Source organism: Melozone crissalis, unplaced genomic scaffold (genome assembly GCF_028551555.1).
Source record: "Melozone crissalis strain CALT ecotype California unplaced genomic scaffold, PUWL_Pcris_2 ptg000088l_1, whole genome shotgun sequence".
In the NCBI taxonomy this organism is placed as follows: domain Eukaryota; kingdom Metazoa; phylum Chordata; class Aves; order Passeriformes; family Passerellidae; genus Melozone; species Melozone crissalis.
Genome location: NW_026535865.1, coordinates 3,950,849 through 4,221,425, shown reverse-complemented (window position 1 = coordinate 4,221,425; position 270,577 = coordinate 3,950,849). Strand labels below are relative to the sequence as shown.

The 270,577-nt window shown below is 54.6% G+C and overlaps 16 protein-coding genes and 2 non-coding genes across 21 annotated transcripts in view; 8 read left to right on the top strand and 10 right to left on the bottom strand.

The window, feature by feature from the left end:
- STK11 (serine/threonine kinase 11) overlaps positions 1–28,479 on the bottom strand; it is a 32,220-nt gene extending 3,741 nt beyond the window's left edge. Inside the window, exons 1-8 of the mRNA XM_054291152.1 lie at positions 27,005–28,479; positions 22,015–22,098; positions 18,691–18,780; positions 17,804–17,936; positions 17,195–17,331; positions 16,642–16,769; positions 9,353–9,410; positions 2,171–2,364 (exon numbers count right to left, since the gene is read on the bottom strand). Of these exons, the coding sequence (XP_054147127.1) occupies positions 2,171–2,364; positions 9,353–9,410; positions 16,642–16,769; positions 17,195–17,331; positions 17,804–17,936; positions 18,691–18,780; positions 22,015–22,098; positions 27,005–27,294 (1,114 nt within the window). The 5' untranslated portion in view covers positions 27,295–28,479. The remainder of the gene's footprint in view (positions 1–2,170; positions 2,365–9,352; positions 9,411–16,641; positions 16,770–17,194; positions 17,332–17,803; positions 17,937–18,690; positions 18,781–22,014; positions 22,099–27,004) is intronic.
- A 4,723-nt stretch (positions 28,480–33,202) lies between these two features.
- On the top strand, positions 33,203–82,069 carry SBNO2 (strawberry notch homolog 2). Its single transcript, XM_054291154.1, has 32 exons — positions 33,203–33,285; positions 39,626–39,836; positions 41,129–41,208; positions 46,067–46,190; positions 58,067–58,231; positions 62,358–62,450; positions 62,963–63,059; positions 63,243–63,403; positions 63,790–63,923; positions 64,461–64,551; positions 65,589–65,732; positions 66,214–66,331; positions 66,731–66,836; positions 67,783–67,936; positions 69,168–69,344; positions 70,171–70,268; positions 72,072–72,154; positions 73,012–73,200; positions 74,312–74,484; positions 74,853–74,984; positions 75,212–75,347; positions 75,621–75,733; positions 76,220–76,291; positions 77,306–77,414; positions 77,647–77,721; positions 78,003–78,146; positions 78,285–78,379; positions 78,528–78,620; positions 78,817–78,948; positions 79,130–79,206; positions 79,595–79,785; positions 80,603–82,069. Exons 2-32 carry the CDS (start codon positions 39,738–39,740, stop codon positions 81,178–81,180), a joined length of 4,233 nt encoding a protein of 1,410 aa, XP_054147129.1. The 5' UTR covers positions 33,203–33,285; positions 39,626–39,737; the 3' UTR covers positions 81,181–82,069.
- Positions 82,070–84,632: 2,563 nt separating this feature from the next.
- Positions 84,633–86,254, bottom strand: GPX4 (glutathione peroxidase 4). Its single transcript, XM_054291064.1, has 7 exons — positions 86,156–86,254; positions 85,804–85,898; positions 85,516–85,660; positions 85,282–85,433; positions 85,134–85,158; positions 84,831–84,890; positions 84,633–84,756 (listed from the first exon to the last, which is right to left on the bottom strand). Exons 1-7 carry the CDS (start codon positions 86,252–86,254, stop codon positions 84,724–84,726), a joined length of 609 nt encoding a protein of 202 aa, XP_054147039.1. The 3' UTR covers positions 84,633–84,723.
- Positions 86,255–86,656: 402 nt separating this feature from the next.
- Positions 86,657–89,687, top strand: POLR2E (RNA polymerase II, I and III subunit E). The gene is made up of 8 exons (XM_054291058.1): positions 86,657–86,747; positions 86,867–87,041; positions 87,190–87,305; positions 87,652–87,732; positions 88,673–88,731; positions 88,899–88,977; positions 89,103–89,176; positions 89,420–89,687. The coding sequence occupies exons 1-7, from the start codon at positions 86,691–86,693 to the stop codon at positions 89,166–89,168; spliced, it is 633 nt and encodes a 210-aa protein (XP_054147033.1). The 5' UTR covers positions 86,657–86,690; the 3' UTR covers positions 89,169–89,176; positions 89,420–89,687.
- Positions 89,688–91,723: 2,036 nt separating this feature from the next.
- Positions 91,724–109,802, bottom strand: ARHGAP45 (Rho GTPase activating protein 45). Its single transcript, XM_054291056.1, has 23 exons — positions 109,686–109,802; positions 107,930–108,236; positions 105,932–106,075; positions 104,810–104,894; positions 103,795–103,867; positions 103,477–103,555; positions 103,150–103,287; positions 102,864–102,928; positions 102,500–102,610; positions 102,203–102,283; positions 101,241–101,420; positions 100,549–100,686; positions 99,777–99,967; positions 98,651–98,790; positions 98,266–98,343; positions 97,936–98,040; positions 97,164–97,327; positions 96,752–96,940; positions 96,262–96,399; positions 93,807–94,045; positions 92,972–93,221; positions 92,246–92,348; positions 91,724–92,105 (listed from the first exon to the last, which is right to left on the bottom strand). The coding sequence occupies exons 1-23, from the start codon at positions 109,800–109,802 to the stop codon at positions 91,831–91,833; spliced, it is 3,390 nt and encodes a 1,129-aa protein (XP_054147031.1). The 3' UTR covers positions 91,724–91,830.
- Positions 109,803–111,749: 1,947 nt separating this feature from the next.
- On the top strand, positions 111,750–115,850 carry CNN2 (calponin 2). The gene is made up of 7 exons (XM_054291080.1): positions 111,750–111,839; positions 113,821–113,942; positions 114,243–114,309; positions 114,389–114,526; positions 114,657–114,773; positions 115,343–115,489; positions 115,566–115,850. Exons 1-7 carry the CDS (start codon positions 111,777–111,779, stop codon positions 115,833–115,835), a joined length of 924 nt encoding a protein of 307 aa, XP_054147055.1. The 5' UTR covers positions 111,750–111,776; the 3' UTR covers positions 115,836–115,850.
- A 1,397-nt stretch (positions 115,851–117,247) lies between these two features.
- Positions 117,248–140,811, top strand: ABCA7 (ATP binding cassette subfamily A member 7). The gene is made up of 51 exons (XM_054291032.1): positions 117,248–117,311; positions 118,607–118,871; positions 118,987–119,080; positions 119,225–119,366; positions 119,440–119,567; positions 119,632–119,753; positions 119,957–120,151; positions 120,231–120,320; positions 120,402–120,627; positions 120,713–120,852; positions 120,928–121,044; positions 121,153–121,332; positions 121,412–121,620; positions 121,705–121,881; positions 122,504–122,726; positions 122,809–123,030; positions 123,125–123,329; positions 123,397–123,513; positions 123,972–124,143; positions 124,284–124,415; positions 125,070–125,209; positions 125,286–125,423; positions 126,298–126,509; positions 127,622–127,694; positions 127,925–128,127; positions 128,204–128,252; positions 128,733–128,795; positions 129,167–129,184; positions 129,817–129,962; positions 130,039–130,163; positions 130,239–130,337; positions 131,218–131,413; positions 131,928–132,022; positions 132,285–132,317; positions 133,091–133,196; positions 133,285–133,359; positions 134,212–134,381; positions 134,455–134,632; positions 134,718–134,833; positions 135,154–135,298; positions 135,385–135,508; positions 135,597–135,729; positions 136,646–136,766; positions 136,866–136,928; positions 137,005–137,111; positions 137,427–137,568; positions 138,408–138,542; positions 139,198–139,301; positions 139,928–140,020; positions 140,099–140,336; positions 140,410–140,811. The coding sequence occupies exons 2-51, from the start codon at positions 118,806–118,808 to the stop codon at positions 140,548–140,550; spliced, it is 6,738 nt and encodes a 2,245-aa protein (XP_054147007.1). The 5' UTR covers positions 117,248–117,311; positions 118,607–118,805; the 3' UTR covers positions 140,551–140,811.
- A 308-nt stretch (positions 140,812–141,119) lies between these two features.
- On the bottom strand, positions 141,120–141,226 carry LOC128947102 (U6 spliceosomal RNA). Its single transcript, XR_008484024.1, has one exon. It is a non-coding gene; the product is annotated as a U6 spliceosomal RNA (small nuclear RNA).
- Positions 141,227–141,567: 341 nt separating this feature from the next.
- On the top strand, positions 141,568–153,524 carry TMEM259 (transmembrane protein 259). Of its 2 annotated transcripts, none has more exons than XM_054291143.1 (11): positions 141,568–142,155; positions 144,197–144,463; positions 145,129–145,240; positions 148,024–148,134; positions 148,927–149,049; positions 149,364–149,464; positions 150,318–150,375; positions 150,668–150,751; positions 151,144–151,276; positions 151,595–151,694; positions 152,311–153,524. In XM_054291143.1, the coding sequence occupies exons 1-11, from the start codon at positions 141,931–141,933 to the stop codon at positions 153,106–153,108; spliced, it is 2,112 nt and encodes a 703-aa protein (XP_054147118.1). In that variant the 5' UTR covers positions 141,568–141,930; the 3' UTR covers positions 153,109–153,524. The 2 variants fall into 2 exon arrangements, with proteins under 2 accessions (XP_054147118.1, XP_054147117.1); XM_054291142.1 differs by having other exon boundaries at positions 145,129–145,294.
- A 1,558-nt stretch (positions 153,525–155,082) lies between these two features.
- Positions 155,083–160,994, bottom strand: GRIN3B (glutamate ionotropic receptor NMDA type subunit 3B). The gene is made up of 10 exons (XM_054291140.1): positions 160,557–160,994; positions 159,161–159,759; positions 157,727–158,777; positions 157,204–157,349; positions 156,918–157,033; positions 156,596–156,747; positions 156,346–156,510; positions 155,911–155,978; positions 155,480–155,818; positions 155,083–155,119 (listed from the first exon to the last, which is right to left on the bottom strand). Exons 1-10 carry the CDS (start codon positions 160,992–160,994, stop codon positions 155,083–155,085), a joined length of 3,111 nt encoding a protein of 1,036 aa, XP_054147115.1.
- Positions 160,995–163,267: 2,273 nt separating this feature from the next.
- WDR18 (WD repeat domain 18) lies at positions 163,268–171,608 on the bottom strand. Its single transcript, XM_054291050.1, has 10 exons — positions 171,399–171,608; positions 170,824–170,934; positions 168,850–168,983; positions 168,160–168,301; positions 167,495–167,638; positions 167,243–167,307; positions 167,016–167,140; positions 164,226–164,392; positions 163,725–163,793; positions 163,268–163,458 (listed from the first exon to the last, which is right to left on the bottom strand). The coding sequence occupies exons 1-10, from the start codon at positions 171,606–171,608 to the stop codon at positions 163,327–163,329; spliced, it is 1,299 nt and encodes a 432-aa protein (XP_054147025.1). The 3' UTR covers positions 163,268–163,326.
- Positions 171,609–175,316: 3,708 nt separating this feature from the next.
- Positions 175,317–193,473, bottom strand: ARID3A (AT-rich interaction domain 3A). The gene is made up of 7 exons (XM_054290882.1): positions 193,031–193,473; positions 192,237–192,552; positions 178,258–178,330; positions 177,066–177,249; positions 176,544–176,791; positions 175,607–176,068; positions 175,317–175,516 (listed from the first exon to the last, which is right to left on the bottom strand). Exons 1-7 carry the CDS (start codon positions 193,423–193,425, stop codon positions 175,317–175,319), a joined length of 1,878 nt encoding a protein of 625 aa, XP_054146857.1. The 5' UTR covers positions 193,426–193,473.
- A 3,322-nt stretch (positions 193,474–196,795) lies between these two features.
- R3HDM4 (R3H domain containing 4) lies at positions 196,796–204,928 on the top strand. 2 transcript variants are annotated; one of them, XM_054291049.1, is made up of 8 exons: positions 196,796–196,962; positions 199,290–199,444; positions 199,555–199,673; positions 200,134–200,257; positions 200,624–200,709; positions 203,240–203,325; positions 203,479–203,534; positions 204,322–204,928. In XM_054291049.1, the coding sequence occupies exons 1-8, from the start codon at positions 196,919–196,921 to the stop codon at positions 204,423–204,425; spliced, it is 774 nt and encodes a 257-aa protein (XP_054147024.1). In that variant the 5' UTR covers positions 196,796–196,918; the 3' UTR covers positions 204,426–204,928. The 2 variants fall into 2 exon arrangements, with proteins under 2 accessions (XP_054147024.1, XP_054147023.1); XM_054291048.1 differs by lacking the exon at positions 196,796–196,962 and having other exon boundaries at positions 198,638–199,444.
- A 1,186-nt stretch (positions 204,929–206,114) lies between these two features.
- Positions 206,115–206,221, bottom strand: LOC128947101 (U6 spliceosomal RNA). The gene has a single exon (XR_008484023.1). It is a non-coding gene; the product is annotated as a U6 spliceosomal RNA (small nuclear RNA).
- Positions 206,222–206,565: 344 nt separating this feature from the next.
- On the top strand, positions 206,566–218,673 carry MED16 (mediator complex subunit 16). Its single transcript, XM_054290982.1, has 16 exons — positions 206,566–206,684; positions 206,832–207,034; positions 207,324–207,431; positions 208,174–208,343; positions 208,709–209,140; positions 210,846–210,951; positions 211,633–211,788; positions 212,934–213,145; positions 213,896–214,102; positions 214,520–214,730; positions 215,107–215,240; positions 216,145–216,147; positions 216,677–216,869; positions 217,083–217,299; positions 217,680–217,763; positions 218,453–218,673. Exons 2-16 carry the CDS (start codon positions 206,899–206,901, stop codon positions 218,577–218,579), a joined length of 2,496 nt encoding a protein of 831 aa, XP_054146957.1. The 5' UTR covers positions 206,566–206,684; positions 206,832–206,898; the 3' UTR covers positions 218,580–218,673.
- A 1,642-nt stretch (positions 218,674–220,315) lies between these two features.
- LOC128947005 (complement factor D-like) lies at positions 220,316–223,461 on the bottom strand. Its single transcript, XM_054291068.1, has 5 exons — positions 223,317–223,461; positions 222,996–223,149; positions 222,628–222,772; positions 222,032–222,289; positions 220,316–220,793 (listed from the first exon to the last, which is right to left on the bottom strand). Exons 1-5 carry the CDS (start codon positions 223,381–223,383, stop codon positions 220,617–220,619), a joined length of 801 nt encoding a protein of 266 aa, XP_054147043.1. The 5' UTR covers positions 223,384–223,461; the 3' UTR covers positions 220,316–220,616.
- Positions 223,462–226,056: 2,595 nt separating this feature from the next.
- Positions 226,057–231,805, top strand: PLPPR3 (phospholipid phosphatase related 3). Its single transcript, XM_054291033.1, has 9 exons — positions 226,057–226,156; positions 226,750–226,855; positions 226,999–227,184; positions 227,294–227,423; positions 227,810–228,005; positions 228,081–228,138; positions 228,331–228,504; positions 228,737–228,862; positions 230,376–231,805. Exons 2-9 carry the CDS (start codon positions 226,781–226,783, stop codon positions 231,510–231,512), a joined length of 2,082 nt encoding a protein of 693 aa, XP_054147008.1. The 5' UTR covers positions 226,057–226,156; positions 226,750–226,780; the 3' UTR covers positions 231,513–231,805.
- A 2,579-nt stretch (positions 231,806–234,384) lies between these two features.
- PTBP1 (polypyrimidine tract binding protein 1) lies at positions 234,385–261,663 on the bottom strand. 2 transcript variants are annotated; one of them, XM_054290979.1, is made up of 15 exons: positions 261,584–261,663; positions 257,959–257,989; positions 248,187–248,265; positions 247,530–247,702; positions 246,455–246,601; positions 245,359–245,529; positions 244,516–244,626; positions 244,067–244,241; positions 242,814–242,888; positions 241,449–241,594; positions 238,887–238,920; positions 238,276–238,368; positions 237,775–237,991; positions 237,483–237,560; positions 234,385–237,170 (listed from the first exon to the last, which is right to left on the bottom strand). In XM_054290979.1, exons 1-15 carry the CDS (start codon positions 261,589–261,591, stop codon positions 237,038–237,040), a joined length of 1,671 nt encoding a protein of 556 aa, XP_054146954.1. In that variant the 5' UTR covers positions 261,592–261,663; the 3' UTR covers positions 234,385–237,037. The 2 variants fall into 2 exon arrangements, with proteins under 2 accessions (XP_054146954.1, XP_054146956.1); XM_054290981.1 differs by lacking the exon at positions 257,959–257,989 and having other exon boundaries at positions 261,584–261,658.
- Positions 261,664–270,577: the final 8,914 nt, after the last annotated feature.

The following is a 270,577-nucleotide window of genomic DNA, read 5'->3' as shown; positions in this document are numbered from 1 at the left end:
AGCTCATGGATTCCTCCAGTGCCTGACCCCTCTGGAGCCCAGAGGAACCACCAGCAACCAGCTGATGGCTGGAAAGGGTTCAGGAGTCCAAGTTCTAGAAGAGAAACATGGCACCAGAGTCTCCAGGCATGGGGCTCCCGTGGGTCAGGCTGCAGCACCCCAGAGCTCCAGGCTTTTCATGCCATCCCTCCATCCCACCAGCACAACTGCAGAGCCTCAAACAACCCCATTCAGAGCAAAGCTGAGCACTTCTCCTTCCCCTCCCTCGGCTGAACTCGGGCCAAGTCAATTAACATTTCTGACTGGGGAGGGAAAAAGAATCTATCCAAACAGCTCACTTGTCTTTTGTGTGACTCTTCCCTCCTCCCCTCCTTCCCCTGCTTCAAAAGCACAGTCCCGGGAGTCTATTATGGATATCACGGAGGGAGGTGAATCGTGAGCTAATTTTACCTCCTTCACCAATGACAGTTGCTGACGTTCAAATTAATGAAAATAAAAATTCAGCACGGGCTGAAGTCTTGGCAACTGCTGCCCCCGCGGAACCGCTGACCCAGCGCTGTGTCTGCCCGAGCAGCTCCTGCCCACCTCACCCTCACCACCAGCAGGGCTAAAAATAATATAAATAAAGGCAGAGCTGAGAGAGGAACCAGCAACCGTGGCTGCTCATCCCTGCCACCCCTCACATTCTTAATGGCTCCGCATCCAGCTCATTCAGGCACCAAAAAAGGTTTCAAAATAACACAGCAAAGAGGCTTTGAATTGCTGTTTGTCAGACTGAGCACACAGGCACGGTGAGCAGCCAGGAATGCAGCTTCCTGAGCACCAGGCTTGGCTCAGAAGCTCCAGTCCTGGCTGTGTTTTCCAGCCTCAGACTGAAAAACCCAGGAGGAGCAGGTGCTGCAGGATGGGGCTGCAGCAGACGAGGGGTTAATGTAGGACAGGAAAGAGCAGAGCTCAGCCTCAAGACCTGAGGCAGCACAAAAGCACCAAGCAAGACCAGGATGACCACATCCCTTCACTGCACAAGATGGGGAGAGGATTGTGCCTCCAGGCCACAGCCATCCTCTCCTCCATCCTCTCTGGATGGGATGTTTAACACCGATTGAACCAAGGGCTTGGAACATTTACATCTCCCCACAGAGCTGCATGAATCTTTAAATAACCCTTTAAAAATGAAAGCACTTCCTCAAAGCCCCTTCTTCCTCTGAAGAACACAGGATTTAATGAGGTTTCCTCTTTCCCCCCTCCCTCTCAAACCCAACAGCCACCCCCAACCATGAGTCACTCACACTCCTGCTCTGGCTGCCCAGCAGAGCCACAGCTGAACTCATCCCCCATGTACACGGGGGCTTTTCATTTATATTTTAATATGGGATCACTGGGCAGGTTCAAAGGGATGCTGCAGGAAGATTTTGGTGGAAAAATTCACATTTATTCCCTCTGCAGCTGCCCCCACCTCTGCAATGCCTCACAAACCCACCGAGGGTCTGTGCTGGGACCCTCCTCACCCTGCTCCTCCCATGAGTGTTGAGGGGATTCCTGCCCACCACAAACTCTGCACATCCCACCTCAGCAGCCCCTCTCACCCTTTAGATCTCTAATTCCTCTGAAACAGCACAAGTTACATAGAGAACATGGAAGATCTGCCTGTCATCTGCCATGACAGCTCTGATCTGGGTTTAAACGCTGCTGTTTGTATGAGGAGGGTGAAATTCCTGGCGTCAGTGTGATCCCTAACCTCAGATACCTGCCTGCATGGGGCTCACCCTGCTCAGCTGGGATGGACATGGAGCTGGGGAAGGCAAGGACCAGGCTGGGACCAGGGGATCCCCCAGGTGTGCCACATACCCTGAAGGCAGAGTCATTTCAGGGCTCTGCTCACAAATAACTCATTCTAGCAAAATTGGTCCAAAGAATTAACTGTGCTGAACAGCAGAGCCCAGCAGCTGCTGTTCCTGGGAGATGGGAGGAAGCTGGCACAGGGGTAAAACTGGGATGGGCATCCTGATTGATCAAATCAAGGACTGAGGAATCTGGAGTATCATGGCTCACTCACACCATTCCACAACCAAGAATCTCCTCTGCTGAAAGGATCATTCACACCTCAAGGCCTTTCCTTAAAAAAGCTTTAAACCCCCCGAAAAATCCCCCACAACCACTTCTCCCCTACCTGGTACTGTGAAGTCCTGAGTGTAGATGATATCATCTTCAATGTCATACAAGTCATCATCCTCTTCCTCATTGTAGCCATGCAGATCCTCCAGGTAAGGCACCGCCGTCATGCTCCTCCACCTGTCCTTTGTCTCAGGGCTGGGAGGGATGGGCACCAGCGCCTCTGCCTGAGCATGTTTCTTCCTAAACCAGCTGCAGAGAGCCCGAGGGCAGAGCTGGGTCAGTGCACAAGGCATGCAGGAGTCCTCCAGTGAGGGTGGCCCCAGCCCACCTGGATATTCAGAGCTGGGAGCTCCACCCGTGCCAGGTAAGGAGAAAACAAAAGGTCTGGGCAGGTGTCAGGATTGGGACACACTGGGATAGGACAGAACAGAGGGACAGGCACAAAGGGAAGCTCAGGACCATTCTCTCCATCACCAACTCCAGCCCAAACTACCTGTGAGTTAAAACAAACCAGCAGAGTTGCCAGAGCTCCTGAGTTTTGTAATCCAAGCAAGCAGGACAGAAGGAACTTCCCCTGTCCTGAAGCTGAGGCTGATCCAGCCCAACAGACACAAATTTAAAGATCTCAGCCTGAGAGGGGCACTTACTGCAGCAGTTTCCTCTAAAAGCCAGTTTGCACCAAGGCCACAGCAGAAATGTGAATACTTTATCTTTTTATCCCCCCCTGTCTCAAGGGACTCCTATCACCACCAAACCCTGTGCTGCCATCTGGCCAGGAAAGGATATCTGAAAGCTGTTCCTAATCAGATCAGGAATCCAGCAGGCTGCTTCCAGCAGCATCCCAGAGCCAGATGGGATAAACCTCTTAGGTTTTCATCGTGCTCCCATAGCAGAGCTCTGACTCCAGACTGTCTGGGACATCTCCCAGCGCTGCATGTGGGCACCCAAAGTTTCCTGGAAGGCTGCTGGAGCCTTCCACACTCCCAATGACCCCCTAGATGTGGGTGGGAGCAGAAGTTCCTCCAGCCTCAGGTACCTCTAACACAACTTTGCAGCCCACATGAGCCTGATGGGACACAAATGCTTCCCACCCTGCAGTTGGCATCCTGTAAACTCCTGGCCTCCAAGCACGGAGGAGGGCCTGAGCCAGCCCAACAACTCTCACCAACCTGAGCCATCTGGTTTTTATCACCCCAGTTCCAAATTCCTTTCAGGAAGGAAGGCTGAAGGCACCTCCTGCGCAGAGCTGTAATTATCATTTCGTTCTAAGTCTTACACTGCTTTGACAGCCGGCCTAAAAAAAAAGTGGGATTCTAACAAAACTATCAGGGAAAGGAGAGGAGTGAGGAGATAAACAAATGGAAATGCAGCTACTGGGACAAATCAGGCAGGATTCAAGGGAGGGGTGAATTCTCATCCAGAAACTGCTCCACCATTAGCATCTTAAAACTGTTTTTTCTCTGCAGCAATGGAGCTTTGCAGCCCTTGTTTGCAGGGAGGAAGGTGTTGTTCGGGAAGAGGGACATAAATTGCTTAAGATCTCATCTGGCAATTGTCACCTCCAGTCCCTGAAGGGGCACTATAGGAGTTAAAGCCCATCCCAGCTACTGGACAACAATTCTGACCCAGGGCCCTTCCCAGATCCATGGATGGCTTCCTTGGTGACATGCATGGCACACTGCTCTCCTAATGGGATCAATCCATTTCTCTTCTCTGGAGACTGTTCATTGAGGAAGAGGCTGCCAAGACAGCAAATCCAGCCTGGGCTGATCCAGCCTGGCAGGATCAGCAGCACAGAGCCAGAGGAACCACCAGCAACCAGCTGATTTAGCCAGAGGCACTGGGGCTTGAGGGATCCAAACTCCACACCAGAGACCTCAGGAGAAGGGAATATCCAGGACAAATGAGATCAGAGGGATGGCTGCTGAAAGGAGAATTTTAAAGGGAAAAAAAGCCTGGAAGTCTATGGCAACTGGTGTTTTTATTTTGCAGTATTTCAGCTCTGCCTCACTCTTCCCTCCTGTCCTACTTACCAGGAGAGTAAAAATAGGTTTTTATTAGCAGCAGAAACCTGAATCACTGTACTCCAGTCATTATGCTTCCATCCTCTGGGAGGTGATTTCAAACACTTGCATATGCATATATGGTAATGAGGATAGAGAGTGAAAAGAGAAATCCATTGAAGTTCTAAGAAAAATCAAAGACCTCTTGGAAGGAGCCTTGAGCAATTCTGTATGGAGTAGTGGAGTATTTGCTGGAAAGGATTTTCCAGCAGGGACAGACATTTTGCTTTTCTGTGCTGGTGCTGGAGGTTGCCACTGAAGATTTGCTCCTCAGCTGAGGACCACTGGCTTTTGGAACTGGAAACCAGTTCCAGAACTGGCCTGAGCCAGAAAGCAGCAGCTCCTGGTCAGTGATGGCCATGAGATAAAGCCTCTCCTCAACCCTGCCCTCACCACAACCCCAAACATGGGCTGGCTCAGAGCCCTGCTGATGAGCGTTCCACCAGTTATTCCCAGTTTCAGGGATGTTTTGTGCGCCAACTCCACTGGCACACTCACAGTTACCTGGTGCTTGTGGCAGCTGCTTTAACCTTGAGGGCAAAGAAAAGATTTTGGATCTCAGAATTGCCCCTTGTGCAGAACATCCCTCTGCAAGAAGCAGATTCCTCTCTGCTCTATGCTTCAAAGGGCTGGGAGTGGCTTAGAAATGCTTCAGAGTGAAGGCAGCAGTAGTAAGGGATTATTTCCTCCTATTCCACAAGCTCATTGAGGAGCCTGCAAAGCTCAGAAGCCCCAGGCAGCAGCAGCACAAGTGTTAATTGTGATCCTGCTAGGCAGAAGTGGCCAGACAGCTGCTATCAGCCACAGGGAGATAAGACACCAAGGGTCAAGGACTGAAGGAAAAAAACGAATCTGGGTTGCCCAGTGCTTAATGAGCCTGTTTAGTTTGCAGTTCCCAAGCTCAGATCTCCCATCACAAGTCCTCCCTCTGCTCTTTTCAAGTCCTGGTATAAGCAAGGTTAAAATAAGAATCTTGTAAGCACAGCTGCAGCTTTCCAACACTCCCAGCTATTCACTTCCCATTTGGGTCACAAACATTGCACTTGGCTTGGTTTGCACAGGGATGGCTTTCTCTGAGAGCAGATGCCAAGCTGCAGATCCCTGCCCTGCCAGCCAGGGTCAGGATGAGCAATTCTCCACCTCCTGTGATGCCATGTAAGGGCCTCGAGCTCCCTGGAAGGTCACTGTCACCACAAGCAGCAATGAACAGGGCTCCAGTTTAGCTCAGCTCCCTCACAGGCAATTGTGGAAGGCACACAATGTCCCAGGGAAAGGCAACACACATACACACAGCAGTGTTCCTGCAATCACATTTCCTCACATAAATTCCCTGCCCTACAATCCCCATCCCAGGAGCACCAAAATTTTTGAGATATATATATAATCTTGCTGGATCAAGAGATGTCCAAGCTCTTCAGTCAGGTTCAGAGCAAACAAAAGTATGAAAACAGCAGCTCCTCCCAGCTGAGAGCAGCACCAAAGGTAACAGAGATCTGGATCAAGAGATGTCCAAGCTCTTCAGTCAGGTTCAGAACAAACAAAAATATGAAAACAGCAGCTCCTCCCAGATGAGAGCAGCACCAAAGGTAGCAGAGATGGCTCAGATTCATGCAAGAAGTTCTGGAGATTCAGTACTTTAACACACCACGTTACAAAACTGATTTGCAGAAGGTGGGTAAAAGAAGGAAACATCCCTTCCATGAAAATTGAGCCAGGTGCCTCAGGAAGGAAGAGGAATGCTTCTTTGTGTCCTGGCACTCCAGAGAAGGGATGGGGAAAGCTCACAAGTGCACAGGCAGCAGCAGAGGCTCAGAGAAGCCTCTCTCCCTCCCTCCAACACAGCCCAGCAGCACAGTCAGCCCCTGCAAAGGAGCCCTCAGCAGCACCACAGGGATTTCCAAGGGGTTTAGCACCCAGGTTTGAACAGCACAGCATCCCAGAGCCCACAGCAGCTCCAGGAGGAGAGCCCAGCCTGCAGTGAGGTTAATTTGCACCTCCACTAACAAAAAAGTGGAAGTGCCTCCCCTCTCGTGCTCTGAACTCCTGCAATGGGATCTGCGCCTGAACAAATTAAGTGTGACACTCGTAGAGAGGGAAGGGAAGATGGTTGCCTTGGAAACAAGGGACAGAGGTAGAATTCTGCATCCACTTCATCACTTGAAGTGCTGCAGCAGGTCAGTGAGTTAGTAACAAAATGCAGTGTGTGAGCAGGAAGTCCTTCAGCAAAAGCACAGGGCAGAGGGGAGGTGGTGGATGATCCACAGGGAGGAGGTTGGAACTCCTGAGATCTTGGCAGCTTTTCCTCCCTGCCCTACAATCCCCATCCCAGGAGCACCAAATATTCATAGAGCTGAGCTATGAGCACTGGTTTTCCACTGAACATCATTCCACTCTGATCATTCCAGGGAAAGCAGGTTTTCAGGCTCTTCCACTGCTGCTTCAGGGGCTGGTTTCTGGCAGTTCCTAAATTCTGAGATGACAGGCTGGGAGAAGTTGAACTCATTTCCATTTCCAGCTCCAGGTCTGCTCTGCACGGACTGGGATGAACAGAGCAGCATTTTGCTTTGTCCCACTCCAGTAAAAGTGCAGAGACAGGAGTTTGATGCAGTTCAGCTGCAGGAGTGCGGAGGGAGGAAAGCAGCTGGCAGGGATGAAACTCAGCAGACTCTTCCTCCAGCATTCCTCTGCTGCTGCAGGGGCAAAAGCATTTGGAATAGCTGACAGGAATGATGGGAGGAATGGCTGGATTACCATTGCTGGGCTGCCTGGATGCCTTCCCTGCAATGGGAATGCTCCCTTGGTGCTTTCTCAGTGCCTCTGATTTTATCCCTGATCCCACTGCAAGGGCCTTCACACTTGATGGAAGTGGGGAAGGATGGATGCTGGGACACTCACACAAGCTCTGTGATGCTTCCCTTGGGACCACTGTCCCTTCCCACCATCCTGACACCAGCCTGAGTGCAAAACCCCTGCCTGGGGCCCAGGGGCTGCTCCTGCTGCTTTCAGAGCACTTTGATGATCCTTCACTGTCCATATGAGTGAATCCCCAGGAACAGCAGCTCAAAGACATAAAAGGAGACTTCCAGCAGCATAGAAAGGCACGGGGTGATTCTGGTTTGAGATGGGATCCAGCCCAGCAGGGCAGCCTGGGGAAGTTGCTTGATGTTTTTCTGGTTTAGTTCCTGTCCTTAGCACATGCTTTTGCAGGGTGGAGTGCAGAGAAACCCACAATCATTAATGATTTAGTCACCCCAATAGATGAAATCTAAGGGTTCTAGAAATCAAATGTCTTCTTACTAAAGTGCTTTCCCAATCCCTGAATGGCTGCCTGCTGTCCTGACTGCTGTGTTCCATTTACAAAAAAAAAAAAAAAAAACAGGGTCAGGTTAAGCATCAGGGCTAAGCTTCTATTTAAAGAAAAGGCAGGAGAACCAAGCTCTGGATTCTTTAGCACAAAAAGAAGCTAGACAGACACATCCAGGGCCCAGGCCACAAGCTCTGCTGTGCTTGATGTAATTACTAGATGCCACAGCAGGAGGAAGGAGGCAATTACCAATAGGGGAGAAAAGCCTGTTAAAAAGCACTGGCTAAGCTCACACAAAACTACTAAGAGCCTAAGCCTTAGAAATGCTCCTGGTTTGCAGGTAGAGCCTTTCCTCAGCCCCTCTTGGTGCTGTGGGATGAAAAACCTCAGCACAGCAGCTGAGGAGCTCGGTGGCTGCCCTGTGCTCCAGTTTCTTCAGCTTTCTAACTACAGGCAGCATCTCTGGAGACCCCTCTGTGCTGCCAGCTGGGCAACACTGACACCAAAAAATCACTGCCACGTGGGAGGAGGGCAAAATGGAGAATCTGGAATTGGGGAAGCAGCTCAATCACCTGGCAGTGACCCACGAGGGCCCAGGGCAGCTCCTGAGCTCAGGGGTGGCCACTGCAGCCACAGGAAGGGAAGTGCTTTTAGTGCTTTTCTCAACACCTACTGATGACTCCACAGATTAATTCCTGCTTCTTTGCAGCGCTTCCTGACAAAGCAAGGCAAGCTGGTGCCCTCTGGTCATGGCCACTGGTGCTGGGAGGGAAAGGCAGCATTGAATGGGAGATGCCTGTGCCCAGAGCACCTGAAACAACCCAGGCATGGGGCTTGGCTACTACAAAAGAGTCCTTACAATTAATTAATCACCTGGGAAGCTCCATAAGCCTTGCCTCCCCAGCTCTGCTTGCACCCTGGTCCTTTCCAATCCCTGCTGGAGCTGGTTCCATTTGCTCCCTGTGGAACCCCAGAGCATTTCAGGCCTGGCTGTGGCTCCTTGGGCACCATCACCTGACAGCACATTGCTTTTCCAAAGAGGAAAGCAGCGCTGTTCCTGCAGCATGGAGTGGGCTCAGCACCACCCTGGATCACATCCTTGCTTTTACAGCTCCCAAAAGCATCAGGGAAGGCTCAGGGGCCAAGCAGCTGCAGTCCAGAGGCAGCTCTGCCTGTCCTCAGAAGCACTTCCCATTCCAAGAGCAGATAAGCTAATGCAGCCTCCACAGTGAGGCAGCCTCATGATGCTTTTTGTTCTTGTACTTTTATCCGCCCAGGAAATCTCTGCTCAGAGCCTGCATGTTCAAACAGATCCTTAAAAAAACCCCTCAGTGATAACGGGGCATTTCCCCCCCTGACTATGGCACGGAAAATGGGGGAGGATATGGGGGAGGGAGGACTGTGATATTAAAGAGAAAGAAAAAAAAAAAAATTTCCTATTGTCCTGGAACGCTTTTCCACATGCTGACTCCATATGGAGCAAATACCAGGGGATATTTCTGTCCCCAGACTGGCCAGAACTAACACACATTACTGAACAGTCCTACTATAATAACACAGCCTTCAGGACCTCCTGTTCTGCTCCATTAGGACTTGCTGGCCCTCTGGAAAAAATTATCCAGAACCCTTAATTATCCAGAAGCAGGCATGCCACAAACAGACTTCCAACATATTCCTTATTTACTGCTTAGCAATTCCAGTGCTCCACCGGATGCTCTAATAGGAGGAAAAAAGCCAAGTGGAGCTTGCCAGAGCCCCAGCAGAGCTGGAGGAAGGAGATGTAGTGACTTGCATGTGTCTGCTGTCAAAAGGAAAACAGAAAGTGAGAGCAGGAGCACAGGTAGAGGAGGAGCAGGAAGAGAACACTCACTTGTGCTGCCTTATCTGCTGTATTGAGAACCTCTTGGCTGGGTCGTATTCAAGCATTCCTGAAAAGAAGAAAAAAAGTCCAGGTGTGATCACAGACACACTCTCAGTTGAGTCAAAGCCAGCACAAAGCTCTGCTCTCCCCTCCCTGACAGCCCTGCTGTGCCCAGTCCTGGCAGGATTTGCTCCACCAGCCACAGGAAACTCAGCATTAAAACCCAATCCCATTGCTGACCTGTTCCAGTCTGTCCCACCTGCAGGTACAGCCCATCCCTCCCTCCCAGGGCAGGGACTGAGGCTTGTCCAGCCCTCAATCACAGCTCCAATCAAGATTTTTGCATTTCAGAGAGAATTCCATTGAACCTCCTCCATGGAAGAGCCAAACCCCCAGGCACAGCATATGTCCACAGTGTCCCAGATCCTCTGGTCTAGTGGAATTCTATTCTGAGATACAGCAGGGGAGAACCAACAACAACAACAACAAAAAAATCATCCTGATGCCCATTCCTGTGCCCTGGCCAGGAATTGGATTTCTGGGAGCATCTGCTGATCATCATCACTAGACCAATTCCTCTGGTCTAGTGGAATTCTATTCTGAGATACAGCAGGGGAGAACCAACAACAACAACAACAACAAAATCATCCTGATGCCCATCCCTGTGCCCTGGCCAGGAATTGGATCTCTGAGATCATCTGCTGAGGTAGCTGGGGTGGGTGGTGAGCAGAGCAGGGACAGGAAAAGCAGCTCATGCGTATTCTCTCTGGGAGAAAGGGAGGTGGATTCCTTAAACAGCCTCCTGGGATGCCCACTCTGCTCCACTGCCTTTCAGAAGCTTCACAACTCAACAGAAGGGAAGGAGAAAATGTTGTCATGTATCTTCAGAAATGAGCCCATGGAACCCTGAGAGTTTCATCCAGCAGCATCCAAGATATTCTCCAGTGAAGGTTCCAGGAATATATTCACCTCCTGAACATTAACAAAGCCCCATGGCTGAACACTACAAGGAGTTTTGCTTTTACTGGGTGATCTGTTGCTCCTGAAGCACTGTGAAATCCTGAATAGGTTGCATGAAGAATGAGGGTTTGGAGATGGGTTGGAACAGGAGGAACCCATCACCAGCAACAGGAAAAGTTTGGGAAGCAGCACTCACTGTCAAACAGGAATTCAGAAAGTCAGGACAGGAGCAAAGAGTGCAGAGTGCTGAGGAGAGCCAGGACAAGGACACACTGAGAACACAAAGGTGGGGGATAACTGGGTGGACATTTGGGAAGCAAGGGCTGGAAAGACATATCCTAGTACAAGCAGGGAGCTGCAAGGGCCCTGGAGGTGAGAACCTACAATTCAAAGGTCATGGAAGAGATAAATCACCACAGCACATATGTGATACCAAAAACTGCTCCAGAACATCTTCCCTGTCACTCTGCTCATATCACATCAGATCAGGGCTTGAGCAAAGAGGGGGGATAGGACAGTATAGTGAGGAAACAGTGAAGTTATTTCACCCCCAGAACCCAAAACACACTTTGCCCTGGCAATTTGGGAAGGTTTATCCATGGTAGTGACAGCATTAAGAGCTTTAAGGCAGATGGGATCACTGCTGATCCACATGACATCACATGAAGGAAGTTAAAGCAATCCAGGAAGAGCTCTCCAGGTCACAGGGCAGAGCCCAATTCCTCACAGTTTTGGATTATTTGGACTGGGTTTTGAGGGTGGAAACTCTACAAAACCCACCCCTGCCCTCCCCACAAGTGCAACCTGTTCCAGAGCTCAACCCTGGCAGCAAAGGAGTTTTCTCACGTTCAGATGGAATTTCTCCTCACATTACAGAAAAAGAAAGAAGTTCAGAGGAAAAAAAAACCCATCCCACACCTAATTAAAGAACCTATTAATAAGATGATCAGACAGTTTCACAGCTGAGCTTCCCAAATGAGTTGGCTTTTTTTTTCTTTTTAAGAAATAGGGCTGCAAAGAGCTCTCACATGAAGATTAGGGGACAAATATTGGTTAGGTTCTCTTATTCATGTTATAAGAAACAGGAAGTCAGGACACCACCCACTCCCCCCACTGATTTATTTAAAAACCACACTTCAAGGTGTTTTTGAAACTGAAGGCATTTACCAGATGAAACTGGTACAAGCAGGAGAAGAAGCTGAAGGTAAATCATTAAAAGAGCAGAAGTCACAAACAACCACAGCACAGGGAGCTGTTGCTCTGAAGCCATTAAAAAGGCAGAAGGAAAATAACCGAGCAAAAGGAATTTTTAATTCAATGAAAAATGACCACATTTGGGGCAACATCTGAAAGAAAAGCGTCCTCACTGAAAATGTACATTCATACATTCAGCTCTGAGTCACTGGTGGCAGCTCTGTGGCTCAAGTCCTGCACTGAGGAGAGGCTTCAGCAAGACAAAACATCATGTTCTATTCACCAGGCAAGTCATCCTGGAGCGCCCGCCCGCAGCCGCTCGCGGCCATTTAGGGTAAAGACTTCCCTGGAGTTTATCTGCGAGCAGGGATGGGACAGCCTGTGCCAGGGAATGCTTCAGGAGGCCCAACTCTGAGCTCTGCTCCCCAGAATTCCCAGAGGATTTGCTGTGTGCACACAGGGGGGGCCACAGAATCACTGAGTTCAACAAATTGGCTGATCCCCAATTTGTCACGCTGAGGGTTGTGTCCAGGTGTTCTTTGGAGACCTCCAGGGATGGGGGATCCAAACCTCACTGTGTGCCTGACAACCCTTTCCATGAGGAAATCATTCCTAAAATATGAAATCCCCTCATTGAGAATTATCAGGTATTAAACTGATAAGAACAGACAGCACACAGCTATGCCCACACAGGGGTATGGTGTCCTCTGCAGCACATCACCAGTTTCAAAATCCTTGCAAATCACAAGTGACAACCCAGAAATTTGAGATCATGGATCTGCCCTGAGCTCCTCACAAGCCCCAGCCCAACCCAGAAATTGGAGATCATGGATCTGCCCTGAGCTCCCCACAACCCCCTCATCACGCTCAGTGATCCTGGACAGGCACAGCTCCAGGGCAGAATTCCTGGAGCTCAGAACACAGGGCAGTCTCAGGTGTGGGACTGTTGAGGCAGGAAGAAATCCAACAGCAAAATTAACAGGCTCAACCTGGATTGCATTTCAGTCTCCAACTTGGATCAATATTTAACAAGCACTGTAAAAGCAGCGTGAGGCCAATCTGTAAAGGAGGCAGGACCTTCTCCCTCTCCCTGCACTCAGCTGGCTGCTCTGGTCACAAACTCCCTCTGCAGGCAAATCTTGAGCCTGTGATCTAGGCCAGGCCTCTGGAAGGGCACACACAGCCCTGGGGACCCCTGCCACAGCAGAATTAAAGCATCCCACTGTCACCAGGATGCATCCTCTCACTGTCCCAGCAAGGGAAGGTCGTGGAAGTGACAAAACAAACTGCTGAGGATCCAGCCATCATGTCCCAGGTCTCAGGGCCTGGAAATCAATCCAGATGCTGATTAATGCAGAGCTGCAGCCTCAAAACTTCCTCTTCCAATAAAAGTCTATTAGCCCAGGAGGAGGAAAGCTGACCTTGTGCATTTTTCTGGTCCAGAAGCAAAGTGCACAGGAGTTGATAAGCCACGGGCAGATGCTGCCAGAAGAACCTTAAGACTATTTATAAACCCTTGTGCCCTGACACATCTCTCCTGACTGCACACACAAAACAGCACCAGCCCTTCTTTCCATCCCTGAAGAGTACAAATAAAGCTTCATCCCTGATTAGGGAGACAAAATGAGGAGCAGCATCCCAACTAATCTGGAGGATATACTGTCATGCGAGTCTCTTTACAAGCTAAATACCACTGAAGCTTTAAGTCCTCTAAACTCTGCTGTTCTGCAAAAAGGGAACAAAGATAAGAACAAGCTCAAGGGGAAGAAAAAGTAAAGACACACTACAAAAGTAGTCAACAGAAGAACAAAAAAACCTTACAAAGTGTGTTTGTGTTTGCTTCATAGCCTGGCTGTGGTGCCTGTGGTCAGCACAGCCCTGGCAGACAGAGGAAATGAGCACTTTGCTGCACTGAATTCTGCCTCACTCAAACCCAGACCAGGCACTGTGAGGGCTTTTAGAGCCTTTCAAATCAACACAAAGATGAGACAAAAGCATCAGAGCGACAGAGCTGAGCTGGGGGGTGTCTGTGCTGCTCACACAAACACAGCCACCCACAGTATCTGATCCACAGGCAATGGATTCAGCTCCAGCCTGCTGCAGGAGGAGCAGGCACCCACCAGGAAATGCAGATGTTCTGGAGGAAAAGCAGGAACTAAATAAAGCATCCAGGTTTGTCACCATAGCTACGTGGTGCCACGGCTGCACAGCTCAGCCCTGGGCTTCAGCAGATGCTGGGGAGCTGCTCAGGCCTCCAGAGCAGGCAGAGCTGGGGCAATCCCACCCCACAATTCATCCCTCTCGAGGCCACCTGGCATGCTGACCATTGGAAAATGTGCAAGCAAGGGGAATATCAGAAGGTTATGCCAGCTTTTGCAATGAAGCAGCTTGTACACAGCAAAATGAGGGGGAGAAGACTATTCTCAGGTGGGAGAGAGGACAGGAAAAGGGATCCTTAGGGCTTCCCACTGCCCTGAAAGAAAGGGGTCTGGTCACCTCCTCCCAGACAAGCTCCTCTCCTTGCCAAACCCACTCTGTGGTGCACAAGCACAGAAAGGATGCAGATAGATAAACAAACTGACAGCAGTGAGGATGCAGAAGGAGACTTAGGCTGTAAGAGATGGACAAAGGGCACCACATTCAAGGCTCTGCCATGTAAAATCAGGCAGAGGGAAGAGTAGGTAATTCTGGCTCCAGCTCTCACGCAGGGGTGGGAAGAGAACTAGGAGGGGAGTTATTGTGCTAATGAAGCACAAGATTTTAAGCTGTCGATACCCTCAGCAGAGGAAAAGAGAAAACTGCCACGCTCCTTTTCCCTGGGGGAAGCACTAAGTGCAGCTGAGAGGCTGATCACAAACCTCCAAGGAGTTCTGCTGGATGCTTTAGGAGAAATGCTGCCGGACCAACAGGACTGCAGGGTTTGCTGCATTTGGGCAATTCCCAGCTGATTAAAATGCCACATTTGGAGTCAGCAGTGACAAGCCAAATGCCACAGAGAGCTCAGGCCACTGTTCCCCGGGGCTGGCAGGTACAATGTGAGGCACATCAGGCCACGAGCAGCCACTGTGTCAGGCTCAGGCAGATCCCGGCTGTGCCGAGCGCCATTGGAAGCGCTGCCTTATGTAACGCCTTCGGAGAGCTGCTAAAGCTGGCTAATGCTTTTGGAAACACATGGAAATAACTGATTTCATCATTGGCACGGAGCCAGGCAAGCTAAAATAACCTCCGAGGGGGGCTGCGGGGGTCTGGCAGCTCCGCGGTGCCGAGGGGCCGGGGGAGCCCCGGTGGCGGCAGCGGAAGAGCTCGGACTGACAGCACCACCTGCCGCCAGCACGGCCGGCACCGAGCCAGCAGCTGGGGCTGTGCAACGAGCCCGGGGCCTGAACCGAGCCTGGGCCACTGCACCGAGCCTGGGGACCTGCACCGAGCCTGGGGACCTGCACCGAGCCAGCAGCTGGGGCCGTGCAACGAGCCCGGGGCCTGAACCGAGCCTGGGGCACTGCACCGAGCCTGGGGACCTGCACCGAGCCCGGGGACCTGCACCGAGCCTGGGGCACTGCACCGAGCCTGGGGACCTGCAGCGAGCCAGGAGCTGGGGCTGTGCAACGAGCCCGGGGCCTGAACCGAGCCTGGGGCACTGCACCGAGCCCGGGGACCTGCACCGAGCCAGCAGCTGGGGCCGTGCAACGAGCCCGGGGCTCTGCACCGAGCCTGGAGATGGGGCCTGAACCGAGCCAGGAGCTGGGGCCATGCACTGAACCTGGGGCCCTGAACACAGCCAGGGGACCTGAACCGAGCCTGGGGACCTGAACCCAGCCAGGAGCTGGGGCTCTGCACTGAGCCCAGGGCCCTGAACTGAGCCTGGGGACCGGCACTGAGCCCGGGGACCTGCACGGAGCCAGGAGCTGGGGCCCTGCACTGAGCCTGGGGACCCTGAACTGAGCCAGAAGCTGGGGCCCTGAACTGAGACCAGGGGAACTGAACCGAGCCAGGGGAACTGAACCCAGCCCCGGGTTACCTGCACCCAGCCAGGAGCTGAGGCCCTGCACCAAGCCAGGGGACCTGAACTGAGTCAGGAGCTGGGGACCTGCACTGAGCCTGAGGACCTGCACTGAGCCTGAGGACCTGCACCCAGCCCTGGGGGACCTGCACCCAGCCCTGGGGGACCTGCACTGGGTCAGGAGCTCTGCACTGAGCCAGGGGACCTGCACCAAGCCGCCAGGAACCTGAACTGAGTCAGGAGCTGGGGACCTGCACCCAGCCCCGAGGGAACTGCAAACATCCTGAATCTGAGGGCTGACTGCTCACAAAGAGCTGAGGAGAAAGCAGAGGATGGGCCTGTGCTGAGGGCTGGGGAGCACAGCAGCACCCGGCTGTTCTGCTGGAGAGGAGGCACTGGGAATGCTGGTCAGGCTCTCCCACAGGTTGGAATTGCATCCCAGCTCCTGCCGAAGAGGCTCACCAGGCTGCACAGCACAACTGCTGCCCTGCCTGACTCAGCTTCCACAGGTAGAGACTCTTCAGCACTAAACATCAAGCTGCTGAAATAAGTGATGGGAATAAAAAAATAAAAAAAACCCCACGACTTTCTCCCCAGAAAGTGCCACTCTCCTGGTCCTCGTGGTCCTATCCCAGCCCTGCTGTGAAACTGGGCACTGCTCCAATATCCTGCAGCTCTGAATTTGGGGGGAAGGAAACAAATGGGACTTGAGACAAGTCCAGAGGTGAGGCTGATGAGGAGGGACAGCAGCCCTGAGTACTCAGTGTGTGACATTAGAGAAAGCCTGGACACAGCATCTGAGTGCTCTCTGTCCAAACCCGCATCAATGCCATTATGCCATTTTAAATTTAACCCCTTGTGGGCTTTGCCTTTAGATGTAAAAGCTTCTCAGAGCACAGGCAGCAATGCAAGAACCAACTCTATCCAGCAGTGGCTGTGAGCTGTGCAGGGCATTGGTGGATCTCAGGAAAACACCAGTGCTGGAGATCTGCCAGAGTCTTGTAAGGCTATAATATAACCTCCATGACTAAAAGGATCCCATATCCCCACAAGACACTTGGAAGGAAGCTCTGGCACTGTGCAAGCTGAGGAGTTGTTGCATCTATAAATGTTACCCCTTTTGGAACCAGCTGGGAAGACTCACCTCTCAATAAGTCTGAGAGTGGAGGACCACAATCCTCTGGAATTGTGTAGTCGCCTTTCCCGATGTTTTCAAATAATTTATAGATATTATCCCCTTCAAAAGGGTACAGACCCGTTGTGATGTTGTATCTGTGAAGGCAGAAGGAGAAGCAGGATGAGAAGCAGCCCACAGGTACTCAGTTTTTACCTGACTACATAAGCCAAAAGCAGCAAAGGGGAAACCAAAAGAGGAGTATTTGGCAGTATGTGCAAAACTTCTTTAAGTTTAGCCCGCCTTCATCACAGTCTGGGACAGCAAAAACTTAAAAATAAATACTGGAGATACTTGTGGCTTCTGTTACTGCCCTGGCTGTGCCTCTGGGAGCTGAGCAACAGCTGCAGAGTCACTCATGGAGAGCAAAGATCCCCTTGTGCAGAATTACAGATACTTTGGGGAGCATCAACCCACCCGCAGGAGTGAGCAGCACCCCCCTCACAAGAGCAGTGATGACAGAGCTGGGCCAGCACTGAGCTATCTGAGGGTGTCATTAATTGTGAAGTTCCTGGGCACTCACAGTGTCACCCCTGCAGACCAGATGTCGACTTTAAAGCCTGAAAAGGTGTCAAGGCCATTGGCAATTTCTGGGGGCTGGAATGCTGGCGACCCTTGGCTCGTCCTGCACGTGTCGTCCTCTGCAAACGGATGCAATGCCTGAGGCAGGAGAGACCAAACAGTGTCAGCCTTCCAAGGAAAACAAACTGTGACTCTTGGAAAAGTTCCACCTGGGAAACAAAAGGGGAAAACTCCTCTACTGAACATCTACAGGTGATAAGGTCATGCCACCACAGCAGCCACACGCCACAGTGACAATTCTTGCACCTCTCCTACCTAAGAGAGATTCCATATAAAAAGAAGGATAAGGTTATGCAGCTTATCCCCATTTCCCCCCACTTTTGGGCTCATCCACGATTGACATCTTCCTTCTCTCTGTGTTTCCTGAGCAGAGGTTTCATGCTGTTACCAAAAGAAGTGCTTTGCCAATTGCAATAAATATTCAGAGCCACTCAGAGCACTCTGCAAGTGCAACAGAACAAAAGCCTAAATGCACAATAAATCAATGACACCACAGAGGTGACCTCAATCTAGAATGTCCCATTCTGATTTTGCTGTGCTTCCCACATACCTCTGCTACTCCTAAATCAGATATTTTTAGTGTCCCATTGGTTGTTAGCAGGAGGTTCCCAGGTTTTATATCCTTGTGGACAATCCCTTGGCTGTGCAAGTACTCTAAGCCATCTATAAGCTGACAAAAGTACCTGCAGAGAGAGGGAGAGGGGAAAAATAAATCAAACAGTTTTAGCCAGTAGAAAGGAGCTTTTTGCTGTGGTCAGAGACTCTGGGGCATCATCGTAACCCACATGCAGCCTGGCAGTTGTAGAGGCAAGTGTTTCATCTCATAATACCCAGAAATAACATTAATGTGCCTGAATTTCACTTAGGCTGTCTGTAATCTCAGAGATCTCTTAAACTAAAATGACAATATGACTATAAAATGATGTAGTTGCCACAGATTTGCTGCTCTGCCCTGATTTGATCCTGACAATGTTTTTGTTATCTATTCCCAGAATTCTCATGTTTCATTCCTTGAAGAGTAAAAGGGGCTCCAGCTTATCCCAGCTAACTACTCCAGCTACCAGATCATGCTGGATATTGCCAATCCCTAATCCATCCCAAGGCCTTTAAAGTATTTTCTGATGCTGAACTGTGGCTTGACCTCCATTTAGGCAGGAGATTCCCCCCTCACACCCCTTGGCAAGGCAAGAGCACAGGGAACAGGGGGGGCTGTTGGGCAGCTCAGGAAGTAAAATAAAAAATAACAGAAAAATCAATAGAATGATGGTTTTCTTCCCAGAATCTAAGGGCAATCCCTGCTGGCCACTTCAAGAGCTTTTCACTTCTTTTGCATGGGTGTAAAATATGAAATTATTGCACAAAGCCAGGTTTGCTTTCAAACACAGTCTGAGCAGAGTGAACTCGAGAGAACACAGTGGGGAGAGGAACAGAACTTACCCGTGAGCCTGAAACACTGGAAACCTCTTTTCTGGGACACTGTCCAGCATTTCCTGCATCCCACACACACAGTACTCCATCACCATATACGTGAGGGCAGAGTTAAGGAAGCTCCAGGGTTAACACTCAGTGTTAAACACCCCTCAGAGGGAATGGCTGCACTTCCCAAGTGCTGAGGGAATGTTCCTCCAGCTCCCACAGGACAGGAAAGCACCTACAGGAAAATCCTTCTGCCAAATGAGCATCTGCAGCTCCGTGGCCAGACCTGGAACAGGATGGGAACTCCATGACCAGATCTGGAACAGGATGGGAACTCCACAGAAAATGAGCTGGAGATCTCACAGGCATGACAGAGAACAGGGAAATACCTTGAAGTGGGCACAGAAAGTTGGGAAATCCCTGGCAAAAGAGCTGCAGCCCATTCCTCCAGTGCCCTGGGTGTTCTGCAGCTCAAAGTGAGCTCCCACCACCTTCCCCAAAGTTGGTTATTCCTCACTCCCCATCCCAAACAATCCAGTTGTGCGCTCTGTGGAACAGCTGCTGCTTACCCCCAGCTCCGCAGGAGTATTCCAGTAGCAGGAAAAAGGATCCTTGGAGAGCTGAGAAGCTTTGTGAAATCACATAGATAAAAACAGAACGCCAAGAGCGGCTGGCACTTTGCAGCATTTGCTCCCTTGCAGCATATTCCAGTTTTTATCTCTGTAAGCTTTAATTCTGGGGCCAAAAAAAATGGGAACCAGACTGCCTGATGTTGTAGTTGCCTGTTTTCTCTTCTCCCTGGGCTTTTGAAGGCAAAATTTGGCTTGGAGGGGCCTGGGAGAACAGACCTTGGGACATTGGGGAGTGTCCTGACAGAGCAGAGCTGCCAGGGCTCCCTCCTGAGCATGGTCAGTTATTCCTCCAGGCAGTTGCTTTCTTAACCTAAACCCAAAATAAATTACTTTTGCCCCAAGAAGCCACCTGAGGTAGAAGAGGCAGAAGGGAGACTCCTGCCCTGGGTGGGATCTGGGCTGAAGACTCTGCGGCCCTCTGTTCCATCTAGCAGCTCCAAACACTGAAAACTCATTAAATTCCTGCTCCATTCCCCATGAGAGACCCTAAAATACTCTAAATTTACCCTAAACCAGAATTTATGATGCGCATAAAGATTCTCAGTAAATCAATCAAAGCAAGAATAGAAGAGAGAGCTCCCAAAATTCATTCCTACCCTGGAAGAAATCTGTGAACTGCTCCTATCACAGTGATTTGGAATATATCAACTCTCCCACTGTCAGGAGAATAACAGTGGTGGTGGATAATCCAGAGCAGCTCCAGGGGAGCAAAGAGGCTCAAGGACAGCCCTGGCTGGGTGTCATTAACAGCCAGGCTGCTCCTCACCCCTCCCTGGTCACTGATCCCCCTCAGGTTGATCAATCAGATTAGAGAACAGACTTCCAGGCTGGAGCAGATCTGTTACAGGTGCCCCAAGCTCTCAGTTCTCCTCCTCAAGGGTTTCTGCTCCCACACTCAGCTCCACACACTGGTAATGGGATCCCTGGGATGCTGCTCATGGAACTGGGTTCATTTTCTGCCTGGATGAGCTCTCCATTCACCACTGGCTCTGCACTCCCAGCCACAGCAGGCCAGCAAACTTAAATACTAAAAGCCATTGATATTTTTAATCCAGTTGCCACAGCTTTCCCTTTCCCACAAAAAAATCACTGAAGGTTTTTAATAGGTGTTCAAATGCTGTTTTAACCTGAAGGGAGCCTACAAGAAAGATGGAGAGGGATTTTTCAGAAGAGGACACAGTGACAGGACACGGGGAAATCGCTTCACACTGACAGAGACGTGGGTTAGATGGGAGATTCGGGAAAAAATCTTCCCTGTGAGGATGGTGAGGCCCTGGCAGAGGTTTCCCTGAGAAGCTGTGGCTGCCCCTGCATCCCTGGAAGTGTCCAAGGCCAGGCTGGACAGGGCTTGGAGCAACCTGGGATAGTGGAAGGTGTCACTGCTCATGGCAGGGGTGGGATGGGATGAGCTTTAATGTCCTTTTTAACCCAAGCCATTCTGTGACTCTATGACAAACAGCTCAAGCCTGCAGTGCACTTCCACCAGCAACAGAACACTCAGGTGGGGACAGAATCCTTCCTTCCACAGCCCCAATTTCCAATCCCACAGTGCTTGTTCTGGAAATGAGGATTTTTCTATACACTCAGGTGGGGACAGAATCCTTCCTTCCACAGCTCCAATTTCCAATCCCACAGTGCTTGTTCTGGAAATTGGGATTTTTCTCTTTAATCACCAATAGGAAAGTTGACATCTCCCCCTAAATCCCAACTCTGCATCCTGCCAGGAACCAACATAGCCCTGAGCATGACTCAGGGCCCTGCCCCCAGGGCAGCCTCAGGGATACAGTCCCTTTTCTGCTGGATCTGTTCCCAAAATTGTTCCTCATGTGGCTGCTCAAGGTCTGCTCTACCACAGCCCAGGCAGTGCCTGTCAGGAGCTGGGGAAGGGCTTGAACAAAATCATGGATGATTTCACTGATTCCAGTGAAAACAAATTCCCCCAGTTACTGCCAGAATCAGCACAGGGAGGAACAAACTTCGTGAGAGTGTAGAAGCAGATAAAGATAAAAATAACAAAGTCAATCTATCCTTGCAAGGGAAAAGCACTGAAAACCAACTCTGGACCAGCACTGCTCCAAGTCCAGCAAGGAGCATCCTTGGAGAGATCCCATTTCCCAGTGATGGTTTTGTGTTGTCATCACCTGGTACCAACACACGATGTCTCTCTCGGGCTCCTTTTCCCCCTGCTGCCTCCTCCCTTCTACCTAATTAACCAGGACCTCTCTATCAATAATTGACTTGCAGTCCCCTCACTCTGCAGAGGCCACAGAACGAGCAGAAGCTGTCACACTCCTTTATCCTAATGATCTGGTGGCAGAGTGTTTGATCTAATTAATGCACACAATTAAATTACTCCTTTTCTGGAGTACTGTAATAAGAAGACAGTAGTTAGAAAACACTGTCAAAAATAAAAGGATCCATTTATAACATATGCTACAAGGGATCAGCTCCAGGAACTTCCACACTGGTTCCAGACAAAAGTGCTCTCAAAATCCAGCAAAGTGAGGATAAAATTGCCTTGATCAGAGCCTGTGTGAATTTGTGTTTGTGTGCAAAGTCTGCCAGGTGGGCAGGATGGTTATTAGCAGCGAAAGCAATTTAGCTGCAAAAATTTAAGCTTAAGAAACATCCAAAAGGGCTTTTCCAAAAGCAGAACTAGAACAGAGAACAGTGGAAGCTCAAACCTGACCAACAGCCCTGTGCAAAAGGATATATTTTCTGTTTCTCCTCGTTGTACAACACATCCACCAGCTGGATGACGTTTTTGTGCCGTAATCTCCGCAGGAGCTGGATCTCCCTGCAGGAAGAGACAAGGAAAAGTTATATTTAAAAAGCTTATTCCTAACTCAATTTCTTCCAAAATTTCACCCAAACTTAACTTGACTGAATGGCTCAGAGACCTGAAGTGAATTTTGTGTTTGTGGGGAATAAATAAAAACAGTGAGGAGCCACCTTCCCTTGGCTTGGGGAACAGCCCCTTGAATGCCACCTTCTGTCACCTGCTCTGATCTTTGGCTCCAGGGATTTTATACCTGCCCCAAACCACACTTTAGTCTCTTTTGCATTAAACTCATCCTGCAAAATCCCACTGGGTGCCAGCTGTGGAGAGACAGGCAGAGCAGGACAGTCAGGTCAGGGTGGTTCTGTTGGTGCCTGGCAGTGCACGTCCTGCTTTTCACTTTGTTCTGCTGCTGCTCCATCCTGGGCTGTGCTGAGCTCCCAAATTCTCCTTCCCAGAATGATCTGGTGAGTGCTTTCAGCAGTGTGGTCACACTTCATCAGCTCAGCCTCTGGGAAGCAGCATTACAAGGAATTCTGAGCACAGCTTTGGAAGTGAGAGCCCCTGCCCAAAGGCAGCTCAGAGCCCCTCATGGGCACAATTAGCAGCTCCAGTAATGAGCTGGGGCCAGCACAAAGGCTGAGCAACAACCAGGAGCTGCTCCTTGGAAAGGGGTTCTCTGATCCAGGAGTGCAAGGAGAATCCTTACTGATCTTTTAAGGATGCCTGAGCAGTGTGAATTATTTCACTACCAAAATTAAGGCCAGAGACTCCTTTCTCAGCTCTGGATTTGGAAGAAACCACCAAGAGCTGAGCAGAGACCCAGGATACCACAGCAAAACTCCCAAGTATTGTGTGGACATGGCAGACAAGTCTAATTATAGGAATGACCAAAGGGCTGAAGTGGATTAAATTAGCACAAGGAACAGCAGCCAGTGTCAGTGTGGAGCTGAGGAGATCCTGCAGCACAAAGGGAGAGGGCTGAGGGCTCCAACCAGGGCTGCCAGAGGAGAGCAAACACACTCAAACACAACTTTAGGCCCAAAATGTTGGGAACACATTTAAAATCCTGATCCCAACAGCTCATTCCCTGTAATACAACTCAGAAGCCCAAACACTCATTCCTACAAATAAATATCTCATATTTCTGTGATGATTTTCCCCCCCTCAGGAGGACTCCGTGAACCAATCCAAAATGCCAGGGCAGTGCCCCCACCCCTGGGGCACAGGCCAAGCCACCCTTTTCCCAGAGGAAAGATTACTTCTATTTTTAGCCCCTCTTTGGCTCTGGAATGCCTGAGGAGCAGGGACAGCCAGCTCAGTCACCTCCAATCCCATCTCACTTTGCAAACCCCTCGAGTAGGGGAACAGAGGTCTCACCTCCTCAGAACAGGCCTAAATTTGATTTTTTTTCCTTCCAAAACTACCAAGAAAACCCCACTGCAAGTGTGTGAGCAGACAGATTGCCAGAAACCAAGGCTGCTTCCAAGTGCACCCTCCTTGGAAGGAGACAAGGGGGAAAAAAGACCTAACTCGAGCTCTGTCAGATCCATTAAGCTCATCCTGGTGGATTAAGATTTATCCCCTGCAAGGTACCTGCTTTAAACAGGGGGTGTTGCTGCTCAGAACTGTAAATAGCAAAGCTGCCCCCTTGTTCCATGGGCCACAGCATTTCGGAAGATGCCAAAGGCAGCCTGGAAAGGCAGATTCTCCTTTCTGGATATCTCCACTGTGAGATGCAGTGTTCTTCCTACAGCTTGTTCCCAGCCTAACAAAACACAGCCAAAAGATTCATTGCCTTCCTTTGGTTTTGCCTTCCCACAACATCCTGAAAGCTTAGGGAGTGCAGCACCTGATCCAGGACTGGCTGGAAGTGCCAGGAAGATTTCAGTGTCACTTTTTCCCTTTCCTAGTCCCAAGAGTTCATCCACATCCTGCTCCTGCAGCGATGTCTGGCATTCCAAATTCTATATCCATCAGAATATGGAATTCTGGGCTCTTCCAGGTGCCAGCATTTCACCTCCCAACCCGAGCAAACACCCAGCTCAGCAGAGGAAACCCTTGAGCCAAGGGGAACACATCTCTGAGGAGGAGGGATCAGCTCATTCCCACCTGAGCTCACACCTCCAGGGCTTCCAGCAAATCTGTCCCTGTTTGGAGGTTCCAGCTCCTGGGACTTGCAGACCCCAGGAACTGCCACAGCACAGCCCCATAACCCAGGACAACCCTCTGAGGAATTCCAAGGAGCACAAATTCCAAGCAGAGCAATTGCTGAGGTGGTAAGTACAGCACAGGGCACTTGGGATCCCACAGAGCCCCAAACACTTAATTAACGTGTCAGGCTATTAGCACACAGCGTTATTAAACCTCTGCTGCTGCTGCAGCCACAGGCTGCCAGGTTTTCCTGCCTTTTTTTTTGGCAATTCCACTAAACTCCTTTTTTTTTTGCAGGGATGAGATTCTGCAGTGTCTGCCTGACTGAGCCACCTCCACCTGCTCTATAGAGAAATTATTGTCCCAACAGATTTAAGGAAATTGTGTCTTACAAGTTTAAGCCCTCAACATCCTCTCCAGGACTCAGAGAGCCCTTCAGGGCTCGTTTTCCTGGGGCAGAAGCGGAGTGTTTTGGAGTAGAGAAAAATAATTTGATTTTATATAAGTCCCAAACACATTTTAGTTGTAATTTCTGGGTCTCCAGAACAACAGGGCTGGGGCAGAGATGAGCCTGTGGCCTGGGATATCAGCAAGGAGTGACCCAAGGTTGGCATTAACATCCCATTTCCAGCCCAACACCTGCAGGTGCCCAAGGCCCAGCTCAGACCTGTGTGATCCTCCACAGCACATTAGTGCACTCTCATTACTCCCTGTGTGTTACTGCTTGTGGAATTACCCAAGGGGCACTGTCTAGGAACCGTTTTCCAGGGATTTCCTCGGAGGACAATTCCATTCCTGTGCTATCAGCACAGCTCTGAGGGAGGAGCCCACCACAGTAACTCAATCACCTCTGCCCAACAGCCCAAACCTCACGTGCAGCTTTTCCCTGTGTGGTGAGAAACACCGGAAACCACTTCAGTGATCAGATTCCAAGAGAGAAAGCAGAGCCCAACAGTGTGATCCAGCCCACAAACTGATTCCCTGCTGTCCTGTGCACAGGAGCAGTTTTTGGGCATAAACTCCTCAAAGCTGCCCAAAATGAGATTCCAGTGCAATCTGGCCATGTTTACATTAAAATACTGTGTCAGTGTCCTGTCCAGCACTACCTGGAGACCCCACAGCACTTTGTTCCTCCCACCCTGTTTGGTCACATATCTCACACTCAGAGCAGACACAGCTTTCACTCCCTCTCACAGCAGCGCTGAAGGATTCTGATAAGCTCAGAGTGCCAAGGGACCAGGGAACCACAAAATACAAGAGTTTGCCTTAAAATTCCCCACTGAAGCAGCAGATAAAGCACATGGATAGGTGGTCAGAGGGAAAAGGATGAGGGAACAGAAATAGGAACTTGAACTAAAGTTAAACCCCTGGGTACAAGGCAAGACCTAAAATCTGCCTTGGTGTTTTGGAGCAGGTGGGGCTGAGCCAGGAAATGTCCACAGAAAGTCCCTTTTAATAACTCCTTTAATGACCCATCTGATACTCACAGCCCCGTTCTGGGTGTGAATAAAACTTCCACGGAGTTCACCTCAGGACACAGGAGCATTCCCATGGCTCTGAGAGCAGGGAACTCTCCTGATGTGGGCAAGCTCTTTTTACCTAATTTACATGGAAAGCTTCCCTAAGGAGGAAACCATCTCCAGGTTCCCCAGTGGCAGCTCTGGATGTGCCCGTGGAGGGACCCAGGGACGGGGCACTCAGCCTCCACCAGAAAAACAAGAAACATTTTATTACACATTAACCAAGTTTGCTCGATCCTGAACCCGAGCCAGGAAGGGAGAGAGACAGGGAGGTCCCAGCCTTGGGATGTGACTGTTCCACAGCCAAGAAAGGTTGGAAGGCAAAGTGAGAGAGCTCCCTGACAGCAGTGCTGGGACAGGATGTGAAATATCCCGCAGCTAAACTGGGAAATCAAACGGAGGGACAGACACAGGGCTCTGCAGGTCGGGGCTCACCCACAGCAGAACAGCACAAGAGTATCCTCGACCTCTCAGAGCTCTCCCTCCCAGCCTAGATAAACCCTCCTGGGTTGTTTGGGCTGCAGAGGCTCCTGCAGGGCTGATAAGCAGCTCCTGGCAGGGCTGCTGTGAGGTCCAGGGCAGGGAGAGTTCCCACAGCAGCCCCACGGATCCAGCCCCTCCTGGGGTTCACTTCCATGAGGGCTTTGTACCCTGAGTAACCAGGTGTGGCAGAGGCACAGAGAGCTGACAACCCTTGGCCCCGGTTTACAGCCACAGAAATCAGCTGGGGAGAGCCTTGAGTTAACTCCCAAGGACCTTAGGAACGAAGCCAAGGAAAAAACCCCAAAACTTCCTGTGCCTATGGAGTGCTCCATATATTGGATCCTGTTTCAGCCATCTTCCACAGGGGTGGGAGGAGGAATTGCCACCACAGAGAGCTCCAGGGAACACCTGGGGACACCTTTGGAACACCTGGGCAGATACAGGAATAAGCCTGTGAGGACACCAGGTGTGTTTGTAAGGTCTCACCTCACCCAGGTGCTGAGAGGACACAGAGGAACTGCTTTAAGAAACAACATTTTATCCATTAAACGACACCAAAGTGGTGTATCCCAGACTGTCCCAGCCCTTGGGAACCTGTGCCCAGCCTCACCCAGAGCACTGGCTGCTGTTCAGAGGCAAGAGATTCCTAAATACCTGTGGATTAGGAAGCACTTCCACAGCAGATCCACGCTGTCAGCTAAAACAAGAGCTCAGCTGCTGAACAAGAACCAAGCTCACCCATCCAGCTCCCAGAGCTCCTTACTCACTTTTTCACGTTGGCCTCCCCGTTGGGGATCCGGCGCAGCTTCTTCTTCTTCAGGATCTTGACGGCTCTCCTGCACAGGGTCTCTGAGTCCAGCATCTCCTTGACTTTGCCGTAGGAGCCCTCTCCCAGCAGGTCTCCCATGAGGTACTTGCCGATGAGCTTGGCCCGTTTGCGCCGGGGCTGGTAAATGACCTCGGTGGAGTCGATGCGGTGGATGAACGTGTCCATGCCCACCGACATCAGCTCGCTCTCTGCAAACATTCCCAGCTGCTGGGGCTCCTGCAGATCCATCCTGGATTAAGTTCCTTAACCTGTTTTTTTTTTTTTTTTTTTTTTTTTCCTTAAGCGCTCAAGGCTTTAATCCTTGTTTTGTTAAGTTTCCAACACTCCCTTTTTACTCCTTCTCGGGAAAAAAATATCCAGAAGATTGTACAAACATGAATAATAATAATAATAAAAAAAAAACAACCAAGAAAAAAAAAAGAAGGAAAAAAAAAGAAAAGAAAAACCAAACCTAAGAGCTGCTTCCAGGTCAATTGGATGCCAAAAGATCCCGGCCTGGATCCAGAATGTCTTTGAAAAAGAACATAAATCTGTGACGGGACACACTCAGTTCGGGACTCGCGTTGCTTCCGACCCGGTCCCGCTACCGGGGGCACTTCCCAGTCAGCTGGCCTTGGCTGGGCCCAGTTTGATCCTACAGACTTAGGTCATCTCCGGGCCCGTCAGGCCACCCCGTGGAACCAGAGCAGCTCCCAGTCCCTCTCGTGACTTTCCATGCCTAGGAGCTCACGGTTCCAGCCGGGGTGGGAAGGTGTGCGCTCCCCCCGGAGCACGGGCCGAGGCGGGGGTTCAGCCGTTGGGGAGCTGGAAGCAAGTTTCCTTGAAGGAGTTTTCCCAAACAATTCTTGCGTCTTCGCTTTCGCCTATAAAAGTTTGAGGCCTTCGGTGCCTACCGAGAGCTCCCGGGGGCATCCTTCATCCACCGGGATTGCGCCCGGCACATGATGTGTCACCACCGCCTCTGCTCCGGGTGTCAGCGGTGCAGGACAACACAACCCCCGTTGATCCCGGGAGGGGTCAGGGAGACCCCCCGTGCCCCAACACCCGGCTGCTCCCGGGGGATCTCCTGCCCGGTGTCCGGGTCTTCACGGAGAGAGGTGGGGAGGTTAAGGATGCCCACCCGGCCCGGACGGTGCCTCCCGCACCTCCCACAGGTGTCAGCGGGGCTGGCGGCGGGGCACGGCGGGAGAGCAGAGCGGAGTGACAGGGGACAGGACACTTTCAGTGCGACAAAATCAGCGCCGGAGCCGGGACGGGACGGGACGGACTCCCAGGGAGGGTTCGGTGACCTCCAGGCCCTTCCCGGCCCGGGCCGGCTCCTTCCCCGCACGCAGCTCCGGCCGCTGCCACCCGCCCGAACGGTGAACTGGGGGAGGGGGGGGCGAGCGGCCGAGTCCCCCCTCCCCGTCGCCAGGCGGGGGAGCCGGGCCGGGCCCCGGCGCCGCGCTCCGCCCCGCCGAGCCGCCGCCTCCCGCGTCCCCCCAAGTTCAGGAGCCGCCCCTCGGCCGCTGCCCCCTGGCGCTCTCCCGGCCCCGGTCCCGTTCCTCGTCCCGGTCGCGCCGCCCCGTTACCGCCCGCCCCGCCGCGCGCGCGCCGCCGACGCCGCTGCCGCCATCTTGTCCCCGCCCGCCCCCGCCGTTCCGTCCGCCCCCCCCGCCCCGCTCCGCGCCTCGCGCCGCCCCGGCGCGCGCCCCCATTGGCCACGCCGTCGGCCCCGTCCCCGAGCGCTCGAACGCTGATTGGCCGCGGCTACATCACGTCGGGTTCCGGTTGGTTCGTTACGAACGTCCCTCCCACCCACCCCGGCCGGCGGCGGGGCTATGTGATAGGTTAACCGAGCTGTCCATCAGCTCTATGGGCGGGGATTGAGGTGCAATTCAGATGCGATAGTTCATAGGCGATGTCCGTCGCGACTGAGGGCGGGGCTGACGGCGGCGACGCGCTACGATTGGCTGTGAGCGCTGTCAATCACCACTCGGAGGCGGGGCAGAGGGCGGTGAAGGGCGGAGGGCAAAGGGCACGCGGGAGTCATGGAGACGGGACCGGCACGGACCGGCCCTGCCCTATCGGGGAGCGGCCTTGCCCCGCCGGGGAGCGGCTCTGCCCCATCGGGGAGCGGCCCTGCCCCACCAGAGACTGGCCCTGCCCCACCAGAGACCGGCTCTGCCCCATCGGGGAGCGGCCCTGCCGCGCCGGGGAGCGGCCCTGCCTCTCACCAGGGACCGGCCCTGCCCCGTCAGGGAGCGGCCCTGCCCCGCCGCCCTCACGGTCCGCCCGCCGCGTTTGGCGCGCGCTGCAGCCGCTTCGGGTTTGGGGTGACCCCGCTCCCCCTGTTCCGCTCGGTTCCGGCTGCACCTCGTCCCATCCTGCCCAGCCAAGCAACTGCGAGGGCATCCCCAAAATAACGGCACCGGTTCTAGCGCCCGGTCAGACCCCGGCACAGCCCGGGGGAACGAACGGGCTCCTCCTCCCTGCGCCGCCTCCCCCTCAGGGCCCCGGCCACGGCAGAGCCGCCTCTCCTGCGGGCACCCTCCGGTGGCTCCTAAGGGTTGGGCTGCGCACGCTGCTCTCCCCGTTCAAGGCTCGGTTTCACCGGATACCGGGGATGTCCAGCCCGGGGAGTTGCGGTGTGACAGCTCCGGCCGGGAGCACCGGGAACCGGTGCCGGTACATGGGGTTTGTGCAGTGTCAGCTCAGGGGAGCCACGGTGCTCCTGCGGCCGCCTCCAGCCCCGCTGTGCCAGAGGCTCAAACCCTTTGGCCAAAGGGATGGAACCAGACTGAGCTGGGATTGGAACATGGAGCAGCAGCTCCGAGAGCTGAGCCACTCATTTGAGGCAGGGCAGGACAAATATATGAATTCTCCCTTTCCACGAGAGCTGCTGACACTGCATGGATTCCAAAGCACAGGTGGGAGAGTCCTGAGGCTGTTTTGGGGGGCCTGAGCATGGTCAGGGCCTCATGAGTCCCCAAAAGGTCAGATCACTGTGATGCTCCAGTTTGTTGGAGGAATTTGATTTATTCAAGAAATTTGAGCCTGTGAAGGTTTGGGAGGAGGTTCCAAAGAGGGGGTGCAGAGGAGGGGGCTGCTCTGCTGAGCCCTCCAATCCCGCCAGCACCGCCTTTCCCTCCTCCCTCAACGGCTTCTGTCACGACAGCACCCAGCCCCGGGTGATTTATTCCAGTCTTGGCACCAAGTCCAAAGTTCTGGAACCCATCCCCGAAATTCTGGTAAGTGCTGTGCATCCCCTTCCCGAGGTGTTCCCAGCAGTGGGAGGGCTGGAGGAGCTCCTGACACTCCACACTCTGCTCCCTGCCTGTCCTACTCCCTCTCCCACCAGGGTGGCAGAACAATCCCCCCCAAAAGGCAAAATCCTGTTCGACTGTCCAGGAATGAGCCACTGGAATGGGACAAGCCAAGGACTCACATGGGGTGTCCCCAGGTACCCCCAAGCCCTGTCCCCCATTGGGGCTGCAGGTGCATCAGGCAAAGCCAGAGGCTCTTGGGCTTTCCCAAATATTTGCACCAGCATCGTCCCCTCCAGAGGGGAGGTGACAAGCTGGGAGAAATAGCTGACACCTGCCAAAATTGTGGCACATGGGGCAGGCAGAAGCTGAACCCTCACCCTCTGCAGCCCCACAACCTGGCCAAGGGGGCACAGAAGGGTTTATTCACACATGGGATGGTTTTGTGGGACCCTGGCATCACAGATGGTCCCATCCCTGCCCCCTGCATGCCCCAGCCCTGCCAGGACCCTGCACGGGGCAGGGTCTGTCCCTTGGTTGCCTCTTCCCGCAGCTCCGGGGGCACAGGGCCAGCTGGCGGCACGGCTCCACAGCCCTCACCCCACGGAAAGTCAGGGGATTTCCAGGCTCTGGGAAAAAACAGGAAGTGGCAGTGGGTGACAGCAGCCAGGCACACCCCAGTGTGGAGCTGCTGTGCAGCTGAGCCCATGGGATCAGGGCCCAAAAACTCCCATCTTGGTCCCCATTTCCTGAGACTGGGTGTCTTATAGGGACCAGCTCCCCAAAATGCCCATCTTTGTCCCCATTTCCTGAGACTGGGGGTCTTACAGGGACCAGCTCCCCCAAAACTCCCATCTCTGTCCCCATTTCTGAGACTGGGTGTCTTACAGGGACCAGCTCCCCCAAAACTCCCATCTTTGTCCCCATTTCTGAGACTGGGTGTCTTACAGGGCCAGCTCCCCAAAACTTCCATCTTTGTCCCCATTTCCTGAGACTGGGTGTCTTACAGGGACCAGCTCCCCCAAAACTCCCATCTTTGTCCCCATTTCCTGAGACTGGGTGTCTTACAGGGACCAGCTCCCCCAAAACTCCCATCTTTGTCCCCATTTCTGAGACTGGGTGTCTTACAGGGACCAGCTACCTGGGAAGGGCTGTTCCTGGAGAAGCCAGGCTGTTTTCCTGGGACATTGCTCCTGTAAAGGGGAAAACAGACCAGGAGACAACTCAGATGTCCTCACATCTCCCACCAGTGCAGGCACAGTCTCCCAGCCCAGCATCACTTCTGCTTCATTAGAGTTTCCTGTGTGAATTGGGATCCACAATTCACACAGGGTGGGAGGAGGAGGAGATCCTGGTAAGGGAAAAATGGGTTTGGTGGTTCTGGGAGGAGGGAGATTCAGTGCTGGATGGATCCCTGTGTGTTCTCCCACTGTGCTTATTTATTTGTATTTGTGTAACACCAAATAAAGATTCAAAAGAAGGATCTCTGTAAGAAGTGTATGTTGGAAAATGTGACAGGATTGCCTTGATTAATTACTTTATGCAAATGAATGAAGGATGGGAGCAGTGGGATTAGCAGGGGGAGAAGGGGAGTGTCACAGACCTTCCTGGTTCCCCCTTTGCCTCTGGCACACACCCAAAATTCCCAAGGACCTGGTGTTAATGTGGTTCCCATCTGCCAGTACTTCCCTTTTTGGGGATAAATCAGTTCCCTCTGGCTGCTGCTGTGCTGGTGTAAAAATCCAGGAGGCTTCTGTGTGACCCCTTGGGATTTTGTTCCTACTGTGGGACTGCAAAGGTGGCATGAATCCAATGTAACAATGGGAAATTAAAAATATTAAAAGGCCTGGTGTGAGGAAAACAAGTGAGGAGCCTGGGATGGTCAGAGCAGGTCATTCTCCAGCCTTGTGATTTAATTCCTGCAGCAGGACTTTGTGGCATGGGAGTGGGCAGAATCCTTGGAAGCTGCTCAGGGTTTGAGTGTTTCCAGCTCTCCTGTGTCCTTTGTGGGTTGAGCTGCTGCCCTGGTCCTGCAGGGAGGAAAAGTGAGGAATTTCCTTTTCTTTTGAGAGGAAAAGGACTGGACAGACTCTGCTCAGGCTGTGGAGTCTGATGGGCCAATGGTGTGCACAGCCAAGGCTGCTCCGGGACTTTGGTTTGCTTCCCATTTCCATCCCATCCTGGGATGGATGGATGGATGGATGGATGGGTGAGTGGGTGGATGGGTGGGTGGATCAATGTGGGATGAAAGGCGAGCACTCTGGATCCACACCGATGCAAAGCCTGTGGGAACGGGCCATGCTGAGACCCACGGGAGCCCCCGGGCCGGGTGTGGACCCGGACGCGCCGTTCCGGGGGCAGCGCCCGTTCCTGAACGGGGCGGGGGGAGGCGGCCCCGGGCCTTTGCCGGTCTCCGGAGCCGCGGGCCTCGCTGCCCGTTCATCACTCGGGGCCACCCTGGCGGCTCCCACCGAAACCGAGTTCCGAGCCCTGCATCTCCTGCTTCCCGCTCCGCGGCCTGGCCCGGTTATCCCGTTCCGCTCCCCACTCCTGGTTCTCCCGTTCCTCGCTGCCCACTCCCGGTTCTCCCGTTCCCGCTGCCCACTCACAATCCCCGCTGCCCGGTTCTCCGGTTCCTCACTCCCGGTTCTCCCGCTGCCCACTGCCGGTTCCCCCGTTCCCCACTCCCGGTTCTCCCGCTGCCCACTCCCGGTTCCCCCGTTCCCCGTTCCCTACTCCCGGTTCCCCACTCCCGTTCCCCCGTTCCCCACTCCGGTTCTCCCGCTGCCCGCTCCCGGTTCTCCCGTTCCCCGCTCCCGGTCCTCGCCCGGTCGCCGCCTCCCCTTTCCCCGGAAGCTCTGTGGCCCTTCCAACATGGCGGACCCGGAAGCGGCGCCAGGCGGCGGCGGCCGGGCGGGAGCCTGAGCCCCGGAGCGCCCGGGACCCCCGGCAGCCCCGCGACCCCCGAGCACAGGTAAGGGCCGCCCGCTCGCTGCCCCCGGGGCCCCCCGCTTCCTCCCCTCCGGCCCGATCTCTCCGTGGGCGGGGGCCGCGGGCCCGCTCGGGCCGGGCTGGGGGGTTCGGTGGGGACGTGGCCCCCGGCGGGGCCTGTCCCGGGAGCCGTCGGTCGGTGCCGCGGGGAGTCCGGGGGCTGCGGGGCTCGGGCCGGGCCCGGAGCAGCCTGTGGAGACGGCCCCGCTGCCGCTGTAGGCACCCGTGTCCCCCACGCGTGTCCGTCCCGCGTGTGGAGCGGGGCCGGGGGGGCTCGGCGGGGACCGCCCGGGGCTGTGCCGGTACCGGCAGCGCGTGTCTGCATGGGAGAGAGTCGGAGATGCTGCGGAGCCTCTGGAACCGCGATCCCGGCAAAGCCCGGACCCCTCCAACCCTGTCCGAGCCGGGTCCCGGTACAGGCGGGGTGGCCACAGCCAGCGAACCCTCGTGTTTCTGACTCCCCCTCGTGTTTCTGACTCCCTCTTCAGAATCACGGAATGGTTTGGGTTGGAAGGACCTCCAAGCTTATTCAGTTCCACCCCCAGTGGAATTCAGTGGTCAGGGACACTTTTCACTGTCCCAGGGTGCTCCAAGCCGTGTCCAACCTGGCCTTGGGTTCCAGGGATCCAACTTCCAGGGATCCAGAGCCTCAGCATCCTCACAGGGAAGGATTTCCTAATATCTGATCCAAACTTCTTCTCTCTCAGTGTGGAGCCATGAATCCATCATGCACTGAGCTTCTGCTGTGGTGCAATTCAGAGCCTCTGCAATACAGAACCAGTGCTGTCACACCATTAACTGGGCTGATACCAGATATATAAATACTAGAGCCAGCTCTAAAACTCCTCAAAGTAACCCTAAGTTCCAGTGTAAGGGCTGTGGCTCCCCCTTGGAGGCTCGATTTACAGTGAGAATGAGATAGGCTGGGCAGGGCAGGTCCTGCAGGTTCAGCACTGAATCCCAAAGCTGGGATCCAAACCCCAGGAGGGTTTTCTGGTCCCTGCACTGGCCCTGGGGTGAGTCTGGAGGGCAGGAGGGTGTTGGCTGTGTGCCTCTTTGGGGCTGTTCCTGCTGCACATCATCCTGGTGTCATCTGAGCATTGAGCTCGTCCTGAGCCGTGCAGGAATGGCTGAACCAAGAGCAGCTGGTGCTGGGAATGTTTAAGTGGAAAATGATGTGCTAACACTGTTGCTGTGGGGCTGGGAGCGCTCTGTGTCCCGTGCAGCACTGCCAGGTTTTGCAGAGCTCCATAAGCTGCCAGCTGGAGCTTTTGGAAGTCTGAGCTCTGCTATCTCTGCCAAAAGCTCTTTACTTCACGGGGGTCTGGTTTTTTGGATGTTTACACCCTCATTTTCCTAAAATAAGCCTGTACCTGTCTCGTTCGAATGTTGCTGGGAGGTCTCTGCACAGGAACAAGCCGTGCTGTGACTTGTCACCATAAGACTCTGGATCCTTCACGAAAGGTTTATACTCTCCTGAGACATTTTTCTGTTTAAAGCTTAAAACTCTTCAGTCTTTTTTGGTTACACAATCGAGGTCTGCACAAGTGTGGGTGTGATCAAAGTGAACACACGCCTGTCACGGAGCAGGTGCACGTTGAGTCTGCCTTAAGGCTGCCCCAATCCTTAGGGAAGCTGGCTTTGATGTCCTCAAGTGGTTTTCCTACCGTGAGTGGCTCTGTGTGAAACAGAGCGTTGGGACCTGCTCAGCTCCAGAGGGTTTCTCTCTTCTTGGGAGAGAAACTGGGGAAAAAGTGTAAAGAATTTGGGAACTGCATTTTCTTGGCTTCTGACCTTGCTTAGCCAAGTTCTTTGTGGAAGGGGAGCTGCCCCAGTGCTCCGAGTGCCCTTCTCAGGCTGTGCCTCGTGCTGGGAGGTGCCCAAAACTGTGTTTTTGGGAATGTTCTGTGGACCTGGTGTCTGAGCCACTGCCTCTGCCTTACAGGGATGTGTTTGTGGCTTGGGAATGGTGATGCTGGGTGGATTTACACAGGAACGTGCTGAATTCCTTGGCAGAGCGTGGGTGGTGTCTGGGAGGTGTTTTTGCCCTGTCCAGAAATAGTCCTATGTGTTTCCAGGTGGAAAAGCAGGGATAGGTGGAATTTACCTGTGGGGGGGGGCAGTTAATATTTTCTCCTAAAAGGAACTTTTCCCTCCAAAAAGCTGCATTTGATTGGTTTCCCCCTGTATGGTCTGAGTGTCAGACGAGGAGCAGCAAGTACTGCTTGAAGCATCAAGCTCTTCCCTGTAGAAACTCTGCTGGCCTTGGAGGGCAGGTTTGTTCTTTTGCCTGCACTGCCACAGCTCTTGCAAGAATCTCTGGAATGATCCAGATTTTTCTTCCCTTTCCTTGCAGACTAGTTCCCACAGTTAATTTGTCTCATGGATTGTTCCGTGCTGCAGCATTGACTTGTGGTGCCCAGGTGATGTGCAGCCTGGCAGTGCTGTGCCCAGCTCCAGGGCTGCAATACCTGTGTCCCAGGAGCCTTCAGGAGATGAGGGTGGCTCAAAGTGCTGGCTTAGGATGCCCTGAAGCAATTCCATTTTCATCACCCACAATACGCGTTTTCCGCTCTGGTGTTCTCCTTTGTGTTGGTGACGGGACTGAGTCGTATTCCCATCTGCTTGTTTGGTCTAAACTTCCCAAATATACGTCAAGGAGAAGCATGAAAGAGGAACTTGAAGGTGCCTGGGTGCTTGAGAAGTAAAACTGGCTGTTCAGAGTTCTGTGGGGTTGACTTCCCATTTTTTTGGGGCTATTGCATCCTGCAGAATTCCCGTGGGTGCCCATGCTGGGGGCTCATGGGTGGGTGCAGCAAGGTGGGGACACTTTGGGGCTCCACCTTTGCTCTGTAGGGGTGGGCAGGGTGAGGGGAGCCGATCCCTGAGCAGGAGGAAGAACAGGATCACATTCCCAAGGTGTTTTTGGTGTTCCCCTGCGCGTGGTAATTCGTGATCGGCAGGTTTAGCTCCCGCTGCTCCAGGCACGTCTGTGGGTTTCTGGCTGTGTTCCTTTAATGGAGGCAATTTAAAATGCACCAACAAAGGGTGGAACACAACGGGAGGAAGTGCTGGCTGCACTTTGCTGGGTTGTTTTCACCTCTGCTGATCGCAGTTATCAGTGATCCAAGCCCTTACTCCCATCTCTGTCCATCCTGGTTACAGCACAGCAGTTCTTTGTGTGTTCCCAATTGGAATTTTGCTGTTGGAGCGCTGGTCTGAGAAACGCCTAAAAAGCTGAAGCTGTTAAAAGCTGAAAATTGTGCTCTGTAACCTCTAGACATGATGAATTCCAGAGAAATTCCGGGCTGGAGCTGCTCCTTAGTCCCTGTGCTGACAGCAAACTGTTTGGAATATTGAAACTGTTCTGGAGCTCAGTGATACGATGAAATCACTCAGGGCCTTCGTCATCCTGTGCAGGGAGCTGCTTTCACTTTCAAACCTGGGCTGCACGGCCAGCAAGGAAAATGTCCTGTGGGATTTTTAGGGTCGTGTCCTCCTCCCTCTGGATCTGGGGGATCGCTGCTGCAAGGAGCTGTGACTGAAGTGGCTGAAGTTGGGAACAGTCTCTGCATGCTGCCCCTGAGGGCTGGGCTTTCCTCTCCCAGCCTCTCCCAACACCAGTGCTGGGTCCTGGAGCCTCCTCTCGGGGGATTTGCCATAACAGCGGAAGCTGCTGCTTTCTTGGTAAGAGAAGCGGTGGAAAATCACTTTAAAAAGTTTGTTATAGTGGCTCTCTCACGTGTGTGGGCCTCTGTGTAATCATTGTTTACTGTCACAGCAGCAGGATGGGATGTGGAAGTGGAAGCACTTTGGAGCTTGCTGATTTCGATGGTTTTCCGTGATGTGGCTGCCTGGAGCGCGGTGGGATGGGCGCAAACTGAGAGGGCTGTTCCCACTTCTCTGTTCTTGTGCTGGGTGTTGTCCTGCTGTCCTCTCAGGCTCATGCAAGTCTCTGACTCTGGATTTAGTGTTTTATTTCATTTTTCCTTGGAATTTGGGAGTGTAAACTGGACTGCAGCCCCTGGCACTGGGGCGTGAGCTCAGAGTGAGAGCTGGGTCAGGCTCCACGTTCATCACCAGGAACTCCTTTTGCAGCACAAAGATTTGGCAGGTGCAGGTTGGATTTTGGGGTGTCCATTAAGTGCTGGTAAGGAATTCCCTCAGCATCTTCCAGGATTGAAATGTGGCTGGAATGGTATCAGCTGTAGAGTGGTCTCTTGGTGCCCCTTTTTCCCCCCTGTTTTCAATGCTTGGCTGTATTTTGCATTTGCACTGCAGCCCCCCCACAAACCAAGGCTCAGAGCATTCCAGCTTTCTTGCAAAGCAGCCTTCCTTCATTTTGCCAGTGGGGTGTGATCTGTTGTGCAGTTTTCCTGGGGAGCTGCTGCTGCTTTAGAGGCAGCCTCTGCTCTGCAGGGTTCACCAGTGGGATCTGGTGGTGTGAGACACAAGCTAATGCAGAGCAGGCACAGAGGGATGCTGATATTGATTTTACCCTTCCTAAGTTCCTTTGGATATGTAAGTAAAGCTGTATATTTATATTTGCTATGGCTCTTACGGGAATCACTGCTGATGATTTCCTCTCAAAAGCTGTTGCAAGTAGGGGAAAGGAAAAAAAAAATAAAAGCAGCAAAACCCCTGAAGTCTGGTGTAAAGAAGAGCCACAGGGTTTTATAGACACAGAGCAGTTGGTGATATTGACCCTGAGATCAGCAAACCTCAGCCTTGGCTTGGCTAAAGCTGAGCAGGAGTTGGAGAGAATCTTTTTGCAAAATAGAGAAGGGTGACCTTCTCCCTGCAAGAAAACCAAAACCCAAATAATCCCTCTGGGAGCTCCATGCAGCATTCCATAGGTGGGATGTGACTGCTGAACTCTGCTTTTCACACAGAACACCCTGGGCACTTGGGGGCTCTGCCTGTGACTCCACTGTAGGATCAGTCCATGGGGATGAGCCCTGCCCAGAGGGCACTGCTGGCACAGCTGTGGCACCACGGGGAGGCAGAAAGAGTCACTTTAATTTCACTTTCCATCGCAAATGCCACAGTCATTCTGTCCACCGCAAGGCCACTTATTTTTAAAAGAGCCAGAAATGGCTTTTCAAAAATACTCCTTGTAGCAAACAGTGTGTCCTGAATGATCAGAGGTGGCTCTTTTAAATTACAGCTTTGCTCTGCGCTCTGTAGGTGTTGTGTGTGGCTGGATTGCTCCATCCAGAGGTTTTGGCCACTTTGATTTACTCAGCTTCCTTTACTCAGGAAGTGACAAAGAAAGATTCAGTAGAAATGAAGATATTGTGGATGCTTTTCTCTGCTCCTCTGGTTGTATAGGTTGCTTTCACCATCTCCTTTTTATTTTAATCCATTAAATCCAGTTGGAAATTGGTTACCTGTGGGATTGTGGAGAATTTAGAAGAAAATTAATCATTTGGTGGTTTTGACTGAGAAGTGCACTGGAGGCAAGGTGTTACTGTGGGGTTAATCCTACCAGGACAGTGCTCCTGCATTGGATCCCCTTTTGCCAGCAAAAGTGCCAGAAGCTGATAAATCCAGGAATTTGTGGCATTAATTTCAAATGAGTAATGAGGTATTGTTGGGTTTGACTGGTGTGGGGAAGGTCTTGGTGCAGAAACATCTGCCCTGGAGCTGGGAGACCCCAGAGTGCATCAGGGTGGGAGAGGAGGGTTCAAACGTCTGCCTTAGAGCTGGGGAGACCCCAGAGTGCTGTGGGATGGGAGAAGAGGGTTCAAACATCTGCCTTGGAGCTGGGAGACCCCAGAGTGCCACAGGGTGGGAGAGGAGGGTTCAGACATCTGCCTTGGAGCTGGGGAGACCCCAGAGTGCATCAGGATGGGAGAAGAGGGTTCAAACGTCTCCTTTGGAGCTGGGGAGATCCCAGAGTGCCACAGGGTGGAGATGAGGGTTCAGTGCTGGCTCAGCAGTGTCCCACTTCCAGAGCATATTTTCAGGAAAACAGGCAGTTTGGGGGAATTGATTACCATGAGTTTGCACAGGAGTGCAGAGTCTCCTTGTACATTAGATAAGGAAATTCCTCAGGCTGAGCCCAGCTGTGGGTGACCTTAGGGACCTGAGGGGCGCCTGGTGTGAGAGGCAGGAGAGGTGTGTTCCAGTTCCAACCTGGGTGAATTCCAGGTGTGGTGCTAATGGAGAGCTCTGTTCCCCATAAACCTTCTCTTTTCTGAAGAGGCAGCAGCATTTCACAGGCTGTTTGCTCATCTCTGAGCTATGTTTAAGCTCACAAGTAGTTTATTTTTCCCCCACCTCCCCTTTCACAAAACCTAAACAGCGCCTTTCTTTCCCAGCCCGGGACATGGTGCAGGGTGAAGAGCACAATTAAAGACGCTGCCACCACTCGCTCCACACCCTCCTGAGGACTCCATGAGGCAGGACACGGGCTGATGCTCTCACCCCGCCATGGATGGGGGGAACAGCTTCCCACAGCACCAGCAGCCGGGCGACGCCGTCTGCGGCATCCCCGGCCTCCGCTCCCAGCTCGCCGTGCCCGACGTGGAGGTGAGGCCCTGCACATCCTGGGGAAGGGGAGGCTGTGCCCAGGAGGGGTCTGGGCACAGCAATCTGGCCTGGTAGATCCTGGGAGTCTTGGTTTGTGTTTACAGCAGCAATTTCCAGGCTTTCCAGGCAGCTGCGCAGGGAGCTGAGGGATTGAGGTGAGGAGGGAAAAGCTGTGATTAAAACAAAGCCTCTCTGAAAGGTTCTGGCTGCCAGCTCCTTGAGGAAGGACTGAAGAGACTGAGAGAATGTGCCCAGGATTGCAGACCTTGTTGTTGCCCCAGAACATCTCTATCAGACCTTGTTCCTACCCCAGCACATCTCTACCAGACGTGTGAATCTGTGCCCGGGTCCAGCCGTCCTTGTTTCCAGAGCAGCAGAGATAAATAAGTTGTATTTGTCCTGATATAGCTGCTAAAACCAGACCAGGTCCCTGATGCATTTGTCCAACAGGGCAAAAAGCAAACCCTGTCCCAAAATAGCTGATGTGTTCCTGGAGTTTTCTCTTTCTGTTTCAAGCTCTGGAATGTGTCACATGCAGGGACACAGGGGTTCAGGCGAGGCCCAAGTTCCTCTTGCTTCAAGTACAAGGTTTCATTGCTTTGGGCATAAAAAGAACAGATTAAAGGCTGCTGTGGAGCTGAGTAAGGGGATACTGTGTTCTCTCCTTGATTTTATTAGTATGAGCTGAGCTAAGACCTTGCCATTAATTGGAGACTGTTCAGGGAAGTGAGAAGACAAAAGGCACAAAAGGACATTTTTGAATGTGACCTCTGCCGGCCAATTTCAGGTTATTTGGTTCGTGCTGACATCCCACAGAGACTGAATCACAGAATCATGGAATCACTGAGGTTGGAAAGGACCTTCAAGGTCATCAAGTTCAATCTGTGACTGATTCCCACCTCGTCACCTCACCAGAGCATCGAGTGCCACATCCAGTCCTTCCTTGGGTACCTCCAGGGATGGGGACTCCCAATACCTCCCTGGGCAGCCCCTGCCAAAGCCTAACTACCCTTTCCACAAATAAATTCCAGCCTGAACATCTTGTGGCACAGCTTGATGCCATTTCCTCTTGATGTCATTTCCTTTGTCCCTTCAGTGTCCTGTGCAAGGGCTGGGGAAGGGGACAGTGGTAGGGGAGTGGGTTCCAAAGCTGAAACTGGAGTCCTGCTGGAGAGACAAGGAGCCACCTGTGCCTCTGGGAAGCACTGAGGGAGGGAAGCCTTGGACCTGCAGCCCCAGGTAATGGTTCCTGGTCTCTGCTGTGCTTTAACTGTTGTGCCTTGTTCTTGCAGAATTCCATGCTGGCCGCCGACTCGTGGAGCAGCTGCTACCCAGGCTCTTTCCCAACCTCATCTTTCCCAAGTGAAAACCAGTGAGTGCTGTTCTCCTTTGTCTAATCCCCTCTGCTCTTGCACACCCCGTGATTCAACTGTTTCTTTGCTGCTTTCCATGTTTACTTTATTTCACGATCTGATGGGGAAATAATTGCATCACTCGCTGATCTTGTGGCATTTCAGACACTGCTGCAGCTTGGGAGCAGCAGCAAACAGCTTTTTGTTTTTAAAAATGAGAAAAAACCTTTGTTTTCTGTTAAACCTGGAGGAAGGGAGAAACAGCTTTGGTTTAGCCTGGATTTGTAACACTAATGGAATTTTTGACAGATCCAACTGAGCAAACACTGAGCAGTCTCTGGCTTTGCACAGATGTGCAGGAAGATGTTACCTGTACTGGGTGTTGGGTTTTGGGTGATGTTAAAATCCTTTGCCATGTCACTGGAAGTGACTGACACTAACAGCCATGTCATGTCTGCACTGAAACATTTCGTTTTCCATTTTCCCTTTAAAATGAACCTTCATCACAAAGTGGGATATGACAAATGTTTGGACAACATAAAGTGGCCTTGTGGCATCACTGAGTGACTTGGATGGGGACTCTGGTGGGGCTGGGGGTTTGGAGGCTGATCCATGGCTCCTTTGGTCTCTGTGAGTGGCAGGGATACACGGGATGTGTTCTTTATCTAGGTCAGAGGTGGGAGGAAGGAGAACTGAAAAAAGCAGAATTTGACATCCTGGGCTAACAACTGTGTTCCAGGTGCCTGGCATTACACTGGGGATTTAATGTACCCTCCCTCCTGAAGGGATTTTGGCATCTTCATGGTGGGATCCTGTGATGGTGTTCACAGGGGTCTTAGGGTGAGGGAAGAGATGAGAATGTTGACTCTGTGTTTCAGAAGGCTGATTTATTATTTTATGATATATTATATTAAAACTATACTAAAAGGATAGAAGAAAGGATTTCATCAGAAGGCTGGCTAAGAATAGAAAAAGGAGGAATGATAACAAAGGTTTGTGGCTCAGACAGAGTCCAAGCCAGCTGACTGTGATTGGCCATCAATTAGAAACAACCACATGACACCAATCCCAGATGCACCTGTTGCATTCCACAGCAGCAGATAATCAATGTTCACATTTTGTTCCTGAGGCCTCACAGCTTCTCAGGAGGAAAAATCCTAACGAAAGGATTTTTCATGAAACACGTCTGTGACAGGATCCCTGTCTGGGAGGGTGTGAGTTGCAGGCAGAGAGGAGCAGTGAGGATCATCAGCCCCTCTGTCAGGGGGTTGGTGGCACTCGTGTCCCTGTGCTGCTGCTGCCCTGGTCCCCTCTGGGCCCAGCAGGAGCCGTGGGGTGGATGCCCAGGGCAGTTCCCCATCAGAGGGTACCAGGAGCTGCCCCACAGGTGCTGAGGGAGCTGAGCTGTGCCAGCTCCTCCCCACAGGAGCCTTCTCAGATCCATTCAGGCCCTTTGCTCTTGGCCAGCCTGGCTGATTGGAAGGGGCTGTGCTTTTTGAGCAGGATTCCTGTAAATTACACGTTGTGAATCCTCCGGAGAGCTATAACAGAATTTCTGTTTTGCTGCATTGAACCACAAGATTAGATTGTGTTTATCTGTTGCATTTTTTTTTTTTTCCTCTTGACCATTTGTTCTGGTTTTGCCCCTCATTCTCTTCCTGCACCAGCGCTGCCAGGAACAGCCCAATCCTGCAAGGACATGCCTGTGTCTCACACAAACCTGGACTTGCTGCCTTTGCTGAAGTTACTTCTGGAAATGAGCCCCATTGTAGTAATGATTTAATAGGGAATGATTTAGTCAAAGTTACACTTTTAGCTTCCTGGTCTTCATACCTCAGGAGGTGTAAAAATCATGTAAAAATCAGCTTTCAGGTGAGATTTTCCATATCTGCATTTCACATTAAAAAAAAAAAACAACAAAACAACTCTGTGCTTTTTATATTTGAAAATGGCACTGACTCTGTTTTAGGTGGATTTAGGGTGAGGGGATTACAGGTAGGAATCCTGGAAGGAATGGAAACATTGAAAAGTGGGATTTTAAAGGCAGTTGTAATTGTAGCCCATGCTGTAACATGAAAAAATGCAGCTGGCATTAGAGGTGGTGCACGTTTTTCTTCAGAATCCTTGCAGAGAAATCTCATTTGCAAGTGGCTGTGTTTGGACAGGGCTTATTCTCATAGCAACACCTTTATCCTGAAGCAGGTTTTTCCTGTTTCTTTTCAGGAGTTCACTTTCATGCTAGGGCATTTCTTTAGAAGACCCCAAACGTGGCCTCTTGGGCTCAGATTTTCTTAACCTGACAAATGTCAACAGCGTATTAAACCTCCCTGAGAGAACCAGGGAGGGTCAGAGCTCTGAAGAGCAGCAGCTCAGCTCTTTTCTGAGGAAATTATCCCTGCAGAGCTCAGCTTCTCTTGATGAGAGGCTCAGCACATTCCTGGCCGGGGGGATCTGGGGCTGGGGCAGATCACAGCTGCAGCAAAACTTTGTCCCCATTTTACACTTTTCTTGTTGTTTTTATGCCCTTTTCCACCGCTGCATGGAGCTGAAATAGTAAAGCAGGCTCTGAAAAACATGGATTGGTGTCTGATGAGGAAGGAAAGTGCCAGGCTAGTGCCAAGGCAGCCTGCAGCCTCTCAGCTCTCCCTGATCTTCCACTGGCTTGGGATGAGAGGTTTGTGCCTCTGAGTGGAGGACAGAGGATGGAGCCTGGCCAAAACACACATGGAGGTCTCAGAGAAGTGGCTCTGTGGGGCCAGAAGGGCTTTGGGTGCATTGGTCATGCTCATTGGGATGAGCAGCTGGAATGCAGCGGAATTGCAACGGAGCGTTCCTCTTTGGGCAGCTGGTGTGGTTAAACCAGCTTCAGTTTCCTTTCTGGAGCTGTTTTTGGTTGTCCAGTGAAGCCCCTCAGCATCTGAGGGAAGCTGCTGACCCACAGCAGAGCAGTTTACCAGGAATTGAGCCCTGGAGAGGCTGAGCAGGTGGGGACGGGGTCACTGACCTGGTTCTTCCAGTTAAAGCCTTTTTATCTCAGTTTATTTCAAGCAAACTTGTCAATGGCTCTGTGCCAGCCCTGCAAATGAGAGGAGACAGCTTTGAGTTCAGACTCCAGGGAAGGTAAAGCCCAGCTCCAAAGGTACTGAAGGGATTTTGGGGCTTTTCCAGGAGGATCTCAAAGCAGTGCCTGGAGCTGCTGTGGGCTCTCCTTGCAAACTGCAGCAACCAAGGGCATCTCACGTGGGCAGATTGGAAGACCAAGATTAAGGGTAACAAAATTAAGGCCAAGCAGAGCTGGTCGTTCCACAGCAGGCCAGGGAGGTTGGAGCTCTCTTCCTCTTTTTCTTGTTACCTTGACTGACCCTTGTCCAGGGGAAGAGGAGAGGGTGTTCACTTTTCCAGTAAAAATAGTTTTCCTATTCCTTGGTTAGTTCCTTGATGCTGGCCAAGCTGTGTCCTCGTGTGAGAGACGACCACAGCAGCCTTGCTTTGAAAGCCTTTTAAACCAGCCTTTTCCTGTGTGGAAATAATTAATTCCCAGAATTTATGCCCAGATTTGAATTTCCTTGGATGGATTACAAAGAGCCAACAATCAGGGCTGGACTTTGGGAGGTGGGTTGTGGTCACAGAGGGTTTCAGGTGTATCTGCAGCAGGTAAAGCTGTGGCAGCACAGAAAAGGAAAAAAAAAGGAGGAAAGAGCTGTTAATTTTTGAGGGGTTTGCCTTCAGTGATGGGAAACGAACAGGAAAAATGTATTTATCAGAGGAGATAACTGTGTTTGCACATAAATCCACATGTAAATGTTCACCAGCTGTGTTAACGAGCTGCTGGCCACGCACGGCACCTTAATTGCTTAATAATCCTTTGGCAGCTTGGCATTCCCAGCTCCTGGGCAGGAATTCTGTTCAAACTCTGCTTCTCCCTCTTCCCAGCGCCCTGTTCAAGCTTCTGGCCGTGGATTCTCTGGGCACCAGGGTGAAGAAAGAGGAAACCACCCAGCTGGGGTGGATATCCCATGGCACTCGCCCAAGCAGGAGCACGGCCCCTTACGGGAAGGATTACAAAGCACATTCCTTGCTCCTGCAGGAGAGGGAAAAGCCTTGTGCAAGCCAGGAGGTGGCGTGGAGCAGAGGCCAGGAGCTGCTCCTGGGCAGGAGGAAGGAAATTGGCTGCTCTCCTGGCAGATTTTGCCCCTGGCTGCCCGGAGGAAGCGGATGCAGGGAGCAGGAGGAAGCTGGCATGGCCCTGCCCAGGTGCAGCAGGCAGGATCTGTGCTTTGTTCCCTGGTTAGCTGAGCACTGATCTTGCTTTTGAGCTCACACCACTCGCATCTCTATTTCCTCTGTCTGGGTAACAGTTCTGTCTGTGTTTCCCAGTCACCAACCCCTCCATTCCGAGCTGCCTGTCCAGGTGGGTTAACAGAGATGTTTCCCTGTCAGAGCTGATTTGTGAGGCTGTTTTTGGGGTTTTGTGGCCTAAACTGGCATTCAGGTGTGATGTTTCCCTGTCCTCACATGGTGTGACTGGCAGGTCCACCACACCCATCACGCTGGGACGTCCCAGGCCCTCATTCTGCTTTGTCATCAGGGCTGAAATATTGGGTACTGCACACCATTGATATCTATTAAGTCCTTCCTGGTGTACACAAATTAAGAATTATATTCTTAATTCAGCATTCTTACACTGCTGAGTTTGGGAAGTGGGATATAACCGGTACAGCTATTATTTTGCCATCTCTCTTCTGGATAATATCCAATAATATCCCTCTCCTGTATGTGACATCCTGAAGTTTCAGCATCACTGCTGTCAGAGGCTGAAGTGACCTGAGAAATTCTGGGGATTCACAGGGAGTAATTGCTTTTCCCATTTCCTTCCAGGCAATATTTTAGCCCCCCTCAGGATTTTTATATGGATTCCATCAGCAGACCACATTTCTTGGATACAAACTATGCAGCTGTGGACCCCACTGACTTCTTACCAAAAAATGGGGATTTTCCTCAGGTAAGTGCAGAGTTCCTGATGTCTTTGGGGAAAAAAATGAGGCTTTGCAGTGCTGGGGATTGCTTTTCAGTGTTAGGGAAAATGAAGAGATGGGTGATAAATTTGTCCAGCCCCAGAGAGGAATTGTGTGCAATTTGGATCAGTCCTCTGATACCAGGAATTTAAAAGGTGTCCATGGTTTGGTAGGAGCTGCTCTGTGGTAAAACGGCTTCTGTTTTTTAAAGGATTATTTGGCATAAACACTGGTGGTGCTGGGGGCTGCAGGAGGGTCCCAGAGTGTGAACTGAACACGCTTCAGACTCTTTGGTTATTTCCCTCCCAAAATTCTCTTGTGCTGCATGTTCTTCCTCACTGGTTACAAGTGGTGGATTCCTGAACAGTGAATATTTAGGGATTACATCAACTCAGTGCCTAGCATTCCAAGAGTGGAGCCAGGTCAGATTTTGCAGAGCTGAAGTGTGGGAGGAATGAGCAGTGACCCCAAATCACTCAGCATCTCTGGGGACCCAAACCTCCCTCACCTTGGGCATCTCTCTGGGTGGGAAAGGAGCCTTTTCCATGGAGGTTTTGGAACATTTCACTACTTTTGGCAACATCTTATGGTAAGGTTAGTCAGTAAACTGCAAGTAGTTGATATGACAGAGCTGACTTTGGAATAAAGAAAGGATAGGCTATATCCTTTCATGTGTTAATTCCCCCCTTGTTGTGTTTTTGGTTTCTTGCTATGGCTAAAGAGTGGTTTTGCCCCTCCTTGGGGCTCTGATTTCTGCAGGTTTGGATGGAGATTTGTGCTTTTTGGGGTGGCACTGGTGTGGTCCCCCCATCCAGCTCCCTGGGCTTCACATCAGCGACCCACTGGGCAGCTGCTGGGCAAAGTTTTCTGGCTGGATTAAAGCAGATAAATAATTAAATCACAGGAGCATTGATCTCTGCCTCCTGCAGAATTAATTGTGGGAGGAACAAGGCAGAAAGGTGATCTCATCAACTTGTGAGACCATTTATGGGGCTGTGATGGGAAGGGGAGAGGGGTCCCTGCCACAGGTCTCACCTCCAGGTCTGGTGGGGTTTGGCTGATGGGTTCAACGGGAAAAGAGCTTAATTATTTCTTTAACTTATGTATTTTGTAGTATCTCGGTGGTCAGTCAGCTTCCTTCCCTGCTGCATCACAGAAATTGATCTCAGCCAACGTGGAGGAGCAGATTTTTGGAGGTTCTCTGTGGAAGGAGATGCTTTGTGTTGGCTGGGTGAGAAAAGAGCAGGGAGCTCTGAGACAAAGCAAACCTCAAATGATTCCCAGAGCAAGAAATAATTCTTGTGCTGCTCTTATCCTTTGGGAGAGGGAGCCATGGATGGGAGTGAGTTGATTTTAGGCAAATGGGCTTTTGTTTGAACTCTTTCTTTCTGTAGTGAGACTGCACCTTATGCAGTGTGCCTGCAGGTGTTCTGCCCCCAGTATGGACACAGCAAAGTGTCCTGTGAACCTAACAGAGCCAAACCAGTTCCTTCACTGGGCTATTGTACCACCATGTGCTCCCAGGAGGAGCAGAGCAGCTTCATGGTGCTCTCCTGTCCTGCTCCATCCTTTGTGAGCCCCCCTGGGGATTTCACAGGTAACAGGGTAGTGACGTGTCACCCTGACACTGAGGAACAGTGGGTCAGGCTTTGTTGGAGCTCTGTTTTCCAAGCTGAAGCTCCCTGGAGCCAAGGGACAATTCTCAGTTTTATTTCACCTCTGGGGCTGTCTCTGGAAGAGAAATTTCAGGCTCCAGTCATCCTCTAACAGCTCATTCTGCAGTGTGGAGCCAGGTCAGCCTTCTTGAACACTCAGCTTTGGATTTCTGAGTTGGGATCAGTCCTCTGACACCAGGAATTTGAAAGGTGTCCATGGTTTGGTAGGAGCTTCTCTGTGATAAAACAGCTTCTGTCTTTTAAAGGGGTATTTCGCATAAACACGGTCTCTCCTGTGCTCGCTGGGGGCAGGATGCACTAAACACTGACATGGAAGCCATGGACAAACCCCAGGGGTCTCTGAGCCATCAGGCATTGCCCATGCAGAGAAAAGCTGCAGATCTGCCCACAGGAGCCAGAGGTGGAGCCTGGCTCTGGTGGAGCACCAGGTCTCAAACTGGAGACAGTGGCATCAGTCTGGAGCCACCTTGGAGTCTCCTGAAGCTTTTCCAGCCCTTTCTTCAGCAATGTTTCCCACTTGAGTGCTTTCTCATTGTCCCAGACACCAAATTGTTAAATATTAACATTTGGCCACGGAAGCTGAACCATTCCACCCAGGAGGGGTGGGAGCAGCTGGGTGGTTCCATATTTCCAGGGGGCTGTACAGGAAAGCCCCTGTCTCCTCCAAACTTCCCTGCTGCCATGGTAGGAGTGGCAAGGGCTGGTCCAACCCTGCCAGACAGAGCAGTGGAGCCCAAGGGGCAGCATGAGGAGCCTGCTGCAGGTGCTGGTAAGAGATTCCTGATCCAATCTGTGGTTCTTGGGCAGGCAAAATGGATCAGGTGCTTGTGTGAGGAGGGCTTGTGCTGCCTCCACACGTGGATACAGGCTGCTGTCTTGGCTTTGCTCCCGTAGCAGAATCCAGAATTTTGAGGAATAATGAAGAAGGATTTGAAAGGTCTAAAGAGCAGATGATTGAGGCATTTGTGTGGCAAACCCTTTCTGTTGGTGGCTGTGGTGGTGTTCACAGAGGTCTGAGGATGAGGGAAGAGATGAGGATCTGACTCTATGTTTCAGAAGGCTGATTTATTATTTTATGGTATTTATTATATTAAAACTATACTAAAAGAATAGAAGAAAAGGTTTCATCAGAAGGCTGGCTAAGAATAGAAGAAGAATGATAGCAAAGGCTTGTGGCTTGGACAGAGAGTCTGAGCAAGCTGACTGTGATTGGCCATTATTAGAAACAACCATAAGACCAATCACAGATGCACCTGTTGCATTCTACAGCAGCAGATAATCAATGTTTACATTTTGTTCCTGAGGCCTCCCAGCTACTCAGGAGGAAAAATCCTAAGGAAAAGATTTTTCATAAAATATGGCTACAGGTGGCAGTGATTGTCCATGTGCTGTAGAGTTCAGAGTGGGAGTTCTGGTGCTTTTTCCTCTGGCATTGGCATTTCCTCTCATCATCCTTCCTTGTTTTGGGGGTCCTGCAGTGTGCAAAGGCTTTGCTGACTTTGGGGATACTGAGAGTGGGAATTGCCACATTTTTTAAATGCTCTGGGATTTTCTCTGTGGTTGAACCATTCACCTTGCTGAGCAGGGAAGGTGCTCACTGCATGGCCAGAACAGCCTGATGTGAACTTGAATTTGTTTCCTGCACAATAGGGTTCTGGCTTGCTCCTGGGGTGATTCATCCTTGCTGATCTGTTGGCATTTTTTATGTAAACAAGTGGCTTGAGTGGAGGTTCAGAAAATGGTTCTGGGAGGCCACGTTGGCTCTGACAGCATTTCTGGTCTCGGGAACTGCTGTGTGCAGGCAAAGTCTCATCCCGACCACACGGTGCCATCTCCTTATGGAAAAGTCTGCGGACTGCCCACGTGTCCTTACAAATCACAGTCCTGGGAGAAGCAGGGCTTGGTTTCTGTTGCTTCCCTCCCTTCCTGCTGGTCGTTCCTGCAGTCCCAGGTGCTGCTGAGCTGGGGTCTGCACTCGTGGGCAGCAGTTCTGCAAAGGCACCGTGGCTGTCTTGTGACACTGATGGTGGGAGCTGTTAATTGCCATAATGAAACACTGAATTAGGAAGGTTTAACTTATCCTCTGGCCTGTGCTGTCCCTGTGAGCTGTGTCTGTCCCCAGACCCTTCAGAGTCAAAGCATCCTGCTCTAGGAGAGCATCCCTGCTGCTCTTGGCCACCACAGATTTTTCCTTACTTCACTGCCCTGGTCAGTTTAGAATTATTTGAAACACAAATTTTGCCTAATTCCTCTGAGCTTTTTGTTATGGCCTTTGCTGGCAGTCTGTGTTCCCTTTGCCTAATTTTGTGCTACCTGTGGCTCTAGAAGAGAACTTTGCTGAACACACAGAAACCTCCTGTGCTGACTTGAGAGAAATAAACCTGGGAAGGGGAGCAGCTCTTGGGAGCTGGGGACATGCTGGGTGTGCAGATCCTCCTTCTCCCCTCAGTGAAGCAGCTCTGGGTGCTTTGGGAGCAGCTCTGGTCCTTTTCTTAAAACGTGGCTTGGAGGGAGGAGCTCAGTCCAGACGGATTTATCCTGGAGGAATTGCCTGCTCCCAGGCAGAGTCACCTTCAGTAATTCTGTAAAGATGCAGTCACAGCCTTGTTTGATCTGCTGTGCTGGATGGGGGCTCCTGAGCACGTGTGTTAATCATAAACCAGCCCTCTCCTCACCACCACCAGAGCCCCTTGCAATCTCCTCTTAATCTTCCTTGTTAAAGCAGGAGGAGAAAATTAACCTGCTCTTAAAAAAAGTATTAATTTTTAGAAGTGCTGCAGAGAGCACAGAGCTGTGGTGATTTAGGAGAAATCAATGCAACAGTTATTAAATTATATGGAACGCTTGGTTGTGGCTGAAACAAAGAGTTTCCTGGAATAAGAAACATCCTGGAACTTCGGTTGCTGTCCTGGAGTTATGTCTACAGGGAGCACAGACATTAAAATCCATTTGCAGGCAGTTACCTGGCTCTTGGCCTTGGGAAGAACAAGTGGCTTTGCATGCTCATGTCTTTGTTTCTGCACTGCAGCTTTGGGGTTTGGGCTGATGCAATAACACTTTATAGCCCCTCTGCCTGAGGTACCTGACACATCCTGCAGCCCTGGGGTAAGGAAAATGAAAAGGCTGTGGTTATAATTTACTGTGCACTGACCAGAGGCTTGGGGTGCTCCAACTGAGGCACCCTTGGAGGAAAGGAGGTGTAATTTGGTTTTTGAGGTATTTTTTGTTGTCAGTGGATCGCAGGAGCCCCCTCAGGTGCCTGTGGCCCTGGGGAAAGGGGAAAAAGAGCCCTGGGGAAAGGGGTAAAAGAGCCTGGAGGGCTCAGATATCCCCCCCCACATTTTACTCTTGATAATTTTCATCTGTGTTGCTGCCTCCAAGCAGCAATGCCCACTCCTGGCAGGAGGGATGGGGATCTGCCTTCTGAGGGTCTTGGCAGGCACAATTCCCTGCCTCCTCCCGTGCCAAAGCCAACAAAAGTGGGAAAAGCCAGTCTGAAACGCTCAGAGCTCTTAAAAGTGCTGCTAATAGGATCCAGTAGCACACCACGGGGACGTGGTTGAAAATAGATGTTTAATTCAAAGCAGAGCTGGTCTGAGTCAGGGGGTGCAGAAAGTTCCCCAGCACAGCAACTCCCTGGGCTTGGCTGGAAGGGGATAAATCAGATGTGAGAGCTGGAATAATCCTGCTTTCCTTGTCCCTGTCTGTCAGCACACGTGTTCTTGGGTGAGCTGTGGGGAGGCAGGTTGGGAACATTCCAGGTGGTGGTTCCACAGTGGTTTGTCTTCCCCTTGGTGATTAAACTGCTGTGGTCTTGCAAAATCAATGCAGCAGCCCTGGGTGTCTGAGCTGTGTTCCCACTTCCTCCAGCAGCCCAGGTTCTCTCATGGCTGCATTTTGCCCCTCTGACAGAAAAGGAAGAGGAAATAATCCACCTGCTCTTCCAAAGGTTGCGCAGATTGCCAGCCCTCGATTGACTCAGCCAGGACACAGTGGTTCAGTCAAGGTCACGCAGCAAGCTGCTAATTAAGGCATTACAGAAATTAATTTGGCCTCTTCACTCCACACACGTCATTAAAGCACCTGCCCCAGCAGAGCCTGCCCTTAAATACAGCAAATTCAGAGAGCAGCAGCCTTGAGAACCCCCAGCCTTTGTGCTGCCCACAGAAACCAAATTCTGCTGTCACTGTAGTCCCTGCAGGACGTTCTGGCTCTCAGGGAAGTGCTGCTCGCAGCCTGAGGTGGGTCCTGGGAACAGGGGGAGCCCAGCCCAGGCTCCTGCTCCTCCTGGGAGCCCCATCCCTCACTGCAGACCCTGCCAGAGCTGCATTGTGCCAAGGAAAAGGTGCTTTTCTTTCAATCTGCTTATTGAACAAACCTCCTGGACTGGGTGCGGAATGTGGATCCTCACTGCTGATGCCTCAGTCCCTCTGGAGCCACGGTGCTGCAGAGGGTTCTGCCCTTGGGAACGAGTCCTGCTGCAGATTTTTGCCCTCTGGGTGGTTTTCCAGCCTCAGTACCTGTGAGTTTTCCTTGGAGGGGCCCATCCTCCTTCCTCATCTGATGGCATAAAGCAGAATTCTCTCGCTCAGCTCTCTCCTGGAGAGCTTTGTTTGCTCACCTCTCTCGATAGCCTGCTGGGACTTTGTGCCTTCTTTCACTCCAAAGCTCTGGTTTTTGAGAAGTGCCTGATGAAATGGGATTTTCCAGCTGTTCCCAGGACAACTGAGAGGAGCTGTCTCAGCAGTGACAGCCACAGCAGCAGGCACTGAATTCTGCCTCAAACACAGAACAGAGATGAGCTGTGCTCCCTTGAAACTCTGTGGGTGCCTGGAAGTTCTGGGAGCAGGGATGGGGAGACTCAGAGCAGTCAGGGCTCCTCTCCCTCCCCATTCCCAGCACGTGCACTGCTGGGTTTGCTGGGCAAACTGGGATTGACCCCACGGGCAGAGCCACCAGCCCTGCCAGGGAAGAGCAAACAGGAGCCTCTTGCACCCAAAGCAAACACGACAGTTCCCAGGGATTTTCCAGAGGGTTATTAATTGGATAATTCCTTTAATCTCCAGTGTTGGAGGAGACCTTCATTAAGTTTACATCCCCCTTTTTGTGCCTTTTTCTCTTCCCCACCAGAAATTTATTTCTGTTACCAAAACTGTTAAAAGTTAAAAGGGACAGCTTTGGAAAGAGGAGGCAACGGCCTCTGGGAAATAACAGTGACCCAGGGAGGAAAGGGAAGAGAATGGGCCACTCCTCTGGATTCCTAAAGGCACCGCTTGGGGTGGGGCAGACACCAAAGACAAAGAGAGCAGCACATGGCTCTGGGGGGGACAGCAACGTGGGGATAGTCCTTATGAGCTTTGTCACTTCAACCACTTCACATGAGCACTGAAATTGGGGTTAGGGGCAGGAGGGCAGGACCCCCAGCTCAGAGCCAGGGGGATAAAATGTGGGACAAAGAGAGCACATGGCTCTGAGGGGACATCAATGTGGGAATGCTCCTCATGAGCTTTGTCACTTCACCTGAGCCCTGAAATTGGGAGTGAAGGGGTAGGGACAGGAGGGCAGGACCCCCAGCCCAGAGCAGGGGCTTCCAGGGGTACAAAATCTGGCACAAAGAGAGCACGTGGCTCTGAGGGGGGACATCAACATGGGAATGCTCCTCATGAGATTTGTCACTTCACAACCATTCACTTGAGCCCTAAAACTGGGGGGTGGGCAGGATCCCCACCCCAACCCATAGGAGGGGCTGCCAGGGGGACAAAATCTGGCACAAAGAGAGCACATGGCTCTGGGGAGGACACCAATGTGGGAATACTCCTCATGTGCTTTGTCGCTCCAACCATTCATCTGAGCCCTGAAATCGGGGTAGGAGGGCAGGACCCCCAGCCCAGAGCCAGGGGGACAAAATCTGGCACAAAGAGAGCACGTGGCTCTTGGGGGGGACAGCAATGTGTGAATACTCCTTATGAGCTTTGTCACTGCACCTGAGCCCTAAAATTGGGGATGAAGGGTTAGGGGCAGGAAAGCAGGACCCCCATCCCAGCGCAGGGGCTGCCAGGGGGACAAAATCCGCCTTTGGGTGGCCGTGGAGGGGAGCAGAGGGAGCCTGGAAGGCTCTGGCTCTGCAGAGCTGTTTACTGTGCTCTGTGGTTGGATTACACCACGTACAGTAATTCTCCTCGCACTGCCAGTAATTTCACTGACTTACCAAGCAGGCATCATTTCCTGAAAGTCAGCCCTGGACTTAGAGGAAGTAAGAGCCCTCTCGTCGTCGTGACTAAACAGTCTATGCAAATCTCTGGGCTCAGGACGGCTCTGCCGGGCCCCGAGTCTCCATTTTTCTCCATTTTTCTCCGTTTCCCCCGCTCTGGCTGCTTCATGTTGGCTTTTAAAGCCCCCTGATGAGCGCTGGCTGTGAATGGACCTTTCTGCACTTTCCTCTGAGCACCCTCCCCCTGCTGCTGCCTCCTGCACCGACAGCCCCACGAATGCTGCTCTAAAATGTCCCAAATGCAGTTCTGGCTGAAGTTCCCATCTCTCTACAAGGTAAAACCTCATTTTTTCCTGGGTTTTTCCTCCTCCTCAGTGGAATTCCTCGTGTGTTTGGTCATCAGGGCAGTTTTGCAGTGGCTGCAGAGTTTTGGGGGTGACACCACTCCATGTTTGGTACTGGGAATAGATTTTTTTAATTTTTTTTTTTTTTTTTTTTTTTTTTTTTTTGTCCCAAAGATGTGATTTCTGTTTTGCTGGAACTTGCATTGCTGGGTGCTGTTGAGTGTAGAATTTGGAGGGAAGGAGCTCTCTGAGGATTGATCCGTGTGATGGCTTTGAGGGCTTTTATTTCCAAAGTTAATTAATGTGGGGTGCAGGAAGCAAGGGGAGCTAAACCCTCCACACTGTTAGTTTATTGTCCCAAATTTAGACAGACTTTGGGGTTTGGCAGCTGAAAGATTTTATAGTGATCATCTGCAGCTCTGATTTGGTTACTCCTAAATAGTAATTTGCTTAATCTGTGACTTTTGAGGTGCCAAATGTCTCTTGGGTGACAGTGTGGCTGTAATTGTGGGTGTGTATTTGGGTGTATAGATAGGTTTTTTGGGTTTTTAATAAAACCCCCTCTTCACTTGTGTGCTGTGCAGTGCAGTCATCCAGAGCTGCTCTGCAGACACTGTTTCCTCAGTGTCTGGATTGTGAGAAAATAAACCATTTCTATTGATGGCTTGATGGAAAAAAAAATATTTTTAGGATGCTTGTTCTGTCTGTATTTAGACTTCACCTGTTCTTTCATTATTTTTAACACTTTGTTTTGACTGAGGGAGCTGAGCTGTTCCCAGGGGCTTGGAGAAAGATCAAATGTCTGGGATGGGGTACCTTGATTTTTTCCTGATCTTTTTTAGGGAGATAATGTGTCATAATCTCAGTTTTGGGATAGTGACAGGAGTACCGTGTGCCACAGTAGCATCAGGTTGTCCTCTGCTCTGAGACTCACCTGCAGCTCTGGGTCTTTGGCCCAGGAGAGGCCTGGACAGTCCAGAGGATGCCACAGAGATGCTGAATTCCAGGAATAAGATTTATGTAAAAAAACAGTTGCAGAAAAGTATCTGAAATAAAGATCCTGCCTGTCAGAACAGCTTCCATGTGGTGCAAAAATTTGACTTCCACTGAAACAGAACTGCTATTACTGTAGAACCTCATGAGGAAAACTTAAAATTCTGATTAATCCATCTGAAACAGGGACAAAATTACATGTTTCAGTGCCTGAACTAGCCCTGACCATGGCCTTTTGGTTGAGGTGATGATCTTTCCTTTTCCCTGAGGTCACCAAGGCAGCTGCTTCCATTTGCAGCAGATAAACCAGGCATGGTTTGCACTGGTTGTGGATATCCATGGCCTCGTGTTGAACAATTACCCTGGGTTTGGTAGATTTACAGAGGGTGGTGGAAGTTCTTGGGGTGGGGAAGCTGGCAGGTGATTAATTTTAGTGCTCTTTAGATAACGCAATTAGTTAAGACAAATGAGAGATTCTGGAAGTTTGTGACTAATGCCTGGTAATGCTGGCAGGGGATGGGATCTCTGCATCACTTCCAGGAGGAGCATTGTCCTCCCTCTGCCTTGGGGGCTGCTTTCCTCTCCCCACTTCAGCCCAGTCGTGGGGCTGGCAGGGTCTGGGTGACGTTTGCTGCAATGTCGTGGGTTGGGTCATGAGGTTTTCCCATATCCTGTTGCTGTTCCAGCCCATCCCTTCCCTATTGTTGGGAGCCTCGTGGTCACTCTGTGCTGCCCCACAGCCTCCCCTGCCCTGACATGGGTGTGCAGATGTTTCCTCCTTGCCCAGCCTCTGCCAGTGCCCTTTGCAGGTGAACAAACCCTGCTTGGAAGTTGTCCAGATGATCCAGTGGGACCATCTGGATCCTGCACAGCATCTCACTCTGGCCATGGCCAGACCCACCCAAGTGTTCTCCTGCTTTCTGCAGTGTGAAAGGGAGTCCAGGGCTCCCTTAATTCCAAGGTGATAAATCTGGGTGCCTGTTCATGCCTTGATTTCTGGGCAATCCTAAAATAGCCACAGGAATATCAGGAGCAGGAGCTGCTGCCCTCACTCGCTGAGTCTTTGGGTCCAGCAGTTGGTGACTGAGGAATCCAGACTCCCCACATCACACCTGCCCTTGCTGGAGTGCTTCCAGCACCTGCACTGATGGCTTCAGGGCACATCCCTGGCCAGAAGGGGAAAGGAACATGTCCCAGTGCTTTAAACCCTACAAGCCCATAACTTTTGATAGCAATCAAGGGGATTCTGACCCAGCTCTTGGCCTGAAGCCCTTGGGAGCAGCACAGCCAGGCTCAGCTGCTCGTGGGTTTATGTCAGGCAGGGCTAAGTGACTTTTAAAGAGTCTTTGGCTGCCTTTCTGCCTGTAGTGGGAAATTGGCCTTTACTGGAAGTGAGCAGTGATTCCTCCTGTAGCAGCCCCTGGCTCTGCTGGCAGCAGCCTGTTGGGTTACCCTGGTGCTCTGGCTGGGCTGTGCAGCATCTCTAGGGCCACCAAGACAGACCTGTTGGTCCTTTTGCCCTTCCCTCATGGGCAGAGACTCATCTCCTGCCAGACCTGAGTGCTGGAAGTACATTGCTCTTAATTAACAGCAAAGTTTTTCTGCTTTGACACAATTTGAAGGTGCTGTTTGGTGTGGGAGGAGGGCTGAGGTGATGGGATGGAGCTGGGGAAGGGTCTGTGCCACAGTGAAGAATGCAGAGCAAGGAGTGCTTATTGGCTCTTGCCACCTGAAATAGGGAAACCAAATGTGAGCTTGATGTTAGGGAGGGGATTGATGGCTCTTTCTGCAGAGCAAGAAGTGCATATTGGCTCTTGGTTCTTGCCACCTAAAATAGAGAAACCAGACATGGGCTTGATGTTAGGGAGGGGATTGATGGCTCTTTCTGAGCCAAAGTCTGTGTGACTCCAACCAACAGCATCACTGGGCTGGCACCAAATAAAACAGTTGCAAACCATCCAACCCAGTCACCAGAAAAAGAGCAAGGGCAGAGCTTGGTCCCTGTTGCTGGAGCATGTTCCTTGTCCAGGCTGGGGCTGGCCCTTGGGAAGAGGATTGGTGGATCTGCCTGGATTTACCTAAATTCAAATCCAGGTGACACCAGCACTCCTTCCTGGCAGCCTCGTGTGTGTAGAACCTGCCTGGAGGAGAGGGATGTTTCCTACAGGTAGTGCTGCATGGGAAATTGCTGTGAAACAGCCACACTATGACTGAGTGTATCTGGGTCTCTGGGGGGCCCCTGCACATGAATGAAATCCTTGAGTCCTTTGGGGTCGAGGGGAAGCCTTTGCAGCCCTCAGCAGCCTTTTTTAATCAAGCACAAAGTGGAGTTGAGCGATGCCTCCTTGGATGCTCCTCTCTCTCCCAGCCCATGGTACAGGGATGTGCACAACCCAGGTCAGCCATGACCATGTTACCCACACTCCTGGCCAGGGCTTTTCCTGCTTTTTGAAGAAATAGATTTTCACACAGCACCACAGAGCACGTCGTCAGTTCCAGGTTAATTTCTGGGATCTGTGGAGCGCAAAGCAATGGGGGCACTCGTTGAGCAGAAAGAAATTACAACTTGCTGGCTGAGTGAGGAAGGATATTTGGTCTCATCCTTCCTCCTCCAACCATGGCCATGCTTTGTGTTCCAGGATTCTTCATACCTCGATGAGCTCTCCAACAACAACTCCCTGTTCTCGTCCCCCGCGGATTCCCTCTCGGACATCGTGGATGCCAAGGACTTCCTGCCCGCCGACAGCCTGAGCCACGTGCCAACCCTGTGGGATGTGAGCACACCTCAGCAGAACCAGATTGAGGTAGGGGCTTGTCTTAGTTTGATAAAAAACACCAACACTGTGTGATGTGAGCACATCTCAGCAGAACCAGATTGAGGTAGGGGCTTGTGTGTGGTTTGGTAAAAAACACCAACACTGTGTGATGTGAGCACATCTCAGCAGAACAAGATCGAGGTAGGGGCTTGTCTTGGTTTGGTTTGGTGAAAAACACCAACACTGTGGGGTATGAACACACCTCAGCAGAACCAGATTGAGGTAGGGGCTTGTGTGGTTTGGTGAAAAACACCAACATGTTGGGGTATGAACACGCCTCAGCAGAACCAGATCGAGGTAGGGACTTGTCTTAGTTTGATAAAAAACACCAGCACTGTGGGGTGTGAGCACACCTCAGCAGAACCAGATTGAGGTAGGGGTTGTTGGAGCAGGGATCCTGTAGAGAAGGATGTATTCTTCCTCTGAAGATGCAGTGGAAGGAGAGGCAGCTGCTGTTCCTCTGGGGAATCCAGTGGAGAAGCCGTGCTGGTGTTCCAGAATCCCCAGATTATATCCAGGCAGGAATGCTTGGCTCCTCCCTCTGGGCTCACATCTCCCAAAGGGATGCTGTAGCTCTTATCAGCCATGCAGTGACATTCAACAGCCTCTTATCAGCAGATGTCTCTCCTGTTGTGGAAGAGATAAGGGAAATGCCCACTGAACAGAAGAAACTGTCATAGAGATGGCAAATAGAATACAATTTGCTCGGCAATCCAGGACAGGGCTGCTCCTTTCCCATCCTCCCAACAGACAGGAGGTACCTCAGCCTTCATTCCATGGGGGTTTTACCAAGGAATTAAGAAACCAACCCAGTTCTTTTGGGTGAAGTTTGAGGAGTGGTGATGTTATTTCACTGGTGGAGAGAAGGGGTGAAGTGGGGTTAAGTCCAGAAGGTCCAGGGTGCTCAGGATTGCTGAAGGGATGGACTGCAGAAAAACCACCCTGACATGGATCATTAACTTCCCCTCACAGCAGCACCTTTTGTTTGTTCACCAGGGCAAACAATTCAGCAACAATGACTGAATAACTGTCTCAACTTGAGACTCACCATTTGTGTTTACTCTGTGAGTGCAAGTCCCTGCAGGATTTTACATCCCAGAGTTTTCTGGGGTGCAGGAGCTCCTTGCAGTCCTCCAGCATCACCTGATTGTGGGCACTTTTTGGGTATCTTCACCAGCCTTCTGCTCTCTGCTCTGCACAGAGTGGTTGTTGGAGCCACATCATCCACATCCACTGGATCTGGGTCTCAGCTCTTGCAGTTCCTATCCATCTGTGCCTCACATTTCCACTCTCTTAGGAAGAATGAGGGGAAAAACACCCAAAGTGCTGCCCCAGGAGGGAACTGGGGTAATCACTGCTACATTTTGAGGCTCTGCTGTGCTCAGTTTCTCTGGCTGTGCTTCCCTGAGCTGTCTGCAAGCCTCAGACCAGTTGGAACTTGCAGTTTGAGGCAGCAGGAAGAGAGCTGAGCTATTGGAATGCAAGAAGTGGCTGCAGACATCCCAGGCTTGCAAATTGGATGGTTAAAAATGCTGGAGAGCAGATGCATCCCCCAGGACAGAGGAGCCATGTGCCACATTGCCCCTGTTCTCATATTATTGTTGGATTTTTATGTGAAACCCAGAAATGGTTCTGTGGTGGGTTCTTTTCAATCATGTGAACTCTTCTTGAGACATTGAATGTCCAAAAAATCCTGGAGTTCTGTGTCTGTGGGATGGACAACAAAAACTTACTGGGAAATGCTGTTCTAAATGCAGCGTGAAGAAAACAAGGGAGAAATAAACGTTGTGTAAAAGTGTGAGAATGACTTGTGTGACCACAGCAGGATCTCCAGCAGAGTCCTTGTCCCTGTGCTGTTCCTTGTCCCTGTCCCATGCTGTTCCTCGTGCCCTGCCCTCTACCCTTGTGTCCTGCTGAGCTCTTGGGCTCAGATAAGGCCAATTAACTCCTTGGAATTCCATTTATAAACGACTTCCTTTGGGAAGGAATCTCCAGCTAATTCTGAATGTTGTCTTATCTGTGTTTGCTGAGGCAGTTGGGGCAGGGTTGCTGCTTTTTTTTGGGCTGTTTTTCAACTGAGTAACATTTCCTGAGGTGGTGTCAGTGAGGTGCCTCATGGACAGGAGATTTTGGTTTCATTATTGTGTGGAAGTGTACTGGGTAAAAGTGCTGCCACTTTGATTCACCACTGGCTTCTGCATATTAGCGTGGGATATCAGCAGCTTTGATAATCTTGTCCCTCCCCACATCACCACATTATCATAGTTTACCATGGAATTGCAGGAATTTTGGCTTTTGAGCAGTCACTAAGCTGCAGTGATGGAAAATCCATCACATTAAACCCTTATTCCTGTGATCCATCACTCATCTGTGGCTGTGCAGCCAGATCTGACCCACAGTCCACTGCTGGGTAGTCAGGAGTGTAGTTTTTGTAGAACTTTTGTCTCAGAGACCCAGACAGAGCAGGAACATCAATCTCTCACAGTTCTGACGCACGGGACATGCCAAGCTGGATGCATCTTGGGGGAGACCCATCTGTGGATCCTGAGGTACAGGAACAGCCTTGTGCTTTGTTCTCTTTAAAAATAAACATTCCCAGCTCGCTGAGAATGCCTGGATTGAGGTGGTTTGGGATCAAAGTGGAAAGGGCTGCACACAGAAGTGCCTCTGTGTGCCAGTGGGGAGAGCTGTTATCCCAAGGAAAGGAGCTGCATCCAAAATGTTGGCTCTGTTTATCACTCAGGAATGGGCAGAGAGGGAAGAGCTGCTACCCTGTGAAATATTTGCAGGAGCAGCAGACAAAACAGCTTTGATTGTAATGGAGCTGTGAAATAACCTTTTAAAAATAGTCCCTGTCATACATTGTGTTTTCTGTCATCCAGCTCACACATTCCCAGTGTTTTTAAGGCTGGGAAGCACAGCCCAGCCTTGGAAGGCTGTGCCTGGAATTTGAGAGCTGCTGATGCAGTTTTTGGTTGCTCATTCACAGTTATGTTCGAGATGTGAGCGGCTTTCTCCCAGCTCAGAACCCAGGGAAGGGATTTACGCAGAGAGGGGTTGGCTTGGCAGCCACGTGGGGCTGATTCCAGCCCAGGGAAATCACTGCAAGGTGGGACAAAATGGAGAATAAAGCAGAGGAGAAACAAGTGGAGTAAGAGCAAGGCTGTGGCTGTGCAATTATTGGTCTCTCTGCTACTTCCAGCCCTGTGCTCTCATGGATCTGTGTTTTTCTTAGCACAGAGGGAGGAGAAAATCAAACCAGGAGGTGAGGGAGGGTAGGGAAAGGCAGGGATTGTGATGTGGGTGATCCATCTCCCACTGCAGCTCCTGCTCCCACCTGCTTTGACCCTCACAGCACATTCTCACCTCTGTGGGTGGTTTTCAAATGCCCCCAACAGCCAAGGTTCCTTTGCTTCCTCTGCAATTGCCGAGGTGGAATGCTGGGTCAGGATAGCAGAGGTTTGTACTTCAGGGATTTTTGGGATGCAAACTCAGCCTTGCATTTGCTTCCTGCTGCTGGAGCTTCGAGAACACATCCTGCCCTTCCAGCAGCTCCTGGCCATTCTCCTGTCTGAGACCAAACTGAGCTTGGATTTGTAGGTGGGGATGTTTCACCTGCTCTCCAGATTTGCTGGCACTGAAAACACTTGTTCTGTCCAGCTTCCTTCTGGTAATTCTGACTCAGACTTCCAGGAATGGAGGGTGGGTTTTTTTCTTTTTCTTCTTCTTTTTATTTTTCTTAAATTTTATTTAAAAATAGGAGTGTTTATGCCTAAGAGCTTCCCATGTTTCTCTGCTGCTGGGTCTGTCATTGAGCCTGCACAGGCTGTAAACTTGGAGTGGAGCTGCTCCTGGAGTTGCTGATTGCTTTGGATGCCACCAGCTGCTGGCCTGACCTTGCTCTCTGTCGGGAAATTCCAGGGTGAATTTGTTTTGTGTGGGAGCAGAAAAGGATCTCCTCAGCCTGGAATATCTCAGGAGCTCTCTCTCCTTGTGGAGTGTCTCAGGAGCTCTCCCCTGACAAGCTGCATGGTCCAGGGATCACTTGGTCCAAGGATTTCTGTTGGTGCATGTCCATGTTTGCCCTCCCTCACCTGCACGCTCTGTGTTGCAGCTGTTCCCACCCAGCACACCATTCCCTGGCCTGAACAGCTCCAGTGACCACGTTCCTGCTGTCCCCAACACCCCACTCCTCATCAGCTACCAGGTGAGAGCCTCAGTGGGATGCTCCAGGTGACACCCCAGTGCTGGGGGCAGCACTTCTGACCTTTATCCCTTCAGAGGGAGTGGGACAGGAAGCTCAGACAGGCACAAGTCCCTGCCCTTTCCCAGAAGTGTGTTGTATTTCCCAGAGGGGAGCCTGGGGATACTTTGGGCTCTGAGGACTTTGCTCTGTGCTGTGGGCACAGCTCTGGGTGCAAAGCTGGGCCAGGTGCCCGCTCAGGGCAGGTTGGGCAGGGTTCAATGACCCCACAGCCCATGCCAGGAGTGGTGCCAACATCTTTCCCCAGTTTGGTGAGAACCAGGCATGGGGGCAGCTTTTACAGCCCCTGGGGTGGGCTCCCACTGATCTTAGTCTGGGAATGAGATAGATTGTGATTTTTAGGGGGATTGTATTTTTGGGGATGGTTTCAGTGGCGGTTTGAGGCTGGGCACAGCACAACTCATGGCTGTAGCTCAGCAGGAACATTAACATTGGGTCAATGCTGTTTCCTTCAGTCTCAGGCTCCTGCAGAGGAGGAAGATGAAGGTGAGGAGGAAGAAACAGAAGAGTTGGGGCACACAGAGACGTATGCAGAATATATCCCTTCAAAGTGTGAGTGTTGCCTTGGGAAGTTCTGTTCACTCCATTGTGCACCAACCTAATTTAATTGTGTGTTTGCTGAGGCACCTCCCAGGCTTGTGGTTTTCTGAGGAAAACTCCACAATGCCCTGGGCTCTGTGTGATGAGCTCTGGGGAGTAAAGACCTGGACTGACCCGTGTTCTGTTGTCATTCAGCCAAGATTGGGAAGCACCATCCTGACCTGGTGGTTGAGACGAGCACCCTGTCCAGTGTCCCCCCACCTGACATTACCTACAGCCTTTCCCTGCCCAGCTCTGTGGCTGACAAAGGCTCCCTGTCTGCACTACAGCTGGAAGCCATCATCTACGCCTGCCAGGTACCTCGTGCACCTCAGCTGTCTCACACCTGAAGGAAAATGCCTCTTGCAGGGACAGGTGTTTTAAAATGACTGTGATTTGGGTGATGAAACTCCTTTGGCATTTTAAATGCCTTTTGAAGGGTAATTTGAAGCCAGGGGCTTCTGTGTGGTCTGCTTCCCAAAGAGACAAGAACCCTGGACTTTTCTTGCAGAGGGTTTTATATTTGGGGGGACCTTTTCCATGAACTATGAGCTTGATCACAACTCCTGACCTTTCCTGCTGTTGTGTGGCTGAGCAGTGCACGTGCATCCGTGGGATGTGTGAAAGGGTTAAGTAGTGCTCTCAGCAAAGGCAAATCTTTAATTTTAAATTTAATTTTCAGTTCTGTTCTTGATTTTTGCAGCAACATGAAGTTTTATTGCCCAATGGGCAGCGAGCTGGGTTCCTGATCGGGGATGGTGCTGGAGTTGGGAAGGGCAGGACTGTTGCAGGCATCATCTTTGAAAATTATCTTAAAGGGAGGAAAAAAGCTCTGTGGTAAGTTGTTGGTTTTTTTTTTTTTCCTCTTTTCCCGTAAGACCTTGGAGTAAGTTTGGATCTGGAAGTAAGAAATTCTTTAGTGCTGATGTTGGCTTTAGAGTTGAGTCATGCTGTGGCCTTGGGTAAGTCGTTTCCACCTCTTAGTGCCTGAGTGCTGCCTGTGAAATGGGAATATTCCCCCTGCAGCAGGGATGGGGAGTGAGTCACTGTGAAATAGCAGGTTCTGTGCTCCTTGGGGTGAGGTGTCAGGCCTGGCCCTGCTCTCCCTGGAGACGTGGAGGGTTGATCCTGGGTGCAGAGCCAGGAAGAAGGGGCTTTGCTGCAGATCACAGCCTGTGTTGAGGGGCAGATGGGCTGTCAGATCTCACTCTGGGGGGTTTGGGCAGTGGCAGATGTGAAAACTCTGCACACTCCTCCTGCTTTAATCAGAGCTGTTAATCACCCTGTGCCCTGACTCCCTGGGGACATCCCCAGCTGCTGGGGGGTAGATAAGCAGCCCCAGGAGGAGATAACCACCCCACATCTCCTTCACAGGTTCAGCGTCTCCAATGATCTCAAGTACGATGCTGAGAGGGACCTGAAGGACATCGAGGCCTCCCACATTCCTGTGCATGCTCTGAACAAGGTAGGAGAGGAGCTGCCCTGCTGCTCTGGCAATCAGGGGCAGCTGGAGGCTCTGGCTGAGCACGTGGAGCAGGACGAGGCTCAGGCAGCAGCAGAGCTTCTGTTCCCTCCTCCCAGCCAGCTCTTCCCAGTTATTTTATTGTGGAGCTGCACAGGGAGCACAGAGCTGTTCCCTGCAGGGAGTGGGAAGTGACTGCAGGCAGGTGCAGGTACAGCAGAACTGGAACCTTCTTCACCATTCCTGAGAAATCCTGTGGAGAGAACAGCTCTGTGAGATGTGCTCTGCTCTCCTGGGCCAGCCTTTCCCAGTGCTGATCCATGGAATCACTTCTCAGAGCTGTAGGGAGAACAGAGATGCCTGGACTGGTGTCTTTTGTGGCCTGTGGTTGAATTTCTGTCCAGTGTCTTCCAGTTTACTTAAATCCTCTCCTCTGTTTTTAATGGTGTTGAGCAACCAGCTCTTACAAAGAAACCACAGGTGTTTGACACCTCTGAATGTGCTCCACTAAGAGATTGAAAGGGATTTTGTGTTCAGCCCCAAAAGGCTTCAAATGGAACTTTCTTCAGCTTGGGACCAAGCCTCCCCCCCCTTGTACTTCATTACATGTGGGACCCATGGCAGTGATACAGGCAACAATCTCACCTGGTCAAAGAGAAAATTATTTTCTAGAAGGAATTAAAACAGACAGGAAGGGTCAAAGCAGTCAAAGACTCTAAACTGTTGATTAAAAAAAGGAAGCACTTTTTTTGCCAGAAAATCTCTGTCCTCACACGGTCTCCACGGTTCACTGCAGGCTTCCAGATGTGCTGACACATTGGCTGGGGCACTTCTCCAGGCATTTACAGTCCCTGTCATCACAGTAGCTCAGTGCCAAACACAAATGCTGAAGACATCAGCTACCAACAGCTTTTTGCCTGTTCTGAGCTCAGGCTGGGATTTGCTCTCAGAGCATGGAATGTGGGCAGGGATGGGTGTGACATTCTGGGGACAGCAACCACAGTGTGTGTGTGTGTGTGCTCCTGCTCCTCTTCCTGCAGATTAAATACGGTGACACAGCTACCTCAGAAGGAGTCCTCTTTGCCACCTACTCGGCGCTGATCGGCGAAAGCCAGGCCGGGGGACAGCACAGGACGCGCTTAAAACAGATCTTGGAGTGGTGCAGGGAAAACTTTGAGGGAGTTGTATCCTTAAAAAAAAAACAAGAGACAAAAACTGGAGAGAGAGAGAGAGAGAGGAACTGCTGCTTTTAATTGTGCTTTAGCAGGGAACAAAGAGCCTGGGGCTGTGTGAAGTCATGGGGAGCAGCCCAGTGCCTTCAGGAGACAGGAATCCCCCACACTCACATCTCCTCCTCCTCCAGGATGTATTTTAGGAGGAGGAGGGGAAGAAGCAGCTGGGATTAACCTTTTCAGCATTCCTCTCCCTCGGTATTACAAGACACACCTTGGAGGTGAAGGGAGAGGGAGGGGTGGATGACTTTGGATCTGAAGAGCACAGGGCTGGGCAAACCCAGCAGATTCCACGTGTGGGCCATGAGTCAGTCCTGCTGATACTGGGACAGGTTGTTCAGTTGCCTGGAGGAGACTAGGTTCTATTTTCTGTCTGCTCTCATCCTCTGGATTGAAAATAGGTCCTTTTTCCTTAACTGCCACTCCCCTGCAGATTGTGTTTGATGAATGCCACAAAGCCAAAAACGCCAGCTCTACCAAAATGGGCAAAGCAGTGCTGGACCTGCAGAACAAGCTGCCTCGAGCAAGGGTTGTCTATGCCAGTGCCACAGGTGAGCTGCTCTGCCCACAGGGTGGGTGTGACAGTGGCAGAGGTCCCCTCTGAGCTGAAGGGACACCCTGAGGTGTGACTGTATGAGATCCTATAAGGAGAAGCCAGTGGTGCTGCAGGGCTAGAGAGGAGGCATGCTGAAATCTGCCCCAAGCCCCATCACTGATGTTATTTGTGACTTTTTGGTGGGTCAGATTAATTTCTCTCCAGTTTAACTTGTTCCTGGCCAGCTGTTCCAGCTGCTTGGTGATGTTTACCCACGGAACGTAGGGAGGGCAATGTTCAGAAAGTTCTCCAAAGGCACAGTGGCAAATGACAACCTCTTCAGAGGTCTCTTCACTTGAGTCACAGCTATTCCCAAGTGCTGTGGGTTTGCTGACGTTGATTTCTGTCCCAACAGGTGCCTCAGAGCCAAAAAACATGATTTACATGAGCCGCCTGGGGATCTGGGGGGAGGGAACCCCGTTCCGAGCCTTCGATGAGTTCCTGCACGCCATTGAGAAGAGGTGAGTCCTGCCCAAGTTGTCCATCCAACTTGTGTGGAATGTGGTGCAGTGCCCAAAGATGGGGTGGGCAGCATCCCACAGAGCTGGGCTGGGGCTGCTTCTGGAGAGGAACCTGCCCTGTGCTGCCCCAGAGCAGAGGGAAGGTCCCACAGCTGGGGCTCAGAGCTGAGGTTCAAAACTGGGATTCACAGCTGAGATTCAAAACTGGGGCTCCAAAGCTGGACCCACAGCTGGGGTTCAGAGCTGAGGTTCACAACTGGGGCTCCACAGCTGGGCCTCAACTCGGGTTCACTGCTGGGATTCAAAACTGGGGTCCTACATTTGGGGTTCACAACTGGGGTTCCAAAGCTGGACCCACGGCTGAAGTTCAGAGCTGGGATTCAAAATTGGGGTTCCACAGCTGGGATTCAGAGCTGGGATTCAAAACTGGGGTTCCACAGCTGGGGTTAACAACTGGGGTTCCAAAGCTGGGGTTCAGAGCTGGGATTCAAAACTGGGGTTCCACAGCTGGGCCTCAGCTGGGGTTCCATGCTTGGGGTTCAAAACTGGGGTTCCACAGCTGGGATTCAAAACTGGGGTTCACAACTGGGGTTCTGATGCTGTTGAGTCAGGGATGGAATGAAAGCCTCCAGTCTTCAGAAGGTGAATCAGAAGGTCGTTTAATAAAGGTAGGGGGTCTTTTATAATGTGACTCGTTAAGGTGAGACTTGATTGGTCTTGAAGTAAAAACCTCTCACCTCTGGAGAACCATATCAATAAACAACAGTTACAGAAAGAGAGCTAATAATTGTGTTAGTTATTTTCTCTCAGTTTCCTGGGCTCAGCCTGGGAGAAATTATCTCTGTTCTTTCTTTGACTGAACTGAGAGTATCCACAGGGTTCCAAAGCTGGACCCACAGCTGGGGTTAGACCCAAGGTGGGTCCCACAAGTGTTGTCCTCTCGCAGGGGCGTCGGCGCGATGGAGATCGTGGCCATGGACATGAAGGTCAGTGGGATGTACATTGCTCGGCAGCTCAGCTTCACTGGGGTCACCTTCAGGATTGAGGAGATCCCTCTGGACGAGAAGTACAAGGCTGTGTACGACAAGGCAGCCAAGCTGGTGAGCTTGGGCCCCTTGGAGTGGGAGGCTGGGGTCTGACCGTGCTTTGGGCACAGCCACAAACATGTGGGAGGGTGTGAGGCCCCTAAATGTGGCCATGACCTCAAATGTGTGGTGGTGTTTGAGGGTCTTCACGATGAGGGAAGAGATGAGAATCTTGACTCTATGTTTCAGGAGGTTGATTTTTTATTTTATGATATTATATTATATTTAAAATGCTGTACTGTGGAATTTTTCCTTACTCGGGGTCACCAACTGTAGTGGTGTTCACAGGGGTCCCAGGATGAGGGAAGAGATGAGAATCTTGACTCCATGTTTCAGAAGGCTTTATTATTTTATGATATATATATTATATTAAAAGATTTATTATTTTATTATATATATTATATTTAAAAATGCTATATTACAACTATACTAAAAGAATAGGAGAAAGGATTTCATCGGAAGACTTGAAAGGAAAGAAATGGAATGATAACAAAAGCTGGTGACTCTCAGACAGTCTGAGCCATCTGACTGTGATTGGCCATTAATTAGAAAAAACCAACATGGACCAATCAAAGATGCACCTGTTGCATTCCACAGCAGCAGATAATCATTGTTTACATTTTGTTCCTGAGGCCTCTCAGCTTCCTCAGGAGAAAAAATCATAGCAAAGGAATTTTTCAAAAAATATCATGGCTACACTATACTAAAACTATACTAAGGAAAGAGAAAGGAGACATCAGAAGGCCAGAAAAGAATGATAATAAAATCTTGTGACTGACCAGAGAGTCTGACACAGCTGGACCATGATTGGTCATCAAGTAAAAACAATCTACATGGAACTAATCAAAGATGCACCTGTTGTTAAACCATCTCTAGACCACATTCCACAGCCATCAGATAATTATTGCTTACATTTCTCTTCTGGGGCTTCTCAGCTTCTGAGGAGAAAAATCCCAACAAAAAAGATTTTCATAAAATATGTCAGTGACACAAACATAGGATGGAAAAGAGGTACACAATGCTCAGCTGGTGTAATGAAAGAACTTAGACTTTTTTTGCTTCTATTTGGAAGTTCCACATGGAACTTTGGAAGTTTGCAAACCAGAGCTGCATCGTGCTGATGGAGGGGATGCCCAGTGTTGATTGTAAATCAGATTATCAACCTTCAGCCTGTTCTGATCACCTCCTGCACGGCAGGAACGACAATGGGAATTCCATTAACTCCTTCTCCTTGTGTTCTCTGCAGTGGGCAGAGGCCCTGATGGTGTTCCAGCAGGCAGCTGACTGCATCGGGCTGGAGTCCCGCAAGTCCCTGTGGGGGCAGTTCTGGTCGGCTCACCAGCGCTTCTTCAAGTACCTGTGCATCGCCGCCAAGGTGCGGCGCCTCGTGGAGCTGGCCCGGGAGGAGCTGGCCAGGGACAAGGTATGGGGGCCTCACCTGGGGTTGTGTTTGTCCCCAGGAGGAGGTGAGAGATGAGTGAATCTGACCCATGTTCTTAGAAGGCTAATATTTTATTTTATTTTATTATTTTATTTTATTTCATTTTATTTTATTTTATTTATGACAAGACATGACATATCATATTGTATATCACATTGTATGTAATATACCCCTCACTTGTGGGTTGTGTTTGTGAGGGTCCCCAGGATGAGGTGAGAGATGAGTGAATCTGACTCCGTATTTTTAGAAGGCTAATATTTTATTTTATTTTATTTTATTTTATTTTATTTTATTTTATTTATGACATGACAGGACATGACATTGTATATCACATTGTATACCACATTGTATGTAATGTAATGTAATACAATGTAATATAATATAATGTAATATAGTATTATATTATATATATATCAATATATATAATGTAATATAATGTAATGTAATATAATATAATATAATGTAATATAATATAATATAATATAATATAATATAATATAATAACATCCAATATATAATATATAAAATATATAATATATAAACATATACAATATCTATATATAATATAATAAAATATATTAATAATATAATACAATATTATATTATATTATATTATATTATATTATATCGTATTACATTACATTACATTATATTATATTACATTACTTACATTACATTACATTACATTATATTATATGACATTATATTACTTACATTACATTACATTATATTACATTATATTACATTATATTTATACCTCATGTCCCAAGTGCCACCCCTCATGTCCCCATCACTCGTGTCCCCACAGTGCATTGTCATCGGCCTGCAGTCCACGGGGGAGGCTCGCACCAGGGAGGTGCTGGATGAGAATGATGGGCACCTCAACTGCTTTGTCTCTGCTGCAGAGTGAGTTTAAAATCTCTGCTTTCCTTCCTGGGGTGTGTGTGGGGAAAGCTCTGCCCTGGGGCACAGAGCACTGGCAGGGCTTCACGTGCAGTTTGATGTCACCTCCCCCTGTAGCACAGAGGGGACACTCAGGTGGGTCCTTGAGGCTCTGTATCCTCAGAGGGATTATATGAGCTGTATCCTGGATTTTGAAGTCTCCCATGGACTTACAGGAAGAGCCTGATCTTACTCTCTACACACATAAAAGAATTGTCAGAGAGGCAGAGTTGTAGCTCAGAGGTAGTTTGTGGATCTGGCTGTGAAAAATGAGGCTGTTGACACAGAAGAAATGAGCAGGAGAATTTACTGTGATGGCTGGGATGATGATGTAAGGTGGTGTCAGTGGAGTGGTCTGAGGAGTTTAAATCCACCAGTGTTGGCTTTTAGCTCATGCATAAAGCAGGACCAGTGTCCTGGCTGTGTGGCCATTGTTCCCAGCTAGCAGGAGAGCTGCCTGTGCCAGGAGTGAGCCAGCAGCAGGATTGGTGCTACCCTTTGAGCAGATAGCAAAGCTCCTGCTCCCCTTCCTTCCTGCAGCTTCCAAAACCCCAGCCCATCCCTGAATGCAGCTGTTCCTGCATGGCAGGGGACAAAAATCTGGCATTGGGTTGGGTTTCTGCTGTTCTGCAGAGCTGTTTTCTTCCAAGTGACTTCTGCTGCAGGTGGGAGAGTGGGACATGCCCAAAACAGCCTGAGTCTGGGTCAGGCTGAGCTTTCCTCCCTTGTTGAGGAGGTTTGGGTTGTTCTGTGTCACTCCTCTGCCTCCATCCCATTTCTGAAAACCAAATACACTTTGGTGACAGTGCACAGGGCAGGTCTGGCAGCTCCTTGGGTGATTTGGCCTCTTGGATTGGTTTCCATGTCACAAAACTCCAATCGAGGGGACAGCGTGGTCCCTGATTGCTGCTGGAGGAGGGGTCTGTCAGGGATCTGTCTGTCTGTCCCACTCTGTGGGAATTGCTGCCCACTCCCAGGGTCAGCAGCTCTGTGTTCTTGGCCAGATCACCAAATGTCTCCTGGCATCTGCTCAGCCTCCAAATATGTGTCCTGGTGTTCCAGGACTTCGGGGGATTTCTGGAGGGGAGTGTGCTGGGAAGGAGCAGTTTAAAGATGCTGAGAAATGGGGTTAAAAATAAACATGGTGCTGTGGTGGGTGGATTCCAGCCCAGGGCTGTTTTCAGGGAGATGGGGAGGGCGAGTGTGGGAAATGAGTGGAATTTCACAGCTGGGAGGCTCCAGAGCCAGTGGTCATTGGGTCACCCCAGCACACAGGACAAGGGGTCATTCCTGGTGTCACATAACTGCTCTGGAGTCAGTGGTCATTGGGTCAGCCAGCACACGGGACAAGTGGTCATTCCTGATGTCACATAACTGCAGACACAGAGCTCTGTCCCTCTGGGGAGCTGTGTGGTCACTGTGCCCACAGGCAATTGGAGGACTTTGGTGGAACATACTTATTTATTGGATGGCCTGACAGTGGTCTGTGCTCTCAGGGCATGGAGAGAGACTGGGACTTGCTGTATTTTTGGTGTAACAGTTTCCCAATGTAGTGTTTTCCCATTTAAAACTCCTTCTTGGTTGTTATATAAAGGACCTGCAGGTCCAAGAGCCACCAAGGGCTGGCTGAGGCCAAGCTGGTGGCCATGGATGGGGTGGATTGACCTCTCTCCCATGGCATGTGGGGCCATCCCAAACACACACTGCTATGTGATAACCAGCACAGTGTTGCTGGCAGCTGGAATAAATTGTGCATCTTACTTTCAGAGGCGTCTTTCTATCACTAATTCAGAAGCACTTTCCTTCAAACAAAAGAAAGAGAGAAAAAGGAACTGGCATTAAAAGAAAACGTAAGATCTCCCTCACTCCCAGCCCAGCCCCTGCCTCCTGCCCTGCTGCTGCCCCCCAGCCACTCAGCTTCTCTGCCTTTTGCCCTTCTCCCCACTCCATGCTTTTGGCTGCTCTCCCTGGTTTTGATTTGCACATCTCCCAGTGCTCCCTCATCCAGAGGAGCAGCTCTGGGTCTTCCCCTCTTTTCTTCCCTCTGCTTCACTGCCCTTGCCCTGATCTTCCTTTTGATCCACACTGGGGCAGATGGCACAAGGCCTGGCTGGTGTCTGAGCCCCTCCTGCAGCAAGGGGAGTCCTCCACAACCCCTTACTTAGAGCATGGAAGGTGTCCTGAGGGGAAAAAAAATAATTTCCCTGGGTAATTATTTGTTGTGGCTGCAGGTAAGAAGAGTTTGGGATGTGGAACAGGGGGAAGAGGGGGCAGCAGCACTGGCAGGTTGTGGAGCAGCCTTAGCAAGATGATCCATGAACCTTTTTATGCAGAGGGGGCACGTTGTGCTGTGCTTTATGTCCCAAAACACCAGTACTTACCTGTGTTCTGCACACTCCTCTGGAGGCAATGCCCTGGGATTCCTTCCCTGAGGAGCTGGCACTGCTTAGAGCCAGCCACGTGTGCAGCCAACTCCAGCCCTGCTCAGGAGTGCCTTGTTCTTCCTTTCTCTCTCTTCCTTTGTCTCTCCTGCTCTCCCTCCCTCCCTGACTGCCACCCCCACCCCAGAGGCTGTGTCTTTCTGAGCTCCCACTGTAATTTTGGGGCAGGCTCAGCTCTTTGGGGACTCCTCCTCCTGCTGTCTGTGATCTGTCCCTGTGTCCTGCACTGGGGCTGGGGCTGTGACACTGCTCCCTCTCTTCTGCAGGGCGTCCCAGGGCCCGCTGCCCCAAGGCTCTGCGGGGTCCCTGTGACCAAGGGGTTGTCATCAAGATCAGCGATGACAGCAGCACCGACTCGGACATGGGGCTGGACAGCGACCTCACCTCGTCCCCAGAGTCCCTGCTGGAGACAGACGATGTCATCTTTGTGGATCACACCTTCACTGAGGACAGGGGTGAGCAGGGCAGTGACAGGGAGGGGTGGAGCAGTTCATTTGGGGGTCCCCAGGGTCCCCCTAAGCTGTGTGTTCACTGGGAGCAGCAGGCAGGCAAGGAGACTCCACACGGCTTCCGGGGATGCTCACTAGATGGGGTTTATTCCAGCAGCAGAGGGAAAAGAAAAGGAAGGGGAGAGAGGGAGAACCTGAGGGAAAAGGGGCCAAGAGAGACTCTGTGGTCTCCCCCCACAGCTCAACAGGGAGATTCAAACAGGGAGATTCAAGGTGGGCACAGAATAATCCTTGGGCCAATGGGATTACAGACCCATGATACTTCAGGGGAGGATCACAGGCTTGGAATAAACCCTACATTTTGGAAGGATGAGACAAATGTAACACCACAGAGGGGAGCACTGTGTCCTGCAAAGACCCCTTCAGATTTGGGACAGCTTTGTGATCCTGGCTGGAATTTATCCTGGGTGTCATTCTAGGGCTTGTGGAGTGGATCCACATTCCCCCACTGTGATCAGCGAGTGTGACGGTGTTCACAGGGGTCTTAGGATGAGGGAAGAGATGAGAATGTTGACTCCGTGTTTCAGAAGGCTTGATTTATTATTTTATGATATATATTATATTAAAGCTATACTAAAAGAAAGGATTTAATCAGAAGGCCAGCTAAGAATAGAAAAGGGATGGAATGAATGATAACAAAGGCTTGTGACTGACCAAGACAGTCCAGACAGCTGGACTGTGATTGGCCATTAATTAGAAACAACCACATGAGACCAATCACAGATCCACCTGTTGCATTCCACAGCAGCAGATAACCATTGTTTACATTTTGTTCCTGATGGCTCTCAGCTTCTCAGGAGAAAAAAATCCTAAGGAAAGGATTTTTCATAAAATGTGTCTGTGACAAGCGAGCACAGAGAGGGATCTGCCCTGTGTGCTCCTTCCCCCAGCAGAAAGGGGAAGCCCAGAGGGAATTCACTCTGTGCTCAGCATTTATTGCAGTTCATAGTGCCTTTGTCCAGCAACAGTGGCCCCAGAAAGCCTCTGGGACAACTTTTTCCTCCTCTCTGATGTGCAGCTTCCAGAGAACTCTAAAATTCTGCCTTTCCGATTGTAGGTGGTTTCCACATGCTGCCTTCTCAGAAAGAGCTGCACGGCCTGAGAGAGCTGAAGGTTGAAAAGATGAAACAGGACCTCCTAGCAAAAGTGAAAGCACTGGGCCAAGAGCTACCTCTCAACACCTTGGATCAACTGATTGATTATTTTGGGGGCCCAGAGAACGTGGCTGAGGTACTTCCCACTGTCAGTGTGTTTTGGTGGCACTGAGTGACAGGGAGAGGGGCCAGCAAAGACTCAGAGAATCATGGAATGGTTTGGGTGGGAAGGGACCTTAAAGATCATCTCATTCCACCCCTCTACCCTGGACAGGGACACTTTTCACTATCCCAGATTGCTCCAAGCTCCATCCAGCCTGGCCTTGGACACTTCCAGCGATAGGGCAGCCACAGCTTCTCTGGGCATCGAGAAAAATTTCTTCCATTAAAAAACCAGAAATTTCTTGCTGGCAGAGGGTTTCCTCTCGCTGTTGGGGATTGCCTGGCTGGCCTTGCTGGGCTGTGTGGCTCCCCAGGCTGCAGCAGCCCCTGTCCTGTGTGCAGATGACGGGCAGGAAGGGACGGGTGGTTCGCAGGCCTGACGGCTCCGTCGTGTTCGAGTCGCGCGCCGAGCAGGGGCTCTCCATAGACCACGTCAACCTGAAGGAGAAGGAGCGCTTCATGCAGGGGGAAAAGGTGAGCTGGGCTCTCAAAACCTGCACAGGACTGATAGGGGGAGGGCAGGGAGGGTGTCTGTGCCTCCCTGTGCCCTGCCAGCTTCATGGCGTTTCACCTGCTGGAAGGAGACAAAGCCTTATAAGGCCCCTTCGAGACTGGGGCTGCTGTAGTACCTGGGGCTGTTTCTTGAAGCTGTTTAATGTGTTTTCAGGAGCCTGACTCTGTTCTCACTCATCTCTCTGTAGCTCGTGGCGATAATCTCAGAGGCCTCCAGCTCAGGGATCTCCCTCCAAGCAGACAGACGGGTGAAGAACCAAAAGCGCCGGGTGCACATGACCCTGGAGCTGCCCTGGAGTGCAGACAGGGCCATCCAGCAGTTTGGTGAGGGCTGGGTGTCCCTGGGCTCTGTCACCTCCCCTGGGTGTGGGCCCTGGGAGGGTCAGGTGTGGGAACCCAAGGTGGATTTAGGGGATGTCTCTGTTGGGAGGAGAACAGAGGCTCAGTCACTGGTGCTGTGGGATTATAGCCCTGAGCTCTGGGGCAGAGGATGGACTCCCCAGGGTGAGAAATGTGGGCATTATGTGGCTTTTCTGGTTACATTCCCATTGCAGACAGGCCATCCCAAGCTCCTGTTCCATCCCTGTTCCCATGCAGGCCGAACTCACCGATCCAACCAGGTCTCTGCTCCCGAGTACGTGTTCCTCATCTCAGAGCTGGCAGGGGAGAGGAGGTTTGCATCCATCGTGGCAAAACGCCTGGAGAGCCTGGTGAGTGCCCACAGCTGTGATCCCAGCACGCCTCTGATTCCCTCTGAGGAGATTCTGGGTCAGAGCTCCCACCAACATGGCCAAGGGGGGATTGTGTCATCCCTGGCTGAGGCATTGCAGTCATGGAATGGCTTTTGGCATCCTGGGATCTGGGAAAGGAAGTGAGGAGAATGTGTAACTGAGGCTTTGGGAGGAATTTCAGGGCAGCAAGCACCTGCTTCCAGATGCTGCAATTTCCCCACTATTACTGGAGTATACACCCATATTATTCCCAAAAAGCTTATGAAATAATTAATGGGATAATTAGTTTGCCTCTGTTTCATTTTCTTCACATCTGATAAATCCCCAAATCCTTTTGTAAAGTCTCAGTATTCTGGAGGAACACTGCCTCCCCATGGTACATTTGCAGACGTGCCTTTGGCCATCCTTCCCTGGTGTTCTGCCACAGCTCAGAATAAAAACCTTTTGCTCCATGTGCCTTCCCAGGGTGCCTTAACTCACGGGGACCGACGGGCCACCGAGTCCCGAGACCTCAGCAAGTACAACTTCGAGAACAAGGTGACAGGGCTGGGCTGGGGCAGCGTGGCTGGGAGGGGGTTGGAAGAGCTGGGAGAGGGAGCCAGAGGCAGGAGGATCATTGCTAGTGTCTGCAGGCAGGGCCCAGCCTAGCACTGAGCTCCTGTGAGCTCAGAGTCATGGTCACACTGAGGATTCTGCTCCCACCGGGAGCTGGGGAGGGCGCCCAGTCCTCTGTCCCCAGGGAAGGGCCTGGGGACATGGGAGGCACACACAGAGCTTCCCCCTTGCCTTGTCTGTGGCTTTCCCGGGACACCTGTTCTCTGTGATGTGTGACACCCTGAGCAGTGTGTGTCCCCTCAGCAGTGTGTGACACACTAAGCAATGTCACCCTCAGCAGTGTGTGACACTCTAAGCAATGTCACCTTCAGCAGTGTCCCCTCAGCAGTGTGACACTCTCAGCAGTGTGTGTCCTCTCAGCAGTGTCCCCTCAGGAGTGTTTGTCCCCTCAGCAGTGTCCCCTCAGCAGTAACACTCTCATCAGTGTCCCCTCAGCAGTGTCCCCTCAGCAGTGTGTGTGTGTCCCCTCATCAGTGTCACCCTCAGCAGTGTCCCCTCATCAGTGTCCCCTCAGCAGTGACACTCAGAGCAGTGTCACCCTCAGCAGTGTCCCCTCAGCAGTGTCACTCTCAGCAGTGTGTCCCCTCAGCAGTGACACTCAGAGCAGTGTCACCCTCAGCAGTGTCCCCTCAGCAGCGTGTCCCCTCAGCAGTGTGTGTCCCCTCAGCAGTGACACTCTCATCAGTGTCCCCTCATCAGTGTCACCCTCAGCAGTGTCCCCTCAACAGTGACACTCAGAGCAGTGTCACCCTCAGCAGTGTCCCCTCAGCAGTGTCACTCTCAGCAGCGTGTGTCCCCTCAGCAGTGACACTCTCATCAGTGTCCCCTCAGCAGTGTCACCCTCAGCAGTGTCTCCTCAGCAGCGTGTGTCCCCTCAGCCCCAGCCCAGCTGCCATGTCCATTCCTCCCGTGTGTGACTCTGCTCTCCTCCCGCAGTACGGGGCCAAAGCCCTGGACAAGGTCCTGTCCACGATCCTCAGCCACTCAGAGAGCAGAGTTCCTGTGCCCAGGAGCTACGAGAGAGGGGAGGATGCCTTTTTCCGTGGTAAGAACATTTCCAGCTCCAGGGTTTCTGCTGGATGGGCTGGTCTCAGGATTGGGATGCTGGAAGAACCGAGCAGGAGGTCGGAGGGAGAAAACAGAGGGGAAAGTGCTGCTGGCTGATGTCACCTGCCAGGCATGGGGAGTGGCTGAGTTCCTGAAGAGGAAACAGTCCTGCAGGAATGCTGGTGGGAGGCTTAACCCCAAAATACAAAAGATGTCTTCTGCCATTGCAGAAATGAAGCAAGGGCTCATCTCCGTGGGCATCTGCTGCAGCCAGATGAAGTATGGCACTGTCTCTGTGGAGAAGGGTAGGTGTGGAGCTGCTCCTGCCCAAGGCAGGGGGCAGATGGAAGAGAGATGGGAGTGTCATGGCCTGCCTGACCTCGTGGGGTTTGCTGGGCACCAAAATGTTTGCCTTGTGGGGAAGGTCCTGTGCTGATGGCCCTGCAGATCCCATGGCCCCCCAGCTTCCTCACAGCCCTTGGACTGGGCTGCTGTCAGAAGGGACATGGGGGGCTCTTGGGGAAGGGGCTGCTGGGTTCCATGTCCAGCTGCACCACATCTCACCTGACCCACCGTGCCCTTGCAGACTGCTCCATCACCAAATTCCTGAACCGCATCCTGGGCCTGGAGGTGGACAAGCAGAACATGCTCTTCCAGTATTTCTCTGACACCTTTGACTACCTGATTGAGAAGGACAAGAAGGAGGGCAAATATGACATGGGCATCCTTGGTATGGAGAAGGGGGGGTGGTCACAGCTCTGGGGTTCCAGTTCCACCCTGTGCAGTGTCCTTGGCCAGCACAGATCTGAGACCCAAGGAGGTGCTTTTGGGAGGATGTTCTTTACAACAGCCTTTTCTCCTTGCACAGATTTAGCTCCAGGAGTGGATGAGATCTACGAGGAGAGCAAGGAGGTTTTCCTGACCCCGGGGCACCCGCAGGATGGGCAGGTTGTGTTCTACAAGGTGGGCACCAGGTTGTGTTCTACAAGGTAGAGCCAGGCACAGACCTGGTTCTGGTTCTAGGCTGTGCTGAGGGGAGATTTGTGAGGCAGACACTGAGGCACTTGTCCTGCCCCTGCAGTCACAAATCCCTCTGTGTGTCCCTGTTCAGATCAGCGTTGACAGAGGCCTAAAGTGGGAGGAAGCCTATGAGAAGTCGCTCAAACTGACAGGAACCTATGATGGGTTCTACCTCTCCTACAAGGTATGTCCTGGGCTCTGCCAGGGTGGCACCTCAGCTCAGGGGTGATCCCAGCAGGAAATCTGCCATGGTGGTACAAGATCACTCTTCCTGAGGGCTGGGAAATGCCTCCAAGGACCTCCATCCTGGCAGGAAGGGGTTGGTTTAGAGAAATGTGGGGAGGGAGGCTGTGCCTGTGACCATCAGCTGTACCCCGCAGGTGCGAGGCAACAAATACACCTGTCTGCTGGCAGAGCAGTGCCGTGGGAAGAACTTCATCCTCTACAAGCCAAACATTGGGAAGCAAAGCCAGCTTGAGAGCCTGGACAGTCTGCAGAAGAGATACCGACGGGTAGGTGGAACCTGCAGCTCCCAGTGTGGGGAGGTTGGAAGGGCATTCATTGTAACCCTGTCACAGCTCCTCATGGCTCTGCTGTGGATGGGCAGGGATGATGTCCCGACTCCCAGCCCTGGATTTCACATCTCTTCATCTGAACAGTGGAAAATTCCTAACGCTGGGTGTTCTGCTGCAGGTGCTGCCCGAGGAAGCCAAGGAGCACTGGGAGAGCAGCTACCACTTCTCCTTGAAGAACTGTAACCACGCCGTGTGGTAAGGCAGCTGCAGCCCCAGCCTGCCACAGAATCTCAGGATGGTTTGGGTTCAAAGGGACCTTAAATGAAGCCCATCCAGTTCCATGGCAGGGATGGATAGTGAGACCTTCCACCAGGTTGCTTCATCCAACCTGGATGGATGCCTTGAGCTCCTCTGGGAATGGGGCAGCCACACCTTCTCTGCATGGCCCTCACCACCTTTTCAGGGAGGAATTCCTTTCCAACACCCAATTTAGATCTCCTCACTTTGAGCTTAAAGCCATTCCTCCCTCCTGCACCCTGGGGCTCCCTGACCGTGGCACTGGGGGAGGCTGTGGGGATGCAAATCCCGCTCAGCTCCAGGAACCTCTGCTAATCCCAGTGGTTTTCTCCCATGGTCCCTGAAGGAACAAGAGCTGCAAGCTGATCCAGGAGGGGAAGGAATGCTTCCAGGGCATGCGCCTGAGGCACTATTACATGCTGTGTGGGGCCCTGCTGCGCGTGTGGAGCAGGATCGCCGGCGTCATGGCAGACATCACCAGCAGCAGCTACCTGCAGATCGTGCGCCTCAAGACCAAGGAGAAGAAGAAACAAGTCGGTGTGTGAAGTGATTTCCTTCTTAAAAGGGGTGTGGTCCAGCACACGGGGTGGTAGCACCAATTCCTCCCTTCCAGGAGGGGAGTTGGATGTGTTGGGGCAGACGGGGTGAGCCAAGCTCATCATCCTCCTCCCCACTGTCCCCACAGTGCCCCATCCTTCCCCAGAGGGGATGTTATGGATGGAGAGGGGAGAGCTTAGACAAATCCCTGTCTTTGACAGGTGTCTGGCAGTAGGCAGCACCCCAAAACCCACTCTCACTTGCAATGACCGATCAGGCCATGGATTATTTATTTGAATAGGCCAAGGAAAACAGACATAAGCAGATTCACTTGCTATACAGAGAATAGAAATTTCTTTTGTTTAGAAATTCTTTCTAAACAAAAGAAACACCACTAGTAGATAAAGGTACCTATGTTACAGCTGGCAAAGAAATAGTATAAATTAGGAGTCAATGTCACTGAGCAACAAATGATAGCAGTGTGCAGAGAATGTCCTTAATTTCTCTCAGTCCCCAGGGGAAGTAACTTGATGCCCATGTCTTGGTTGTTGAGAACTCTCCACACACTCAAGAGAGTATATTAGAGACTTCTGCTTTCATGAAAATCATAGTGGTCTCTTATAGTTGTAAAAATGTTTGTGTTCTGTTTCCTTTCTCATACCAAGACAGAATGCTCATTGCTGGTTAAGGAGGTTTGCAGCTAAGATAATTAATCACATGACAATTCCAGTGTGACTTAGCCACGTGTCACAGGGAGATAAGTTGGGGGTGAAAGGTCCTGCCACAGGGGACTGATGTCTGCTCCTCCCTCCCCCAGGGATAAAGATCCCCGAGAGCTGCGTGCACAGGGTGCGGGAGGAGCTGAAGCAGATGGACGAGGACGTGAAGAGGAAGCAGAGCCGGCTGCTCCAGGCCCAGGAGCAGAGCTCACCCTTCTCCCTGCCCCTGCACATCCTGCCAGGGCCTGGGCTGCCCCTGCCCTCCCTGTGCCATGATGAGATCCTGGACTTGACCTACAGCCCTCCCAGCAACAGCATTCCTGACTTGGTGTTGAACCCAGAGACCAGAGCGCTCTGCTTCTCCTCGGAGCCCCCCCTGCAGCCCCAGCAGCCCCCCCAGCAGCAGCACAGGTTGTCCTTTGGCTTTGGCCACGCTCCTGGCCTGGAGGGCAGCACAGCCCCCGGCCCCTCGCTGCACGAGCCCCCTGCCCTGCCTCCCCCAGCCCCCCTGCAGCAGCCACAGGAGGATTTTCTCCAGCAAGACGGGAATATCAATTTTAGAGAGATCCTGGAGGACATGCTGAGGACGTTTAGTGGGCCCTCCCAGGAGAACTTGCTCCCCCCAGAGCGCCAGAGCGTGATCCAGTTCAGTTCTGGGCCTTTCTCAAACTCCTGAGTGCCAGCTGGGAATGCTGCTGTGGATCTGTGTTCTCTGGTGCACAGGTGAGAGCTGAGGAGCCCTGACTTTTCTACTGGTTTGGACTGACTCTGCTCTGGTTTTGAGGGAAGAAAGAGCCTGGAGTTCCTTAAAAAGAATTTTATTTATATCTAATACCTAGTCAGGCATGTGCAGGTTTGTATGGAACGTGCCCAGGGAGAGCTGAGCGGGTCCTGCTGGGCTGAGGGCTCTGCTGGGTTGAGTCCTGCTCACAGGTCAGTGCTCAGGTGGGATTGAGGGGAGACCCCTCCTGTGCCCAGCCCCTGCAGACTACTGAGTGTCTGAGCCTTCCCCAGCCCTCCAGGCCAGGAGGGGCATGGCCAGGCTCTGGAATGACCACATGCTGGTCACTTAGGGAAGAATGAGAGTTCAGCCCCCAGCTTGGGCTGCCCCAGCGCTGCTGCACACCCTGGGGCTGTGCTGGCAGGCTGGGATGAAGGGGAAGGAAATGTTGTCCCAGAGGAGCTGGGAGATGCTGAGCTCAGGTGTCCTCTGGCAGGGCTGAGCAGGTGCAGTGAGAGATCCAAAACTGTTTGTGCTGCCCTTGCCAGGAAGGGACCTTGAGCTGCCAGAGCTGGCTGCACCCCACAGACAGAGCTTGAGTCTGGCAGAGCTCAGCCACGCCAGGATCAGCAGGATTCTCCAGAGCAGAAGGGACACATGTCCCTTTGTCCTGCACTTTAACCTCACCAGGTCGCCGTGACCAGATGTGCTTTGGCCAGTTTCCTGCTGTCACATGTTGTCCCTTCACCTGGACATCTCGCTGGTCCTGCCACTGCCCTGGGCCAGGGGTCTGGGTCAGGGCAGTGTCATTGTCACTGATGGGGTGTGTAGTGTCTTTGCACTGGCCAGGACGTGCAGAGTCACTGGTCAGGGTGTGCAGTGTCATTGTCACTGCATGAAATATGCAGTGTTATTGTCACTGTTCAGGGTGTGCAGTGTCACTGTGACTGCCTGAAAAATGCAGTGTTAATGTCATTGCCCAGGATGTGCAGTGTCAGTGTCACTGGTCAGGGTGTGCAGAGTCACTGTCACCACCCGGGATTTGCAGTTTGGCTGCTCCTGCTGCAATCTCCCTCTCGGATACCAAAGAACAAAGGCGGCTTTGCAAAGCACTGCCCCACCCCCTGCTGCCTCCACCCCAGCACCGAGGGCATCAAAGCCTTTCCCAAAAGTGGCACCGGGATGATTTCAGGCAAGAACCTGGGCCCTTCCTCAGAGAGGGGGTACTCTGTGCCCTAACAGGGCAGTTTTGAGGGGGCTGGAGCTTCACAGTGCCTGGTGGTGTCACCCCCATGTCCCCCCAGGGCTCAGGGACTGGCCCAGTGCCCGTTTGGTGCTGGGAATTGCTCTGGGTCTGTGTCCAGGTGTTGTGAGCTCACTCCTGACACCGACCCGCCCTGGTGCCACACAAGTGGGCTCAGTTTGAGGCTACTCTGGTCCCTGAATTTCGTTTTGGGGGGGCCTGTCCTTACCCCCCTCCCTAGCTTAGCACCAGCCCAGGCTCAGTCCCTGCAGTCGGGGCCACATTTCACCTCCTTCCTTACCTCAACATGATCACCAAAGATGGGGGAGCCCCCTGTGTCCCCCAAAGCCCTGCTGCTCTCCCCCAGCTCTGCTTCTCTCCCCCCTTGCAGCCTTCCCCAGGCCAGGCAGAGCCAGGCTGCCCCTCTCCACACCTCCCCTATTTAAAGCACTGCTCGCTTGGGGCCGAATTCCCAGCAATGAGGGAAAAGGACGCCGGGAAAACCCAGCTCAAAGAGGTTTAAACTCAGGAATAGCGAGGGGGAATTCCCTGCTGGGCACCCTCTGCTGTCACCGGAGCCTTACCTGGTGGCTTTGACCTTAACTTTAAAATATATGCAATCTTCCCTCCCTGGTCTCTGGAAAGACAGAGATCACCTTCAAGGAATCCCTTCCCTGCCCCAGTCCCATGTTTTGTCAGGGTTAATAATATGTAATGTTACCTTTTAACTAAATTATTCTGCAGTTGTCCTACTGATTGTATTTTTAATGAGTCCCTGTTTTCTTCCTGACACCTTTGTGTTGGCACTTTTTAATCTGCTTGTTGTTTGCCCTTGTTTCTATGTATATTTATAATTAAGTTGTATATATGTAAAGAGATTTTTTAGACTATGTGCCTTGGACTAATAATTCCTGAATTTTCTACTTGCCTCAGAAGGATAATTTTTCATTCTGCTCAGTAAAAACGGAACAGAAGCCACATGTGAGATTTCTGTAACTCCCAGCTCTGTCTCTATCTCTTGGTCTATCCAGCTTGCCCCAAGAGCCCAGCAGGGACTTGGATCAGGAATCCAATGCTGGCAGCTGGACTTTGTATCTCCTGTGTCACCAAATCAGTGACATTGAGGGCTGTTGTCCCAAGTCTGTCCTTGGGAGAAGGAGAGGAGGATCCTGGCTGGATCCAGCCTTGGATGAGGCAGCTCCCTCCTGGCTTGGCTGGAAAAACACAGATAAAGGAGCCTCTGTTCCAGTGTTCCCCCAGCTGTGGGGTGTCACATCCAGGCACTGCTGGATGGAAGGAGGGATGGGGTGACTCCAGTGAGTGATCTCTAAATGTGAGCAGGATCCTCCCAGCATCCCTGATGTGCTGGAGGCTCTGCAGGGGTGTCAGACCTGGGAGACCCTGGGATTTTTCCTGGGTGCAGACTCCCTGAGGGGGCTGTGGATGTGACGGGGAGAGCCAGCACTCCCCAGGCCCTGGCAGGAGGTGCAGCAGCATTCCCGCACGGCAGAACCTGAGCTGTCCCTGCCCACGATGGGACACCAGCCCCATGGGCTTGGCTGGGCACGGCCGTGGCTTCACAAGCACCAAGACGCTGCCCTGAGGAGGAGGAGGAGGAGGATGAGGATGATCCTGCTCGCTGTGGTCAGACACATCCCTGGCTGCAGGGGATGTTTTGCCGTGTCCCAACACGCCTGGCTTCTGTTTTGCAGGAATTTCTGCTGGCCAGGGCTTGCACCACTGCTGGACCCATCCCCTCTGCTGCCCTGCCCTGCCAGGATTCCTGGAGACAGGAGGGATCCCCAATGGGACAGGAGGGATCCCAGAGGACACAAACCTTCCCCAGCTCTCCCTTTGCCCCTCAGGAGCACACATCATGCCAGATTTGCACTTCCTCCTCAACGCTGAGGATTATCCCAGCTTGGCTTAGGAGTTGTGTAAGGTCATGGCTTGCCAGCAAACTCCAGGCTGTCAGCAGAGTGGCGCAGCAGCCCCAGCCCCATCCCTGCTCCATCCAACAGCCAACACAGCAGCTCATTCCTAACGCCTTTATTGCAGGGGGACTCGTTACTGTGAGGGGGTTCTGGCTGCTCCTGCCCGCGGCGGCCACGGCCCCTGGAGCCTCTGTCCAGCAGGTGCACGCCGTGGGTCAGGGCTGCCCCACCAGCAGCTGGGTTGGAGGCAGCCCTTCATGGGGCTGGAGGAGGCTCCGTGGGCAGCAGGGTTGGCACGGGCAGGGGGACAGCAGAGCAGAGCTACAGGTAGGCAGGCAGGTCCTTCTCGATCACCTGTGGGGAAGAAGGGAGTGTTGTACCCTGAGAACAACCCCAGCCTCCCCCTCCTCCCCAGCACCAGCACTTACAATGGGATCGTCCATCGGGCTGTATCTCTTCACTACTTGACCTTCCCGGTTAACGAGGAACTGTGGGAATGAAGCAACCCATGGTGAGGGAGTGCAGAGTGCGAGCCCCCACAGGATCACTTCCCCCTCAGCTGTGCTCTGCGCAGGGCAGGGCAGGGGTTCCCAAGGGTCTCTAGACACAGAAACCCCTTGGGATGCTCCTGCCCTGACACCTGAGCAGAGCCCAGTGTGAGGCTCCCTCCTACACCAGCGACCCCCCTCAGATCCCCAGAGGAGGCAACCATAACCACTACAGTGTCCTACCTTGGTGAAGTTCCATTTTATTGCACTAGGAGAGAAAAAACAGGAGTGAGTTTTCGGGCAGAAAAGCCCTTCCTCACCCTCCCTGAGCCAAGCCCTCCCTGCTGGCTGCAGGGCTGTGGCTCCCCAGGGCTCTCCCTGCCACACTCACTTGCCCAGAGTGCCTCTCCCTTTGGGCTGCTCCTTCAGCCACTTCCAGAGCGGGTGAGCATCGTCCCCGTTGACATCGATCTTGCTGAACATGTCAAACTTCACCCCGTAGCCCTCAGCAAATGCCTTGATCTGAGCGTTGGTCCCGGGCTCCTGAGGGGCCACACCACGACCGTGAGGGTTCCTCGGTCCATCCCAACACTCCCGGGGAACCCGAGCCCTCCACCCCGCGTACCTGCTTCCCAAACTGGTTGCAGGGAAATCCCAGGATCCGTAAACCCCTCTCAGCGTATCGGGCGTGCAAATCGACAAGCTGAGTATAGTTTACCGCCGTTTTCCCTCACTTGGAGGCCACGTTGGTGATGATACAGACGTCGCCCCTGCAGAGGGGGTGGATGAGCTGCCCTTCCCCGCAGGGCACGGCCAGAGGTCCCTCACCCGCCGGGCCGAGGCGTGAGGGTTACGCAAGAGCCTCTGTGGCTCAACCTCGCCCAGCGCTGCATTCCCGACCCCTCCGTCCTACCGGTACTTCTCCAGGGACACGTCGTTGCCATCGATGTCGAGGGCGACGAAGTCGTAGATGGCCTTGGCCGAGCGCCAGTCGTCCGCGTGGGCACACTGCGGGGCGAGAGCATCACTGCGGCGCCGGCCCCGCCACCTCCGCTCCGCTCCCCTCAGGGACCCTGCGGAGCCTCCCCGCGGCCCCCTCAGGCCAGGCCAGGCCAGGCCCGAGCCCCCGCCAGGCCAGGCCCGAGCCGCCGCCGCCCACCCCGAGCACCCCGCGGGAGAGACCCGGGCCCAGCCCCAGGCCCGGAGCGGTCCCAGAGCAGAGCGGGCCGGGCCAAGCCGAGCGCCCGGGGCAGTCCCACTCTCACCATGCTCCGCGCCGCGATCAGCCCTGGTCCCAGGAGCGCTGCCCGCGCCGCCGCCCGCGCGCACCACAGCGCGCCCCGCACCGCACCGCCCCAGCCCATCCCGCACAAACCCCGCCCTTTCTGGCCGATCAGCCAATCAGTGCGCAGAGAGGCGGCCCCGGCGGGGTGATGGATGGAAAGATGACCAATAGAAGGGCAGGACAGGCGGGGTGGCCGCAGGGGTGTTTATCGGCAGAGACCACGAGGGCGGAGGGCAAGGGCAGAGCAAAGGGTGGGGTTGGAGACAGGTGCTGCGAGCCGCGGCTCCCGGGCGGCGATTCCCTGCCAACCGGCCGCGGCTTTCCGAACAGCGCCGCAGCCACCCAGAGCCCCACCCCGACAGCAGCAGAGAGATGCCCGTTCCCTCCGGAGCTAGCGGCGGGGAGCAGCTGGCGGCGGACTACATCTCCCAGGAGGCGCCGCGGCTGAGGCCCCCCGTGCACGTGTGCGGGACAGGCGGTAGCGTGGGCAGCCCGCACAGCCTTCCGCGGCCAAGATGGACGACGAGGAGGAGACGTACCGGCTATGGAAGATCCGCAAGACCATCATGCAGGTCCGGGGCATCGGAGGGACCGGGAGGGCGAGCTGTGTGGGGAGTGCCGCAGGGTGGAGGTGAGGGAACGTAGGGACCTCTCCGCCTGCCGGTTGCTGAGCCCGGTGCTGCCCCCGCAGCTGTGCCACGACCGCGGGTACCTGGTGACCCAGGACGAGCTGGATCAGACGCTGGAGGAGTTCAAGGCGCAGTTCGGGGACAAACCCAGCGAGGGCCGCCCCCGTCGCACCGACCTGACCGTGCTGGTGGCTCACAACGATGATCCCACGGACCAGATGTTCGTGTTCTTCCCCGGTGAGCAGCGCCGGCCCGCGGGGCCTGGGGAGGCTCTCGGAGAGCCGGGGCCCGCCTGTGCCCTCAGGGCAGGTTCGGAGCTGAGCCCCCGGGGAGGGGAGTTCTGAGGGCTCTCAGTGAAACCCAGGTGTGGCTCTTTCCTCCTCAGAGGAGCCCAAGGTGGGCATCAAGACCATCAAGATGTACTGCCAGCGCATGCAGGAGGAGAACATCACCCGGGCGCTGATCGTGGTGCAGCAGGGAATGACCCCCTCGGCCAAGCAGGTCTGTGTCCCCCTCGGGGGCTGTGGAGGTTTTCCTTGTCTGTTTCTGGGTAAATAAAAGCCCTGAGTTTCTCTCCAGAGAAAATATTTTGCTAGAGCCTGTTGTGCCTTAGCACAGACTCTTATTTAGCACCCAAATGCGTTTAACCAGAGCAGCAGCTCCTGGTGGCAGTGGTACAGCTGAGGACCTACAAACAGTCAGGAAGGGGAGGGAAAAAGAGATATTTCCCTGTTCCAGGAGATCCATGGGCTCATTCCCAGCCTGCCTGTGTCTGTGTGAGCCCAGGTGCAGCTCTGAGCCCTGCCAGGGCTGCCCCAGCCACCTCTGATGGGATTTTTCCTTCCAGTCCCTGGTTGACATGGCTCCCAAGTACATCCTGGAGCAGTTCCTGCAGCAGGAGCTTCTCATCAACATCACGGAGCATGAGGTGAGCAGGGGTGGGATTGTCACCATGATATTTTATGAAAAATCCCTTTGCCAGGAGTTTTCTCCTGAGAAGCCTCAAAAAGGAAATTTAAACAATAATTATCTGATTGCTTGGAATGTGGTTTGGAGGTTGCTTGCCAACAGGTGCACCTTTGGTTCTATGTGAATTGTTTTTAATTAATGACCAATCACAGCCAGCTGTGTTGGACTCTCTGGGTCTGTCATGGGTTTTTATGATCATTCTTGTCCAGCTTTCTGATGTCTCCTTTCTCTTTCTTTAGTATATAATATAATATAGAATAATATAGTTTTAGAATATAATATAATACAATATAATCTATAATCTATATAATATTAATATAATCTATAGTGTATATAATATATAGTTAATATAGTATGGTATATATTATAACAATTTATATAATGCATAATATAGAATTACTATAATGTTAAAATATGTAATATATAGTGTATATAATATATATAATTAATATACAATAATATTAATATTATATAATAATTATATAATAATATATAATAGTTATAGTACATATTATATTTATATTATATATAATATTAATAATAATTAATATTATATAATATATAATAATATATAATTAATACAATTTAATATATCATTAACTTAATATAATATATATAATTAATATAATATAATATAATATAATATAATATAATATAATATAACATAATAGTAAATCAGTCTTCTGAGAATTTGGAGTCAATTCTCAGCCCTCACCTCATCCTGGGGACCCTCACAGCACAACCTAGGATGGTCCCTCCCTCACTCTGGCTGCATTCCTGCTGCTCCCAGTGTCCTTCTCCTGCTCTCTGGCTGGGCTGAGGGACACAGTTGTCCTTTTCCCCTCCCAAACACATTGTCTCCAGCTGCTCCCTCATCTCAGCCTGTCTTGTGTTTGCAGCTGGTGCCAGAGCACGTGGTGATGACAAAGGAGGAGGTGACAGAGCTGCTGGCCCGATAGTATCCTTTGAGTGTCCCTTTGTGTGTCCCTTTGAGTGTCCCTCCATCCTGCTCAGGTGAGATGGAATCTGGGCTGAAAACCCCTCCTCCTGCCATGATTTATTTCTGTTTTGTGAGCTGCCAACAGCCATGGTGTGTCTGGAGCTTCTCCTTGACTCCCAGCACAGCAAGCTGAGGGAGAACCAGCTCCCCAGGATCCAGGCTGGGGACCCCGTGGCTCGGTACTTTGGGATAAAGCGTGGCCAGGTGAGAGGAGCAGGCTGAGGCAGCAGCTCCTGGAGCAGGGCAGGGAGGGGATGATCCTTGAGGGCATTTTGGGGCAGAAAAAGTGTCTCCTCCTCCTGTTCCTGAGCTCTGTGTCTGCCTTGCAGGTAGTGAAGATCATCAGGCCCAGCGAGACAGCGGGCAGGTACATCACCTACAGACTGGTGCAGTGACACAGTGGGTAAGGATGAGGGGACCCTCTGTTTGGGGAGGCTGGGGCAGTGCCAGGGGATGTTCCAAGCTCAGTGTGAAGCAGCTGCCTCCAGGGAAAGATCTCAGAGCTTTAAATAGCTCATGGAGGGAGCTGATGGGGAGAGCAGGGTGAGGCTCCCCTGTCACCTGTGCCTCTGCTCAGGCTGTGCAGATTTGGGGTGTTCAGAGGGACTGGAGCAGGAGATGATTCCCATCCCTCCTTCTCTTCCAGGTGTGAGGAGCTGGCTGGCTCCCACCAGCAGTTCACGGGCTCTTGGAGATTCCTGCACTTCAAAGATGGCCAAGGAAATCCAAGGAAATTCCCACACTGCCTCTCTGCAGCCCCATCCCTGGGCCTCATTCCTTGTCTTCCAGCTTGGACTTTGTGGTGACCCCTCAGTCCCACCCAGGACTCAGCCATGGGGGAAAACAAGTGGGGAAAGCCTTTTGCTTCCCTGTTTTCTGGGCTCTTGTTTCAAATAAAGCTTTGTACACCCTCAGTGCTGCAGTGTTGCTCAGCCTGTCCCTGTGGCAAAGCCTCAACACTCTGCAAGTTCCCATAATTTTCATTCTGTTTGGAATCTCTTCCTGCCAGGACTCTGCACCGTGGCTGAGCCCTGCAGAGCCTTCACTGGCTGCTCTGGGCAGTTTGGAAGTTCAGATTTAACCCCTTCCTTCCCTGATCTGGTTTGGGACCCTGCTGTTCAGACATTGCGATGCAGAGTTGCTCATCACCCCCAGCTGCACTCATTTCAATCCATCCCAGGACTCTGGGGGGCTTTAAACTTCATTTTTTGTGCCACAAACACTTGGATTTGGCCTGGAAAATCCTGATGCCCAGGACAAACACGGGTCAGAACACACTGGTTTTATTGTGTTTTTTTGGGAAGCATGCCAATATGAACACAGCAAGGCAGCATTGTGCAGCATCAGGACAAACACAGAATCCACACAACCTGGAGGGAGCTGCTGTTGTGGGAAGCTCAAGTGCAGCTTTAGCCCCTTCTCTCACTCACACTCACCCTCATCATCCTCACCCACCCTCACACGCACGTGGTACCGCCGTGGCAGCAGCATTCCCACATCCTCCTGCTGCCCTGGAAAAATCCAACTGTTCCCCTGAAAAATCCTAATCTCTGGAAGAGCTGGAGGGCACAACCAATCCTGCAGGTGTCCAGCTCTTCCCTGGCTCAGTTCCAAACCTGTGAGTTAACCTGGGTTTCTGTACCTTTGCTGAGATGGGTTCTCCATCGACTTCAGAGGGCTCAAAACTCCTGTCCATTGCCTGATTCTGCAGTACCAAGGTATCTGAGACCCTCCCAACACCACCTGCTATGTCTCCCACAAGCAGGAGAACGGAGGGAAAGGCTCTCAGCTCATTCCAAGCTAAAACTCGACTTATCTCTCTGTGCCTCAGTGCAGGAAAATTCTCATAGCTTTAAAAAAACACCGAAACCACTTTGGTTTAGTGCCTTGGCCAGCAGAGGTAGTGGAGTCACGTTGAAGGGTTGATTAATGTCTTTACAGAAAAAGAAAGGAAGCTCAAGATTATACTGGCTGGGGCTGTGCTGGATCCAGGCCCTGGTGGCCCTGAGGAGGAGGAGGAGGAGGAAGAGGCACTTCCTCGTGGGAAGAGTTGCAAGAGCAGAGGGAGATTGTCCTGGACTTGCAGTGCAGCTTTGTGGAGACGAAATTACTATAAAACCAAACCATGAGAGCTCAGGAGGGCTCAGGACGTTGCAGCCTGGCAAATCTGCCCTCAGGCTGCTCCTTGCATGTCTCCTGCCAAGGAGGGAAATGCCCACCGATCCAAATGCCCACCACTCCAAATGCCCACCACTCCAAATGCCTGTCAATCCAAGCAGCAATGAAGATGCCATCAGCTGGGCCACAGTGCTGAGGTTTTGGGGCAGGAAATCCATCCTGAACCCTGCTTAAATCAGGTGTCAGTGAAGGACATCCCTGAGATCCTGGCACAGCCCCAAAGCCAAGCCTGGCTCAGGGTGAGAAGGTGCAGGGGCTTCACCCCAATCCCAGTGCTGCTCCAGCCGTGTCCCTGTCCTGTGAGGTGCCTTCAGTTCCATCTGCTCCTGTGGTGTAATCCTGCCCATTTTGTGTCATCCTGCCCATCCTGAGTGATTTTGTTCCCCTGTCACTCCTGGAAGCCTTGGCTCCCTTCCAGCCTCAGCCAGCAGGGATGAGCAGGTCCTTTGACTCCTCCAACCTCGATCTCACAGCACAGGTGTGGCATTCAGGGATTTGGGAGCACAACAACAATAAAACACCTGCCACAGGCACAGCGCTGGGTTCCTTCCCAATCCTGAACAAGGGTTTGCCCAAACTCAGCTCCCTCCCAGGCAAAAATCCTTCATGCCCCTGGCTGTGACCCTGTTCTCCAGCTGGGCACTGAGGGGCTCAGGGGTTTTGTGTGCAAGCTCCAGCCAGGAATCAGCCAGGACTCCCCTGCAGCTGACACACCAAACCCCCCTGGGCCGCCCCATGTCCTTCCCACCCCTCCGCATTCCAGTTTCCAGCCGCTGGGCAGCCATGGGGATTTGCTCCTTTGTCCATCCCAGTGTCTGGGGTACCTTAGATGAGCCGGGGCTGCAGCTCGTGGCTGCCGTGGCCCCGAGAGGTGCCGGGCTAGTTGGTGCCATCCCTGGGGGTGGCAGAGGTGCCAGGCTGGTTGGTGCCATCCCTGCTCTCAGCCTGTTCCTCCAGATTGCTTTGCTCCTCGGGAGCAGAGCCCTCTGCATCATCGGACTGGCCCACGCTGCAGCTCCGGCTCCGCAGCCCCTCCTCGTCACAGAAATTAACCTCTTCCGTGCTGGTCTCACTGCCCTGCTTGGTCAGGTGTGTCCGTGGCTCCCCGCCGTCCTCCAGCTCTGAATCAGAGTCCACGGAGCGGTCACCGGACTCTGTGGGACAGAGGAGCTCTGTGCCACCCTCCAGCCCAGCACGGTGGCATCAGCAGGGGTCCCTGGGGTGGCAGGGGGTGGGTCTGTGTGCCCCCCGTGCCTCCCAAGGGACCTGTGTGCCCCCAGTGCCTCTCACTGACCTGCAAGGGAGTCAGCGCTGAAAGCCAAATTCCCTTTGTCCGAAGGCAGCTCCAGGTAGGGGCTGGTGGCAAGAGGAGCCACGGGCTGGGAGCCTGCAGGGGCCTGGGGGGGAACAGGGACGGTGGTGAGGGCACAGAGGAGATTTCTCACTCCCTGGGAGCTGAGTCAGTGAAGGTTCATCTTGGAACATCCAGGGAAGGAGAAGAAGAAGAAGAAGAAGATGAAGACAAAGATGAAGAAGACGACGAAGAAGAAGAAGACAAAGAAGGAGGCAAAGCAGGAGGAGAAGAAGAGAAGAGAGAGAAGGAGGAGAAGAAGAAGAAGAAAAGAGGAGAAGGAGAAGAAGGTGAAGAAGAAGGTGAAGAAGAAGGGAAGGGAAGGGAAGGGAAGGGAAGGGAAGGGAAGGGAAGGGAAGGGAAGGGAAGGGAAGGGAAGAAAAGAAAAAAGAGAAGAGAAGAGAAGAGAAGAGAAGAGAAGAGAAGAGAAGAGAGAAGAGAAGAGAAGAGAGAAGAGAAGAGAAGAGAGAAGAGAAGAGAAGAGAAGAGAAGAGAAGAGAAGAGAAGAGAAGAGAAGAGAAGAGAAGAGAAGAGAAGAGAAGAGAAAAGAGAAGAGAAGAGAAGAGATGGTGGTGAGGGCATGGAGGAGATTTCTCACTCCCTGGGAGCTGACTCGGTGAAGCTTCATGGAACATCCCCTGAGCATTCCCCCTCCCTGGGGGTTCCTACCTGCTCAGCACCACTGGCCACCTCCTCTGTGGCACCTGAGCCACGCCTGCTGGGTGCCAAGTCCTTGTGCTCGAAGATGGTGGGGTAGAAGATGATGAGTGCCTCAATGATCCGAGCTTGGTGGGGATAATCCACCAGCGAGGACAGGGAAATGGTGGCATCCGTGGGCCTGGGGCGCATCAGCGTCGGCCCAAAGACGATGCCCAGGTTGCCTGAGGTCATCTTGTTGTCCTGTTCCACTTCCATGATCCTGGGTGGGAGGAACAGCTTGTGAGAGCAGGGAGGGAGAGGTGAGGACGGGCAGGGCTGGGGGAGATGCCAGGGAGCTGCAGCCATGTGTCGCAGACATTTTTTCACAGAAATCCTTTCTTTCAGATTTCTGCATTTTCTGGGGAGCAGAAGCCTCAGGGGAGAATGTAAACAATTGTTATCAGCTGCTGTGAAATGCAATAGGATACACCTGTGATTGGTTCACGTTCCCATGTTTATGATTAAGGGCCAATCACAGGAGCAAGCTGGGGACAGAGTCCCTAGACATAACTTTGTTATAGATTCTTTCTTTTCTATTCTTAGCTTAGCTAGGCAGCCTCTGCAACTTCTCTCTTATTTCTATTTAGTATAGTTATAATGTATTATATATCATATATCAATAAATCCAGCCTTCTGATCAAGAAACAAGATTCTCGTCCATCTCTCACCCCCAGCGACCCACTCAGGATGCTGTAATAGCCATGGACCTTCCTCCGGGCTCCAGAGGCTGCCCACCCCTCCCCACCCCAGGGGACAGAGGGAAGGTGCCCAGCCGCCACCCAGGCTCTGGCCATGCCCCTCTCACCTCCTCAGGTGCTGCAGGAGGAACTGGAGCGTGGCCATGTTCTCACGGGGCAGCTCCCGGAGCAGCTCCCTGAGCTTCAGCACCAGGCCCAGCACCACCGGGTCGGTGTCGGCTCCTCTGTCCACCAGCTCGGGGCCGCCCTTCCCAGCACGGCCCTTGGCCTCAGTGCCCTGCAGGCTCTCCTTGGCCAGCCCCATCAGCTCGTTGTACAGCCTGAAGGGCATCAGGGGCTCCGGCAGCTGCAGGGGAAGGGAGAGAAAAACAGGAGAGGAGAGAAAAAGAGGAGAGAAGAGAAAAGGAGAAGGAGGACAAGAAGGCGAAGAAGGAGAAGAACCAGAGAAGGAGAAGGAGAAGGAGGAGAAGGAGAAGGAGGAGAAAGAGGAGGAGAAAGAGGAGAAGAAGGAGAAGGAGAAGGAGAAGGAGAAGGAGAAGGAGAAGGAGAAGGAGAAGGAGAAGGAGGAGAAAGAGGAGAAGAAGGAGAAGGAGAAGGAGGAGAAGAAGAAGGAGAAGGAGAAAGAGAATAAGGAGAAGGACAAGTGAAGGAGGAGAAGAAGGAGAATGGAGGAGGAGAAGGAGAAGGAGGAGGAGAAGGAGAAGGAGAATGGGGGAGGAGAAGGAGAAGGAGAAGAAGGACACAGAGGAGGAGGAGAAGAAGAAGAGGAGGAGGAGGAGAGAGAAGAGAAAGAAAAGAAAAGAAAAGAAAAGAAAAGAAAAGAAAAGAAAAGAAAAGAAAAGAAAAGAAAAGAAAAGAAAAGAAAAGAAAAGAGGAGAAAAGAAAAGGAGAAAATGAGATGATCCTGGTCCTGGGAGCAGTTCCCACCTCCATAACATCTGGACCTGTGCCAAGCTGCTGAGCTGGCGGCACCTGGGGCATTTCTACAGTGAGGAAACATCCCTGGAAGTGCTCAAGGACAGTTTGAAGAGAGCTTGGAGCACTTTAACATCCATCTCAGAATTCCATGAATCTGTGAACTGCAATGCTGCAAACCTCTGCCCAGAGGTGACATTTATTTATTTATCCATCTCCTGGAGCGTGTCAGTGGAGCCTTGAGAGCCCTGGCCAAGCAGCACTTGTGAAGCTCAAGCCAAAAGCAATGTTTGATCCACCCCTGCTGGGCTGAGGTGCAGGGATTCCCTTTTTTCCCTGGAAAACCCCTGGCTGGGATGGGGCCAGCTGGAAAAGGCTCCCCAGCTGGCAGGAAGAGGACAGGGATGGGTTGTTCAGGGTGGGGGAAGCAAAACGTGAAGGGCACAGGACGTGCGGGGCACAGCCTGCAGCAGAGGCGGAGCTGCAGCGGCAGGGGAAACTCTGCTTTGAGGTTGGTGTGAAGCAGAAAAGCAGAAGGAGCTGGTGTTGACTGCTGGGTGTTCCACGCGGCTGGGGATGTTTTCAGAGCAGCCTTAACGGATGTTTTGGGGACAGGCTGCCTCCATCCACCCCTTTATAGAAGGACTTTAACCCATTTCTCTGCAGCAAGGGCTCAGCACTGATTTCCCCCTCCTCTTTCCACTCTGCTTCCATGGAAGCCACTCAGAGTCCTTGACTTCTGATGTGCAGGAGCCCAAGGACAAGTGAGGTAACACAGAGCTGCCTTTCTGCCCTTGGGGAGGGGAGGTTACAGGAAAAGGCAGCACAAAGGGTTAACCCAGGGCTGCTTGCAAGACAGAAGCAGCTTCCTGCCTTGTGGTGGTGGCTGCTGGAGGATGTGGGTGGCAGACGCTGTGTGCAACGACAGTTTGGGTTACAGGCTGAGGGGTGCTGGGGCTGAGCACACGCACTGGGGTGGCCCGAGGGGCAGAGACCACACTGAGCCCACCCTGGGGTGATTCCAGGGGCAGAGACCTCTCTAAACCCACCCCAGGGTGATCCCAGAGGCAGAGACCCCATTGAGCTCAGCCCAAGGTGATTCCAGGGGCAGAGACCCCTCTAAACCCACCCCAGGGTTATCCAAGGGGCATAGACCACATTGAGCCCACCTTGGGGTGATCCCAGGGGCAGAGACCCTGCTGAGCTCATTCCAAAGTGACCCATGGGGCAGAGACCCCTCTAAACCCATCCTAGGGTGACCCAAAGGGCAGAGACCCCACTGAGCTCACTCCAAGGTGACCCAAAGGGCAGAAACCCCACTGAGCCCACCCCAGGGTCAGAGCCCACCCCATGGGGACATGAGTCAGCCCCTGCAGGGTGACCTTTGCTGGCCCCTTCCCTTTTTGGGTGGCCACTTCCCCAATTGCAGGGGGTGGAGGTTCCTTGCTCGGCGCGCGGGCGCGTCGCTGCTCTGTGGCTGTGACCGCAGTGACGCCGTGTGGGACGAGCTGGGGGAGGATCACTGGGGCCCCATCTCTAGGGCCAGCCCACTCCCCATCCCTCCCAACCCACCCCGAGCCCCGTTTGTGCAGAATTCCTCCTGCCAGGTTGGTTCCTCTGGCCAGCTCCCCTCCCTGAGCACCTCACCTGTCTCAGGTAGAGCTTCAGGACGTTGCTGATGTCGTGAGGGGAGGCCTGGGACAGCTCCACCAGCTCCTTGCCGTTCTCAAAGGCCTGGCAAAGCTTCTCCACACGTGTCTTGACACCGTTAACTCGGTAGATGCCCTGTGAAAGAGAGCAAAGTGGAGCTGAAGTGAGGGGAGAGGTTCCTCTGCGTGTTTGCATGGGGCAGTGAGCTGTGTGTGCTCCCACCCTCTCCTTTTGGAGTGGGAAATCCCTTTGGGAAGTCATTTTGGGAAATCTCCTTCCAGCTCACTCATTCCTGCCTCACAGGAAAGCGGGAGAGGTGATTTTCCAAAGGCAGAGCTTGGGGGATCTGGGCCAAGCTCATCCCTGGCTCCCTGCCCTGTGGAAATCTGAAATTTTCAGCCTGTTGGTTTTCCAGAGGATCCTTCCAAGGGCCTGTGGCTCAGCCAGCTGAGGAGGAGGAGGAGGAGGAGAGGGGAGTGTCACCCACCTTTGTTTTCAGGGCCCTCTTCTCAATCTCTGAGATGCATTTCTTGACGATGAAGGGGATCCCATCCGAGCTGCCCTGAGACGCCTTCGTGAAGTCCTGCCCGAAGAGCTGCAGCTTCCCTTGGAGCTTCTTGTGCCCACACTGGATGGCCAAGGTCTCCAGGCACTTCTTGTGGCAGGCCAGGTAGCACTGGAAGAGAAAAGGGAACCACGTGGAGGTTGGGGGCAGCCACAGAGACACCAAGCACTGCTCAGAGCACGGTGAGAGAAACAGGAAAAATAAAAAATGCCTTGGGGATGCTGCAGCACTAAAGGAAAGCACCATTTTTCCACCCCTGGAACCCTCCCCAGAGGAGAAATATCCTCCTGACCATGGTCAGAGCTGGGTTCCAACCCCAGCTGTCCCAACCCACCTCCTCACACTCGGCTCCTTGGAAGTACACGTAGCTGTTGCACTCCCGACACTTGGAGGGGGCTCGGAGCTTCCTCAGCCGATGGGTCTGGGCAGCCTTGGACAAACCAACGTTCCTGAAGGGCCCCGTGGGAGCTGCCAGCTCTGGGGTGATCCCATTGATGCCTAGGGGAAAGGAAATGCAGGACAGGCACAGCTTGAGCAGGACTGTCACTGTCACCGCTCTGAGCAGGGCTCATCCCTCAGGGCTGCCGGGGACACTGTCGCAGACATCTTTTCAATAAAAGTCCTTTCTCAGGATTTTTCCTCCTGAGAAGCTGAGAGGCTTCAGGAAAACAACATGTAAACATTGATTATCTGCTGCTGTGTAATGCAACAGGTGCATCTGGGATTGGTGTTTGGAATTAATGGCCAATCAGCAGAGCTGGCTCAGACAGAGAGTCTGAGGCAGCTGCCTTTGTTAGCATTCTTGACTTTTCTATTCTTAGCTTAGCTAGCCTTCTGAGATGAAACCCTTTCTTCTATTCTTTTAGTGTAGTTTTAATGCAATATATATCATAAAATAATAAATCAAGCCTTCTGAAATATAAAGTCAAATTCTCGTCTCTTCCCTCAACCTGAGACCCCCCCTGAGACCATCATCACAGGAATCCCCAGAAATTGCTGGGTTTGCCTGCAGAACTGCTGAATTTGGGAAAAGCAGCCCACGGGGAGCTCTGTTGTGGTGGGCAGCACTGCCACCTCCCAGAAAAGGCGCCCCAGGTGTCACCTACTCTGCTCAAAGGGGGTGCTGCTGGTCCCGTCCTTCTCCTCCAGCTCCTCGCTGGAGGACGCGGTGCCGTTGGAGGAGAGCCTCTGGAGCTTGTGGCTGAATTCGCCTGTCCAAGGAGAACCCCCAAGAAAAACCAGTGATCCACCTGCAAAGCTGCTTCTCTCCTGAGAGCTCACCCCATCCCAGCGAATCCCACCCTCTCCCGCTGGAGACTGGGGTCAGCAGTGTTCTCACAGGGCAGGTAAAACGGGGGATGCTCCTGCCTAACTGGGAAGCTCTGGGTTCGGACTGGTTGTGCTGGGAGCGGCTCCTGGGCTGTTGCCATATCTACCTGCATTGGAATCCAGGCTGCTGTCAGCCTCAGCCACAGAGGTTGGCCAGGATTTGTGCACCTGGTGTCCCCTCCCACCTGCAGAGAGAACACACAGTGCCTTGGGATTGCTGTGAGGGAATGGCTGGAGAAGAGCCTGGATGCTGGGGGAAACTGGGGGAAGCTGCTGGTGGGGTTTGGTGCTCCCAGTGACACCCAGCAAGGAAACGGGAGATGGGCAGTGGTTTCTTAGGGAGCAAAATGCCACAGATCTGGTTTAGTGTCCTTCAGGAGGAGGCTCCCAGCCCGTCCTGCTGCTGCCAGCAAAGCCTCACATCAAACCCTGGGGTTTCCACTCTGCTCCTGCCTGGGGGGACATGGGAGAGCTCTGGGGCTCCGGACTCACCTCTTCTCTCGGCTGCTCCAGCCCCACTTGGCGACTCCTTGGCTGCTGCTGCTCCCTCTGAGCCAGCCCCAGCCCCCTCTGCACTCGTGGAGAACTCACTGGCACTGAAGCTGCCCTTCTGTGGCTGAGTAAAGGGAGACCTGGAGGGGAAAAGGGAACGTGGATGGGAGGGAAGGACACTTGGAGACTTCATCCATGGCTGCCATCCACCAGTTTAGGGAATCACAGGCTCTTAAATACTCAACAGCCTGTCTCATCTGGGCTGAATTGAAGGATAAGATGGCAATTCCCAGCTGAGTTAAAGGGAGACCTGGAGGGGGAAAGGGAATGTGGATGGGAAGGAAGGAAGGACACTTGGAGACTTCATCCGTGGCTGCCATCTACCAGTCTAGGGAATCACAATCTCTTAAATACTCAACTAGGCTGAATTTAAGGATAAGAAGGCAATTCCCAACTTGTCAGCTAAGTAAAGGGAGTAAAGGGAGTAAAGGAAGAGTAAAGGGAGTAAAGGGAGACCTGGAGGGGAAAAGGGAATGTGGATGGGAAGGAAAGAAGGACACTTGGAGACTTTATCCATGGCTGCCATCCACCAGTTTAGGGAATCACAGTCTCTTAACTACTCAACAGGCTGAATTGAAGGATAAGAGAGCAATTCCCATCTGGTCAGCCCAGCTGAGTAAAGAGAGACCTGGAGGGGAAAAGGGAATGTGGATGGCAAGGAAGGACACTTGGAGACTTTATCCATAGGTACCATCCACCAGTCTATAGAATCACAGTCTCTTAAATACTCAACAGGCTGAATTGAAGGATAAGAGAGCAATTCCCAACTGGTCAGCACAGCTGAGTTAAAGAGAGACCTGGAGGGGAAAAGGGAATGTGAATGGGAGGAAAGGACACTTGGCGACTTTATCCATGGCTGCCATCCACAGTCTCTTAAATCACAGCCTCATCTAGGCTGAACTGAAGGATAAGAGAGCAATTCGAACTGGTCCAGCCCTGGCAGGAGCCGCCTTCAGGAATGCTGAAAGCATCCTGCCTCCTGCAGGACGGCGTGGGCGGCAGGAGATAACGACGGGAACGCAGGGCAGAACTGAACGAGGCAGGAATGAGCCCTGTCCTCCCTCACCAGGCATTGTGGGACACGTAGGGCTCGAAGTCGTACTGCACGTCGGGCTCGTCGCCGCGCTGCAGCTGCCGCACGTGGGACGCGTACTGCTGGCCCGGGTCGTAGAGCTTGCTGCTCTCACACAGCGTCTGGAAATTCACCGGCAGCGCCGCTGTCTGCATGTGCATCAGCTGGTAGAAGGAGATGGTGGCCTAAAAGTGACGTGAGGAGGGATAGATGTGGGCTTGGTGGGCTGGCAGGTGGGAAATCGGGAGCACAAAGCGGTGCTGCTCTGGGTATGGGGAGAGCTCTGCATCCATCCAAATGCCCTCTGGAATAGGGGCAGCTCTGCTGGAAGGCAGCTCTGAGCTCTCCAGAGCACCTCCCACCTGTCACAGACATCTTTTCTGAAAAATCCTTTCCTTAGGATTTTTCCTCCTGAGAAGCTGAGAGGCCTCAGGAACAAAATGCAAACAATGGTTATCTGCTGCTGTGGAATGCAACAGGTGCATCTGGGATTGTGGTTGTTTCTAATTAATGGCCAATCACAGTCAGCTGCCTCAGACTCTCTGTCCGAGACACAAGCCTTTGTTATTCATTCAATTTTTTCTATTCTTAGCCAGCCTTCTGATGAAATCCTTTCTTCTATTCTTTTAGTATAGTTTTAATATAATATATATCATAAAATAATAAATCAAGCCTTCTGAAACATGGAGTCAGATCCTCGTCTCTCCCCTCATCCTCGGACCTCTGTGAACACTGTCACCTCCCACCCTGGGGACACCCCACTCACCGATTTGATGACCTGGTCAGTCTGTTTGATCACTTCATGGATCTGGCGCAGCGAGTTCACCTTGGTGTCCTCCAGCTCCTGCTTCTGCGTGTTTGCATCGGCCACGCAGGTGCGGTACGTGGCCATGGCCTCTTCTGCCTGGGCGTTGGGAGAGCAAGGCATGGGAACAGCTCAGAGGTGAGGAGAATAAGAACAGCCCCTTGGATCCTCTCCATCCGGGCATTCCTGAGGATCACTTCACCCCATGTGGCTCAGGGGACAGCAGGAGCAAGGAGCCCCCTCCAGAGCTGTCACCTGTCACAGACATCTTTTATGAAAAATCTTTCCTTAGGATTTTTCCTCCTGAGAAGCTGAGAAGCCTCAAGAAATAAATGTAAACAATGATTACCTGCTGCTGTGGAGTGCAACAGGTGCATCTGTGATTGGTCTCATGTGGTTGTTTCTAATTAATGGCCAATCACAGTCAGCTGGCTCAGACAGAGCTGAGCCACAAACCTTTGTTATCATTCTTTATTATTCTACTCTTAGCTAGCCTTCTGATGAAGTCTTTTCCTCTATTCTTTTAGTACAGTTTTGATATAATATATATAATAAAATAATAAATCAAGCCTTCTGAAACATGGAGCCAGATCCTCATCCCTTCCCTCATCCTAAGCCCCCTGTGACCACCGTCACAGCCACCCTCCTCCTACCTTGTTCTTGGCTTCCTCCTCCAGCCGCCTCTTCTTGTCCAGGGTTTTGGTGGTGGTGCTGCTGGTCGTGTTTTGCTGCTCCTCCTCTGCTTTCACCGCCATGTACTTGGCCTTGTCGTGCTCCTCGCTGCGCTGCATGTACGTCTGCTTGGCCTTGCGCAGGTTCCCCTCTGCCTCTTGCTGCCAGGGAGAGGATGGAGCACAGCAAGGGGGTCACCAGCCCCTACCAGGCTCCCCCAGCACAGCAGAGACCACCCAACACTGCTGGAGAAGGGCAGGGTGCCCAGTGCCCTCAGAGGAGGTTGTTCCTTGTCAGGACCCAGCACATCCCTCTGGTTGTCCTGAGCAGCCAAGATCCTGCCAGGGGGCTCAGAGACCCTGGCACAGAGCCCAAAACACCTGTGGGTTTGATTATCACCAACCTTATATGAAGATCTGCAACCCACAACAGTTTAAGTAGAATATTAATGAAGTTATCACGGGGTGGAAAAGGAGATTTTGGGGTTTTTGGTATGGGGGTTCAGGGGGCAAGATGGAGGGAACTGGGTGTGCCCAGCCTTTCTCCTTCTTCTTCTTCTTGGCCTCCATCTTCTGCTGTGATGGTGGCACTTTGGGATTAGTTTAGAGTAGAAGCTCACTGTCTAACATAGGTGATAGGTATTGGAAAGTAATTGTAAATATTGTATAAGTAGTTTTTAGTATAAAGACTGCCCTGGGGGCAGGCAGAGTGCCTGGACTGTCTTGCTGGGCTGACCTCAGCAGGGCAGGAGAAAATTTTTTATAGATAAGATACAATAAACAACCTTGACACCAAGAAATGAAGAGCCCTGACTCCTTCAGGCTGAGAAAAGAGACTTTGAAACTTTTCTTGGGGTCACTGTGACCAGCTGGAGACCCCAACAGCTCCTCAGAGCCATGAGTTGCTCCAGGCTGGGATTGGGAACACAAACCCCGTCACTCACCAGTTTCCTCTGAGCCCGGTGCCACTGCTCCTTGATCTCCTTCCTGCGTTTCTCATGTTCCAGGCGTCTCACCATCAGTGGCTGCGTGGGGAAAGAGGGAGGAACAGCCCCGTGATGGCCTGAGCTGAGCCAAGATTTTGCATGGAAAAGTGTCACTGTCACTCCCAGGACAGCTCACAGGCGCTGCTTTGTGCCAGGGGTGAAAATCTACAGTTCTGGATGCAGGATCCCTCCGGACTGAGCTAAGGAAGCAACACCAGGACCTGCAGCCCCAGGAAGGACCTCCTGTCCCCTCACCTGAAGGAAGGTTTGCTGCTGCAGGGTGGTGGCTGCCTGCACCATGGAGGCCCCGTGCTCCATGTCCTGCTCCAGGGCCAGCAGATAGATGGACAGGAAAGGCATGCTGGTCTGGGGAGAAGGAAAACACATCTCACTGAGCCCCAGAACCCAGAGTGAGCCCAGGAGACGCATCCTTCAGGGAGGAAGAGCCAGAGGCAAGGTAAGGCTGGTGACTGCTGGCAAAAGCCCCATCCTGAATTTCTCCAGCTCCAAAGAGCTGTCCCCATGTCCTCCTGAACTGGGACACATGGAATGGGCTCTCCAGGGCTGCTGGCTCCCAATCCTGCCTGGCACTGGGGGCTTCAGGGATTTGGGCACTCACCTCCTGGCTGATGGTTTGCTTGCAGCTGTTTGCCATCTTCTGGAGCCCTCTGGCAAAATCTACCTCTGGAAGGAAAAGGTTAAAAGTGAAGAGACAAAGGAGACACTGGGATTTCCCTGGTGGAACCCGATCTCCTTTTGAAAAATCAATCAGGAATTTGAGGAGTGAGGTTCCCACTGCCCTGGCAGCATCACCCTCCTCCAGGAGGGACCTCAACCTCAACCTCAGCCTGTCCCATGGCTCAGACCTGCTCCAGAAGGGACCCACCTGCTGTCCCCCCACTCACCCAGTGCATTCCTTTTCTCCATGTATCCCATCAGGTCCTTCATGTACTTGGAGATGGTTTTGGCATACTGGAGGGCAGCGTCCACGCCCCCCTCGCAGCGCTGCAGCATCACATCCACCTCCTCAGCAGCAGGACGGGCTGTGGAGGGACAAACAGACAAACACCCCGTGAGCTCCCATTGCAAACACCCCCAGCCCTGTGCCAGCCCCGGTGCCACCAGCTCTGCCTTTCCCCAGCCGAGCAGTGAACCAGGACAGCAGCGATGATGAGGAAGGTGCTGCTTCCTGCCCAGACCCCAAACCCTGCACCCAGCCCCATGCTGCTTACCTGTGGCACAGCTGTCCGTGCCTGAGGGCACTCCATCTCCTCTGGGCCCAGGAATCCCCCCATAGAGGCTCTCCATGGTCTTTGGGAATTGGGAGAGAAGAGGGATCGGTCAGGCAAGAGGATGGGGAGCAGCTGGACGGGCTGGCCAGGTGGGTGGGAGCCTGAGCTGCTGGAGCCTTTTTGCCACTGCTGGGAGTCAGCTGTGCCCAGGCTGTAATGGGACTGTCACCCTGCTCTGGGCTCGCAGCAGAGCTGAGGGGAGCAGCCAGAGCCCTGTGTGAGCCCCACATGGCATCCAGGTCTCTGGGCATCCCTCACCTGGTTCTGGTCGCTGGGTGGAATGGAGAGGATGGTGCTGCTGTCCACCTCCCCCATGAGGAACTCAGACACCCTGTGGGGAGAGGAGCATGGCTGGGCTCAGCACAGCGACACGGGCTGGCTGCCCAAACTGCTTTACAAACTGCCAAACACCCCCTGGCTGCTCCAGGGCATGGCTGCCCAAACTCCCTTTCCCAAACTTACAAACTCCCAAACAACCCTTGGCTGCTCAATGGAATGGCTGCCCAAATTTCCAAACTGCCAAACATCCCCTGGAGCTGCCCAAACTCCCTTTCCCAAACTCCCAAACATCCCCTGGAGCTGCCCAAACTCCTTTACAAACTTCCAAACATTCTCTGGCTCCTCCGGGGCATGGCTGCCCAAACTCCCTTTCCCCAACTCCCAAATTTCCAACATCTCCTGGCTGCTCCAGGGAATGGCTGCCCAAACTCCTTTACACAAACTCCCAAACTCCCAAATATCCCTTGGCTGCTCCAGGGAATGGCTGCCCAAACTTCCAAACTCCCAAACATCCCCTGGAGCTGCCCAAACTCCTTTACAAACTTCCAAACATCCTCTGGCTGCTCCATGGAATGGCTGCCCAAATTTCCAAACTCCCAAACTCCCTTTCCCAAGCATCCCTTGGCTGCTCCAGGGAATGGCTGCCCAAACTCCCAAACACCCCCTGGAGCTGCCCAAACTCCCTTTCCCAAACTCCTTTACAAACTCCCAAACATCCCTTGGTTGCTCCAGAGGATGGTTGCCCAAACTCCCTTTCCCAAACTCCCAAATAGCCCCTGGAGCTGCCCAAACTCCCTTTCCCAAACTCCAAAACATCCCTTGGCTGCTCCAGGGAATGGCTGCCCAAACTCCCTTTCTCAAACTCCCAAACTTCCAAACATCCCTTGACTGCTACAGGTTCCAGGCTGCCCAAACTCCCTTACACAAACTCACAAATTCCCAAACTCCCGAACTCCCAAACACCCCCTGGTTTCTCCCTGCCCAACTCCCTTACGTGCTGCTGAAGGACACAGCGATGGTCTCCACAGCCTTCTCGAACTCCCTCTTGTCTGCCTCATTGTTGGATTCATAGTGGAAACCTGGAGGTGAGGAAACGTGACAGCCCTGTTGCCCCAAGCGCCCGTCCCTGTCTCAGCAGAAAGACAAACTGCCAGGGCATGCTGGTATCAGGGAGGGTTTTGGGGCTGGGGTGAATCAAGGGAGCAGAGGGAAGGATCATCCCCATGGACAATGGATTTTTCCTTTTTCCTGCACAGCAGCTTCCCCCTCCTTCTTCCCAGGAGTGACGTCCCTGACAGCATCTCTTGGCTCGTGTTCCTGTTTATTCCCGTTACTCAGGGCTGCTGGAAAAGTGCTGCTGGACCTGTTCCACTGCCTGCCCTGCCTCATGGCCCCTCCAGACCCTTCTCCAAGCAGCATGAGCTCCTCCAGGAGGGCTCTTGCCTGTGGTCAAATGAGGAACCACCACCAGCAGCAGCAGGAACTGGGGCTGAGAGCACTTGGCAGGCTCCCACACCACGGGACAGCAGCAACCAGAGCTGCTGGGCAGAGCCTGGCTCAGCTCCTTGGGGTGGGCAGGGTCTGCTCCAAGGCCATTCCCTCCCATCCCTATGTGGAACCAGCCCTGCTGCCATCCTGTCCCCTGTGGTTGCTGTTGGGTGACTCAGAAGGTTGTGCCTCAGTTTCCCCAAGTGGGGACCTGTAGCCATGGATATTTTCTGAAAAATCCTTTCCTTAGGTCCCCTGTGGCTGCCGTTGGGTGACTCAGAAGGTTGTGCTGTGCCTGTGGTGGGTGACAGCAGCAGGAGGAGGTGCCCAGCTGCGATCTGACCTCCCAGACCCCACTCCACAAACATGAGAGGCTGCCAGGAGCAGGATCTGATTATTTCAGTGTTTTTCCTGCGGCTGTGCTGCCTGGAAAGCCCCAGGCAGGATCTGGCATTTCTGACACTACATCATCCTTAAAGCTGAACCACACCAAGAGGCAGACGATGCTTTTCCCCTCTCCACCAGCCCATGGGACACCTCCACACCCCATAACCCCTTCATGGGCTCCCCAATTCCCTCTATGGGGCAGGAGAGGGGTGGCACAGAGCTCCCATCGCCGCTGTCTCACCCTTGACTTTGGAGATGAGGGTCCCAGCGGCCGTCAGGGTCTCCAGGGTGTTGAGCAGAGGGTATTTATTGATGACCTGGCGCAGGATGCGGAGGGTTTCACCCAGGCACTCGTGGGCCAGCGGCCTCTGGGGCTCCTTGGGGTCTGCAAGAGAGGGGGGCTGAGGTGCTGCATCCTTGTGCCACGTCCCTGCCCTGTGTCCCTGCCCCCTGGTGTCGCAGACATCTTTCCATGAAAAATCCTCTCCTTAAGATTTTTCCTCCTGAGAAGCTGGGAGGCCTCAGGAACAGAATGTAAACATTGATTATCTGCTGCTGTGGAATGCAGCAGGTGCATCTGTGATTGGTCTCATGTGGTTGTTTCTAATTAATGGCCAATCACAGTCAGCTGGCTCAGACAGAGAGCCAAGCCACAAGCCTTTGTTATCATTCTTTCTTTTTCTATTCTTAGCTAGCCTTCTGATGAAACCTTTTCTTCTATTCTTTTAGTAGAGTTTTAATGTAATATATATCATAAAATAATAAATCAAGCCCTCTGAAACATGGAGCCAGATCCTCATCTCTTCCCTCATCCTCAGACCCCTGTGAACACGGTCACACCCTTGTCACTGCTCTGCATCCCTGTGTCCCTCCCCTGTTTACCTCCCAGCCACGTCCAAGGCAGGGATCTGCCATCTCCCAGATTATTCAGCAAATTCCCCTTGGCCTCAGGGCTGTCCCAGGACTGGCACAGCCACATCCTGCTTGTCCAGCACCTCCCCACATCCTGGCCCTGTGTCTCCTGCCCAGCCTGGCACTGGCCAGGGGGCAGTCTGACCTTTGAAGCATTTTTTTCCCCTCCACAGTAACTTTTCCCCTCGAAAGCAGTTTGGGAATTTCCTCCATTTCCTTCCCTCCCTCCTGCCGGATGGACGCTCCCAGGGACAGGATCGGCCTGGTCCAGCCAGGCTCGTTGCACCCCACAGGTTCCCCCCATTCTGTGGGCTCCAGGACCCCCCAGTGCAGGTCTAAGGCTGGTTGGGAAGTTTTGGGAGGGGGAATCAGCACCCACTGCCCATCCAGGCAAAGACCCCTCCCCAGCTCAGGGTTGGAAAGGGATTTCTGCAAAACCAGCGCTGACAATGCGGTGTCAAACACCCCCAGACCTCGGGATTGTTACATCCCTGTGTGCCCTCGGGCAAGGAGAGCCTGCAGCCCACCCAGCCCCTCCTGCTGGCCGCCCTGGTGGGCTGGGGGGCCGTGCCCAGCACCCCGTGGGGCCCTGGCAGGCGGCTGGCACCGCTGCGCTGTAAACAGGAAAACGGGCGGGTGAAAATAGCCCGGGCAGGAAGCGGCGTTATCCCAGCCCCGAGCTGCTCACCCACCACTCACCCAGCACCTCTGCACGCTGCCCTGGGCTTCCCGGGGCCTTCTGGCACAGCAGGGACCCCCCTACCCACGGGTGGGTCCGTGCCAGGCTGTGCCAAGGGTGGGCACGCACTGAAGGTGGACACTCACAAGGGATGGGCACTCACAAGGGATGGGCACTCACCGAGGGTGGGCACTCACCGAGGGATGGACAGTCATCAAGGGATGGGCACTCACCCCAAGGGAATGGGCACTCACTCACCCCAAGGATGGGCACTCATGAGGGATGGACACTCACTGAGGGTGGGCACTCACCCCAAGGATGGGCACTCATGAGGGATGGACACTCACTGAGGGTGGGCACTCACCCCAAGGATGGGCACTCACCAAGGGATGGGCACTCACGGAGGGTGGGCACTCACTGAGGGATGGGCATTCACCAAGGATGGGCACTCAGCGAGGGATGGGCACTCACCCCAAGGGTGGGCACTCACCCCAAAGGGTGGGCACTCACTGAGGGATGGGCATTCACCAAGGATGGGCACTCAGCGAGGGATGGGCACTCACCAAGGGCGGGCACTCACCCCAAGGGATGGGCACTCACAAGGGATGGGCACTCAGCGAGGCATGGGCACTCCCTGAGGGCACTCACCATCTCGCAGCACCACGTCCCGCAGTTTCTCCAGGGCCTCGGCGAAGCGCGCCACGTCTGCCAGCAGCTGCGAGATGTCCTCGGGGTCGATGAAGGGACCGTCCCCGCCCTCCATGGGGCTGTAGCACAGCGGGGTCTTGTGGCCCTTGGGCAGGGGGAAGCCGGCGGCGCTGGCATGGCGGCTCAGGCTGGTGGGGCGCTTCAGGGTGCCCACAGCGCCAGGGCTGCTGCTGAGCTTGGCACTGCCCGCGGGCAGCTCCGCCACGCTGCAGCCCGGGGCGTCCAGGCAATCCTTGCGGGAGAGCTCCTGGGGAGCAGGGGGAGTGTGAGGATGCAGCAGGGTGGGAGCACAGAGAGGCAAGCAATCCTTGCCTCCATCCTGGAGAACAAGCTGTTTCCTTGGGGGGACTGGTGTTGTGCCTCAGTTTCCCCAGGTAGGGATCTGTAGCCATGATATTTTCTGAAAAATCCTTTCCTTAGGATTTTTTTCCTCCTGAGGAGCTGAGGCCTCAGGAGCAAAATGCAAACAATGACTATCTGCTGCTGTGGAATGCAACAGGTGGGTCTGGGATTGGTCTCATGTGGTTGTTTCTAATTAATGGCCAATCACAGTCAGCTGGCTTGGACTCTCCTTTGTTATCATTCCTTTCTATTCTTAGCTAGCCTTCTGGTAAAATCCTTTCTTCTATTCTTTTAGTATAGTTTTAATGTAATATATATAATAAAATAATAAATCAAACTTTCTGAAACATGGAGTCAGATCCTCGTCTCTTCCCTCATCCTCAGACCCCTGTGAACACCATCACAGGGATCCCCTTGGGGACTGTCATGGGACAGTGGGCAGGGTCTGGGCACTCCCCTGGCTGCCCCATCAGTCCCCGCCAGCTCCTCTGGGTCTGTTTTGTCATGAGATGCACACAGTGACAGCGTTGGTGACACTGTGTCCACCCCAGCACCCACAGTGATGGGGCTGTCCATCCCAGGGGGTTGGGGACCCCAAAAGAGCAAAATGGCAGCAGGATCCGGCCCACATATCTCTTCCTCTTTTTCAGCTGGGTAAGGAGGCAGAGACAGAGACACCTCCCAAAGTATTGTTTGGGCTTTGCAGGTGTTTTACAGATGAAGAAAGCCCCAGATTTCTAGGGGTAAAATTGCATTTCTAGAGGTAAAATGGCAGCAGGATCCGGCCCACATAGCTCTTCCTCTTTTTCAGCTGTTCCCATGCTGGGTAAGGAGGCAGAGACAGAGACAGAGACAGAGACAGAGACAGAGACACCTCCCAAAGTATTGTTTGGGCTTTGCAGGTGTATTACAGATGGAGGAAGCCCCAAATTTCTGGGGGTAAAATTGCATTTCTAGGGGTAAAATCGCACTGAGGAAGGTCTGGTACCCCTCCCTCAGCGTTCAGAGCTGTCATGGCTTGAGAGCCCCACATCCACTGAGAATCCCTGGGCACGGGGAGGGGACCCCGCAGCCCCTCAGCATCTCCCACCGGTGCCCCCCAGCACCCGGTCTGACACGAACGTGCCGAGCCTGAGCATCCCCGGCCGGGCGCTGCCGGAAGCGGTTTTGCACCGGGGAGCCCACACGGAGCACCGAGAACACGAAGGCGAACGGGGGAGCCCATCCCCACCACGGGGCTGCAAGGAGGCACAGAGCCCCCCGCCCCAAAACTCCTTTGGGGGCCACCCCAGCCCTGTCCCGGGTTAGAGCGGCCCCGGTGCCTCCCGTCCCTCCCTCCGGTGCCCTGATGTACCGTCAGCCTCACGGTGGGCGTGCGGGGCAGCGAGTCCAGGGATCGCTGGGGGTGGTGGGCTCTGCCCGCCGCTGCCGAGGGGCTGTAGCTTTTCCTGCCCGCAGCCCGACCGAGCATCCCGCTGGCTGCCACCCATAGGCCCCGGGGATGGGGACGGGGACGGGTGCCCCGTGCTAAGGAGCCGCCCAGGGGCTCCGGGTCGCCGTCCGCATGGTGCCAGCCCGGTGTGGCCGCACGCACCGGGAGCGGGGCGCAGGCGCGGGGAGCACCGGGGAGCCCCGGCGGGCAGCGTTTCCTCCCGGCCCCGCCGGTACCGGGGGGAGTTCTTGCACAAAGCGATAAATAAATATCTGGCAGAGCCAAAGCACCGGGGATGGCCGAGCCTGCGGCGGCCCCGCTCCCATGCCGGTCACCAGGCAGGTCTGTGGGTCTGTGTGTCCTTCCCAAAGGCTCGGAGGGAGCCCCCCCATTTCCTCCCTGTCCCTTCCTGCCCTCCCGCCTCCCTCGGCGGCTGCTCCGTCCCCTTCCTCAGGGGCAAAATTCTCCCCCACGGGGGTTTTTCTCATTTTCTCCTCTTCACAAACTTCCTGGAAGCATCCAGGACCCCAATGCCAAGCTCTGGCTCTACCCTGGGTAGAGCCCCCACCGTGCCAGGGGTGACACTCACCGGCAGGGTCTGTGGGACGGGGCTTCCAGCCCGGCTCTTCTTGGAGATGGAGGGGGTTTTTATCAGCTCTCGCTTTTTCCTGGAGAACATCGTTCCCGGGGGGCCGAGGCGCTGCCCGGAGCCCCTCGCTCGGCCCGTTCGTGCCTGTTCCTCACGGTCACATTCGCGGGGAGCAGGGGCAGGAGGGCGCGTGTGACGCCGCCTCGTTTCCTCATCGGCTTCGCAGCCCGACCTGAAACAGGAAAAAGCCGAACGCGCACCCAGGAGGGAGGCCGGGGCCGGGGGCACCCCGGCTGCCCTGCGGGGTCACGGGGGGCAGCGGGACCCCCGCACTCGTGGGGCTTTGAGGGGGTTTGGGTGCTGCACTTCGGGGATTACAGAGGTGGAGGGGTGGGGGTGAGCCCCATTCTGTGGAACCAGTGAGGAACTCCCACCCTCACCCTGTTTGGGGGTGTCCATCCATCCAGGGATGACAAATTCCGTCCCTCTGAAAGCCCCAGGTGCGGGGTTGAGTGGGATGGGGGGCTCTGGGCTGTCACTTGTGGGATGCTCACGGCTCTGCCCTTCCGTGGGGTCGGTGTGGGTGCCGGGACCGGCCCTATGGGGTCACAGCCCTGCTCCTGTCCTCCTGTCCTCTGTGCACCCACATCCCACCCGTGACTTTCCCACTCGGGACGGCTGCCGCCCCTGCGGGCTGTCGAGGGGTTTTGCTGTCCCCTTCCCCGCTCTCCTTCATCCCGGGACCGCCGAACCGGGCCGGACCGTACCGGGCCGTCCCGCGTGGGGACACGGGCACGGAGGAGGGCAGGACGCGGTCGGGGATGGGTGGAGGTGCGGGGACGATGGAAAGGGCACGCGTGGCCTGAGTGTGTGCGTGACCGTGGGTGAGCACAGGAAGGTGCGTGTCAATGTGTGAGAGAGCGAGTGAATGTGTGAGTGGGTGTGCGTGGGTCGGGGGGTGCGTGTGGGTGTGTGTGGGTGTGTTTGGGGTGTTTGGGGTGTGTTTGGGGTGTGTGTGTTGTGTGTGCGCGCACAACGCGTGCCCGTGGGCCAGGGCGCTCACTCCCGTGTGCAGGGATGCACACGCGTGTGTCCGTCTGTCTCTGTGTGTCCGTCTGTCTCTGTGTGTGTGTCTGTCCGTCTGTCTCTGTGTGTTTGTACCCTGTGCCCGGGAGGGCTCCAGTTCCAGCCCCGGGTTCCCCCGGCTCCCGGTGCCTCCCGGTGCTCCCCGAGTGACACTATCGGGGTTCGTGACCCTCCCCTCGATCCGTTTTGGATCCTGCCCTTATTTGGACATTTCTCCCTCCAATCAACGCCGGGGGGGGCCGGGCCCGACCCCGCCCCTGCCCCCGCCCCGCCCGAGCCCGCTCCGGTACCGGCCCCGTTGCCCGCTCCCCTCTCCGGTACCGGCTCCGTTCCCGGCCATGAGCAGCTCCCAGTTCAACAAGGGCCCGTCCTACGGGCTCTCCGCCGAAGTCAGGAACCGGGTGAGCCGCGGCGGGGGCCCGGGACCAGCGGGCGCGGGTGAAGCGGGGCTGGGGGATACCGAGGCCACCGGCGCTTCTGGGGCCCGGGAGAGCCGAGCATGCCGGTGCTGCTGGGGCGTCCCGGTTGCGTCCCGGGTTCTGGAGAGGCGGGAGTTTATCCGGTATGCCCCAGGACTGCAGAGCCGGCCAGGAGTGGAGAAGTTGGGGGATTTCGGGAAGATGGAAATCCGGGGCTGCCCGGGAGGATGCGGAACTGAAGGACCCAGAGGTCTCTGAGGGTTGGGGACACCGAAGCTGGGCTCGCAGTCTCGGGGTGCCCTGAACCTGCCTGGAGGGTCCCAGGACGTGTTTGGGGACCGCGGTTGGGTCCCTCCCGTGCGGTGGCTCCGCTGTCCCGGGCAAACCGCGGGGAGCCCTTCCCGTCACTCTCGGGCTGGGGGCATCTCCTCGATCCTCCGCGGCTCCGGACCAGCTCCACAAAGCTCCTCCACTTTCTGTTTCACTTCCCCGCAGCTCCGCATCGCTGTACGGGATGCTCCGACCCTCAGCATCCTCGCGGTTTTCTCCGGGGATGCGGTTTTGGTCCCGGTGGCTTCCCCGGGAGGGGAAGGAGGGTTGGGAGCCTCCGGCTGAGCTGTTTGCACCCCTAGGCGGGCAGAAATCGAGCCGTGGTCACCTCAGGGCTGGTGGCCGGTGGTTTGAGTGTGTTCTGCTCCAGGGCAGTCAGGAGAAGGGACAAGTGGTGGCGGGATGTGGTGGCGGGATGTGTTGGCTCCTTATGGGAATTTGGGATTTGCATTTCGTAACGGGAGCGCGGATGGGATGAGCCCCGGCCTGCCCGGGGCTGGGCTGCCCCAGCTGAGAGGGTGACACGCACCGGGGCCTTGGTGCTTCGTGTTGATTCAGCAAGACGTGAGCCAGTCCGACTGCCCCGGTGTGTGTGATGGAGGTGACATCACCCACTGGGAACCAGTCGGACCAGTGACATGCTCCCAGTCTGTGGGAGCCCTGGTCCACTGTGCACTCCCCATGCCCTGGGAAATCCTCAGGCTGGCCGTGGGGAGGGAAGAGGAACTGGCTTCAGCTGCTCACACTCCAGACAATCAGCTGGTGGGACTGTAGAGTCCTGCAGGCAGGACACACACGGTGTTATGGGGGTGATCTGTGTCCTACGTGGGTCCAGCTTCAGTTTGGGACTGGAGTGTCCCAGCTGTGCCCATCCCAGTGTCCCCCTGTGTCCAGGATCCCCAGGAACTCATGGCACATAACAGGACCACTATGGGTGGGAGGTTGGTGGATGCTCTGAGGCCACCCCCAGGTGCCAGCTGAGCACCAGAGGGGCTGTGCTGGGGCAGGACAACACTCAGAGTTTCCAGGCCCTTCCCTCCCTAGGCCAGGAGAACTTTCTCTTCCCTTGTGGGTCAGAGGCTGAGACGACAGAGATGCTGCTGGCCCTGGCAGCTGGTCTGCATTTGGGAGGAGACGTCCACATTCCTGGCATAGCCGCGGTGAGGGAGGAATCTGTGCTGGAGGCTGGGCCTCGACAGAAGGGAAAGGGAGAGCATCTCGTGGCCAGCACCCCTGGGGCTCACAGCTGAGCTCCCACCAGACCCTGGGGCTCAGAACTGAGCTCCCACCAGACCCCTGGGACTCACAGCTGAGCTCCCACCAGACCCTGGGGCTCAGAACTGAGCTCCCACCAGACCCCTGGGACTCACAGCTGAGCTCCCACCAGGACCCTGGGGCTCAGAGCTGAGCTCCAGCAAACAGCAGAGACAAATCCAGGGGGTCACTCCCCCCTAACCCCATGGGCAGCCCCTTCTCATGCTTTTGGAATGGTTCACAAGCTGCTGTGTGTGCTGGCAGCATCACCCTCATGCTCCTGTCCCTGCTGCCATACCAGGGAGGGGGGCACTGTCCCCATGAGGAGTTTGGGGTGCACGTGGGGCTCTCCCTGAGCTGTCCCCTCACTGTCCCCCAGCTTGCCCAGAAGTATGATCCACAGAAGGAGGCTGAGCTGCGGATGTGGATCGAGAGCGTGACAGGAAAACAGATTGGACCTGACTTCCAGAAGGGGCTCAAGGACGGGGTGATCCTCTGCGAGTGAGTCCTGGGGTGTCCCTGAGCACGGCCCCCAGCCCCTGCTGCTCCAGCTGGGAGGAGATGGGGGTACCAAGGAGCCTCACCAGCCCTTGTGGTGGGAAGGGTGGGCTGGATGTGTGCCAGAGCCACCCCCAAAGCTTCTGTGTCTGGGGAGAGCCCTGAGGACAAACAGGGACCTGGAGGGGGAAATTTGCCTCACATAGAGGAGGCTTGGGCTGGACTTTCTCAAAAGGAGCCTATGCCCTGCAGCTCCTTGAGGTTTTTCCTGCCACAGCCTCATGTCCCCCTGCCTCCCTCCAGGCTCATGAACAAGCTGCAGCCCAACTCGGTGAGGAAGATCAACCACTCGGCTCAGAACTGGCACCAGGTAGGTGCAGCTCTGCTGCCCCCTCTCTGCTGTTCCTCTGCCGTCACCCTCCAGGGCTCACCCCTCTGCCTCTCCCCAGCTCGAGAACCTCTCCAACTTCATCAAGGCCATGGCCAGCTATGGCATGAACCCCGTGGACCTCTTTGAAGCCAATGACCTTTTTGAGAGCGGGAACCTGACGCAGGTGCAGGTGTCGCTGCTGGCGCTGGCGGGAATGGTGAGCACAGAGGGAGGATGAGCAGTTTGGGACCCTGACTTTGGGGTGATGCCTGTGGGATCCCACAGCTCCCCCTGCCCAGGGAGTGGGTGGGGGGTTTGGGACCCTTCCTCACAGCCGCTCCTGGCAGGCCAAGACGAAGGGGCTGCAGAGCGGGGTGGACATCGGCGTGAAGTACTCGGAGAAGCAGCAGAGGAATTTTGATGAGGCCAAGATGAAGGCTGGGCACTGTGTGATTGGGCTGCAGGTGAGCTGCCATGGCTGGGATCTGGGCAAAGGGTGGCCAGAATTCTGAATTCTGTCAGATGCTCAGCACTGCTACAGCTCCAGGCATTGCTGGAGGGACCTAAGGCATGAGGTGTCTCAGGTGTCCTTGGGATCTGGGACCATCTTGGCTCTGTGTCCAGCATGAGATGGGTTAGGGAGCATGAGATGGGTTAGGGAGCACTGGCTGTGCCCCCCAGGCCAGGGATGGGGACAGGAGGAGAAAGGGCACATATGGGGCACCATGGAGCATGAGATGGGTTAGGGAGCTCTGGTTGTGCTCCCCAGGCTGGGGATGGGCTCAAGGGGAGAGGGGGCACATGTGGGGCACAATGAATGGGGGAGCATGAGATGGGTTAGGGAGCTCTGGTTGTGCTCCCCAGGCTGGAATGGGATAGGGACAGGGGGAGAAGGGGCACATGTGGGGCACCATGGATGGAGGAGCATGAGATGGGTTAGGGAGCTCTGGGGTTGTGCTCCCCAGGCTGGGGGGAATAGGGACAGGGGGCACATGTGGGGCAGCACACGTTCCTCACCAGCCCCCTTTGTCAGATGGGCACAAACAAGTGTGCCAGCCAGTCTGGCATGACTGCCTATGGCACCCGGAGGCACCTCTACGACCCCAAAAATCAGATCCTGCCACCCATGGACCACTCCACCATCAGCCTCCAGATGGGCACCAACAAGTGTGCCAGCCAGGTGAGCCCCCCACACCGGGCTGGGGAGGGATGGGAGGGCACAGCTGAGCCCTGCTCCATCCCGTCCTTCCTTCCAGGTGGGCATGACAGCTCCGGGCACCAGGAGACACATCTACGATTCCAAGCTGGGCACAGAGAAGTGTGACAACTCCTCCATGTCGCTGCAGATGGGCTCCAACCAGGGCGCCAACCAGAGCGGGCAGGTCTTTGGGCTCGGCCGCCAGATCTACGACCCCAAGTACTGCCCCCAGGGCAGCCAGGGCGAGGTGGCCAACGCGGCCGGGGAGCAGAGCGGGGACCCGCCCGGGTACCGCTATTACCGGGAGGAGGAGGAGGAGAGATACTGAGCGGGGTGGCTCAGCCCCAGCCGCACCATCTCATCAGCAGCCACATTCCAGCCTCCACTTCCATCATTCCGTCTTTTCAAACTCTTTTTTTTTTTTTTTTTAAACTTTGGAAATGGATCTATTTTTCTGAGCGAGGAAATAAAGGACCCTGTTTGTAGAGAGGTGGCCAGCCGGTTCTCCCAGGAGCTGCAAGCAGGATGGTGGCAGATGTTCCAGCAGCTGGGGGAGGACGGTGTCACCTCTCACACACACCCCTGGGATGCCCCTGGATCCCTCAGCAAGGAGCAGGAGTGGCCTCCCATGCTGTTCCTGGTGCTGCTGCTCATCCTGTGCTGCAGGACCCTCCTCAGCCCTGTGGAGGAGAGGGACTGGGAGCATGGGGGAAGCACATCTGGGAGAGACCTCGGGATTGTGAGTGTTTGTGGGTGGATGTGTGTGCGCACGGGTTTGTGCTCCGGTGTGCTCTCTAAATGCTGGAAATGCCCTTTTTGCAGAACTCACAGAGACCAAGTTATCCAGGCCACGGTGGTGGCTGCAGGGCTGGGCCGGGAGCTGGCACAGCTGGCACAGCTGGCACACCCAGCACTGCAGCAACCTGATATCCCAGGCTGGAGCCAAGGTTGACTCCAACGCCTGCATCCCGCACCGGGGCGGTGCCCTGCCCATCCACATCTCCCCTCCCGTGTGGTTTTAAAGTGGATGCTCTCTGACTGAAACCATTTATTGGAAAAAAAAAAAAAAAAGGACAGACCTTTCAACACAAACAGGAGCTGGTCTGTGCTGCAGGCGCCTCCTCCAGCCTCAGGAGGGTCTCTGTGTGCCTGGGGGGCTGCAGACCTGGCTGAGATCCCCAGTGAGTGCTGCCTGCCGGGGGGGGGGGGGGGGGGGGGGGGCGGGGGAGTGGGAGCCGGGAAGAGGCCGCGGGGTTAAGAGATGTGCAGCTAATTAATGAATTATTAACAGTGCTAATGAGACAGCACGGGTGGTGCCTGTCTGGGAAGGTATCCGCCTTTTTTTGGGCGAAATGCTGCGTTTGGAAGAGCCACGCTACTCTCTGGGGCTCCCAAGGGTGGGGTGGGATGGGATGGGATCAGTGGGATGGGATAGGACAGGATTAATGGGATGGGATAGGATTCATGGGACGGGGTAGGACAGGATCCATGGGATGGGATAGGATCTATGGGATGGGATCCATGGGATGGGATGCATGGGGTGATATAGGACAGGATTCATGGGATGGAATAGGATCCATGGGATGGGATCCATGGGATGGGATAGGATGAGATGGGATCCATGGCATCGCATGGGGCGGGATGGGGGCGGGATTCCCACTCCCCGCCCCCCTTTGCCGTGCCTGCCCCTTTAAGAGCCCGTGACGTCACGCCCACGGCTACTTTGTAGCGCGGGGAGGGGCGGGGCCCGCGCGCGCCCGGCGGATTCGCGGGGTCTCTTAAAGAGGCCGCGCAGCAGCTTCAGGTAACGGGGGTCCCGGGCCGGGGGCTGCGAGGGGCGACGCGAGAGGTGAGGCCGTGTCCCGGCCGCTGGTCCCGGCCGGATGCGTCCCCCCAGTGTCCCCCGAGCTCTTAGTGCCACCCCGCCCCCCCCCCGGCTATCCCCGTGTCCCCATCGCAGCCCCGAACTGTCCCCATGTCCCCTATAGCCTGTCCCCATTATTCCTTCGTGCTGTCCCCATGCTCCCCCTGGGTTATCCGTGTCTCCCCCGGGCTGTCCCCACATCCTCCCGGTGACTCCGCTCCCCGCCCAGAGCGGGGCTCCGTGCGGCCGAACCGGGCTGGGGGACGCGGGCTTGGAGGGCACCGGGAGCTGCGGCTGCTCCGGCGGTTGCCGGGCTCCGCCGAGCTCCCCGGTGCAGCGATGCGGCGTGTTCGTCCTCGTGTGATGAGTGAGCAGATTCCCACGCGGGTCCCCCGGGAAGATCCAGGGATTCTCTGGTTGTTTTGTCCCGAAAAGAGCCGCCCTCCCCGCGGGGCTGGGGCTCCCCGGACCGGCAGTTCCGCTCCGGTTCCAGCGGATGGGGACACTCAGACACCTCTGTCTCCCCGTGTCACCCCCTCCCGGCAGCTCCTTCTTCCTCTCGGTGTCACCCCAGCTGACCCCGGTGCATCCCCGCAGGAATCTACCCCCGGACCCACTCGTGTCCAGCCCCGCAGGCGGATTAGGCGGATTTCCCAGCCGGGATCCTAATCCCGCTGCCCCGTGCCCGTTTATCCCGCCCGCTCCCGGGACCCGGCTTAGCCCCGGGCGCGGGCGGGCGGCGGCAGCGCTGGGCGCCGGTGAGTGCGCGGCCCCGGGGCAAAGCGAGGGGCAAATCCGGGGCTCCCGGTGGCCGAGGAGCCGCCCCGGAGCTCGGTTCTCCCCGGGGCGTGGGCGGGTGCAGCGGGCGGAACGCGGCGGGTTGGGTCGTGCCGCCGCCGCCGCCACCGGGCTCGTCACGGAGCCGCCTTGGCAGAGCTTTGCTGCCGGGCCCCGGAGCTGCTGGCCCCGCTCCAGCGGTGGGTGAATTGCCGGGAACTTGGCAGAGAGGGATGCGGGTGTCGGAGCTCGCCCTCGAGCCCGCTGCACCGGACCGATTCCGCTCCTGGGCTGATGAGAGCCCCACCCACATCCCTCTCACGGGGAAACTGAGGCACGGGCAGGTCTCAGCCTCTCCCGGGCTGCCCAGCTCCTTCCTGGGGTGCCGGCATGGGCAGTGAATCGTGCTCCTGGCTCCCGGACAGAGCTCATGCCCTGTTCTGCTGCTTTTGGTTTAGGAAAGAATGTGATTTGAGCCTTTAGCTCCGCAAAGGAGCTTTGCTGCCGGAATGCCGTCCGGCTCCTGCCGGCCCCGGAGCTCAGCGCTGTGCCCGGCACCGTGCCCGGGCTGTGATAAGCCCCGAAGCAGAAGGAGGTGAGAGCCCGATCGTCACCCCCAGCTCGGGGCTGCACCCCTGCTCTCAGCCGGACCGAGCGATGGCCGTGGGCACTCAGCTGGGGCTGCTGCTCTGGAAGAACTTCACCTACCGCCGGCGGCAGCGGGTGAGTGGGCGATCGGGGTGGGGCAACCCCGAGCCGCTGGGGCCTGGCACAGGAGCAGGCAGAGCCCTGGACGCTGATGGGCACCGGGAGCCCACCGGCCTCGCGTCTCCCCCAGATCCAGCTGGCTATCGAGATCCTGTGGCCCCTCTTCCTCTTCCTTATCTTGATCTCAGTGCGGCGATCCCACCCGCCCTTCAAGCAGCATGAGTGTGAGTGTCCCTGAGCCAGCCGAGCCCCTTCTGTGTGCCCTTCGGGGTGACACCGGGGTGACGAACACGGGAGGCGGTCACAGGGTGCTCGGGTGCCTGTGGGGTCCCGCAGTGCCCCCCTAAACCTGGCTCTCTCTCCTTCAGGCCACTTTCCCAACAAGGCGCTGCCCTCTGCGGGGACCCTGCCCTGGCTGCAGGGCATCATCTGCAACATGAACAACCCGTGCTTCCGACACCCCACGGCGGGAGAGGCCCCGGGCGTGGTGGGCAACTTCGATGGCTCCATGTGAGCGGCGGGGCTGGGGATCAGCACGGCGGGGCTGGGCGGGGGTCTCACTGTCCCCTGTCCCGTGTCGCAGCGTGTCCCGGCTCCTGAGCGAAGCCCGGCAGGTCCTGCACCGCGGGCACGGCCAGCGCCTCCTGAGCAGCTTCTCCCGGCTCCTGCCCGCCCTGCGCCGGCTCCGGGACAGCGGCAACCAGCGGAGGGGTGAGCACCGGGAGCGGGGGGTGCCGGGGGTGCCGGACCCCTTGTCTGACCGCTGCTCCCCCAGCTCTGCCGGTGAGGGAATACTTGAGAGAGGACGAGACTTTCTCCCGGTTCCTGCGGGACAACACATCCCTGCCCCCGGCGCTGGTGGATGAGCTGATGGGGGCTCGGCTCAGCCCCCGCATCGTGAGTGTCCCGCGGTGCCCATTCCCGGTGCCCACTCCCGGTGCCCGCTCCCGGTGCCCGCTCCCGGTGTTCACTCCCGATGTCCGCTCCCGGTGCCCGCTCCCGGTGTCCGCTCCCGGTGTTCACTCCCGGTGCCCGCTCCCGATTTTCACTCCCGGTGTCCGCTCCCGGTGCCCCCATCCTGACTCCCCCTCTCCTTCCAGTTCTCCTTGGCGAGCCTTCGCCTCCCGCTGAAGGTCCTGGTCTGCAACGCCTCGGTCCTGGGGGGATTCCTGGTGGGCGGCGATGCTGACTCCACCCGGAGCCTGCAGCAAGAGCTCTGCGCGCTGCCCAGCTCCCAGCTCCGTGCCATGGAGGGCTCCTTCCTCTCCCAGATGGACTTCCCACGGCTCCTGGCGGTGAGCCCCCAGCGCGGCCGAGTGCTGGGAGGAGGCCGAGACCCCTGGCCTCCCCTGACCCTTCTCATGCCCCTTGTAGGAGCAGCTGAGCTCAGAGTTGGGCGGAATCGCCGGCACCGTGGAGGCTTTGGGCAGCTTCCTGCGGGATGCAGCATCCCTGATGGAGGAGGTACAGCCCTCATTCCCCTGCCCATCCCACCGTGTCCCTGTCCCCCACTGCCCCTCTCCACTCCCACCCCACTCTCCCCAGGTGTCCTCCATGCCCAGCCTGGCCGAGCTGCGTCAGGAGATTGAGGGGCTGAGGGCCCCCAACAGCAGCACGGGTGCGTTCAGAGCCCTGTCCCGCATTGCCTGTGGCCACCCCGAGGGCGGGGGGCTCAGGATCCCCTCCCTCAACTGGTACGAGGACAACGATGTCAAAGCTTTCCTGGACCGTAACAGCTCAGAGCACAGACCCGTGGCCTCGGGCAGCACCAGTGAGTGTGGGGGGCTCAGCCGGGGGCTGTGGGGGGCTGCTGGTGGTGGGGGGCTGGTGGTGAGGGCTCAGCTCTGCACCCCCAGGTCCCTTCTGCAGGGAGCTGCTGCGCAGCCTGGAGTCCAGCCCCCTGTCACAGATCTTCTGGAGGGGGATCAAGCCCCTCTTTGTGGGGAAGATCCTGTACACCCCACCTGGGCCTGGCCCCGACAGCGTCATGGCTGAGGTGAGCGGGGGCTGTGGGGGGCTGCAGGGGTTTGGGGGGGTCTCATCCTGAACCTGCCTCATTTCCCTCACACAGGTGAACCGAACCTTCCGGGAGCTGGCGGTGCTGGGGGAGCTGGGGGGTGCCTGGCAGGAGCTGGGACCCCGAATCTACACCCTCCTCAACAGCAGCCTGGAGATGCAGGTGCTCCAGGTGTGTGAGCCCAGACTCCTGCCATCGCTGTGGGGTGCAGGATGGGCTGTGCTGGGGTGCAATGAGTGGGGTGGGATGCATGGCCTCCCATACCCTGCTGCTTTGCAGGAGCTGCTGCTGGCCCCCAGCACAGCCCAGATCCTGGACGGGTTCCTCAACGGCACCTCCTGGAAGCTGCCAGAACTGGTCACGTTCCTGACCGGGCCAGCAGGGGGACCAGGCCTCACCTGGCACCGGGTGTACGCTGATGTGGACGCAGTGCTGAGCACGCTGTCACAGTTCATGGAGGTTTGTGCCACCCTGCTGTGGAGGGCTGGCCCCTTGCACCACCCATGCCCGCTGAACCCACCTACCCTCCCTCCCACAGTGTGTCTGCCTGGACAAGTTCGAGGCAGTGGCCACCGAGGAGCAGCTGGTAGCCCGAGCCCTGGAGCTGCTGGAGGAGCAGCAGTTTTGGGCTGCAGTGGTCTTCCAGCCCCCCATCAATGCCACAGCCCCCGGGCTGCCACCCCACGTCCGCTACAAGATCCGCATGGACATCGACGACGTCACGAGGACCAACAAGATCAAGGACAGGTTGTGGGATGCTGTCTGTCTCCATGGCCACCCTGTGCTGGTTGCCAGGAGATCCCTGGTGCCAGCACCGTGCTCTGCCCCCAGGTTTTGGGACCCAGGCCCTGCTGCTGACCCCTTCAGTGACCTGCGCTACGTCTGGGGGGGCTTCGTGTACATCCAGGACCTGGTGGAGCAGGCGGTGGTGAGGGTGCACACTGGGGCTGCCCCACGGACCGGGGTCTACGTCCAGCAGATGCCCTACCCCTGCTACGTGGATGATGTGTGAGTAGAGGGGCAGCCCCAGACCCTTTGGGGGCAGCTGAGTGACCCCCCTGGTGCAGCATCACTGCACCAGGGAGGTGCACAGGGCTGGTCGTGCCCTGGTGTCCCTGGTCCAAGAGAGTGTTGGAGAATGGCCTAAAGAAAAAGGCCATGAAGACATGCAATTGAGAGAAAAGTAAAAGGTAGAAGTAAAGCAGCTCCTAAAGCAGTTCCCAGGCTTGATTTTATAAATAATAAGGTTCTCAGACAGTCTTCCCATAACAAGCAAAGCACTCTGTCTGGGAAAAGCTGGCTCCCTGGGAACAGATATGGAAGTTTTGGGAAACTCTCATATCACAGTGGGAACGTTGGTTCTGTTTTTAATAAACAATTGTAGGTATTGTAAAACAAAAGGAGTGGTTAGAGTTTTCTCTGTTAGCCTATCGTGAGCTTGGATTTTGCAATATGCATGAGGTTAATTAACACTGTTATATAAAGTGACTGATTGATCAGTAAATTGGAGTTCGATGCATTACCAGGATGGTCGTTCTCCCCTTCACTTCAATAAATGGTGACCCCGACGTGATTTGAACAAGAGAGGAGTGTGGAGATAAGGGTGGAATGTCTGGTGGTATCTCCCCAGGTTCCTGAGGGTCCTGAACCGCTCGCTGCCTCTCTTCATGACTCTGGCCTGGATCTACTCCGTGGCCATGATCATCAAGGGGGTGGTGCACGAGAAGGAGACGCGTCTCAAGGAGACCATGAAGACCATGGGGCTGAGCAGCGGGATCCTTTGGCTCAGCTGGTTCCTCAGCAGCTTCATCCCCTTCCTCCTCAGCTCTGCCCTCCTCGTCCTCATCCTCAAGGCAGGTTGCAGGCCTCAGGGGACAGCATGGGTGGGAGCCAGCATGGGAGGCTCCACAAGCTCCAACCCGCCTCCATCCACAGCTGGGAAACATCCTGCCCTACAGCGACCCAGCAGTCATCTTCCTCTTCCTCGGCACCTTCTCAGTGGCCACCATCAGCCAGTGCTTCCTCATCAGCACCTTCTTCCCCCGTGCCAACCTGGCCTCGGCGTGCGGTGGCATCATTTACTTCTCTCTGTACCTGCCCTACGTGCTGTGCGTGGCCTGGCGCGACTACATCACCTTCCCCCTCCGTGTCCTTGTGGTGAGCTGGGATCTGCCCCTCTGCCCTGCCCCTGCTGCTCTGGGTTTGCCCCCATGCCAGGCTCTGCCCTCACTGCCTTTCTGGCTGCCCTCAGAGCCTGCTGTCCCCCGTGGCCTTTGGTTTTGGCTGTGATTACTTCTCCCTCTACGAGGAGCAAGGGGTGGGCATCCAGTGGCACAACCTGGCTGCCAGCCCCGTGCCAGGAGACCCGTACAGCTTTGCTGCAGCCATGGGGCTGCTGCTGCTGGATGCTGTCCTTTATGGATTGGCCACCTGGTACATCGAGGGTGTCTTCCCAGGTGAGTGCAGCCCCCCTGAGCCCCAGCTGCCACTCAGCCCTGGACCAATTAACCCCTTCTGCTGCAGGTCAGTATGGGATCCCCAAGCCCTGGAATTTCCCCTTCCTGAAGAGCTACTGGTTTGGGGAGTCATCCTCATCTGGGCACTCCTTGTACCACAGCAGCTCCCACACTGCACCCCAAGGTGAGTCCCTGCCCATCCTGGAGCTGCGTGGCTGAGGGCAGTGGCCATGGAGCCCTCCAGCTCAGTCCTTCACCCCAGAGGAGGGTCCTGCACCCCATGGCAAGGGAACATCTCTGGGGACACCTGCACCCCATGGCAAGGGGACATCTCTGGGGACACCTCTGGAGACAGAGCTGGGGACACCTTTGGGGAAACCTTTTGGGACAGGGCTGGTGCTGGGGACAGAGTTGCTGGGGAGGTTTTGGGGTCACTGCTGGGGAGGTTTTGGGGTCACTGGTGGGGAGGATTTGGGCTCAGTAACAAGGGGGTTTTGGGGTCACTGCCGGGGAGACTTTGGGGTCACTGCCAAGGGGGTTTTGGGGTCACTGCCAAGGGGGTTCTGGAGTTGCTGTCGGGGAGGTTTGGGGTTGCTACCAAAGGGGTCCTGGCCGGGGATATGACCCCTTGGTGGCTTCCAGTGCTGGTGGAGGAGCCACCTGCTGATCTCCAGCCCGGCGTCTCCATCCGCAACCTGGTGAAGGTTTATGGCAGCAGTGGCCGTGCAGCCGTCAATGGGCTGAGCCTGGACTTCTACGAGGGGCAGATCACCTCCTTCCTGGGCCACAACGGTGCTGGAAAGACCACCACCATGTGAGCCACCCCAAAGGGGCTGTGTGGCCATGACTGGGGACAAGAGCTGAGCCTCACCCTGTCCCCACACAGGACAGGGTACCCTGGCTCCAAACCTTGCTGTCCCTTGCTCCATGACCCGCTTTTCTCACCACTTCCAGGTCCATCCTGACTGGCCTCCTGCCCCCCACCTCGGGCACTGCCTACATCCTGGGCTGGGACATCCGCTCCGACATCGACAGCATCCGCAAATCCATGGGGATGTGTCCCCAGCACAACGTGCTCTTCGACATGTAGGCATGGCTGGGGCGCTGTGGGGAGTGATGCTGGGCTGTCCCCTCAATCCCTGTGCCAGGTTGTGGAATTTGGGGTTTATTGCAAAGGGGCTGGGTGCAGGGCCCTGCTGGGAGCTGCCAGACACAGCTCAGAGAAGAGAGAGGTAGAGAGGATGACAGGGTAAGAGAGTAAAAGGGGTAAGAGGGGTAAGAGACAAGAGATAAGAGAGTGAGGTTCCCGTTACAATACAATAAATCATCCTCTGTATTGAATATTCTGATTCTCACTAACCAATCCAGTACAATGTACAAATCCTATAGCACTTCCATACAGCCTATAAGAATCATTACATTACCATACTGTGCTGCATTTTAAACCCTAAAAACTCCTCTTTGGGCCCCTTCTGCCAAGCTGGCAGGGTCTGCTCTGACCCTTGGGCCTGTCTGCAAGCAGAGGGTGTTGTTCCATGAAAAGGGTATTACCTTCAGCCAGCCACACCGTTGTTTTCCCGTTGTTCAGTAACTAAGAGATCTCAAAGCTTGCTTTCTTTTCTATCTCCCTTATAGCTTCTATATTCTCAAAACCTTTCGCCAGGCAATCATATTTATCAGGCTTTCCTGTTTCATCTCCCCCAACACCCCTCACCTTGCCTTCCCCCCCTGTCCCCACAGCCTGACGGTGGAGGAGCACGTCTGGTTCTACGGGCGGCTGAAGGGGCTCTCGGAGCAGCAGGTGCAGGAGGAGATGGAGCAGCTGCTCCAGGACACGGGGCTGCCCCACAAGCGCCGGGAGCAGACCAGGAACCTCTCTGGTGCGTGCAGAGCCCGGGCTGGGTGCCTGGCAGGGGCTCCATGGCCCGGAGGCCCCTCAACGCCGTCCCTCTGCAGGCGGGATGCAGAGGAAGCTCTCGGTGGCCATCGCCTTCGTGGGCGGCTCCCGCGTGGTGATCCTGGACGAGCCCACGGCCGGCGTGGATCCCTTCTCCCGCCGCAGCATCTGGGAGCTGCTGCTCAAGTACCGCAAAGGTGGGGCCGGGAGCCTCAAATCTGACCTGGCAAGGGGGGATATTTACAGACACGGACAAAATGGGGCTGCTGGGAAAGCGCTTCGAGCTGTTTGTTTTCCAGCATCAGTCTCACATTACATGGTTATGACAATGGGAAGATGCCAGCAGCACGCAATTTAGGCAGCAGGCTAAAAAACTTAATGTTACAACTCACTTTATAAGCTTCTTGACCAATCACACAAAGCAAAAGCACATTGACAGTATTTATATCTACCTATAGATATATAGGTATATATATCTATATATATATACCTATAGTATATATCTATATCTATATCTATATCTATATCTATATCTATATAGATATATATACCTATATACTATAGGTATGTCTATCTATCTATCTATCTATCTAGGTATATATATATATACCTATAGTATATATTCTATATTAATAGTAGTTCTATCCAATCACCATAAGCACATATCCCTTTGGTTAAAACAATGCTTGCTTATTTCGAATACAATACCCACTTGTAAGCCTCAATGCACAGAGCTCTATTATTAAGCTTTAACCTTCCCAATGTCTTGCTAGATAAACTTTTCTGCAGCTTAGAGAGCTATTCAGACAAGCATTAATACACAGACCATTGTTCTATTTGCCCTTGCCTTTTCTACAGTTGAAATAATTTCTCTGCTGACCTATCTCATGGCTGTTGCTTTAGCTCCGCTCACAGTTCTGCTGTATCTGACGCCTGCCTTTTGCAGCTTTCCTAAAGCCCTCTAATTTTATAGATTCCCACAAAAACTCACCCTCTGAGCCCCCCCAGCCTGGGGACAACCTGCAATGGGGGGGGTCCAGCAAGGGGCTCAAGCTCATTCCTGGTCCCCAGGTCGCACCATCATCCTGTCCACCCACTACATGGACGAGGCGGAGCTGCTGGGGGACCGCACTGCCATCATCTCCCAGGGCCGGCTCTGCTGCTGTGGGTCCCCCCTCTTCCTCAAGGCCAGGCTTGGCACTGGGTACCACCTCACCCTGGTGAAGCGGGACAGGAGCGGGACAGGCGGCAGCACCGGCACCGTCCCCGGTGTCACCAAAAAGGTGGGAGCCTGATGGTCGTCCCCCAAAGGGCAGCCAGTGTGTCACCACAGGACACAAAACCAACACACGCTGCTGCTGCTTTCAAGGTGAAGAAAAAGGAAGTTTATTTTCTGACTCCAACGTTTATAGATTTTTCAAAAGTGCCAGTGGATTGGAAGGTGACAGTGCCACCTCTCCAATGGCACTGGATGAACCAACAGCCCATCAGATTTTTCCTCCATGAAAGAATGCAAAATAATGAGTTATTTACAGAAGGTGTGTGAGAAAGTTTGCCACGAGAATGTAAACATCAGAAAGCTTAGAAAAATCTTAAAAAATCAGGGCGACACCCCCAGGGCACTGGCACAGATGTGAGGTGCCCCCCATGTCACCATAGGACACGAAATAACATGAGCGCACACACACTGCTGCTCTCAAGGTGAAAAAAGGGAAGTTTATTTTCTGACTCCAACATTTATAGATTTTTCAAAAGTGCCAGTGGATTGGGAGGTGACAGTGCCACCTCTGCAGTGACACTGGATGAACCAACAGCCCATCAGATTTCTGCTCCATGAAAGAATGCAAAATAATGAGTTATTTACAGAAAGTGTGTGAGAAGGTTTGCTGCAAGAATGTAAACATCAGAAGGCTTAGAAAATCCTTAAAAAATCAGGGCCACACCCCAGGGCACTGGCATGGATGTGAGGTGCCCCCATGTCGCTATAGGACATGAAACAACACACAGCTGCTCTCAAGGTGAAAAAAAGGGAACTTTATTTTCTGACTCCAACGTTTATAGATTTTTCAAAAGTGCCAGTGGATTGGAAGGTGACAGTGCCACTTCTCCAATGACACTGGGCAAACCAGCAGTCCATCAAATTTTTCCTCCTCCTCATAAAAGAATGCAAAACATTCTCAAATGTTAAATAAGTTAATAATAATTCTAATAAGTTAAATAATAATTCTGAATAAGCTATCTACAGGAAGTGTGCGAGAAAGTTTGCCACAAGAATGTAAACATCAGAAGGCTTAGAAAAATCTTAAAAAATCAGTGTCTCCATCCTGGGTACTGGGGGGCACTGGGGGCCAGGTGCTGCTGTGGGGTGCCAGGTTTCAGCCCTCCTTTCCTGCAGGATGGCAGTGACTCGGAGCACAGCAGTGACACCGGCCTGGGCAGCGAGCGGGGCAGTGATGCCAGCGCCGTGGGTGAGCGTTTTGTCCCCTCAATGTCACCCCCAGCTGCTCCCCAAACATCCCCCATCAGCCAGGGGGGCTGGGGGTGCATGAGGCCCCTCTCCCCCCTTTACTGGAGGTGCACAAGGGGGTCTCCATCCCCTCCATCTCCCTTGGGGACCCTCAGGCTGGGCACACGGAGCTGTGGCCAGCTGTGCCAGCTGTGCCAGTGGCTCCTTCCCCTGAGGTTTCCATCCCTCCAGATGTGGCCCAGCTGTCGGCGCTGATCCAGAAGCTGGTCCCCGGCTCCAGGCTGGTGGAGGACATCGGGCACGAGGTGCTCTTTGTCCTGCCCTACAGCGGGGCCAGGGATGGGGCCTTTGGGGAGCTGTTCCGCGAGCTGGACGCGCACCTGGGCGAGCTGGGGGTCTCCAGCTATGGCATCTCTGACACCACCCTGGAGGAGGTACCAGGGGGGCTGTGCTCAGGGGGCTCCTGGGGGTTTCCCTCTGTGTTTAACACCAGCCCTCCCACACCCCCAGATATTCCTGAAGGTGGCTGAGGACACAGCACTGGACGCTGGCACCGCAGGTAAAACCCCTCAGTGCTGGCTGGAGCTGAGCTCTGGGGTGCAGGGAGGGTTGGGGAGGTGCTCAGCAGCTCAGAGAAGAAGGGTGGGGTGTCCCCAGCACCCTGCAAAGGCTGGGGACACCATGGATGCAGATCCATGTGTCCTTGGTCCTGTGTCACTATAGGACACGAAAAAACGCAAGTGCCACCACTGTTCTTAAGGTGAAGAAAAAATGAAGTTTATTTTCTTACTCTAGCACTTGCAGTTTTCTAAAAGTGGCAGCGGATTGGAGGGTGACAGTGCCACCTCTCCAACGACACTGGACAAACCAACAGTCCATCAGCTTTCTCCTCCTCCATAAAAGAATGCAAAACAATGAGTTATTTACAGGAAGCGCGTGAGAAAGTTCACTACAAGAATGTCAGCATCAGAAGGCTTAGAAAATCTTTAAAAAACCAGGGTGACAGTCCTGCCCCGGCATCTTGTCCTCCTTTTTCCAGGCACCATGAAAGGAGCAGTCCCTGGCGAGATGGGAGATGGAGATGTGGCTGATGGAGAGCTGGGTAAGGAAGGGGGAATGGGACCCCTGAGCTGTGCTGAGAGACCCCCACCTCCATCCCCTGGGCTGGGGTGATGGCACGTGTCCATCTGGGCAGCTGTCCATCCCTTCAAGCTGGGGGACACTCAGGGACCCTCGTGCACCCCCGGTTTTGGGGTGTCCCCAGAGCAAAGATCTGGGGTGAGGATGGGTTTGGGGAAGTCCAGCTCTGCGCAGGATTTGGGATGGGACGTGAAATCCCAGGGGGAGGAACTCTTGAGGGAGAACTGGCGTGGGGACAGCCATTCTGGGGGGGCTGTGATGGTTTGGGGCACCAGCTCTGCCCTGGGGGGTGGGCACTGGTTTTAACCCCTCTCTCCTCTCCTTTACATTGAGCCAAAGGAGCCCGGCGAGGTAGGAGCTGGGGGGAGTTTGGGGGGGCTGGGGGCTCCTGTATGCAGCATCCCATCCCTACTGGGGTGAGGGCTGTTTGGTGGGACTGGGGGCAGTTTGGGGGGGCTGGGGGCTGTTTGGGGGGCTTGGAGTTCCTGCATGCAGCATCCCATCCCTGCTGGAGTGAGGGCTGGGGGCAGTTTGGGGGGCTGGGGCCTCCCAGTATCCCATCCTTGCTGGGCTGGGGAATATCTGGGGGGTCTGGGGGCTTCTGTATGCAGCATCCTATCTCTGCTGGGGTGAGAGCTGGGGGCATTTTGGGGGAGCTGGGGGTTCCTGCATGCAACATCCCATCCCTGCTGGGCTGGGGGCTGTTTGGGGGGTGCTGCATCCCATCCCTGCTGGGGGCTGTCTGAGGGGGCTGAGGGCATTTTCGGGGGGCTGGGGGCTCCTGCATGCAGCATCCCATCCTTGCTGAGGTGAGAACTGGGGGCTGGAGGTTCCTGCATGCAGCATCCCATCCCTGCTGGGCTGGGGGCAGTTTGGGGCTCCTGCCCGCAGCATCCCATCCCTGCCGGGGTATGAGGATGCCCCTGTCATTCTCCTGTCCCCCCTGCCACGACTCCCTTGCCAAATCCCTCTCTTCCCCGCAGCAGAGGAGCCCCGGGAGACGGACCTGCTGCGGGGCCCGGCGTGCGGGCGGGTGCGGGGCTGGGCGCTCACCTGCCGCCAGCTCCGCGCCCTCTTCACCAAGAGGATGCTCCACGCCCGCCGCAGCACCCGCGGCTTCCTGGCGCAGGTGGGGCCGAGGGGAGGGAGGGGATGGGGCAGGGTGAGGTAGAACCAGCCCTGATCCCCCTCCCCGGGCTCCCCAGATCGTGCTCCCCGCCGTGTTCGTGTGCATCGCGCTGCTCTTCAGCCTCATCGTGCCGCCCTTCGGGAGGTACCCGCCGCTGCAGCTGCAGCCCTGGATGTACGGGCAGCAGTTCACCTTCTTCAGGTGTGTCCCCAGCGCTCTGCCCGCCCTGTCCCCGCTCCCTCAGTGCCACCAACTCACTGCTGTGTCCCCCTTTAGCAACGATGCTCCGGGAGATCCCGACACAGCGCGGCTGCTGGAGGCGCTCCTGGCCGAGCCCGGCTTCGGCACCAAGTGCATGAAGGAAGAGGGGAAGGGGTGAGTGTCCGGGGCTGGCTTGGCCCCCTCCTCAGAGCCCTTTGACGCCGGCAGGGGGCTATTGACAGATCACGAACTGCTGTGGAACATGCCTCGAGCTGTTCTATTTTCCAGCATCAGTCTCATTGCATGGCGATGACAATGGGAAGATGCCAGTGATGCTGGTCGGGGGTTATTTACAGAAACGAACGAGACGGGGCTGTTGGGAAAGTGCTTCGAGCTGTTTATTTTTTCAGCATCAGTCTCAATTCATGATTATGACAATGGAAAGGTGCTAACAGCTCACAATCTAGGCAGCAGGATAGAAAACTTAATGTTACAACTCACTTTATCAGTTTCTTTGACCAATCACACAAAGCAAAAGCACATTGACAGTATTTATATCTGTATAGTACATATTCTATATTGACAGTAGTTCTATCCAACCACTATAAGCACATATCCCTTTGGTTAAAACAATGCTTGCTTATTTCAAATACAATACCTACTTGTGAGCCTTAAAACACAATGCACTGAGCTCCATTATTAAGCTTCAACCTTCCTAATGTCTTGCTAGATAAACTTTTCTGTAGCTTAGAGAGTTATTCTAGCCAAGCGTTAATACACAGATCATTGTTCTATTTATCCTTGCTTTTATTCAGTTTAAATAATTTTTCTGCTGATCCATCTCATGGCTGCTGCTTGGCTCTAACTACACTTCTGCTGTCTCTGGGGCCTGCCTTTTGCAGCTTTCCCAAAACCCTGTAATTTTGTGGATTCCCACATCCACGGAGCAGCTCTGCCACCCATTGTGATGCTGGGTGGGTCCCAGTGCCCCTGGCTCACACCAGGCTTGTAATGGGAGTTTCTCTCTCTCTCTGTTCTCTCTCCCGGTGCCCAGGGCAGGGCTGTGCCCCCCAGCTTCCCACCCCGATGGATTCTCAACCCCCTCAGTCCCCCCATCCCTGCTGGAGGTGCTGCAGCGTGGGAACTGGACACGGGCAAAGCCATCCCCACCGTGCCAGTGCAGCGGGCCGGGGGCACACAGGATGCTGCCCGAGTGTCCCGAGGGGGCCGGGGGGCTCCCACCACCCCAGGTAACCCCAGCCAGGCAGGGGCAGCCCCAGGGCTCTGTCAGTGCTGGCTGTGGGGGCTCTGGTGTCTGAGGGCGTTCTCAGGGGTCTGGGGATGAGGGAAGAGATGAGGATGTGACTCCATGTGTCAGAAGGCTTGATTTATTATTTTATGGTATATATTATATTAAAACTATACTAAAAGGATAGAAGAAAAGGTTTCATCTGAAGGCTAGCTAAGAATAGAATATCAAAGAATGATAATAAAGGTTTGTGGCTCGGGCTCTGTGTCTGAGCCAGCTGGGCTGTGATTGGCCATTAATTAGAAACAACCACATGAGACCAATCACAGATGCCCCTGTTGCATTCCACAGCAGCAGATAACCAATGTTTGCATTTTGTTCCTGAGGCCTCCCAGCTTCTCAGGAGGAAAAAATCCTAAAGAAAGGATTTTTCAGAAAGCACGTCTATGACATGGTGATGCTCTGGAGATGCCACAGGGCTGGGTGTCCATCCAGCCCCTCTGTCCATCCCGCAGGTGCAGAGGGGCACAGGGGACATCCTTCAGAACCTGACGGGCAGGAACATCTCTGACTACCTGGTGAAGACTTATCCCCAGATCATCCGTCAGGAGTGAGTGCTGGGGCTGGGAACACCAGGGACGCCAAGGGAACACCCCAGGGACACCTGAGGGAAGGGGACACTGCTGGGGACATGTGGGGACACCAAGGGAACTCCTGGGGAAGGGGACACTGCTGGGGACATGTGGGTACACCAAGGCAACACCTGGAGGGAGGGGACACTGTTGGGGACATGTGGCTGGCTGGGCAGATGCTGCCCTAACATCCCCTCGGGGATTTTCTCTCTCTGACTGCCCCCTCCTCATTTCTTTCAGGCTGAGGAACAAGAAGTGGGTGAATGAGCAGAGGTGAGCTGGGTCTGGCACAGCCAGGGGTGGAGGGAGACAGGAGAGCCCTGGTGGGTCTGGGGAGAGCCTGAGTGGTTCCTGTGTCAGCGTTCAGAAACACAATAATCACGAGAATGATTACATGCAGGTGCTTTTATTGAAGAGCTCTGGGTGTCAGGGGTACGAACCCAAATCTGACATGCTCCTCCCAAATTTTGGGACGAACGTGTTTTTATATTCTATCACTATATAACTTTCATGTTAATTATTTAACTTATATTGTTCTATTGTATACATAGATTTCATCCAAGCATGGGTCCTCGTGGCCCCCCTCAAACTTCTAACATAGTTTCTCATGATTCTTCCAAGGATTGAACAATAATTGTATTTAGTTACTAAACAATCATCACATCTAACAATTACATCATTTATCATATACTGCTTACGCAGGTGCAATTTCACATGACCTGGCAAACACTAAGCCTATCATTTTCAGAGTCTATTTTTAACATTTTTCCAGGGCCCCACTAAGTCTAGCTTCTTTCTAATTCCCCGAATTTTATGATTTTACAACCTTTTACTATCACCTGGGCAGAGGCATCGTCCAGGTGCCTTCAACCCCTTGCTGTGTGTCCCTTACCTGGCACCTGGGTGAGCGGAGGGTTGAGTTTCACAAGGGTGGTAGGCTTCATAGAATTGTAGAATATCCTGGGGTGGAAAAGACCCATGTGGATCCTCAAGCCCGGCTCCTGGGAGTCTCTCTGGCAGGTTTGGGAGCTCCATTTCTCCTGCAGGTACGGCGGCTTCTCCCTGGGTGCTGGCAGCTCCCAGGCCCTGCCATCGGCAGTGGAGGTGGATCAGGCGGTGCTGGAGTTCCGTGTGCTGCTCAACATCACCCTGGTACAGCAGGACTCAGCCCCTGGCTCAGCTCTGGGGGTCCCAGTGCTGGGAGACCCCTCCTCACCCCCTTGTGTGTTCCTGCACCCAGGGCAGCCCCTCGGATCGGCTCCTGGCCAACCTCAGCCGCTTCATCGAGGGCTTGGATGCCCGCAGGAACGTCAAGGTGTGCTTCAGGGGTGAGGGCTGGGGGCAGCAGGGATGTGGCAGTGGTGACCGTGTTCACAGGGGTTCTTGGATGAGGGAAGAGATGAGGATGTGACTCCATGTTTCAGAAGGCTTGATTTATTATTTTATGGCATATTATATATTATATAGTAAATATTAAATATATTATATATATTAATATATAGTATATATTTATTTTATAATATATAATATATAATATATTATATATTATATATTATATAAAATATCATATATAATATATAATATATAATATATAATATATAAAATATAATATATAAAATATATTATATAAATATATTCTATAGTAAATATAATAAATATATAATATATTATGTATTATATTATATTATATTATATTATATTATATTATATTATATTAACTGTACTAAAATAATAGAAGAAAAGGTTTCATCACAAGGCTGGCTAAGAATAGAATAATAAAGAATGATAACAAAGGTTTGTGGCTTGGCTCTGTGTCTGAGCCAGCTGGGCTGTGATTGGCCATTAATTAGAAACAACCACATGAGACCAATCACAGATGCACCTGTTGCATTCCACGGCAGCAGATAATCAATATTTGCATTTTGTTCCTGAGGCCTCCCAGCTTCTCAGAAGGAAAAATCCTAAGGAGAGGATTTTTCATAAAACATCTCTGTGACAGCAGTGGTGTCCCCTCAAGGGGGACTGAGGATGGCTGGGGCTGGAGGGGAGCAGGAACCCTGTGGGGAGTGGGGATGCTCCTGGTGGGAGTGGGAGCTGCAGGCACAACCAGGGGCAGTGCCAGCTTGGCTGGGGGGCTCTGAGCTGCCCGACCCTCCCCATCCTGCAGGTCTGGTTCAACAACAAGGGCTGGCACGCCATGGTCTCCTTCCTCAACGTGGCCAGCAATGGGCTGCTGCGAGCCCGGCTGCCCCCCGGCACCGACCCCGCGCGCTTCGGCATCACGGCCACCAACCACCCCCTGAACCTCACCAAGGAGCAGCTCAGCGAGGCCGCCCTGTGAGTGTGGGCACGGCACGGGGGTCCCGCAGCCCCCTCTGGCTCCCGCTGAGCTCTGTGCCCTCCTCGGCAGGATGGCCACCTCTGTGGACGTGCTGGTCTCCATCTGCGTGATCTTCGCCATGTCCTTCGTCCCGGCCAGCTTTGTCGTCTTCCTCATTGAGGAGAGGGTCAGCAAGGCCAAGCACCTCCAGTTTGTCAGCGGGATGAAGCCCATCACCTACTGGCTCGGCAACTTTGCCTGGGACATGGTGGGGATGGGGATGGGGACAGGGATGAGTTCCAAAGGGTCTGATCCCAGTCCTGACCCCTTTCCTTGCTTTTCACCCCCCTCAGTGCAACTACCTGGTGCCCGCGCTGCTGGTCATCCTCATCTTCCTCTGCTTCCAGCAGGAATCCTACGTGTCCTCGGCCAACCTGCCCTCCCTGGTGCTGCTGCTGCTGCTCTACGGGTGATGGGGCAGCAGAGCCCAGCAGGGGCGAGGGGGTTGTGGGGCTGGGGGCAGCTGGGTTGAGGGGTTGTGGTGCTTGGCAGGGTGGGTGCACTCTCAGGCTGGGATGGAGGGGATTTTTGGGCTGGGGGCAGTCAGGGTGAGGGGTTGTGGTGTTTGGGTGGTTGGGTGCACTCTCAAGCCCCCCAGGCTGGGATGGAGGGGGTTGTGGGGCTGGGGGCAGCCAGGGTGAGGGGTTGTGGTGCTTGGCAGGGTGGGTGCACTCTCAGCCCCCCAGGTTGGGATGTGCACCTCAGCCAGGCCCTGCTCTCCCCCTGCAGATGGTCCATCACCCCCCTGATGTATCCAGCCTCCTTCCTCTTCAGCATCCCCAGCACTGCCTACGTGGCCCTGACCTGCATCAACCTCTTCATTGGCATCAACGGCAGCGTGGCCACCTTTGTGCTGGAGCTCTTTGTGGACCAGGTGAGCCTTGGGATGCTCTGCACCCCTCATTCCTTCCATGCTATGCCAGTGCCAGCTCCCCACCCCTCTCCTTGCTGCCCCATCAGAACCTCAACGACATCAACCGTGTCCTGAAGAAGGTTTTCCTCATCTTCCCCCACTTCTGCTTGGGCCGAGGCCTCATTGACATGGTGAAGAACCAGGCAATGGCTGATGCCTTTGAGAGGTTTGGTGAGTCTGGGGGTGTCAGGGCTGCTCCCCCTCCCCAAAGCCCAGCACAGGGGTCCCCTGTTCCTACAGCCCCTCTTGCTGCCTGCAGGGGACAAGCGCTTCGTGTCCCCCCTCTCCTGGGAGCTGGCAGGGAAGAACATGTTTGCCATGGCCATCGAGGGCATCGTCTTCTTCCTCTTCACCCTCCTGCTGCAGTACCACCGCTTCTTCCTGCGCCTGGGGTGAGCAGAACCCCAGAATCCCAGAATCACTGGGAATCAGAATCACAGAATCCCAGAAACCCAGAATCCCTGAGAATCAGAATCCCAGAATCACACAATCCCAGAATCCCTGAGAATCAGAATCCCAGAATCACTGAGAATCAGAATCCCAGAATCACAGAGAATCAGAATCCCAGAATCCCAGAATCACTGAGAATCAGAATCACAGAATCCCATAATCACTGAGAATCAGAATCCCAGAATCACTGGGAATCAGAATCCCAGAATCCCAGAATCACTGAGAATCAGAATCCCTGAGAATCCCAGAATCACACAATCACAGAATCTCAGAATCCCTGAGAATCAGAATCACCAGGTTGGAAGAGACCTTTAAATTCATCAAATCCAACCCAGCCCCAACACCTCAACTAAACCATGACACTGAATGCTACATCCAGGATTTTTTAAACACATCCAGGGATGGTGACTCCACCACCTCCCCAGGCAGATGATTCCAGTACTTTATCACTCTTTCCATAAAAAAACTTTTTCCTAATATCCAACCTAAGTTTCCCTTGGTGCAACTTGAGACTGTGAGCTCTGGTTCTGTCAGTGCTGCCTGGAGAAAGAGCCCAGCCCCAGCTGAGCACAGGCACCTTTCAGGAGCTGCAGAGAGTGATGAGGGCACCCCTGAGTCTCCTTTTCTCCAGGCTGAGCACCCCCAGCTCCTTTTCTTCAGGCTCAACACCCCCAGCTCCTTCAGTCATCCCTTATAGCATTTATGTTCCAAGCCCCTCACCAGCCTTGTTGCCTTCCATCGGATGTGTTCAAGTGTCTCAACGTCCTTCCTAAACTGGATACAGAGCTGGACACAGTACCCTGGGGGTGCTCAAGGGCATGGACAGCCCTGGATGTGCCCTTGCCACTGTTCCCACAGCCCACGGGCTCTGGAGCTGCCCTCGCTGGGAGATGAGGACCAGGACGTGGCCAGGGAGCGGGCGAGGGTGGGCAGAGTCCCCCCTCACGGCCACCTCCTGCTTCTGAAGGACCTGACCAAGGTGGGTGGGTGGGGCTGGGCCCTGCTGTGAGCTCCAGCCCCCCCAGGACCCCTGGCAGAGGCAGGAGGGAGCAGCCAGTGCCACCTCTGCTCCATGCAGGTGTACCGGCGCAGGAAGGCTCCGGCCGTGGACCGGCTCTGCGTGGCCATCCCGCCCGGGGAGGTGAGGGACAGACGGACAGACAGATAGCTCTGTGGGCAGGGCCAGGGCTGCCAGTGAGCCTGCTCTGCCCCCACAGTGCTTTGGCCTCCTGGGGGTGAACGGTGCTGGGAAAACGTCCACCTTCAAGATGCTGACAGGGGACACGGAGGTGACGCTGGGGGAGGCCTGGTTGAAGGGGCACAGGTGGGTGAATGCAGGGACTCCATGGCTTGGATCCCGTTCCATGTCCTCACAGCCATCATCTCTGTCCCCTCTGTGCTCTTCCTGGCCCTTTGTCCTGCAGCCTGCTCCATCCTCATCCTCATCCCTGAAGCTGCTTGTCCCTATTCCCACAGGATCCCTGGCACATGTGCCCATCCCACAGTGTGGTCACCTCTCCCTGCTCCATGCTCACCTGTCCCCATCCCAGTGTGTTCACCTGTCCCTGTCCCATACTCACCTGTCCCTACCCCATGCTCACCTGTCCCCATCCTGTGCTCACCTGTCCCCATCCCACAGCGTGCTCACCGACCTCCAGTCTGTCCACCAGCACATGGGTTACTGTCCCCAGTTTGACGCCATCACGGACCTGCTGACGGGGCGGGAGCACCTGGAGTTCTACAGCCGCCTGCGAGGCATCCCAGAGGAGGAGACCCCCAGGGTAGGGCCTGTTCCCTGTTCCCTTGGTTTGGACAGACAGGAGTCTGCTAAGGAAGGCAGGAGCCTCCCCTGAAATGGAGAATGTAAACCCTCCCCACCCCTCCGAATTGCTATAAATTTTAAATTAAGGAGCTCTCGGGCAAAAAAATATGGGAGCAGGAATAACAGTTCTTTAATAGGAAAAATAAAAAAAAAAGGATAAAATAAACAATGCAGTAAACTAGAACAACACAGACAGAGTCAGAACACACCTGACACTCTGTGGGTCAGGGTGTTGGTGGCAGTCCCATTGGAATTGTGGCTGCAGCCCTCCTGCAGTGTCAGGGGTGGTTCTGTTGGTGCAAGGGGGATCTGTAGAGAAGGATTTATTCTTCCTCTGAAGATCCTGTGGAAGAAGAGACAGCTGCTGTTCCTCTGGGGAATCCAGTGGAGAAACTGTGCTGGTGTCTCAAAAACCTCTAGATTATATCCAGGTAGCAATGCTTGGCTGAGGTTCCAGAATCTCCAGATTATATCTGGGTAGGAATGATTGAAATCTCCAGATTATATCCAGGCAGGGATGCTTGGCTCCTCCCTCTGGGCTCACATCTCCCAATGGAACGCTGTAGTTCTTATCAGCCATGCAGTGACTTTCAATAGCTGTTATCAGCAGATGTCCCCTCCCGAGGGAGGTGTGATTGTGGTCACTCAAATAGAGAGAGATAAAGCAAACTGCCTACCTGACAAAAGACAATCTGCCATACAGATGTTAACAGAAAACACCTTGCATTGCAATCTCCAACACCTGTCCTCCCCACGCTATGGGGAGCCCCCCAGCCTCACCCCCTCTGTCTCTCACAGGTGGCTCAGTGGGGCATCACCGCTCTGGGGCTGGCCCCACACGCCGACCGGCCGGCGGGCAAATACAGCGGGGGCAACAAACGCAAGCTCTCCACGGCCATCGCCCTCCTTGGCTGTCCCCCCGTTGTTTTCCTGGTGAGGGGGGCACTGGGAGGCCCCACAGCAATGCTGCTGGGGCTATGACTTGCAAGGGACAGCAGGGTTAGGAGCAACGTTGGGTTTAAGGATGGAATTTTGGTTTGTGCAGTCATTAGGGTAGGTAGTTTTAAGCCTTTAATTGTGTTTAGGGTGAGGAAGACGGTTGCAGTTATTACAACGTACAGGTAGAAATTGAGGAGGGTGAGTTTAGGGTTGTAGATGATGATGATTGCTATTCAGCCTAGGTGAGAGATGGAAGAAAAGGCCAGGATTTTTCAGATTTGTGTTTGGTTGAGACCCATTCATCCTCCTAGGGCTGCTGAGAGGACAGCTAAGATAGTTAAGAGAGTAGGATTTAGTGAGGGCGAGGTTATGTAGAGTGGTGTGATTGGGGGGAGTTTTATGACTGGAAAGAAGGAGGCCGGTGGTGAGAGGAGAGCCTTGGAGTACTTGTGGGAATCAGAAGTGGATTGGCACTAGTACAGGTTTTATTGTGATTGCTGAGGTGAGGATCAGGCAGGACGCTGGGTGGGTAAGTTGGGTGATGTCTCACTGCCTGGTAGGCCTTGTGTTGGTTATGGTGGAGAATAAGACAAGGGCAGAAGCAGCTGCTTGGCTTAGGGGCCACCAACTGACCCTGGGCCTGTTGCAGGATGAGCCCACGACGGGGATGGACCCGCAGGCCCGGAGGTTCCTGTGGGAGCGAATCCTTGGTGTGATCCGGGATGGAAGGTCCGTGGTGCTCACATCCCACAGGTGAGTGAGTCCCCACAAAGGGGAGCACCCCGTTGTTAAGTTGGGGGGGGGTGTTGGTCTCCCCCAAGCCCCCACAGCCCTCAGATTTGGCTTAACCCCGAGCAAAGCAGCTCTTATCCAGATAACTCAGTCCCTCTGGGAGACAGAGTGCAAATAACTATGCTGCTACTACCTTTGGCAAGCTAAGTGATTTTCAGCTCATTAGTGATTATCAGCTCTCTTAGGATTTCAGCAAGCACGAGCTGAAATCCTCAGAGAGCTGATAACCGCATAGGGCTAGGGGCAGAGGCAGACAGCGAGAGAGGAGAAGGAGAGGTCCTGGCATTCCATAGTGATGGTTTATTGAGGGGTCTGTGAAGGGTTCCAGCAACAGCTGAATGGGCTGAACCAGCCCCTTTTTATAAAGTATAGGGAGATCTAAACTTGTCCAATAGTAAAGGTTAGGGAAAAAGTGACCGATGGAGTTACAGAGATAAGCTAGGCAGAAGACAGGAGCTTATTTTGCTGCCTCAGCAGTTCCTACTGTTAAGTCTCAGCCCTCCATGGAGTCTGTTACACCCCATAACCCCCCTATGGGGTAGCAGAGTGTATCTCTGCCCTGGGGGGGCTCACACGTGTCCCCCCAGCATGGAGGAATGCGAGGCGCTCTGCACCAGGATGGCCATCATGGTCAACGGCCGCTTCCGCTGCCTGGGCAGCGTCCAGCACCTCAAGAACAGGTACTGAGTGGGGGGCTAGGGGGTCTCCAGAGGGTGGTGGCCGTGGCAGCGCTCACAGAGTGTCCCCTCTCCCCGCAGGTTTGGGGATGGGTACACGGTGGTGGTGCGGGCGGGGGGCCCTGGCCCGGCAGCGGTGCAGGCCCTGCTGCAGCAGCATTTCCCTGGCATTGTGCTGCGGGAGCAGCACGGGGGGCTGCTGCAGTACCACCTGCCCGCCCGTGTCACCTCCCTGGCCGCCGTCTTCAGCCTCCTGGCCACCCACCGTGGCCCCTGCCACATAGAGGACTACTCAGTGTCCCAGACCACGCTGGACCAGGTACAGGGGAGGTGGTGTGAGGGTGTGGTGGCTTTGTCCCACAGTGCCATCTCTCATCCTGCCCTTCCTGCAGGTTTTCATGCATTTTGCCCAGGAGCAGAGCGATGGGGACGCCAGGGAGGTGACAGCCTCAGGACAGGATGCGGCCCCCAACCCTGGGAGGAGGCTGAGCAGGTTCCTGGAGGATGACAGCTACCAGGAGAGCGCTGTCTGAGCAGGCCATGGTGTCCCATGGACCCTTCTTGGTTGTGACAGCAGCACAAGCCAGGATCACAGGGCTTTGGGGTACTGCAGCCCCCCAGAGCTGCACAGAAGAGGCCTGGGCACATCCTGCCACCATCTGACGGGACAGTGGGTGCTGGGTCAGAGTGCCAGGACAGAGCTGGCCCCGGCTCCCCACGGTGGGGTTGATGCCCTGCACGGGGCTGAGCTGGATGGGGGGTCTGGGGCTGGCCTTGGGACCCCGCTTGCTGTAACCGAGCAATTCAATAAAAACCCACGGTACTGCTGGGGGGCTCCACTGCCCTCGCTGGGGGACAGGGTGGGGGCACAGCGGGACACGGGAAGCACCGCGTCCATAAAAAACTTTTCCTAACACCCAACCTAAATTTACCTTGGCACAGCTTAAGACCACATCCTCTCCTGTCAGTTGGACAGGGGGTTGATGTTCGCCTGTGCCAGGGCTGCACCTGGGGGGCTCCCCCGACCTCGGAGGGGGCTGGAACGCTCTCGGGGGGACAAAAGGGTCGTCCCGGGGTGGGGTCTTCGAGACGGTACCCGGGAAAAAATATGGAACGCTTCACGAATTTGCGTGTCATCCTTGCGCAGGGGCCATGCTAATCTTCTCTGTATCGTTCCAATTTTAGTATATGTGCTGCCGAAGCGAGCACGAATTGCGGTGCACACACAGCAGTATTTAAACCCTCCACAATCAGCAATTTTTACCTCAGGGCGAGTTGACCTGTAATGCGCCCTCTGCGCTTTCATTCATATGATCACTCTCCCAAGCAATGCATCCTAGTTTTTTTTATTCTAAATCTTCCGCTCTGGTGAAAATTTTTGCCTTTTTTGAGGTCAAACGGCCGCTCGGAGGTGCCGCCCGCGCGCGATGCATTGTGGGATACCTCCTCATTTGCATGGAGGCGGGGCCTGACCGGAGCGTGTCCTCCGCCGTCCCGTCGTGCCCTGGGCGCGCGTGCGCGCGCACGCGCACAAGCCGCCGTGGCCGGGGGAGGAAAATGGCGGCGGAGCGCTGAGGGACGGGACGGGACCGCGCCGGGACAGCTGAGCCGCTCGCCGCTCCCGGGCCCCGCTGCGCCTCCCCGCCCTGCCGAGAGATCCCCATGGCCGCGGGGACATCCCGGCAGCCACGTCCCTGATGTGTCTGCCCTGTCCGCGTAGCTACCGGACACCACTGAGCACCCAGGCCTGACCCATCGGGCCTGACCCGCCGCCGCCCCGAGGCGTCTGCGCCGGGCAGGGGCCGGGGAGGGGGACGGAGGCAGCGCCGGTGCCGCGCCCGCCCGGCCCCAGCCCGGCCCGCGGAGGTGCAGCAGCGTTTTCGGGCCCAGCCCTCAGCGGCCCCGCCGTCAGGATGTCCGAGAACCAGCCGAACGCCAACAACCACCACCCGGCCAACAACGCCGGGGCCGCCGGCGGCAACAACCGCGGCGTCCGCAACCCCAACCTCAACCAGAACCCCCTGATCAACGTGCGGGACCGCCTCTTCCACGCGCTGTTCTTCAAGATGGCAGTGACCTACGCGCGCCTCTTCCCTCCCTCCTTCCGCCGCGTCTTCGAGTTCTTCGTTCTTCTCAAGGTGAGGGGCGGCTCCTGCCAGCCCACGGCCGGGCTGAGGGCGGGAGTTTCATTAAAAACACCAAAAGTCGAGCCGGCTGTGTTTGGCCCACGAACACTGAGCTGTCCCCGGAGCTCCCGTGGGCTCCTTCTGTGAGGGAGACCTCGGTCTCCGTGGTGGTCCCGGTGTTCCTTGCACTCTGGAGCTCTTCCAGATCTGTAAATCAAAAAGAAATTGCTGAGCCAGCTTGCTGGGCAGCCAGGCTGGTTTCATTTTCTGTTTCCTAGCAATGGCACTTTTTGGATACATTTCCCACCACATGCCCTACTGGATTGTTGGAGTTTTGCTGGAGTCTTGTCTTCCTGCTCCACGGCTTTCAGGGTGGGAAATTAGAGAAAGGAGAAGGGGAGAGCAGCTTGCCAGGCCACAGCAGCACACTCCTTTAGGCTTCAGCAAGAAAACATTGAGCACAGCTTGTCTCATGCTGTACAGATGGGTTTTCTACCCTTTCAGGAGATGTTTGGGTTTTTCACATCCCTGTTATCTCTCCCATTTGTCCATCTGTATCCCGGCAAACCGGCTGGGACAGGGATGGTGCTAACGGTGCAGTGGTCAGGCACAGTGGCTGGGAGCAGTTTGTTGTGCTTCTGCCTCTGATCCCAGCTCCTCCCAGAGGAGGAAAAACTTCCTCAGGGCTCTGTGGAGGGCAGCCTGCAGGGTCAGGGGGCAGCAGGAACCCACATTCCCATCCTGAGCCCTGGAATTACCCCAGGCCCTTCTGTGGCTCCTGCAACCAGGGAGGTGGCTGTGCTTTGCCTTCCCTCACATGTCCCTGTGCAGCTCCTCTGCAGAGTGATGTTTACCAGGCTGTTTGTTCATCACAAATAGGTCAGGACAGCGGGGCTGATGAGGACAGAGCCGAGCAGGGTGGTTGGGAAGGGCTCTGAGCTCAGCAGTGCCACTCGCTGTGCCAGCTGTGCTCACAGCTCTGAACTTTGGACGTCTCTGCTCACTCCAGGGAACAATATTTTTTATTCCACCCTGCTTTGCGCTGTGGTTTATGGCTGTTCCTGGCATGGAGGCAGGACAGGGAGCTGTGGTGCTCTGTGCATGGCCTTGGAGGCCAGCTCAGCCTCCTGTTCTTTGGGACAGGAGATTTGGGTTTGGGTCATGCTGCCCAGGGGTGGCTTGGTTTGCTTGGAGTTTTCTTTATCCTGCCTTTACAAAGCTGGGCAGGCTTCTCTAGGTTTCAGCAGGAAACTCTTTGTGCTGAGGAGGGAAGGGTTGGAAGGCAGGGATATGTTTTCATTTCCTTCAGTGTGCCTCATCCCACCCTGGTGCTGTGTGTGGTGGGTTTTGGGGACACTGTTTGTGACCATGTTCACAGGGGTCTTGGGATGAGGGAAGAGATGAGGATCTGACTCTTTGTTTCAGAAGGCTTGATTTATTATTTTATGATATATATTACATTAAAACTAAAAGAATAGAAGAAAAGCTTTCATCAGAAGGCTTAGCTAAGAACAGAATCAGCAAGAATGAGAACAAAGGCTCTGTCTCAGACTCGCTCTGTCCGAGCCAGCTGTGCTGTGATTGGCCATTAATTACAAACAAGCACATGAGACTAATTACAGATCTACCTGTTGCATTCCACAGCAACAGATAATCACTGTTTACATTTTGTTCCTGAAGCTTCTCAGCTTCTCAAGAAGAAAAATCTTAAAGAAAAGATTTTTCATAAAAAGATGTCTGCGACAACAACTGTTGGGTGCAGGACCTGAGCTTTCAGAAGGCTGTCACTGTCAGCTCTCATGAGCAGGAACAGTTGATTCCTGATGCCTTTGGTGCTTTCAGAAGGCTGTCACTGTCAGCTCTCATGAGCAGGAGAAATTGGTTCCTGATACCTTTGGTGTGTTCCCTGCTGGAATGCCAAGGTCTGGCTGCTGCTTTGTTGATTCAGAGAAGCGTCAAAGCTCTCATCCACTCACCCAGGTTATTCTGGTGTTTCACAGGCAGAGAAGAGCTGATGATAACTAGAGGATCTGTCTTGTCTCCTGCCCTTTAGGCTCTCTTTGTGCTCTTCATCCTGGCCTACATCCACATCGCCTTCTCCCGCTCTCCCATCAACTGCCTGGAGCACGTGCGGGACAAGTGGCCCCGCGACGGCATCCTGAGGGTGGAGATCCAGCGCAACTCCAGCCGGGCCCCCATCTTCCTGCAGTTCTGCGGCGTGGAGAAGTTCCCAGGAATGGTGGTGGAGTCCACCACTGAGGAAGAGGAGGAGGAAGAGGAAGAAATGTCTGTGGATATGTTTGAAAACAGCTCCATCAAGGTAAGGGTGTGGTGGAGAGGGGAGTCTGGGTGATGGGCTGGGGAGAAGTCTTGGTTGGAAATGAAGTCTGTGTGTGATCTCTTGTTCTCCTGGGAACAAAACCTGTTCCTGAGTCCCCACATTGGGCTCTGATGGTTTAACACAGAAGGGAAACCAGAGAAAATGTCGTTTTTGGAGGGGATAGGCCTTTGTGTGCATAGACAGTATTACAGCAACCTGTGGTGGTCGCTGGGGATGAGAGAAGGACGAGAATCTTGTTTCTTGATCAGAAGGCTGGATTTATTGATATATGATATATAATACATTATAACTATACTAAATAGAAATAAGAGAGAAGTTGCAGAGCTGCTAAGATAAGAATAGCCAGAAAGAATCTATAACAAAGTTGTGTCCAGGGACTCTGTCCCCAGCTTGCTCCTGTGATTGGCCTTTAATTATAAACATGGGAACATGAACCAATCACAGGTGCATCCTATTGCATTCCACAGCAGCTGATAACAATTGTTTGCATTCTCTTTCTGGGGGCCCTTGCTTCCCAGAAAACTTAGAAGTCTGAAAGAAAGGATTTCTGTGAAAAAATGTCTGCGACAAGACAGAGCATGGCAGGTGAGAGGTACAATAAAGAGGGTGCTGATGAGGCTTTCCCTGCTCTGGTTTTCCAACAGTTTGAGCTGGATATCGAGCCCAAGGTGTTCCTCAAGCCATCCCGGGTGAGCAGCACTGAGCTGCCCCACAACGACAGCCAGGAGTTCTCGTTTAGTGACGCAGCCACTAAAGGTATGCAGCCTCTGCGGGAGACTGTGTCCGAGTTTGAGATGCTAGCCCGAGCAGGTAATCACACCTTCACTGCTACCTGTGCTCCTCCTTCCTCCCATCATCATCCTCCTCCCCACACGTCCCCTCCTGGCTCCTTGGGGCACCTGCACAGTGACCTTAAATGTTTACTTGGGGATGATTCTGTCAGTACTAACAGCAGACCCACAGCAAGCTGTGCTCTGAGGCTGGGTTAGAAAATTCGCCAGGCCAAGAGGTTTCAGATCAACCACAGGTGAACCAAGCTCTTGGCCTGGCAGGTTCCTGTGCTATCTCAGACAAGCCTGAACCTCCTGTTCTGATCCATTCACTGTGCCCTGCAATCCACAGGGATCTCCTGACAGTGACATGAGCAGGGTTTGGGCTGTGTTCTGGGTGCTGAGCCAACACCAGCACTTGGAGCAGCCAATTTGCTACAATTAATTAATCCCAAAAGCCACCCAGCGGGTTTTGGTGGATTGCAATACAGCACTGCTGTTCCACTCGGATGTTCCCTGGCCTTATCCCACCCTTTTCCTGCCTGACCTAAGCTGCTCAGCACTTGTAAATTCCACAGGCAGATTTAGTAGCTTTGTATTATTTAAAATGGAATTCCAGTGTGGAAAAACTTCTGTTTCTAGTGGTTAAGGTAGGAAATCTACTAAGGAATATTTATCTTAAAATAGAGATGTGGATTTGGATTCTTTGGGGTTTTTTTCCACAAAATTTGCCAGAAGTTGGCCTCTTTGACCACAATGTTATCCCTGTGAATGCTGGAATTCTTTGCTCTGCAGACACACTGGGGTTGTGGCTGTGGAGGAGGATGAGACTGGACACTGTCTTCTTCCTTGGCCTTGCAGTGGATTTGCTTGATGCTCATCCAGAGCTCATTAGTCCTGAATTAAAGGTCATTAAGACCAGAGAGCAGTAAATGTTTTTGGTGCAGGACCTTTATTGCTGGTGCCTGGGTTCTGAGAGGAGTCACGTTGTGCTGGGCTGGGGCACTGGTGGGAAGTCCCTTGTTTTGCTGAATGCCTGGTTGGAAACCATCCAGAAAAGGAGAGGAAGAGAACAGGATGTTTCCCAGATTAGTTACAAAATTCACATCTTTAATTCAGTCCCAAATACCTGATTTTAATTTTTTTATTCCAAGCTTTCGGTTTTCTCGGTGCACCAAATTTTATTTTTAGTCAGAATATTTTACCATGAAAAAAATATTTTATTATACAAAGGAAGTAATTGTTTGTTGATATTTAAACCCTTGATTTCCTTTTGAGCTTAAAACTGTTTATAATAGAAACAAAAGACAAACCAAACAGCCCAGCTTGTGTTTGCTGCCCAGTAAGGGGATCAGGAGATCTCTGTCAGTGCTGGGTCAGGTGTGTGTCTGTTCAGTTCCCTTTAACTGTCACTGTGGGTGGTGCTGGGATCTGCCTGACAGCTGCCTCCCCCTCCTGGAGATCCACCCTGGCAGGCTGAAAGAGCAGGGATTAAATTGCTTGGCTCTGGCTTAGCAGGAGGTTTTGTCCTTTCAGAGATGATGTAGCAAAAAAGCATCTCTTTGGAAGCTTTCTTGTAATAAAAACAAAAACCAAAGCAGAGAAACTTCAGGCCCCACCAGTTTTTGGGAAAGCTGTAATTGCTGCTGCCTTCATTTCTGACATGTAATTGCAGCAGTGACCTCAGTCCCCTGGGAAGTGCTGGGCTCTTGCCTCTGGAGCATTTACTTGGTGTTCAGCAGGTGTAAAGTGGATTTTCCTGCTGCTTCCCAAACAGCATGGAAAGCAGAAATTGAGCAAAGCAAGAACCAGTGGCTCTGGGCTTGCCAGGCCAAGATGTGGGCAAGTTCTGGAACTGCTGCCCTGAAGCTTTCCCAGAAGTCCCACATTAAGGACTAATGTCAAGGGCTGTAATCCCAAAGAGTTTGTATTGATTTGTGTTTAATTGGTTGAGGGAAGCCTGGAGCCCACATTTACAACCAGTTCCCTTTTCAAGAACATGATGGGAGGGAGGGAGGGAGGGAACCCAGAGGGGCTGATTTTCATGCTGGCTGTTTGCAGGTGTGGGTGTTGAGTCTGCCTGTGTCCCTGTGTCTCTCTCCCAGTGTGGCCACAGGGGGAGTACATTGTGGAATATTCTCTGCAATACCAATTCCCTTTTCAAGAACATGATGGGAGGGAGGAAGGGAACCCAGAGGGGCTGTTTTTTGTGCTGGCTGTTTGCAGATGGTGTTCTGTCTCCCAGTGTGGCCACAGGAGTACATTGTGGAATACTCTCAGGAATATGGCTTCCTGCACCTTGCAACCAACCAGTTCCCTTTTCAAGAACATGATGGGAAGGAGGGAGGGAACCCAGAGGGGCTGTTTCTTCATGGCTGTTTGCAGATGTGGGTGTTGAGTCTCCTGTATCTCTCCCAGTGTGGCCACAGGAAGAGCACATTGTGGAATATTCTCTGGAATACGGCTTCCTGCACCTTGCAACCCCAATTCCCTTTTCAAGAACATGGTGGGAGGGCGGGAGGGGTTTTTTTTTTCGTGCTGGCTGTTTGCAGATGTGGGTATTGAGTCTGTCTCCCTGTGTCTCTCTGCCAGTGTGGCCACAGGAGGAGTACATTGTGGAATACTCTCTGGAATACAGCTTCCTGCACCTTGCAACCCCAATTCCCTTTTCAAGAACATGATGGGAGGGAACCCAGACGGGCTGTTTCTTCATGCTGGCTGTTTGCAGATGATGTTGAGTCTCCCTGTGTCCCTGTGTCTCTCTCCCAGTGTGGCCACAGGAGGAGTACATTGTGGAATACTCTCTGGAATACGGATTCCTGCGCCTGTCCCAGAGCACCCGGCAGCGCCTCAGCATCCCCGTCATGGTGGTGACCCTGGGTGAGTGGGAGGCATCTTCAGGGCTGGGTACCTGCAGTGCAGAGACTTCCACACCCTCTCAGGGAACTCTTCCTGAAGCTGATGGTGCTCACTTCCCACGCAGGAGAGCTGCATTGTGCAGCCTGTCTGCCTTTAGTAGGTCACAGCTTTTCAGAGGAGCTTTCTCTGAAATGGTGGAGCTTGGTTCAGTGAGCCCTGATGTCATGCCCAGCGTGGAGCAGGGAAGAGCTCTCTCCTTGGCAGAAGACACTGTAGCTCTGGGCAGCAGAATTAGAGCCTGGTGGCCGGAGAAACTCTGCAGAAGCTGGGGAAGTTGCTCACAGATCTGTCACTCTGTGTGTGCTGCTGTGCCCCTGTGAGCCACCAGCAGGTCATTTCCCCAACCAGTGTTCTCCTCTCCTGGCATTTGCCCTGTTAAAACCTGTCCAAGTCAGGATCACATCCTCATCCTGAACCTCTGTATCTGTTAGTGCAGCAGAGAGGAGCTCATCACTGCCTCCCACTCAAGCTGAAGCAGAGCTGGATGGGGGTTAAGCAGCTTTCCTGTGCAGTAATGAACAGTCAGGATGAACCCCAGAGATAGGCCAGGCCTAGAGGGCAAATTCCCTTTGTGTCTGTGCCAGCACAGAGTGGCTGGATCTGTCAGGGGGGTGAGATTTTCCCTCCCAAGTTTGGTTTTACTGCCCCAGGTCCACATACAGACACAGCTCTGGTGGCACAAGTATCCCTCACCTTGTCCCTTTGTGGCTCCAGGTGTTTCACAGTGTGAAAGGGTTTTTGTTTTCTCTCTAGACCCTACGAGGGATCAGTGCTTTGGGGACAGGTTCAGCCGCCTGCTGCTGGACGAGTTCCTGGGCTATGATGATATCCTGATGTCCAGTGTCAAAGCTTTAGCTGAAAACGAGGAAAACAAAGGTAAGGCTTGGAGGAGTCTCAGCAGAGGCTGCTTGGAGCAGTGGGTGTTTGTTCTGTGGATGCCTGACTATCATCTTCTGACTATTGATTAATCTGTAATGCAGGGAGCAGCTCCCTGTGTTATTGTCAAGGACAAAACGAGAGAGACAGGAGGGGAGAGGTGTCTGGAAACGTGATTTCCTCCAACCTCACTGCCCTGCATGACAATGAGTGCTGCCCTGAGGATTTGCTCCAAATCCTGTTTCTTTAGCAGGAGCTTGGTTCTTAGTCTGTGGTTTAATCACACTGAGCTTGTGTTTGTGCTTTTTCTCCAGGTTTCCTTCGCAACGTGGTGTCTGGGGAGCATTATCGCTTTGTCAGCATGTGGATGGCCAGGACATCCTACCTGGCAGCCTTCGTCATCATGGTCATCTTCGTAAGTCCCTGGGAGCTGGGCAGTGCCTGGCCTCAGCCTGGTGCTGGGCACTGAGTGATTAAAAGCAGATAAGAGCTCTGCTGTATCACCAAAGTGTAGTTGGTGGAGGATGAGGCCCTGCTCTGGGGCATGTTTTTGTTTGTTTGCGGGTTTTTTTTAAAGTTCCTGAAGTCCACCAGTGGAAGGAACAGTAGAGCTGACCTAAAATGCAGTGTTGTTTTTGTTGTCAAAAGGGAGCTGCTGTTAATTTCTAAGTGTCCTTAAAACACTCCAGCTGTCAGTACAGGGGTGCAGACATTTATCTTCAGACTTTTAAGAACAGCCCAGACTGATTTGCCAGGAGGGATCAAGATAAACCAAATGATGATGTGTGAGACAAGATGTTTTCAGATACACATCAGACAAGATCCCAAGCCATAAATACCTGGTGTTTGTTGTCTTGGGTGGCTGTGGGTGACTCTCTTTGTGTGTGGCTGTCCCACCCATGGGGCAGGTCTGTGCACAGTCCCACTGTGGGCACTGAGGAGGAACTGAGTGCAGGGAGGAGCGGGATGGAGCACGGGAAAATCCCCGCTCCCAGCTCTGCGGGTTGGGGTGGCCCCAGCGCAAACATTCCGGCTTGGTCCCTTTACAAACAAATCCCTTACTGTCTGTTCCCCTGCAGCAGCACAGAGATTAATTGCTGTTTGTGAAGCCCTAATTACTCTTTGGGAAATGGCTCTGCACAGCTCCAGCTAATGAACGTGGGATGTGCAAGCCCAGGCTCGCCTGGGTCTGTGCCGCACTGCGATTCCGAGCGACTCCCTGCGCCCGTGGGGCTCTAATCTGCCTCCCTTCCTCTCTCCTCTTCCAGACTCTCTCTGTCTCCATGCTGCTGCGCTACTCACACCATCAGATCTTTGTCTTCATTGGTAAGGACTGGCTGAGGGGTTTGGGTTGTGCTGGGCACTGTGCCTGCTGCAGCACGGGGTGTTGTAGAGTCATAGCAGGTTTGGGTTGGAAGGACCTTGAGGATCATTAGATCCAGTTTAGAAGGGTCCTACCTGTAGGTGCACAGGGAGTACATCCTTCTGCTCCTCATCACTTGCCAGAGCTTATTCTCTGTCCTGAGAAGCGTTGGCTGGGGAGAGAGGATGTGGCTGCACTGTGGGGTGGAGGGTTCTGTGGCCCTCTCCATGCCTCAGCCTGTTTTTCCTCTTGCAGTTGACCTGTTGCAGATGCTGGAGATGAACATGACCATTGCATTCCCTGCTGCTCCACTCCTCACTGTCATCCTGGCTCTGGTCGGTAAGGACTTGCTTCACTGCTTGTGTCTGCAGCACGTCCCTCTGGGATCTGTGGGAAGTCTAATTCCCTGTTCCCAGCTGGCCACAGCAGGTGGTTACTGTGGCTGCTCATCACAAGGCAGAAGGCTCTGGAATTTGATGGCACAGTGAGCTCCATTGTCCTTCTGGGTCCCCTGGAAAAGCAGCAGTTTGTTGGGAAATCCCAGAATCCAAAGCTTTGTCTGTCCCTGGAGCTCGTTGCAGACTTGCACTGTGTGGCCACTTTGCATTTGTACAGTTTTAATTTAAAAAGCAGCAAAGCCTCCCAAAATCTGCACTGCAGGAAGCAGCTGATCCGTGGGACATGGCAGGCAGAGCATTCTTGGCTGTAGCTGATGTCCCCTCTGTCCCCAGGTATGGAGGCCATAATGTCTGAGTTCTTCAATGACACCACAACTGCTTTCTACATCATCCTCATCGTGTGGCTGGCGGACCAGTACGATGCCATCTGCTGCCACACCAACACCAGCAAGAGGCACTGGCTCAGGTGAGGGCTGCCTGTGGCCACATTCCCTCTGCCTGTCCTCCCCCAGCTGCTCTGATCCTTCCCAGCACCCCAGGCACAACTAAGGGTATTATTTGTGTGGCTGCTTGAGAGCTGCCCCACACGTCACAGGATCCAAAGTGAAATTTTTCCAGTTTGTATTTGGGTCTTGCAATCACCTTGGTCTTCCCCAGCCTCTCGTACTCTTAATTATCTGTTAATGAGTTTGTGTCACCCCCTTTGAGGTGCCCCAGCTCCGGCTGGTTTTGGGAGTAGAAGGGAACTCTCATTTTTCCTGATTTTTCTTGCTTTCTTGTCCAGATTCTTCTACTTGTACCACTTTGCCTTCTACGCCTACCACTACCGCTTCAACGGGCAGTACAGCAGCCTGGCTCTTGTCACCTCCTGGCTCTTCATCCAGGTGAGTCCCTGCAGGGCTGCTGCACCTTTGTCAAACTTCCTCTCAAGCTGGGTTGGAGGGAGGGATCCTTGTTTCTGTAAGAGATGGAATTAAGCCTGGTTTGGAAATGGAGCAGCAGAATGAGGCTGTGGATGTTTGGACTGCTGCCATGGGTCTGACAATAAGCTGATGCCACGGGGCTGTTGGGAAGGATTTCTGTCCTTCTGGAATAAATCCTGGGGAGGGTCTGCCTTGCAGAGGAGCTGTTCAGCTCTGTGCAGTGAGGAATGCTGGTGGGATCAGCTCCAAGCTTATGACTGATATCCTGGATCAAGCATACCTGTTGGGTGAATTTAGTTGTTGACCTGCTGCAGGGTGGGGACAGGGAATAGAGGATGGGCCAGAGAAATGCTGTCACCCTTCTTTTCCCAGCCTTTGAAAGCAAAGAGGGATTGAAAGCAAAGAGACAGACTCTGTGCCTGTCTTCGGAGAGAAATTATAAATCAGCTTGCAGTAGTCATAGTGGAAGGGATAAATATTTTCAGACTTGCTGGTGTCAGAGCAGTAGGATTCTTCAGGAGAAGTTTGGTTTGCTTGAGATGTGGTGGCCTGTGACACCTTTACTTTCCTCCGCCAGCACTCGATGATTTACTTCTTCCACCACTACGAGCTGCCAGCCATCCTGCAGCAGATCCGCATCCAGGAGATGCTGCTGCAGAACCAGCAGGTCGGGCAGGGCACCCAGACCACGCTGCAGGACAACCTCAACAACAACACCACGGCTGCCCCGGTGGAGGCCGGGCCCCGCCGGGCCCCGCTGGCCCCCGGTTCCCTGGGCGAGGGCGGCGCTCCGGCCGCCCTGAGCCCCGGCGAGGCCTCCAGCGTCATCGCCGCCGCCGCCTCCGTGGGCAGCGACCTCAACTGGGTGGCAGAGACGGCTGCCATCGTCACGGAGGCCTCGTTCCTGTCTGACCTGAGCAGCAGCCTGCTGGAGCCCGCCGTGGTGCACGAGGCCGTGGCCAACGGGACCCCTCCGGAGGCGGCCGCGGGCTCGGGCTTGGTCGCTCGCATCAGGGTCAGCAGCGAGCACCCCGAGACGGCCGTGGGCTCCATCACCATCGAGGTCACCTCAACGTCCGTGGTGGCTGCAGCAGATGCTTCCCTCGCTGCTGGGGCTGCCCCACTGCAGGAGGGGGTGGTCTCCAGTCCCTCCCTTCCCAAGCAGACTGAGGCTCTGGAGGGCTCAAACAGCCGAGCAAAACCCGGTGGTAAAAACTGCACGGGCAGCGGTGGCGGCGTGGCAGAGCCACTGCCAGCCTCGGGGGGGGACAGTGACCAGGACAGAGGTTTGGAGGACCGGGGGGAGAGCAGCCCCTGCCCAGCACCAGCAGAGAGAACGCCCAGCTCAGAGCCAAGCTCCAGGAACCTGTCCTGAGCCCCGTTGCTGTCACTCTGGACTGCCAGGAAGACATTTGGATTTTGTTTGTTACTATTTCTCACTTCACCATCATCCTTAACCCATGGATCCCTCTGAGCAGAGCCGAAGCAGCTGGGACAGAGCAGGGCTGCTGTGACCTCCCTCCCCTAGGAAAGGCACTGGGGGGCTGTGGGAAGGATGGGGGGTTTTGGTCCTCTGGCTCCTCTGAGGCCACAGGTGAGCCAGCTACCTGTTCCCACCCTGCCCAGCTTGTGCCCTGGCTTTTCCTTGTCCCCCAGTCCCTGGCTTTGCCCCTGCAGCTGTGTTTGCAGTCCAGGTGCTGATCCCAGGTGGGAGCTGGCCTGGGACAGGCCACAGGCATGGCAGCTTTGTGGTTATAGAGTAGGAGTGGATAGAACAGTGTCCAGCCCCTGTGGGAGAGGAGGAGGGGAGGTGGAGCTCTTACCTTCCCCAGGCGCAAAGTCTGCCCAGGCTAGGGCACAACCAAAGCAGAAAGCTGCAGTTCAGATCCTTTTTTTCTGTCCTTAAACTTCCCTTGGTGGGTGGGTTGGGAGGCGGAAGGTGCTGTGTGCAGGTGGGAGCTGCCATCCCAGGAGCCATGAGTGCTGCAGTGGGGTGAGTGAGGGCAGCAGCTCTGTCCATCCTGCACAGCTCTGCCCTGGGTGAAGCAGCTGCTTTCCAGTGCCTTGTCCCTCCTAGGGGACACGTCTGTGTTTAGGATCAGCCCCATCCCAGAGGAGACAGCGGCTCCTCGTGCCTGGATTGTTGCATGAGCTGATTTAGCAGAGAACCAAAACACTAAAAAGCCAAGACATTTCAGCTGGTTTTCCCACGATTCCCTGGCAGTGGAGGCGAGGCTGGCAGAGCCTGACCCGTCCCAGGAGGCTGAGCTGGGGGTGCTGCCTGTGTTCCCCTGCAGAGGGGCCAGATCCATGCCAGGTTTTGTGCAGGGAGCTGGAGCAGAGAGAGGCAGGATGAAGCTCTGAGAGAACCGTGGTGGGACAGGGCAGGGACAGGAGGTGACGTGTGGGCACTCAGCTCTCTTGGGGACAGCTGGGTCCCTGCACAGATGTCCCTGAGTTCAGTGTTTTTCCCCTATGGCTGAGCAGTGTCTGGAGTCCCTCCCCTCGGGGGGCTCTGTGCGTTTCAGTGTTACCTTATCAACACAGGGGGGCTCAGAGCCCCCTCCTCACCCCTCTGCCTTTCCCACCTGGGTGCCCCCTTTTTGTTTTTTCCTTTTTTACCTGGAGCAGCCTTGGTGCTGTTCCAGGGCAGGGGGGACCCTGCTGTGACCAGCAGGTCAAATCTTGCTGCTGCCCTCACTCCTAAGAAGGAACCTTGTGGCCAACTGGAGTGCCAGGAATGGCCACGATGGGCTTTTCAGAGGAGTGGGTGGGAGGGGAAGGGGGGACACCAAACCAAATGATTTGATGAATGAAAAGTAGAGTTCATTCTATTTAATGTACAAAATGTGTTTGTATATAATAATAAATATTATCTCTTAACAGCTCCTGCAGCGCTGCCCCATGTGCTGCCCACGGCTGTGCTGGGCTGATGTGTGGGAGTCCTGGGGGCAGGAGGGTGCAATGCTCAGTCCTGGGGGTGCCTCCTGCTGTCCTGGGGTGTCACCATCTGTCCCCTTGCAGTGTGCAGGGGCAGAGGGCTGAGCACCAGCCCTGTCCCGGCCATGCTCGGTGGTGCCAGGGCTGCAGGGCTGGCTCCTTCCACAGCCGCCCATAGGGCCGTGGGAGCTGTTCCTCGTCCTCAGAGCCCCGAGCTGAGCCTGTCCCGCTCCCCGTGCAGCCTCTCCATCCCTCACCCTCCTCCCGAGGAAGGCTCCGGTTCTGCTCTGTGGGATCAGCCCGGTTTTGGAGCTGGAGCTGCCTCTCCAGAGGGAGGTTCTGGGCTCGGCCTGTCCTCCTGCCCCGTGCGTGTGGGAGCTTCCTCTGCCTCCTCCTCCTCCTCCTCCTCCTAATCACGGCCGTCCTGCGGCGGGGCTGAGCTGGGCCTGCGGAGGAAGGAGGGGAATGGAAGGGTTGTGTGGGGAAGAGGAAAAGCAGACTTGGTCTTCCTTCGTCATCTTTATTTATGTGGTGTAAAAACAGAGCCGGGGGCGCGGGGCTGAGCTTTGTCCAGCACTGCAGGGACCTCTTACCCCAACTCAACCCCCAAAAAGCATCTCCTGGTCCTTCAAACCTTCAAACCCCACTGCCAGCAGAAGGGATGGGGGAAGGAGACAAAGGCTGCAGAGATGGGGCAGCCCCAGGACATCTCCCTTCCCTTTTTTCCTTCCACTTCTCCAAGCCAGAGGAGCCCCTGCCCTTCCCTGCCCCTGGGATGTTTTGGGGGTCCCTGCCCCCCATCTCACCTCTCCTCCCGGTGCTCCTCGGTGGCCAGCGGGGCGGGCAGTGCCCGGCCGCCCTTGGCGGTGCCCAGCACGGACACCAGCTCGCTCTTCCTCAGCAGCGCCGCCCGCAGCTGCTCCCGCATCTCCTGGATCTTCTCCTCCAGCTCCCGCAGCTCGCTCTCGCCGGCCGCTCTGTCCAGGGGCTGCGGCGGCCGCCCGTTCCCGGGGTGCCCCGGAGGGGACCCCTCCTCCTCGGGGGGCGCTTTGTCCAGCTGGAAGCGCACCCGCCGCGCCTCCCTCCGCAGGGCGCTCCAGGGCTGCGGCGCTGCCCCCGGGGCCGGCCTCGGCTGCGGCTCGCACCTGTGTGGGGACGGCTGAGTCGGGATCTGGCTGCTCTGGGGTCCCTCCGCAGCCCCACAGGAGGAGGAGGAGGGTCCCAGTCCCAGCCTTACTTCTGCTCCAACTTCAGCTGCTGGCTCTTCCTCTCCTCCGTGCCCATGTTCAGAGCCCGATGAATTTTCTGTGGGGAACAGGGCAAGAGTGAGTTAGGGGGATGGATTGGAGGTTAACAGGTCAGAGATTAATTGGAGGGTGATGGTCTAGAGGGTGATGGTCTGAAGGGTGATGGTGTGGAGGTGATCTGGAGGTGGTCTGGATGTGATGGTCTGAAGGGTGATGATCTGGAGGGTGATGATCTGGATGTGATGGTCTGAAGGATGACGGTCTGGAGGTGATGGTCTGGAAGGTGATGATCTGGAGGTGATGGTCTGGTTCAGGTCTCAGACAGGTTGGTGGTCCATGGCTGGAGAAGGTGGTGCCATTTAGGAGGGAGCAGCCACATGGGGTCAGGGGTCTTTGGGACACTAAGCCCCTTCCCCTGGCCCCACCTGGCTGGTGTGCAGCCAGTAGTTGAATTTCTTCTTGCGGCGGATGCGGGGCAGGACGAGGCGGTAGAAGACGTGCTCGCCCAGCGAGGTGAGGAGGGAGCCGCTCAGCCCGATGCACAGCAGCACGAACAGCCCCGAGAAGTGGTAGATGCCCATCTGCAGGGTCTGTGGGGGGCAGGGGGTGTGGGCTGGGCTGCGGGGGGGGTCAGACCCCCGAGCCCCCTCCCCGGCCGAGGCGCTGCCACCGCACCTCAGTGACGGCGAAGACGCGTTTGCCGCAGGGCACCATCTTGTACCACTTGTCGTGCAGGAGGTCGATGAAGCCCGAGGATTTGTAGCGGCTGATGAACTCGGAGACGTTGGAGGTCAGCGGGGAGTTCTGGGGGAGGCCGATGCCGTAGCCTGGCCCCGGTGAGGGGGGGGAGAAAGGGGCAGTGTTGGGACAGAGGGTGCAGCCCCCAGCGCCCACTATGGAGGGGGCACCTCCCCACCGTGCATGGTTATTGCACGACCCCAGCCCCATCGCACACACACAGAGAACAGAATCCCCTTCCCAGCACAGGCCCCCAAACCTTCGATGGCGAAGGGCTTGCCCACAGTGAGCAGTTTGCAGTCAGAGTCGATGGAGACCTCATAATCCAGCAGTGACTTGTCCATGATGAAGGCGTTGAGCTTGGCAGGCTCTGTCCTGTGGGGACACGGGGGCGATGCTCAGGGAGGGGCTGCATCCCCCTTGAACAGCATCCCCCCAGCCTGATATCCCTCCCAGAGGTGCACAGGCTCCAGGACTGGGGCAAAAAATGCCCTGGGAGGGGTAAAAGGTGGGAGAGAGCCCCTCATGCTCTCCCTGCCCCTCACTTGAGCATGGTGACACCGTCAGGGGTGGTGGGGACGTTGTAGCGCCGCATGTACTCGTGCATCTCGGGGAAGCTCTTCTTGATGTACTCCTCAGCACTGCTCTCCCACACCGTGCCGAAGCGGAAGCCCTGTGAGGGGTGATGGAGCTGGAAGGAGGCACCAGAGCATCAGCACCCCTGGCCCCAGGAATGTGTCCCCACTCCCTGGGGATGTGTCCCCAGCCCTGAGTCCCAGGCAGGGTGTCTGGGCAGCCCCAGAGATGCAGGAACTCTTAGGCGTGTTTGGGAAAGAGCTTCCCCAAGAGCAGCCTGAACTCAGCCTGTTTCACCCTGCCCTGGAGCTGAGGCTGGGATTTAACACACAAAGCTTTCTGTGAGACCCTCCCACTCTTAGAAGGGGTCAATATGCAGGACTGGGGCTGGAGAGAAGAAGGAAGATGAAAAAGAAGGACAGGACCCCCCTCAGCCCTTCCCTGGCCTTCATCCTTCTCCCAGCCCATCTGAACAGCAGGACACTCACTCACCTTTGGGTCATGGATGCCTGAGAGCTCCTCAAAGGTCTTGTCCCCCACCATGACAGCTGCCAGGTTGGCCGTGTAGCTGGAGAGCACCAGGAGGCAGAAGATGGCCCAGAGGTTCATGAGGAAGCGGCCGGTGCAGCACTTGGGCGTCTTGCTGGACACAGTGCGCCCAAAGAGGATGGCGTAGCACAGGTTGAGGGCTGAGGAGTAGGAGAAGATCTTCATGCGGTTGCGCCCGTGGGGGGTCATTCCATAGGGGCTCTTCCACTCGTAGAGGGTGAGGAAGAGCGCGGTCATGTGCAGCGCCACGAAGATGCCCACCCACATGGTCCAGTGCAGGGGCCACATGAAGGCCCCGATGGGCGACGCCGTGTCCTTGGTCCTCACCAGGATGCCCAGGCTGGTGGAGAAGAAGGGGCTGGTGAAGTCGATGACTTTGCTCCGCGCCGAGTTGATGCTGAAGGAGGTGACGGCCATGTGGGCCGTGCCACTGAGCAGGTCCCCCACCAGCCCCGTCCAGCGCCCGTTCTTCCAGGCTCCGTATTTCCCATCTCCCACGATGTAGAGCTCGAAATCAAAGGCCATGTCCTCGGCTAGCTTCTCCAGCAGGTCGATGCAGTACCCATAGCAGCATTTCTTGTACTCCTGTGGCACTGACCCGTTGCCACTGCCAATCTTCTCAAAGAGGGCGTCCAGCACGGCCGAGTCGTTTGTGCCGGGGTCCAGGCAGAGCTGCCCGGCCGGGCAGTTCCCCTCCTCATCCACCTCCCTGGTGAACACAAAGGGGTGCTCCACCAACGTCACCACCCTCAGCCGTGTCCTGGCCCCCTCGGCCGCCTCCCCGGGGCTCTTGTGCTGCCTCTGGCTCTGCCACACGACCTCCTCCAGCTGCAGCTTGCCGTGGCTCCAGGTGCCCGCTGTCATCCAGGTGGGGACCCCCTGCGAGTCCCTGCGCAGGCTCCAGATGCGGAACTGCTGCTCTGGCCTCACCAGTGCCGTGTTCTCCACACTCACCAGCCCTGTCTGGCCGTGGAAGGAGGTGTTGGCCAGGAACCTGCCAAGGAAAGGGTTTCACTGCTCCAGCGCTCAAGGGATGAGGCTGGGAGCTGGGAGCGGGATGCAGGCAGGGACAAGGTCAAGGAGGAGCAGCAGGATCCGGCCCTGCAGCTCGCTGTGCTGCCAGGGCCAAGAGTTATTAATATTTATAGAGTGACCATGCTCGGGCAGTGTTAAGGAGATCTGAAGTGACACATTCCCCCTGTGCAGCGCTAACCATGTCCTGGGGGCTGAGCCCCATGGTGGTGGCTGCACACACACATGCCAAGGGTCCCCTACTCTGCCCTTACCCCATCCCAGGTCTGGGGCAGAACCCTCCCGTGCACCCCAATACCACAGAGCCAGGACAGGGATAAAAAGGAGCCCCCAGCACCCCCTTACCGTGCAAGGAAGAGCCCCGGGGCGTCGCTGCCTGCCCGGTGCCTCTCATTGCAGCTCCCCGTGGTCTGCAGCTGTGCGGGGTCAGGGAGGCTCTGGGCAGCCTGGGCAATGGCCTGGGACACCAGTCCCACCATGTCCTGCACGAAGAGCTCCAGCGGTGGCCGGCTCACCTCCCCAAAGGCCAGCAGCCCCGGGGGCAGCCCCTCGGTCTGCAGCTCAGTGGGGCTGAGCGGGAAGCCCAGCATCCAGTGGAATTCCTGCAGCGGCAGCCCCAGCTCCTCAGCAGCCTGGAAGATGAGTCGAGCACGGTGCAGGTCACAGCCCAGCAGCAGCACGGGGCTGGACAGGCTCCTGACACGGTCCCCGTGCTGCTGCAGGTAGCGGGTGGCCCTGGGCTCATCCAGGTAGCCCAGGTCCAGGACAGTGCGGAGGAAGAGCTGGGAGCGCTGAGCCCAGAGGTGGAGGAAGCTGTCGATGTCCCAGGGGTGGCAGAGCACCAGGCTGGTCTCCTGCCAGTCGTTGGCCTGCAGGACGCTCACCAGCACATCCACCAGCGTCTCCGGGGAGCTCTGCCGGTCCACGTGGAAGTGGAAGGGGCTCTGCCAACACACGAGGGTCCTGGCTGTGCCCCTGCCCACGGGAAGAGCCCAGAGGCAGTGCCAGACATGGACCCACCTGCCCCGAGGTCATCCCACACTCCCTGCTCATCCCCTGCCCAATTCTTGTCTGGGATGCACTGCCAGGACACATCCCGAAGCCCTTTGGAGTGGGGATTGGGGCTGGGGGCTGCAGAGCTCCAGAGGAACCAGGGAACTTACCTTGGAGTGAAAGCTGGAATTGGGTCTGGGATAGAGCTGGGCAAGGAGCCAGGAGAGACCTGAGATGGGAGCTGGGATAGAGCCAGGATAGGGCTGGAATGAGGGCCAAGAGGGGGCTGGAATAGAGCCGAGATGGGAGACAGAGAGCCAGGATGGGGCACAGGATGAGGCTGGGGTAGAGGCAGGATGGAGGTGGGAATGAGGATGGGATAGAGCCGGAATGGAAGAGAAGACAGAGAGAGAACAGAGCCGGGATGGAGCCCGGAGATAGTCGGGATGCAGCAAAGATGAGTGGTTGGGATTCCGAATTGGAGCTGGAATTGAAGCCGGGATTGGAGGCAGGTCCGAGCCGGGAGGAGGACCCGCGGAACAGAGCCGGGATGGAATCGAGAGGGAGATTGGGATAGAGCCGGTATGGATCCGGGACGGGGATCGGGATAGAGCCGGTATGGATCCGGGACGGGGATCGGGATAGAGCCGGTATGGACCCGGGACGGGGACCGGGACAGGAGCACGGACGGAGCCGGGACGGGAGCGGGGACGGGATCTGCGGGCGGTGCGGGCGCTGCGGGTCTCACCTGCGCTCGGAAGGGCAGCGGCCAGCGGGTGTCCAGGATGCTGACGAAGGGGACCTGGAGGGCGGCGGCGAGGAAGTCGAGCTGGAGCAGCTCCCGGCGGGAGCGGGGCAGCGCCAGGACGGCGGCCACGCCGCGCCCCGCCAGCGCCCCGCACACCCACCGCGCCAGCGAGCCGGGGTCCCGCGCCGCCGGGCCGCCCCCCGCCACCTCCAGGCTGAGGTTGTGGGGCAGCGTCACCTCCCCGGGGCCGGTGCCGGTGGCTCGGGCCAGCGCGGCGCGGAGCCGGGCGCGGGCGGGCGCGGGCGGCAGCAGCGCCCCGAGGCGCACGGTGGGGCCGGGGCTGGGCCCGGAGGGGGCCGGGACGCGGCAGGGTTGGGGGTGTCCCCCCGCCGCCCCCAGAGCCGCCGCCAGCAGCCAGAGCGCCCGCAGCCCCGCCATGCGCCCCGCACCGGCCCCGCACCGGCTCCGGCCGCGGGCAGGGAGCTCCGGCCGGGCCCCCCCGGCCCCGGGCAGCGCCGAGGCCCCGCAGCCCCCGAGCGCCGTGGGTCACGCCGGACCCGGCCCACGCAGCAGCGCCGGACCCGCCCGCAGCCGCCCCGTCCACGCCCACGCGGGCGCGGGTCCCCCCCTCCCCGCACCCACCCGCGCTGCCCTCCGAGCGCTGCCGCCCTCGGCGCCCCTGGCACGGAGTGCCCGCGGAGCACAGGGGGGTCCCCGATACCTCTGGAGCACTGGGATGTTCCTCCTCTTCCTCATCCTCCTCCTCATCCTCCAGAAAGCCCCTGGGGTGGGTCCTGAGCCGTGAATTGCCGCCTTCACCCCGGCAAAGACCCCCAGCCCGACCCCTCCATCCCTCCTCAATCCGAGGGGCAGCTTCAATGTCCGGGGGTCCCGAGGCCCAGAGTTTTCCAGGGCTGAGTGATTCCTTCTGCTCCATGGGGAAGGGGAGAAGGGCAGCAGCAGCAGCAGCACAGCCTTCCTCTGCTGAGGGAGGGGATGTGGGGTCACCCTCCTCATCCTCAGCGGGGAAACTGAGGCTCAACCCAGCCCCAAAGGGTCCCTGCCACCAGCACACAAACACCAGCAACAGGGGCAGGAGCCACGCTAAATTAATAAGGAAAAATGAGGGATGGAGCCAAAATCCATCTGGCAAAAAGCATCGATTCATGTAATATCAATAAATGTAATGAGTCACAGCTAATGAATGCTCCTGCGGAGCTGGACCTGCAGGGAGGGCAGCTCAAATCCTGCCAGAGCACGGAGGGTCATGGGGGGCTGGAATCCCCCTGGCCACGGGCCCCCCTTGCAGGGATAAACACAGGACAGCCCTCACTGTCTATACAGGAGGGGCTTGGAATGAAAACCCCTCCCCAAACACCAGGCACAGCATGGGGGGCTCTCTGGGAAGCCCCATCCTCCCTTCTGCTCTAAGTGCAGCACCCCAACAGGAACCCCACTGTGGGATGACTGGGAGGGAGCTCTGGGATCTGGGTTTTTTGTTTTTGGGCTCCCTGCAGCAGGGATGTGCTCCCACCTCTTGCCCCACTGCAGCCCCTGGCTCTGGGTGCTGACAGTGCCTGCTGCAGCTGATGAATGTTGATCCAAAACGTTGGGAGGAAGAGGAGGAGCAGGAGAGGAAGGGAAAGGAACAGCTCCAGTGATTAAGCTAAAAGCTTCTTCTCTGGAACTGGGGATGCTTGGATGCTCTGGTTTTAAAATGCACTTTAAATCAGCTGCACTTGGTGTATTGAATGGAAGGCGGGGGGGTGACACAGAGGGATGGCCAAGGGACACCTCAACACCCTGAAGGACCCTCAGGGTGAAGGCAACAGGGCAGTTTGGGGATAAGGAATCACTCTGCCACTCCCAGTGAGCAGCCCAGGGATGCAGTGAGAGGTGGTCATGGTCTTGTGGCCATGTTAAAGAAACCAACACGGGCATCTTTCACTATAAAAACCAAATCTTTTATGTAAAAAATAAACCTAAACAAAACCCACAACCCCCGCTGCCATGCTGTGACAATACAAAAGGCCGAGTCCCCAAACACCGTGAAAACAGAGTCGTTGGATCCAAATATATATAAACTGTCGACTGAGGAGATTGGAAATAGCACCTTGCTGGTCCCCCCGCCCCTCCCCAGAGTGACCCTGTGCCCCAAAACCACCACCTGTGCTCCAAAGCCCAGGGACACCCCAGGCTCTGCCTGCCACACACATCAGGAGCCCCCTCCTCAGCCCTGGGAGCCAGGGACCCCCCACTTGTTGCAGCAGCCCCCCCAGAGAAGGAGCCCCTCAGCCCCTGCTGTCCGTGCAGAGTGCGGGGTCTGGTGGCACTGAGCAGCAATCCCCAGGACAGGGTGGGCACAAGGGGGTCTCCAAAATCCAATCTCGAACCGGTATTGAGAGAAAAAAAACCCCACTTTTCTGTCTGCACTGCAGGGTCAAGTAACGAAAAGAAACAAAAAAAAAAAAAGGGGCGGGGGGGAAGAAACGGGGAATGAGCAGGAGCTGCATCCTGAGCCCTCCCAGCAGCCGGCGAGGCTCCTCCTGCAGCGGCCGCCCGAGAGTCCCCCGGCCCCGAATCGGAGTGAACGCGGTCCCTGTGCTGTCCCCGCGCCGGTGTCAGTCCCGCGGCTCGGAGCAGGCTGTGCCGGCTCGGGGGAGGCCGAGCCGGGGCTCGCAGCCGGCTGGGCGGTGCCCGAGGGCGGGCGGTGCTTCCCCAGGAGCCGGACAGGGAGAGGCGGAGGGGTGCGAGGGCGGGGGGAGCCTCTTCACTTGGCTGGTTTGGTGATGATGCGGGTGGAGAAGTCAAAGAGGTCCTTGTTGATTTTGCGGAGGTTGCTCACCTCCTCCTCCAGCTCGCTCACCTGGATCGTCAGGTGCTCCTGGTCTCCCACCAGGTTCTGTGACACGAAAAGACAACAGAAAAGAGTCAGGGCCTCGGCTCTGACAGGCACAGGATGCTGCTCCTTCCCCAGCAGAAAACACCAAACCCTTCAGTCCCCTCCCTCCTCCTCCTCCTCCTCCTCCTCAAAGTGCAGCCCCATGGCACCAGCAGATTTTAGGGCTCTTTTCCCCTATTCCCATGTCCCAGCTTGCTCGAATCAGCTGACAAGGATGCCCCTCAAAAGGGCCAGTACCCAACTCCCAGCCTGGGAGCAGCTCTCACCTTTTCCCTCGTTGAGTACATCTGTGAGTACATCCTCTCTGCCTTCTCCAGGTAGCTCTGCCCAGGCTCCTGCAGGGACCACAATGGAGGGGTTGGCAGAGCAGACACAGACCCTCTCCCCATGCCCCTGGACTGGGTTCCCCATGGGAGGAAGCCTGGGTGATCCATCCTGCTGTCAGGCAAACAGCCCCTTGGCCTGCTGCCACCAACCACCAGGGAGCTTATCCATCAGCTGTGGGCAGAGGCAGACAGAGGCAGACACTGACAGTGGGGAGCAGAGAGGCTGGGATGGCTGCGCTGTGACCCTCCCTGCCTGGAAATGGTGGGACAGCAGAGCCAGCCCACGCTGCAGCACGGGGCTGGGGAGGACAAATGACTGCAGCAGCCAGGATGGGGAGGACGCAGGAGGGAACACCAACGGGTTCCACCAGCTGGAGGAGAAGCTTTTCTCTGTCACAGCCCCTCCTGGCTGGCTGCCCCCCTGCCCAGTGCCCCCAGTACCTGCTGGTGCAGCCCCAGGCGCAGCGTCACCCCCTCGGCGCCCGGCTCGTCGCTGCTCTCGGTGCCGTGCAGGTGCCGGCTGAACTTGGGCAGGGGCACGCTGGGCTTCCCCTCGGGGTTCAGCATGTTGGCAGGGGCCAGCACGATGAAGGCGTTTGTCACCGGACCTGTGGGGACACAGGGGACAGCTCAGGCTGGACCCTGCTGGGTTTGGGAGGTCTCGGGCAGCCCTGGCACAGGACTCTGCTCTGCCTGCCCAGAGCTGGTTGTGACCCCAAGAAAGCAGAGCCCAGCCTCCCCCCACCCTGAGCTGCCATCCATCAGCAGCTCTGTGCTGCCACAATCCATGGCAGAGCTGATGAGTGTGTTAATTACTGCATTAATTACTTACCCGCCCCCTCCCAGCTGCTGTGAGCTCCCAGTGCTGTCCCCCACGCCCTGTCAGGCACAGCAGCCCCCAGCACCCCTCCAGCAGGCAGGGCACTGCTACCACAGCCCCACCATCCATTTCCCCTTTGCCATTTCCACCTTTCCAAGGTGAAGATGGTCCGTGTGCACCTGGAGGGGGCTGCCAGGGCTGTGGAGAGGGGTGCAGGGTGAGGGAGGGGACATGGCGGGGCCTAGGGAGGCTCAGAGCTGCTGGAGGATTTTGGTCTCTGCAGAGCAGACAGACACAAGCAGCTCTGACAGGGATGAGGGCTCTGTCATCACCATCCACCCCTCCAGAGCCTGCTCCTAAATCCGATCCTCCGAGGATTCAAGGTTGGGTCCCACCAGCAGAGCAGCAGCTCTGGCCCCAAAGCTGTTCCTGGCCAGCTCTGATGGCGTCACTCCCTCCTTAAAGATCAGATCACTGTGCTCCATCAGTGACATTCCCACTGCACTGGCAGCTAATGGAACAGTTAGAGAGGAAAGGTGGAGAGGAGAAAACCTCAGGAGTGAACCCAGAGCTCCCCAAACCTGGACACAGCCCCCACAGCCACTCTGGGGCTCCAGTGCAGATGCAGGTCCTGTACCAGATCACCTTGCCCCAAGGCCTGGGGCAGCAGGCAGTGGGTGACCCTGGGCCAGCCTGGGCATGGAGACCAGGTTCAGCTGGAGGGAAATAACCAAATAACCCAGCTTCCAAGGCAGAGCTGCCAGCAGAACACACCAGCCAGAGCATCCCGGGATGGCCTTGCAGGGGGAGCCCTTGGGATGGCCTGTGCCACGCTGTGATTGCAGTGACAAGGATGGAGCTCGTGTGACAGGATGGGAATTGAGGCCTGGAGGGATTTGGGGGCAGCACTGGCTCCCAGGCTCATCCCACAGGTCTCCTGCTTCCCCCCAGAGTGGTGGCAGACCAGGAGCAGCCCTGCCTCGCCAGCACTGCCACAGCTCATCACCCAGGAGCAGCAGCCTGGCTTCTCAAAGCCCACCCACTCTGCCCCTGCCAAGGACAAGCCACCCTTGGTGACACAGCCCCCTGCACCAGCCTGGCCCCGAGCCACTCTCCACCTCCTTGGATTTAATTTGCAGCAGTGTTGAGGGGAGGGCAGAGGGTCCTGTGTGCCCCCAGCCACCCCTGTGCCCAGCAAGCAGAGGGACAGTGCTGTCCCAAGGACACTGGGCCAGAGGCTGCTGTCACATCTCCATGTCACAGCCCTGTCACCTCTGCCTTGGGGAGGGAGCAGGGACAGACCTTGCTGGGGGGCTCAGGAGAGGCCAAGCAGGGGACAGGGATTCACAAGAGGGGCAGCAGATTCCCCCACACTGGGAGGCTGCAGAGCCCTCTGGGGATTCCAGACCCAGGGCACAGCTTGGGAGTGCTGGAATCTCAGCCTATTCCTGAGCACACGCAGCCATGCCAGTGCCAAGGCTGCCAGGGAAACCAAATCCCTGCCCACAAGCAACAGAGAGCCAGCAGAGCACCCACAGCGTGGGGTCAGCCTGGTCCTGCTGCTCCTGGGAAGAGCCTGGTCTGTCCATTCCTGCCTGCAGCCTCAGGAGGACTCCAGTGCCCGGCTCACAGCCAAGGCCTGCCCCCCCCTCCCCTCCTGGGATGACTCACAGCTCCATTTGGTTTGTTTTCACCCTCTAGTGCCAGCCAGGCTGGATGGGCACTGCAGTGGATCCCAATTAGGGACGGTCCTTGGCAGCCAAAGGGAAGAGGAAAAGGGTCTGCAGGGAGCCTGGCTTGCAGAGACTGCCCTGAGGCTGCAGCTCAATCACCACGGAGGAACACAGGGACTGGCTGTCCCCACCATCACCTTTGGGAGGGGTTTGGGCCATGCCCAAGGCAGCCCCACTGGTCCCTGCAGCACCAGGGGCCAGAAACCACAGTCAACAACAGGAAGGGTAAATCCCCCACTGCTCTGAGGTGGCTGAGGCACCCAACTGCTGCTCCTGCAATTTACTGGAGCCATCAGACTGAAATCCCAGACAGCTGCTCATATGGGATACACTTCAGGCCCCATGAGCTCACTGCTGGGGTCACAGAGCTGCCTCCCCTGCAGACACAGCTGGGGTGCATGTGGGGTGACTGCTCCCTGGGGAAAACAAGGAGGAGGATCCTGTGTGGCCTCAGCGACAGGGTGAAATCCATGACTCACTCCTGACAGTGCACAGGGGGTTGTTAACACACGGGGCAAGGTCAGGGCAGAGCTCCAGACAGCCCAGGCTCCCTCCAACGCCTCTGCCCATCCCAGGGCGTGAAGCAAGGGGCAAAAACACACCTGGAGTGCCCAGGGCAGCTCAGGTGAGACACTGGGCCTCTGGCAGTGAGGATCCTGGAGATAAGGACATTCCTACCTTTGTGATTCATCGTCTTGAGGCACTGCTTGCTCTGGATGTCCCACAGCCGGACGGTTTCGTCGTGAGAGCCCGAGAGCAGCAGGCTGCCATCTGTGGACACTGACAGACACGTCACCTGGTTCCTGGAACGGGGAACAGGATGTTTAAACTCAGGATGACCCCAGGAGTGCCAGGAGCTGGTGAGGTGGGCAGATGGAGGCTGGCAGGTACGTCTGGTTCCTCACCTGTGCCCTTTGAAGACCTTCCCGTTCTCCCGCTCTGTCTGGAAGGTCCGGTCTCTCTGAACTGGCTGAAGAAATTCAGGAAGGAAAGGAAAGGAGTTAAAATTCAGGGAGGCTGAATCCAGCAGGTTCATCACCATGTCTGGAGGGGGCAGAGGAGACACAGAGGAACCCTCCCATGGGTTGTCATGGCAGGTCACACCAGTCCCAGCAGGGAGGTGACAGTGGCTCGGGGTGACAGCCCCACACACTCACCCAGGCACAGAGGTCGACCTGGAAGATGGAGCCATCCATGCCCCCACAGAACATGTGGTACTCAGAGAGGTCCAGAGTCACAGCCATGATCCCCACGTCAAAGAGCACGGAAAGCAGGAGCTCCCCAGATGAGATTTCCCAGAGCTGGAGTGAGAGGGGACAGAAGAATCAGGGGTGAGAATGTTCATGGCAGGATTGGAGGAACACTGATATCCTGAAATTCCCTCCGGGATGTGACTGGGAAACTGAGTCCAAGGCTCAGAACCCAGGACCAGCCTCTCTGAGCAGGAGAGAAGTTTCCCAGGCAGCTTCAAAACAGCTCTGAACCCTCTCTGTGCCCACCCTGCCCCCAGGGCATCCCCTCCCCACAGGCTCCAGCCTGCTCTGCTCCCTGTGAACATCAGCAATGGAAAACTGAGGAGCTGACCCTGACATTCCCAGGACAGCAGGGACTGCAGCAGTCCAGCCTGGGGGCAGGTGCAGAGAAACTGCTGTTGTTGGGAGAGGCAGAGCCCAGCTCTGGCAGCTCTGAGTCACTGCAGAGACAGCCAAGAAACGAAGCCACTGCAACCCGGCAAAGCTTGGGGACAGGGACAGCTTCCTGCTAGCTAGCAGGAGCCTGGCTGTGACCCCACAGGGTCTGGCAGCTGTGAGATGAGCCTCACCTTGGCTGTCTGGTCGAGGGAGGCGGTGGCAGCCCGTGCCAGGGGCCCTCCAAAGCCGCAGCACAGGTCGGTGATGGGGAGGCTGTGCCGGGACCAGACGTGCCGGGGGTCGGGGATCTGGGAGGGCTCTGCCTGCAACACGCTGTGGGGAGAGCAGAGACAGGCAGGTCAGCCAGGACAGAGCCCCACGGGCAGCTGGGCCAGGCTCTGACCCCACTGGGAACGCCTCTGCTGGCTGCAGGGACCAAGGGGGACACGGGAGCTGCTGGCAGCCATGGCTCATGGATGCTGAGATCCCTATCCCACAAAGAGCCTGGGGAAAGGGCACAAAAAATCCCCTCTGTGTCACCCAGGGAAAGAAATCAAACCATCTGTTCCCAAGAACAGGTGAGACCCCCAAGGAAAGGCTCCCTGCTTTCAAGGAGGGCACAGACCCAGCTGTGGGCTTAGAGGGATCTCCTGTTCCAAAATCCCTGTGGCACACAGATACTGAGGCTGAGATCCCTATCCCACAGGGACAAAGGGCACAATCCCCTCTGTGTCACCCAGGGAAAGAAGTCAGAACCATCTGCCTGTCCCCAAGAAGCCCCCAAGGAAAGGCTCCCTGCCCAGAAGGAGGGCACAGACCCAGCTGTGGGCTTAAAGGGATCTCCTGTTCCAGAATCCCTGTGCCCCCCAGCCCCTCCTTACTTGTAGAGGTTCCACACCAGGGCCAGGCAGTCCTTGGCCCCTGAGAGGAAGTGGCTGCTGTCATCAGTGAAGCAGAGGCACGTGAGGTCCTGGTAGTGTCGGTTCAGGATGGCCAGGAGGTTCCCATTGGACACCTGGAGGGAGAGGAAGGGCAGGAGGGAGTCAAGGATGCCTTGGGATCATGTGGTGAGCAGGGTGGGCTCTGTTCCACCTCAGGACAGTGACTGACACCACTGAGGCACAGCTGGAACAGCCTGAACTCAGTGGAAATTCAGCACATGGCAGTGGAAGAGGTCCTGACACCTTAATTCTGGAACCCAGTGATGCCAGAGCTGCTCCTCTGGCCAAGTCACAAACGTGCAGTAAAGATTTCTTGTTCACTCTTAATATTCATATTACTTCTTCCCTCCTCCCCCAGGTCCTCAGGAGGTGGCACTGGGGTTATGAGAGCTGCAGGACACCCCAGAGGTGGCTCAAGGGGTTTAGGGTGGACAAGGAATGCCCCAAGCATTTCTTATTAAAAGCAACACTGCAGATGGGGAGAGAACCAAGAAGAGAAAAAGCCTCAAATAAAATAAGAGTCTGCTTCTTCTCATGGTCTGAATTACACCAAAAAATCAAAGCAAACCTCAATTCAAGGGGTTTCACAGACAGCACAAATGCCAGCTCTAGGGGCTGGTTCCAGCTCCATGATGGTTTCCTGTCCAATAGGCCAGAGGGACAGTGCCACACCCTGGAACACATCTGAGGGTGACAGTGCCACACCCTGGAACACATCTGAGGGTGACAGTGCCATACCCCAGAACACATCTGAGGGTGACAGTGCCACACCCTGGAACACATCTGATGGTGACAGTGCCATACCCCGGAACACATCTGAGGGTGACAGTGCCATACCCCGGAATACATCTGAGGGTGACAGTGCCACACCCTGGAGCACATCTGAGGGTGACAGTGCCACACCCTGGAACACATCTGAGGGTGACAGTGCCATACCCCGGAATACATCTGAGGGTGACAGTGCCACACCCTGGAGCACATCTGAGGGTGACAGTGCCACACCCTGGAACACCTGTGTGGGTGACAGTGCCACACCCCGGAACACATCTGAGGGTGACAGTGCCATACTCTGGAACACATCTGAGTGTGACAGTGCCACACCCTGGAACACATCTGAGGGTGACAGTGCCACACCCTGGAGCACATCTGAGTGTGACAGTGCCATACTCTGGAACACATCTGTGGGTGACAGGAGCTGGAGCAGGGCCCAGCATGGAGCATCACAGGCAGCAGCTCCCACTGCAGGCTCAGCCTCAGGGACTTTTTTCCCAGCTAAAAGCACTTGGGTACAAACAAACCCTGATGGGTTCAGGTAGAGCCACTCACACCATGAGTCTCAAACCTCCAGGTGAGGCATCCTGGGGTTTAATCCTGGGCTCAGGACAAGATACTGCTTTCATTTGCTCAGTGGTGTGCCGGGAACGCAGCAGTAATCCCAAATTAATCCAGCAGTAATTAACCAGCAGGACAATGACCAGAGCGCAGCAGGGGCTGCTGGCACTCTAGGCACACACAAATATGCAGCTGAAACGTGGGAGAATCACTGAAAGAAAACCAGATCCTGTGCTGCTGCCTTATGGGAGCAATGCTTGACCCCTGAGGCAGAGTCAGGGCATCCAGAGATGCCTGGAAAGAGGAGAAGGAGGCAGAGTGAAGCCTCTCCCTGAATTCCTCCCACTCCTACTTCAATGAGCTGCTCTGTGGGCTAAGAGCAGCACAGCCTTTATCCCAGGATCAGGATTTACAGACATTTGAAGGATGGGGACCCTGATCCCAGGATCGGGAGTTACAGACATTGGAGGGACTGGGGACCCTCCCTGACTGTGCAGGGTGTGAGTGTGAGTGCCCCAGCACCCCATAACTCCCACAGACCGTGCAGGGTGTGAGTGTGAGTGCCCCAGCACCCCGTAGTACCTCCCACAGGTAGATGCTCTCGGCGACGCCCGCCAGGACGTAGAGCCCGTTGGGAGAGGCTGTCAGGCAGGTCACAGGCCCGGGACAGATGATTTTCTGCTGCAGCTGGTCCTGGGACAGAGAGAGAGCACAGTGAGGGCTCAGAGAAGGGAAGGGGCTGCAAGAAGGGACCCCAAAATGGGAGCTCAGGGGGATCTCTGCGAACAGAGGGATGGGGGGCACTTGCACGGGATGATGGAGGTTGGAATGGAGGGAGGGGGGGCCTGAGGGTCCAATAGGGGACAGAGGGGGGGGTCTTTGCAGAGAATTGGGCCGTGAAGGGGTGTCTGAGGACAGAGGAGAGCCTCCACGAGAAGAGGAGCCATGAGGGGGTCTCTGTGGAGAGAGGAGCCATGAGGGGGTCTGACCACGGATTTAGGGGGGCTCTGTGAATGAAGGGGCTCCTCATCACAGGGTCGGGGGTTTCTCAGGAGGAGTGCCCTCGTCACATCCCCCACAAGGCCCGGAGTCCCCCCGCGAAGCCCGAAGCCGTCCCCCGAGCCGAGGCCGCCCGGGCCCGCCCGCCGCGCCGGTACCTTCCTCTGGAGCTCCCAGACGTTGATGTAGCTCTTGCCGAGCTGGGCCCCCAGCAGGTGCTCGCCGCCCAGCAGCGCCAGCCCGCGTGGGCCGCTGTTGCCGCCGCGGTATCCGGGCAGGGCCGAGCCCGAGTGCAGCTCCCAGACCGAGCAGTTGCAGAGCGGCCCCGCCGCGTCCGACACCAGCGCCACCTCCATGGGCGCCGCCATCTTCGCGGTCCGCCAGGGCCACAGAGAGCGCGGCCGCGGCCCAGAGCGCCGCCTCCGCCGCCCGGCGCTGACCAATCAGCGGCGGCGCCGCGGCGGCCACGGGGGGCGGGGACTGCGCACGCGGCAGGAAGCTCAGCAGGGCCCGCACCGGTCGGTGCTGGATGGGTGACATGGGATAGCGCGTGTGCACATGGGGACCCCATGGACACCCCACGGGTTTATGGGGACTCTGTGGAGACCCCATAATCCTATGGACCTGCACAGCCCCATAGCGACCTCATGGACACCCCACAGCCCTATGGGGACCCTATGGACCTCCACAGTCCTATGGAGACCCTATGGACCTCCACAGCCCTATGGGGACCCATGGACACCCCACAGCTTATTGCGACCCTGTGGAGACCCCATAAACCTATGGACATCCCAGAGACCTGTGGGGACCCTATGGACACCCCACAGCCCCATAGGGACCTCACAATCCTATAGGGACCCCATGGACACCCCACAGCTCCATAGGGACCCCATGGACACCCCACAATCCCGTAGGGACCCTATGCACCCCCCCAGCCCTATAGAGACCCTATGGACCCTCACAGCCCCATAACGACCCCATGGACACCCCACAATCCTATAGGCACCCCTATAGCTTCATGCAAACCCCATGAGCACCCCACAAAACTAAGGATGCCCCGGATACCTCCCAATCCTATGGACACCCCACAGCCCTATGGAGAACCCATGCACATCTCATAATCCTGTCATCACCCCATAAATCCATTGATACCCCACAATCCCACAGGGATACCCCAAATCCATAAGGAAATCCTATGGGCACCCCTAAGGCAAGAAACCCCAAACAACAACTTTTTTTTTTTTTTTTTTTTTTAATATTTCTTCACTTTACAGGGTTACAATTGTCTTAAATATTCTGACGTTTAAATACAATCTGTATAATAATGTTATTATAAAATGTAAACTTTCAGTGTTTTTTTAAGTTTATTTTCTCTTTTTTTTTTAAATTTTTTATTTTTTTTTTTTAATAATAATCAAAAAAGTCTCAATACCTGAATGTTTTGCAAAAACTGAAATCTTTCACCGGGGCCCCGGGTGCGCCCGAGGCCACCGCGCTCAGAGGTAGAATGTGGTTTATTTTTTTATTCCTTTTTTTTCTTTTTTTTTTGTCTTTTGTGGTTTTTTTTTCTTTTCTCATTTTCCTTTTTTTACCTGAGTTAAGATATGCAACGCTGGGGGGGAAGGGGGCAGCTGCAGCTGGGGCTGCTCCTTTAGTTTAATTTTCTTTCCAAACCCCCCCCCCCCCCCAAAAAAAAACTGATTTAGGCTCTTTTTTATTATTTTTAAATCGATATGCAAAAAAAGAAAAATAAAGTGGAAAGTCACCCGCTCTCAAAAACAAAAATAAAGGGAGGGGCAGGGAAAATAATTAAAAAAAAAAAAAAAAACCCAAAACAACCCAAAATAGTGACTGTACAATGCAAAAAAAAAAAAATCACAAAGAAAATCTAAGCCTGCCCTGGGCATGAAAATTCCCCCTTGGAATTTCTCCTTATGGGGAGCTGGGCTGGACCCCAACAGCAGCAGGAGCTGGACGGACCCTCCCAGGCCCCCCCAAAAAAGGGTCCACGAAGCCACCAAGACCCCCCCACCCCAAAAAAGAGCCACCAAGGGGATTCCAGCACGGAAAAAAAACCCCAAAACCAACAATAAACCAGCTGGAAAAAAAACAAAAAACCAAAAAAACAAAAACCCAAATCCCCTGAGATCGCCACTTCCCCGAGTGAAATTAAAAATAAAAGGTTGGGGTTGGGGGGCACCTGGGGAAGGGGGGAAAAACCCTGTGCTCCAGGTGGGAACCTGAGAACGGAGATACCGAGGGGGGGCGAGGGGGTTTCGGTATCGGCTTGGATTGTGTCTCACGCAGATGTGGGTGAATAATTTTTCTTTTTTTTTTTTTTTTTGTGAGGGGGAGGAGGAGGGAAATATTTAAAAGAAGCTGTGATTGTGAGGTTTAAAATAAATGCTTTGGGTTGTGTGCTCCAGAGCGTCCTGCAGCTCTGAGCATCCCCATCCTCTGGGTCCTGCTTGGTTTTGGAGGAAATAAGCCCAAAGTGGCTTGAAACAGTAGTTTTATGCAAGGGGAGGAATAAAAATTAGGATTTGGCGGTGGGGGAAGGAGCAGAGCTGGACCCAACCACCGGTAAGGAGAGGAGAAAGGAGATTCCAACTTTTTTCCAAGCTCCCATTTTCCCTGATGAAGACTAATATATATCATTTGCATGTTAAAAGATTGATTCTTTTTTTTTTCTTTTTTTTTTTTAGAGAATAAAATAGAAGCTATTTACAACAAAACAATCGAAAACAACCTCCTAAAATCCTGCAGAGAGTGGAGTTCCCAAAACAAAGGAGGGAAAAGGATGGAAACGAATAAAATATCTCCCTATTTCCAATTTTTTTAAAGGATTTTTGGTTCTGTTTTTTTTCCTTTAGAATTCCGGGGGGGGTTTCGCTAGAGCTCGCGTCGGCAGGCGTCCGTGCGTCTGTCTGGAGGTAACACGAGTTAAAAAATAACAATAATTATAATAATAATAATAATAAATGTACAGTGCAAAGTGTGATGTGAGTGAGGTAAACGGTCCCGGAGCGGCGCAGCCGGACAGCCGGCGGTGGCTCCAGCAAAACCCCCCGGGCTAAAGCTTTTCTGCCTGCAAAAGGAAAATCCAACAACACGAGAACAAGGGCAGGGCCCATCGAGAGACTGAGAAGATCCCAGAAAAACCCTGGCAAGACCTCGGGGGAGACCCTTGGTGAGATCTCAGTGAGATCTCAATGAAACCCTGGCGAGATCCTGGTGGGACCCAGGTGAGATCTCAATGAAAACCTGGCGAGATCTCAATGAAAACCTGGTGAGATCCCAGTGAAATCCTGTGAAATCCTGGCAAGACCTCGGGTGAGACCCCACAGAAATCCCAGTGAGACCCAAATGAGATCGCAATGAAACCCTGGTGAGATCTCAGTGAGACCCCAGTCTCACCCAGGTCTCGGGTGAGATCCCAGTGAGACCCAGGTGAGATCTCAATGAAAACCTGGTGAGATCTCAATGAAACCCTGCTGAGATCTCAATGAAAACCTGGTGAGATCCCAGTGAAATCCTGTTGAAACCCCAGAGAGACACTGGCAAGACCTCGGGCCAGACCCTTGGTGAGATCCCAGTGAGACCCTGGCAGGACCCTGAACAAAACCCCAGAGAGACCCTGGCAAGACCTTGGGCCAGACCCCAGAGAGACCCTAGCAAGACCTCAAGTGAGACCCTTGGTGAGATCCCAGTGACATCCTGGCAAGACCTCGGATGAGACCCTGGTGAGACCTCGAGCCAGACCCTGGTGGGATCCTGGCAAGACCTCAAGCAAGACCCCAGAGAGACCCTGGCAAGACCTCGTGTGAGACCCTTGGTGAGACCCTAGTGAGGTCCCAGTCTCATCCAGGTCTTGGGTGAGACCCTTGGTGAGATCCCAGTGAGACCCAGGCGAGATCTCAATGAAACCCTGGTGAGATCCTGGTGAAATCCTGGTGAGACCCCAGAGAGACCCTGGCAAGACCTCGTGTGAGACCCCGGCGAGACCCCAGAAGACCCCGGCGAGCCCCGGTGCGGCCCCGTCCCCCCGCGGGCGCCGGTGCCCGAGGCTGGGGGCGTTAAGGCGAAGAAGCGCTGTTGGAGGTAGAGCTGGGGGGCACGGCCAGGCCGGCCGGGGCGGGGGGCACGCTCCCACCGCCGCTCCCCACCCCGCTGCCGCCGCTGCTCCGGCTGCTGCCGCCGTTGCCTTTGCTGTAGGCAGAGGAGGAGGAGGAGGAAGAGGAGGAGGAAGGGCCGGGCGTCTGGGCGAACAGCACACCTGGGGGAGAGAGGAGAGAGCAGAGCTGAGGCACAGGTGCTGTGAGATGGGTGGAGGGCAGCAGGAGCGCGGCACAGGGCAGCCCCTCACCCGTGTACACGATGCCGTTGATCTCCACGGACATGCTGATGCTGTTGGTGCCGTTGCTGCTGGCGGCGGCGGCGTCCGGGCGGTTCTCTGCCGGGGAGAGCCGCGTTACCGAGCCCGCCGGGGCCGGGAGCCGCGCGGGGCCGCGGGGCCGGGGCCGGCACTGACCTGGCGAGCGGGTGCCCTGGCTGTTGATGCGGATGCTCATGGGCAGCTGGGCCGTCATGGCCAGGAGGTTCTGCTGCAGCGCCCGCTGCATCAGCCGCTGCTGCTCGTCCGTCACCAGCGCCAGCTTCTTCTCCGGCGGCTCCCCCGACTCCAGCTTCTCCCGCAGCTGCTCCAGCGCCGCGGCCTGGGCGGCCGCTGCCACCTGCACCGCGGCCGCCTGCGCCGCCACCACCGGGTGCCCGGCCAGGGACACCGGGAGCCGGCTGGGCATGGAGATGGGGATGGGAGAGTCCTCCTCTGCCGGGGGAGCGGGTGTCAGGGGTGGGGACACAGGCGGTGCCACCACCCCGGGGTGTCAGCAGTTTGGTGCCCTGCTGTCCCTCCAAAAGCTCAGAGATTGGTGGTTGGAATCAGGGTCCCCGGGGTGTCAGCAGTTTGGTGCCCAAAGGCCAGAGATGGGTGATTGGAATCAGGGTCCCCAGGCCCCAGGGTGTCAACAGTTTGGTGCCCTGCTGTCCCTCCAAAAGGTCAGAGATGGGTGATTGGAATCAGGGTCCCCAGGGTGTCAACAGTTTGGTGCCCAAAGGTCAGAGATGGGTGGTTGGAATCAGAGCCCCCAGGCTGAGCCCTGGAGCCCAAGGAGGGGAGAGCAGCATCACCCCCCTGCCCGCTTCCCCCAGCTCTCCCCGTTATTATTACATCTCCAGGGCTTAGCAGGGAGCTCAGCTTCCAACCACACCCTGGAGCAGGCACACCCCAGAACAACCATTACCTTTCTTTATCTTCTGGCCGGGCGTGATGGCGCCGCCGTTGGTGGCGGACGCCAGCCCCAGCGCTGGCACCGGCAGCTTGGGCGAGGAGAGGAGGCCGTGGGTGCCACCAGGCGAGTAGGCAAAGAGGGAGCCCCCGAAGCCCTGCCGCCGGCCCTCCCGCCGGTTGCTGTCGATGGCCGCCTGCAGCTCGTTGGGGTTGCTCAGCCCACGCTTCTCACACTCGTAGGGGTACAGGTACTTCATGTACCTGCGGCCAGACGGGACACGGGAGGGACGGTGAGGGTGACACAGTGGCTGGGCACCCCTCCCCCTGTGTGCCAATCCCATTGTTCCATCCCCACTGCTCACACACAGGGCTGTGCTGAGCAAGAGGGACCCCCAAGGACTCCCCATGTGCCACCCCCATTGTTCCCTCCCCACTGCTCGCACACAGGGCTGTGCTGAGAGCATCCATCCCCTGCACAGGGCAGGGGGACCCCCAAGGCCTCGCCCCCTCCCCATCCCTCCGAGCCCCCTCTCACTGGGTGCGCAGGGTGAAGGCCGCGCTGGTGATGGAGGTGGGCAGGCTCAGCCCCTTGGTGATCTCCCTCCACAGCTTCTTGTTGATGACCTCCACCAGCCCCCCCTTCTCGGTCACCAGCGTGTACAGCATGTACAGGTCCAGCACCTGCTTGGCCATGATGGGGATCCTGTTCACGGGGGTCCCTGGGGAGCGGCGGGAGGAGAGAGCTGCTCTGGGGTGCTGCTTTCTTACCCAGAGTGGGGGTGCAGCTGCTGAGACCCCTGTGGGGCAGTGCAGGGGCTGGGGGGGCTCATGCTGCTCCCTCCCCTTCCACTGCCCCCTTCTTTTTCCCCCCAGGCCCTCTCCTGAGATCAGCCCCGAACAAAGGAAACAGAAACTCGCAGTTTGCAGCCACAGCCCCGCTGCCGTGGCTGAGCCGGTTCCTCGGGCTGAGCCGGCACCCGAAAACAACACAAGTTATTTATAACGGGGGGGGGTGACACAATCTGGCTCTGAGGGTCTCCTATGAGCTTGGGGGGCTTGTCCCTCCAGCTTGAGGAGGGGGCTGGCATCCCTTATTGGGGTCCCCACCCTCCCAGCCCTGCAGTGGCGGACCCCAATGGATGCAGGTGGGGTGACTCCAGGGGATGGAGGTGTCCCCCTGTGCAGGGGACACAGCCAGGGGACAGGACATGGCCAGGGGGACCCAGCAAGCAGCCCCAGCCCCCCTGCACAGGCACACGTGCCTTCCCAGTGCTGTCTGACAAAGGGCCAGAGCCAGCCCTGTGTCAGCACTTCCAGCGCTGTTTTCCACGCAGGAACCAGACCCTCGAGCAGGATTCAGCCCTTCCCACCCCCGGCCCCCCAGCCATGGCCTCTCCCCGGGCACAGAGAGGGGCTGCAATAACGCAGGCAATGGGCAGAGGGGGCACACAGCCAGGGGCTGCAGGTCTGGGTGTGAAGGGAGGGGGACAAGGAGGGGCTGCAGGCTCTGGATCCAGCCCAGCAGGTTTGACCCCGCTGTGCTGGAGGGGTTAAAGATTAACCAGCAGCTCAGCCGGAGCCGTGACCTCAGGGCACTAATGAGGGGCAAGGAAATGAGCCCCTGGCCTTGGGGGGGGGACGTGGGGGGTGCAAGGTGGGTGTGGAGGAGCAGGGTGGGCACAGAGCGGGCAGGGGGGCACAGCGTGGGTGTGCAGCTGGGTACTCACCACGCTTCTGCATGAAGCTGAACAGGTCATCCAGGAACTCCTTCCTCCTGGGGTCGCCATCCAGCTCGTACAGCTGCATAAAGAAGAGAGAGATGCTCAGAAACCCCCTTAACCCGTGTGTGTCCCCCCAACCTGAGACCCCTTGGCTTCCTCTGCAGCAGCCTCAAAGGACACCAAATGGTTTGAGGGTCCCTGCAGAGCTCCAGGGGGTTCCTGCAGCTTGGGCTGACCTTGCCAGCCCTGGTTGTAGCTCAGCTCCGGGATCACGGCTGGAGTGGCTCCCAGGCTGCCAACACCGCCCCAGCTCCTCCCAGGAACGCTGACCCCTGTTATTTTTAGCCTCCACTGCCTGCACAGCACAGCAACTCTTCAGCGTGGTCCCTCCACGCTTGGGGTGCCACAGAGAGAGAGCCATGGCCAGGAGGAGCCAGTGTGCCTCGCCATGAACCTGTGCGTGCCACCACCCTGCAGGGACACGTCCTGCACTGGGGGAAGGCAGAGCTGGGCCAGGCTCTGACACGCTGCTGCACCACCTCCATCACCGGCTCCGCTTGGGGCATCTCCATGTGGGACCCCCCACCCCGGCACATTCCTGCCTGATTTATGGCTTTTATGGCTCAGCACCGGCCGGCTGGAGCGCCCGGCACGCCGCAGGCACACACCACGCCACGCCATGCAGCCTCTCCCCAAGCCCAGCGCTGTTCCTGCCTGCAGGCTGGTGGATAATCCCCCCTCCCGACCCTCCCAAACCCGGGCAGGGTGCTGGAGCAAGGGCTGTGGGGGCAGGCATTGCCCAGACACCACCACAGCTCTGCTTTTCTCCATGACAGCCCTGAACAACTGCCAGGGGGGCCGGGAGGGGGCTATAAATAAATAAATACCCCCCCAAAATAAGCCAGGCACGCACTGCAGGTCACCCGTGTGCCCACTCCCTCCATGGCATCAGGAACATGGGCAGGTGGATGGGTGGGCATGGTCCTGCCTTGAGCCCCCTCCTCCTGCAGCCCCGCGGGGAGGATCCGGATCCTGCAGGGCCGGACTCGCCCGCCGGCGCCGATCAAAGGGATCAATGGGGCCGCCTGATAAGCGGGGCCATAAACCCCCCCAGTTCCCCTGGGAAACTCGGCAGGCTCGACCAGACCCTTGCACACCCCCAGGGCAAGGGCAGGAGCCACCAGCACCACCAGCAGAGACCCTCAAAACCCCCTCAAAACCCCCTCAAAGCAAGGGTCTGGTGTGTCAGTGCTGTAGGGGGAATGAGCCATGGCACAGCAGCACTGCTGTGAATTTTGGGGCTGAGCTGCACCGGGCTGCTTGTGCCAGCTGAGGGATGTTGGGCTGGTGCCAATCCAGCCTCCCCCGTTTCCTTAAGCAGCTCCAAAAGCCACACACAGAGAAAGGAAAGGGCTTCCCCAGCGCCCGATGCCATCCTGGGCAAGCACCGAACACTCTGGTTCATCCAAGACCCTCGGGGTCATGATCCACCCCCCTCCTGGACTCAGTCCCGAGGGGAATGGACGCGTTTAAGAGGATGAAAGAAAATTAATCGTCAGCTGAGGAGAGCGTGGCCGGCCAGGACAGGGGGATTAGTGGCTGCGGCAGGCGGCTGCCCCGAGTGCGAGCCCCGGTGGTCCCACGCCAAACTCAGCTGATTGCAGCCACTCTCCCCCCTGCCCAAGTGTGATAAAGCCATGGGGGTGCCCAGGGATGGTGGGCAGAGGGATCCCCGTTCTTGCCCTGCCGGCACACCCGCCACGGCTGCCGGGCAGAGGATGTTGCACAAGCTGCTGCTGACGGTTACGGTGCCAAGCAGAGAAACAAACTCCCCTTGGGACCCCCCAAACCCTGGTTTAGCTCTGTCACTGCCAACAGAACCAACTGCCAGCGACGGGCACCTGCCCAAGGTGCTCATCTGGCAGCACTGTGGGGGTGAGGACATGCCCAGCCGCGGCTGGGACGTGCCTGGTGTGCACTGTGGTGTGTGACAGAGCGCATTTGCCAAGCCCTGGTGTGCACTGTGATGTGTGACAGAGTGCTTTGCCAAGCCCTGGTGTGCACTGTGGTGTGTGACAGAGTGCTTTGCCAAGCCCTGGTGTGCACTGTGATGTGTGACAGAGTGCTTTGCCAAGCCCTGGTGTGCACTGTGGTGTGTGACAGAGCGCATTTGCCAAGCCCTGGTGTGCACTGTGGTGTGTGACACAGTGCATTTGCCAAGCCCTGGTGTGCACTGTGGTGTGTGACACAGTGCATTTGCCAGGCTGCCCCTGTTCCCCCTCGACCCCCAGCACAGGCAGGACACGGAAGGGGACACACAGAGACGAGTGACTCCCAGCTGCCCCTCGCAGGATTTCCTTGCATTGACGCCATCCGCAGCCAACGGCACAGCAGCCCCGAGAGCCCCAACGGCAGCGCAGGACAGCTGGGACAGCGGGGCTCGGAATGCAAATTGGGGAACAGAAACCTTCTGCTTTTGGCAGCATGCGAAACCCAGCGCGCAGCTGAGCTTGGCACGGGCCGGCGCTGCTGCACCGAAATCAGCAGGTGCTGAGTCTTGCGCCTGCTTGGTGCTGCTCCCTGCCCCGTGCCCGTGCCCTGCTTCCTGCTCTCAGCCCTGGTTTGTGCCCAGCTCAAGGCCAGCTCCTCGCAGGAGCACGCGGCATCGCGGCGCTCGGTGCAAAGGTACCGGCGTGCAGGCAAGGCCGCCCGGTGCCGCTGAGTCAATACATTTATGTTTCGTAATTAGGGAGCTGGAAACAACTTAATCCAGAACGCAGCTGCCCCGGGAATATCCTCTTACCGTGGGGTCCCCACGGCAGGGTGTGGGTGGCAGGGGACACTGTGGTACACAGCCATCCTAGCCTGGTTTGGGGGAGCAGGAGATGCTCCCCACAACCCTGAGAGTCCCCTGAGTTGGGAGATGTGACCCAGTGCTCCCAGTGCTGACCATTCCAGGGTGAATGCTCGATGCCAGCAGCACGGGGTGGCTCTGGCCACAGTGTCCAGCCCACCTGGCCGCAGCACAGCCCCTCGGCCCCCGGCCGGCTGAGGACACGGAGCCAGATGGCCGTTGCCAGCAGATCCATAATTAAGTGGAGGAGGAATTAGGCAGGCGGTGGGCGGGTGGCCCTGACCCCGGCCCCAGCACCCCCGGCAGGATGCCGGCCCGGCGTTTGGTGTGGATGACCGGATTAATGTTTCAAACCAGATTACAGGAAAATCCCAACCCCGCTGGCTTTCAAAGGGCAGGCGGGAGGAGGCGGCCCCATGGCAATGCCAGGAATGCGGGAGAGCCCTCGGCACGGGCCGGGGATGGGGGGTCCGAATCCTCCACAACCCCCTGAGCAGGAGGGGAAGCATCATTTCACAAGGCTCATGCTGGTGCCAGGCAAATCCTCCCTTCAACAGGACTCCCTTGTCTGCCCCATGAGATGTCATGGAGGAGTCCGTGTCCCTGCATCCCACGTCCGAGTTAAAAACATAAAAACACCTCCCTTCCCCCCCCCCCCGCTGCTCGGTTCCGGGTTTTCAGGCCTCGGGGATTAATTTTCAAGTTTCTTTTCCATTGCCAGGAAGTGGCAACACTCTCGGTTTTCCTCCTTCTCTCCAAAACCGGTTTGAGACGTGCGCACCGTGACGTGAGCTGGGACTGGGGACAAGACCCAAGGGCCACTGCAGCAGGGCTGGGGGCTGGTGGCACCTCCAGGGGCTAAACTCCCCCAAATTCCTGTATTTAAGGAAAAAACACAACGCAGGCAGCGGCGGGGAGAGCTCGGCAGGTAGCAGGAGCAGCAGTGACAGAATTGAGGGGTTACTCCTCTCCTTTTCTTCCTTTCCTTCCTTCCTCTGGCAGCCCCCGGGGATGCATCCCTTTGTCCCGCGGACAGCGAGGGGCCACGCTGGGCTGGGGAAGAGCCGGCGCACACTAACGAGTTCTTTAACCAAGAATAAACACATTTATGGCGCGTTTCCCGTCCCACTCCCAACCCCTACACAGCCCCCGGCCTCTGGCACGCCGGGACCCGCAGTGGGGTCGGAGAGGGCACTTATTCAGAATAAGAAAGTCGTTTGTAAAAACCAGAGCCAAGGATTGACGCGGGGCGTTTCGGAGGCGCTGGGGATGTGATTTCCTGTAAGGCGATGGCTGAGTCAGGACTGGGGGTACCCAAGGCAGCAGCCCCTCTCCAGGCACAGGGTTTGCTGGGGTAAATCCCTCCCGGTGAAGGGCAAAGGGAGCAGTCCAGCCCCGGAGCAGATTCCTACGCAGATAAAGCGCTCGGCTTAGGTACAGGTCACCCCTGGCTGTCCCCATCCCTAATCCCCTGCGAGCCCCCCGGGGCACAACCCTCCGTGGGAAGGGGCTGCTAGGGGCAGGGAGGTGTGTGTGCCCCTTCCCCAAAAATGTCCCAACAGTTTGCTGGTGGGGGATGTGCTGGCTGGAGCCTCGCCCACATGGCCAGAGCTGGCGGTGACTCCACTGACCGGCCCGGCGGGATTCCTGCTGCTGGAGCATGGCCGGGCCGGGCTGGGCTGGGCTGGGCTGGGCTGGGGGGCCGCTTCCGCGGGGGCAGCCGGGCAGGGGGCCCGGGAGCTTCCCGTCGGCACCATTGTTCACACCGGTTCCCAGCATTGTCCCCTCTTCAGGGGACACGGCCCCAGCGCAGGTGCCTCTTTGCGCCAGTGCCTCCTCCCCAGGCTGGGGGATCCAGTGGTGGGCACAGCATCCATCGGTGACAAACCCAATCCCAATCATGGGCACACGGCAGTCTGGGGGTCCCCGAGACCACCCGGTGCCCACCTCCTTGCCACACAGGAGCCATGTGGGTGACCCTGGGGGTACACGGCGGGCGGTGTCACGGCACGGCGGGTGTCAGGGCACGGCGGGTGTCCCCGAGCGGCACAGGGGACGCTGAATGGGCGAATTAGTCACCGTTTAACCCCGCTGACCCCCCATTGTCCGTGCGCTGTCGGCCGCCCTCCCCAGCACGGCCGTGCTGCTGTGCCCGGCCAGCCGGCAGCTCCCGGGATCCGTGTCCCTGATCCCCCCAGGCTGACACTGGCTCCCGGGATGGCTGTGCCACTGCTGTTCGCTCCCAGCACCCCAGGATCCGAGTCCCCGATCCCCCTGGGCTGACCCCAGCTCCAGGGACGGCTGTGCTGCTGCTGTTTGCTCCCAGCATCCTGGGATCCATGTCCCTGATCCGCCCAGGCTGACACTGGCTCCCGGGATGGCTGTGCCACTGCTGTTCACTCCCAGCATCCCTGTCCCTGATCCCCCTGGGCTGACACAGCTCCTGGGATGCCTGTGCCACTGCTGTTTGCTCCCAAGATCCCTGTCCCTGATCCCTCCTGGCTGACACCAGCTCTCGGGACAGCTGTGCCGCCGCTGTTTGCTCCCAGCATCCCAGGATCTGTGTCCATGAGACACCAGATCTGATACCGGCTCCTGGGACGGCTGTGCTGCTGCTATTCACTCCCAGCATCCCAGGATCCGTGTCCCTGCCATGGGCCAGGATGACACTGGCTTTCAGGATGGCTGTGCCACTGCTGTTTGCTCTCAGCACCCCAGGATCCCTGTCCCTGATCCCCCTGGGCTGACACAGCTCTTGGGACGCCTGTGCTGCCGCTGTTCGCTCCCAGGATCCCTGCCCCTGATCTCCCCGGGCTGACACCGACTCTGCCACCGCTGTTTGCTCCCAGCATCTCAGGATCCGTGTCCCTCATCCCCCTGGGCTGACACCAGCTCTCAGAACGCCGCTGTTTGCTCCCTTGCCGCAGAGGAGGAAGCGATTCCTGCTGCCGCGGCGTTTCCAGCGGCACTTCGCTGCTGGCCGGCAGCGAGCCAGGCTCTGGCTGGAATCAAAACTGGTTCCGCGTCTGAGTGAGGACGTGTGGCACAGCCTGGTGAGGGGTCAGGGATAACTGGGGCGCTGGGGCTGTTCCCTGGGCTGGCTGGCTGGATGGGAGCCAGCCCGGCAGCTCTCCCGGCCCTTGCTGTGTGCGTGCTGGTGCATGCCCTTGACACATGCTCGCTATCACACCGGACCTTGTACAAATATTAATCCAGCCGAGTCAGGCGCTGTTGAGAAAGCTCGTCCGAGGAAGGACAGACACCAGGCAGGCTCCTGCCACCAGGCAGAGCAGCTGAGAATGAGCTATGCAGTGCTAAGCTGGGGAAATGTGGCCAGAGCAGCCAACTCAAACTCTTGGGGCACCTGGTGAGCCCCCAGCTCGGGCTGTCCCTCCTGTGTGACTCCAAAGATGAAGCTCCTGAGGGTTGGAGGGCCAAGACCCTCATTGAGGACCTGACCTGGGTGAGGTGGCAGCAGCAGCAGCAGCAGCAGCAGCGAGGCCTGGAAGCCAAGACAGGGGTTTAAATTCCACCATATGTAAATGATCGTCTTAGAAGGGGATCGCGGTAAGCCCCGGCAGATGAGTCACCGGGGCTTCCACCGCCCGCTGGGATTTGGCTAATTGTAAATCTGTTCCTGAAATGCGAGGTCCTGCACCTCTGCCCTCCGTCAGCACCACCGAGGGGGTCCCTGGGGTCCCGTGGGCAGGGCCAGGGTGCACAGAATGCCTGGGAACGCCACGGCAGAGCCGCTGGAGGAGCTGGAAGGGGTCCAGCAGCCACAGATGGGGTTGACAGGAGCCAGCTGTGGGCTGTCAGCCCCGGGAACCATCACTGCTGAGCTGCTCTAGCAGCGCTGAAACCTCCCGGTTTCCTCACAGTGAGAGGAGGAGGTGGTGGTGGGCACTGTGATGGCACCACAGTGACAGACCCCATCCCACCGTGGCACCTGAGCGGGTGGCAGTGTGGGACAGCATGTCCCAGGTGCTGCAATCTGCAAAAATCAGGCACTGGTGCCCAAGTTGGAGGCTCCACAGGGGAAACAGAGGCAGGAGGTGAAACCCTTTGCTGCAGGGGTTTAGGGCTGGTACCTGCCTGGGTGCTCCCAGTGCCACCTGTACCAGGGTGATACCCTGAGCCAGCTGCTGTGGGGGGACAGGGAAGCCTCTGCTGCCACAGCAGTGACACAGCCCAGCCCGTGGGACACACGGGGAGCAGGGGACTCTCCTCAGGGGTGAGCCCTGGCCTGCAGCAGCCCCAGTGCAGGGTGGATTATCCCAGAGTGGAACCCAGGCACAGGCAGATTAAGGGTCAGGGAGCGGGTCAGGAGCTGGGCCAGGAGCTGCACCCTGAGCCCCCAGTCTGGCTGCCCCAGGGGCTCCAAGCAGGGCCCCCAGCCCCAAACACCCCCTGCCCTGGCCCCCCTGATTGCAGCACGTCCGGCCGGGCCCTGCGACCAGCTGCCATTTCTCCTGCGGTTTGGGCCAGAAATAGGGTGATGGAGCAACCCTGCCCTTGCCCAACGCTGCAGTGGGGGCGGGGGGCTCTGCTGACAAAGGCCCTGCTCCCTGCACTGCTCCTTTCTTTTTTTTTTTTTTTTTTCTCTCTTTTAAATAAACCCTGTTAGTTCAGCTGTGCCGAGAGGGGAGGCGGCCGCCACCTCCGCAACCCTTGAGTCAGCCCGGGGGGCTGGGGCGTGGAGGGAACAGGGCTCTGGGAGGGCCACGATGGGGAAATGCATTTCCCCCATGCTTTAATCCCCCCCAGCTCTGGGGAGGTCAAGGCATGGGGGAAATGGGACTTTGGGGGGCACAAGCAGTGGGGAGTCAGCCCGGCTCCCAAGACAAGGGGTTATGGGGGTATGGTCTAGCTGGGTGAGCACCTCGAGCAGAAAGGATGTGTCCCCTTGTCCCTCAAGCTCATTAATCATCCTGGGTCTTGTTTGGAGAGATGGCCTGACAGCGCTGGGATGCCGGGAGCAGCACCTGTGAGCACCCAGGCGTGTGGCTGGGGGAGGCTCTGGGAGGGCCAGGGGTGGGGGAAACTCATTTCCCCCATGCCTTAAACCCCCCCAGCTCTGGGAAGGTCGAGGCATGGGGGAAATGGAACTTTGGGGGGACACAAGCAGCGGGGAGCCAGCCCAGCTCCCAAGACAAGGGGTGATGGTGGCACGGTCCAGCTGGGTGAAGGCACTGGCTGAGCAGAAAGGATGTGTCCCCCTGTCCCTCAAGCTCATTAATCATCCTGGAGAAACGTCCTGAGGAGTGCTGGGATGCTGGGAGCAGCACCTGTGAGCACCCAGGCGTCTGGCTGGGGGAGGCTCTCGGCGGCTAAGCCGCTCTCGCCCAGAGAAGTCCCTGACCTCTGGCCAGGGATCTGGGGGGATTACAGCCCCGGGAATGCTCCCTGAGCTCTATGAGCCAATTACTGCGCCCGGATCCCCCGGCTGGGAGCACCCCTTGGGGCAGTGCTGCGGGGTGAGCAGGGGTGGGGACGCAGACCTTATCTTGGGAAGGTGTTGGGGAAGGTGAAACAGGAAAGCCTGATAAATATGATTGTCTGGCAAAAGATTTTTGAGAATATAGAAATTAGAAGCGAGATTGAAATGAAAGCAAGTTTTGAGATCCTTTAGTTACTGAACAACGGGAAAACAACGGTGCGGCTGGCTGAAGGTAATCCCCTTTTGATGAAACAAGACCCTCTGCCTGCAGACAAGTCCAAGGGGCAGAGCAGACCCTACAGCTTGGCAGAAGGGCCCAAAGAGGAGTTTTTAGGGTTTAAAATGTAGCACAGTATGGTAATGCAGTGATTCCTATAGGTTCTATGGAAACACTATAGGATTTGTGTCTTGTACTAGATTGGTTAGTGAGAATCAGAATATTCAACACAGAAGATGATTTATTGTATTGTAACAGGAACTTCACACTTTTACCTCTTGTCTCTTGCTTCTTGCTTTTTAGTCTCTTACACCTTTTATGCTTTTACTCTCTCCCCCTCTCTCCTCTCGGGCCTGCTCTGAGCTGTGTTTGGCAGCTCCCAGCAGGGCCCTGCACCCAGGCCCTTTGCAATAAACCCCAAGTTCCACGACCAGAAGAAGATTTATTGTATTGTAACAGGAACCTTGTCCTCTTTTACTCTCTCTTTACCCTCTTTACCCTTCCTCACTCTCTCATCTCTTTACCACGCTCTTGCCTTCTCTCTCTTTACCTCTCTCTCCTCTCGGGCCTGCTCTGAGCTGTGGCTGCAGCTCCCAGCAGGGCCCTGCACCCAGGCCCTCTGCAATAAACCCCAGAGATCTCTCGTCTCTGTCCTTCCCGACCATCCTACCCCCGTCAATCCTACAGGAGGGGTCCACTGTTGACTCCCCCCGCTGCCCCCCAACTCCTGTCCTGCTCAGATCCCCTCTTTGCCTGCCTTATCTGCTGCTGGCCTGGCCAGGCACTGCAATCACCTCCCCGGCACAGCAGCACCCTAACCGGGGGCCCCAGGGCACTCCCCCCCTTATCTGGGAGCCAAACTGCCTCTGGGTGGGTGAGTGGGTAGGGGGAAGTGGCCCCCCTGCCCTGTGATGACACTCGGGTCCCCCTTCCCTGCGCTGGGGCCCCCTCGCCCTCCCTGGGGGCGGCTCATCCGCTCGGCTGCCTAATGCAATAAAGCTCTAATCAATATTTTAAAGAAAGTAAATGGACCCTCCCGCCCTCGTTAAGAGGCCACGGGGCCCCCTGGCTCAGGCCCCACGCCCCCAGCTGGCTTTGGGCTTTGAAAAGGAGAATAATCCACGGGAGAAAGGGGTTCAGAGGGGATCCCCCATGCCTTAAGGAGCTCCTGGGGATTCAGAGGAGGAGATATGGGCCGTCTGCTGCTCCAGACTCTCTGGAAAATCCCAGTTCCAGCAGCCATGTGCTGGTCTGGGCGGAGGGGGGGGTCCGGTTTCAGCCACCCCCGCAGCCCTGCCGAGGTCGCCGAGTTGCTTTCGGTTTATTTTTCCCCCAGCAGTGCACTTTGAAACGCTCTATCTCGGGGTGAGCTGCACCAGCCCAGATAAGGGCTGAGGTTTTCGCGCCTGGGTGCCACCGGCACGGCTCAGATGTCCCCAACACAAGAAACCTCTTGCCCCACTAAAGCACCAGCACCCCCCAAAACCCCTCCCATTGGCACTGTGGCGACTTCTTAAATCCTTCCTGAAGCAGAAATGGGGGTGGTTAAACATCAGCCTGAGGCAGCCACTGCAGGACACCCCAAAAGAGGGCACCCAAAATGGAGAACCCCAGAGGGAGAGAGGTGGCTGCTGCAGCCAGATGAGCACAGGGAGGAGATGAACACAGGGAAGAGACGAGCACAGGGAGATGGATTCCTTGAGCTCCTGCAATATGGGATGGGGCACTGGCATGCAGGGTACCCGCGCCGGAGGGAGCAACAGCAGCACAGCAAACTCCAAAAGAGGCAGAAAGGCTGGAAACTCCAGCTCCAGGGGCTGCCACTCCACCAGAGAGGCTCCCACTCCTCCCACGCTCAGTATTAGCAGGGAGCAGCAACAGCAATAATGAAACAGAAAGATCAGAGCAGGGATCTTGGGGGACAGCAGCAGCAGAGCCCCCACAGCGCTGGGGCACAGAACTCCGAGCAGTTTTAGCCCTTTGCTGGCAGGAACTTGCTGGATTTTTATCCATTTCCCACGGGGAGCCTCTTCCTACCCAAAAAAATGCCCCTATTTCCCCCCCACCCACCCCGAGGAGCCTTGGTGCCCCCGAGTTCCCCGTGTGGCTGGGGGCTCCTTTGTTCTGCAGCGCTCGGGTCAGGCCGGGCTGACCTCTGCCTGAGCAGTAGCCGTCCCTGGGGACGGGGAGGTGCCACGCGCCGGCTCCCTAACCTCCCTCACCTCCATAACTCTTCCTCACGCCCTCCCCTTCCTCCTCCCTTCAGCTGGGCCCCATCCTCCTCCTGCCTGCGGCCCCCCACGGCTGCAAGCCGAGCACCAGTTCACAGGAATCCGTCCCAGATGGGTCAATAAAACCTGGCGGTGGAGGGAGGATGGGGGCAGCCCCTGGCTGACAGGGTTTGGGTGTGGAGACAAGGATGGGGGTTTTGATGGTGGCATTGCCTGGTGAGGGCTTCTCAAGCACAGAGACCCACGGGCCAAGGATGCTGGTGGCACCAGCACAACCAGAGCTGAATCCAAACTGGATCTGAACTCCCCGCAGGGAGAGCTGGACAGCCAGGGAGTTAAGTTGGTGGCCGGTATTGAGGAGCTCCTTGGTAAAAAATAAAAAGCAACCCCAAAAGAGCCCATCCCTCACAGAGCAGGCAGGCAGAACATTGCTACAGCCACTCACAGCACCACATCCCTGCCGGCTCAGCCACACAAGTGTCAGAACTCAGCACATCCCTCTGGGTGCCCAGAGTTGCTGAGGACCCCGCCAGGGAGCTCAGAGACCCTGGCACACAGCCCAAAACACCTGAGGATTTGATTATGACCCCTGAAACAAGTTGCCAACTTTATATGAGGATCTGAAAGTCACAGAGGTTTAAATAGTATAATAATAAAATTATCACAGGGTGAAAAATGTAGATTTAGGATTTTTGGTATGGGGACAAGATGGAAGAACTTGGGCGTGTCCAGCCTTTCTTCTTTTTCTTGTTCTCCATTTTCTGCAGTGATGTTGGCACTTTGGGATTGGTTTAGAGTAGAAGTGCACTGTCTAACATAGGTGATAGGTATTGGAAATTAAGTGTAAATATGTTATATGCAGTTTGTGGTATAAAAGGACAACACAGAGAGTGCCTGTGGCTGCCCTGCTGAGCAGAAAGTAAAATTTTATAGACAAGAATTAATAAACAACCTCAAGACCGAAAAGTGAAGAGTCCAGACTCGTTCTTCAGGCACAGGCCGAAACAAAGACATCCTGCACATCTTGAGGCAGCAATTATCAAACAGCAACCCGAGACATGGGGACCCTGCTGCCGGGGGTCCCCCTAAGGCACCTCCACAAATGGGGATGGATGGGATACAGCTTCTCCTGCCCCACACAGTGACCCTGCTGCTGAGGTTCCCCCTAAAAAGCCTACACAGAAGGGATGGATGGGGTATGGCATCCCCTGCCCCACACGGTGACCCTGCTGCCAGGGTTCCCCCTAAGGCATCTCCACCAGCGGGAACGGATGGGGTATGGCATCCCCTGCCCCACACGGTGACCCTGCTGCCGGGGTTCCCCCTAAGGCGCCTCCACCACAGCGAGGAGCATCGAGGATGGATGGGGTTCGGCATCCCCTGCCCCGCGCTGCCCTCCCTCGCTGTTTACATTCCTGCTGCTCCTTCCCAGCTGGGCTGCTGGGCCGGAGCCCGGCGGCACGGCACGCGCTGGAGCCCGGCCAGGAGGAGCTCCCGGCCAGCGCCGGCTGTGCCTGGCCCCGCTCCAGGGGCCGCGATCCAAGCGCGCTCGCTCGGGGCTGACGTGCCGGGGAAAGCCTCTCCGGGCCCGGCGTGGCCTCCGCTCCTTCTCCGCCCACGGAGGATTTCCAACCCCCTCCAGCTGCTTCCAACACTCACCACCGAGCTGGCTCTTCCCAGGGATCCCAGGAAGGGATACGGAGGGAGATGGGTGCCCAGGGAGAGGGGGAATGGTTTGGGAGGCAAGGAAAGCACTGGGAACATGGCTGGTGTTCCCAAGTGTTGTGGCTGTGAGAGGGGACCTGGCAGAGGCCACGGCACTGACACGCTGACGAACAGGAAGATCACAGTTGTGGTATTGAAAAGCTTTTTCACAGCTACGAGTTCACGGCCCTGGCCCCTCGCTCGCCGGCGGCAGGAAGCACAAGAGAGGGAAACCACAAGGAGAGCAGGTAACCCGGGTGCAGCGGCTCGAGGGATGCGCAGGGCAGGAGCATCCCTGCATCCCCACAGCTGGACAGGGGAATCCCTCTATCCTTACAGCTGGACAGGAGCATCCCTCAATCCCTGCAGCTGGACAGGAGCATCCCTACAGCTGGACAGGAGCATCCCCACATCCCTGCAGCTGGACAGGGGAATCCTTCCAGCCATGCAGCTGGACAGGAGCATCCCTGTAGCTGGGCAGGAGCATCCCTGCATCCCTGCAGCTGGACAGGAGCATCCCTGCATCCCTACAGCTGGATAGGAGCATCCCTCCATCACTACAGCCAAGCAGGAGCATCTCTCCAGCCCTGCAGCTGGACAGGACATCTCTCCATCCCCACAGCCAGGCAGCACCAGGAGGATGGCCACTGCTTCCCTCTGCCATGCCTGTTCTTAGCCTGCCCACATCCACATGTGCCAGCAGATCCCGGCAGCCCCTTCCCCCCTTTGGGATGTGGCAGCCTCCTGAAAGTGAAGGGGTAGACGTGGTCGCATCCCTCCTGAAAAGGCACCATGCCCTGGCCGCTCCATCTGGGTCCCATCTGCTGCTGCTGGTGCTGCCCCTTCCCCCAAACTCTGATGCATTTAAACACACATCAAAGGTGCCGGGCAGCCCCCGGGGAGCCCTGGCTGCAGCAGTTTTCTTCTGTCAGTGAGAGTGGACTGCAGCCAGCTCTGGCGCTGGGAGAGGGGGAATGTGCTGGCCTCGCTGCCTGGGGAAAGCACCTGGCTGCCCCCTTCCTTGCCTTCTCCCTGGTTTCACTTTTTCATGGCATTTTGGCAGCAGCAGGGGTGCAGCTCTGCCCCCCACCAGAGCTTGAGTTGGCCTGCCAGGCATCAGCTCTGTAGTGACGGTGAAGGGAGACAGACAGGTCCCCATGGAAAATGGCTTGGGGAGAGTGGAAAACCAAGAGATCCATCAGATTTATAAATCTGGGGTGATTTTTTCATAACTTCCAGCAAGAATCCTCCCAGATCCCTGCAGCAAACCCAACTGCACTGCCTGCCTGTACCAGAACAACCCAGACACAGAATCCACTCACAGCCACCCAACCAGGGAAGGGGCGAGACCGAGCCCAGCACTAAAACCCCGGAGAAATCCCACGCATTCCTACTGACAACAGCAGCTGGATCCGAGGAGAACACAGCCGGAGGCGGCGCTGCCAGAGGCACCTCCCCACGCTCTGAGGACACAGGGGTGAGCAGGAGCAGCGACAGGGACGGCACGGCACGGACACGCGCGTCTCGGCGGGCACATACCTGCTTGAACTGCTCCTCGTAGGTCCAGTCGCCGTGGTCAGGGGCTGGTGGCGGGGGCTGAGCGTGGCCCAGGCCGGGGGGCAGCCGCTCCTGCCCCCCCGGCAGCCGTGGGGGCTCCCCCCGGTAGTGCTGGGGCGCTGGGGGCTTGCGGAGCAGCAGGGACCCCGCGCCCGCCCGCACCGCCTCTGCCGAGCTGAGCCCTTCCTCTCCCATGTCTTCTTCTTCCTCGTAGTCTTCCTCTTCCTCCTCCTCCTCTTCTTCCTCTTCCTCCTCACCCAGGTCCTCTTCAAAGTCATCTTCATCCCATTTGCCCTTTCTGGAGCCGGGAGGAGAGGAGAGGTTTGGTCCCACGCTGGTTCCTAAAGCTCATCCCTCTCTCCTGCCCACCCCAGCTGTGGGGTTGGGACCACCCACCCAGCACAGCCCATTGGTGGGGGCGGCTCTGTGGGGCACAGCCTGCCCCCAGCATCCCGGGAGCAGCTCCATCATGGACCTCTCCTCTGCCAGATGGCTCCTGGCCTGGCCCTGCCCTGAGAGGATGCATGGGTGCTGCATAATTTAACACCAGCCTGGGGTCCTCTGTCCCAGCCCCACGTGGCTGCTGGGCAGGGATGGAATGTTGTGCCAACCCAGCATGAGGAATCACCACCACAGAGCCAAACCACTGCTCTGAAATACCCCAATAGCTCTAACCCAAGCCACAGGATCCCCTCAGCCTACCCAGCCCCACCAGTGTCGTGCCACTTCCCTGCCCCTTCCCCAAACCCACGAGAGAGCCATCCGAGCGCACTCACAGATCCTCCTCCTCTTCAGAGCCCATCTCCTGCTGGTACCCGCCGCCATCTTCCTCCTCCTCTCCGCGCTCCTCCTCTTCCTCCTCCTCGGAGGCCTGGCTCTCATCCGACAGCCCCGGGCTGGGCGAGTGGCTGAGGCCGGCGGCAGCCGCCCGCATGGCAGCCAGGGCAGCCATCTGTGCCCGCTGCATGTGCGCGCTCTCGGGCTCCGCTCCCTCCTCCGAGGGCGCCGCCGCCTCCTGCCCACGGCCCCGGGGCTGCCCCGGGGGCTGCGAGGGCTGCGCTGGAGGGGACGTGCAGCGTGCTGGCGGCTGCTGCTGCTGCTCCTGCAGCGCCTGCTGCAGCCGCGCGCGCTGCTGCCGCTGCAGGTTCTCCATCACCGCCTGCAGCTTCATGGCTCTGCCGGCGGGCGGGGGGTCCCCGGGGGGCCGGGGGGCGATGCACCCGGGGGGCAGTGCCCGGGGGGCAGCGCCCGGCAGGCTGCCGCGCTCCAGCGGGGCTGGGGGCCAAAGCTGGGCAGCGCCACGGGCAGGCAGCCCTGGAAGGGGCTGCCGGGGGGTGAGGGCAGTGCCGTCGGGGTTGACACCGGGTTAGGAAGGAAGGATGTGGCCCCCTTGATCCCTCTCAGGCTTGGTCCGATGTCTCCTTGGCTTAAGGGCTACGGTGCGTCGCGGGCTTGGCGCTGCCCCGTTGGGATTGGGGTGCTGCTTGTCCCAGGCAGGCTCCAAAACTCGTCCTCAGGCTCAGCAGGCAGCAGCTGGAGCACAGCACATCGCCCTTTCCCTCGCAGAGCTGGCACTTTCAGGGTCCCCCGCTCGCAGCCGGTGTCCCTAATCCTCAGCTGGGTCAGTGTCCGGCAGGCGTCGGCGCAAACCTGTGGCACAAGTAGAGCAGAGGGTCAGCGGAGCTGTGGTCAGGAGCTGGCGAGCAGGAAGGAGTTAAAGACAGCGCAGGAGCCTCATTAATCTCGAGCTAATGAGATAGGGCGGCCGGGCCTGCTGCTGGAGGGGGAAGGGGCCTGCCGGACCCGATAGCCCTGCCCGGCCCTGCAGGCAGCGGATACCGGCGGACCCACGCCCGCTGATAACAACAGGCTCTGCTGGGGAGGGACATCCACCGGGTCCCCCACAGGGGACAAGGCACATCCCCTGCTGGGGATCCCACATCGTGGTGGGGCGTGGGCAGCACTGGGGGCTGCCCTGCACACTGGAGGGGCCCCAAAGCACCCCGGGGCAGATCCCAGGGGATGGACAGGCAGAGCTTTGAAACCCTGGCAAACAGGCTCAGCCAACCACCCCCAGAGCCGCCTTACTCCCCTTCCCTGGGGGGCCTCCAAGGCAACGTGAGGCTGCAGGCAGTTCATCTGTGCTTTGCCCCACTGGGAAACACCGAGGGGATTTCAGCTCGGCCCTGCAGAACCCCAACACTCTGGTCTGGAGCCCTTCTAGCAGCGAGTTCCCAAGCCCCGGTGTGGCCAGCAGCCCCCGGTGTGACCGGCAGCTCCCAGCCGTGACCTCGCCTGCACTGACGACAGGGAAGGAGCTCGGCAGGGAAGGAGCTCACCGGAGCACCGCGGTTGTACCGGGTACGGGCTTTGCCCGTTTCAGCTGCCACGGCAGGACCCTCACGGGGCCAGAACAACCGGCAGCTACGCCGCGATCCCGCGCATTCTGGAAAGAGGAACCCGCTGCCAGTGTGGGCTGCGGGGCCGCGGCCGGGCGGGCGGGCGGGAGCCGCTTCCCCCACGCCTCGCCGCGGCTGCATCCGCTCCCGGCCCGGCTCACGCCATGCACGGACACGTCGCCGCCGTCACGGCAAGCTCGGCAGCCACCGCCTCCATGGGGAGCCAGCAGAGGCGCGGCACAAGCGGGCCAGCAGCGGCCGTGCCTCAGTTTCCCCTCTAACCAGAGCTGTGTGGCCCTCACGGAGGGCAGATCGCGGCACGGACGCTCCCGCACCGGAGCCGCCGCTCACCGGCCGCGCTCCTGCCCCGCACCGCACCTCAACCCCGTCCCCAGCGCCATCCACCAGCGAACCGGAGCCGGACCGAGCCGGGCACGTGCTCCCGGCTCCGAGGGTGACACGGTGCCAGCACCGGGCGTGCAGCCGCCTCCCCGAGGACCGCGGAGCCACGCTGCCGCTTCTCCACAGGGAAACCCGAGTGGCGCGGCCACAGCCGGGGCTCCGCGGCACCCCGGTGACCTTGAGCCGTCCGTGCCCCTTTGTCCCTCCGGGGCCACGGGGGCCGGTGCGTTGTTCCCCGCCGTGGGGCGGTGACCGGGGGTCCCGCGAGGGATTCGAGGCGGCGGCGGCGTCACCCGGGTCCTCGGGGCAGGTGCTCGGCAGCGACAGCGGCTAAAAATAGGCAGCGGGGGTGTGACGGAAGGGCCTTTGTGCCACCGACACCGGGGCTGGGCTGGCCGCGGCCGGACACCCCCCGGGCGGGCTCACGGCATTGCCGGGAAGGGCTCCGGGGGTGTCGCGGAGGCTGAGTGAGGAAGAGGAGGATAAGGACAGGGTGGGTGCCCGGTGGGTGCCGTCCCCGGGGAGCCTAGGAGAACAGGAGTCCCATCCCCAAAACTGAGCCCGGCCCCGCTCCCGGCGGCACGTGGCACCGGCGGCGCTCAGCAGGACCGGGCACGGAGGCGGCGGGGCCCCAATGGGCCCTGGTCCCGCGAATGAACGGGGGGAAACGGCCGCCCCCGACGCGTAGAGGCGAGCCTGGGTCGGCCCGGCCTGGCCCCTCCGCCGTCCGGACCCCGGGACACCGCGGGGCTGGGGGGGGGGCACAGGGCGGGGCCACGGGGCTCTTCCCGGCCCGGACAGCAGCGCCCGGCGAGAACGGAGAGTCAAGGCCGGGACCGACCGCGGGGGAGGAACCCCAGTCCCGCGTGGGGGAGGCGGCCGGTAACCGGCCGCGGGGGGAGGGGGCGCCGCGCTCCCGCCCAGCACCGGCAGCGGAGGGCCCAGCCCACCTCGGAGAGGCGGCCGGTCTTGAGCTCCGTTCCCCGGCCCCGGTCCCGCCCAGCCCCCGACTCCCGGTCCCGGCTACGGCCGCGGCGGAGCTCCCGTTCTGGGTGCCGATCCCATCGGCGCGAGCGGTGCGGCGGCGCGTCCCCCTTACCCGGTGCAGGCCGTGCGCCGCGAAGCCGCATAGCAGCCGCGGCCGCCCGGGGTCGGGCTCGGCGGGGCCGGTGCGCGCGGGGCCCGCGGCGCTGCTCTCCCCGCGGGCGGGCGGGCGGCGGGCGGGCGGCGGGACCCGGCCCCGCCCCGCGCCGCCCCGCCCCGCGCCGCCATTGGCCCGCCGCGCCGGGAGCGCCCCGCCCCTCCCCGCCCCGCGCTCTCATTGGTTCGTCTATCCCAGAGAACCCCGCCCCCCGCCGCCATTGGTCGGCATGCAAATACTGCGCGCGGCGGGGGCGCGGCCGCAGCGCCGCCTCGCGGACGGGCGGGGGAACGGCGCCGGGCAGGGCGCGGGGCCCGGTAGAGCGGCGGAAGGGGGGGGGCGGTTAACGGGGGGCAACGAGGGGTTTAACGAGGGTTAACGGAGGTTAACGGGGCTTTAACGGGGGTTAACTGGAGGTTCACGGGGATTAACGGGGGAGCTATGGGGGGACAACAGGGATCCACGCGGGGTTAATGGGGTCCGGCAGCCGCCGAGCGCCGGTTCCTGGGGCTCCCCGTAGCACCCCCGGTGCCCCACCTCCCGCGACGCCCGGGGCGGGCTTCCCGTGCCCCCGCCCCCCGTGACGTCACTTCCAGCGGGCGGTGCCGGGCCCGGTGCCGCCGGTGCGGGCCGGGGGTGGAGGAGGCGGAGGGAGGTCCCGGTCCCGGTCCCGGTCCCGGTTGTGGTCACCGTCCCGGTTCCGATCTCGGTCCCGGCGCGCCATGGTGGTGCTGCGGGGCGGCGCGGGCCCCGAGGAGCCGTTCCCGTGAGTGCGGGCCCGGGGCCGGGCGGGCCGTGGGGCGGTCGGGCCGGGTTGGAGCCCCCCGGGCTGTCGGTGCGGGCGGGGAGCGGCGGCGGCGGCGCCTCCCGGGACAGCCCGTCCCCAGCTCCCCGGGCCCGCGGGCGGTGTCAGAGCCGAGCCCGGCACCGGCATAATGAGCCTTATAATTAGCGTTTATCCCCTGGAGGTCACGGTGCTCCTCCCGATCACCGGGGGTGCGCTGGAGCCCCCTTCTCCTGCACCGGTGTACCGGGGGCTCGGGACGGAGCTGCGGAACGACTTTGTTCTGCTGCCAAGGGGTCAGTGACGGGAATAGCTCCGAAATCCCCCGGCAGGGAACGCGTTCCTTGGGAATGGGACAGGAGGAGAGGGCAGGAGTCTGTCTGTTTGTCTGTCGGTCTGTCTGTCAGGCCCGGTGTCCCCGGCGTCACGGTTTGAATGATCCCTCCTGGGGTCCCATATGAGCCTGGCACCGGTGCTGGCCCGACGCGGGTCACTGTCCCGAGGTCACTGTCCCCTGTGACCCTCCCTCCAGGCTGGCACTGGGCGGAGGTGGCAGTGCCAGGGCAGACGTGGCACTGCCCGGTGCCAGGGCAGCCTCAAACAGCCCTGAAGGCTTCAGGAAGGGAATTGAGCGTGGCTCAGCCTGTTCCCCTCCCAGCCACGGGGCTCGGGGGGTCCCCGGGGTGCTCCCCCTGGGTTCTGACATCTCTTTTGGGGCTGTGTCGTCTCCAGGGAGTGCCCGGCTCGCAGCTGTGTACTCAAACCCTCGAGCTGGGGCCGGCGTAAGGTGACTCCCTCTGTTTATTCAGGTTTTTGTAACCGTCTTTGTATCACAACTTGATCCGCCAGCCCTGGTTGCTGGCTGTGGCAGGTTGGGTTACTGCTCCCCACCCGTCCTCTGGGCATTGCCTTGATACCTGAGTCTCTTTTATTCTTTCCAAGCCCACCTTTGCCACGGTTTTCTCTCCAGTGGTTGTTTATTTTTTACCCCTCACCAGCAGCCAAGACTGTATCACTGCCCCCGTGCAGGAAAAGGGGAAAAAAATCAAGGTTTTGGTGAGGGTGAGGAGCTGGCTGTTAGCCCAGGCTGCAATCAGACAGCACAACCTGCTCTGCCCTGTGCCCAGATCACCTCTGCCAGCGCCTGATTGCAGGACTGGGGCTCCCATAAATGCTGGAAAGGAGGGGACACGGTGGGGACAGAGCTCTGTGGATGGAGCAAGGCTGTGTGACAGCGTTCACAGGGGTTCTTGGATGAGGGAAGAGACGAGGATCTGACTCCATGTTTCAGAAGGCTTGATTTATTATTTTATGATATATGTTGCATTAAAACTATGCTAAAAGAAGAAAAAGTTTCATCAGAAAGCTAGCTAAGCTAAGAATAGAAAGGAATGATAACAAAGGTTTGTGGTTCGGACAGAGAGCCCGAGCCTGCTGGGCTGATTGGCCGTTAATTACAAACATCCACATGAGGCCAATCACAGATCCGCCTGTTGCATTCCACAGCAGCAGATAATCAATGTTTACATTTTGTTCCTGAGGCCTCTCAGCTTCTCAGGAGGAGAAAAGTCCTAAGGAAAGGATTTTCATTAAAAGATGTCTGTGATACAAGGCCATGGCAGTGGAGGCAGTGGTCACTCTGGGCAGCTCCTCGTCCTGCATGGACACTCCTGGGCGTTCTTTCAGGGGTGTTGATTTTCTCCCCCACCTTGTGCTGTGCTAAAGGAAACCCACACCACCCTGAGGGGAAGTGAAGGCAGTGAAACTTCCTGTCTTTGGTTGTTTGGTAAACTTTGAAACCCAAGCAGTTGCGTTCAGCACAGCGCTCGTGGTGTGGCTTCATTTTCCCATAAAACGCCTCAGTTTTATGGCCATTCCTCAGCCCTGCCTGTGACCAAGCGACACCCCGACTGTGTGGTGAGCAGAGCACCTTTGGGTGCCCCCAGGAGCTGGCAGTGCCAGGCTGGGGTGCTGTTCCTGCAGGTGGCAGGGTCGGTGCCGACCCGCTCACGACCACGGTGAGTGTGAGGGGATGGATCCATTGCTTTGCTTCCTGGTGAGCAGGGATGCATCCATTGCTTTGCTTCCTGTGTGGCACACTTAATTGCCCAGGTTAATCACCCAGGTTAATTACCTGGCCCTCCCAGTGCTGACACACAGCTGCTTAGAGCTTGGAGGTCACGGTGACCCGAGGAGGACAGGAGGATGTGTTGCTGTAACAATGGCGCCGATGCTCCTGCGCCCCATCCCGCTGCTGTGGCTGCCCCAGCGCCCTCAGCTGGGCTCACCCCTGCTGCTGTGCCCCCCAGGAGGATCGAGGACTGCCTGCCCCTGCTGCAGGACTCCCCCTCCAAGCGTTTCTCTCCGTCCAAGAGGAAGCAGTACTACATCAACAAAGCCATCCGCAACTCCGACCTCATCCCCAGGGCCAAGGGCCGCAAGAGCCTCCAGAGGCTGGAGAACAGTAAGGACCAGCAGGGTTTCTCCCCCAGGGCAACCCCTGAGCTGTTCTGGGGGCAAGGAGCCTCTCTGGAGGTGCTTTTCCCCCCTCTGAGGCTTTGCTCTTGGCCCCAGCTCGTTTCCTGATGACGCTTCTGGAGCAGGATGACTGCGGGAGCGACGAGGGAGAGCTCAGCCACTCTGCCACCCCCAGCATCTTCACTGAGGCCTGCAACAATGAGACCTATGTGGAGGTGGGTGCAGCCACCCCACTGCCTTGGGGACACTGGTGTGGCGTGTCATGCTTGTAGTTCACTCCTCCATCCATCCCTCTGCCCTGAGCTGCTGCACCCCAGCTTCTGCCTGGTTTGGTGTCGGGATGGGATCTGTGTGTGCTGGGGGGTGATGGGCTCCTGGCATCCATGGAATGGGGGAATTTCCAGGCAGATGCTCTCGTGGAGAGTTGTGCCTGCAGGGCAGTGAGTGCCTGGTGAGCTGCAGCACTTCCTCCTGCACAAGCCCCTTGCCAAACCCCCATTGCCTCACACTGGGTGTTTTGAAATGTGGCCTCTCCCTGGTGTGACAGGGCCACACTCAGGGCCATCCCTGGGGATGAGAGGGTGAGGAGGGGGCTCATGGGTTGTGGGGAGGGGCCCTGGGTGGCTGTGCGCCCCCCAGACCTCTGTAGTGGGGCTTGGTGGCTTCTCTTGTCAGATCTGGAACGACTTCATGAACCGCTCGGGAGAGGAGCAGGAGAGGGTCCTGCTCTACCTGGAGGAGGAGGCCAGGAAGAAGCACAGGAGGAAGCTGCCTGTCAAGAATGAGGACAAGTGGAAAGGTGCTGGGAGGGGAACCAGGGTGGGGACAGCCTCTCCCTTTCCTTCCTTGTGTACATTCTGGGAGGGCTGCACCCACTCCCTGTCTGTGGTGGGGCCAGGGGATGCCTGAGCTCGCCCTATGGGTGTGGCAGTGAGGGGGTTATGCCTGCAGACCCCCAGCATGGACCTGGGAGGGTTTTTGGGAGCTAGAAGTGGCTGGGATGATGGGCACAGACGTCCCCAAATCCCCTGTGCTGGGGAGGGCATTGCTGCTTTAGGGGTGACTGTAAGGGGAGGGAGGTAGGGGGACACTGGCTTCTCCTAAAAAGGGACATTGTGAGCTCTGGAGTTGTTAGCTGTGCCTAAATCCCTTCTCCTTCCAGCAGAGCTCCCTGCCTACACCCCTCAGGAGTGCTTCCAGCGCATCAGCCGCCGCCTGCGCGCCACCCTGAAGAGGGGCAGGATCCCCATGGTGAGCTGGGGACAGCAGGGTGGGAGGCATGGTGAGCTGGGGACAGCAGGGCAGGATCCCCATGGTGAGCTGGGGACAGCCTGGCACAGCAGGGGTCTCTGGGGTGTTGGAATTATTACCAATAAAATAATTTAAAAAATATATATAAATAAAAATATATATAATATTATATATAAAATATAATATATAATATATAAATATATATATAAAAAGTATATATATGTGTATATATATATATAAAAATATGTGTACATATGTGTGTGTATACATATATATATAGATATAGATATAGATATAGATAGTATAGCTGGACAGGATGTGCCTGAGCTTGTCTGGCCCTTACTGCTTGACCAAATAGTGGCACTGTGGTGTTTTCACCTCAGAGATACTTTTGGCTAGCTGCATGTGTGGTGTTTCGCACCAGAGACACTTGGATGTGTGGTGATTTCACCCCAAAAACATCTTTGGCTGGCTGGGTGTGTGGTGTTTCACCCCACAGACACTTTTGGCTGTGGGGTGTGTGGTGTTTCTCCCCACAGACACTTTGGGCTGGCTGGGTGTGTGGTGTTTCACCCCACAGACACTTTGGGCTGTGGGGTGTGTGGTGTTTCACCCACAGACACTTTGGGCTGTGGGATGTGTGGTGTTTCACCCCATTTTTGGCTGTGGGATGTGTGGTGTTTCTCCCCACAGACACTTTGGGCTGTGGGGTGTGTGGTGTTTCTCCCCACAGACACTTTGGGCTGGCTGGGTGTGTGGTGTTTCTCCCCACAGACACTTTGGGCTGGCTGGGTGTGTGGTGTTTCACCCCACAGACACTTTTGGCTGGCTGGGTGCTGCAGCTGGGCCCATGGGGACAAGGCCAGGCCTGCAGGAGCTCTGGTGGTGCTGGGATGGAGCTTCCCCCCATAACAGAGGCTGCTCCTCAGGTTTCCCTCTGTGGAGAAGCTTTGAGGCGATGGTGAAGGAAAGGAGTCGGTTCTGATGGAGGGTTTGGATGCAGAGCTTTATTCTGGCCCACAGGCCTCTGAATGCAGCACCAGCTCCAACAGAACTCCCTGAGCCCGTGGTTGCTGTTCCTTTAACCCCGGGGAGAGGGGCAGGGAAGGGGCAGGGAGCCACCAAGCAGGGACAGGAGGGGAGGGACAAAGGGACAAAGGACACCTGGATGGCCCAATGCCCCCCGGGGGTAGAGGGCATCCTTTGAAAGTGCCAATCTGGAATTCCGGGATTGACAGACAGTGTTCTGGGGGGAAAGGAGAGGTGACTGACACACCTGGGAGGGAAGTATAAGGGAGAAACCCAGAATATCTGAGGCAAACCATGACTTGACAACAGTGAGGGCTGCCAGGGGTCCCTGCACAGCCCAGAGCTGTGCCCTGACCTTGTGCCACATTTCAGAGCAGCTCCTGGGAACGTGCTCGCGCTGCAGACACACATCCACCTCCCAGCACACGGGCTTTTCCTGGCTCAGTTCAGATTTTTCTGGCTCTTACAGGGCTTTTTTTAGTGGTTGTTTCCCAGTTTCTGTGCAGTGACAGCAGGTGACAGGTGAAACAGGGCACGGGGACAGCAGTGGAGCCTTTGGGGTCTTCACAGTGACCCACACAAGGTTATTTGGGGCAGCTCTGATGTATTTTGAAAGGGGATTAAAGTGCACCAGGAAGGAGAGAGATAATGTGACCCTGTTCACAGGGGTCTTAGGATGAGGGAAGAGATGAGGATCTGACTCCATGATTCAGAAGGCTTGATTTATTATTTTATGATATATATTACATTAAAACTATACTAAAAGAATAGAAGAAAAGGTTTTATCAGAAGGCTAGCTAAGAATAGAAAAAGAAAGAATGATAACAAAGGTTTATGGCTTGGCTCTGTGTCTGAGCCAGCTGGGCTGTGATTGGCCATTAATTAGAAACAAGCACATGAGATCAATCACAGATGCACCTGTTGCATTCCACAGCAGCAGATAATCAATGTTTACATTTTGTTCCTGAGGCCTCTCAGCTTCTCAGGAGAAAAAAAATCCTAAGGAAAGGATTTTTCATAAAAAGATGTGTGCGACAAGGTGAAATTTGGGGCAACTCTGATGTATTTTGCAAGGGGGTAAAAGGAGGGAGGTGAGAGCAGCCCTGCACTTGCTCTGCCAGCCCTGGGGGTGCTGCCTCCCTGCTCCCTCTGCTCTCTGGGGCTCTGTTTGTTTTTCCCTGGTGCTAATTAGGGCCTCTCAATGCAGCCTGGGCTCCTCCTGCCCGCTGCCTTGTTTGCCTTCATTGTGCTGCTCTGTGTCCCTGGGCTCACTGAGCTCTGCCCGTTGGCTGCGAGCACCAGGGATGGTGCCAGCCCTTGGCACACACAGTTGGCAGGAGCTGGATCCTTCCCTGCCCCAGGGGCTGGAGATGGGAGATTCCGCCTCCTCCTGCTGTCTGCCATCCAATTAACTTGCCCAGGAGCTGCTGGCAGTAAATCCTGGGGAGTCAGTTGTGCCATCACTGTCCTTTCCTCACCGAGACCCTTCCTTTCCTCACAGGGGACACTGGAGGGGCTGGAGGAGGAGCTGCTGGCCTTCTTCTCTGTCACCCCTCAATCTGTGTACACAGCACTGATGGATAACAGGTATTTCCCCATCTCTGGGGCTCCCCAGGCTGCAGAGGGGATTTGGGAGCACAGGACACCCACCTGGCCTGTTCTGTGTGTCCCCAGGAGGGTGGAGGGCAGGGCAGGGACACACAGGTCAGGCTCTAACCAACCCTGTCCCCTCTCCCCCAGCTTTGAGAGGCTCCTGCTCCACGCCCTCTGCCAGTACATGGATCTCGTCTCTGCCAGTAAGAGCCCCGTGTCTGCTTGGTTTAATTTTGATTTTCACTTTGTTGTTGTTGTTTTTACCCTTTCCCTCCATCACTATCTTTTCCTCCCTTCCTCCTCTGGGCCCCGCCTTGCCCTGGGGCTCAGAGATAACCCCACGGTCCCTCCCCTTCTGCTTCCTCCCCAGCAGTGCCCTGAGCTCCCTGGGCAGCCCCAGTGGTCACCAAGCTCAGCCAGACCCGGCTCTGAGGGCAAATTTGGGTGGTCCAGAGCAAGAACCTGCTCCTGGGGTTCTCTCTCCTGCAGCTGCTTCCTCCTCCCAAGGATCAACCGTGCTCTCCTACTGCCCTGGGTGTCCCCAGAAGGTTTTATTGCCAAGGCAGGGATGGAATCAGGCTCCATCCCTCCAGAGGAGGCTCTGCTGTTTCATTAGGAGCCACTTGTGGCAATCAACCTGAGTGTTAATGATGGGGAGAGCGAGCCCCAGGATGGAGGAGACAGAAAACAGAGGAGCCTGTGATCACCACGAGCCCCAGGATGGAGGGGACAGAAAACAGAGGAGCCTGTGCCCACCACAAACCCCAGGATGGAGGGGACAGAAAACAGGGGAGCCTGTGCCCACCACAAACCCCAGGATGGAGGGGACAGAAAACAGGGCATCCTGTGCCCACCACAAACCCCAGGATGGAGGGGACAGAAAACAGGGGAGCCTGTGCCCACCACGAGCCTCAGGGAGGAGGGGAGGGCCTGTTGGAGACCCCTGAGAGGGAAACCAGGGCTGTGCTGACCTCTCCATCCCACCCACAGGCTCGGACATCGAAGGGAAGCGCCAGATGAAAGTGAGCAACAAACACCGCGTGTTCCTGCCCCCGGAGCTGCTGCTCTCAGACTACCTGGGCCAGATGAGCTGATGCTGCCCCCACAGCCCCTCATGTGTCCTGTGCAGCCTCTCCCGGACCCTCCTCAGCCCTTTCCCCTGCTCCCAGGCCGGGGCTTTGTGGCTGTGCTGGCAGCAGGGCAGTGGGTGCAGAGCAGGTGCCTCTCGCCCGCCCTGCTGCCAGTACAGCCCTGCTGGAACTGCTCGTGTGTCTATTTATAACCCAGGTGTTTTTAAAAAAGAATCAGGCGGGGCCAGCCTCCCTCGGTGGGGTGACGTGGGTCCAGATTTTTCTGCGGTGAAACAGCAGCTCCCGGGCGGCTGCTGAGCAATCGCTGAGGCGGCGGAAGAGCCCCGGGGCTGCCGCGTTCCCTCCGGGGCTGCCGCGTTCCCTCCGGGGCTGCCGCGTTCCCGTTGTTCCCGCAGCCCACCGGGGGCTCGGCCGGGGCGGGGTGTGGGCAGCTCCCGGTGCTTTTTACCCCATGCCCAGCCTGCAGAACGGGGCTGGTTTTAAGTGTAATATAGCTTGTGTTTTTTTATCACGTGTGTATGTGCGTGTGTGTATTTACATGTGTGTGCTGGAGGGGTGCCAGCCCCCTTTGGGGCCCTGCTTTTCCATGGGGGGGCAGATGTGCCAAGGGTTGCTCGTAGGGAAATCTTTGCTGGTTGCTCTTGTCCCACCATGTCACTGACTGCCATTAACCCAGAAGGCTCGGCCGGGGCGGGGTGTGGGCAGCTCCTGGTGCTTTTTACCCCATGCCCAGCCTGGAGAACGGGGCTGGTTTTAAGTGTAATATAGCTTGTGGTTTTTATCATGTGTGTGTATTTACGTGTGTGTGTGTGTATGTGTGTGCTAGAGGGGTGGGCTCTGCTTTTCCATGGGGCATTTTGGGGGTCTCTCCATGTGCCAAGGGTTGCTTGCAGGGAAATCTTTGCTGGTTGCTCTTGTCCCACGATGTCACCGACTGCCATTAACCGTGGGCACCCCCAGATCCAGGAGGCTCAGCCAAGGCAGGGTGTGGGAGCTCCGGGTGCTGCTTTTTACCCCACAGCCTGTGCCCTGCCTGCAGAACGGGGCTGTTTTAAATGTAATATAGCTTGTGTGTTTCATCACGTGTGTGTATTTACTTGTGTGTGTGCTGGAGGGGTGCGGCCCCCTTTGGGGCTCTGCTTTTTCATGGGGGGGCAGATGTGCCAAGGGTTGCTCGCAGGGAATTTTTGCTGGTTGCTCTTGTCCCACGATGCCATTAACTGTGGGCACCCCCAGACCCAGGAGGCTCAGTCCGCGTGGGGTGTGGGCAGCTCCCGGTGCTTTCTACCCCATGCCCTGCCTGCAGAACGGGGCTGTTTTTAAGTGTAATATAGCTTGTGTTTTTTATCACGTGTGTGTATTTACATGTGTGTGCTGGAGGGGTGGGCTCTGCTTTTCCGTGGGGCATTTTGGGGGTCCCTCTATGTGCCAAGGGTTGCTCGCAGGGAAATCTTTGCTGGTTGCTCTTGTCCCACGATGTCACCGACTGCCATTAACCGCGGGCACCCCCAGACCCAGGGGAGCCCCTCGCGCCTCCTTCGCTGGTTCAGCAACAATAAAATCGGTGCTCCCCTGCTCCGGCTCTGTGTCTCCATGGGGATGATGATGAGGAAGATGAGGAGGAGGCTTGGGGGTGGTCAAGGGGCAGCAGGTTGGGTAAGGGGATGGAAAATGTGGGTGCGGGGGGGTGCAAAAAATATGGAACGCTTCACGAATTTGCGTGTCATCCTTGCGCAGGGGCCATGCTAATCTTCTCTGTATCGTTCCAATTTTAGTATATGTGCTGCCGAAGCGAGCACGGATTGTTCTATTCCCGCAGCGCTATTTAAAGGTCTAGAAACACAACACCTATCAGATACGGCGACTACACTGTGATTCGCTATTGAACGCAGAATGAGCTCCCTTAAGTATTTCTTAATCTCTCCCTCGTCGTTGGCCTCAGATTTTACCAAAATTTTAAAAATACGCCCGTTCTGTTCGCTGTTCAGCGCGGTGCGTTCTGGGTAGTTTGTTATGCTAATGAGCTCTCTGAGGGTGGCCGCGGCAGTGCCTGAGCGCGCGGAGCAGGCGCGGCACGGGCAGCCCGCGGAGGCGCTGGGGTCCTGAGGAGCGGCGGGCCCCGGTGAGTGAGGCGGGACCGGGACCCCCGGGAACCGCCTGTGAGCGCGCCCAGGCCCCTCCTGTGACCTTCCCGCCAGCCCCGGCAACCTCCGGCACCTCCCCGTGTCCGGCCCCGGGACCCTCCCACCCGCCGTGGGCTCGGTACCCGCGGGCCGCTCCCTCCGCCTCCCCCCGGTACCGCCGGGGTCTCTCCCGGTGCGAGGCTGTCCCCACCCGTGTCCTGTGGCCCCCGCTATAGCCCCTGCGGCTGGGGTTCGGTGTGACCGGCCTTGTGTCGCCCCCAGGCAGGACCCAGGCTGTCCCGGTGTCCGGTATCCCGTGTCCGGTGTCCCGGTGTCCCGTCCGGACCGGCGGGATGGACCTGGCCTACGTGTGCGAGTGGGAGAAGAAGCCCAAGAGCAACCACTGCCCGTCCATCCCGCTGGTGTGCGCCTGGTCCTGCCGCAACCTCATCGCCTTCACCACGGACCTCCGCAATGAGGAGGAGAAAGGTACCGAGAGCCCCTCGGGAAATCCCTCCCGGTGCTCCCGGGAGAGGCCGGGATCCGCTGGCCCGGAGCTCTGCCCTGCCCCTGGAGCCTGCTCTCCTCTTCCTCCCATCCTTCACCCTCTGCGTTTGTTCCCTGGAGTGGGTTTGGTTCCCCTAAACCAGGACCAGGCACTACCCCAAATCATTTCTATAAATGATTAATTTTCTATAAAATATTTTAAGTTTTCCCTGCATCACCCGAGGCTCAGCAGCAGTGCCAAGGGACAGGAGTCACTTCTCTGTTCACACAGATCTCACCCACATGGTCCATATCATCGACACCGAGCACCCCTGGGATGTCTACTCTGTCAACTCGGGCCACACTGAGGTCATCACGTGTTTGGAGTGGGATCAGTCAGGTGGGCTGGGCTGTGTGTCATTGTCACCGTGTCCCCTCCCTGCTGTGTGTGTCCCAAAGCAATGGGGTGCAATTCCTGGTGGAGTTTTACCTGTTCCCCTTGTTCTCATGCAGTGTCATTGTCACAGGCTCCAGGGCTCTTCCCCCTATTCTCATTGTCATTGTCACCATGTCCCACCCCTGCTCTTCATGTCCCAAAGCAATGGGGTGCAATTCCCTGTTGGGGTTTTACCTGTTCCCCTTGTTCTCATGCAGTGTCATTGTCACAGGCTCCAGGCTGTTCCCCCTGTTCTCATGCAGTGTCATTGTCACAGTGTCCCCTCCATGCTGTGCATGTCCCAAAGAGATGGGGTGCAGTTCCTTGTGGGGTTTTGGGTGTTCCCCCTGTTTTCAGTGTCATTGTCACAGTGTCCCACCCCTGCTGTGCATGCCCCAAAGCACTGGGGTGGAATTCCTCATGGGGTTTTGCCTGTTCCCCCTGTTTTCATGCAGTGTCATTGTCACAGGCTCCAGGCTATTCCCCATGTTCAATGACAGTGTCATTGTCACCATGTCCCACCCCTGTTCTTCATGTCCCAAAGCGATGGGATGCAATTCCCTGTTGGGGTTTTACCTGTTCCCCCTGTTCTCAGTGTCATTGTCACCATGTCCCACCCCTGCTCTTCATGTCCCAAAGGGATGGGGTGCAATTCCTTGGGGGATTTTGCCTGTTCCCCCGTTCTCACACAGTGTCATTGTCACAGGCTCCAGGCTGCTCTCAGCAGATGCTGATGGCCACATCAAGTGCTGGAGCATGACAGATCACCTGGCCAACAGCTGGGAGAACACGGTGGGCAGCATGGTGGAAGGGGACCCTGTGGTGGCCCTGTCCTGGCTGCACAACGGGGTCAAGCTGGCTCTGCACGTGGAGAAGGTTTGTCTGAGCTTCCTGAGGGATCTGGGCTGGAATTCTGGTGTGGTCTTTGTGAGGGAAGGGATGAGAATCTGACTCCATGTTCTCAGAAGGCTGATCCCTTCCCTTCCCTTCCCTTCCCTTCCCTTCCCTTCCCTTCCCTTCCCTTCCCTTCCCTTCCCTTCCCTTCCCTTCCCTTTTTGCTCTCTTATAGTGGATATTTGTGCTCCCCTATAGTGGATATTTTCCCTCCCCTATAGTGGATATTTTTCCTCCCAACGAAGGAGGAATGATGAGGAGGACTCCATTGATATCAGAACGCTGATTTAATTACTTTATTCTAATTTTGGCTGCGAACACTTACATTTTTTCGCCCTTTGTTCCAGTCTGGAGCCTCGAACTTCGGCGAGAAGTTTTCCCGGGTGAAATTCTCTCCATCCCTGACTCTGTTTGGTGGGAAGCCCATGGAGGGCTGGATTGCTGTGACCATCAGTGGCCTGGTCACCGTGTCCCTGCTCAAGCCCAACGGGCAGGTGCTGACGGCCACCGAGAGCCTTTGCCGCCTCCGCTGCCGCGTGGCCTTGGCCGACGTCGCCTTCACGGGCGGGGGCAACATCGTGGTGGCCACGTCCGATGGCAGCAGCACCTCCCCCGTGCAGTTCTACAAGGTTTGTGTCAGCGTGGTGAACGAGAAGTGCAAGATTGACACCGAGATCCTGCCCTCGCTCTTCATGCGCTGCACCACCGACCCCGCGCGCAAGGACAAGTACCCGGCCATCACCCACCTGAAATTCCTGGCCCGGGACATGTCAGAGCAGGTGGGCTGCAGTGGAGAGTTTTGCTCCCCTAGAATGGATATTTTGCTCCCCTGTAGTGGGTATTTTTCTCCTCTGTAGTGAATATTTTTGCTCCTCTATAGTGAATATTTTTCCTCCCCTGTAGTGGATATTTTGCTCCCCTCTAGTGAATATTTTTCCTCCCCTATTGTGGATATTTTGCTCCCCTATAGTGGATATTTTTGCTTCCCTGTAGAGGAGATTTTTGCTCCCCTGTAGTGGATATTTTGCCCCCCTACAGTGGATATTTTTACTCCCCTATAGTGGATATTTTGCTCCCTTGTCATGGATATTTGTGCTCCCCTGTAGTGGATATTTTGCTCCCCTGTAGTGGGTATTTGTGCTCCTCTATAGCAGATTTTTTTTCTCCCCTCTAGTGGATATTTTGCTCCTCTATAGTGAATATTTTTCCTCCCCTGTAGTGGATATTTGTGCTCCCCTCCAGTGGATATTTTTCCTCCCCTATAGTGGATATTTTTGCCCCGCTATAGTGGATATTTTCCCTACCCTATAGTGGATATTTGTGCTCCCCTATAGTGAATATTTTGCTCCTCAATAGTGGATATTTTGCTCCCCTATAGTGGATATCTTTGGTCCTGTATAGTGGATATCTGTGCTCCCCTCTAGTGGATATTTTGTTCCTCTATGGTGAATAGTTTTGCTCCCCTGTAGTGGATATTTGTGCTCCCCTCCAGTGGATATTTTTCCTCCCCTATAGTGGATATTTGTGCTCCCCACTAGTGGATATTTTGCTCCCCTCAAGTGGATATTTTTCCTCCCCTATAGTGGAAATTTGTACTCCCCTATAGTGGATATTTTTGCTCCCCAATAGTGGATATTTTGCTCCTCTATAGTGGATATTTTTGCCCCTCTACAGTGGATATCTTTACTCCCCTCTAGTGGATATTTTGCTCCTCTATAGTGGATCTTTGTGCTTCCCATAGTGGATATTTTTCTTCCCTTATAGTGGATATCTTTGCTCCCTTATAGTGAGTATTTTGCTCCTCTGTAGTGGATATTTTGCTCCCCTTTAGTGGATATTTTTCCTCCCCCATAGGGGATATTTGTGCTCCCATACAGTGGATATTTTTGCACCTGACGAAGGAGGAATGATGAGGAGGACTCCATTGATATCAGAAGGCTAATTAATTACTTTATTCTATACTATATTATTCTGTACATCTAAACTGAACCTGCCAAGCACTCAACTCTCACACAACTACCCAGTCAGTCACCACACACACACAGACTTTCTTGGCCCTGATAGGCCAAGGAAACAAAACACCATCACTTTGGGTAAACAACCTCCATATTCCATTCTACTTTTGCACAGCAAATGAGATAAGAATTGTGTTTTTCCTTTCTCTGAGCTTCAGAGGATGTGAATCTCAGAAATCCTTCTGAAGGATTGTGCCTTGCTTTTCTGTGTGAGGAGACATGTGGCTACAGTGGGCAGCTGCTCTTTGTTCCACCTGACCTTCCTCAGAGGGTCTGGAGGTCACCAGCATGTCCTGCAATACCTTTGGCATTCCTAGTTGTCCTTTAGTGCACCTAATTCACCTCACCTCCCACTGATTTGATCCTCTGCTTTTTGCTGCTGGGGCAGGACCCTGGAAATGGAGGGTGGGAATGACCAGGGCAGTGTTGTCCCTGTTTTGATGCTTGTGGTGGGTTGTTCTGTCCACAGGTGCTGCTTTGTGCCTCCAACCAAAACAACAGCATTGTGGAGTGCTGGTCTCTTAGGAAGGAGGGCCTGCCTGTCAACAACATCTTCCAGCAAATCTCTCCTGTGGGTAAGTGTGTGCTGTGGGCACTCCAAGAACAGGAGCTTTGTCTGAGGGAAAAAGCAGCACAGTTTCTCACCATCCATTATCCCATATTTGTGATTATTCAGAATCTTATATTTATTTTCAAGTGTTTTCAGTCCATGCTGTCTTTTTGCATCACAGGCAGCAGCTTGCTGTTTTCAGGAAGGGGTTTGGTTGTTGCTTCCACTTCATAAAAGATTTTAAAATAATTTTTTGTGTGTTGCTGCACAGCCCTTCCTGCCACCAGTGGAGCAAAGGCTCCCAAAGGACCAGGACTGAGCAGCAGAGCTGGATTAATCCCCTGCTCTGGTTTCACCTGATCTCAGATAAAACAGAATTAATCAGGGCAGTTTGTTTGGTGAAATATAAAGGATTATTGTATATAAGGATCTTAGTCACCCAAAACAGAGCTTGCATCAAGAGAGATTTAGCAAAACATGTTGTTTGTATAATTCAGGAAAAAAAATAAGGAACTATGAGAGAAACATACTGGAAATATATGAGAAATATATGAGAAACATACTGGAAATATATGAGAAATACACCAGTCCTGATCTGTGATCCTGCTTGGGGGAGCCTGGGCAGAAATAGGGGCAGATTTTCTGATCTCTGTGGGACAAAATTCTCACTATTTTGCTTATTTTCACTCATTTTGCTCATTGCTAGTGGGAGACAAGCAGCCCATGATCCTGAAGTGGAGGATCCTGTCTGCCACCAATGACCTGGACAGGGTGTCAGCTGTGGCACTGCCAAAGCTGCCAATCTCCCTGACCAACACTGACCTGAAGGTGGCAAATGACACCAAGTTCTTCCCTGGGCTGGGTAAGGAGTTCCTGTTGTCTTTGTCCTAAACATGTGACTTTTACTTGAATTTAGATTTAGAATGGGGGTTTAACAGGCAAGATCGAGGAATCTGGGTGTGTCCTGTCCTTCTTTCTTCTTTTTGTCCTTCATCTTCTGCTGGGATGGTGACACTTTTGGTTTAGAGTAGAGACAGACTGTCTAACATAGGTGATAGGTATTGGAAAATTATTGTAAATAAAGTACACATAGTTCTTAGTATAAAAATTAACACCACCCCAAGGGCAGGCACTGTGCCACAGCCTGACCTGCTGGACAGATCTCAGCAGGTCAGAGAAAGAATGGAATAGATAAGGAAAAATAACCTTGAAAAGCAGAACTGACTTCTTCTTGTAGAGCTGGGAAAAAAGACTTTTTAATATCCCAGGGACAGAAACCCAAGAAGCCCCCAGCCCTTTGGCTTCTCCATGGGCTTCAGTGGTGGCCACTTGTTGGGGAAGATGAAACAGGAAAGCCTTATAAATATGATTACCTGGCAAAAGATTTTGAGAATATGGAAACTATAAGTGAGATTGAAATGAAAGCAAGCTTTGAGATCCTTTAGTTAATGAATGAATGACTGGAAAACAATGGTGTGGCCGGCTGAAGGTAATCCCCTTTTGATGGAACAACACCCTCTGCTTGCAGACAGGCCCAAGGGTCAGAGCAGACCCTGCCAGCTTGGCAGAAGGGGCCCAAAGAGGAGTTTTTAGGGTTTAAAATGTAGCACAGTATGGTAATGTAATGATTTTTATAGGCTGTATGGAAATGCTGTAGGATTTGTATATTGTACTAGATTGGTTAGTGAGAATTAGAATATTCAACACAGAAGAAGATTTATTGTTTTGTAGTGGGAACCTCGCTCTCTATCCTCTTATCTTCTCTCTCTCATCTTCTTTACCACTGTCTTTACTTCTCTGGGGCCTGCTCTGAGAAGACCTGCTGCCTTCTCTGGCAGCTCCAAGCAGACCCTCATTGCAATAAACCCCAAATTCCACAACCTGACTTCAGAGATCTCTGATCTCCATCCCTCCCAACCATCCTACCCTGACACTCCTCCTTTGGGTGAGGGCTCTGCCACGCTGGGAGGAGCTTTTTGCTCATCCTCACTCCTCTCCTGTCCCCAGGGCTGGCCTTGGCTTTCCATGATGGCAGTGTGCACATTGTGCACAGGCTGTCCCTGCAGATGATGGCTGTGTTTTATGGCTCCTCCTCGCAGCGCCCCGTGGACGAGCCAGCCCTCAAACGCCCGCGCACCACAGGGCCCCTGGTGCACTTCAAGGCCATGCAGCTCTCCTGGACATCCCTGGCCCTGGCTGGTGTGGACAGTCATGGAAAGGTTGGTGCTCTCTTGTGGATTTAGGGATGTGCTCTCTGCTGATGGAGTGACAAAATTGTCCTTGGTCTCATAAAAAGGGAAAAAAGCCCAGAAGTTTCTCTCCTCAGTTAGGTAAAAAGACACCTCATAGGACCTTGGGGACTTCACCTCAAGGAGAGCTAATTGGACAGATTTGGGATTTCACCTCAAACCTAAGGATAGCCAATTGGACAGAAGCCAAAAAGTCCCACCTAAGCAACTTACTAGAAAAAGAGGAGAACAAAGAAATTAATGGCTTTTGTGAGGTGTTTTACCAGGAGCAAGAACCTCTTACCCTGGCTTGGTTTTTCTCTGTTTTGTTATTTTGCTATATATATAATACATTATATATTACATATTATATATTATAGTATATTATATACATTATAATATATTGTAATATATTATGTAACATAACATAATATAATGTAATATAATGTAATATATTATATTATATTACATTACATTATATTACATTACATTAGTTATATTAGTTATATTAGTTATATTATATTCGTTATATTATATTAGTTGTATTACATAAAATGTAATATAATATACTAATAAACTAATGTAACATGTAGTTATATTACATAAAATGATAAATTAGCCTTCTAAGAATATGGAGTCAGATTCATAATTTCCTTCCTGCCATGAAAGACCCTGAAAATGCCACACTCCTGAAAATGCCACACTCCTGAAGCCATTTTCTCTTTGTTTCCTCCCTTCAAGCTGAGCATGCTCCGCATCTCCCCCTCCATGGGCCACGTGCTGGACATGAACATGTCCCTGAGGCACTTGCTGTTCCTGCTGGAGTACTGCATGGTCACTGGCTATGACTGGTGGGACATCCTGCTCCACGTCCAGCCCAGCATGGTGCAGAACCTGGTGGAGAAGCTGCACGAGGAGTACATGCGTCAGAATGCAGCCCTGCAGCAGGTGGGTGGGTGATTGGGGGTTCTGGGATCACCCCCAGGGTGGGCATGGGGGTGCTGAGGGATTTGGAGGGGGGTACAGCCAGTGCCAGTGCTCAGGACATTGCTGTCTGTGGTCTGTGAGTGCCCTGCTCAGGCAGGGATGGAGCTGGGAAGAGCTTCCATATCAGCAGCATTCACTTTTCCCTGATATCAGCGGGGTCTTAGCTGCTGGAAACTTGGGGTGAGATGCTGAAATCTATTTTTGGCAGATTTCTGGGAGCAGTAGCACGTGCCCAGCACAGCGCTCACGTGCATGGCTCCTGTCACTGCTGCAGCAGAAAGGGAGAGCAGAGAATAAAGCAGCAGCAGCAGCTTTAATGAGCTTATGCTAATTCCTGCCTTTTCTTGTGCCTTTTTGCTGTGTTTCCCCGTGGCTCAGGTGCTCTCCACACGCATTGTTGCCATGAAGGCATCTCTGTGCAAGCTCTCCTCCAGCACCATCGCCCGTGTGTGTGACTACCACGCCAAGCTCTTCCTCATTGCCATCAGCTGCACCCTGAAGTCTCTGCTGCGCCCACATTTCCTCAACACCCCTGACAAGAGCCCCGGGGACCGGCTCACCGAGATCTGCTCCAAGATCACGGATGTAGGTACTGACTGCTCACAGCATCCTGGGATGCTTTTGGGATTGGGGTGTCCTCTTTGGTGTCACAGCCTCATCCTGCTCTGCGTTCCCAGCTTTTGGGATTGGGCTGTTCCCCATGGTGTCACAGCCTCATCCTGCTCTGCATTCCCAGCTTTTGGGATTGGGCTGTTCCCAACTTTTGGGATTGGGCTGTTCCCCATGGTGTCACAGCCTCATCCTGCTCTGCATTCCCAGCTTTTGGGATTGGGTTGTTCCCTGTGGTGTCACAGTCTCTCAGTAACTCCTGGGTTTGAGGAGGAGGACAAGGGTGACCTCCAAATAGGGGTGTGAGGTTTGGATCCATCTTTCCTGAGCCAGGCAATGTCTTGCTTCTCTTCCAGACATTGACAAGGTGATGATTAACCTGAAGACAGAAGAGTTTGTCCTGGAGATGACAACACTGCAGTCCCTGCAGCAGCTCATCCAGTGGGTGGGGGATTTTGTGCTCTACCTGCTGGCCAGCCTTCCCAACCAGGTGAGACCCATGGACACAAACACCCATGGGCAGTGCTGGGGAGCTTTGCCAGGGCACACAGGGCACATGTCCCTGTCAGCACAGGCACTGGGGAGGAGTAAGGAACAGCAGAATTTGAGAATGGCCCTTCCCATGCCCATCTGGGTCTGCTGACCAGCACCTGGGGGATTTGGGGACACTCCTCTGTCATTGTCAAGGTAGTCACGACACAAAGCAGAGACCACAAGCAGTCTCAAATGACAACTCTTTATTATTGATCATGGCTGACCTTTTATACACTTTCTAATTGTTTCTATTTCTTTTACCCTAACTATTGGCCACAATAAATCAGCATTACACTATTGGTGAAAAGGTACAGTGACTTCAACTAACCTTTTAAAAATACTTTGTCCAGCTGCAAAGTTCTCTTCTTATCTTTCTTCAATCTCTTGATCTCCTTGGTTACAGCCTTGGAGAGAGCTCCTTATCAGCTTCTTCTTGCTTCTCAGCTTCTTCTCACTCCTTTAGCTAACAGTAAGGAGTGAGACACACACACACTGCTCTGCAGAGGTGTCACCTTCAGGTGACCCTCCAGCATCCCCATCAGGTGTGTGCTGCTGGAAGCAGGAGCTGTCTGGATGCAGTGTGGTGGCTGGGGCTGCTGTGAGCTCCATCTTTCCTCACTTTAGAAGCTGAAGGATTTGCACAACACCTTACTTTCTGTTGAGAGCTCTGCTGAGTTGTGCCAGGTGCTGGCATGGGGAATGGGGGCAGGTGAAACCCTTCAGCTTGCATGCAGAGGGCTTCTCCTGGAAAAGCTTATTCCCCATCTGGGTGTCTGCAGGCAGAATAACCTCTTCCTCTGAGGAACTTCATCAGTTATTTCCCATCATTCTTATTTTTAAAAATCTACCTTTTAATCAAGCAAGTCACACAAAGAGTATGGAGCCTTTTCCTGGAGAGGAGAGGAGAGCACTAACAGCTCCCTGACACAAAATTTGGAGGATGGTGATGCTTTTCCCAGGGAGCTGAGCTAACAGTCTGGCTGTAAGGAGTTTAGATCTGGAGCCAGACATCATGGTTAGGTCTGCCTGTGGTTATAATGTTGTTTGAGTTTTGTAGAAGTTGCCTGATGGAATCTGAACTAAGAACAAAACAAAAACCCAAGGGGAGCTGGTTCTGGCGATCCTGGTCTCTATTTGATCTGGCACCAGGGCTGGCCTCACCCAGGCTGGTGTGAGCCTCACCCAGGCTGGTGTGACCCCCTGCCACCCCTCTGTGTCCCCACAGGGCTCCCCAGTGCGGCCTGGGCACAGCTTCCTGCGCGACGGCGCGTCCCTGGGCATGTTCTGGAAGTGTGTGCTGCTGGAAGCAAGAGCTGCCTGGATGCAGCTGGGGCTGCTGTGAGCCTCACCCAGGCTGGTGTGACCCCCTGCCACCCCTCTGTGTCCCCACAGGGCTCCCCAGTGCGGCCTGGGCACAGCTTCCTGCGCGACGGCGCGTCCCTGGGCATGTTCCGCGAGCTGATGGTGGTGATCCGCATCTGGGGGCTGCTGAAGCCCAGCTGCCTGCCCGTGTACACAGCAACCTCAGACACCCAGGACAGCATGTCCCTGCTCTTCAGGCTCCTGACCAAGCTCTGGCTGTGCTGTGAGTGCGGCCCTGAGCTGTAATTCCGGCGGCAGCGGGGTGGGACGTGACTCTGAGGGGGTCTGGCATGCTGAGAAAGGGCAAGTGCAGCTGCCAAGGTTATTGTTTTCCAGGCTGAGTTGGCATGGAGGAGGAGGCTGCACACAGCTCTCTGGAGCTCTCAGGGAGAAATGTAAAGGTCACAGGGGGTTTTTTCCTTCGTTTCCCACGCAGGTCGTGAGGAAAATCACATCACAGAGCCCGATGATGCCCTGATCGATGAGTGCTGCCTCCTGCCCAGCCAGCTGCTCATCCCCAACATTGACTGGCTGCCCATCAACGATGGCATCATCAGCAAGCTGCAGAACAAGCAGCTGGTCAGGCTGCAGTTTGGGAAGGCTCCTGGGCTCGTTGGCCACACTGTTTCCTCCCAGTTTGATGCCTTTGTCAGGTATAAACCCCTGGAACTATACAAAGATATTGTTTGTCAGGTACAAACCCCTGGAATGGGTCAGTGCACAGTGAGGAGTCTTGGCAGCTCTGAGGTTTGGCTTGTCTCCTTGCTGCTCTGACCCAAGAGCAGTTTGTCTTCTCTGCTCAAATTCCTTTCCCAGCTTATGATGGGCTGGGAATTTTAAGTACTGAAAAGTGATAGCAAATGGTGGGGGGAAAAACCCCATTAATTAATGTGATTAACTGTGACAATCTCGTGGCACTGGGTGGGCAAGTGGGCAGAACTTCTGCCATGTTGGCCAGTGAGATGCAGCTCCCTGTCCTGGGAGCAGCTGATGGAAAGTGACACTCTAGGAAAATCCTATTCTCCCTCCCCAGGGCCCCTGGACAGCCCAAAATTGACCACCTGAGGCGGCTGCACCTGGGTGCTTACCCAACAGAGGAATGCAAGTCCTGCACCAGGTAAGTGGCACTTGCAGTGGAGCTTGGGCAGGGCTTGGAGAGTCCTGTGTCCTTCAGGAGCTCTCTGAGACTGGTTGGGGCTGTGGTTAAGGTGTCCCCAACCTGAGATGCCCATGCCAGTGCCAGGCTGGCCCTTGGATTAAAAATCAAAGAGATCAGATAAAGCTTTTACACTAATCTGGCCTGGAGGAGACCCTACAGCAACTCCTTTACAGCCCAGTTCTGTGGGTCTGGTCATTAAAACACCTTTGTGGTCATGGCAGGGCTAAAAGAAAGAATTTCCCCACTGCCCATGCCCCCATTTTTGGGTCATCTTTCCACCAGGCTTGCATTTCATGCTGCCCTACTCATCCACCCTCATGGGAGAGCCTGGATTTCAGGATAATGGCTCAGGGAACAAGCATCCATCTAAGTCATGTGATTGAATTAGCTTTAATTACTGATTTTAATAGAAAGCCTCTGTGGCAGATCATTTTTGTGAGATGACTGTCAGTTGTTTCATGTATAAACAGCAGCTGGGGCTGTTCCTTGCCAGGCTCCAGCTCCAGCAGAGCCCTCAGTGGGATTGGTGCTCGCTGGTTCCAGCTGGTTTTGGTGCTCACTGCAGATGACAGGAGCTGGTTTCCCCCAAATCCCTGTGTGATCCCTGCAGCTCCCCCAGCAGTGCTGCACCCTCTGTGTCCCCACAGGTGTGGCTGTGTCACCATGCTGAAGTCACCCAACAAGGTGACAGCAGTGAAGCAGTGGGAGCAGCGCTGGATCAAGAACTGCCTGTGTGGGGGGCTCTGGAGGAAAATGCCCCTCAGCTACTCCTGAGCCCTTCCTGGGGTGCAGTGAGGGCCAGGAGCTGCACAGGACTCCCTTCATGGAGGTTTTGGGACCAGGGAATGGCAGCTCCTCTTCCTCATGCTGGAAAAGCTGTGCTGGGAAACAAAACTGAGGGAGCTCTGCCTCTTTCCAGGGAAGAGCTGGGAAGGAATGCCAGAGGTTCCCCCATCATTTGGGGCCCAGGAGGGGAGAGCCTGGCTGTGTTTTGTGGCTGTGCCAGCAGAGCAGTGCCCTGGCAGTGTGCTGGGGCAGCTGGTGAGAGCAAAGTCCCAGCTGAGGGGGCACAGCTGGTACCTCACATCCATCCTGTGCCTTGGGGAGTGCCAAGCATGGGCTGGGCATCTCCTGATCCCTCAGCAAACTTGTCCCTGAGGCAGGAGTTGGCTCCTGTGTGCCCATCAGTGTTGGATGGGAGCAGGAATGTGAGAGCTGCTGCCTGCAGTGAAACCTGCCTTTGCCTCTTGCTGTTGTAAATAAAAATTCTCCTGATTTTGTACAGAACCAAGTGTTTGTGCTTTGTTTCTGTGCTGTGACGTGGCTGCCCAGTGTGGGGCCAGGTCAGTGGGGAGGGCAGCCAGAGCATCTGTCAGGAAAGGAACCACCATCATTGGATAAATGGATGTTTTCAAGGTTTGCCTTATGGACACTCGAGGAAAAAACATCAGATCCTTGGGGTTGTGCAAGCCTCCAGCTCCAGCAAGGCTGGACACTTGAGTGTGCCAGAGAAGGAGCATTCCTGGTGCAGCCAAAAATCCTTTCACATTTTTGCCCTCCTTTCCCCTCAGCTGCTGCTGCCCTGGGCAGGAAATCACAACCTTGAGGAGCCACCCTGGGGCTGATCTGGGGCTGCTCCTCTCCCACAGCTCCTTCAGCTCTTAGGGGGAAAATCCTGGAGCTTTCTCTGCTGTTGCATCCCAGCCAGCAATTCCAGGTCCCCACAGAGCATTTAAGAGTCTTAGTACATTCCTTTCCCTCTGGAACCGTGATTTCATTATTCTTGAGAACTGGAGCTGGTGACAGAGTTCATCCCTCGACTCCAGCGAGTGTTTCACTGCACAGAGCTCTAAGAGCTGCACAGACCTCACCCCCTCTCTCTGCTCTGCTGCTAATTAGGAACAATCAAATGGCTAATTAGGAAACTGCACCTTATTAAGGCTCTTTTCCCCTGTAAGTAAAACTCAGACAGGGCCCTCTGTGAGCTCCTCATAGAACAGGTTTGGGGTTAGTTAATGTTTGATTGGGAACAGCAGCAGAGCAGGGGGATGGGGACACATTGATGTCCCACTCATCTCCCTGCTGATGATGGAGCTTCTGGGATGGGATGGAAGGGTCTGGCAGGGCTCTGGGGGTCACCAGGGTGTGGTGGAAAGGTGGCTTTGCCCTGTCCTGCCCCTCAGCTCCTGGGAAAAGAGGATCCCAGTGAGAATCCAGCATGGATCCCACTGTGGGAGCCAGAGCTGCCACTGCCATATCAGCTACAGGCAAATTCTGCTTTCCAATGTTCACACAATGCCCCAGATCTCGATGGTATTGTGGCCACACTGCAGGATGTGTCCCCAGCTCCCTCCCAAGGCCACACCGTCCCCAAGGGCACAACCTCAGCGTGTCCCACCTCGTGTCCAGCTCCTCCTTGGGGGGCCTCCTGCACAGACCCCCCCATCTCCCTCCTTGTCGCCACTCCAGCCCAGCAGCTCTGCAGGATCATCATCATCATCATCATCATCATCGCTTTATTGCAGCGGTCGCAGGCAGCGTTCTGAGCACCTTCAGCAAAGCCTCTCGAGGGCTGTGACCCCCAATTCTCCCCCACCCGGGCCCTGTGCTTTGTGAGTGGGGGGCCAGGGACCCCCTTGTTGGGTTCCTCACCCACCCCCTGGCCCAGCCCTCCCTCCTGGCTGGTGGGGACGCGCTGGCAGCGGGGTGGGCAGCGCTGGGGGCCCGCGGCACGGGGCAGGGCAGCACTGGCTGTGCTCTGGCCGCGCTGGCAGCAGCAAGCCTGGCAAGGAGCAGGTCCCCGGGGTGCCCTCAGCGGGTGTCCCCCTCCCCATGGGCGGCAGAGGCCATGACGCTGTCGATCCAGTCGGCGTAGGGGGCGATGCGGGTGTAGATGGCCGGCTTCTTGTAGTTGCCGCAGACGCGGGAGCCGGCAGTGAGCACTCCCTCGGCCACCCCGCCGCACACCAGCGGCCCGCCGGAGTCTCCCTGCAGGACCGGCCCTCATCAGTACGGCCAAGGCTTTGCTAGGACATCCCAGCCCATCTCCCACCCCTCGTTCCTTCTTCCTCCAGGCTCCTGTGAGCTGCTGTGCAGTGGATAGCAAGGGGCACCAACCCGGAGATGCTGTCCCCTCCTGCTCTGCAGCCCCTTGCCTCTCCCCATTGCACCCTCCCAGCCTTGCGTGGATCCTTGCTGAGTGTTTGGTACCTTGCAGGTGTATTTCCTGCAGGAGTCGGTGCACATCATGTTGGGGGTGACGGTGCCAAGGGCTTGCTAAGACCAAGGATTTGTCAGGACACCCCAGCACAAGGAGAACCCACCCCGGGGACGCTGCCCCCTCCTCCTCCTCCTCAACCCTTCACCTCTCCCAGGCTGTGGGCATTGTGCCCACTGCCCCCTCCCAGCCCTGGGTGTGTGGTACTTTGCAGGTGTCCTTCTTGCAGGAGTCAGTGCACATCATGCTGGGGGTGATGGTGCCAAGGGTTTTCCAGGATACCCCATCACAAGGAGAACCCACCCCGAGGACGCTGCCCCCTCCTCCTCCACAGCCTCTCCCAGGCTCTGGGCATTGTGCCCACTGCCCCCTCCCAGCCCTGCATGGATCCATGGTGGGTTTGTGGTACCTTGCACGTGTATTTCCTGCATCCTGCAGGAGTCGGTGCACATCACGTTGTGGGTGATGGTGCCAAGGGTTTGCCAGGACACCCCAGCACAAGGAGAACCCACCCTGGGCACGCTGTCCCCTCCTGCTCTGCAGCTCTCCCAGCCTCTGGGCATTGTGCCCACTGTCCCCTCCCAGCCCTGCGTGAATGCTTATTGAATGTTTGGTACCTTGCAGGTGTCCTTCCTGCAGGAGTCGGTGCACATCATGTTGGGGGTGATGGTGCCAAGGTTTGCTGGGATACCCCTTCACAAGGAGAACCCACCCCTGGATGCTGCCCCCCACCCCTGCCCCGCAGCCTCTCCCAGGCTCTGGGCATTGTGCCCCTCATCCCTGCGTGGATCTATGGGTGGTACCTTGCAGGTGTCCTTCCTGCAGGAGCCTGTGCACATCATGTTCTGGATGATGCTGAGGGTTTTTTAGGACCAAGGGTTTGCCAGGACACCCCAGCACAGGGGGCACCCACCCTGGGGACCATGTCCCCTCCTCCTCCTCAGCCCCTCACCTCTCCCAGGCACTGGCCATTGTGCCCCTCATCCCTGCGTGGATCTATGGGTGGTACCTTGCAGGTGTCCTTCCTGCGGGAGTCGGTGCACATCATGTTGGGGGTGATGGTGCCGTCGTGGCGGGTGCGGTGGTTGCAGACGTCCCTGCTGATCACGGGCCGCTCCAGCTGCTGCAGTTTGTCCGGCCGGGTGCCGCTGTGGTCCGTGGTGCCCCAGCCCGCCACCTCGCACACCGTGTCGGCCGCCACGTCCCTGTCCTCCCGCTGGAAGGGCAGCACCCGCACGTCCGTGTTCAGCTCCGCTTCCTCCTCCAGCTGCCGCAAAACCACAGGGGGAGCCGGGTCACAAGGGCAGGTCACACTTACCCAAGCAGGGCACGGTCAGCCCAGCCCTGACACTGAAACCACCCTGGCCTCAGCCACCCTCAGGGCTTCCCCTCCTGGTTGGAGCCCCAGGATGCAGCCAGAGAGCAGAGCTGGAGCTCTGAGGAGGATGGAGGCATTTGGTCACAGCTGGGGGAAGCAGGGATGCTCCCATAGGACAGGGAGGGAGGAATGCCCAGCCTGACCCTGAGGATTTCCTCCACCGTAGAACAGTGGGATTTGCAGGAATGGGGCTGCGCCCGGTGGGGAGGAGGGTGCCAGCAGCCCACCTGGAGGAGGAGCAGGTCATCCTTGTTGTTGTGGATGTTGCTGCCGGGGTGGGGGAACTGGGCACGCACTCGGTACAGGCGTTTGTGGGGCTCGGGCTGCGTCAGCGAGTGGGCACCCAGCAGCACCTGGAAGAGTTTGCCATCCCTGGAAGAGATCAGAGAGTGGGACAAACAATTGGGGGTGTCATTGCCACCAGCCATGGAAATGGGGTGCTGTGGGGGGGTTGCAGAGCCCCAGGAATCCCTACAGCCCTCTGTGCAGGTGAGAGCTGAGTCCCACATTCTGACCCTGGGGTCCCACAGTGGGATTTGCCCTGAGCCCTGCAGCCCCCCAGCCCTGCACCGACCCCCCCCCCAGGCACACTCACGTCTCCTCCATGCAGTGGGCAGCGCTCAGCACCCACTGCGGGGCGATCAGGAAACCCCCGCAGACGTGCTGCCCGTCCAGCTGCAGCGAGGCCATGTAGGGCTTCAGGTGGGGCTTGGCTTCAGAGCCCCTCAGGATCCGTCCGCGGGGCTGCCCTGCAGACAGAGGCCGGGGACACTGAGCAGTGTCACTCCCGTGGTCCCTTCCCACACCCCCAGACCCCTCCTCGTGGGCTGCAGCAGCACCTGGCTGCAGGAATTGGGGGGCTGAGCAGGGACCCCCGTGCTGTGTCACTGCCCTGGGGTGTGGGGGGAGCACTCACCATCCACTGGGGCCCAGAGGAGCAGCAGCAGAGCGAGGATGAGGATGGGAGCAGGGTTTGGCCCCATGGCTGCAGAGCTGGGGATGCCCAAAACCCACCCCGGGGTTTTGGGGGGCAGGGAGGACGCTGCTCACCCCGGGCTGGGGCTGGGACTCGCTTTTATGTCCAGTTTGGGGCAGGAAAAGGAGGGGAGGAGGGAGCGGGGGGGTTTCCGCAGCGTGGGCTGAATGTTTTGAAATATTCAGCTTATAAAAGGGGTCAAGAGTTCCCGGCACAAACAGCGCGGGAGGAGGAAACAGCCCGGCCCAGCTGCCGGCCCTGGCACCCGCCGCCGGGGATTTCTGCGCCGGGGTTTAAAAACGCTGGAAAAGTTCAGGCTTTTGGCAAAAGAGGAATACGGGAAATTCAATCCCAGCCCTCCCCGTTCGGATGGGGGGCCGGTCCCTGGTGGGTGCTGCGTGCCCAGGGGTGCAAACCCGTCCGGTCACCCATCGCATCCCCCATCGCATGCGGGGCTCTGGGGGGTGACGGCAGCCCAGGGGCGCTGTCAGCGATGCCGGTGGCCGTGGCTGCCCCGCTCCCCGCTGCCTTTCTGCCCGGTGCCGCTGAGCGGAGCCACCGCCCCGGCTCCCGCCCGGAGCCCCATCCCGGGCCCGGCCCCGGAGCTGCTGGGGAAGGTGAAACAGGAAAGCCTTATAAATATGATTGCTTGGCAAAAGATTCTGAGAATATAGAAACTATAAGGGAGATTGAAATGAAAGCAAGCTTTGACATCCCTCAGTTACTGAACAACTGGAAAACAATGGTGTGGCTGGCTGAAGGTGATCCCCTTTTGATGGAACAACACCCTCTGCTTGCAGACAGGCTAAAGGATCAGAGCAGACCCTGCCAGCTTGGCAGAAGGGGTCCAAAGAGGAGTTTTTAGGGTTTAAAATGTAACACAGTATGGTAATGTAATGATTCTTATAGGCTGTATGGAAATGCTGTAGGATTTGTATATTGTACTAGATTGGTTAGTGAGAATTAGAATATTCAACACAGAAGAAGATTTATTGTTTTGTAACGGGAACTTCGCTCTCTTACCCCTTTTACTCCCTTACTCTCTCACCCTCTCATCCTCTCTCCCCTCTCTCCTCTCAGCCTGCTCTGAGCTGTGGCTGCAGCTCCCAGCAGGGCCCTGCACCCAGGCCCTTTGCAATGAACCCCAAGTTCCACAACCTGGCTGCAGAGATCTCTCATCTCTGTCCATCCCAACCATCCTACCCCTGACACTCCTACACGGAGCCTCTCACTGCTCCTCCAGATCCCGCTGCCTTCCCACCTTGCTGGGATGGCCACCGTGGCTACCAAGAGCAGGATCTGGCTGAGCAGGGCTCCAGGGGTCACCCATCCTCTCCTTTCCCTGCTCCACCAGCTTTTACACCCCCACATTCCCTTTGTCCAGCTGCTCAGACCCCCCCATCCCCTCGATTTCTGACCCCCCAATCCCCCAGGCCAGTGGTCAGCAAGTGGCCGGACACACCCACAGGGAGGTCCCCGAGGCTCAGGTGTCCCTCTGTCCCTCAGGTGTCCCTCAGGTGTCCCTCTGTCCCTCTGTCCCTCAGGTGTCCCTCTGTCCCTCTGTCCCTCTGTCCCTCAGGTGTCCCTCTGCAGTGGTGGCTCCCCCTCCCCGCTGTCCCCACGCTGGGCAGGGGTCGGAGCAGGGTGGGGGCGTTGTGGGGAGGGGGCTGAGCCCGGCTCAAATCCGGGATTTTCCGCAGCTTAATCGCAGCTTGCAGGGATTCGGGATTTCCGTGTTAAATACGCCGGGAGATTTCTGCACACTTAGGGCCAAAAATGGAACGAGGGCACCGTGAGGAGACCCCGGACCGGGAGAGGGTGGCTGGGGGGGAAGAAGCGAGTGTGGGGTGCAGGGAATGGGGCACAGGGTGGGATATGGGGTAGGGCACAGATGGGATCCTCTGCAGGGTGAGGATGGGGCTGGGGGCTGCTGCCTCTGCCAGGAGGGTCTGGGAGCCTCCAGACAGCAAAGGGAGCTGCACCCACCTCCCTCCCCAGGCCCAAATCTGGGAGACACGAGGCTCCTGCTTGAGGGTGGCCCCTGACACTGTCCTTGGGGCTGTTTGCGAGCTTGGGTCTAGGAATCCTTCCCTGAAACCCTCGGGTGCCACGGGCAGGCAAAGCACTCCCGGCCGAGAGAGCCCAGGGAGGCTGGCAGAGCTCTGGGGTGGTGAATTTTGGGGTCAAAACTCACCCCTCCGTGGTTTTGGGGTCAAATCTCACCCCCGTGGTTTTGGGGTCACATCTCACCCCCGTGGTGTGGCACCACCCCTCGGATCCCCCCAAGCCAATGCAGGGGAGGGGTCTCTGCCGGCCAGGAGGGGCCTTGGGGCAGGGGGCACCACCCCAGCAGCACAGGGGGACAAAGGTTGATCGAGGGGGCTGGCGATGGGTTGGGGGCGGCCCCGGGGCCCCCCGGTGCCAGGGCACGGTGCGGAGCGAGGTCGCTCCCGCTGCTGTGCTCGGCCCCGCCCGCCCTTTGTCTCTCCTCCTTCTCCCCCCCGACCCCCCCAGACCCCCCCCAGACCCCATCCCTGCACCGGCGGGGGCTCCAAGGGGGCTCGTTGGGGGCTCGGCGCCCCGGGAGGGGCCGGGGGCTGCGGGGCGGAGCGGGGGGCGGCGGGCGAGGGAGGAGGAGGAGGAGGAGGAGGAGGAGGCGGCGGGGGCGGAGGAAGCCGCCGCTCCCCGCGCTCCGCCGAGGCAGGAGCATCCCGGATCGCGGGGACACGGGGACATCCCCCCACCCCCGGCCGCCGCCGAGCCCCGGGGCCGCCGCCGAGGTGAGTGGGACACAAAGGGGCCGCTCCTCCTCCTCCTCCTCCCCCGACACCCCCTCCCCATCCTCCCGTCCCCGACCCCCGCCCGCGGCTGCGGCACCGTCCGTGCCAAGGGGAGGTTCCCGCTGCGCCCCCGCCCTCCCGGTGATACCCCCGGTAAATCCCCCGGTATTTCCCCCCCATCACCCCTTCCTTTCATTGCCCCTCGTCGCTGCATCCCCGTTTCGGTGCAATCTCGTGGGGTTGGGCCGGGAGGGTTCGGGGAGCCCCATGCCCGGCTCTGCGGGCACACCCCCCTCTGCACGCCCTCCGCATCCAGCCTGTCGCGGTGGTGACCGCCTGTCGCGACAGAGCCTCCGCCCCACCTGTTGTTGTCACAGCCCCTGGCTCGGCTGGGCACCCCTGGGGCGCTGGGGGCACCCCCAGTCCCAGCCTGATGAGGGGGGCACTGCTGGGACCTGGGGGTGACCAGGAGGGACAGGGGGTGTCCCTGCAGGGCCGGGGAGTGGCTCGGGGGGCTCATCCTCCTCCACAGATTTGGAGGGGTGACCAGTGGTGACCGTGCCTGCCATGTGGTGACGTTGATGCCCCCACAGCCTGGTGGGACCCCTGTGCCTGCCCAGGACCATGATCCCCCCCAAGGAGAAAACCCGCGCCCCCAAGGACAGCATGACACTCCTGCCCTGCTTCTACTTCGTGGAGGTGGGTGTGGGGAGGGTGGGCACGGCCTGGGGGCTGTGCAGGGGCTCTGTCCCCTTCCCTGGCACAGCAGGTTGGGTTCTGTGCCCCGTTCTGTGCGGTGCCATCGCTCTGGGGGTCGTTGGTCCCCCCTCTGTCCCCCCCAGCTGCCCATCGTGGCCTCCTCCGTGGTGACGCTCTATTTCCTGGAGCTCACGGACCTCTTCAAGCCGGCCAAGGTGGGTTTCCAGTGCCATGACCGGGCTCTCTCCATGCCCTACGTGGAGACCAACGAGGAGCTCATCCCGCTGCTGATGCTGCTCAGCCTGGCCTTCGCCGCGCCCGCCGCCTCGGTGCGTCCGGGTTTGTCCCAATGGGGATTGGGGTGCTCCCGGTGCCTGGCAGCGCCCAGCATCCATCAGGGGGGCTCTGCCAACAACCCAGGCCTGGGTTCCTTCCCAGATCATGGTCGGGGAGGGCATGGTGTACTGCCTGCAGTCCCGGCTGAAGGGTCGTGCTGGTGCCGAGGGCAGCATCAACGCCGGCGGCTGCAACTTCAACTCCTTCCTGCGCCGCACCGTCAGGTTTGTGGGTACGTTGTGCCACGGCCTGGGTAGGATCCGGGGGCTGGAGGGGATGTGGGGCCACCCTGGCTGTGACAGCAGGAGCACAGCCCCACACAGACCCTGGACACTGCATTGGACCCATCCCAGTGGGTGCCCCAGGGCTGGGTGAGTCCTGGCTGCCCCACTGTCCCCATCCCAGTGGGTGCCCCAGGGCTGGGTGGGTCCCGGCTGCCCCACTGTCCCCATCCCAGTGGGTGCCCCAGGGCTGGGTGAGTCCTGGCTGCCCCACTGTCCCCATCCCAGTGGGTGCTCCAGGGCTGGGTGGGTCCCGGCTGCCCCACTGTCCCCATCCCAGTGGGTGCCCCAGGGCTGGGTGGGTCCTGGCTGCCCCACTGTCCTGTTCCACCCCCAGGTGTCCACGTGTTCGGGCTCTGTGCCACAGCCCTGGTGACAGACGTCATCCAGCTGGCCACAGGCTACCACGCTCCCTTCTTCCTGACTGTGTGCAAGCCCAACTACACCCTGCTGGGCACTCCCTGCGATGCCAACCCCTACATCACCCAGGACATCTGCTCAGGCACCGACAAGCACGCCATCCTCTCTGCCAGGTATGTGCCAGGGGAGCCCTGTGTGGCACTGCCAGTCCTCCTGCCCTGTCCCAACCATGTCCCTTCTCCCTGCAGGAAGACCTTCCCATCCCAGCACGCCACACTCTCAGCTTTTGCTGCTGTCTATGTGTCGGTGAGTCCCCAGCGCTGCTTGGCACAAGTCCCATGCCATGGGCAGCTGTGTCCCTCTCTTGTTTGCACAGACAAGCTCTGCCCAATATTCTGCACCCAAGCTGGGTGTGTGTGCAGGCACCTGCAGCTCCACACGCACCCAAGAGCTCTGTGCATGGCCAGGGTTGTGACTAACAGCCTGTTCCTGCCCCAGATGTATTTCAACTCCATCATCTCGGACAGCACCAAGCTCCTCAAGCCCATCCTGGTCTTTGCCTTTGCCATCGCTGCTGGCATCTGTGGCCTGACCCAGATCACCCAGTACCGCAGCCACCCCGCCGATGTCTACGTGGGCTTCCTGATCGGCGCTGGCATTGCTGCCTACCTGGTGGGTGCTGCTCCTGCCCATGCCCAGGGAGGGGCTGGGGGATGCTGTGGGGCTGTTTGACTCCAAACTCTCCAGAGCAGCTGTGGCTATGCCATCCCTGGAATTGTTCAAGGCTAGGCTAGACAGGGCTTGGAGCAACCTCATCTAGTGGCAGGGATATTGGACTAGATGACCTTTAAAAGTCCTTCCCAACACAAACCATTCTAGGATTTTCTGGTTCTCCTTCCCACAGGCTTTCCATGCTGTTGGCAATTTCCGTGCCCCAACGGAGCGGGTCCCAGCCCAGGCACCGGCCAAGGACGCGCTGCGGGCGCTGACACAGAGGGGCCACGACTCTGTCTACCACCAGAACAAATCTGTGAGTGCTGTCATCATTGTGCAAGAGTTCCCTTGTCATTACATTGCAAAGGCTCCATATTGCTGGAGTTTTGTGCCTCCTTGATGTTTCTTGTAGGCAGCTCCTCCAGGTACTGACTCTTCCTTGTCCTCTGACTCTTCCTTGTCCTCACAGTAGCCAACTGTGTGACGGTGTTCACAGGGGTCTCAGGGTGAGGGAAGAGACAGGATTTGACTCCATGTTTCAGAAGGCTTGATTTATTATTTTATGGTATATATTACATTAAAACTATACTAAAAGAATAGAAGAAAGGATTTCAAAAGAAGGCTAAGCTAAGAATAGAATAAGAAGGAATGATAGCAAAAACTTTTGTCTTGGACAGAGAGTCCGAGCCAGCTGACAGTGATTGGCCATTAATTAGAAACAACCAACATGGGCCAATCACAGATTTACCTGTTGCATTCCACAGCAGCAGATAATCAATGTTTACATTTTCCTCCTGAGGCCTCTCAGCTTCTCAGGAGGAAAAATCCTAAGGGAAGGACTTTTCATAAAAGATGTCTGCAACACAACTGACTCCAGATCCCTCAACCAACCAATCTACTGTTCTGTAACACTCTTCTTATTATTGGCTACAGGTGTGGCCTGTTAAAATGAGGCCTGCTCCTAATCTTTAGTAATTGGTTCAGCTGCAACTCTTTAGGGTATAAGATTATATTCCATACCACTTTCATTTACCCATATTGTGTCTTGGTTTGGAAAGAAAGGACTCTGCGAAGGAAGGCAGGAGCCTCCCCTGAAATGGAGAATGTAAACCCTCCCCACCCCTCTGAATTGCTATAAATTTTAAATTAACGGGCTCTCAGGCAAAAAATATGGGAGCAAGAAATAACAGCTCTTTAATAGGAAAAAAAAGAAAAGGATAAAATAAACAATGCAGTAAACTAGAACAACACAGACAGAGTCAGAACACACCTGACACCCTGTGGGTCAGGGTGTTGGTGGCAGTCCCATTGGAATTGTGGCTGCAGCCCTCCTGCAGTGTCAGGGGTGGTTCTGTTGGAGCAAGGGGGATCTGTAGGGAAGGATGTATTCTTCCTCTGAAGATCCTGTGGAAGAAGAGGCAGCTGCTGTTCCTCTGGGGAATCCAGTGGAGAAGCTGTGCTGGTGTCTCAAAAACCTCTGGATTATATCTGGGTAGCAATGCTTGGCTGGTGTTCCAGAATCTCCAGATTATATCCAGGTAGGAATGCTTGGCTGAGGTTCCAGAATCTCCAGATTATATCCAGGCAGGAATGCTTGGCTCCTCCCTCTGGGCTCCCATCTCCCAGTGGGATGCTGTAGTTCTTATCAGCCATGCAGTGACATTCAATAGCTGTTATCAGCAGATGTCCCCTCCTGAGGGACGTGTGAATGTGGTCACTCAAAGAGAGAGATAAGGCAAACTGCCCACCTGACAAAAGATAATCTGCCATACAGATGTTAACAGAAAACACCTTGCCTTGCAATCTGGAACAACTGCATCCCCCTCCAGGTGAGCACCGACGAGCTGAACCCGCAGGCGCGCCTGGAGGAGGCGGCCCGGCCAGTGCCCCGCGAGAAGAACTCCCTGGGCAGCCTGAAACGGGCCAGCGTGGACGTGGACCTGCTGGCCCCACGCAGCCCCATGGGCAAGGAGAACATGGTGACCTTCAGCAACACCCTGCCCCGCGTCAACACGCCCTCCATGGACGACCCCGCGCGGCGCCACATGACCATCCACGTGCCCGTGGACGCCTCGCGCTCCAAGCAGCTCATCACCGAGTGGAAGCAGAAGTCACTGGAGGGTCGGAGCATGACGCTGGCCGAGGAGGCGGCGCAGGGCCGGGCTGTGGGGGAGCCCGGTGAGGAGGTGCCCCCCTCTCTGTACCCCACGGTGCAGGCACGCTCAGCTGAACGGGCAGCCATGGGGCCCCGTGTGCTGATCCAGCCCCGGCCGGGCGCCTCGCAGCTGGTGCACATCCCCGAGGAGAGCCAGGCGGGCGCCGGGGCCGCAGCCGGCAGCGGGGCGGCCGTGAGGGCCAAGTGGGTGATGGTGGCAGAGAAGGGGGGAGCGCAGAGGGTGGCCAACCCCCCGCGCCTGATGCAGGTCATCGCCATGTCCAAGCAGCAGGGCCTCGTCTCCGTCACGCCCAAGCACTCGGAGACGTCCTCGTCCTCCACCAGCTCTGACTCCTCACAGTACCGCTCGCCCTCGGAGCGCGACAGCTCCAGCATCATCACCATCGACGCCCACGCCCCTCACCACCCCGTTGTCCACCTCTCCGCTGGCAACGGGCCCTGGGAGTGGAAATCGGGGCCGAAGGGGCCGGAGGGGTCAGACACCTACGAGCTGGGTGAGGTGGGGAAGGATTTCCACGGCTTCCGCCCCGCCAAGAGCGCCGGCGTCTCGCCCGGCTCCTCTGTCAGCGACATGGAGCAGGACGAGCCGCGCTACGGCAGCCTGGCCGCCATCCCGGGGGCAGCAGGGGGTGGTGGGGAGCGGGTGGAAGCCCCCCCTGAGGGGCTGCTGGCCACAGCCAGCCGTGACTCCACGCTGAGGAGGAAGCCGGCCGAGCGGGACGGGCCAGGGGACAGCGAGGTGGACCTGTACTACAAGAAGATGCAGGCAGGCCGCAGGTTTAAGGACTGAGCCCCGGTGCCCGAAGCCCCTGCCCTGATTTGGGGGGCTCTGTGATGCTGGGGTGCCTCTGCAGGGGATGGCAGGATGGGGCTGGATTTGCTCTGGACCAGCACGGCCACGCTGGTGACATCTGTGGGACCCCCAGCACGGGACCCTGCTCCTGCTCGGGCAGCTGGTGGGGCTCTGCCCCCCACACGCTGTGGGGCTGGGCAGCTCCAAGCACTTTTGACTTTGTTTTTCTCTCTAACACTGGTGCTGACATTTCCGAGGGGTTATTTTATTCCAGCTCTGGAAGTGGATGTCTGTAGGGGGGCGGGGAGGGACAAATGGTGCTGAAAAGCTTTGGGGGGAATAGATTAAGGGGTTTAACAGGGGGAAGAGGCTGCTGTGGGGCAGCAGGCCCTAGCTCATGTGGGGGTTTGTGGGTGCTGGGGGTCCTGTGACACCCCCCCATCCTGGTTTATTTGAGGGAGCCTGAGGGTGGACAGACTGGGAGGGGGGATCTGCCCAGTGCTGTGGCTCTGGGTGTGAGAGGCTGTAAATACTGCAGGGACTGGAGGAGAGGGGGATTTTGGGGTGGGGGTGCAGTGGGGGCTGAGCTCTGCCCCAGGACGAGCAGCCCTGGGCTGCAGCCGAGGTTTGGGGGGAGCAGGGACAGGGAGGGGATCTCCAGGCTGCGAATGTCGGGCAACAGCTGGAGCTGCTGTGGTTTAAAAAGCAAATAAACACGTGGATGTTGCCTGGCTGGGTTATTTTGGCAGGTGGGGGCAGCTGAATCCCACGACTGGGTTTGGGGGGGCAGGACCAGGGCTCTGTGGGAGTTCCCAGCCCCGGGGAGCAGCGCTGGGGCAGCCGTGTCCCCCCCCCTCCAACAGGACACTGTGCCGATGGCACCAAACTGCCACTGCCAATTGGATTAACAGTGGATATCCCAAAGCCTTTGCCTTGCAAACATATGGATTATCCACATAACCCTGACTCGGTGCTGGAAAAGCCACCCGGGATTAGCAGGAGGATTGTGGCAGCAGCTCGTGGGGTGGGGTGGGGGAGGTGGGAGAAGAGGGGTCCCACTCCATCCAAGCAGCACGAGGGGCCTGGGGCTGCTCCATCCAGCCGTGGTGACCCGGAGAGGTGACGGGAGAGGTGACCCGGAGCCGCTGGCGAAGGTCACCGGCATTGACGCGGCGCTCCGGCGGTGCCGGGCGGGGGTCGGGGCGGTGCGGGGGCTCCCGGCCCCGCGGCGCCCCCGCGCTCACGGCTCATTGCGGTGCCGATGGCGTCACACGCCGCTTCCCGCCGCCTCTGACCCAGCGGTTTCCATGGCAACCGGCAGCCCCGCATCGCTCCCGCAGTCTCGGGCACCCCCCCGGCCCCGATTCGCCTTGGGGAGCCCCCCCCCCCCCCCAAACAGCCGCTGCTGCATCGCTCGGGGACCCGCGGGGTCCGGAGGGACCATCCTCATCCTCATCATCCTCCCCCCACAGGGCTGCAGCAGGAGGGGCTGTCAGCCCCCACTCATCAGCTCCAGCCCGGGCTCTGCCTCGGCACCACTCGTGTCCCTTTTCCCTTGGGGACACCCTCTGCCCGGAGTCCCCGCGTGTCCCCCGAGGCAGGGCCCGCCTTTGTGACACACAAAGGGCTCAGCCCCACTCCCGGCCCCGCCCCGGGGCTCGCTTTATGATTTGGGATTCCCGAATCGCTCCTCGATTTGGGGTTCCGGCTAATTCCCTTTCCCCACCCCGCGGGGCTGGGGGCGTGGGGAAGGCCGGGCTTTAGGGTGCTCCTTCCTCAAGACCGGGCTTTGGGGCGCTCACCCTGCAGGCAGTGCCTTCCCCCGGCTCTGGGCAGGGGCTGGAAGAGCCCTTTGGTGCAGAGTCTGCGTTTTTTCCTGTTAAAGGCAGCGTTCAGGGCAGTTTTTCAGAGCCAGCTCAGGGTGGGGAGGAGGCAGAGGCAGCTCCTGACACGGTTCTGCTGTCCCGGGGGTTCTGCCGTGGGAAAGGACAGGACATGACGCCCCTGAAGCCACCGCTGTTCCCATGGGGACACCGACCATCGCTGCCACGCCGGGGGGATCCTTCACCCGCCCCAGCAGCCGAGCAGCGTCCGAGGGGCCAGGGAAGGGCTCAGGGATGCCCGCGGTGGTTGCAAAGCCTGGGCTGGGCCCCAGAGAACTCAGGGAAGCAACCCCAGAGCGATGACCCTGGGCCCGGCTCTCACGGGCAGCTGTTACAAATCCCATCCGCCTTTCAAGGAACAACAGAGGTCCCTTTGAGCAGCCCCCGGCTCCGGCAGGACCCCCTCGGTAACCCTGGAGGCAGAGGGCTGTGCAAACGCCTGTGGAATATTCTGGAGCCTAATGGCAGCTCAGCCCAGAGGGATGGGCCCAGCAGAGCCACAAGAGCAGCTCCAGGTGGGGATTGTGTCCCCGCAGTGACTTTGGGACAGGAATGTTGAATGTACAGAACCAGATCCTGAGGGAGGTCATGGAGAGATGGGCATTGCACCTCATCCCACAGAATGGAGAATGCCACATCCAGCCCCACAGCTACAGCACAGGACTACAGAGAGGAGGGTTTGACTCAAAAGTGGGTTATTTTTCATGGATATTAGCCAGAACATATGGAAAGTTTAGGAACATGAAGTAAAGTGCTGGAGTGTGACACAGGCAGGGCATCAGTGAGCCCTCAGGGCTCTCTCCAGGTCAGACCCCATCCCATGGCCCCATGGAGACAGGGACACGCACTGCCAGCCCAGAGGGTGGGAAAAGTCAAAGTTAAAATAAAATGAGGCAGCTGGAATTACATGAGAAGGAAAAATCAGAAGCAAAACAGGCACAATAAAGAGGAGGAAGATCAGGAGTGAAGGATACAGAAGAATTTATTGAAAGCACAAGTACAGACTGGGCACCAACTGCTTCTACAATCTCAACAGGAAATAATGGAGCTACAGAAAGGTACAAAGGTTGTTATAAAATAGTTTTAATTTCATTTCATTTTGCATTACAAACATTCTTTGAAAGAGGCAATGGAATTCTGATGGTGTGTACACTTCCCCTCCCCACCCACCTTCCACAATACTGAACCTGGAATTGCTGTTATCAAAATATACAATACATCTGGTCACCATAAAAAACTGGGTTTTGCTGCCCCTCATGTCTTACAACAGGTATAAAAAAATTATAAATATGTACACCCTTAGTTACTCACATTCTTTACATGCAAACACAGGATCCGAAGGGAGCGCCCGCCGTGCTGGGGGGCCTGGTTACCCCAAATCCATCTGGGATTTCCACGGGACACCCCGAGTGTCCCAGCTGGGGCCCGGCCCCAGGAGCCTCCCCAGAGCTGGGGAGGGTGATGGGGGGCACTGAGTCACCCCAGTGCTGCTGGGGTCCCCTTGTGGGAGATGTTTCACTAAGGAGGGGACAAACCAACGGCCACCAGAGCCCTGGCTGTGCCCTCCTGGCTCCTTGGGGAGCTTTGCAGGGAGATCCCTGGCTCCAGCACAGATTTAGGGGTACCCAAAAGCAGCGGGGGTGATGCTCTAAGCAGGGGTTTTGCCCTTTTTTGGGGTACCCAGCACACCACAGCACCAGGCAGAGCCTCACTTGGATCTCACATGCTTCTCCAGCATAATTCATATCCTTGAGAGTCCAGGGAGGAACTACAGAAAGTTAAGACTTTTCCAAACACTCAGTGCTAGGCAAGTCAAGAGCTCCCACACCAAGCAAGGAAATCAGAACTTGCAACACTAAGACAATTAAAAAACAAACTTTGGTCCACAATTTGCAGAAAAACCCTGAAAAAAAGTACAAGATTCTTGTTATTTTTGCATCCGAACAGGTTGCAGGTTAGAGGGAAATGTAAGGCAACATCGGATCACACGGAATAGAAGGCAGAATGGCCCGGGAAAGAGTTGTAAGCCAGAAAAAAAAAATTAAAATTGTTGTATCATTGGGAAAAACTGATCTGCTGCATTCTACTTTTAATAAATTCCCTTCCTAGAACAACATCTGGGCTTATAGGTTCAAAAGGTAAAAAAAAGAATCTTTAGCCTGGGTCCTTTTCCCTCTATTTCTGAGCTGTTTGTGCTCATTCTCTCACACCCTCAGCTCTGCTCATCCTCAGCCACGACCTCAGCCTGGAAACTACTCCTGCCCTACAGCTTTAATTACAAAACAAAGAAAATAAAGTACAGTATACACGGGTAATACCACAAAGGAGTAAATTTAGATTACGTTTATACCATCTTATCATTCTATAAAAGGTACTTAAAACTATTTCTTTTGCATATAAAGAGATTAGAATATTTGGTCAACTGGAAATATTGCTAGGCACAGAGGACAGCAACGGCATCAAAGTATAATACAAGGATTCAAACAAAAGCTCAAATGCTGAAGACATGCTCTAAGAACGACGGCGGAGCTACAGCAGCCTCGTTAATCTCCAATTAAGGGCACAAAGGTACCTCCTGCAGGCACCTTTTCTAACTGTGGGGTATCCAAGGATTCTCCAAATCCTAGCCAAGCATTTAGGTATATACACACACAATTTTGACAAACTCTGATTCATCTTTCACAAGTGTCCCACAGCGGCTCTGCTGTCCTTCTGTGAGGGCAGAGCCTGCGGGCTCGCTCCTGACACTGGAATGTGATTTGGCCTTGGGAATGCTCCCCCACCCAGAGCTTTGCTCAGCCAAAGGCTCTCAGGTAACTCCCACCGGTGAGTTTGCAGGTGGCAATGACCCACGAGCAGACTGGGAAGTGGCACAGGGCACACTGTGGAGATCGAGACACACACACACACAACAGGGGGCAGCGGGAACGACTGCCCTGAGTCACAGCCCAAAAATTTCCTTTATCCACTTTGCCAGCTCCCCCTGCTGATCGTCAGCCAGAGCCGCTCCCCCTCTCAGCTCTGCCCATCCCCTCCCTGCAGCTCGGATGTTTTCCCCAAAGAAGTAGAAGGTTTAAGGCACAGGACAGCAGGTGCACAGGTTAAGGTGGGATCAATGCAACCGAGTGTTGTGCTGGGCGGGTTGGGAGCTCCTGGTCACCACAATCCTGACTCCAAGGCGCTACAGTGAATTCACACAGTGGTTTTAGGTCTTTCAAGGCATGGATGGGTAAGGAAATTAAAAAAAGGCATCAATGTGAAACCTGATAAAACTTGTTGGGATCTGCTTTTTGGGGGAGGAGGAGCAGGAGGGGAGGGGAATTTCCCAGAGCAGGTTCCATAGTGTAAACTTGAACTTGTGATTTTTATTGGAACAGTCAAGATTGTTACCCATCACCGCAAGGTTAGCAAGAGGAATTAATTTTCTTTTTCTTTTTTTAAAAACCGGTAAACTGATTTCTCTTTAAAAAAATAAAATCTCTGGTCTTTTAAGGTCACTTCAGCTGCATTTTTAAAGTGGCTTTTTTTTTTTTTTCTGGAATGATGGAAGTTGAAACCCTGGTGTCCAGCCTTTTAAGGTCAAGGCTGAACCCCAGAGGTTTTAAGTCAAGTCCATTTTTACTCAAGCCTTCCCAAGCTCTAAATGGTGGACTTGGAGAAGGACACACGCAGGTGATGGTTCTCCCCCAGGTCATGATTGTGGAGGTCAATGAGGGACTGAATGGCTTCTTCCACAGAGCCCATCTGGATCAGAGCCATTTTACGGTCCTTCCTGACAAGACACAAGTTTCAGGCATGTTTAGATCCATTGCAGGAGCTTCCCCAACTTGATCCAAGTTGTCTCATCCAGCACAGAATGAACCCCCCAGGGACCTGCAGCACACTCACTCCTCTTTAGAGGAGTATGTCTGTGGCAAGCACATGCAGCCCTCACTCAGTGCTCAGGAATTCTTTATATTCCACAGTCAAACACTGTGAGTAAGGATTCTGCTCACCTTTGAGCCTTTTGACTGGAATAAAGTACTTCCACCCTTCCTATATGAAAAGCCCAGAGTAAGGAGAGGACATAATACAAAACACTTACTGGAAGAATTTGAATCCTTTGACCATCCCACCATTGCTTGAAAATAACAACTTAAGATCTTCTTCAGTTACTGAAGGTCTGAAACAAAAAATTTTCCCAGTCAAACAGACATTGACAGACCAAGGTAATCTCAAAAAACTAATTTTCATGAGTTTTCTAAATTCCCTTACAGCAGCCTCTTGGCAAGGCAAGACAATGGAACAGGGAGCTGGGTGAGCTCTCCTGACAGCAACACAGAGCTGCAAACACATCAATATTCAGCCACACAGGAACTCTCCCTGCTGACACTTACGGAATATTGGACAGATGAAGAGTGGCAGAAGGAGGAAAGATGTTCTGGAAATTTTTGGAGCCTGGTTTCTTGAAACGATGTAGAGGAGAAGTGCCATAGTCCTTGGTGAGGCCGTGGTCCTCCTGGTTCTCGCGGGGCAGCTGCACTGTCTGGTGCTTGGACAGCGTGATACGGATGGGCTTCCCGTGGAGCTTCTGCCCATTCAAGTGGCTCATGGCTGCAAGGGGAGGACACACCTCACTGCAGGCTACCTCAGTTTGCTCCAGACATGAATTCAAGGCCACAATTTCACTGCCCTTGCAGACACCACACCCTGCAGGGTCCCTCTGCTTCACCGGGTTCATTGCCCGTCTCTCGCACCCATCAGCCACCCCACTGCCACACCCCACAAGGCCTGGAAAAATTTAAGTCTTCTACTGAAAGAGAACAAAGTGCCAAAAAGAAAGTTTTAACTACCCATTTTGTCCCTAACTGCCCAGAGTCTGAGCCTGCCAAGCTTACCAAGCTGGGCCTGATTCCCATCGGCCATCTGAACCAGGGCATTATCTTTCTTATTAAATAAAATCTTCACCCTCTGCACATCACCATAGACTCCTTCAAAGAGGGAGGAAACAAGAACAGTCTTAGGTAGGGAAACAAAAAGTCTAATTCAACTTAACATCAGCTAATCAATCCAACAGCAAAAACATCCATTCCCAACCAGAACTGATCTCATTCCAACCATGGCTACATATTCTGCTCCAATTAAGGGAATTCTTATATAGCAGAATAATAATGGAACAATACATTAAAGAAAAGACATTGGGTTTCAGCAAAAAGCCAAAATCTTACTGCCAGAAGACTGGACAATTTCGCATGCTCTCACAATTTAAAACTCTTATCAAAGACATGCAAAGCAAATAACCCATGCAGAACTGAACCAAAACCAAAGGCAAACTAAATTAAACAGCAAACTAAGTAAACAATGTAAAATCAAAATTATGCATTCAAAAAAAAAAAGAAAAAAAAGAAAAAAAAAAGGCAAACTGCAAACTGTACATTTCTGAAGTATCAAAAAGTAATCTCAAATAAATGAAAAAACAAGGTAATAAAAAGTGTGAATAATAACATACCGAAAAGAATAAAGAGGCATTGGGGTGTAACTCTCTTTAGAGAACAGCAGAGCAAGGCAGCGGAGGGACAGGGAAGAGGTAAGGAATCGAAGGGGAGAGCGAGGTTGCACAAATCGTCCACAACGAGGAAGGGCAGAGTCCCCGCAGGAAATGGCGAAATTGGTTGATGGATGATGAAGTTTTCAAGATGGTTAATATTGAAGGGCAGGTTGGTTTCCGAAGAGCAGGGTTTGTTTTATTTTTTTTTTTTTTTTTGGAAGGGGAATGTTTTTATTTTTTTTTTTTTTTTTGTTTCAAGCAACAACAGGAAGCAGAAGTACCGTGCAGTCAGTTGGCAAAGAAATTCCGGATCGGGGGAAGAAAAAAAATTCAGGGATGGGGAGAAAAGAAAAAAGTAGCAAAAAACACAGGTCAGTAAATACATAAGGAATATGTAGTGTTCCATCAGTCAGATTTATAGAATTCTACATACAATAACTTGCTTACAGAAACAGTTAATAGGTTTTACCTAGTGGAACACAATGATAAAGAAAAGGCATTTTTACTTCAGATATACAAAGGAGTAAGAGACAGTATCCCCCCAGAGTGACTTCCACAGGTGCAATAACCAATTCAATTGCAATGGCATTCCCTAAAATTTTACTAAAAATATTTTCTCTGTTTACAATTATTGACTTCATGGACCAACTCACAAACAGCTTCATTTGCTGCTTGGGGTCAGGAACTGCAGGAAGCAATCCATGCCATAATACTTGGCTGGAAAGAAACAAGGAACATCCACCTAGGATACCAACCACTGCTTTAAACAAACAGATCATGTGGATGAGCAGCGGTATTGCCACAAATCCCACTCCAAGGTCTGCTGGAAGCACTCAGATAAGGAGCTGGTACCTTGTTTGTAGAGGACTGTTCCTGCTCTGTGGCCTGACCTCACTGTGCAGAAACCCAAAGTACTGGGTCACCACAAGCTGAGATGTGTGGACTGCCCCCACTCTTGTGGAAGAAAAAATGGAGCCATTTCAGCTCCCATGATTCCCACTCAGGAAAACCCCATGGCAGAGCAGTCACTCCAGGCAATACTGTCTCTTTACTAACTGGTTGTGGCACAGGTAAGTTTCTACAACACTGATTATACAGGCAGTGGAAAAAGTTTCATGTCTGTTAGTTCACAGCTTCAGTCCAAGTCCCAAAGTCTCTCTAGCCCAAAGACAAGCTGGATGGAGAGTGAAGAGCTCCTCAAAAAAACACCACAGGGCATGAAATAACTGCTTGCTCCTGCCTAAACAGAGCTGTGAGAAATCTGAGAAGTGCAGCACAGCCCCTTGTCCTGCCACTACCATCCAGGCACCCGACAGCTTCATGGAACACACACTTGGAAGCATCACACTGCTCAGGAATAATGATGCCTGTTAATTATCAGGGCTTATGGTAGAACAAAGCAGAAATGAGAGTCCCTGGAATGGCAGAGCAGTTTCCAGGCAGCACGAGCAGCAAATCCCAAAACTGTTCCACAGCCCTTGCTGTTATTTCATGCCCTGGAGAGAACAACAATGACAGGTAAGAGCAGTCTGAAACATGATCCAATTGGTTCATCTCATTAAGAGTTAAATATATTTTGATCATTCATCACATCCAGGCTTCCCCTTTGATCCAAAGAGGTTTTGTGGTGACTCTGCCATCACTGGTAAGTTTTACAGCTTTGCAAAGTGCTATTAACGTGTGTGCACAGTCCCACCAGTCACAGCTCCTCAGCAGAGCCTCTTCACTCTGCTGAACACCAGAGGTTCTACACTTTCAATCCAACCAGATCCAGGGGCTGACTGAAGGAAAATTCAAGCCCCCCATATCCAATTCCCTTATGGTGCTGTCTTTCATTAAACAAGGTTTTTGTTCAAATATTACTTGCATTATTTTTAGAGAAATCCAAATATTTCAACTCACTCAGTTAAGTAGAATTGAAAATGTAAACTGTGAGCTGTTAAGGGGTTTAGCTAAGGAAAAACTTCCAGGAATCCTGGAAGGGGGAAATGTGCAAGCACATGGCAGAGGAAACACTGCACAGGTACAAGGTCAAGCTAGCAGGGATCCAGACACTACACAGAAAGAGCAAAGGTCAGCATGAAGCCTCTCTGTAGTTCTGAATTAATGTATTAAAAACTACAACATGCCAAGGAAAAGGAATGGACATGGCTACTCTGTGACCCAAATGACACTATTCCATGGGAATGGTTGGGAGACTCCACACAGAAGAGGGAGGAAGGGACAGGCATTGTAATCTCTGGGGGACAAGAGCAGGCAGGCAGCATCCTTGGCTTTGAACCAAGGAAGAGCAATTTCAATCTGAGATGGATTTTCCCATTTCCCTTCAGCAACTAGAGTACTGCTCTGCCCTGCACCTGGGGCTCTCAGAGCACGGCAGCGGCTGCTCTAGCGGTGCCGCTTCCTTTGGATACAGCAGGATTTCACTTTCAATGAATTTCAGCCCAATCCGTGTTCAGAAAGTGAAAGCAGAGATAACAGGAAGGAGAAAAATAAAACAAGTAAAGTTAGGACTGCACTAACCTCTGGGATCAGATTGCTAACCAGCAGCACGGAGTGCCCTGTCCCAGACAGGCCGGGAATGGCAATCCGCCCTGCTGCAGCCGCCGCAGCTGCTGCTGGAATAGCCAAAGGAGCAAGTGCTCCAGGAACACTTGGAACTGTCAGGCCTGGAAATTAAAGAATATTAACCAGTAAAGAATTAACAGCACGTACTCTAGTGTATTTGCTGCACCAGAAGGGAGAACAGCACACCCTCTGAACCATGCAAGTCATCATTCCCAAAAGTGCCCGTGTAATCCTAAGGGCAACAGGAGCCTCCGCTTCTGGTGCTGCAGGAAATGTTTTGGTTTCTAAGAGGATTTGCTCTTGCAGTGCCTGGTGCTGAGCAGGTGCCTCAGCACTCTGGAGCGTTGTTTCACAAGCAGCGGATGAGCACAAAGCCTCAGCTCTGCTGTGCAGGGCAGGTGTCACACAAGGGGCATGGGGAGGGTCTGTCCAACCAGGGCATGCACAATGTGCTCTCATCACACATGCAACCACCAGGTACCCTGTGCCACCACCACCCAGCTCTCCTGACTGGCGAACACTGCAGCTGTACCCACAGGCATTCCTAGACTGCTCCCAGTACCAGCCCTTCAAGGGTAAGAGCTTTAAAGCTCAAGAAACAACTGCTAGTAGTCAATTACATGGATTAATCTCCAAATCAGCCCTTCTTGTTTCCTCAGCAGAGCTGGATGTTACCAAAACAGCAACGCCTCCACAGCCCACTCTGCCTGTTTGTCATAAGCAAGGAAATTCCATCATGTTCCCAGAGAGCCAACATGGCTTGGAATGCTGAAAACCCCAGCAAGGCTTGTTTAGGCTGGCACTCCTGCAAGCATGGTCAGCACTTCCAGTTTTCAGACTCTTGGCTACTTCTGGAAGCAGCAATGATCTGTTACCTACAGCATGAGCTGTGAACTTCAAAGTTCACCTTAAATATCAGCCTTCCCAAAATATTTAGGGAAAAATTTGACAGATTCCTTGCTTCTGACCAAATTAACAGCTGTCAAATAGAGGTCCTAACCTCTGTAACGACAAGACGAAATTTAAAGCACAAGAATTTGTATCTCCTCACCACTTTCCCCATATTATTTCAAAGTTTGCCTTTGCTGTTTCTCCCATCCTGCTTTATGCATCTTCTTCCCATCACCAGGACATTGCAGCTGCACACAGCATTCCGTGCTGAGGTGATGTACTGGATCACCAGTCCCTTCCATGTCTAAATGCCAGCATTTACTATTTACATGGCTAACCCAAACAAAAATATCACTACTTTGATTTAAAACGTGAAGATGCTTCAGCTACACAAAACCTACACAGAATTTCCACTTACAAATACAGTACCTGTAGCCTGAGGAATGGCAAAAGTAGGAGGAAAGCCAGCTCCAGCATATGGAGGAGAGATTATTCCTGGGGCACCTGGGAAAGACAGACACATTATTAAAAAATGCTTCAACAGCAGGAAAACTCTAAACTTCACAGAACTATGTAAATTCTGAGTTGGAAGAGAGCAACAAGGATTATTAAGTCCAGCTCCTGGCCCTACACAGGACAGGCCCAACAATTCCACCATGTGGCTCAGTGTTGTCCAAATGCTTCTCCAACTCTGTCAGGCTTGATGTTGTGACCACTGCCCTGGGAAGCCTGTTCAGTGCTCAGCCACCCTCTGGGTGAAGAACTTTTTCCTTATATCCAACCTAAATCTCCCTAAACTTAGCCAAAATGTCTTTATTTGTCCTTCAACAGAAGCATTTAGTTGAAAGCTAAACCCTAAATGCTTCTCACATAACAATGGACTTCCAAAGATCACCAAAACAATTCCTGGGCAAACACCAGGTGGCACCAGAGGCACCGACCACGGGATTTGGCACTAATCTGATCCTCAGTGATCCCCAAATGTTCTGCCTCAGTTACACTCTATTCAAATGAAGTTTTTGACCAAATACACCAGGATGATATCCCCTCCCCTTCTCCTGACACACTGTCCCAAACTGTGCTTGAGTTTGCCCAAAAATCACCAACAAGGGTATAAGCAAAAGTTATATCTAATTAAACTACAAAGCACAACAATTGGCAAGATTTACTCTACTTACAAAGGACAACTAAGGCACAACAACAAAACCAAACAAAATCCAGGCAATGAAAACAGAAAGGAATTGAAGTCTACCTAGGTATGTGTGTGTGTAAAAACAGAGTAAACAGTGATGAAAAGGAATGCTGCCTGAAGCTCAACATTTCAACCTAACAGTACTTTAACTTGACTTATACCTAAATTTAGAGCTTAACTGTAACACTCTAAAAGAGAAATAACACTTAATAGCATTTAGCCTAAATTATAACTATAAGTTGACCTAGCTTTCAGATTTGCAAATATGCAAAGAGTGTGCGTGCAGACAGAAACAGTCAGTGCAAGATTAGGTACCTTTGGAAAAATGTTCCTCAGAAAGAGTTGAGCCCAGGTGGTGTTTGCAAGGACAAGGCACTTTTCAGAGCACAGTGAGAATGAAAAGAAGCTGGGGGGTGCAGGTAGGGGAATTCACCATGACACACACACACACATCAGCTGGCTTTGTGCTGTTCCCACTTGCTGAACTCACCAAAAGCAGCTGCCATGGTCTGGTCCAGGGTGGGCTGGCTGTCCCCAGAGGGCAGGTCAGGGCGGGTGTAGTCCCTGCTCTTGTCATTGTTGTACTTTACATTGAGGCTGGTGAGCTTGGAGAAGTCGATGCGCAGCGTGCAGCAGGCGTTGTAGATGTTCTGTCCATCCAGAGACTGAGAGAAAACAAAACCAGTCCTCACCCAAATGCATTCAAAACAAGCTCACAGCAATTGCTCTCTGGAGAGAGAGGGTGTTAGGCCATCCCACAGCTCCACCTGAGAACAGGTATCTCATGTGGAGACAGCTCTGCGTCATTCAGCCCCTCTGGCAGCCTCCAAGTCGCAATTTCCTCCCACTCACACTTTGTCCTTGGTGTCAGCCCACCCCAAAGCCCACCCTGAGATTGGATTAAACAAGGCAAACAAGTAAGAACAATCCAGCGCTCACCAGTTTGGCATGCTGAGCACTCATGGGGTCAGCATATTGCAACAGGGCCTGAAACTGGTGGTTCTTCGTGAATGTGATGATTTTCAAGACTGTACCAAATTTGGAAAAGATCTGCAAGGTAATATTTGTGTATCTTGTTATCACATTTACAGTAAGATAATTTCATATTGATCTCTTATTACAAGCAGAAACAAAAGTCTTTTCAGCCTGTCAGCTTTCAACTGCAGCCCTGAAGGTTTTAAACCACACTGTGGGCATTGCTTGACTGGCATCATGGCATCAGCCTAGAACACACCAGAGTGGCTGAACTCCTCCCTAAGTACAGTTGTTTATTCTGGGTTAATTAACAGGAATATTCACAAACACCTTCAAGAACTCGACCTCTTCCAGGAATTTCAGGAATTCTTAAATGCAGTCAAGCTTGTAGTTTAAACATGAAGATACCATTAAGCAATCACAGCAGATAGAGGCAACTTTCCAAAATGGCCACTGCCTACATAGCTCCTGGACAGTGTATTTGTTTCCCCAGCAGAAGGATGAGGATCAGCTACTTTTGCTAAAACCTAAAGATAACCTGAAGAACTGTAATTGATAATAATAAATAGGTGGACTAATAATAATGAAAGTGGACTAGGACTCAAATCTCTGGAAATTTAAATCATGCAAGAGTAGGGGACTAAAACTAGCAGCCTCTCCTGCAGGTGTGTGGTCTCCAGACAAGCTCTGTTCAGAACTTGCATTGTACAAACACAAACCACAGACTTTGCAACCACACCAACACACCGGATGCTGCTGCCCCTTCCTCCAGAACAATCTTCAAGCAGTTGTGGTGACATGTTTTACCTGGTGCAGAACATCCAGAGTGACAGGGTAGAAGAGATTCTCCACAATGATCCTCAGGACAGGGCTCTGGCCAGTGATGGCCATGCCTGCATCGACGGCCGCAGCCGTGGCGGCCAGCGCCACAGCCCCAGCCTGCACCTGGGTCACGGCTTGCAGAGCTGCTTGGGCACGCTGCAGGGGCAAAAAAAGCTGTTAGACCCACACTTGTACTTCCAAAAAACACACAGTCAGCTCTCCTTGAGCTGCCTCTCTGCAAACAGACTGCTGGATTCAGCAGTGAGCAGCAACTGTGCTGCTCCAAAGGCTGGGGGATATTTGAGACAGAGTCAATAAAGACCACCCCAAGCAGTAAGGGCAAGGCAAAAATTCCAACAAAATCAACCATGCAGTACCTATGCTATGGCAAAACTTTGCTCTGCATAAGCTGATGCAGCAATATTATCCCATTTTTTAGAAAAAGGGGAAAAAAGGGCTTTTGAATCCATCTCCAGAATCCTAGACAAGGTGATGAGACTGAAAGATTGATGCACACTTGCCACAGGGATCCAGAAGTGAGAGGTGCCTGGGGTTCTGCAGAGCCCCCTGACATACAGAACATTTGAGCTCCAGCTGTGAGAGGCACCCAAGAGCAGCATTTCATCTGCACAGCACTGGGTGCTCTGCTCCTGATTGGAATCAGCTCAAAAAGGGAGAGCAGACAAAGAGGATGTAGTGGCAAAGAGCCACAACACTTGAACTTCTTTCCTGTGTTCCTGTCCTAAAAAGTCACCAAAAGGGGCTGAACTGAAACTAAGAACTTTTTCCCCTTGGTAGAGCATGTGGTGCAGAGACCCTTGAGGGCTCAGAGCCTTGAGACCTGCTGGGTTCAGGTACTGCCACCTCAAAGCTGCACCCACCAGCACCAGGCTGAGGCTGTGCTCTACCACAGCTGAGTTCTGCCCCATCATGGCTGCACTTGACAGAAATATTTTAAACACTAGAAACAAACATCCTAAAGCACCAGATGTTACTAAAGCCCATGGATCTCAAGCCAGCAGCAAAGATCTGGCTGTGTGTCCCCCCCTCCCTGGGATGACAATGCAGAGAACAAACTGACTGCTTGGTTTGGAGAGTTGTCTGTCTTCAGCTCCTTGTGGTTGGAGAACTGGATGTAGATGGGCTGGCTCCGGAGCACCGGAGTGACTGTGGTGTAGTAGTTCACCATGGTGTTGGCTGTCTCCTCTGTGTTCATCTCTATGAAAGCCTGGCAAGTGAAATCCAACAGGGACACGTCACACCAGGGCAGCACCAGGTCACCCTGACCCTCCAACAGGGTTGGGTTTTCACAATTGCATTTACACATGTGGTTTTGCACATAAAACTGTTTAAAATCCAACTATAAGTAGAGCAAATAAGGATCTTCCCTCTCCAGACTGATTTAATGCAAAGCTTCAGTGTCACCCTAAGGTCTCCATGCTCTGTGTACTTAGATATGTCTGCAAGAACACAAAAATAGAACAACAACTCAGACTCTTCACTTCTCTCCAGGGCAGGAAGCCCCCACATTGCTCCACACCCTTAGGGGCATCTCTCCTTCAGAAGAGGAGCATAAGGGATTGTAGCAAGTCACTGCAGCAAGCACTTCCATATAATCACACCATGCAATATATCAGAGGCACCTTCTCATAATTAAGATTAAAGCCAATATTTTAAGCAATTATTAAAGTTGGCTTGCTTTTTTACTCCTTAATTTGCAAGACAATTTTAGTTACCAAATTACTGCACACCACCCCCATTACCCAATAGTATTTCAGCCATAGCCAGCTCATTTACTACATCTGTAAAGGTGTCCTCAATATGCCACGTTACACAGTGGTAACTCAGCTGTCAAGCAAGCCTGAGTGAAAAAGGCCAACTCATGGCACTGCTGTTCAAATAATCCCAGGCCTGCAATTTCCAAAGCAGGCCTAACGCTAATTACAAGTGACAACCTGTAATTATGGACTGAGCTCCTTCTGCAGCCTGAAAGTGGTATTTTCTACAGCTCATGGGATAAGCACAAAAAAGTAAAATAAGAGTATGGAGAAGTTATTGACTCATAACACACGGCAGCTGTTTAAACAACTTGGAGTCGGTTTCCTGATGACAAACTTATCAAGCCTTTGACACAATCCATGTTAGGGAGGCCATACCTGGTTTTTTCCTTTCAACATCAGAAGATTGGTGACCTTGCCAAAGGGTAAGCCCAGAGAAATGACCTCTGCCTCCGTGACGTCACTGGGGAGCTTGCGGACGTGGATTACTCGGGATGGGATCCCAGCACTTCTGTTATCACCTTTGAACTTTTTGCTGTCGTTTCCATTAGCTGTAAGAAGCAAGAGTTAGTGCTGATGAGAAGGATCTGGAAGAAAAAGCATGCATTTCCCACTCTGCTCTGCTCCCCAGCCAGCTACTGCACTATTACAGAGAAATTCCATAGTCTAAATTAACCTGAATCTGAAGACATGTGGTTTTAGTCTTTTTTTTCCCCCCAAACTGCACGATGGGAGTGACACAGCCAAATGCCACTGCAATGGAATCAATTCTCCAGTGGCCATTTCATAGTTTGTGTAAATCTCACACCTACCCACTCATATTTTTAGTGCAAGTCTGTGCCACTAACCCCAGATTGGTGCTTTATTCCTTCCCACCTAGCCTAGTGTTGTTGGCAGACATTTATTATTATTATTCAGCACCATCACATAAAAAGGCCTAAAAATGAAGAGATTTTAAAATTATGATTAAGAAGGAAAATCCAGGCCTCCCTGCAGTATTTATAAATTGCTGTGCTTGTTTCCATGCAATATTACCTGCAGAAGGAGAGTTGCTGCTCATGATAAAGGGTCCGTTAGTAGTAACACAAGGAGAGAAAAGCTCCTCAGCTGCCCGCTGGAAGAGAACAGATGACAGATAAATGGACAGCATTTCACTCAATTCTATCCAGGCACTCCTAAAGCAGAACAACTGAGAAAGCTGGAGAGGAGTTGAACACAAGTGTAAGTGAAAACATACTGAGAGTGGGCAGTGAAGCTCACCTCCATGAATTAAATATCAGTCAGATCCAGTTTGGTAATGGAGCAGCACTATCCAATATCTCTTTTCAGCTCAGCATTAGGGATCTCAGGGCTGGAGTGTTGCTGAGTTGTGTGAAGCCACTACACACACAGCACAGTGCAACAGGCACCTTCTGTCATACGTGGCAAAACAGGTTTCTGACTACTCCCATCCCACAGAATTTTCACTCTGAAGCTGCCAAAACTATTTGGGAATGACTTGGCAGTTGTGAATCAAAGCTGTGCATTTTGTGCCTCATTCCTGGAAGTGTTTGTGCCCTGGCTGGACAGGGCTTGGAGCACCCTGACCTGGTAGAAGGTATTTTCTGATACAGCAGTCCCTGTAAAGTCACCTAAATCACCTCAACTGACCAGGACTGGTCCAACCCAAGTAGTAGATACAAAAAACCATTACTAAGACAAAAGCAAACATGCCTATGAATGATTTCTCAGCACAATCTATACTTGCATACACATCTTACAATCAGCATGTCTTAACTTCAAGTAAATTACAAAGAAAACTTCAAATTCCATTGTAAACTGTGAGCAAACATGATACTACACACAAGAGATCTAACACACAGGAGCACTTTTTTCTAATTTTTTGCATTTCTCTTCCACAGAAGCACCACACCAGACAGTTTTTATCAATAGAAAAAAGCTCAGAATTCATCCCTGCCTTGGCAGCTCCCACCCACCTCAATGGAAACGTACCCTGCTCCACAGCATGGCACCAGAAACCCTTATCTTCCACACACCCTGTATCTGGTGGCACCTGCAGAAACAGGAGCCCTGCAACAACAAAAGCTCTGTGCACTCCCCCAGCAGACAAGCTGGGAAAGTAGGTCACTGAGAGCCCCAGAACACCCAGCTACACACACACGGTTTGGGTTTCTTTTTTTCTTTCCCCCTCAAATCTTGAATTTCTCGTTTGACTACTCACTGCCAGCTCTTCAAAGAGGCTTCAAGGACTTTGATGTCCCGAAGATGAGAATTAGGCCAGGTTCCAAGCCACTGTTCATGAGCTGCTGCTGGTCACCTGCAAGTGCTGACCAGCTCCCACCAAGGCTCTGGCCTGGGCCTCCTCCTCCTCACATGGTGCAGTCATTAGGAATGGGCCTTTTAACAGCTGTTCTAATTAGCACTTCGATTCCTGAGTGCAGCAAGAGGCAAGCTGGGCTGGGAGGCTATTAGACTGTGATCCCATCCTTTGATGACTCAAATTAAGGCATAATTCCAAGGCTAGAAAAAAATCCTCTGGTTTGCTGTTAGAACACTCTCGTGCCTGCACTGCTGCTGCCACTCCAGGTAAGGTTTTCTGTGCCACAGCCTGGGATACACCTGGCAGCTACTGACAAGAGCCACTCACCAAAACACAGCTCTACCCACATAATCAGCTGTTTCTGGCTTCATGAAAGCCTTTGCATCAGGCCTTAACGGGACTTGAATGTTTTAAAACATCTTCTTAAATATTAACTTGTAAAATTCTGCATACCCAGAACTCTTCCAGCACAAATTGGTGTGGCTGTGCAAACACAGTGGGCAGCTCCTGCAATCCATCATGGAAACACTGGGAGAATGGGCCACATATTTGGCTCTCATGGAAGCAACACTAGGAAACTATAAACTGAACAAACAAGCATTTATACCATTATGGAAAGAATTTAGCTTTCCTAATGGCTTGTTTAAAATACACATTTGAGTATTTCAGAACTTCCTCACAGGCAGGGAAGGCAAGGATATCACTGCAGCCAGGCTCCACATGTCCATGTCTCTTTAAGGAGAGCAATTTCCAATCCACTCCCCTCTTATCTTGGAGACAGCCTGTGCTGCCCACTGCGACCAGAGCCGGGAGGCAGAGGGGGGATGATTGTTCAACATCAAAAGCAGCAGCAGTCAATTTGTAAGCTTCCCAGCTGGAAGCACATGCAAACAAGGAGGGAAGACTGCCACGGTTGGAAAAAGGCAGTTATTCCAAAGTCTTTTCCCTACACAGGGAAGTTTACACACAGTGCATGTAGCACTGTGCAGTCACACTGAAGTTACTCCCCACATCTCCCAGTGCAGGAGTGGCTGCTGAAGTGTGAGAGGAGCAGACCCAGTGCCCCAAGGAGCCTCAGTGGTCACCCTGTGCTGCCATGCCCTCCCCAGCACAAGGAACCATGACTCTTCATCAGTGGGTGTTCTTCCTCTGCTCCTGTTGGAGCTGATATTGGATAACCACAGGAAACAGTTGCTTTTTTGGAACAACCAAACTCGAGGCAAACTGAAACCCACAGTAATGAGCACTCCAAAGCCTCCCTGCCCTTATACTGCAGGGATCACCAGTCTCTTTCCAGACTCTAAAGAGTTTCTTTAAAACCATGATATAAATTCAAATGTTTCATACCAAGTACTCAATTCAGTAGAGGCAGAGGAACCAAAGCAAGCCTGGTTGGTTGAACAGGTTTAGAAGAGTTTCTCACCCACTGGGTATTTTGAATTATACTGGGAAAGACAGGAGAGAAGTTACTGATTCTGAAGTTTCATATAATTTAATTTAGGTTTAAAAAGGAAGGAACTCAGCCAAGGGCTGTGAGAGTGCTTGGTGCTCACCTATATCCACCCACAGCATTGCTTCTCTCCCTGAGCTGTTCAGGGAGGCCCAGCTGCACTTCAAGACACAAATCTCCAACCCCCAGCTCCCATCCCTGCTCCCAGAGGCATTAATTACACTGACATTTCTGCTCAGCCATTCTTCCACAGCTGGTATTTTTATGACGAGATTAACAGAAGCCACAGTGCACTCACAGCACATCAAATTCCTCATTTGAACTAACAAATCTCCCCTTCCTGTTGACTGCAAACAGCCTCCACTTCTGGAGTTACACAGCCAGATCCCACCTAGAGCAGGGCAGGGCTGTTTCCACCATCCAAATCCCCAGCCAGCAGCACAGTGGCACCAGGGAAACCCCACTGGGAGGGGTTTCCATGCCAGCAGCCTCCTCTGGCCTGATGCTCCTGGCTACAGAAGGCCCCTTGCCCAAGCTACACTAATTTAATCACACAGCCAGCCCTGCTCAACAATTCCCTCATTCTCTTTTCAGACTCAGGGAGAGGCAGGTACAGCTTAACATTTCAGATCTCCCCCAGTTGTATTTTTGACCACACCAAAACTCTAAGCCTTGCCTTGCTTTAAAGTTTTAAATAAAGCCTAAGAATTTTTAGTCTGTCCAGTCTCTTACTTAAAAAGCTCACTCACATACACTACACATTACCTCACTGCCAGTAGGATTTTACCTAGCTTACACCACTTTGGAATGAAGCCAGAGATTGTCTCAGCTTTTATCAGCACACCTACAAGTGCTGCAGAAATTCCCAGCTGCCCTATATAATCCTTTATCTACTTAAGATCCAGCACTTATTTTAAATGGATTACAGTAAGTCAACTGCATCCTGCCTGTGCAAAAGGCTAGAAACAAACACAAACTAAACCACCAGAAAAATATTTATTTCAAGTCAAACACATGATATTAATCAACTTTCAGGCAGAGAGGAAAATTAAAGGAAAGGCAAAAGGATTATTTGGGAAGGAGAGGGACAATGATTAAAAAAGTCAGAAGCCACAGGCTGGTCAAGCTCAAGATCTACAAAAAGCTGTTTCTCTCCATCCCTAAATGAGGAAACTCAGCAGGACTGTCTCTGGGTGTGGAGCACCCTACACTGCTCTGACAGACTTGGGATAACAGCACTTTAGAGGGAAAAGGTGGATTTCACCTTTGAGAGGGAAAAGGTGGATTTTGGAGGCAAGCAGGCCATCAGCTAACAGCACTTACACAAAGCAAAGCAGGGAACAGCAGCACGTGGAAACCCCCTCTGAAAAGAAATCAAAAGAAGTCTGTCCTGTAAGAAGCCAGAGCACATGGGCATCGTTGTTCTTTACTTTCTCTAAATTTGGAAAAATATTGTACAGCAAATAAAAGACCACTGTAATATTTTTTTTAAGTGACTCAGACCACTGAGCTCACAAAAACCATCAGCCCTGATCAAAGAGGCAAGAAAATGCCTCTGAGCACAGGAGGAGCAAGTGGCTCATCAGGGGCTGTGCGAGGTCAGTCCCAGAGGGATACAGGAATGCTCTGATCCTTCAGTTCACAGCTCAAATCTCTGTGAAGAAACTATTAAGAGAAATCCAGTCTGATGACATCATCATCATCACACTCATGTTACATTCCAGCATTTTTTGCTGAGATTCGAGATTCAAGAATGGAACTAAATTTAAGCTGCTAGGAAGGATGCCAGTTTTCCTTGCCTTCCACCAAAGACTCAAGTCCAGCACAGCTCACTTTTATTTCCCCTCTATTCCCCTCTCCTGCCTCCAGCACTCTTTAGTCATTTATAGTGTGAAAAACATTCCAATTTGGGTCACAAACAAACCATGAGTCAACTTTTTTTTGTGAAACACTTCTGAAGAACACACACACACACCTGCATCCCCAACAGTCTCCAGGAAGCTGGGAAGTTAAAGCCAACACAAAACAACTTCAAGATTCCACAGTGTGATGCTGCTCCTTTTGGTGTCACACACACACTGGACACACAATTTATCATTTGATCAGAACCAAAGCAGTGGGGATCTATTTAGTTCACCAAATTGCTCATGGCTGATGTACCAATTCAAACATAAGAACAAATATACCATTAATCAAATTAAGTCCAGCCCAGCAGTCAGCATATTCCATGGACAGTGGATCTGTGGCAGAGCCATCAGCCTATGTGGCAGGCACGGGGGCACATTTTAAACCCACACTCTGCTCGGCCAAACACCAGTCACCTGCCACTTCAGGCTTTTAAAACTCTTACAGCCTCCCTCTTGCTGGACAAGATTGAGGCTGATATCCCTACAAAGCAGCCACTGGGATCCCCAATGGCACACACACACACACTCCCAGCCCCTTTGAAGCTGGGTGAGACCATCAGAGCATGGCAGCTTCCTCACATAGAATTGCTGCAAGTGCCAGCACTGTTTTAGAGGCTGCAGACAAGCCCTGGAGTTCCTAAAAGCCACCATTTTTGGTTTCAATGTTAAATAATATGAGGTATTGCTATCTCCATTTAAACACTAGTTTCACACTGCATATGAATAGAATTAAGAATATACTTTATTGGTAGAAAATATGTGAACAAGTAAGAGCACACAAACACTGCAGTTATGAAAAAATCAAAATATCCTACTTACTTTTCATTCAATTTATTGGTTAATATCAATCACTAAAGTTATTTATGGCTGGGACAAATAATAATTGAAAAATCCAGGAATTTCAGACCCTCTGGTGCTGTACCTGCTCACCCCAATGAGCTCTATCAGAGCCTCACAGCAAAGCCAGATCCTCACCCCACTCATCCCCTCCTAACTTTCCTTCTCAGTCTTTGCTACTATGGAGACACCCTGTGAAACAAACCTGCCCTTTGAGCAAATAAAAGGTGTGGCCAGTTTAAATAGCCCAAAATTCCTCAACTCCAAGTGCTGCAGCAATGCAGTCACGCTGGCTCGGTAGGGCAGCACACGCCCAGGCTTTATGATCCACCTCTCCCAAGCTGAAATTTAACTGCTCAACCTTGAGTTTTTCAAGTCATTGCCACGGAGCAGAGAGGCCTTGGCAAAGCTCAACAGAAATCCTATCAGGGAGAAATAGTGCTGGGTGAGTCAGTCCAGGAACACAGAACTCATAAAAGGACATTTCTGCCCCATCTGTCAGGGGAACACCTGGGTTTAGCAGGAATTCTCCAGTCACCTGGACTGTGGCTGTGCAGAGGCAGAACCACAAATGGGTTTCTCAAACACTGGCCCAGCTGGGCACAGCACTCGGTGTGTTCTCACAGGAAGCTTGAAATTGTTGTACCAGAGCCACGGGGAACGTGTAAATAAATAATACTTCCTCTTGTTGCTGGTGTGAGAGGACAAGAAATGCAGCAGCAGCATACCTGTGTTTACCAGTCTGACACTACCTGATGTCAGAGACCAGAGTCCATCCCTACAACTTCAAAATGTGCAGTTGAGTCAGTTCACATGCATGAAATATTCTCATTTTTTTTAAATCATCACAGACTGAAGTGAAAGCAGGCTTGAGGTTTAAATTCAGTATTTTCTAACATCATTTTATCCATGACTTGAAGACCCAGGTGCACAAAACAGCACTCTCAGGTGAGATGGAGCTGTTTGGCACACCCAGGTGACCTGATGGCACCCAGCAGCCACTGCCACCAACATGTGGCTCCCATGTGTGCTCACCCTGATGGGGAGGCCACAAGAGCCAGCTTGTTGCAGCCTCTAACTAAAACCATAGGAGGGGACTGGAATTTCCTCACAACATTCTTGGCCCACTGCCTGAAGCCATAATTACTGTTCCCATGGCAAAGATCCTGGCTTCACCACAAATCACTTCTATGCAGTCAGCCTGTATCACACTCCAGCAAAGCCTGTTTTAAAAATTAACTTCTCAAACGCCACACAACTGCACTTTTGGTTTCTGGAAGGGAAATCTTTCAAGCAGAGCTTAACTTAGCCAAGAAACTATGGGATTATTCAGCACCTAAACTATTCTGAGACTTTTCCAACCACCAAAACGCAATTTCACTTAAAGAACAGCGACGTGTCACAGTTCATCCTCTCAGAGTGTGAAGGGAGAGTGATATGCAGGGAAACTAAACAAAGAGCAAAGAGACACAGAGTGAGACCTTGATCAGACTTGCAAGAGGCAACTGCAGGGTCAAAGAGCACCTCAGAGCTCAACCTCCATGCCTCCATCTTAGGGCCATACTTACTTCCTTTTCAGACAGCAGTGAAATTATGGGAAGTAAGTTTTGGATCATGTAAGTCTTAGATCATGTGTTTCTGATCTGCAGGCTGTGCATCAGGAATCCCCACACCAGAATGGCAATGAGCTTCCTAAACAAATTCACACACTTGAAACTGAGGAGCCTGCAATGGCTACCACAATTACACCTGATTAAAAACAACACCATTGGGCAGTACAGTACTCAGAAGAGTAAGCCACTGGAACACCTGGGGGCTTCTTAGAGTTAAAGAAACTAAATTTAATTAAGGCCTTGGAAAAATTAGTAAGTGGGTGTAAATACTCTTAAAATGTAAATCAGGGATGTGAGAAAATAAAATATGCTAGCAGCTTGCCTTTTAAAGCAATAATGTTGAGCAAACTGAAAAAAAGTGACTTTCATGAAGTTTTCAACTTCCAAGTTAAGCTCAGCACTCACAGCAAGAGGCCACTGGGAGTTTGCTGTGACACGTTGCTCAGCATGGTTTGAGTCACAGGCACTTTTCCTACTTGTCTGAGCCAGCTTTGGGACATTCCAGTGGCAGTATCAGATCATGGACAAGGTCACTGAGCATGGCAAGAGCTGACAGAGTTTGGGGACTGCCACCTCCCAACACCCAAACGAATTCCTACCTTCTGTGTACACACATATCAGGATGAGTAAATTTACACCTCAGATTAAAAACAATTTTCCAGCTCAGATCTCCATGGGTGATCTGGTGGCTCAGCCAGGAAGCTCTCATGAGCACAGGTGACAGAAAGGACACCTGAGTCTGTGCTGGACCCCAGAGCAGGGGAAGCTGTGGCTGACCCAGGCAGAGGATGGGAGCACAGGAGAAGCTTCACTTTGCTCTCAGAAATGCACAGACTCCAATTTACCAACAGACACCCAAGCACTAAGGAAGGGAATCCTATTACAAGAGCTACACCTGCATATTCAATGAGTTAAACACAATCAGATAACGTGGCTACAGCAAAAATCAGTTGAAAGCTTACCTTTAACAAGATGATTCAGCTTTCCTGCTTGCTTCTGCCACTCTTTAAATTTAGATTCAACTTTCTGCAAACCTGCCTGGTCTGACTTGACAAGAAACCTCATGTTCCATGCACAGTTTAGTGTCACCATTCCCTACCTGCTGTCTGGCCAGCACAGCTGTGGGTACAGTGCTGTCCCATGCCAGAGGTGAAGGCCTCAGAGGGGATTGCTCCAGACCTCATCTGACTGCATTTTCCAGGGTCTGGAATCCCCCCAGATGGGTGCAATGAGGCAGGCAATCCCACACCCCAAAATTCCAAGCTTCACTGAGATCTACAAATACAGCTTCCTGGTTAAGTTTAGTTATGTAAATCCACTTTAAAAAGTTACAAATTACACATTGTTAAAAACCAGGGGACCTTAACCAACACTAACCAGTTTCCCAGCAGAGGTATCAAACTGCTCCAGGGATGCCTTGGTGCACCTTCCATAATGGCTATGAACTATTAACCAACTTTATTGTCCAGGCTCAAGCCTCTCCTCCTCACATCTGATGGCAAACTGAGCTCCTTGCATCAGTCAGCATTTTTACTTGAACCAAACACTACCATTAATTCAAATTTGAGATTCCTGCAGGAGGAAAAGCAGGAATGACCTTTCCCCCACAGCTGTGAGAGCCCCTTCAGACCCCTACAAAGCACTGCCAGGCTGCCTGTGCTTAGCACAGCTCATTCTGTCCCTCCAACACAAAGCTCTGCTGGCCAACAGCACTTTGGGTGTGATGCTCCTACCCCATTCTGCAGGGCTGCTGGTGCTCCAGCTCTGCTCCACATCAGTCCCATCCCATGGCATCACTTCCCTGGCCGCTTTTCCAACACAAAGTTCTGCTGGCCAACAGCACTTTGTGTGATGCTCCTAATTCTGCAGGGCTCCCAGAGCACCAGCTCTGCTCCACATCAGTCCCATCCCATGGCATCATTTCCCTGGCCCTTTTGAGTGGCCACTCTGGCAGTTCTTGGTCACTGCCTCCTCATGAGCTACTCAGCTGCACTGCCAGCACCCAACACACACACAGGGTTCACTGCAGTCCTGACCCCAGAGATACAACATACAAACCAAACCAAACCCTCAGCCCACTCTGGCCTTGCACATTCCCAGCCTGGTGTTTCACAGCACCAGTGCTGATGCCCTGAAGGTGATGCCTGTTGCCACCAGTGGCTGATAAGGAGCCTCCTGTCAGCACTCTGAGTTTAGGGCTAAGTCTGCCCTTTCCAAACCTCACACTACACAAGGGCAAAGGTCATGTTTACTGTACCCACAAGAGATAAAAATCAGCTGCTAAACCCTCCCTTTTGTGGCAGAAGGATTTTTGACATATAACTGAGCAGGAATTCACACAAACAAAGGAAATGGAATTCTCCAAAGGAAAAGGACCAGTTTCTTCATGGAGAAGCATTGTCTAGCACACAAGTAACAAGCATGGCTTGACATTTTAGCATGGGAAAGGGCTGTTTCTAAGTGCAATAAAGTTGATCACCCATGCCTAAATGACAAGAGCTAAATGCTGAGCCATAGCATAAGTTTTAAATGCACATGAAACTGAATTACTTTCTGGTTAAAACCCATTTATGTGGTACCAGAAATAACCCTTTACAGCTGAAGATCTACATTTGGTGAGGCTAAAACTAGGTCAGATGCTGAGCAGTGTAAAAAGAGAGAAAAAGTGAGAAGTGCCTACCTTTGTACCAACTGTTATATCTTGGACAATGCTGTAGAAAAAAGAAAGAAAAGGATTAAAAAAGTTAGATAGGTTTGCCACAAAAATCCAGCATAGTTTACAGTAGTAAGAAAAAAGCAAGTCAAAGTGCACAGTTGTCTTTGCAGGTGAGCCAAGGACAGTTTATACAAGGAAAAATTATTAGATGGTGATGGTGGAGACCCAAGACCCAGCAGTGGCAGAAAACTGCAGCTCTCCCACTCCCTAGGGCAGCAAGGGCAGGGGTGGGGGTGAACCCCCCCAGCCCAGCAATGTGACCTCAACTCTGACCACACCGAGAGGAAAACATCACGAGTCAGCTCTGTCACCAACATCCCCTTCTGAGGTTCCTGTCCCCAACACCCACAGAGCCCCAGGCAGGCTCTGACACAGCTGAGAGAGCAACAGCAGAGCTCTGCTGGTGCCAGGGACAGAGCTGTGTCCCAGCAGAGAAGGAGCCAGGGCTCACAGCAGTCCTCATGTCACAGCAGGGCACCAGCAGAGTGCCCAGAGGTCCAGGCAATCCCAGCCTGGGGTACACCTTACATAGGATTCCTCTATCAGTTCTACCAAAAAACCACTTATTAAACTCTACTTTAGACACTTAAGCCTCCTAAAATGAAAATTTTCTGATTAAGATGAAAAAGAGCACCACACCAGATCCCTTGAACACTGAACACTCTGTAGCACACCACACACCTCCTTACAGCAATGTGCACAATGCAGTCAGGATGGTTTGCCTACAGCCTGGCATGTTGGACTTGGGCGATGTTCCAGAGCCTCAGAGCATCTCCATGTTATTGTTTCATGGGAGTGCTCCAGACAGCCTAAAACTTTAGTTATCCTCTGCACTGGTGATTATATTTTTTTGTAATAAATTCCAACCCCCTGTCAAGCAGCAACACAAAATGTAGAGCAGAAAGGAACCACTTGACACAGGGCTGCACTCCTCTCAAAGAGCTGCCTGCAATTCCAAAGCACAGGGTGCAGCAGTGCCCAGCTGACTGACCTGCAGCAGCTCCACAGAGCAGGGTGACACACAGCAGGCAGGGCAATCCTTCTTGAACCAACAGTAAGAAACGTGAAGCACTCAAGAACAACTCTACATTGTGAATTAACATGAGAAAACTTGCATTTACTAGTTTTTGTTGCCTCTCCTCCTGCACCAAAGTCCTGTTTGAGTGTCCCCAGCTTCACAAACGAACCAGCAGGAGCCAGCTCAGCTCCTCACACTTCCTCTTCCCCCAACGTGCCGTGTCATCACAACCCAGCCCTGCAGCTGGAGCCACGCGATAGTTCCTGATTTTCCAGGGCAGGCCTGGGATGGGCTGGCTGCACTCGAGGGTCAGCCCTAATGAACTAATGAAACCCATCTGCACGGAGCACTGCAAGGAACCAGCATCCCTAAACACAGCACACATTCCTCAGCTAGCACATAAACACTAATCCAGGCATTTCCAGAACCTTCAAAAAAAAAACCCAAAAAAACTACTGCCAACAATGTCCCACGTTTCCCAAACTCCCCAACTTACCCCAGAGCAGTTTCTCCCACTTCCTGTTCCTCCTGTGGGCCTCTCACACAGGAAATGTTTTACATAAAGTGGCATTTAGAAGTATGCAACAGGAAAAGTCATTTTATTTGCCAAAGAACTATCGATTCCTGGGATATTGCTGTAACCCACTTGATAAAACATTTCAAAGGAAACAAGCTTCAACAGTATTTCAGAATTTTTATTACAGAAACGTGCAAAGTATTTCCAGTTCACACACCCCCTCAGTAGATTATCCCAAGCTTCCTTCTCCTGTCCTGCACAGGAGGAGATCAAAACTCTTCCCAGCTCCACAACAAGAGGCAATAAAGCCCTTCCCTAAAAATTATTTTTCCCGTGGAAAAGTGGGATAATTCCTATGCAATAAGAGGAAAAAATAAGCAGCAGCAGCAAAACCTCCAGGTCATTTTCCAAAGCAGGATTGCCCACAAGGGCTCCTCGTATGTTTTAACAAAGCAACTTATTCAAAGGGGATCACTCGGGAACAGCTCGGGATCATTTTTAGGAGATGGGAGCAGCCTTGAGCCAGAGGCCACTTGCTGCCAGCTCGGCAAGAACCTAAAACTATTTTCCGAAGCAGCTTTTGAACTTTCAGCAAGAGACACTTTTACGGGGCAAACGGATCCTGCACCGGGATCTCCAGAAGATCAGAGGTAACTGAGCCTCATGTGTTAAACTACAACTTCTACATTCAAACAGCAACTACTTTAACACGCACAAAACATCCGCCTTCCCTGAAACTACAGCTGATAACAAACCGATTTTTACCACTAGAATGTGTGATCTCATGTGCTGAGAATCTGTTTGGTTTGTTGGTTTTTTTTTTTTTTTTTAAATAGTATCATTCAACCCGATGAGCAACTGGTTAAAAGCAACAGAGCGACCCTGGACTGCAAAAATTGTAAGATACAGTACTTTTAAGGGTTTTAAGAGGAAGACAACACTGAGACGCCACCTTTTCAGCGTGTAAAAAAGCCCAGACATGTGACTACGCCCAGACCAGTGTTCTGAGGCAGAAAGCGAGAAGGCACTAATTTGGGCTTCCCGTACTTACGGCTCGGGGAAAACAAACTGCTTACTCGGAGGCCTTTAGAAATATTTTAACTACTGCTCGCTAGAAGAAACAAAAAACCACATCACTAAAAAAAAAATCCCCCACGCCAGACAGGAGAAAAGAAGCGCGGAGAGCTCGTTTTGGAGAGAGATCCCCTGATAAATCACCCGCTTTAGAGCGAGCTGTGCCGCAAAGAGGCCCCGTCGGGCGGTGGTTAGAGAAGAATCGACGCTGCCCGAGATAAAAGTTGAGCTGTGGAAACTCCCCGAGTCCCAGCGTGCGGAGGGAAGTTTTCTCTCCGGGAGTTGCGCGGGACAACGGGAGCGGGGCCGGGCCCGCGGCCGTACCTGCGGCGCTCAGGTGAGGCGGCGAGGGAGCCCTGCCCGCCCTCCTCCTCCCCCCCTGCGAAACTTAGGCGAGCGAGAACCGGTCACAAAAGGAATCCAGCGAGAGCCCCCCCGCCCCCGCCCGCGGAAGCGCCAGACAATGGGAGGGAGCGCGGCCGTGAATCACCGCCCGCCGCCCCGCCAGGTGCGCCCGCCCCGCCCGCTCCGCCCCCGCGGGGCCGCGCCCGGGCCCCCCACCCGCCCCCGCGGCGCTCCCGCACCGCCGCCCCCCGCCCGGCCCCGGCGGGTCACGCTGAGCCGCCCAAACCGGCGGCCCCACAGCTCCCCTCAGCCGGAACCCCCGCAGCCCCTCCGGGCGGGACCCCCGAGCTCTCCGCGGCCGGGACCCGCGGGGCGGTGGGAGAGCACGCGGTGTAGGCTCGCACGAGGCGGCGCACCGGGCCCGCCCCCGCTTCCCCCGCCGCCGCCCGTGGGGAGGGGTCCGGCCGCCACACGAGACCCCCCCCCCCCCCGCCCGTCCCGGCCGCGCCCGTGGGCCCCCCACAGGTATCGCCCCACAGCTCCCGGCGCGGATGCTCGACCCGGGCGCTCCCGCAGCATGGGAAGGGCCCGGCAGCACCGCTCGCGGCCCCGGCGCGGCGCCGGGCGGGACTCACCCGTCCATTGCACACGGAGACGACCCGTCGGGAGCGGAGTGGAGGCGCCGCAATAGCGGGACGAGCGAGACCGCTCCGTGTTATAGACTCACAAAATGGCGGCGCCGCCCGGCCCGCCTCGCCCGCGCCGGCGCTCCATTGGTCAGCGGAGCTGTCACCCTGATGTGGAGGCGGGACCTCCCGCCTCCTGGGGTTGGCGCCCTGGCTCCCCGCGCGAAGCCGATTGGCCGCGCTCGGCGCAAGGGGCGGGGCCATTCACCGGTGCGCGGCGCCATTCGGTAGGCGGAGGGAGGCGGCGGGGAGGAGCCATATTCAGAGCGGGAAGGAGGCCGGGATGACGCCCGGGGCCGCCATCTTGATTGGGGGCAGGGCATGGGAGGCACGGCGCTGGGCGCCATCTTGGGTACGGGCAGCGGGTCCCCCTCGTGCACGTTGCGAGGCCCGGCGGCCCCGCCGCCATGTTGGGGGCGGGCAGGGAAGCCACGCGCCGCCGCCATCCCGGCTGAGGGGCGCCCGCCGTGTGCCCCTCGGGGGTCGCGCGGGGCTGGCTTAAAGTACAGGAGTGTGTGTGATCGCAGTTAATATCTTAAGGATAAAGATTACCAGAGGGTCAGAGAGAGAGAGATCTTGTGAGGTAAGACGTTAAACGTACCTGCCGGTCTGGGGCTCAGGTACCGTTGTGAGGTTTTGGTGCGCAGCCCAGCTCTGTGGCACATCAGGGGCAGTTCAGTGCAGTATTACATCGGCTTGTCTCACTCTTAATGTTGGTCGTTGCCTGTAGGCCTCACTTGTGCAGGGATTCGTGTGTATTCCAGGGATTTGGGGCTTGTCAAGCCTCTGGAAGATTTGTTTTACAAGTGCTGGGCCACTTGTGATGAATTTCAAAAGAATGTTGTGGCTTTGTGTGAGATCCTTCTGTGGCTCCCGCAGGGTGACCAGGCACCCTCGGATCCTCCCCAGCGCTGCTCCATGGATTAAACACTCTGTTTAAATGCAGAATTTGCTCCCTGGGAATTCTAGTTGCCCATTCTGTGAGCCTCATTTGCCATACCCCACCGGGATTAATTGGTCAGTTTATAGCTAATTTCTAGTTCTGCCCTCAGCCAGGCTTCTCTGTCCTGCCAGCCTTCCCACCCAGGCATTTTCTCTGAATATATTTGTCAAAGTAGTAGTATGTACAAAGTAGTAGTAAGTACAAAAATGTAGTTTTGTCAAAGTTCCTCTGCCAGTGATAACCTGTAGAACACCAACACCCGGGCTGTGACACGGCTGTGTATGTGAGGGCTCAGAAAATGATTTCAAAAACAAGAGTGCAGATGAAATGCCTGGGCAGTGTTTCTGCTTTGTGTCAGGCAGGTACAGACTTGCATTTTGCCTTCTCGCGTCTCTCTCAGGCTCACTCTGGACACGTGAGGAGGGAAGAGAAGAATTTAGAAGTGGAGTGGTCTATTTTCTCCCAAACACGTGTTGCTGTGCCAGGTCCTCATTTCTCACTGGGGCAGTGCCCAGGGGTTTCAGGGGCCAGGATCAGACATCTCCTGCCTGCCTCACTCTCATCACCCTCTGTGAAATGCAGGAGCTTCCCTTGGCCTTGGATCTTTCCAGGAGCTGGGAACTCTGATTCCCGAATCTTTGGGTTACTGAACTTCCAGTTTGGCCCCTGTGGAGTTTAAAACCGAGGAAAAATGTGTTCTGACCTGTTGCTGGAGGCAGCTAAACCCATGTGAAACCACTGGCTCCTGCATATGAAAGGCTCAGCTGCTGCCTCAGATAAGAGATTTACAACTTCGATGAGGCAAAGAATGAGAAAATGATGAGATTATAGATCCACTGTAGCTGAGAGCCAGGGAGATAAAGTGATCAAAGAGAGCAGGAATTTAGCTGCCAACATAAGCTCTCTTGGACTGTGCCTGATTTAAGGTGTGTTTCTCAGGGAGGTGTTTCTTCCATCAGTAAGGAATTTTGGTAGTAGAGGATGCTGTGGAGGTAGAATCTTTTTTTTTTTTTTGTTTCCAGTGTGTGGTATTTCTGTACCCTGAACACCCCACAAAGACCGAAAACATCCATTAACACTCATCACTGCTCACAGGCCAGGGTCTGATTTTCTGCTGAGATGAGTTTATGGCATGTGCAGGTTTTCCAGGTGCTTTTCAGATATCTTTGGCAGAGCAAACAGGTAAATTCCACCACAGGATTCCTGATTTTCCAAAGGCCTTCCCTCTGCAGGTTTGGTGTGACTTGAAAGGCTCTTTGTGCAAGCTCACCCTGATTTTCCACAGTCCTTGCAGAAATGATGATTGTGCAACGTTTTATCAGCCGTTTTCCTGCAATAGGAAGAGAATTTTTAAGACAGCATCTGCTCAGGTACTGTGGGACTGCAAGTGACCAGCGACCACTGTTGTGCTTTTCTCTGGGCCAAAGGGGAAAATGCTTTTAAGAACAAGATTACACTTGATATGAAAACACAGCAGGGAGCAGGACCAACCCCTGTGTGTCCTTGTGTTTGTTTTGAAAAACAAACCCAGTTGAAAATGACTATATTAAAAAAAAAAAAAAAGAAATAGGAGGGCAAAGGGAAAAAAAATGAATCAGCTTCTTTTGTGTGATCCTCCAGCAGAGTCCCACGTCCCACCCTGGTTCTGGCTCTGGTTCCTCTGGCCGGGAAGGGCTCTGGGGCACGCCCAGTTTATTCCCTCTTTGAGCCCTTCCTGCATGTGTTATCTCTTGGCATTTAATTCACCAGCAGGGAAGAAAAACTCTCTGAAACAAACAGGACCCTTTCCTGCCTGCTCCTTTTGTGTTGTTGCACAGCTCCCCAGCCCGTGTGGGGTCATGGACGCTTCTCTTTGCAGCCCTGTCCTTCACAAAGTGGCAAAACCCTTCCCCTTCTCCTTCCTCTTCCACCCAACGTTTCTGCCAGTGGTTTGAAAACCAGAACTCTCCTAAACAGGGGTGCAGGTCATGAACCCCAACCCCAGGGCACACTGGATACTGCTGCCAGGTTTGGAAACCAGAATCCTCCTAAAATAGGGGTGCAGTTCATGAACCCCAAACCCAGGGCACACTGGGTAAGTCTGCCAGGTTTGGAAACCAGAATCCTCCTAAGAAGGGGTGCAGTTCATGAACCCGAACCCCAGGGCAGACTAGATAAGACTGCCAGGGTCTGAATACCAGAACTCTCCTAAACAGGGGTGCAGTTCATGAACCCAGGGCACATTGGATAAGTCTGCCAGGGTTTGAAAACCAGAATCCTCCTAAACAGGGGTGCAGTTCATGAACCCCGACCCCAGGGCACACTGGATACTGCTGCCAGGTTTGAAAACCAGAACCCTCCTAAAGGGGGTCCAGTTCATGAACCCCAAACCCCAGGGCACACTGGATACTGCTGAGAGTGAGTTGTTTTCCTGGAAGTTCTGCCAGGTTTGAAAATCAGAACTCTCCTAAAAAGGGGTGCAGTTCATGAACCCAGGGCACACTGGTTAAGTCTGACAGGGTCTGAAAACCAGGTCCCTCCTACATGGGGTCCATTTCATGAACCCCAACCCTGTGGCACACTGGATGCTGCTGCCATCAGTTGTTTTCCTGGAAGTTCCACTCCTGCCTCATTATTCCCAGCAAGGCCCTAAACCAGAGAACTCTCACAGATAACTCTGCTACCACTGAATCCCCAAAAACCCAGGGAGCAGGGGGTGTCTCCAATCCTTCTGCTTCTCTCTGTGGCTTTTATTTATTTCCAATCCCTCTCAGCGCACACGGCGGTTTTATTTCAAAGCCTATTGGCAGCTTCAGCTGCATCTCCTGGTGCCAGAACATTCTTCAGTGCATCGTTCATGGTGCCACATCACCGCTCTGGGAATGGTTAGTGCAGGGCAGGGCGGGGCAGGAGAGGAATCAGGAGAGGAATCTGAGCAGGAGCACAATCCCTGCAGGGTTTGCCAGGGAGCAGAAACCACCACAGCCTGAGAGAAGGGACCAGGAGAGGGACCCAAAGTCCCTCTGCAGCTGGGGTGCTTGGAGGAGGAGGGGTGGGAGAGCTGGAAATTTGTTTCCTGGTCTGAATTGTGTTAATTTGAGTATCTGGGAGAGGTGCAGCTCGTACCTGCACGCACGTGGCTTTCTGAGCAAGACACGACCTGAATGAGGGGAGTGTTTCTTCATTGATCCACGAGAGTTTGGCAGCGTGGAGTACTATCAAAGAGTGTCCTGACTGCTAGCTGGTAAATAAATGGGTTTGGAATTGAGCTGAATGTGCTGTCAGTAATAAAAAGAAGTGTTTTTGGAGACTGATTTTTTTCACAAGGGGGAATGACTCTGTGATTCTGTGGTTCCTAACCTGTGTATGGGCTCCCTGAGCAGGGTGTCTGTGACAGCTCTGCCACCACAGCAACGTGAGGCCTCCTGTGCAGGGCCAGAGCTGAGCAGGTGAGAAACACTCTGCAGGGCAGGAGAGCTGCACCTGGGCACAGTTTGTGTTGCCATTGCACACCCTGAGTGCCCCTTCCACAGCTGTAGGTATTTCATGCTGCAAGCACCTACATGAACTTCAGATTTGAAGCAGAATCACAAGAGCTCACATTTTACATCTTTCCTTCTTTTTAATCCACGACACAAGAGGCTTTTCTGTATTTCTTCAAGAGGCTTTTCTGTATTTCTCCATGTTATTTCAGCACTTCCCTGTCCCCATGGCTCCTCCCGGGCTGACTCATTTCCTGTGCGGGACAGAGCAGCCATTTCCTGGCTGTTCAACACAGCAGTTTTTTCCTCTCCTAGTTGGGGTTGGAGTGCTGGAGATTAGGCTATGGTTTGATGAATCTGTGGTTTGATGAATCTATGGTCTGATTATAACCCCTCATCTTCCCCAGAAATCACCTGGCAGCACCTGGGGCTCATGGCAGCCCCTGCTCTCCTGGGCCCCAGGATTTGTGATTTGGACTCTGACATTAAATTCATCATTTTAACAGTGCCATCCTTCCAGTTACTGCAAACCAGATTTTCTCTTCATTCAACCCATTTCAGCTCATAATAAACAAGATTTTAAGAAAGCACCACAAGGCAAAGCCCTTGATCTCACAATACAGATCAAAGCCAGAAATTTTGATTTATCTCCTAAGTTGCTTATTGTCATTTGAGAAATCCAGATAAAACCTGGTTTTGTGTTAGACACAAACACAGAAGGCTGGGTTGGTTCCTGTATTGATTCTGTGCCCATCATTCCACTTCTTCCCTCCAACCTGTGCTCCCAATTTCCTGAGCCATTTTTTATTCCCATCCCATCCTGTGACTGACTTGTGCACAGCTCTTGGAGCTCAGACATTGCCTGGCCATTGGAATGTCATCCTGAGGTGTCACAGCGCTTTTGAGCAGCTTTTTACTGCTGGATTTTTAATTATTCTTTTAATCTTATTGGAAAACTTGGACTCATCAGCTTGCCTTAGACCTGGAATGTTGGGGAACAACCCCCCACACAGCAGGGATGCTGCCCTGGAGTGTGAATGGAGCACATGTGGAGGGCTGAGCCCTGAATAATTCATACCTGCAATGATTTATTCATGCCCAAAGCTGGATACCTCCCTGTGACTTTCCATTATCTCAAAGAGAAGGTGAAGGTTCCAATTCCATTCCTCTGTCCCCAGTACAGGACTCAGAGCAGGGGGACTGAAAGAGGCAACTCCTGCCCTTCAGTGCCACAGCTGACACCCAAACTGAAATGTAGGGACAGGTCCTTACACATTTTTACATTTTTCAGAGAGGACAATGGGTGAGCAAGCAGGTAAAGTCTTTTCCACAATACACAGGGAAAGTGAGACCCTGAGGTCAGGATGGTTGCATGACAAAAGGTCATTTTCTGAGCATGGAAAGCAAGCCCTGACTTGGTGATGTGAAACCTTGGAGCTGAGCTCACTCTGCACCAGAAATTGCATTTGTTTCCCACTGTAAAGTTACAGATTCTGACACAGTTGATGCCACATTGCCAGGATGATTTTCTGCCCTTCAGAAACCTTGCAGGACTTTCAGAAACCAGCAGCTCAGACTCATCTTTCCTGCCTCCTGTGTGCTCTCAGAAAATACCATCAGGAGAGGTTTACAGGGCCAGGGCCGTGCTCTGAGTTCCTGACCTGGGCGAGGATTCTGCAAGACATTCAAATTCCGTCTGTCTAGAAAGGCTGAAAGATGATCCTGTGTTTGAGAGAGTCTCCAGACCCCCAGGCAGCCCTGCTCCTCACTGTCTGGTGTGAAATTTCCTAATTGTTTAACCTGCAATCCTGACTTTTTTTTTTGTCCTTGAAATAGGCTCTGCATCAGCATAATTAAAAAATGTCAAACAGGCTTGAGAGCCTCTCCAAGTTGCTAAAAATGAATGTGAATTTCCTCCCTGCAGCCTCACTCCGTCTCTCCCTTGCTCTGGCCTCAGCTTTCCCGAGTGCCTGGTTCCAGCCCCTCAGCATAGTTTGCATTCCACTGCCAAGAATGAACATTTATTTATACAAACAACCCTTCTTCCAAGCACATCTCCCTCTATCCCAGGGCAGGGAAGTAAATGCTTGTCTGTCCATGGCTCTAGCTCTGCATTTCCTTCTTGCTTTAGTCAGGGCTTTGTTTGTAGGGACAGATAAGTGCCATCCTGTTGCTTCCCTGTGCCCAGCAATGCCCTGAGAAGCTCCTTAATTTTTTCACAATTATTTGATTTTGTGACTCTCTTAAGGATAATTCCAATTTCCTGATCAGCCTCTGAGGGGGCTCAACAACAATTTCCAGAGCTGGAACCTGGGGGGCTCTGCAGGACTTTGAGAGTCCTCAACCCCCTCAGATCGGCTTCTCTCCCATCACACCATAACCTGGTGTTCCCAGTTTCCCAGTGCTGTACTGGTTCTCCCAGCTCAGAGGGAAGTGGAGCAGTGCTGCAGGGCTGAGGGGAGGCAGGTGCAGCTCATGCATTATTGCTGCAGCCTCTCCACCCCTCACCTGTGACTGTTCCTGAAACCTTAGCTCTGCCCCTCTGTCCACAGGTGTCTCCTGTTGCATCTGCCATTCAAATGGATATGGCACAGATGCCAGATGATTCCAGACAGGAGAATGTCCCAGTCTGAGCACAGGTCATTTAAATGAAAAAGGGCCCTGACAGAGAGAGAGGCACCTGCAGAGCATCCAGGCCTGCTCCAGGGGTGTGGAACCTGCCTGCTGCTCTGAACACAGGATTTTACAGGTAGAAATTGCAACATTTGAACATTTGAAGAGGCGTTTACAGTATAAAGGGAGGTGTGTGTGTCCTGGGACACACAGATCACACAGGTGTGTACAACCCCGTACTGCCCATGTGCTCCTCCATGTTTGCATTTGCAGCCCCTAATCTTTGCTGTGGCCCTGACAGAGAGGCACCTGCAGAGCATCCAGAGCTGCTCCAGGGGTGTGGAGCCTGCCTGCTGCTCTGAGCACAGGATTTTACAGGTAGAAATTGCAACATTTGAACATTTGAAGAGATGTTCACAGTGTAAAAGGTGGTGTGTGTGTCCCCACCTCAGGCACATGGATCACACAGGTGTGTACAGCCCAGTACTGTCCATGTGCTTCTCCATGTTTGCATTTGCAGCCCCTAATTTCTGCTGTGGCCCTGACAGAGAGGCACCTGCAGAGCATCCAGGGCTGCTCCAGGGGTGTGGAGCCTGCCTGCTGCTTGCTCCCTGCTCTGAACACAGGATTTTACAGGTAGAAATTGCAACATTTGAACATTTGAAGAGATGTTCACAGTATAAAGGGAGGTGTGTGTGTCCTGGGACACACAGATCACACAGGTGTTTATAGCCCAGTACTGCCCATGTGCTCGTCCACATTTATGTTTGCAGCCCCTAATTTCTGCTCTGGTTCCCCTGGAGCTGAGTGGGACATGAGAGACTCCAGAGACAGAAGGAACAAGAGGACAGGAGGGATTGCCCAAATCCTGCTCCCCTTTTCCCCAAATTTGTGTTTTGGTGCCACGCATGGCAGTTCAGGAGCCTCAGCCGTGCAGCTTGTTTCCACACTGAGTCAAGAGCAAAGATGTCCAAACACAGCTGGCTCAGAGAGGGTGGGGACAGCCATGCTCTGTGCTCAGAGAGGATGGGGACAGCCATGCTCTGTGCCCACAGAGGATGGGGACAGCCACGCTCTGTGCCTGCCATGAGCCCCATTGTCATCCCAGCCAAGATCCACATCATTTCCCCAGGGCTGCAGCTCTATTAAACACAAAGCTTCAAATTATTCCCTACTTGGATCAAAGATGTGTTTGTTCCAGTGGCACTTAAGTTTAAAAGGCAGTGCTGGGCATGAATGAAACCTTCCCAGAGGCAGCTGCTGAGGCTCAATTGGTTTGTCAGTGCTGTAGTTATGCTGTGGGCATCTCGTGGTTGCTGGCCCATATGTTCCCAAAGGATGTTGTGCAGTGGAACAGCTCAGGGAAGCTTTGCTCTATGTCCAAGGGGTTTTTGCTTTTGTGGTGTGAAGGTTTGCTTGTGCTTCAGATGGTGAAAGTGTTCAGGAATCTCACTTTGTGATTCCAGACTCAAAGCCAAAGCGCTCTGGATCAAACTGGGTGGAAGTGTATGAAGGGACGTGACAGCCTGTGTGCAGAACCATGGAATTGGGGGTTTGATTGTGGTCTGGGATCTGGGTGAGCAGCCTGCTCCCTAAATGCTGTCTCCTGGCCTGCATTGTACAGCACATGCTCCCTGTGACAGACAGGAGGTGAAGGAAGCCCTCTGGAGTATGAAATTAAGCATTAAAAGAACATGAAGGCAGGAAGATGCAGCATGGGAAGTCAGGGAGAACTGAGAACACTGGCCATGCCAAAGGAACAAAAGAAACTCAATATCCTTTAGGAGTTTTAATATTTAATTGCTGAGCTCTCTGATACCAGGGCAGTGACAATGACAGGAGCCTGTGCAAGGGGTGTCTCATGGGGCCCCAGCACCCCCAAAACACAGGCACAGGGGCTCCTTGTGGGCAGAACCATCAGCTCTG

What these genes read in the sequence shown, in the direction of transcription:
- SBNO2 (XM_054291154.1), top strand. Translation starts at nt 39,738, where the DNA reads ATGGATGGGGGGAACAGCTTCCCACAGCACCAGCAGCCGGGCGACGCC. An exon ending in CTGTGCATGCTCTGAACAAG is followed by an intron (nt 64,552 to 65,588) that starts GTAGGAGAGGAG and finishes CTCTTCCTGCAG; the next exon opens with ATTAAATACGGTGACACAGC. An exon ending in ACGACAAGGCAGCCAAGCTG is followed by an intron (nt 67,937 to 69,167) that starts GTGAGCTTGGGC and finishes TGTTCTCTGCAG; the next exon opens with TGGGCAGAGGCCCTGATGGT.
- POLR2E (XM_054291058.1), top strand. Translation starts at nt 86,691, where the DNA reads ATGGACGACGAGGAGGAGACGTACCGGCTATGGAAGATCCGCAAGACC. An exon ending in TGACCCCCTCGGCCAAGCAG is followed by an intron (nt 87,306 to 87,651) that starts GTCTGTGTCCCC and finishes TTTTCCTTCCAG; the next exon opens with TCCCTGGTTGACATGGCTCC. An exon ending in TCAACATCACGGAGCATGAG is followed by an intron (nt 87,733 to 88,672) that starts GTGAGCAGGGGT and finishes TTGTGTTTGCAG; the next exon opens with CTGGTGCCAGAGCACGTGGT.
- ARHGAP45 (XM_054291056.1), bottom strand. Translation starts at nt 109,802, where the DNA reads ATGCTCGGTCGGGCTGCGGGCAGGAAAAGCTACAGCCCCTCGGCAGCG. An exon ending in CACCCAGCGACCAGAACCAG is followed by an intron (nt 103,556 to 103,794) that starts GTGAGGGATGCC and finishes CAATTCCCAAAG; the next exon opens with ACCATGGAGAGCCTCTATGG. An exon ending in TGAAGCTCTACCTGAGACAG is followed by an intron (nt 94,046 to 96,261) that starts GTGAGGTGCTCA and finishes CTTCCCCTGCAG; the next exon opens with CTGCCGGAGCCCCTGATGCC.
- CNN2 (XM_054291080.1), top strand. Translation starts at nt 111,777, where the DNA reads ATGAGCAGCTCCCAGTTCAACAAGGGCCCGTCCTACGGGCTCTCCGCC. An exon ending in CGGCTCAGAACTGGCACCAG is followed by an intron (nt 114,310 to 114,388) that starts GTAGGTGCAGCT and finishes GCCTCTCCCCAG; the next exon opens with CTCGAGAACCTCTCCAACTT. An exon ending in ACTGTGTGATTGGGCTGCAG is followed by an intron (nt 114,774 to 115,342) that starts GTGAGCTGCCAT and finishes CCCCTTTGTCAG; the next exon opens with ATGGGCACAAACAAGTGTGC.
- ABCA7 (XM_054291032.1), top strand. Translation starts at nt 118,806, where the DNA reads ATGGCCGTGGGCACTCAGCTGGGGCTGCTGCTCTGGAAGAACTTCACC. An exon ending in GCTGCTCAAGTACCGCAAAG is followed by an intron (nt 125,424 to 126,297) that starts GTGGGGCCGGGA and finishes CCTGGTCCCCAG; the next exon opens with GTCGCACCATCATCCTGTCC. An exon ending in TGATGCCTTTGAGAGGTTTG is followed by an intron (nt 135,509 to 135,596) that starts GTGAGTCTGGGG and finishes TGCTGCCTGCAG; the next exon opens with GGGACAAGCGCTTCGTGTCC.
- TMEM259 (XM_054291142.1), top strand. Translation starts at nt 141,931, where the DNA reads ATGTCCGAGAACCAGCCGAACGCCAACAACCACCACCCGGCCAACAAC. An exon ending in AGTTCTTCGTTCTTCTCAAG is followed by an intron (nt 142,156 to 144,196) that starts GTGAGGGGCGGC and finishes CCTGCCCTTTAG; the next exon opens with GCTCTCTTTGTGCTCTTCAT. An exon ending in TTGAAAACAGCTCCATCAAG is followed by an intron (nt 144,464 to 145,128) that starts GTAAGGGTGTGG and finishes GTTTTCCAACAG; the next exon opens with TTTGAGCTGGATATCGAGCC.
- GRIN3B (XM_054291140.1), bottom strand. Translation starts at nt 160,994, where the DNA reads ATGGCGGGGCTGCGGGCGCTCTGGCTGCTGGCGGCGGCTCTGGGGGCG. An exon ending in GCGTCTTCGCCGTCACTGAG is followed by an intron (nt 156,511 to 156,595) that starts GTGCGGTGGCAG and finishes TGCCCCCCACAG; the next exon opens with ACCCTGCAGATGGGCATCTA. An exon ending in GAGGAGCACCGGGAGGAGAG is followed by an intron (nt 155,120 to 155,479) that starts GTGAGATGGGGG and finishes CTTCCTCCGCAG; the next exon opens with GCCCAGCTCAGCCCCGCCGC.
- WDR18 (XM_054291050.1), bottom strand. Translation starts at nt 171,608, where the DNA reads ATGGCGGCGCCCATGGAGGTGGCGCTGGTGTCGGACGCGGCGGGGCCG. An exon ending in AGAGCATCTACCTGTGGGAG is followed by an intron (nt 168,984 to 170,823) that starts GTACTACGGGGT and finishes CTCTCCCTCCAG; the next exon opens with GTGTCCAATGGGAACCTCCT. An exon ending in AAGGTCTTCAAAGGGCACAG is followed by an intron (nt 167,141 to 167,242) that starts GTGAGGAACCAG and finishes TCCCCGTTCCAG; the next exon opens with GAACCAGGTGACGTGTCTGT.
- ARID3A (XM_054290882.1), bottom strand. Translation starts at nt 193,425, where the DNA reads ATGAAGCTGCAGGCGGTGATGGAGAACCTGCAGCGGCAGCAGCGCGCG. An exon ending in TCTGAAGAGGAGGAGGATCT is followed by an intron (nt 192,553 to 193,030) that starts GTGAGTGCGCTC and finishes TCCCGGCTCCAG; the next exon opens with AAAGGGCAAATGGGATGAAG. An exon ending in CAACGGCATCGTGTACACGG is followed by an intron (nt 175,517 to 175,606) that starts GTGAGGGGCTGC and finishes TCTCTCCCCCAG; the next exon opens with GTGTGCTGTTCGCCCAGACG.
- R3HDM4 (XM_054291048.1), top strand. Translation starts at nt 199,186, where the DNA reads ATGTGTTGCTGTAACAATGGCGCCGATGCTCCTGCGCCCCATCCCGCT. An exon ending in ACAATGAGACCTATGTGGAG is followed by an intron (nt 199,674 to 200,133) that starts GTGGGTGCAGCC and finishes TTCTCTTGTCAG; the next exon opens with ATCTGGAACGACTTCATGAA. An exon ending in GAATGAGGACAAGTGGAAAG is followed by an intron (nt 200,258 to 200,623) that starts GTGCTGGGAGGG and finishes TCCTTCCAGCAG; the next exon opens with AGCTCCCTGCCTACACCCCT.
- MED16 (XM_054290982.1), top strand. Translation starts at nt 206,899, where the DNA reads ATGGACCTGGCCTACGTGTGCGAGTGGGAGAAGAAGCCCAAGAGCAAC. An exon ending in CCCGGGACATGTCAGAGCAG is followed by an intron (nt 209,141 to 210,845) that starts GTGGGCTGCAGT and finishes TTCTGTCCACAG; the next exon opens with GTGCTGCTTTGTGCCTCCAA. An exon ending in CTCCAAGATCACGGATGTAG is followed by an intron (nt 214,731 to 215,106) that starts GTACTGACTGCT and finishes CTTCTCTTCCAG; the next exon opens with ACATTGACAAGGTGATGATT.
- LOC128947005 (XM_054291068.1), bottom strand. Translation starts at nt 223,383, where the DNA reads ATGGGGCCAAACCCTGCTCCCATCCTCATCCTCGCTCTGCTGCTGCTC. An exon ending in CCTCTGGGCCCCAGTGGATG is followed by an intron (nt 223,150 to 223,316) that starts GTGAGTGCTCCC and finishes CTCTGTCTGCAG; the next exon opens with GGCAGCCCCGCGGACGGATC. An exon ending in GCAGGAAGGACACCTGCAAG is followed by an intron (nt 220,794 to 222,031) that starts GTACCACCCATA and finishes CCGGTCCTGCAG; the next exon opens with GGAGACTCCGGCGGGCCGCT.
- PLPPR3 (XM_054291033.1), top strand. Translation starts at nt 226,781, where the DNA reads ATGATCCCCCCCAAGGAGAAAACCCGCGCCCCCAAGGACAGCATGACA. An exon ending in TCGCCGCGCCCGCCGCCTCG is followed by an intron (nt 227,185 to 227,293) that starts GTGCGTCCGGGT and finishes GTTCCTTCCCAG; the next exon opens with ATCATGGTCGGGGAGGGCAT. An exon ending in CCGCACCGTCAGGTTTGTGG is followed by an intron (nt 227,424 to 227,809) that starts GTACGTTGTGCC and finishes TTCCACCCCCAG; the next exon opens with GTGTCCACGTGTTCGGGCTC.
- PTBP1 (XM_054290979.1), bottom strand. An exon ending in ATATAACAGTTGGTACAAAG is followed by an intron (nt 248,266 to 257,958) that starts GTAGGCACTTCT and finishes GTTCTCTTCCAG; the next exon opens with CGGGCAGCTGAGGAGCTTTT. An exon ending in AAAGGATTCAAATTCTTCCA is followed by an intron (nt 237,171 to 237,482) that starts GTAAGTGTTTTG and finishes GTGTCTTGTCAG; the next exon opens with GAAGGACCGTAAAATGGCTC.